At 32.5% G+C, this 214,266-nt stretch overlaps 16 protein-coding genes, 1 long non-coding RNA gene and 21 other non-coding genes across 44 annotated transcripts; 19 read left to right on the top strand and 19 right to left on the bottom strand.

Moving 5' to 3' along the window:
- The first annotated feature begins 4,195 nt into the window (after positions 1–4,195).
- Trnag-ucc lies at positions 4,196–4,267 on the top strand. Its single transcript has one exon. It is a non-coding gene; the product is annotated as a tRNA-Gly (tRNA).
- Positions 4,268–5,692: 1,425 nt separating this feature from the next.
- Positions 5,693–13,885, bottom strand: LOC110993778 (juvenile hormone epoxide hydrolase). 3 transcript variants are annotated; one of them, XM_022260153.2, is made up of 9 exons: positions 13,756–13,885; positions 11,055–11,234; positions 10,546–10,685; positions 10,063–10,150; positions 9,733–9,900; positions 8,992–9,138; positions 8,065–8,266; positions 6,673–6,907; positions 5,693–5,950 (listed from the first exon to the last, which is right to left on the bottom strand). In XM_022260153.2, the coding sequence occupies exons 1-9, from the start codon at positions 13,756–13,758 to the stop codon at positions 5,722–5,724; spliced, it is 1,392 nt and encodes a 463-aa protein (XP_022115845.1). In that variant the 5' UTR covers positions 13,759–13,885; the 3' UTR covers positions 5,693–5,721. The 3 variants fall into 3 exon arrangements, with proteins under 3 accessions (XP_022115845.1, XP_022115846.1, XP_022115844.2); XM_022260154.2 differs by lacking the exon at positions 13,756–13,885 and adding an exon at positions 12,058–12,078; XM_022260152.2 differs by lacking the exon at positions 13,756–13,885 and adding an exon at positions 11,543–11,604.
- A 3,110-nt stretch (positions 13,886–16,995) lies between these two features.
- Positions 16,996–20,634, bottom strand: LOC110993780. The gene is made up of 4 exons (XM_022260155.2): positions 20,524–20,634; positions 18,952–19,073; positions 18,466–18,653; positions 16,996–17,798 (listed from the first exon to the last, which is right to left on the bottom strand). Exons 1-4 carry the CDS (start codon positions 20,552–20,554, stop codon positions 17,411–17,413), a joined length of 729 nt encoding a protein of 242 aa, XP_022115847.1. The 5' UTR covers positions 20,555–20,634; the 3' UTR covers positions 16,996–17,410.
- Positions 20,635–22,059: 1,425 nt separating this feature from the next.
- Positions 22,060–36,507, top strand: LOC110993786. Of its 4 annotated transcripts, none has more exons than XM_022260164.2 (15): positions 22,060–22,148; positions 25,475–25,650; positions 26,165–26,306; positions 27,890–27,977; positions 30,183–30,364; positions 30,750–30,940; positions 31,136–31,248; positions 31,585–31,750; positions 32,384–32,616; positions 33,114–33,239; positions 33,867–33,987; positions 34,356–34,474; positions 34,810–35,030; positions 35,581–35,764; positions 36,025–36,507. In XM_022260164.2, exons 2-15 carry the CDS (start codon positions 25,623–25,625, stop codon positions 36,169–36,171), a joined length of 2,061 nt encoding a protein of 686 aa, XP_022115856.2. In that variant the 5' UTR covers positions 22,060–22,148; positions 25,475–25,622; the 3' UTR covers positions 36,172–36,507. The 4 variants fall into 4 exon arrangements, with proteins under 4 accessions (XP_022115856.2, XP_022115857.2, XP_045484761.1 ...); XM_022260165.2 differs by lacking the exon at positions 22,060–22,148 and adding an exon at positions 25,208–25,313; XM_045628805.1 differs by lacking the exons at positions 22,060–22,148; positions 27,890–27,977 and adding an exon at positions 25,208–25,313.
- A 1,627-nt stretch (positions 36,508–38,134) lies between these two features.
- LOC110993806 (serine protease inhibitor 77Ba-like) lies at positions 38,135–39,481 on the bottom strand. Its single transcript, XM_045628806.1, has one exon. The coding sequence runs from the start codon at positions 39,351–39,353 to the stop codon at positions 38,148–38,150; it is 1,206 nt and encodes a 401-aa protein (XP_045484762.1). The 5' UTR covers positions 39,354–39,481; the 3' UTR covers positions 38,135–38,147.
- A 679-nt stretch (positions 39,482–40,160) lies between these two features.
- LOC110993804 (serine protease inhibitor 77Ba) lies at positions 40,161–42,362 on the top strand. Its single transcript, XM_022260191.2, has one exon. The coding sequence runs from the start codon at positions 40,276–40,278 to the stop codon at positions 41,479–41,481; it is 1,206 nt and encodes a 401-aa protein (XP_022115883.2). The 5' UTR covers positions 40,161–40,275; the 3' UTR covers positions 41,482–42,362.
- A 2,790-nt stretch (positions 42,363–45,152) lies between these two features.
- Positions 45,153–50,684, top strand: LOC110993805 (probable phytanoyl-CoA dioxygenase). The gene is made up of 9 exons (XM_045628807.1): positions 45,153–45,364; positions 45,545–45,658; positions 46,166–46,277; positions 46,551–46,706; positions 47,177–47,323; positions 47,738–47,878; positions 48,676–48,813; positions 49,222–49,368; positions 50,437–50,684. Exons 1-8 carry the CDS (start codon positions 45,321–45,323, stop codon positions 49,273–49,275), a joined length of 906 nt encoding a protein of 301 aa, XP_045484763.1. The 5' UTR covers positions 45,153–45,320; the 3' UTR covers positions 49,276–49,368; positions 50,437–50,684.
- Positions 50,685–51,545: 861 nt separating this feature from the next.
- LOC110993803 lies at positions 51,546–101,600 on the bottom strand. 2 transcript variants are annotated; one of them, XM_022260190.2, is made up of 23 exons: positions 101,318–101,600; positions 70,849–71,074; positions 66,885–66,955; positions 66,524–66,621; positions 66,034–66,167; positions 65,230–65,451; positions 64,714–64,857; positions 64,463–64,537; positions 63,151–63,504; positions 63,002–63,040; positions 61,754–62,821; positions 60,573–60,696; positions 60,130–60,238; positions 59,615–59,804; positions 58,994–59,223; positions 58,228–58,419; positions 57,051–57,198; positions 56,751–56,967; positions 56,259–56,476; positions 55,452–55,609; positions 54,495–54,826; positions 53,658–53,800; positions 51,546–53,041 (listed from the first exon to the last, which is right to left on the bottom strand). In XM_022260190.2, the coding sequence occupies exons 2-23, from the start codon at positions 70,994–70,996 to the stop codon at positions 53,034–53,036; spliced, it is 4,422 nt and encodes a 1,473-aa protein (XP_022115882.2). In that variant the 5' UTR covers positions 70,997–71,074; positions 101,318–101,600; the 3' UTR covers positions 51,546–53,033. The 2 variants fall into 2 exon arrangements, with proteins under 2 accessions (XP_022115882.2, XP_022115881.2); XM_022260189.2 differs by having other exon boundaries at positions 51,546–53,800.
- Positions 54,007–54,079, bottom strand: Trnar-ucg. Its single transcript has one exon. It is a non-coding gene; the product is annotated as a tRNA-Arg (tRNA).
- Positions 66,778–66,850, bottom strand: Trnak-cuu. The gene has a single exon. It is a non-coding gene; the product is annotated as a tRNA-Lys (tRNA).
- Trnar-ucg lies at positions 68,162–68,234 on the bottom strand. Its single transcript has one exon. It is a non-coding gene; the product is annotated as a tRNA-Arg (tRNA).
- On the bottom strand, positions 69,443–69,524 carry Trnas-cga. The gene has a single exon. It is a non-coding gene; the product is annotated as a tRNA-Ser (tRNA).
- On the top strand, positions 78,921–78,992 carry Trnae-cuc. Its single transcript has one exon. It is a non-coding gene; the product is annotated as a tRNA-Glu (tRNA).
- Trnam-cau lies at positions 89,683–89,755 on the bottom strand. The gene has a single exon. It is a non-coding gene; the product is annotated as a tRNA-Met (tRNA).
- Positions 93,036–94,470, top strand: LOC123689326. The gene is made up of 3 exons (XR_006750325.1): positions 93,036–93,265; positions 93,776–93,861; positions 93,963–94,470. It is a non-coding gene; the product is annotated as an uncharacterized LOC123689326 (long non-coding RNA).
- Positions 101,601–103,660: 2,060 nt separating the features above from the next.
- Positions 103,661–113,967, bottom strand: LOC110993791 (ribosomal protein S6 kinase-like 1). The gene is made up of 12 exons (XM_022260172.2): positions 113,695–113,967; positions 113,022–113,192; positions 112,657–112,755; positions 112,335–112,461; positions 111,282–111,944; positions 109,037–109,143; positions 108,791–108,961; positions 107,946–108,377; positions 107,284–107,390; positions 106,141–106,372; positions 105,810–105,905; positions 103,661–105,579 (listed from the first exon to the last, which is right to left on the bottom strand). Exons 1-12 carry the CDS (start codon positions 113,785–113,787, stop codon positions 105,451–105,453), a joined length of 2,427 nt encoding a protein of 808 aa, XP_022115864.2. The 5' UTR covers positions 113,788–113,967; the 3' UTR covers positions 103,661–105,450.
- Positions 113,968–114,630: 663 nt separating this feature from the next.
- On the top strand, positions 114,631–130,557 carry LOC110993796 (LHFPL tetraspan subfamily member 3 protein). Its single transcript, XM_022260179.2, has 4 exons — positions 114,631–115,274; positions 127,297–127,395; positions 127,992–128,138; positions 130,009–130,557. Exons 1-4 carry the CDS (start codon positions 114,872–114,874, stop codon positions 130,194–130,196), a joined length of 837 nt encoding a protein of 278 aa, XP_022115871.1. The 5' UTR covers positions 114,631–114,871; the 3' UTR covers positions 130,197–130,557.
- On the top strand, positions 118,235–119,879 carry LOC110993795 (tektin-4-like). Its single transcript, XM_022260177.2, has one exon. It carries the CDS (start codon positions 118,262–118,264, stop codon positions 119,774–119,776), a length of 1,515 nt encoding a protein of 504 aa, XP_022115869.2. The 5' UTR covers positions 118,235–118,261; the 3' UTR covers positions 119,777–119,879.
- Positions 120,894–122,549, top strand: LOC110993794 (tektin-4-like). The gene has a single exon (XM_022260176.2). The coding sequence runs from the start codon at positions 120,966–120,968 to the stop codon at positions 122,481–122,483; it is 1,518 nt and encodes a 505-aa protein (XP_022115868.1). The 5' UTR covers positions 120,894–120,965; the 3' UTR covers positions 122,484–122,549.
- LOC110993797 (electron transfer flavoprotein beta subunit lysine methyltransferase) lies at positions 130,358–152,416 on the bottom strand. Its single transcript, XM_045628876.1, has 6 exons — positions 152,183–152,416; positions 138,406–138,588; positions 135,694–135,696; positions 133,447–133,579; positions 132,976–133,160; positions 130,358–131,026 (listed from the first exon to the last, which is right to left on the bottom strand). Exons 2-6 carry the CDS (start codon positions 138,586–138,588, stop codon positions 130,940–130,942), a joined length of 591 nt encoding a protein of 196 aa, XP_045484832.1. The 5' UTR covers positions 152,183–152,416; the 3' UTR covers positions 130,358–130,939.
- Positions 131,165–131,283, bottom strand: LOC123689380. The gene has a single exon (XR_006750361.1). It is a non-coding gene; the product is annotated as a 5S ribosomal RNA (ribosomal RNA).
- Trnaa-ugc lies at positions 133,198–133,269 on the top strand. The gene has a single exon. It is a non-coding gene; the product is annotated as a tRNA-Ala (tRNA).
- On the top strand, positions 135,105–135,223 carry LOC123689379. The gene has a single exon (XR_006750360.1). It is a non-coding gene; the product is annotated as a 5S ribosomal RNA (ribosomal RNA).
- A 103-nt stretch (positions 152,417–152,519) lies between the features above and the next one.
- Positions 152,520–154,190, top strand: LOC110993798. The gene is made up of 3 exons (XM_022260181.2): positions 152,520–152,802; positions 153,274–153,490; positions 153,680–154,190. The coding sequence occupies exons 1-3, from the start codon at positions 152,741–152,743 to the stop codon at positions 153,896–153,898; spliced, it is 498 nt and encodes a 165-aa protein (XP_022115873.1). The 5' UTR covers positions 152,520–152,740; the 3' UTR covers positions 153,899–154,190.
- On the top strand, positions 153,151–153,222 carry Trnad-guc. Its single transcript has one exon. It is a non-coding gene; the product is annotated as a tRNA-Asp (tRNA).
- A 124-nt stretch (positions 154,191–154,314) lies between the features above and the next one.
- Positions 154,315–157,954, bottom strand: LOC110993809 (glucose dehydrogenase [FAD, quinone]). The gene is made up of 4 exons (XM_022260196.2): positions 157,652–157,954; positions 156,523–156,677; positions 156,048–156,162; positions 154,315–155,653 (listed from the first exon to the last, which is right to left on the bottom strand). Exons 1-4 carry the CDS (start codon positions 157,883–157,885, stop codon positions 154,331–154,333), a joined length of 1,827 nt encoding a protein of 608 aa, XP_022115888.2. The 5' UTR covers positions 157,886–157,954; the 3' UTR covers positions 154,315–154,330.
- Positions 156,302–156,420, bottom strand: LOC123689378. The gene has a single exon (XR_006750359.1). It is a non-coding gene; the product is annotated as a 5S ribosomal RNA (ribosomal RNA).
- Positions 157,955–158,589: 635 nt separating the features above from the next.
- On the bottom strand, positions 158,590–158,671 carry Trnas-cga. Its single transcript has one exon. It is a non-coding gene; the product is annotated as a tRNA-Ser (tRNA).
- A 510-nt stretch (positions 158,672–159,181) lies between these two features.
- On the bottom strand, positions 159,182–159,253 carry Trnac-gca. The gene has a single exon. It is a non-coding gene; the product is annotated as a tRNA-Cys (tRNA).
- A 480-nt stretch (positions 159,254–159,733) lies between these two features.
- On the bottom strand, positions 159,734–159,807 carry Trnan-guu. Its single transcript has one exon. It is a non-coding gene; the product is annotated as a tRNA-Asn (tRNA).
- Positions 159,808–160,552: 745 nt separating this feature from the next.
- Positions 160,553–160,624, top strand: Trnae-uuc. Its single transcript has one exon. It is a non-coding gene; the product is annotated as a tRNA-Glu (tRNA).
- A 240-nt stretch (positions 160,625–160,864) lies between these two features.
- Positions 160,865–160,979, bottom strand: Trnal-caa. Its single transcript has 2 exons — positions 160,942–160,979; positions 160,865–160,909 (listed from the first exon to the last, which is right to left on the bottom strand). It is a non-coding gene; the product is annotated as a tRNA-Leu (tRNA).
- A 478-nt stretch (positions 160,980–161,457) lies between these two features.
- LOC110993790 lies at positions 161,458–162,545 on the top strand. Its single transcript, XM_022260171.2, has one exon. It carries the CDS (start codon positions 161,586–161,588, stop codon positions 162,093–162,095), a length of 510 nt encoding a protein of 169 aa, XP_022115863.2. The 5' UTR covers positions 161,458–161,585; the 3' UTR covers positions 162,096–162,545.
- Positions 162,534–188,952, bottom strand: LOC110993789. The gene is made up of 3 exons (XM_022260169.2): positions 188,791–188,952; positions 164,042–168,457; positions 162,534–163,963 (listed from the first exon to the last, which is right to left on the bottom strand). The coding sequence occupies exons 2-3, from the start codon at positions 168,455–168,457 to the stop codon at positions 163,139–163,141; spliced, it is 5,241 nt and encodes a 1,746-aa protein (XP_022115861.2). The 5' UTR covers positions 188,791–188,952; the 3' UTR covers positions 162,534–163,138.
- On the top strand, positions 176,380–176,453 carry Trnan-guu. The gene has a single exon. It is a non-coding gene; the product is annotated as a tRNA-Asn (tRNA).
- Positions 180,216–180,287, top strand: Trnae-cuc. The gene has a single exon. It is a non-coding gene; the product is annotated as a tRNA-Glu (tRNA).
- Positions 188,953–194,534: 5,582 nt separating the features above from the next.
- On the top strand, positions 194,535–194,653 carry LOC123689381. Its single transcript, XR_006750362.1, has one exon. It is a non-coding gene; the product is annotated as a 5S ribosomal RNA (ribosomal RNA).
- A 675-nt stretch (positions 194,654–195,328) lies between these two features.
- Positions 195,329–195,447, top strand: LOC123689376. Its single transcript, XR_006750357.1, has one exon. It is a non-coding gene; the product is annotated as a 5S ribosomal RNA (ribosomal RNA).
- The last annotated feature ends 18,819 nt before the right edge of the window (positions 195,448–214,266 follow it).

The raw sequence follows: 214,266 nt of genomic DNA, 5'->3' as shown, positions 1-214,266 counted from the left end.
TACTACATGTCTTAGTAATGTAACAGATCTTACAATAACTTTATATACTAAAAGATAACCAAACACTGCAAACATTTAAATCACAGTTTATTGAATACATATAGTACTGTACGGATATAACCAATATATCCAGCGCACACATTGAGAAATTTATGTAACAATATCCAATAGGTCAGAGTTGTTGGTTATTATCTATATTTTTCATTCTTAGAATATTTCAATTATTTTGACGTAGTGAGATTTTGGTTTTGTGCGTGAGAGTGATAGCGATCTCGACGTTTTTGTATGTAAGTTCGATGTACTTCTCTCAGTATCAGTAGAGCGCCTATGTCGCAATATTGGGATCACGGTCAAAAACACATTATCACTATTGAAAGTGAAAATGTACGAGACTTAACGCAACCTATGACTCCTGTATGGTAAAATCCAATTAATTTATGACGTACAGGAGTCAAGATTTATAGGCTATCTTTCTGAAGATATCGATATATTTTAACTTCCCCTTTGAAAAAACTATCAAAAAAGCTCATATAATTTATTGATTATTTTGAATCATCTTGTGCTTCAATACAAATGTTACCTATAATTAATTTTTATTTTGCTTCTAGGTCTGCAGGCGCCAATGATTTTAAAAGTCATTAAATTCCAATAATAACTATAAGGTAGTAAATAATAGAACGGCTTTAATTAAATTAGAATTATTTTAAATTTAGACGTAAATCGCGTGAATATTGCTAAATTGTGGCTTATGGAGTTAGATATAAAAGGAAATTTGATAAAAATATTTTTAAACAATATTATGAACGTACAATAGCTAGCCTATTGCAATATAACTTTTCTGATAAGTTTGTTTAAACAATTATAACAAATTCGATAAACAATTTGCTAACCTATAATTGTAGGTAAAGTTCGATTTGTACAAAATATTACCTATCAACCCCGATTCTAAAAAGTCGTATTTTACGCTGCTTGATTGGTCTTTAAACCAAGTTAGTCTAATTCTTCTGTCAGAATAAGCTCCAAAAAAAATATATTTATTTAGACATAATTTTAGGATTTCAAAATAAAATAGGCTAGCTTAAATACAAAGACACTAATTCATTTATCAAGTTTCCTTAAAACAAAGACAATAAAGTAGATAATATAAATTATTTTCTTCAGAAGCTAAATCATTTTCTATTCTAGATGGCCGATGTAATCTTGTAATGCCTAATAAATATTAGATCAATTTGTAATTTTTGTGTTTTATTTATTGAAATGACCCTAATAAAGTTAACTATTAATAAGTTTACATTTGTCTATTATTTTAAAATTTAAATCATAAAGAATCCAAAACGGTATTTTATAAAGCAATAGCGATCTCTTGTTAATTTATCTCCCTTTATCGTTGGTTTTTATCGCTTATTTTCGTTAATATTATTGAAATGATAGTTGACACACCGTTAGCTTACAGAATATAGATGCGCTTATGTATCTGCAGTGATAATTAAATGATGAAACAACAACAACAAATCTATTAAATATTTTTTTTATAAATAAAATTTGAGCTATTAACGATTTCAAATTTAGACTTTAAACTTAAGTAACGAAAATTCTATCTATGAAACGGGTGGCGCTAGCCAGAAATTGCTATCTGAGGAAAAAATAATAAAATACCTTTTTTATTTTTCAAGTATTTATTAAAAAGATATTTAATACTTTACAAAATATATAATGTATTTTAGGATAATATTTTATCATTTATGTTATGTTAAATGAGACGTTTTATTTGTAAATAGAAATAAACTCTTCGACCTATCATATTTTCTGAATGTTTATTGTGTGCAGCACCATCTATCTATTAATTTCCGAACTGTTATAATATTAAGTCTATGTTATTTTAATCATCTGAACTGTTAACAATATTAGCAGAACCTTGACTTGGGAACTGGAGATCCATGTTAAATTACATAGATGGCGCTAATAAAAAACAATATTATAAATAATTTTTCCATTATTAAAAACTTATAACTACATTTTCATTATATTAACCACCCAGACTTTGTTTCTGAACCAGCGGGTTCTTATATAGCTTAGGCCAGGCTCTGAGTTAGTGGATCATTGAGTAGATCATAGAAAAATCAACATTAAATACACCACAGTGTCAGTAATTATATGGGAAAACCGCCATCCGCCGTTTATACGCCGATACAGCTGGGTCGCCAGTAATATAGTCCATTATTCTGATGATAATGTTTCTTAAGAGCTATATATCACCATCAATGTTTTAACGAGAAACATCGATTTTGTTTGTTAACCCTCTTTCTTCTGAACAAATCAGTTACCATGAAAGTTATCCCTGCTTACCTGATTTTTTTTAAATAATTACGTAGAGTTTTATAACCTGGTTTTAAACAGGAAATGATCCTTAAAATATTAGAATGCTTTTCTATCACGAATAGACGCACACCGTTGCCTTTAGAGTACATAATCCTCATAAGGCTGTGGAGGTGGTGACAGGCGTGTGCCGCACTGATAAGAATTGGGGTAGACAACCCCTCCTGGGGTGTGATTTGTTCAAGCTAAATGATTCTGGGCTTATTATTGCGTCGATACATTTGATATATACAGGATTTATTACAAGTAACATATAATTTTAGTTTTTACGGGCTGCGATTATACCCTGAGTCTATTATATTATCTCTAGTGACGATAATTACACTTATATATTAATTATCGGTAGAACGTTACAACGCATGTAATTATTTATTCCCAAATTTGTTAATAACTAATTTAATAATGGGTGTGGAAAAGAAAACTATCGCGATTGAAATAAAAAAATATTATTAATTATTACTAAAAACATTTACATTTTAACATCGCATTTTTACAAAAGCGCGCTTTTTATTTACTGCATTTTACAATTTGCTGGTGTAAAATTTCAATTGGAAAAAAATTACCGTCAATTTGTTCCTTCAAGCGCCATCTTTTTTCTTTTTTTCCTAGTAATAGCTGGCGAGTAGAGTAGAAATAATTGTATTATTATTTGTATTCATATCTATGATAATAAAAGCCTTTTGTTAAAGTTTATCTAATTTAATTTTAATTAACCAATTTGTGTAAAGATGCATATAGTAGATAATTTTTCAAAAAATAAGGTCATGAAGAAGTTTCAATCGTGTGTACACGCACACATTTTTTTGAAATTGATATTTACTCAAAAACATGTGCCGTAGCGAGCTTGATATCAGATTTATGTATCTTTTTCTTGATTTTATTCAAACAACATGAAGGGTAACAAAATAAAAATATCCAATTAATTCTTATTACAAAGTAGCGTTGAGATACCAATGAGATTGCTAATTCAAATTGGACAATTTTAATTAATTTTTGAAGAGTTTTAGCTCAGTTAAGCTGCGATAAATCCGCTGAATGGATAAGAACTTCAACAATTTTTACAGGGCCCTCATTAGTACCCAAAAGGCAATTTGGTAAGACGTAATCAATTCAAATAAAGGTACTCATGTTGTATAACAACTAAATGTATATTGTACATAATCAATTTGTTTGTGTGTATCATGTTCGTCTGTATTAATTTTTAGTTCCAAATTAAGAAAAAAGTTATATATACTTTTTAGCAGATATATATATAGATAATACTATATATATATATCTGCATTATAACTTTTAAAAAATACACTTTAAAAAAGTGATAATTCGTCCTCGAAATTGACGAAAAACAATCAAAACTAAAGTATAGACGAAGTATAGACGATTATGAGATAACGGAGTGGATATCGGACCGATCCTTGTATAGGATTTATATATTTTAAGAGATATAGATTAACACTTTTATTATAAAAGAAGGAAGGAAGTGCTTTCCCAATAAAATATAAATCCCCTACAACATTCACACCACAAATGTTTCTAAAAGGGGAGCGTGTACATTGTTGACAAATGACGCGCGGCGCCTGGTCGTCGAGATAAAATGTCAATTGATATCTATAAGTTCGCATGAATATTTGAATAATTCATAATTTAGCTACAATAAAATATTATAAGTACTATAATAATATATACATACTTAAATAAGCTAAATTTAAGCTGTTACTACAAATCTTTACCTACATTTACTTTAATCTACAAAAATATTAAAACCTTTGAAAAGCATAAAATTAATATCTTTTGAATTGCAATTTTAAAACTCTTAATACAAGCGTTGGTGGTGTAATGGTCAGCATAGTTGCCTTCCAAGCAGTTGATCCGGGTTCGATTCCCGGCCTACGCACATCTTTTTTATTTTTAGTATTTAAATTGTTATTAATACGTTAATATATAATATTAACACTAATATGTTATGATATTAGTATCTAAATAATTTTATTTCCAAGAGAAACTGATTTGTATGGACAAGCACAAATTACAATCTAAAATATTAGCACAAGGCACGCGACACGACGCCGCTCGGGATTTGATAGATAAAAATATTTATTTTGAATTAGCGTCATGAATTATTTATACCAGATTTACAATGAATTTTTGACAGAAGTTGTGGGAGCGAGGAAGGAATTCATTATTTCACAATAATTTGGTACAAATACTTCTAGGTGGAGGATTTACGACATCATTATTTATATAGGCATTATATACATACATAATACATATCTGTACATAATGTAATATAAAGAAGCAATAGCTTATACAGGTGGGCATAATTATGATTTCATTGTTAACAGTGCGATTCACAATCTCGAACTTGACCCGGCATTTGAACGCAGTGTGCGTCAACTCCTGAGATCAAAGATGTGAGAAACATTTTTATCTTTCTCAGTTTAACACTGTGACTGTCTTAGACCCAAAATCAAGAAACATAATATACCTATCAAAACTGATGCCAGTATGAGACTAGGACGTAAACAGTGGTTGCATCATTAGAATAATAATACTTTTAAGTTTGCCTATAAAACACAAAATTTGTTTTTAATTTTTTAAGGAGGATTTTAAAGCTAAATATGATTTTATAAGTTACATTCACCCCAGTTTCACACGGATTAATCCACTTATCTCTTCAATTCATTTTATATCACAACTAGTCGTGTGCCGCGGCGTCGCTACGATTTTGAGATTATTCATTCAAGTATAAAGCTATTGATTTTATAATACGATTTTATTATACTCATAAATAACTATTAGGGGTCAGATTACTTAATCGTCATCACGCCCTCATGGGGTACAAAAGCCGATTTTTTGAACTTGGTAATTAAAAATTTTAGCATAGGTCTTAGTTCTTACTTTAATTTTTTCTACTACTACTTAGATTACCGGCTTAAATTACTAAGCCGTGATAAATTCCTCAGAGAGAAGACTAATTATATGAACAATAATAATATAGAGATTACATGCCTCTCTCTTATGTAAGCTTGACGACCTACTTAATTATTTGATATAAAGTACATACATATATTTAAAGCACAAAAAAGGGTTGCCCAAAGATGACCACAGTTAACTGAATGACGGGGAGGGAACGTAGAGCCTCTCTAGGACTGGTGTTTATCTGACCACAGGGTTGCCGCACAGGGATTTTGATTTATTTGTATTGAAGGCACCCTTTAGGTATTTTATACTAGCTTTATAAATTTCCGTAATTGCTCAACATACAAATATTGCGGTTGACGATGTTTTTGTTGATGCTTTCACGCAAATAAACAGATAATTTATTAAAAAAGTTTAATTATAATAAAATTACAACTCTGTTCTATGTTGTTGTTTATGCCACTTCCGGAATGCATCAACAGCCTTCAGCACATCTTTAGAGAAAATCTCAGGCAGCTCCATCGCCAAGAAGTGACCACCGTCCTGGAGTATGGTCTCGTTCAAAAGGTTTGTGTACTTGAATTTAAGGATCCAGCCAGGAATGTATACTACCTCTTGTTTAGCTTGAATTATCCAGGTCGGAACTGGCGTTTGTATTCTGAAAAAGTATTTACATTACAACACTGTGAAGAAACCTGAGCAAGTTAATAAAGTGATCTTTTTGGTCAACCGAATGAAAGACGGATTCACAATTTATATTTGAGTAACCCTAAACAATTTTAGTCAGAGAGTTTTAAGTCTATTAGGTATACAAATTCTGTCAGCTATTGCGGGTTCTACAAACAGAATTGTGATTTGACGTCCGATTTGGAATACGATCCAAATTGTAAAGTTTAATCGTATTAATAGAAGGACCTGGATGACCGAGCTTAGCTCGGTATTTTTTTTTTATAAATCGTGTTTTTTGGAAATTTTATTTTAGGACGAAATACATACTAATAAAATTATGAAATATAAATATAATTATCGAATTATATTTATATTTAAGTTTTTATTTGACTGACATCTTTAAACGAGCAATTCTATGTTTAAGTTGATAAAACACAAATAAAATGACATTTTCTAGAAATGATTCCTAGCTTAATCGATTTATCGCCCCCGAAACGCCCCGTATATTAAATTACATGAAAATCAACCAATCAAAAATGGAGGCGATTCCGAGATTTCAATTATATATATATATATACAAGAATTGCTCGTTTAAAAATATAAGATACAAATCTTATTCGAAACTCTGTTTATTCAAATCTTAAAGCTTAATATATGACTTAGGTAACTATTAATTCTTTTAGTACGTTTTCAATATTTTAAAAGACTTACTCATCCAAACTCTGGGCGAAAAACCTCTTATTAAACGTCTCTGCGTACATGCGCATAGAGGTCGTTATGGAGTTTGAAACCCAGTAGACCATAAGGTTGTCAATGAGCCTATCTTTGGAGAAACGGAATGTGAGACCACCGTCAGGTTTTGAGCGGTGTTCGAGACGTGTCCACGTGGAGAACTTCTCCAGAATATACGCTGCTAATCCAGCTGGACTGTCGCCTAGAGCTATTCCTGTAATTGTATTCGGTGATAAGGAAGTAACACTTACATCTTCGTTACATTTCAATCGTTAGATTACAATTCTTTAGTTACCTTGAAGGATTTAATAGCAGTTAAGGAATTTGTTGTAATATAAAGGTTATTAAAATACAAATATTTGGAAACTTAGTAATGTATTGCAGAATCGGCCCTTACTGCTCAAACAACTTCGAACTTCGTAAAACTGACTTTTGCTCTGCCTTGTCATCTTATTTTAGCAATTTTTTATTGTCTATTGTTGTTTGTTGCATATATTTTTTTATGTTCTTAATTAAATATTATGCTCCACATAGCCCTTCCAATTTTTAAAACATGTTTACTAATTTTATGGATTTTGAGGTGTATTTTCCGAATGTCGAGTTTGTCACCTTGTATTACTGCCGCTGGAGCCAGCATGTGCAATGTGCATGCCTATTGGCTCTTTTATCTCTGCCTTTTATTAAATTTAAGAAATGTATTAAAGAAAACCTGTGTAAAAAGGCTTACTATAAAGTTAGTGATTATCTAGTTGATAAAAGGGCCTGGGACTAGTGCTGGGCAGGCTACTTCTAATTAATTTGCTATATTTGTTTTAAATATTGTAGAATTGTTTGATGATTTGCTTTTTTTTTAACAAAGAGTACCGAGATTTTTAACGCCGGCTTTTTCTCTCGGCCAACAACCTCTGTCTTCTTTGCCGATGAGTAGGGATGCCAACATACTCGAATTCTAATGACGTGGAATAAGTGGTACCATTGTGATCCTATGTTCCAAAATAAACGTATTTAATTTCATTTCTATTGGGGATATCACGATTCAACGCCCGGTTACTCTTTCTGAAGGTGCGATTATGAGATTTTTGACCAAAAGCTGTTGTTGAACTGTTTTTATCGTAAAATGTGTCGGAAATTAGATCGTATCAAGAAAACTGCTTTTAGGTGGCATTAAATCAATATACGCGAGAGGGAAAATTACGATGTTCGAAATTCGGAAAGAGCACATTAAAATCTATAAAATTACCAATTTCAAAAACTGAATTCTCGACTATTTTTAAAGCAAATAACTAAATTGTATGCTTTGATTAAACTCAATACCTTACTTAAATTTAACTACCAACTTTAAAGCAATAACAAAATCCATTAAGAACTTACCAACTGTATCTGGCTTAGTGGCTTGGATGTGGAAATATCCAGTTTCCTCTAACAGCATCCCAAAGTACTTAGACATGGGGTACATTCTGTCTGCAGCTTCTGAACTCACTACCAGTGGAGGATAAAAGGAACCGAGTACACGAATTATGGTAGACGATGTTGTGCTCAAGAAAGGCATGTTTGTATGGTAACCTAGTACCTCCTAGAAAAAATATAAATACATTATTTTGATTCGATGTTAACACTAATACTACTTTTTTATATTTGTTTTAGACATGCAATGTGTACCACGGAATAATTGTTAACTTCCCACAACACAGGGGCTCCCCAGTGTGGACCCACCCAGGAACTAGCGTTATGTCAAACTTGTTACAAAATTTGCCATAATATTTCTGTCGTGAATAGTTTTATTATTATTATTTAATAGTGACAAATGCTCTGATATTTTCTCTTTATTAATGTAGTGTTATATTGCTTTTATTGTATATTATATGTTCATTCGAATTAGGAATCAGTCTATTTAATATAACGTACTATTCTTAAATTTTGCTTGTACGAGCTGATAAATGATCAATTTTCACAATAAATGAATAAAAACTTTATACTTGATAATTAATGTGTTACGTAAATATGACCAAGCAGGTTTTTTGTCAATTATATATGTTGTTTTGATTCAGATAACAACTTAAGCATATAAAAATATAGAAACGTCTTAAAAAATCAAGGCGTTCTCTAGTTTTTTCTTTGGTGACGTAAAGGAAATTTACATTTATTTAAGCTAAATTATATATTTTCCTAAGGAATTATTTTCGTGTTCGCGTGTGGGCATAGACAAGTTCATTCTCAAAACTATAGATTACAAACACCCATGGGACGGATGTCCTATGCGACTGGAGTAACGCGAGATCATGCTTTTAAAATAAATACCTGTGGGAAAAATGTAGCCATTAGACTGCCAATAAGCGCACCCCAATCACCACCCTGGACGTAGAACTTCTTGAATCCAAGTCTGTTCATCAGATTTTTCATGACGACCGCCATCTTGTCTGCACCAAGACCTGGTCGAGTTGCCGCCTGTAAATATAAAATACGTTTATTTTGGAACATAATATAATCATGGTATCACTTATTCCACGTCATTAAATTCGAGCCTGTTGGCATCCCTACTCATCGGCAAAGAAGACAGAGGGTGTTGGCCGAGACAAAAAGCTGTCTTAAAATCTCTCGGTACTCTTTTAAAAAAAAAGCAAATCATCAAACAATTCTACAATATTTAATAAACAAATATAGCAAATTAATTAGAAGTATAAAGTATTGTAGTCATCCCATAATTTTTGAATTATATTTTATACAGATAGAGTTGATATTTATTAGAAAATAACAAACCCCGATCTCTGAGAGATGAGGAAGGCGTTGATTGCAGAACCCGAGAACGGAACGTTGTATGTTGTTGTACGGCGAAAGTTAGGAGAGAGGCCTAGGTGGACAACGTTAACCGACCTTTCGCTAACAGATATTAATTATGTGTATTTATTTAGTTAATACCTTAAGTAAGTTTATTTATTTAGCTATAAAATTTCATACCTCTATTACAAATTGATCTACTAATAAACATATTTACGACGTCTGTTAAACATATTATATTTTTGGCAATATTTTAATACTCACACTTGAGAATCCATATCCGGGCAAGCTTGGAATAATAAGTTCGAAAACAAAGTCCCTATCCTTGCTTACAGCCATCAGATGAGGAACTGCTTCATAGAATTCCAAGAAAGAACCTGGCCATCCATGAAGAAGTAGGAGGGGTACGATTTCTTTGCCAGCGGGTACTTTCTGAAAATTACTTCTCATTAAACAATTTATAAATTTTGAATTTCCAATTTTTTATTGTAAAATAATTCCATATTTTTCATAACACAGTTAACTCTTAAATAGTTAATAACTGCTTTAGTCTGTGCTCATTTCAAATAATTAAAATAAAATAATGAAATTTACCTCCGGCTTAATTCTTACGAAATGAACATTCAGACCCTGAATGTTAGTTTTGTATTGTGGATACTTGTTTATATACGTTTCGCGTTCGCTGAAAAAGATTTATTAACATATAAAAAGGTTTATACCATTAAATAAGACGTAAAAGTAATACGAGGTACGTTAAATTTTATATCATGCCAAACGGGCAGGAGGCTCACCTGATGTTAAGTGATACCGCCGCCCATGGACACTCTTAATGCCAGATGGCTCGCGAGTGCGTTGCCGGCCTTTTTAGAATTGGTACGCTCTTTTCTAGAAAGACCCTAAGTCAAATTGGTTCGGAAATACTACAGTCGGCAGCTGGTTCCACAAAGTGGTGGTGCGCGGCAAAAACTGCCTAGAAAAACGCGCAGTTGTGGAACGGTGGACGTCGAGGAGATACGGGTTGAATATTGGTGCCTTGGTATATTTAGGAACAATTTTGACTTATGACAGCGATGTTACCTGTAAGGATATTCCTCAACCCAATACTTAAGCCAGGGCTCTAGTTGTTTGCTGTTAAATCCGTATTCGAATGCGACGCCTTCTAAAGGTGGAGTTAGAGGATGTCGGTCTCGAAGACGCTCTTTTATGTCTTTTATAATCTAGAAGTAACACAACAAAAATAAAAATATAGCCGTAAGAAATTATCGACCAATATAAGAGACAGTTTTCTAAAGGCCTGTTTCACAATGTCCGGATAAGTTATAAATAAGCTATTTATTAATTATTAGTAGGATAAACAGTATTTTTGCGTTTCAGGACTGTCAGATAGCGCTATTCATCATGAAACGCGAAGTATCTTATTCGGATCTTTTATCTTTCGAATAATTTATGTGCTGCATAGCTATTTGGTACTTTATCCATACATTGCGAAACAGGCTCTTAATATAATAAAAGACAGATATTTTCGGTAATGTATTTGACCAGGTTCTTCGTTTTTTATTTTTTTGAGGTACTATATCTATACTTACGATATCATCAAACTTCACTTGGAAAGGCACTATACTATTATTTTGCTTTGACATTGACAGCTTTGTTCCCCACCATTCTTCTAAATCTAGGTCTGGCAGAGGAGGTGGTGCTTTTGTGTAAAAGTATAGTACTGGTACCGCGAACAGGGCTAGAATGCCCACTAGGAGTATACGGCAAATCTAAAACATGAGAAGTATTTCATTAAGGGACGAATAACAAACCGTAACTTTAGTCAGAGGTATGAGAATTTTCTGAGGATTGGTTAAACTTTAGGTGTTCAGCCACTAAAGATATGTGTGGTAAATTTAAGCGGTTGTAAATAAGATTCCATGCGGCGAAGTAGCCTGTTTATGATTTTGTTTTGAAGTTGATGAGAGATTTCATACAAATCTAAAAAGGTTCTGCTAATTCATTTTATCGTACCATTGGGGTCCGGTGCGATATATATTTCACGCTGAAGATGTTTCTAAAATTATTACATACCTACCTTGTATTTAATAAAAGATATTAAAATTATAGAGCACATGACGATGTAACTGTTTGTTGAATCAATTAACCGCATATAACATATTTAACAAAATCACCATTACATGGAACTTTATAGGTAATCGTCTGATAACAATTTGATAGTGACCCCTCGATGATAAGTAAAATGTCATTGTTTAAATGATATTTTAATCATTATCATTTAATAAATAAATAACATTATTCAGGATAAATATTATATAATTTTTAACTTAGTTAAAAAGACAACTGCTAAAATTAACTAATATTTTACCCATTAATTAGTATTCCAGTATATGTACTATATCATGGTTTCAATAAATAACTTAATTGCTCGAGAAACGATGTGAAACCAAGGTATCGAAAGTAGATACGTTAAAATAAAATAGTTCAACTTGATAGGTTACGAATAAGCGAAAATACACAGAATTTCGCACTTTTTACTTAGATTAAAGCTTAAATAAGAAACGTGTTTCCAAGGTTATTCAAAAAACCAACCGTTAAGTGTGATTTTATTCATGTACGCTGAATTTCCAATGCGACTACTGATTTCTAAAACGGGCTAAAACTGATCGCCTCTAAATGCTTTCATGTTCTTGTATTCTCTCTGTCCTCTATCCTGTTTTAAAATAGACATCGGTGGTAATTGCTACGTTGCAGATCAATAGTACTTTTCACCACAAGTTTTATATTAGTAGAAAAGCCAAAAGTATTTACACTAGTGACTACAATAAGGTGATCCTACCACCAGCCATTCTATGACGAATATAGAAGGTACTTTACGATTGTACAAAGTAAATGTTGTTTATGATCATGAGTATAGACCTTGAAGGATCTATTTACATTAGATACAAATTGATCGTTAATCTTGCATAGTAATAACACTAAGTAAGCAGCATAAATGCCTGATTACACGTTAGCACAGACGCCAGAAATTCTTGTTAAATGGACTGAATTTATAACATTTTATAAATTTGTTTTACAATTCTGATATGATTTTATACGAATATTTTTCTTGGCCTTCAATCTAAAGCTGAATGCTTACACGAAACCCGAATAAAACACGGCAGACACTGAAGGGAGTACCTTGCAATGCACAACATTTATTACTGTGAAACCAAAATCTAACCCAAGAAGACCCAAGTTACGCTAACCACTAATTCAAGCTTTGTTCGTTTAAAATAATATTAAGATATTTCATATAAATCACGTGTCACGTTTGTCCGCGATGTACTAATAAACTGCTTAACTGATTTTAAATTGGATTTGCACACCGTCTGCAGTTTGATCCAACTTAAAAGATAAGATAGTTTACATCCTAGCCGCTATATTATTTTATTGCAAATTATTTGTTTATTATTTGATACAATTCTAACAGGTGGCGCTGTGTTAAAAGTAGCAACGTTTCACATAAGTTCTCCTACCGTTTCTCTTGAATAGTTAGAATTATTTTAAAAATGCAATCGCTATTATTAACAAAGCCTATATTGTAAGTATAGGTCAAATCGGAGTTGATCTTATCACTGCTTTTTGTATAACATTTTATATAAACGTGTTCTTTTTTTATTGGTTTTCAAATCTGAGAAATTAAGCATACTTATAATGAACAAAAACATTTTTATTTGAGGAAATGTACATTTCATTCCTGAGGTTAAAGGGTTCGATCCCCGGCTGTGCACCAATGGAATTTAGGTCTATATGCATTTAACAAGCACTCAAACGGTGACGGAAAACATCGTTAGGAAACCGGCCTTGCCCTAGACATAATAACCCGACGGCGTGGATCAGGCTTGCTACGTATTAGACCTACTTGCCTATTAAATGATCATGAAATAGAAACAGAAAATTGAGACCTGAAAAGGTTGAAGCCGTACTGGTATGGTATAAAAGATAACTTCTTGCTTTTTAACGAAATCGTAAACATAATGTACAATATATAATCAGTAATAATACTGACCCATTTTTGACATATCGAAATAAAAAATATCTGAAATACCGGGAGATTGTGTTTGTCTGTTTCTACCCGATTTTGTGCTCCATTGGTGTTAGTTTTATTTCGATTTCAATATAACATTGTTATATTTTTACTATATTGTATTATTCTTCTTAGTGTTCGCTAAGATACGTCTCGTACATTTGTCTGTTAATTGTACTTTAATATGTCAGTTCCCTTAATAACAGTAAATAATTACATACCATATTCTTTGAATTACACGATAACCCGCTTTATCGTTGTTAACGTCCACTCTATATCAGCGAAGAATTAACACTAAATAAATTATAAAGTAGATACATATTGTTACGTAATATGAATGAAACGTCTTTATCAAATAAAAATAAACCCTATCATATTTAAAGACGATGCATTTTTGAATGAAGTCTTTTGTGTTTTATGACGTTTGTGAAAGATTTTAAAGTCTCTGGAATTATGTATTAACTTTTGACCACGTAATTAATGTAATTATTATGAATTTTGTTTGCGCACTATTTTTTAGTCTATTTTTTAACCTTCCGAGCACCACTTAATACCTCATCCAAATAAAAGTCTCAGTAAGTATATTGTTCAAAATCCGCGGAACCGCATCCAAACCTTGCGATGTTGCCAAACCGTTTAGTACCTAACAAATATTTACTTAGCAGAAGCGTCGTAGGCACAGCGAACGGACGCCAGTAAAGTAAGGCTAGGCGTCAGAAAACTGTGGAGTTTGGGATCTACGTGGGAAGATCAAGATGACTAAAGGATGAGCTATTATTAAAGGAGAATATAGTGTGTTAAAATATGAGTATTTTTATATAAATGTCTATTTTTTTTGTTTTGTTTTTCCAGCTCTGCTAAAATGCTTATAAACCATGCAATTACTAGCACTTGATTAAAAATTGATTACCCAAGCATATTCCGTTAACTCCGGGGAAGTCCTGGCCGATAGCCACTCACCTGGTCTTTCAATGCTGGATCATGCAGGAATCACCGCAATGGTATTTTGTTCAATAATAAATAAACTAAGAACAGGATTTTTGTGGTTTATAGAATTGCTTTGATCAAAGAACATTTGAGAAACCGCAAAGATAACCCATGGATTCCAAGGGATTCTCATGACTCCATACTGGTTTACTTGGTGAAACGCACCAAAGAAATTGCCAAAATTAACAAGATGCTCGGAATGCGTTGGAAGAAAAGAACGAAAGACCAAGTACAGTTGGGAGGTACAGGGCAGGATATTTTTTTCGTGTGGCAACTTCAACCGTAACTTCTATTAACGTTGTTTACGAAAGGTTGAATTTGATACCAAATCATAATTCAAGCCTTTTCCAGTAATAATTATCACCTCATGTTGCCCAGAAACCCAATTCCTATGACTCTCTAATTTCCAGCCTTCATATCACTTGTTTATCATTTTATTAAAGTTCAATATTGATATTGCAATGAAAATCAAACTTTAAAAAATCATATTTTCAGGAACCACGACTGTGTTATGGAATAGTATCTATTAATGTTTTTATTTATTTAAAAAAATCATCATTTACCCGGGTTGATTGCAAACTGTGCTTAGTTGGTGTGACAGTTCACTATATGTAGTTTTCAATATTTATTAACCCACACTCCAACAATAAAATTATTCACCTAAGACACATTCATGTAAATGAATGAATTAATGAATTTATTTATTTATTTATTGCATTTTATACAAAATTATGATTACAATTAAATAAAAATAAATCTCCACCTATAGATATACCATAAATACCTTAGGGAGATAGGAAGAATAAAATTAACAATGACGGATTTATAAAACTACGAAACAATTAAAAGGTTGATATGTTATTATTAAGCTAAGTAATACCGGCGACAAACTTAACTTTTGACTATACACAATAAAGGAACTCAAATGACAAAACTTAGGTGTCAATTAAAGAGTAAACATCTCAGTTATGAAACTGTTACTTGCCTGCGTTGCTTACTTGGTAAAGTGTATTTGCTGTGTTTATGTATGATTCGAGCTTTGCTTTTACAAATATACAGTTTACTATCATTTGATGACCATACAGGAAACTGTCTACCAGTCTATACGGTCCTACTGGCATGCGTTTTAGTTAGTAAAATAACGCCTTCTGTCTAGTCAATATCGTCCAATTGCTGGAGCAATATCAAAGAGGATAGAAGAGATTGTGTAGTACGCATTGGTCCGGAAGAGTGTGGCGTTTCGTCTTAATATGTTTTTTTTTATATCGGCTAGGCTCCAGAAAATAAACCACTCCTACCACTCATTTTATTTATTTATTTATAAAAACACTCTTGCCTGAACATGTGACCCTAAATTGACAAGAGTGAACAATAATAATATAGTTTACAGACGAAACAAAAAAAAAACAAACATGAAATTACAAATACAAGAAATTTACTAACTAACTGTAGGAACTAACAAAACGGACAATGAAAAGGTCCGCTTACTTATGTATTTGGTAAATTAACAAACCGAATAACATGTGCCCTTTGAAGAAGGTTAGTCCTAGTTGTGGGCACATGAAGTAACGGCGGAGGATGTCGCATATGGTACGTCATCATCATTGAAGCTAAGGTACTGAAGTACTGCCGAATTACTGTCCTTGCCAAGTAACAACTTTATTAAGTACCTACATGATAAGCGCGAATTCTCGGCGTACTCTTAGCTTGTTGTAGCCTACAGAACCAAGAATAAATAGTGTAGGATACATGAATGGATAAAAAGGATACACACCGTACATCCTAAAATACATGTGCCTCAAAAATTTTGTTTAGTCTGATATGTACATAGATGATGATCATTAATAAGATCCCAGAGGCTCTTTTATCTCTGCCTTTTATTAAATTTAAGAAATGTATTAAAGAAAAGCTGTAAAAAGGCTTACTATAAAGTAAGTGATTATCTAGTTGATAAAAGGGCCTGGGACCAGTGCTGGGCAGGCTACTGCTAAAAAGAGTACCAAGAGTTTTATAAGCCGGCTTTTTCCCTCTGTCTTCTTTGGAGATGAGTAGGGATGCCAACAGGCTTGAATTTAATGACGTGGAATAAGTGATACCATCATAATCCAATATTCTAAAATAAACGTTTTTTTTTATGGATATGGAATGTATTCGGTTATACAACAAACACCCAAACCAAATTAGAAAATTATCACGGAATAAAGTCAAAACTCTCGAAAATTAATTTACTCCAGTTCAATATTTATGGCTGCTCTGTCTTACAAACAATTTGTAAATATAAAAAAAAAATCTCGTTTTTGTTCTGCCGTCTTCGAGATTAGCGTTTAGCATATATAAAATATTATAACATATTTTGCTATCAAATTTTATTTATATAGACTAATCAATGTATGGACCAGTGTAATAAAACACTTTTTGTATGTCTAAATTTTTATTTTGGAATTACATAGTTAAAACAACACCTATAATTTAATGCTTAGTAACAATAATATATTAATGATTTTAAATTACATATACTGACTATTAGTTTTAGTTTTATTATAGTACGATATATTGAGATCTTTCAGAACAATTTTTGTTACATTGTTTAATCTATAAATGTAATACATAATTAAGTAATTTAAGCGATCTTGCTTCGTAAAATAATTTTATATTAACTGGAGTATTACAGCAACGCAACATTATCCTTAATTTCTATAACGTATAAGTAAGTTTTTGCTTTTTGTCATCAAATATAAAAAGAGATCAATATTATAAAATCATAATAAAATTGAATCCCAATAACAACGTTATTGTACAATCTCCACTATATTATTCAAGGTTCAATACTAATCAGTAAAATATATCATAATGTGTTACTCCAGTTATATTAACAGTGTATCTTAGAAATTAACTTTTATCTTTCCCCTCATTTTTCTCTTTTTTCTCATCATCTTTAGGAGCAATCATTAGCAAATTATTCCCGTTTCTTTCCCCCGTCAGATTCCTGAAGGGCATCTGCCGCCATCTTGCCGATACATAGAACTTATTGCGTAAAATTTTCAAATCCTTCCCATACCAGTCTTTATAGCAAAGACGTCTTCTAAAATCATTTTCTTCGTTGCCTATGTAGTCATGGTTTTCATCTGGTCTCTCTAGAAAGTTTCTTTTGAACCGTCGGCATGACACTGGACTCATTGGTGATTCACATTTGACGGCCAAAATAGCGTTTTCTTTATTCGTAAGTAAACCGTGGTTCTTCTGCCATTCTATGACTTCGCAAAGAAGGCCTATGTACCTAAAAACCAATTATACATCTAGAATATTTTACTATCATTTAGTTCTAATTGTACAGGTAAGAGAAAGATACCTTAATACTACCTAAGTCTAAAATATTCTATGCGCGGGTTAGTACTATAACACCTAATCGGCTGAGGCGATTTTGCGGATTTTATTTTTGTGTACCAAACTAAATTTAAACCAATAAGTGTACCTACAGATAGGCAGTATTTATCGGAATTCATACCTTTTAAAACAATAATATATTTTTTTTTCTACCTTTAAGGTTTTTAAAACATAATATAAATCTAAAATTGCATTCAATGTATTAAGTATACATCATTTTGTCATAAAACACGTATTAATTATAATATAGTATATTTTATAGCTAACCTCAGAAGCCTACGAAGGTAGATTATCATTTTTATTGACACTGTCCTCATCAGAAATGTTTTAGATCAAAAATCATTATATTTCTAGACCAGCTCTGATTTTTGACAGTATATCCCGGAGACCGCGGGTACAACAGTCAGTAAACCCCATTGTTTCAGGTAACAAAGCATACAAAATTATCAATTAAACGGACACAAAAGAAAGTCAGAATTCTACCTTCTTTAATACCAACCTCACAAGGGCACATGATGTCTTTCAAGATGAAAATCTCTTTAAGAACCAACTAAAGGTACCTTATAGACATGCGAAGTATCTCATTTTTAGAAAGCTTCTTATCATGAGGATACGTTGGCACTAGTCTTCGTAGTTCAGCAAATGCCCCGCTGACATTTTGCTGACGCCATCTTTCACGACTATTGGTAGTAAGACTTCGTGGCGGTAAAAGAAGACATGAGTTGAGTTGTAGCTCTTCGGGGAGATTCTGTTGGATAATCCAGCACATGTCACAACCATAATTATTTACTTAAACCAAAAATCTACACTAAATAATGTGAAAGTATTAGTTCTACAACGCGTACTGTTAAGGTAATCATAATTTATTTTGAGCCTGCTCTATATGTTCTACCTACTACTATTTATTAACTATCTAGATTTAGAAATTACATAGTATGCGCTCAGGGAGTATTGGGTAGAACTTCATTACACTTACATGAACACATTATATCTTCGAACATTTTAAAACCAATTATTATCAATTTATAATAATTATACCACTCAACCTGTGAAGTCCGGAGAGCCTGTCTCTCATCGTCGCTGTCGGGAAGACATAGATCATCACTCAACATTTCACTATCAGGTTCCTCATCAGAGCATGACTCCTGGTCTGATGTCATGGTGCTTACTATAACAAATTAGCAACACTATTATGATTACCTCTTTTATAAATGAAATAAAAAATATAGTTTTAGCAATAGCGATTTAGTATAACTTTTAGTGGTTAGAATGTTCGGCCGAAGACTGTCTTTCCCGGCTGGCGCTGTTATTCAACATTTTTATTGAGTTATAATTCTGCATAGTTTAATTTTGAAACTCGGTTTATATATTGCCTTTAGTGTTGGGTTTTGAGGTATTTTTATAATCCCCAGGAGGCCTTAGAAATTAATATAAACATATGCTCTAGCGACTGCATCTTTGTGCAGACTTCTGTAACATCTCTTCTCATATTATACATAGATGCTATATCAATAGCCTAAATCAAGTGCCTTAGTATCGATATGGAGAATAAGAATACCTAATGCAGTTCCAGTCAATTCTTGGCTAATATCCATTTTTCTCTTTAATTTTCAATATCAAGGCACTATAATGTAAGGCCTAGTTTTGCGTATTAAACAATATTGAAGTATTTTAAATCCATGTTTGTCTTCAGTCAACGGAATTATTTTTATCATTAATAATGAAATAATTATAACCTACTATAAACAAAACTTCCGCTGATATGCGCATCCCGTTTCATATAAATAGCCAATCATTTTTGTTTTCATATCATAATTATACCTACCTGCAGTTATACAAAAGTACCTATACTGAATATCGGCTGCAATGTACTAAAAGTTACTATATTTGACAAATCAATTTAGTATTATGACACTAAATAAAAATGTTAATAAGCGGGATGAATGTATTTTTAATTGTTTTTCGTTCTATTTATTATTTCTTCAAATCATAGTGTGGTGCCAGGTATCCAAGAAATCTCGAAGGAGGTTTGACTAGCCGTTCAGGCAATGCTATACCAACGTTAGCATACATGTTGGGTGTGGCAGTTAAGAATTAAAGGAGAATAAATGCATTAGACATGAGAGCATTAAGAAGTATTTGTGGTGTAACATTGCGTGAGGAAAAGTAATAGTTAGATGCGTTAGCAGTGTTGGTTAAAAAAGGATGTAATGACGAGGATACAAAAATAATTGCCTAGGTGGTTTCGTCATATATTACGGTAAAATGAGAAGCGGTTGACAAGAAGGATATAGGAAATCGTGTTGGCTAGGCCTTGTTGTTCCTGGATCAGTCAGGAGGTACTAGAGAATGGACAAGTTAAAAGTAAAGCGGGAGAAGTATGTAGGGGCCGTAGCAAGTGGAAATCCGTGTCTTATAAGAAGTTATTCAATGGAAGACGTATACGTACTACTTACAAAGTGTGCCGAAAAAGTTATCGCAACGCACGCTAATATACGTATCAGACGATCCTGGACCTAATCAGAAAACTTAAAACCTTTTAAGCCCCCGTGAATAATTTGGTTACGGAATGAAAATTCCTTTTAAGGTTAATAAAATAAAAATATGTCATAACAAACCTTGCTCAGATCTATTCGTCAAGGTGGGCATAAACACTGAACACTTATTTTGCCCAAAACAACATTTAACTCTCAACTTAGATCTAGTTTGCCACCCACTCTCTTTAAAGGTCAAATAGATACTGAAATAAAACTGCAATTTTATTTAAATTTCGAACAGGGGTTTCGTAATACAATTTTCCATTGGTTGGGGCGGTTGATCCAGGAGCCAATTGGATGTAAGGGTGGAGTGCTGCGTTTTAGAATCATACGAATTTGATTTTTATTCCAGTAATAATAGCGTTGAAGGGACTTGTAGAAGATTCAATTAATCAAGTCTCTACTCTGTGAGGGAGATGCACATATATTGCTAATTCTAGGTGAACTATACTAAATATGTTGAGTCCTATAATACTCGTAGTGCAGGATTATTTGGATTTGTCAAATTAAATTAAAACGATTTCAATATGCCCTTTAAAAATAACCAAGGATTTCTTCTCACCAATGAAGGAAATGTTACATTAGGTTATTTTAAAATGGTTTATTAAATTATTTATATTGATGTTTGCTTCGTTTTTCTTATAAGGCGTTAACATTACATCACAATGAGTAAGAAAAAATATTTAAGGCTAAAACCCGTTATATATAAAAATAAAAAGGATTAAAAAAATGTAACTCGGTCTCAACAATTAATTAAATAAAGAATACAAAATATATTTCAAAGACTTCTGTGTGTAATAAAAATGATATTATACTGATACATATATTTTAACTGACTGCATCCTTACTCTGTAATACCCAACAGCGATACCCTGCTTTAATGTGCGTTTTTGTAGCAAATTCAAAAAGTTATTTACTTCAATAAGCCCGTTTAAAAATTCACTTTTGAAAGTCACGATCACGTTAAAGTTTATTTAAATAAAAATGACTAGTTGCCTCTTCCGAAAAGTTAATTGTGGAGAAGAATGGACATGATGCTTCATAAAAATATTAATAAAATACTAAGATACTTCATAATAGATAAAAATTGGATCGCCCATATTTGCGGTAACGTTATTAGAAAATACATACATTTTAAATTTGATAAAAAATTCGCACTCGTTTATCTTGTTTTGTTACGTAATTCACTAATTGTCGATACATATTTCTCTATAGATCGATCTAGCCCGCTGTTGACACAAAAAAACACGATTTAATGAGCTTAAAATTAAATCAAAACACACACATACGCCACATTATACACAACGCCTAATTAATGATAGATATAAGGATTTTTATTCCATTGGACTTGTAATGAACTCTATAATTAGCTAAATTGCTAAGCTTATTGAAATCTATAATTAGCTAAAATAACTAAACTTATTTAATGACCGAGTTCGCTAATGAAACATCTATATCACATTATCATTAATGAGAGCTCAAAACATTAATAATCTAATGTATTTATTTTTTAAACTAATTAATACAGGAACACGTTCTGTTTAAGCGTGAGTAAGGCAACAAAGAATAATACTATTTATATACTATCACGATATTTTTGAGTGTTGATAGTGATACGATAGTCTTGAAGCGTCTTTTGTTGCGCACGCGCGTATTTTTAGTAAATTTTGTGTGAACTGTGAGGGTGTTGACCGATTTGTGCTATAGTATGTATTATTGATCAAATTGCTCTACATATTGGTGTGTTTTGGTGAAATATTACAACAAATTTTTTGTTCTATGATGATGCTTTTTTCATATAATACATTGTCATAGTAGTTGTGCTGAAAGCCTTCTCTTTGTATAATACCTTTGACGTATAGAACTCTGGTTCTTGTTTAAGTTTAGTTTTATAGAAAACATTGTCCAGTTGCCCCATCCGTCACTAAGACAATCTAATTTTACTATGCTCTTCTTACTGGTTTCAATGTTTTGGCCAGCAGAGTACATTATCAGTTTGCAAAATAAAAAGCATTAACATCGAATTAATATATTCATTTTAGAATATATTAACTATTTTTATATATGTGTAATTAAAATACCAATATAAAACAAATCAAGCGACATTGAAAAATAATTAATTGTCTATGAGTTGTTTAATAATTACATGTTTAAAAGTAAATTAAAAAACTAATATATTTTTGTGTGATGTTTAACACTTTATTTATAACAAAACCAAAAACCTGATTTTATAATCTGGTTTAAATGCAAATGACCACAAGCGTTACAATATTAATTTATAATGTTTATTTATTAAAGTAAATGTTGTTTTGCTAGTCTTCGATACAACATTTGTCATTATTCTTAGTCTAATATTATAATATTTTAGTAAATTATCTCGTATTTATTTTCAAATTTAAAATAATATTCGCATTAGGACTGTCTTGACGTCTCACGTGTTAACAAGGCCATGCATGGCTCAGCTTAAGGAAAATAAGTGTGAAATAACTTATTATAATTTGGTTAAATAAGTGTTTATTAATTACGGTTCCAATGAACAAAGCATGTTTATATATAGCGATTTCACTGTTGTAATATAACTATATTACAAATCATGATAAAACTCGTCTAGGGTATACTAAAGCCACACTTAAGAGTAGTTCCAAAGTTCATTCAAATAACACTTCTACACTTTATTTTGTGCTGACGCATATTACGCTCTCCCGGAGAGTTAGAATGTAGATAACCCGGACAGTGGCACGTTTGTTTCTTTTTGTATGATCTTGAGTCCAATCCTTTGTTCCATTTGAAAATAGATAACTAACGAATCCTTTGATAGTTATTGATGATGTCTCTAGCCTCCTGTGGTTGTTAAAAAGCTCTCGACATGTAAGTATGTGTATGCTTGGTAAAACACTATTGGCCTAAAAAAAGTGTTGGCCTAGTGGCTTCAGCGTGCGACTCTGAGGTCGTAGGTTAGATTCCCGGCTGTGCACCAATGGACTGTATACCAATGCGTAGGCAGAAAGAAAACATCGTTAGGAAACGATATTGAGTGTCGCGTATTAAAAAATCGATGACATATCTCAGAAAAAAGGTATATCATTTTTATTTAGTCAAATTTCAGTAAAAAGAAAGGTTTAATAGCGATTGCACCTTCGCCTCTGGCGACTCTTATAAAACTATAAATATGTTATAGAAGACTTATATGTATATGATATATATGGTATCGCAACACGAGCATTGGGTTTAAATATTGACACATCTTATCATGTCAGCTTGTAGAGAGGACATTGCACCTATACAAGTAGGCAAAAATTGAGTAATTAATATAATTATATTACCAGACCAGACAATTGAGAATTGTCGTTTCTTGTATTTAGTACAGGTTCAAAATGTATGTATTAATAATATGCAAGGAAAAAGAGTATCATATAAAATGATAGTTTTTTCCATTATTTCTAGTTTATCCGTTTTTTTTGCCGTATCCCGATTTCTAACATCTGATTATTTAAAAAAAATATTAATGTTAGTCCAAGTAGGTATTTGTACATAGATAAGAGATGCAGTGTGGTGGATTCACCAGCAGACTAAGTAGGCTGGAGTAGGCTTAGGGCAGAATACTAAGGCGAGAGAATCAAAGAGTTTTCGGCGTGACGGTTTTCCGATGTTTTACAGATAGAAGTCTGCAAAAATTTTGCTCAACCAGTTGATCTCTGCACCAGCTCACACTCTCTAAAATTGAAATGAGTGAAATTGTAGAAAGTGCATTGCCCAAATCAACCAAATTCAATGTGAGTCCTACTACTGGTGGAAGGCTGCGAATTGCATGGTTTGTGTACAATTTTGGCAAAGGGAGGCAAAGGCGGCAAAAGCACCACGGCCAAATCCTGGATAAGGTGTAAATCCGCCCCTGTCCATCTACCATTCGATTAATTATCGATTTGTAATTAAGCATTAACTTAATCAGATGTTTTGGTTAAATGAGGTATGCCACGGGTTATATCTTAACTAAACAAAAGAAAATACAATTACCTACGCTTTTTAATAAAGGAAAAATGTTAATTTATTTGATAAAATATTATAGTTATTGCCGATATATTATATTTTGAATGGTAAAAGCAAAAGAATACAAGTATGGCCGCTGGACTCAATTTCCGCACTTAAACACTCCTTAGATCAGTTGTGCGTATAGAAGAATATAAGTATATGTAAAAGGATTAAAGAAAAGTTCAAACGAATTGGAACGAAGTGTTATTTATATTACTTTACATTAAAAAAAAACGATAAATCCTCCACCCGCCGCATACTTTCACAATAATCGACACCGCGTGCACAAAACGTGTACTACATATATTACAAACTGTATATTATAAAGCACTTCACAAAAACATTGTTACATATACTACTTACTCTTCACATCTTTATATATAATATATATATTTATATATAATACCGACCTGTATCTCGCTCGTATATGTACATATTAATATTAAAGTTTCTCATCTAAATAAAATACTTTTTTTGTAATGACAAATAAAGTTCTTTAAACATTATATATTACATTTACATAGTGTTACCCACAATTAATGTGAATTTGTGTAAAATTTGTATCGTCATATTCTCGTATTTTTAAGCACATGCAGAACTTATATTAAATAAACTTTTTATCGTTTTATAAGTATGTCGCTTTGTTACTCTTCCGCCGTCAATCAAACGGTTTTAAGCAGTTTCTTTAGGAAGATTAGTTTTATGTTATCACTATCCTGTAAATCGAAAAGATAACGTCATAATGATATAAATATTGCATGAAAGAAGGTTTTATTAGTATTATACGCACAATTTCACGACAAAGTCGCGCCTAATAATTATTAGAGCAAAATCTGATAAAGGTACACAATTGAATATATATAGAATATAATTTTAATACTCTTATACTCAGTTAAATGCGTTTCGTTATCCGATTTGTAGATCTTTATTAAAACAAATTTAAATTAAAGAATTATAATTATATCATAACACTCAAAAAAACATAAAAATGTGTTTGTTACAGTTCACCACAAGCAACAACATATTCGAAAAATAATTTATTAACTTAACATCTGCTGCATTCAATCAAACATCAGTTGAAGACATAAACTAATTGTTGACTACGCAAAGGAGATTGCCTTATTATCCATACTCATCGGGATGTGATCAAGATGGAGCAAGAGTTAGTACCTTTAGAAGGTAAGCAAAATAAGTAAATTATTTTTGTTATTCATCTATCCATCCAATCTCTTAAAACCCCGAGGGAGTTACGAGCCTAGTATTCGTTTTATTTTGTTTCTTACTTATAACTACATTTATAGTTTCATTTTTTCATTCTATAGTTTCACTAGCTGCCCCCGCGAACTTCGTTACTCCTTAATGCCTAAATTAAGGCGTGGTATACCCTTAACATTTAGGGGGATGAAAAATAGATGTCCGATTCTCAGACCTGCCCAATATGCACACAAAATTACATGAGAATCGGGAAAGCCGTTTCAGAGGAGTTTAACCACAAACATCGTGACACGAGAATTTTATATAAAAGATTGAATACATGACAATATTGAAAAGAGAATTTTAAATTGAGTTTCAATCTTATTATCTCACATTGTTAAACAAAAAAAAGTAATATAATAGACATACTGTTTGATTTTTATTAACAACCAACATTTTAAATAAATTGACGTGTTACTTCTTTTTTTATATTACCCAGCTGGGGTGCCGAAACCTAGACCATCCAGACAAGCAAGCGTTCCTAATAGATCCTGTTACAAAGGGCCTATAAGAATATGCAGGCTGCTCATATTGATGATTGTGCTCCCATCTATATGTATCTTCACTCCACTATATATGAAGTAAGTGTAACATACAAATTTAAGGGTTGTATGATACAAATGTATTTGGAATACGTTACATTAATGTAATATTTTCATTGCAATTATATATACAGTACAGTTTGATATATACCATACTATCAACTTAACATAGTGCGACTCTTATCTCTGAGGTCGTATGTTCGATTCTCGGCTGTGCACCGATGGAGTTTCTTTTAACATTCGCCGAAAGTCATACAAAATGTCGATGGCGTGTGTAAACTCAGGAGGCTGACCACTTACTTGTCTATTAGATTGATATGATAATGTAACATACATAATTTTGAGGCTCAGACCTAAAAATATTAAAGCGCTACTGATATATCGTCACGCACGAGGCATGATCTAACTTTCATATATACATATTTTTTAGCAGGAACTGGTAATATTTTTAGAATAAAAAGGCCTAACTCTATTTTGTATATTAACACATTATCTTGCATAGAGTTAATGGAGATAATTTATGACAGAAAATCAATGGCAAAGTTCAAGCGATATCGTGTGTAATTTTTGTTATTATTCTTATCTCATGGCCACTGGATTTTGGTAACCGACTTCAAATACAGGAGGTTATGTGTAATTAAGGTATTGATAAAGTATCCAACAGCTAACGTAAATTAATATAATGAAAAACAATAATTAACTTTTAATAATAATATACTACGTCCGGACTTCATAAGCGTAAAATGTTTATTAAAAATAATATGATATGTTTTCTAGCATACATGTTATTCTCTTGGTCATCAAACCGATTATAAATAAGGAATGTTATAGTATTACTTTTTAATTTTTAAAATTTAAAAATGTACAACCCAGCTAAACGTAAAAACTCTTTTACGTATTTTACGTTACAAAATGTCATTCCTTGTTGAAGTTCAAGGGTTGTGAATCGAAAGATTCATATTCATTCATCAAGATTCATGTAAATCCAAATCCATCATAAAAACGTAGCTAAGGTAAATCGAAATAATATAAAAAAGTTTCTTCGTCTAAACATTTACACCTCTCGCTCTTCCATTTTGGCAAAATTGCCTAGCTGCAGAAAATTATACAGATTTTTTTACTTTCTTTCTTTCTCGTCAATACTGACTTATGTTTTAACTTTTGCTTTAAGTTCTTTGGAACCAAAGCCCAAACAATTCCAACACACAATTCTCTCGTAAACGCATTAAGAGCTGCATTTCTCGCATCGCGTTTTTATAATATTCATTATGTGTTCCACAAACTTCTATGAAGTTCAATGAACTTAATATTATCGGCAGCGCCAAATTTAAACGATTTTTGTGTCATTTTTGACAACAATACCTTCAAATCACTGAACTCGAATGGAAAATCTCGATACGATAATGCGACTATTGCTAGTGATAGTCGCGTACAATTTCTCTCTCTAAGAAACTCTCTCCATCTAAATGGGCCTACTACCCAAAATACCCTTACACGCTCAACACATAGGTCACTCTCCGGCGAAGACTTCAGAAAACTTTTAAGTATTAACGAGAGTATGTAAACCTATGCAAACGTGATCTATTTGCCTGTCATACCTGGTGGTGTTTTTTTATTTACAGGTATCGTGTCTTCTCCGGCCAAATGTATCCTATGAGCATGACAGATATGCGGCTCATTGATGGCAAGATATCACCTACTTGGTGCCAGGTAGGTCTGTACATAATACACTTCTTTCATAATTTCCCCTAAGTTGACGCCCGCTAATCAAAAGCGCATTCCGGATCCCTCGTATATAATTTATTTTTTAGTCCTTTAACATTCTCGTGACGCAGAAAATAACATTAGCATTCACAAGATATTACTAAGACTAAAACACATCATTTGTTTTCCCCACTCCTCATTATATCATCAGTGGACGTTGAAATAATATAGGTTCATGACATATAAGTAAACGTTGTCGTCCTCATTTTGATCGAAATGCATTGTGAAGCACTGATAAGTTATCAAAGCATAGAAATTATACTAATTTTAACCAGACATTTATTCCATACACTTTGACCAGGTCATAAAAGATAAAGGGGTATCGAAGTGTATATAAAATATAGTTAAAGAAATGTATATGAACAACTGGTTATGATATTAGGACTGGTAGAGAATGAAATAATTCCGTTGTGATTGTTTGTCTTCATTAATCTCGTATTATATATATCCTTAATCTGAGAAGTAAATTTTTTTGCACAAATTACTTCAAAAAAATTCTCGGGCTCATAAAATTTGCATAGCCTTCACTGTCCTAAATATATGCTATCAACAGGACGATTTATTTCTAATAACCTTCCGTTTTATTATCTAAACTTTTCTCACTCAAAAAGAAAATGCCAGTATTTTTTCACTGTAACGTTGTTTCGTCTTAAAAGATAATATAATATTATTAATATGGTTTTTACGATAGCGGTAACATATAATTCACTTGACAAGGCGTGACTTGACGTGGCAAGGCGAATATAAGCGATAGAAAGTTAATTGGAGTTATGAAATAGGTATATGAATAGGTGTTTTGTATTAATAACATCTATACTAATATTATAAAGAGGAAAGGTTTGATTTTTTGTTTGTTTGTTTGTATGAATTGAATAGGCTCCGAAACTACTTGGCAGATTTGAAAAATTCTTTCACTGTTGGAAAGGTACATCATTCCTGAGTGACATAGGCTATATTTCATTTTCAAAAAAATAGGCATCCTTACTAAAATTACGATAACATTAACATTTGTTTATTATTTGATACAATTCTAACAGATGGCGCTGAGTTAAAGGTAGTAGTTTGGCAAGACGACGTTTGCCAGGTCAGCTAGTTTTAAATAAGTAATTATTCAACTCGGTTGTAGTTTTTTGGTTTGTGTTAACAGTTATAAAAAAGATGGAGTTTAAAAACAGACGTTGTTAAGCAAATAATATATTTTAACCATAATCTTATCTTTGTATGCGTAAATGTGTCTGAACATGTGTAGATATATTGATTTAGATTTTAGGTATTGAACGATTACTGCTACTCGATGCTATGATAGATAATAATCTATAAGTGGGCTTACATTAGGTTGTTAGGCGAGAAATAGCAGCCCATTTCCTGAAGCGGATATTTTTTCACCTATCATTTGTTTTGGCAACGGCATTATGTTCAATAACTCAAACTTCACGAATAAACAAAAGTTGGTTTTCAATTATAAATAGCTGATTGTATGGACTAAAGGTGAGATTGAGAAGGAATTTCAGTCGTTTCTGTATCCATGTTTGACAAACCGGAGTCATGTTTACGCCAACTCTTGTTTTTTAATAATATTCTAAGTAGCTACATACTTGGTTTGTATAACGATAACCCACGGTAGAAGTAAGAGCACAGGTCATACGGTACTCATAAATATCATTGTTTTGTGTTTTTTAGTTAGTTGTTTTTTTTTATATCCTTTTATGACAGACTCTCATCGGAAACCTTCGCTTCATTCCTAAGCGCTTGCTAAGCTATGACATGATCCAATTTCGATATAGTTATCAATAAAGCAAGAAGTAGATTCGATACCCAATTGTGCACTTGTTAACACTCGCTACGGTAAACGAAAACGTCTTCAGGAAAACCGGCACGACTTAGACTTAAAATATTGACGGCGTATGTCAGATACCGAAGGCTGATCACCTATTTGCCTTTTAGAGTAACAAATGATGACGAAAGAGATACACAAATCCGACGCTTTGATCTAAAGTGTTGTCTTTGTAGTTTTAAGTGCAATATTAAAACCGCTGATATAGTAAAATTAGAAACACTTGGTAGTAATTTGACGACATAATACTTATAATCACTATGAAAGTAACGAAATGGTAAGATGCTTAAAATGTTGTGACTGATGGTTTTTTATAGACACAAGTAGTAAAATCGAATGCTACATTCAACGCGTTCGTCGTCCCTGATCTCCCAGAGTTGACTGATGACCTAGTTCCTGTTTCAATGACACGGAAGCTTGAATTGGAGGATGATATGAAGGAGTACTGGGGCTTTTACCTGCTCAAGGGATCTACTGTGACTGTATCAGCCTGTTGCAGGTATTAATTCAAGGCACTAATTATTCAGATCTCAGAAGACGATAAATCTAAGTAAATTCAATTATTCATTCATTCATTAAACTAATTTAATTTTAATTGTTCTCTATTTACTCCACTTCGTTTAATTTCTTCCTATTATATTATATTTCAAATTTTCTATAATCAGGTGGTGATATGGTTATGTAATGTGCGTATGATAAGGATGCTATATGCATCCTATATTTTTACCCTGAGACGAAAAGTATTGCTACAGGCTGCAGCCATGTAGCCACGTCTTAATTCCCGTCACAAATACTTATATTTATAAGTGCCGCAAATTTTGCCAATTCACACCATGAAAAAACATTGTCTATTAAACTTATAGAATATCCTCATAATATTCTAGATGGCCAGGTGCATCACTTATAATGATAAAAGGCTACAAACACCTGCAGGAATGCGCGTACATTGGCGACGACTCGTCTGAAGAACTTGACGAACTACTCGAAGCACACCAACTTGGACTCATGAATAACGCCACGCTCTGGGAAAAGATAATGCAGCTGAAAAAAGAAGATGGAAAAGCTAATGATCCTGGTAATTTCGTTAATCATTTTACAGACAGGTGGTTAGGCTTGCACTTAACTTCTTGTTTATTTGTTACTATGAAAGGCAATTGATAAGTTGTCGTTGATTGTTAAGTATTAAGTTTTACCTCTTTAAGCTAGCTCGTAAGCCTTTATGTCTAACAGCTTAATATTTTAATATATATATATATCTATTTTCATACAGAAGCAATGAAGCGTCACAAGGCTGGTGTAAGTTTTCACGATCCCTCCCACATCAGTAACGTTACATCATCTGCAGGCGTCCCAGACATCGATGTTACTGACCACGATCCTAAAGTGAGTATAGTAAAGGATATCCTTCCAAATATTTGCTATTTGTTCTATATAGTTTTGTTAGAGTTAAATGACATGTTTCAATATGATAATCATTTATTTGCTTTTTCTTCTCATATCCATCCATGCTCATCTTTGTAGTTTACATTCTGTATTTATGATTTATGATTCCAACATTCAGCATCCACACTACATCTACTCATAACCTTGGTATTTTTAAGTATTAGGTAAGACAGAGAACCAAAATGCTATTTATTGTGCACTTTTTTACTCGATTTTCTTATGTGATATATTTAAGGAAATCACCTATCGATTCAATATATTTTAATTTAACTCCAGGAATTACAAGCAATACTGGAGCACCTACATGCACTACGTCAGGCAGCAAAAAACGAAGCCCTAAAACACTATCATCCACCATCACACCTTATGTCTCTTCCTAGTTTACATCGTCACAGAGACACCAATGTAGATAAGGATGAAAGACAATGGATCTCTTTTAAAGGTATCGTAAACAATAAGGTTTTTTAAACTATTAAGAGTGAGATCTGAAACTCAGAACGCTACATATTACTGATGCGTCTGTGTTGACTTAGTCAATACAATTTCTCTAAAATAAGCAGATAAATTATATCTTTCGTACTTGTAAATAGAAGCATGGAAAGTGCGCCCGAAACAGCTATCACTGTGCAAACGAATCCTTTCATCGCAACGACAGATAACAAATAATGCCTATTGTGTTTATGACCGTCATTTGTTAATTATGTCAAAGCTTTATTGTGTGATAACGTAAGGCTTCTAATAATAATATTTAATAGTTTAATTGTTTTGTTTATTGTATCTGGTAAATGTTATATTTTGTTTATTTTATTACATTTCGCTTTTTAGGTAATAGAAGCCTTCGATTCAAAGGTCTCATTTACGTCCTTCAATTTATCGTTAGTTTACGTTTCTAGATTTAATAAATGTGCTTCTAAACAGTCACGCACGATGAGAAAATACATGGCAAACTTGTATAGCCGTGAAGTTTTTAACGAAATTAAATATATATATTATATCATCTACTAAAAATTTTGTTTACGTGTCTAAAATAGTAACTTCATCTCTTTTCTTCTTCATTTCTTTCTATTTTTTTCAGATATTGATGGGAACTCAAGTATCTCAGCGACAGAAAAGACTGAATTAGATAGTAGTATTATTAACAGTTCACACGTTAATAGTAATCTAAATAGCACCACAGATTATAGTATTATAATAAATACAACTCAAATAAAAAATGATAGCATAGATACCGAATCTATGAAAGTTAATAATTCTAAAGAAATATCAAATGATGAAGATAAAATGAACGATAAACAACAAGAATCCGAGGTAAGTTTGTGGAAGGTTTTAAAGATTTGTTTATTTAATGACAATGACAATGTAAACTAATTATACTAATTGTTTTATCAACGTATGATAATTACAACTTTATTTCACGTAAATAAATATTCGCAAAATTTAATTGTACATCGGATTTTAATTTTTTAAACCGTGTTAAGACAAATTGCGATTAATAATTTTCTTAATGTTTCCTTGTTACACAAAAGCTATTTGGCAATGGGATCGTAAATTTAAGTCAAAGAATTAATTCAGTTTTAAGTAATTTGGATATTTTATTTTTTGTGTTACTGTTTACTGACTTCTTTTAACTGTACACAGGCTCCTTAGAATCTTAGTCATATGTTGGTTTATTATTTATGCACTATATATTTATATACTTAGCAGTGCAATGATTTGCAAAATATAAACAGATTAGTTTTAGATCCTTTAACATGGATGTTTTAATATCACAAGAATAATATTCAATTCAATTTTCTTTGTTTTAGAATGATGCAGAGAGTTCGAAGGAAGTGTTCCTTGAAGTTCTAAATCGTCTTCAAGCGCTCGGAGATAGGGGAAAGAGAGTTCTCGTGAGACTACACGAGAGTATGGGAGTAGAAAAGAAAGATAAGGTATGATTTATTTATATATATATATATAGTATTTCTTGTGTCTGTTTTTCGTTTTATTATATGTTGTTTATGTTTTTTTCCGGTGGTAATACCAGTTCCAACAGTCTCCAAGAGAATAAAGAAACTTAAAACAATTTTTTTAATAAAGGTTTGAATAGGGTGGAACTTGATTGCCTTTTCTGATATTGAATTATTACGTTACTCACAAAGATAGTATTACAGAAAGAACACTTCGTACCTATTCTTACATTAACTTGAAAATGATTATAAAAATATATGTCGCAGCCAACTAGCATTATCTGCCGTACAATAAACAGCCTTGTCGTTTAACTAATGGGTGCCGTTTAACTAACGGCCTGCAAGATGTTCAGCCAGTTTATTTAACAGCAAGGCAAATGACTTGGATCGATGACGTTTCATTACTTGCCTGGCATGTTGACTGTTGATTTAAACATAACTCCACTTACCTAACTACTTTCATTTACTTACCTTCTTTGACCTTATACGAATCTAGGAACTTATTGGTTGATAGAGTTTATTAATAAAATGTTTTAAATAAAAACTTAAAAGCAAATCATAGTTTTTTACAACGTCTGTACACTTAATCAAATCTATAAACATTTTCAGGATATCCCAGACGTGAATCGAGTAATGTCAGCGGTGAGAGGGAGTGACGAAGAACTAGAACGTCTCCGGAAGGTGCTGGTAGAAGCCATTGATGAGGAGAAGACTAGACCTCAAAGACAGGGTTGGTTTTATATATTATATTTCATCTGTCTAGCTTTCGTCCAAGTTAATATCTTTCCTTAAGTCCCGAAACGTTCACTCACTTTCACTAGCTTAGGAGAAAACCCATATTTAAAGATTTGACTAAATTAAATTGTGCTTTAGTATCTAACAAGAGTTGGTATTTAATTAATATTATATTTTTAACTTTTAATTGTTTTAAATTGTATTACGTTGCAGTCTAGTTCAGCTTCGCACGGCTCGATTCACGAGTATTTTGCAAATTAATTGTTTTCAAGGATTTCTACTGATAGGGGTAAAAAAGAATTTGCCACGGGCCGACATATATATATATATATATATATATATATATATGAACATGAATTCCAGAAAAACGTCGAGTCGCTCGTGAAGATGCAAGAACTAAACGCCAGCTGATGCTGGGTCAAATAGAACTCACCCAGCAACTCAATGCAGACGATGAAGCTAGGGACTATGCTGCTGAGGAGGTACCTTTATTCGTTATCCGTAAAATTGCGTCTTCTTCATCTATATCTATCTATCTATTTATTTATATTTAATGGTTTAGACTTTAGAGGGACTAAATTTATTTCAAAATATATAACGTTATTGTATTGTATCTTTGTATCTTTTTTGTCATTGTATAGGAATGGAGCCCAGGTCACCGAGCTAAGAGAGTGTATGTCTATACTATATAACTAAGCTTACACTTAACTTTTGGATGAAAATCAGTTTTTGCTTAGTATGCACTGCAAGCAAAAAGGACTATTTTTAAGGATTTGCGGCCGTCTGTAATATTTTTATGATGCATTTCGTATTACAGGGTTTGTCCCCAGATGGCTACGCAGAGCATCATCAGACAGTGAACGAAACGACACCATTTGACATGTCCAATTCCGAATTTTGGTCTTCATTCTCCAGTAGTGAAGAAGCTTTATTGGAATGTGAAGGTCTGATTCTTAATCTTCCACTTACACCTCATCGTGAGTGCCACGACGGAGCTGACACGTTGGTTGCAGCTAGGGCTAATGCGCTTACTTACAGGTAGGTTAAAGACGTAATAGCTTTATATAGGACTAAGATAGAATTTAGATAATGAGAAAATTGTACGTGTATAATTTTATTGCTTGTTGCGGCAATCAGAATAAGATTTAGAGGCACTACAAAAATAGGATTGTCGTAAGAAGCCGTTTCAAGAATAGCCATTACCTTCTCCTCTTAAGTCTTAGGGTACGATCCTGTGCTGAACTGTGTTTACACAGAATTGCCGGTGGAGACAGAAGCCAAACGATACCTACTTAGAACGTGTTCTGCTATACTTTTGCACAAAATGTTTGTATACAAATGTGCTATTTTTCTGGAACCGTCTCTTTAAGGAATCATCTAGGCTCATTATAATTACCATTTTGTACATATAAATGTGTATTATACAAGTTCACTGATAAGCAAAATGGCGTTAGATGAGCTTTCAAAATATAATTTAATCCGTAGCACGTAGAACCGTTTTCATCGCCTTTTTTCATATAAATAATAAGTCTCTAAATATATCTGTAAATTTAAATATTGCAATAAAGTCAATAATTTAATATTCCAGAGTCCCAGCAAACGGCTATTACTTCTTCGTCTTTAATTCAGAGAATGAAGTCCAAAAAAACTTCATCAAAGCTCGCTTCGACCTTCAGAAGACCAGATATGATGTCGCCAGGACCACGCTTAGGGAGTGCAGAAATAAGACTGATAGATGTGATCTTCCACTTGATATATTTTCCTCACAAAAGGTAAAATTTAATTATTAGAATCATTAAGTAGTTCTTTAACGTATTATGCGAATTTATCTTTTGAAATAGTACTCCCCACGCCAAGCCTTGCTTATGTAAACTGATGACAGTTTTCATACGTTTTATAATTTTGCATATATGAATAACTTTCCACCATGCTCCTATAACATAGTCAAATAAGTTGGTGGTACCTTATTAGTATTAATTACGAATATCCCACTGTTTAGAGTAATTTTAATAGATTGTTTGATGATTTCCAGGTAGTCCTTGAGCTGCCCCTTCGAAACAATGACTCTCTTTGGAACGAACAATTTGTGATAATATCGGAATGTGAACCCCGGACTTCGGTCTACATTGTGTGCGTACTTGCTGTACCTGTGCTTATTATGATATTTGCATTTCAATGATATATAGAAGAACATATTACTACAATAATATATGAAGGAGCGTACAATAAGGTACAAAATTAAACCAAATTTCCAAATATTATTACTCCCGTTGAATTGATGCTAACACTCGTTGCTTGAAAGGATTTTTTACGATATCGCGAATGTTGGTTTAGTTTCTTCAAAAATAACAAATACATAATTGTAACCTATTTAAAGTTCTTGTACTCCATGTGCGTAGACCATGGAGGCGATAACCTGGGATTTATTTTATATTGTTAATTGTTATATAGATTTGTATTTGTTGTATATTAGATTAAGTAACACCTAAGTAACACTGAAAATGTTAAGAAAATGAAAAACGGCTTAATGTAGAATAAATACTTCTATTGTTTTTCGAAGTAATCTCCGTTCCTCTCTACACATCGTCGCATTCGATGGAAGCCCTGAGAAAGCAGTGGGCCCATTCTTCCTTAGGGGTCTCTTCTATCTGTAGGGCTCGTAAAGCGAATACCTCGAATTTTATCTTTAGTTCTTCGGCAGCAACTGTCCTGCCATCTTTTAGCCTAACTGTCGGCCAAAGAATGAGGCATATAATCTTTTTTCCTTGATTCCTCCCTTTTTTTACCCTAGTTTGCCGATCCTCGAAAGGAAACACCCACTGAGCTTTCATCACCTGTGACGATGTCAAATACAGAATTTGAGTCTCCGCCGTTGGACTTATCTAATATTTGGCGACACCAGTCCATGTGAAGGTGTTTGTGGTCGTCGGTTAAAGTATGGGGAATCCATCTGTTACACAGCAGACTCAAACCATGCCTAGGCTTGCCCGTATCTACTTATAGGTCACACTCTTATCTCCCTCTATCATGCGACACATAGAGCTGATTTTATCTTCAGTAGTCGCAGTTAAAGGATCTTCACGCTGGTCATCATTGAGATTGCTACGTCCACGCTTAAACTCGTTAAACTAATTTTAAATAATGGCTCGAGATGGGGCTTCATTAAGAAATGCTAATCGCAGCCTATCATGGCTTTGTTGTTGAGTAAGCCCACAACGAAAGTCATAATAAATCATTGGCCGAAAATTTTCTCGCATTAGGTTCATTTTCACGTGTAACAAGAGATTTGCCGCCAGTTTACATAAACAAATGAGAAATGAATGCAATATACTCCATTAGATTACCAAAGAGTTCAAAGTTGAAATTCAAAAATAGTTTTCATTTCAATGTTTTTAACTGGCCAGTTCTAAACATTTTCAGTGTTACCCACGTATTAAAATATTGTATTACTATATTTCTCGCAATAAAGGTTAGTGAGGCTAGGATTTTTATTAGAAAATTTAAAAAATGTTAGTTGTTATAATTTTTGATATTTAAAAAATTGTCATTAGTATTAGAAAAAGGTTCATTTTTGTTTTATGCATACAAATAACTTCTGAGATTGCCTCAGATTTCTGTATGTGTTTCATGGTAATTTGTCAAGGTAATAGGCAAGTAGGTGTTCAGCCGCCTGTGCCTGACACACGCCGTCGACTTTTTGGATCGGTTTCTTCACGATGTTTTCTTTCATCGTTTGAGCAAATGTTAAATGCGCACATAGACAGAAAGTCCATTGGTGCATTGGTGTGGTCGGGAATGGAACCTATGACTTTAAGAATGAGAGTCGCACGCGAGCCACTAGGCCAACACTGCTCTATTATATTCTATGTAGAATTTAATTCTATAAAATTATATAGTAACTATTTCAATAATTATGGCAATTTTGAGTATTGCTGTTTATACTGCTTTTATAAGTAAAATACTTGTTTCATTTCAATAATTGTATGTACTGTATATTATTTTGTGCATTATCCAAACAGTGTAGAAAATAGTTACTAAATAATTGACCTGCATTTGCTTCAAAGAAATTCCTCTATACACTGAGGCTACTATTGTGATATTAATTTTAGGTATATTATGTAATAAATAAATGAAACACATTGTATTTGTTTAAGTTTAATAAATAGACGGATTACTGTACATACCAGCGAATAAAATAATATCAGTTTTCCTATCAACTATTAAATAAGCAAATGGACGATTAGCGACAAATTCTTCTTTTGTGTACGGATTGGATATGAGAGACTCGGCCATAGAACTGGCATTCACACCCTTTTCTGTTATTTCTATATCAGATATTTGAGTCATTATTGAAGCATGCGTCATATAATCACTTATCCCGCTTAAATCAGCCAAATTTGGGTAAAATACTCTCTTAACGCCCATATCATATAACAATTCAGGTATATTTACCAAGTTCGTAGTTATTTTAAACCTTGGCAGTTTTACAGACACCAACACAGGGCCTGTTAATTTAAATAAACTATATATGGTCGTCAATCGAATGTCTTTCAATTTGTAATACATATCTTTTACAGAACCCTCCATTGGTAGTAGTATTAAAATTGATACTCTGCCTTCTAGACTAAAAGGTAGTTCTAAGACCCTCGCATTCACATATGAGACATCAGTTACGTTGAAGTATCCAATTTGTGTCATCAGTTTAACTTCACCAATACGTTTATTTTCTTCCGAATAGAATGATTCTCTTGAAGTGTATACTGGGTTGAATGGTGCCTGCCAGTCACTTCTGAAGTACGCTGTGTCAACAAATAACAACACAGTTAAATTAAAATCATCTTGATACAATCCCTCCTCGATAACTTGATCCATATTTGTTTTAATAATATCGTTAACTTTCTCAGCTGCACCAACTGTATCATAAAAATCTATTGAAAGCACTCTTGTTTCCTTACTTTTCATCACTTCATTTGTAAATTTTTTTTTCACATTTAAGAGTTTATTAACTACGATGGTACTGGATCTTTTTGTCATTGGCAGTAGTTCCTCATCCATTAAATTAAAGATTTCTCGATATTTTCTACGAAAGCATTTCCTTCTGTGGTATCTGGTTACCTTCCATATTTCATCTGCTGTAGGCCCTTTTGCACCTTCGGCAAGCGTCATTAACTGTAGCCATGTAGATATAGGAGAAAAAACGAAATGGCCACCAGTTTCTTGTGAGACACGATCTAAAATGCGAACCGAGAAGTCATAGGTCGGGCGCTTTAAGCTAACCATGGCAAAGTCTCGACTGCAATGAAATTGACATCCATAACAGAGCAAAGGGCAAATTATAGACAAAAATAATATGAATATCATTTTTCAAGCGTCTAACGGCAATAACTCTACTAAAAGAACTGAACTATATATAACACTGACACAAACTGATTGCTACAAAGTGATAAACTAGGGTCAAGGGTTATTATTCATACTGAGTACAAAAATATTATTTCATTTCAAGGAATTTCGCAAAGAGATAACAAAATTATACGTTTTGGCAAGTCCCCAGTAGGAAAAACCCAAATCAAACGAGCTATTTAACACGTAGGCCATCCTTGCTACGTGTTAAATATCTTCGGTTAAGGTTTATTTCGTTTGGCTCATAAAATAGACCCGTTAAAATATCAGCTTTTTTAAAAAAAGCTGGTGTAGGACTTTTAGTTTTGCCGGAAATTTTTGCCGAGATAAACCGTTTTTACCCTTAAAAACTCCTTTTCCGATCTCAGATCGCCTGTAAATTATTTTTCCTTCATTTTTATAATGTTCTTATCCATTCTTTTCCAATGGGTTTCATCCTACTATTTTTTTCACTTTTTTAATTTTTGTAAAGGCTGGTCTAAAACTCCAAAGCAGGAAACGACTTGATAGATACAGAGGAAAGAGCAGGGAAAAGGATTTTTAGACATATTATGTTACATAGAACTATATAAACATAGTGGAATACCAAATCACTATTTAAAAAAAATTGAAACATTAACCAGCAAGAGATGTTTGTCACAAAGTGAAAAACATTTTTCAATTTTTATTCATTAAAAAATACCTACAACTATAGACATGATACAAATAATTCTTTTACTCAATATTAAATCATGTAAGTTATAGCCTATACATGAAAATTACATAAAGCCCAATAATAATTGAAGCTTATCACGGCTATGGGTCACGAAGATAACAATGATATTTGTGATTTTAGAGTAGGTACAGGTCAGTCTTTGAGGAGATTTGAAACCACACACACGTAATGGAGCTAAAGTTTTTGTTTTTGGTCGGTTTAATACCTTCAATATTGTGTCAATGTTCAGTTGAAAATGCTAAACCACAATTTAGAAGGGCGATCTTCGATTTCTCCGTGGATTTGATGAAGAGAATAGCCGAAGAGAAAGAAAGTCATTTCATTGCTTCAACTCTTTCACCTTGGACGTTACTATCATGTATATCATTGGGAGCAACAGACAAAACGTTAGCGGAGCTCAGAGACGTTCTCCATCTGCATAGTCATTCTTGCTTTAACAACAAGTTCTTGGACATTGTAAATATCATCAACTCAAATTCCTCTTCGGACGTCGTTGTTGAAAGAAGTTCCGTCATATTTACGGATGAAAACTTGCCTATTAAAACATATTTCAAAAAAACAATCCTACGTAAAAAAGTAAGTGATTTCCAAGTACTTTCTTTTGGCAATCCTGAAAATGCCGCGTCTGTTATCAACAACTACGTAAGCGAAGCGACGCACGGTTCCATAGAAGAAGTGGTCGCCCCAGGAGACTTGGAAGAGATAGTAATGCTTGCAATTGATGCAATATTCTTTAAAGGTGCATGGAGTCTACCTTTTGAAAAAGAAGATACAGAAGTGAGCGCATTTTATAACGAGAAAGGGGATCAGACTGGAGATGTAAACCTTATGCTTGTTACTGGCAACTTTTACCAAAAAGAAGTAGATGTCATCGACGCTATAGTCTTGGAACTACCTTACGGCAGTGATGAAAGATATGCTGCATTATTCTTTCTCCCATATCCGAATGTTTCACTATTCAGTGTCATAGATAAATTGAAAACAATCACATTGACCACTATATACAAACTGTTCGAAGCGGAAGGAAAGCAAGACGTGATGGTACAGCTACCAAGATTCAAGACAAGCACAAATTTAAATAATCTAAAAGAGCTCCTGTCAGATATGGGGTTGAGAACTATGTTTGACAGTTCTCAAGCGAGCTTCGCAAAGATCTCTCCTTACGAATTATCAGTTTCAGATTTCTTTCAAAAAGCTGACATAGAGATCAATGAGGAAGGAACAACAGCGAGTGCCGTTAGTGGAGCAGGCTTCATATCAAGAAGTTTACCCGCAAAATTCACAGCAATTAGACCATTCCTTTATATGATAATAGATAAAGAGATTGAAGTACCACTATTCGCCGGTGCATACTCAAAACCAAGTGTTTATTAATGCCAAAGATTATTTCATTAAACGACTACTACTCTATTTTATTGTTTTGTAGAAATATTTTAATTTTATGTTCAAAATATGTAACATATAAAATCAAAAAGGTAAAATATACATAGATACTTTTAATGATATTTCTTAAAAGTAATTTATAATATACGAATAATTTTTTACAAATTATTCGTATATTACGTACGACTCCGACATGACAGCTGATATTTTGTAATATTATATGGCCCTTTTAAATTTGCTAACGCAGTGTATCGAAATACATCCAAATAGAATTGAGCATCAAGAAATTTATTTTTTAATAAAGTTACTCAAAAAGTGGCGTATTGCAGGGACGTATAGCGTTCGAGGGAGCGAGCGTTAAGGGCACATATAACACACTCGTGTAATATTTGGTAATATGCCCTAAGAAATAGCTACGTTTCTTGGTCTACCGGATGCTGAGTATTATACTGGGCACAGCTTCAGGAGGACCTCTCCTAGATTATTGGCAGATTCAGGAGCCAATTTGACGTATTTAAAGTGACAAGGAGGTTGGAAGTCGGACAAAGTGGCAGATGACTATATTGCTGATCCATTAAACAACAAACTAGAAACTGGGAAAAATAATCACACAATCCATTAATTTAAAGTCCAGTTCTTCTCCTTTACATGACAATACTGAAGAGAACGTTCGTCCATGTACCTTCGTTGATAATTATAATTCATCAGATCCAATTCCATCAACCTGTAAACGCCATTGTTGTTCAATCATACGAAATTAGAGAACCTTAAATATGCAAAATGAAACTTCCCCAGTTAGTATAAAAACTGTACCAATTTCAATGTATATGTGAATTATAACTTTTTTAAGAAATAAATGATTAGTTACTTTATTGAGTTTTTATTATTTTATTAAATTGCTTAATTTTTTCGCAACTGTATTAAATATAAACTTGTTCCGACTGTCAACCCTCACCTTCGGCTACGCCCCGGCTTGGGTCGACATTTGTCTCTACAACTCTTTGCAATGATAGACTTTCCGCACTTGTAATGAAATATACCATAGTATTTACCCATAATATATTTTAATTTTAAATCTAAACGATTATCGTCATTTTTAGGTTCAAAATAGGCTTTTCCGCGCGACAGTTAATTACTGGTTAATTCTTTAGGGAAGGTCAAGGTTAATTGCCACGTAATGAATAAATTTATAATGGAGAGATAAATAAAGTACATCGTAATAGACAAATACAATTTATACAATAGGATGTACAATACAATAATAAGTACCGAAATTCTTGTCATTGTCGATTAGAAACAGTTAATAGGTATTCATTGTTTTATGATTTTATTTCTAAGCAATGTTTGTCGTTTGAACTTAAGTTCAAGTTTTGTATGCAAATTACATAAATATATAGTAGAGGAAAAATCCTACTAGTTTAAAAACTGATATTTAAAAACCATTTTAAACATATATTAGACGTTAAAAGATAAGTATTTTCCGACATCGTAGGGGTAATTATATAAAACTAAAAAACTTTATACATGTTTTTGGTATCAGAAGTGGGTATCAGCAAAGAGGTGGTAGCGGGTTCGGGCCGCACCGGGTGTCACAATAAAACCATGGTAATTGATTGAGAGTCGTTTAATAACTCCACAACTTTAAATCTCACTATTTCTTTTGTACTAAGGATATTGCAGAAGGCCACACCCTAAGATCTCTTGATTTTTTTAGCACGTAAGCTAATAATACTAAAGAATTATCTACTTACATCGTATAATTTCACAACTTATTACTATCTCTTAGTATTTAGTAATCAGCGTGGGCTAGGGACGCTTGATGATCATGGATGTTCGACGAAGTTGAAGCAACTTACGAAAGAAATTATGTCTTCCATGAACGCATCCATAAAACAGTTTTATAATATTTTTATCATTCTTTGCGCCCAGATAGTAGTAGTAGACGTAGTGTCGCTCGTTCTTTCTCTCTCACACTTCTTCACTACTCTTCATCAACAAAGAAATATGTATATAAAAAGGTTCTTCTTTATCAACATTACTTTTCATTCAGTCAGTTGATAAAAAATATCGGAATATGTAATATTTTTTTGTCAATAATTAATGCAAAAATCATCGATGTTTTTGTAACATTGATCATCCCTAGCGTGAGCGTTATGAATAGCTAGTTTAAAAGTAAATTTCCTTTTCCAACAATAGTCAATTGACTATTAATGAAATTGAATTTTAAAATACCTACTCAAATTTCATTAAATATATTTTCATTAGTAACTGCTTTACTTATTACCATTTACTTACAGGATTTTTCGGACTCAAGAGTTGGGAACACCAAATACAAATAGTATAGCGAATTAAAATTTAAATGTTTGGAGTCCGTCAGCTTTCCAGCCAATAAAAAAAGCGGTCTACAAAATAAGCAATCAGCTTTATCCAGATCAATATTACCTGATTGAATAAATATCTACCATATTGTTAGTTAAAATTATTCAACGTTAGCAAACTTTTATTGGGTTTTTTTCTTGTTATTAATGTCAGTATACCTATATACAACATATTATTTCATTATAATAATGGCGATCTATTAAATTTATTAGAATATAAAACTACTCTTTGTACGTAACTAATGTAAAAATAACTTTTTTTACTATTTTACTTTAAGGGGCTTCAGGTTTTTCTTTAATAATAAAACTGTGTATAAAATAATGAAGATGTGAATGATGTTTTAGAAGTAAAACCTCAAAAAAACCAATTTGCTGTTTTTATTTTACCGCTCCATTCCTTTACAAACGTTCAGTGTTTGAATTTACGTAAATAGTTCTTGCTGAATAGTCCAGGATCCATCGCCCATTTTTGCATTTGATTACTATCAAGCTAATTTTCCGTGAGTAGCTTTATTTTGATGAGACGCCCAATAATTTCCTATACGAAACTCTCGATTGTGGTAGCTAACAGAGGTAGCAAGGATAATATATGTTGATTTGATGATTCTCAAATATTTATTACAAACTGAATTTTTTTTTGTTCAATCTCAAGACAATTATCTAAATTATTCGAAAAAATATTTGTCCTACAAAATCTATGGTTTGATCAAAGAGTCCCCTCTTTCCGACATGTATCGATAACGAGGTCATCATAAATGATTACTAACCAGCTGATTTTTTTTTTACTTAGTTAATGTTCATGTAATTTAACAGACATATTGTCCTACAAATTGCGCGGTACGTTGTGCAAGTGCAAAAATGGGCGATGGATCCCATATTTCCTATATAAGAAGTTACTCTATGATGGATCCTGGGCTAGAACAGGTTAGCTACTGCAAAACTGTTATTACTGTATAGTCATCAATATTATACTATACTATACTATAATACAGAGACTCCACTGCGATAGTGACGCTTTTGCGTTGTTAAATCAATATGTTAACGAGATAGAGACTCTTATTGTGCTATATTGATGCTTTTGTGTTGTGATATTGACACTATTCATTTAATTATTGTAGTTTAATAAAATTGTTATACATGTACAATCCTTGCTTTATTTCTCTACATTAACGGATTCCTTAAAATTCTAGACTTGCATACCATTTTAAATTCTCCCGCCATACGGATAGTACCGATGGCATTACATAACTATAATAGAGCGCTGGTGTACCGTGTAAGCATTTTTTTACTATGAAGTATGAAGTTGTTGTTCTTCTTCGATGGAAGTAATTGTGTGTTCTGTGTTTAAATACTAATTACTATAGTTTAACTTTAATGATCGAACAGAGGCCAGCCGCAAAGCGCAACTATTGTGCAATATAATTATATTTGTTGCAATATTATTAAAATACTATGGAATCCTCGACGGCTGCAAAGATTAAGGCTCATCCAAATTGGTAACACTTAAAATATTTTTTATTCATAAATCATATTGAATCCGAATATATAAGAATGAAATATAAAGAATGGAAAAAGTGTCTCAATAAATAATTAATGCTTTGTTCTTTTGCGTATAAATATTTTGATTTATTACTCTCTCTTCCAACAAAAAGTATTAAACATTATAATTTTTGCAGTGTGGATGTAGATAACAGCTATTATTTATCAGCAGAACAAAAACAGTTTTATGAAGAAAATGGGTACCTTGTTATCAAACAGATGTTTGATTTTGATGAATTATACAACTTTAAGTAAGTATCTCTATAATTTAATAGTTTTATATTGTGTTTATAATGTGCTCGATAGATTATTTTGAGTATGCAACTATATAATACGTTTTGGATTTTAATGTATTCTATCTGTATCTGGAATAGGATCATCAGTTAAATTTAAACAAGTAGATGATATTTCTTTTTGTGTATGTGTTTGTGTTTCATTTTGTATTTGGTAATGAGGGTAATATAATTTTAATAAATAGAGCTAATTATTGTACAAAATTTATCTAATCTGTAAAAAAATTTGTGCAGTTAGCTAATATCACAACTTAAATACAATGTTTGTAGTAATTATTTTGATCTAGTTAATCAGCATTTATCTATATCTGTATATATAGCTTGGTATGTAACTATGCCAGGCCTATTTTTTGAGCATCATATATTAACAGAAATCTATATCCTAATGTGTGAGTTTAGTGAAGCTGACCAGCGATTGAAACTGACCCAGAAATACTGTTCTATTATTAATATTCATGTCCACAGACAGCATTTTATTCTCATTGCCAAGGGGCTGGTGGATAAAGGAAATTCAACAGTAGTTCGTGAGCCATCTCTTGTCAAGAAGGGGTTAAAAGGAGAGCAGGCCATTAATAAGGTATTCTTTATGAATAAAACTCCTTTTTAACAATCAATACAAAAATGTCACCAAAGCTTAATCATTAATTAAAAAAGATTAAATAACAATATTTATTACAAGAGAATTAATTATTCAAACTTTTCTTAGTTTTTATATATACATGGGATATATGCCTTTTAAACAAATTTTTATGGATGTAACTGAAATTATGCGTGATACATTTACTAGAATAAGAGGCTTATTGTTCAAGCTCTACATCTTAATTCTTAATAATTTTTTTATAAATTTCAGATCCAGGAGATCCATTATGATGATGTTTTTATGACTTATACAGAGCATCCAAAACTGTTGAATGTTGTCTCACAGTTCATTGGTGATAACATCCGAGTGATGAACAGTATGTTTATCAATAAACCACCTGGTAGTTCTTTTCACCCACCCCATCAGGTAATTGTAAATATCAAATACAAATAATTTATTTTGGTGAATATTTTTGTGGGTAAAGGATTTTATTATACTTTTGGTTTTCGGCTGACCAACAATTTACCATTTTACAGGATATATTCATTATTATAAATAAATAAAAAAATTATTAACTGAAAATCAAAATTAAAAGAAAACTGATAAAAAATTACTCTTTGGACATTTTCAACAAATCTATTGAGAACACTACTACTTATTCAAAACAAAGTAGGCAAGTAGTGAGCTGCAATATTTTGGGCTTATCGATTGTGAGAGAGTTGCATGGATCTAGTTAGCGCTGCATCCTCTTAAGTTCTCATATATTATGTTTCAGACATGTCTTTACTTTTTCTATTCTATTTAAACATGCGTGATGTTTGTGAGCATAAATAAAAAAAAAATTGAAGAAAGATTGTATGATGGTATAATTCAAGAAAGCACTTTCCCATTTACAGGACCTATTTTACTTCCCATTTCGACCGGCAGAGAAAATCATAGCATCATGGACAGCTGTTGATGAAGTCACAAAGGATAATGGCTGCCTCTTCATCATACCGCATTCTCACAAGTTGGATCATTTGTATGCACATGGGCATTTGCCGGTTAGTATAATTAAATTATTTATGTATAAATATAAGGTAGACAGCCAAAAGTGCTTATAAGCAAGTGTTAGAATGAATAACATTGTTCTCAATCTATAGTCAACACAAGACGGTCAACTTTAACTTACAAACGGGTGCTTAGTTAAGAGCTATATGGAGAGAACTGAATAGCATGGATAAACTGGTAATGTAGGGAGGAGTGATGGTTGGAGAAGTCAGGATTGGTTGCCTACCCGTTGGTCTGAACAAATTAAGACAATCATTGGTCTCAACATTCCTATTGACATGAGTCAAGACGATAGAGTGGTAGAGGCAACGAGTCGACATATAGGTTAGGCCTTTTCAAGACAGGCAGAATCTTCAGTACTGAAGACTGAAGAGGAAGATATGGTTTTAAAGTAATAATAATTACAGGATGCAAATAAATTATACCACGGTATATTAGACAAGTCGGTGTTTGACAGCAGCAAGTATGTCCAGTTGGAGATGACTCCCGGAGATACAGTGTTCTTTCATCCCTTACTTGTTCATGGATCTGGACCAAATCTTACTGAGGTGTGTAACTCTTCAAACCATTTTGTTTAACATAAAGTCTGGGATCTACATAATAATACCCTTGCTAGTATTGCGAGGACAGTTATGAGACAATTGGAAGATTTTGATCTCATAAAAGACTTTTTATATATGTATCAAATCCAAACGCGGAATTATTTAATACAGATATCAGTGGCGCTTCAACGTTTTTAGGTGTAAGCCTCAGATTACTGTGTCTGGTACATGATTATATCTCAAATGTAATAGGCTAGTAGGTGGTCAGTCTCCTGTGCCTGACACTCACCGTCGACTTTTTGCGTTTCAAGGCAAACGCAAGCCGGTTTCCTCGTTCAAGCGAGTAACGTAAGCACATTAAAAGAAAGTTCATTGGTACACAGCCGGGTCCTAGATCGAACCTACGACATCAATGATGAGAGTCGTTCTCTAAAACCAAAAGCGACTTCCTCTTGCAAAAATATTGAATATTAAAAAAGTTTGCGTAATTAAATTTTATTTTTAAAGAGTTTGCTCCAATTTCGGCCACAATTTAGAGGCCAAATATTTATGCTTTAGTTAATGTATTAACATCTTTAGTAGAAATAAATTATTTTAACTTTTTTAAGCTATAAATTATAGTTTGACTTTCACTAGTGTGTGGACTCAGTATACGCACTTAAGACACCCTTTTTGTCTTGGCTAATTAAGCCCGCTTAGCTTCAAAAGCTCAGAAGTTTCCTGGGAACTTCACCAGTCACTGCTCCAAGGATTTTCTGTCTTGAGTTTAACTAATTTTATGTTTAATTTTGAACTATTTTCAGTCCTACCGCAAGTCGATAACGGCCCATTACGCCAGCGGTTACTGTCAGTATGTGGACGTGGGTGGGACTGTCCAAGAAGTTGTCGCCAAAGACATTGAGAACGAAGCCCAAAGGAGAGGATTTAGCCTCACTTTTGTGGTAAATATCTATTCTATTGACAAAAGAATTAAGTTCTTTGAATGTGTTATTTTGCATATAAATAAATTTTCAAAACAACGGTATTTTAAGGCATTTTCTCATATTTGGCGTTTAAGATTATTTTAAAGGTGATAGGAATTTGTGCCAAAACACTTAAAAATATATATATTTTAATAAAATAATTAAATCAGTGGCGCTACAACCTCCTTAGGTCTTTTTCCTGTTAGATGCGCACATTGAAAGAAAGTCCATTGGTGCACGGGGATCGAACCTACAACCTCAGGTATGAGAGTCGCACGCTGAAGCCACTAGGCCAACACTGAGATATATTTTAATATCGACAAAAATAATAATGAGGAATAATTTTTTTTGTAATCTTCAGATTCACTTCAGAATTTTCTTTTACAGGACACTTGGCGTTTTAAAAGCAAGCAAGTTATGGGAGCGAGAGCAAACCTCTAAAAGGACCTATTATAATACGTATGATACTCAATTAAGACATTCCATTAGGTGAAAACATTTTGCGGTTAAGGTTTATAGATGTCGCTCATAAAATACAGGGCGTCCCACGGCGATGCCACACGGAGGGAAAGTACCTTAAATGTTAATGATAGGATATTTTACTGAAAGAAGACATCGTTTAATTTTTAATAATAAGTAGAACTGCATTCACGGATTTTGTGAAAATCGCCTACCTCAACCGGGAATCGAACCCGCCAAATGTGACAGTAAAATTTCATGTATTTTATAATAGCGTTTGTAAGGGCTACTCATAAGCATTATTTTTTCTTTAATAACCTAGCATATTAAATGAAACTAAAAACATAAAATTTTACATTTTATTTAAAAAATAATAATTTACCAAATGCTCAAAATGTGATCCGTTGTTGTTGTCTGTTGTATACAAATTCTCACTCTTTTAATAATTTCTCTCCCTGTCGATTTACTTATTTTTGCATGGTGGATGTTTAAAATAATACATCTAAGTTCATTTTGTAACTCCTGCACACTGTTGTACCGGTTCCTGTAAACTAAATCTTTTACATAACCCCATAAAAAATCAAGTGGTGTTAGATCTGGGGATCTCGATGGCCATCTAATTTGTCCAAAAGTGCCGATCCAGGAAGGAAAATGTTCATTAAGAAACTCGGGTGTTCTCCTACTGTTATGAGCCGGAGCGCCATCTTGCTGGAATATGAGATTTCGTCGATCTGCACCAGGAAGATTATTAATCTCATTTCTTAAAATCTCAAGAGAAATTATTAAAAGAGTGAGAATTTGTATACAACAGATAACAACAACGGATCACATTTTGAGCATTTGATATTTTTTTTTAATAAAATGTAAAATTTTATGTTTTTAGTTTCATTTAATATGCTAGGTTATTAAGGAAAAAATAATGCTTATTAGTAGCCCTTTCAAACGCTATTATAAAATACATGTAAATTTACTGTCACATTTGGCGGGTTCGATTCCCGGTTGAGGTAGGCGATTTTTAAAAAAATCCGTGAATGCAGTTCTACTTATTATGAAAAATTAAACGATGTCTTCTTTCAGTAAAATATCCTATCATTAATATTTAAGGTACTTTCCCTCCGTGTGGCATCGCCGTGGGACACCCTGTATATTGCATATTTCACTCATAGCAAACTTCATGTCGCGTAGAAAAGGATACACTGTGCCATAACAAAGAGAGTGACTGAAACAACAATAGAACTGGCTGTGTAACATTGCAGTTGAATTCGATAGCCTAGCGATCGTCCGGCAACCCATCGGGGCAATATCGGCCATAAGTGGCTATACAAAACATGTTTGGCTATATGGCCGGGAAATTACTGCAATATTGCATAGTATGGCTGATATTGTTTGCAATGTTGGGCTTCTAAACGGGCCAGGTTTTGCTGCAATTGATAGCTGCAAAACATGGCCCGTTTAGAAGCCCCATTAAACAATGTTCAATGATATTTCTGTCAACATTTGACTGTATCTTAAAAGACATAAAATAGTTAAGGTTGAGCAGCGCTCTGTGACCGGATTTAGAACTAAAAGGGAGTATGAATTTGTATAGTTACCCCACAGTCCTGTGTCGATATTTTTATTGAGCGACAATAACTATATTTATACAATAATTATTTACCCTTATATAGGTATTGTTATTTTAGAGATTTTTATTAGAATGAAACATCTTAAGTTTTACACTTAATATGCTTTAGTAATTGGTAAATAATGTGGTAATGGATAAGTAGATTGATTAATCTTTATAGGAAATACTAATATATTAAATTTTGTTTTTAAGCATATATTATTGTACTGTAAAATGGTCCCCCATTTTTGGCCTTTGCCCGTGGGCACACGGAATCAGTTATCTTAGATTACCAAGGGCAATAGCTATAATGTATATATTTTGTATTCGGTAAAATCCAGTTTCTTTTTAAATAAAAACTATCTTATTTATAAAAATCCGCGGTTTCGATATTATTGTAATTTTAAGTACGTACTTAAAGTACTTTTATTGTAATGAATTTTACAATGGGATGAGGAGAAAATTAAGATTTATTCGCTTATTTTTAATTAAGTAAGTACGGTGCAATATTGAGCTGTATTTTGATATTAACTGTGATAGTTTGGTGCTTTTATAAAGTTTATATAGTGTTAAAAAGTAAAGATTTTTTTACTTGAAAATATTCTAATATATTTGAAGGGGGTGGTATTATGAATAACAAGAAAACACATTGTACTAAAATACATTTATTAATAAATCTATGGTTTGGTCTTGATTATTTTATTATTAATACTCTGTCAATAATTACACTATGGAATTATTATAAATTATCTTATTCATATATTAGCTGATTATCCCTTTAATTTATATTATATATTTGTATTAATTATACCTAGCTATTTTGGTAGACAATTTCAATATTTCGTTACATAAATTTTACTGGCAACCAATTTAGATATAGTTCAATATATCAAATTTGACGGCTGTACAATGTACACGCATAAGATAAATATAACCAGTGTGTACAGCCGCCATTACATTAAATTTCGTAATTTAAGTATACACTACAACCTTGATTTTAACCTTAATAAAGACTGCTTTCAATAAAAAGCATTAAAAATAATTTTATACACAAAGTATATCTAACTTATTCAATTTCTAAACTGAGCATTCAACCTCCAACTAGAGCACCATACAAATAACAGATGGCGCCTGTTCATGGAACCAACGCCATCTTTCGTGGAAGACGGTTAACTTATAGTATAGAAAGTAGAAACTGAGGTTATAAAACTGCAATAAAAAGATTACATGAATATGTTATAGACAGAGAGCTTCATAAATAAATGGTCTGTGGCAAATAATTGGGTGTCAAGAAAAAACAGATGAGAGAATAAATTAAGGAAAATATGATAAGGATTTTTAAGAATTATATGATATCAAGATAAATACTAATTTCTGGAGTCATGCACGATAATTATGTAACTGTCAAAGCAATTAATAAAAATCTCTTAATGATATGAACGAAGTTTGATTTATTAGGACAGAAAAGGTTAATTCATTGAATGGAAGCGTCCTCTATGAAAATTCTTTATTGAGGAAGCCATTAAAAAGTAAACCATATTTTATAAGACTCCATTTCTTATAATACCAGTTGTTACGAAAAATCATGGTCACCTACTGCCACTTAATTTTATATATGTAGACTATATCCTCAGCCCCACTGCAAGAAAGTTAAACACATATGCCTTATTATACAGCGTTATATACAACACGTACACATTCAAATATAGCAAGATGCCATCTGAGCAGTCGAATGAATGTGTACTTGCCTCATCCAAAATACATTGTTATTGTAGTTTAAGTATTAGATTGCGCAAGCAGCGCCATCTAGTTTACCAGGTTGAATTTGTAATACTTCCAATTTTACTCATACCAAAGTTTATTTAACACTATTAATTATTATAATTTTCGATTTTCATTGCATTTAATCCCATTTAAGTAATTTACTTTGCTATCATGATTATATTACAACTTGATAAATTGTTCGCCTGCATTGCGAATATTATTTTATTGTTTTTTTTTATGTTATATAATCAATAACAATATATAATGATGAAGCGAGCTGAACTTAGTTTAAAACTGTGACACAAGACTAGAACTGTTTTGTATGAAGTGCGGAAGAAATTATGGTAACTTAATGTTAGTTTTCGATTCGCCATCAAAATTCTGTAAAAAGAAAATATTATTAGACACAGCCTTCACCGTTATTCACAAGATGTTCTTTAAAATTTGTTAAATTAAAACCTTATCAACTTCTATGATCTTTGAACTGTGGATGGTTTATGAGTAAGAAAACCATTGTTAATAAACGAAAAGGAAAAATGTTAGCAACTTAGAATAAAAATAACTAACATGACAATTTAACACAAGTCTAGCACACAGCAAGATAATAATTAAAGCTGTGAACCTTAGCAATACATTGTCTCTTATAATTATAAATTTTATACTTTACAACACATTAATAACAATTGTATACCTACATTTATATATAACAGGCCAATGGAGTTTGTCAGCAACATTTACACCCGAATCAAATATTAATAAAGGCGACTGTAGTAAATTACTTATTTGTAAAATATAACTTCCCTTCATTATAACTTTTGAATAAATAAAAATGTACGTTGATTTTAAAAGAACTGAATACATATGGCGGTGATTTATTTTAATTGTACTATAATTTTTAAATTACTTGTATATTTATAATACCTTATTGTTAAGACCAATCTTATGATAAAGACTATGTTCTAATCTCGCGGGGTAACGTACACCCTTACAACCTCACCTTCGTGTTTCCTCTGCGAAGGCATAAAGTAGAAATCTGGTTGCGCTGGTTCCCTAGACCTTCCACTGTGACCGCTCTGAACTGAAGCCGGAGATTGTGGTCCTCGGGGAAGAGAATAGCTGCTGTGCTCTGGACGGCCGTAGCTAATTATTTATAGTATCGATTAGTATGTAGTAAGTAGATGTATACATATTATTGTTTAGAGTTTGATAATAAAATTGAATGATTTTTGTGTTTTGAATCTAGTCGAATTTTTTAAGTACTTTAGATTATATATATTTAAAAAATATAATAAAACCACAAAATAATTCCAAAGCAGTTTGAAAAATAAATTTAAAAAGATAGTGTTCGACCGTGACAGGACTCGAACCTGCAATCTTCGGATCCGAAGTCCGACGCCTTATCCATTAGGCCACACGGTCGCATGGATATGATTGTGAAATACTCAAACCTATTCAATGTTAATTTGCTCTAACAAGGTACTTGAATAAATAGGCTTTTGACGTGAAAGCTTTCAAAGCTCAACTGCTTTCAAACGGGGTCAACTTTTCACTTTAGCTTTACTTGTTATGCCAAGCTATTCAAAGTCTAACGAATATGTGTCTATATTATTTAATATTTGCATTTATTCGTTTTAATACGATAAAATTGATAACAACTTTTATCAACTAATTACTTGAGTAAAAATAATGTATGTATTGAATTAGAACGAAAATAAAAATTTTAAACCCAAATAAATTATTGTAAAAGTTAACGTGTTTAAATATAATAAAGTATTTCTTTAATAATCTATTACATATAAATATACATATGTACAAATATTTCCCTAACACTCACCCATACTGACTCCTAGGTCTCTGCAACGACCTGGTATCATTATAATACTGCGCCGCGCTATTATGGAGCTTCCTATTTGCAGTCCCCGTGGGAGTTTTAACCACACGCCCATTTGAGTGTCCATTAAAATGGCCATTATTCCCATTGCTTTTTCCATTTTTCTGGGCACTGTGACCGTTCCGCACTTGGTCAGGTCTGGGCGGAGGCGGGGAAGTTGGTCTCGTGGGCGAGCGGGAAGTGTTGAATTTTTCGTCGTTTTCGAACGGTTCAAATGCGTAGTTCGTGTTGGCTGATGTTATGTCTTTCCAAACAGTTTGTGGAATTAGACGGTCCTGGAATGGAAAAGGTTCCTTACTTATTTTATATCTGTTTAAAAGAATATAGCGCATAACGTGATTATCTTTCTGTTTCATAAACTGATAAGTTTTTCGGAAAAATATGGTGTTAAACATCTCTGTAGAATATGAAACAGTATTGAAAGTATGTATGAAAATGTATTGCTGTTCGTAGTGTCGTTTAAGCTAGAGAATGGCTGGACTGTTGGCTAATGATCTTGAAATATATGTGGGAGTTCTCGGAAGTTATAAACAATATGAAACAAATAATAAAATGTTATATATTTTTAGACACCTTTTAAATTTGCGATTCATAGCTGTACTATATGTCTAATCTTTGCTCGGGTTTAAAAATTTTCGATTAATTTTTGACACAAATATGTGTCGATGAAAAGTTCACCAAGTCATCTAACACTATAATAAATTATTATTATTTAATTTAGTTTTATCATCGAATTATACTTTATTCATTTAAATTACAAAGACACAAGAAGAAATGGAGGCGCATTTTAAAACATTATATGAGAAGTGTTTAAGAAAGTTTACATCAAAACGTTTTACATCCATGTTCATAATTTAATGACATTTGATACTTGTATAACGATAAGATAATATTGTTTACCTTTCTATGTTTATCTCTGGTAGAGTGTGCCAGGGTACAGGCAGCCTGCACTAACGCTAGCAATACTAATGCTGCGACACATCCTACCACCACCCAAAGCCGTGCTGCAGACCCGAAACCACCTTCAGATATCTTCTCTTCATTTCCGCTTATCACTACTGCAGAGTGAGAAACATATAGTTTGATTTAAAAAAAATACATTTTTCCTCTTTTAATAAAATATTATTTTGGCTTTACATTTATATCTGTTTAAAAAATACTACTACTTCTTTTAAAACCAACAACTTTAAAACAAATTATATTAAATTTTAATTTTAACTTATAACTAGTATTAAACTGCACCATAATAATAATCAGAGGCGCTACAACCTTTTTAGGTGTGGGCCACAGATATCTGTTTCATGATCATTTTATATCTAAAAGGCAAATAGGTGATCAGCCTCCTGTAACTGGCTCAAGCCGACGACTTTTTGGGGCTAAAGGCAAGCCGGTTACCTCACGACGTTTTCCTTCACCGTTCGAGCGAAAGTTAAATGCGCACATAGAAAGAAAGTCCATTGGTGCACAACCGGGGATCGAACCTACGACCTCAGGGATGAGAGTCGTACACTGAAGCCACTAGGCTAAAACTGCTCTATTAAATTGCATAAGTCAATAAAAAATGTAGGTAACAGAGCTTTTATAGATTTTTTTACAAAATAAAGGAGCATACGCAACTATACGAGGCAACTACCGCAACACTTTTTATTAGTGAGTTTTTATTTGCCGGCTGTTGAGGGAGAAAATCACTCTTTTAATAAAACTTACAGCTTTCTGGAGCAAACACCAAGAACTCGGGGTCAACATTTAAGTTCCCAACTCGTCCCTTGGCCAATGTGTCCCTCACTGCCCTTTCCCACTTCTCCGTTTCATCTTCTGTCTCGTTCTGTGCTGGAGAACCTTCCAATGACCGAGCGCTGCCTTCTATGAGGTTCGTTTCGATTGATTTTAAAGTTAATTCTGCCAGTATTGCCTTTGTTTCGTTTCTAAAATAATTTAATACTATTTTAATCATAGTTACCTAATCATGTTTGCCTATACAGGAGAGAATTGATATTCACTATATATGTATTTGCAAATTATTTCTTAAAAAAGTTAATCTTAAATCTTACTAGGTACTAGTATTTTCTTTGCCTTTGTGATTTAAAAATGTACTCGGAAAAGATTAGTGCATGAGATATCTGTTGTTGTGGGCCATACATTAGCTGTCAATAAAAAAAATGTTTAATTATTACAGAAATAATTTTAATATTTACTCACTGCATAAATCCGTTTACTTTGACATCCTTGTAACCCTTCGTCCTCGCCAATTCTCCAGCCAAGCTGTTGACGACCCTTTGCGCCAGTTCCTCGTACTCTGGACTAGCGGCGGCTGGAGGTCTGAAGCTATCAGCCAGACCCGTGATCCGGATGAGCATGGCATACGTGTGTGAGCCAGGAATTATTGCTTCTGTTGTTTGTTCTTCTTCGATAGGTTCTAAAAAAAATTATTACATTTTGCAGTGCTTCTAGAGTCACACATTAACTTGATATATAGTTAAATTTATGAAATTCCTGTACCTGGTCCACAAGGCTTAATGCATATCTTGTCATCAGTGACGATGGGTACTTGCTGGTGTTTGCTTGTACGTTTGTTGACAGCGTCGAATGTGCCGCCCTGCGTCACGAACATCAAGTAGAGACATTCTGTATCTGTAAATTGTAGATCCTGAAAAGTTCAATACAAAAATTTAATAGATATGTAAAGTTTTTAATTCACATTATATATACATATATCTTTTTTTAGATTTATATTTAATTTAAAAACTACGGTTTAGGTATGTCACCGTAAGATTGTAAACATCGTTATATTACAATCTATCCAGTAAGATTGTAATCTATCGATGGGAAGCGGTCAAATTGTGAACCGGCGTAGGACGGAATGCGACTCGCGCTCTGATTGGTTGAACGGTATGTGCCCCCGCCTCCCCGGCCATACGTCATATTTGTTTGGTATTTCTATTTTTATAATTTGTGCTTAAAGACATAATAATTGTTGATTTTTTTGAAATTTTTAATTAGAATTTGTGTTTGTAGAATAAATATTTCGTTACAATTTGTTTGTAACATAGGTATGTCAGGATTTCTAATTTCCTATTAAATAATAAATTTATTTTATTTAAGTGACACGTCTATTTCATTCCTAATTGAAATGAGACCGACCAATTAGGAAGAACTTGCAGACAGTTGACAATTTGACGCGGGACAGATTGTAATTTAACGGTTTCACTTCGGTAGATTACAATATAGCGAAAAATTATGCGTTAAATTGCAATCATAATGATACGGTTCACAATCTATCGATAGTTTACAATCTTACTAGATAGATTGTAATATAACGATGTTTACAATCTTACGGTGACAGGTACATTTTACAGCGAACGAAAACCTGACATGGTTTATCCGTCGCCGTCAGTGCTCACTTAATTGTTATACAAAAACTATTAAAGCAGATACAATAGGTATACTTAACAGAAAATAAGTGAATAAAGTAAGGTAGTATGTTTGTAACTATCTATGAAGTGGTTTTTGTTATACATAAATATTTTAATTTATATTATAACAGTCAGTATTTTTATGAAAACTGTAAATAAATGTGTGATCCAATAGGTGTGTGGTAATAACAAATGTCGCTACATTTATTCTTATCACACACTATCACTTTACTATTTTCTCTCTTTTGTTATGGTTAACTCACCTTATTATCCCCAGTATCCCGTTTCCTCACAAAACTCAAAGTGGTGAACCCGTCCGAAGTTTCCCCCTTCGCCTGGGTAATGTCCTGCCGGGAGTCAAACCTTGGTGCCGAATATCCAGAAAGCCAGGCGTCGCCAACGAACGGTCTACCAGAACGACTGTCCACCCAGCCAAGTATTGCGTCAGTTTGAGACTAAAACAATTTTATTAATGAAAAATATAGATATTTTATAATTGTAGTTTACTATATACTATATACTACTGAACTAGTTTATGATACCGTTTCATAGTAAAATACAATAGTTTCTTTAGAAGTCTACAATGAGTATCTCTTAACATTTCTACGTTAATGACGCCAATCATATATTTTTTATTGTTAAACACAATTTTCGAAGTCTATCAAACTATTGATAATTTAGAAATTGTTTCATTATTTATAACGATATATATTATATTGTAAGCATGATTAATTCTAAACTTTTACGTCTGAGTAGCACGATAATTTATTATTAATGAAAAATAATAAATGAAAATTATATCTTTCATATTTGATCGTAATACCTATGTTATTGACGGGTTGACTAAAGAAATACGCAAAAAACACAAGTAAGTTCTACAAAAATACAAGGAAATAAAAAAGAACTGTATAGGGCACATTATGGTTTAAGCATGGTATCCAAGAGAAGGCAAACAGAAGGGACGTCAAGTGAAAAGATGGGCAGATGTTTTCCGAAAAGATGGGGCAGGCAACTCTGGGATGTTCTCACCATTTTTTGATCCCGACTGAAACCAATTCCGGTCCAATATTTAGTCTGTTTGGTGATGATAGTAAATCGAATAGAATCCTTTCCTCTCTTCTGTCCTAGATACTCCCAAGATGCAACGTAGTCGCAAGTGTTATTAGCGACATCACAAGCCGAAGGCCATTTAAACTGCGCTCCGCACTTGTTATTGTCCAAAGACGTAATACTGCCCGATAGTGACGTTTTTGTCTCTTCTGAAATATAAGAAAAATTACATTATAAAACAAATTATATAACCTCGTTTCTTTACCATACATATTAAAATTAGTGCAACGGAAGCCCGCAATAGCTTATAGAGTAAGGTATTTCCGACTTTGATTCAAATAGCTGACTGATTTCAGTCAAAAATTGCTTTTAAAACGACTTTAAAATTGGACTTAAATAATGTAAACCATTAAACGAAAGTCGAACAAATACGCGTTTATTAATCGATTTTCTTATCAATCATCTAAGGATAAGTATCCTCTAGGTTAGCTAGTTAATTGGCTACGTTGCTACTTAGTTTAATAACCTGAGTCTTGAAATCTTTTACTACCGCTAAATAATGTATTGAATTTTTAAATAATCTAAATAAATGACCCTTACCGAAGAAGTTCATAGCAACAACTCCTCTCTGGTCTCCGTGGCCGTGGTACTTGAGCTCGTCGGGGCGGTAGAAGTCGCCTTGCGTGAGTCCCGCGGGCGGTGCGTGTATATATTTTCCCATCTCCTGACCACGAGCCCAAATCACGTGCATCAGATCATCCACTAACGAATGGTCTGTGGGTTCTTTAGCCTGGAATATTATTTTGTTTTAAATTGTTAATAGTAACCAATAGTACTGATACTAATGTTTTATAACGATGTAAATTAACTCTAAAATCAAATATATTTATTTAGATCTCTTAATAAGTTTTAGTAAGAAACTTATAGGGGCAATCAATATTATGCTAAAATAAAATTACACATAATAAACTGATTTCTTCCAATTCTGGTGAATTGTAATAGCGTCATTATCCACATTACGGTAAGATTTGTAATTTGTCCAACCGTATTCTGATTTGTCCATTTAATTATTCATAATAGGAGAAAATCTCTTTATAAGCATTAGTTATAGCTACCTTAATTTTCCTTCTGAACATTATAGTAGTTACACCATTTTCTTCAAACCCAGACGAAGCCGTGATATCATCATGACCACCCCAGAATGTGTCCACTCGCGGAGTAGACCTGAAGTTACAAATATTTTTGAGCTTTGTCTGCGTAGGAACATGCCATTTATACATTATAAGTAAATATTTATCAAACCAGCTTTATTAAAAGCTTATAGTTTAATTGATACACATAACAATCACGATCATTTTATATTTAACATAAAATTTTCTTAAAATTATAATAAACATATAAACCCTTGTTTGTTATTTATTTGATCACTAAAAAAGTTATTCTATTATATTGTCTATTGGTAACCCGGAGGAGAGAAAATATCATGGTCGCCACTCCACTCCACAAGGCGCCTTAAGGTTTCCTTTTCGTATATAAAAGTATACTATATAAATATTACCTGTCTCTTGTATAGTAATCCAACACCCTATGATAGTTCCCTCTAGCTGTTCCGATTACGATATCCGTGCAGTCCATTGGATTAAAGTCGAATTTCGGCACGTACTCGTGAGATGGGAAATAACCTATAACATAGCTCGTATAATTAGCAACATGTTTATTATATTTTAACAGAGACAGGAAATTAAAGAATATATGGACTATATACATATGACGAAGAATGTAGACTCATTTGTTTTCTTTTAGCAAAGACAAGGTATATTGTAATCAAAAAATCTAGCAGACTAGGTACCCGTAATAAAAGGGGCACATTATATTTAAGATAAAGAATGTATGTCTATCAATTACATCTATAAACGAACTATTATATTTTAGTTAACGTAACCATTTTTAGAGTGACACATGAATGTTCTACGACACCTCACCAACAATGACTATATTAGACTTGAAGATGGAGTATTAAAGAAGTTGAAAAAACCTTTAAAGAAGAATACAGAGATAGTAGAGGATAGAAGATAGGAGAAGGAAGGGGATACATCAAAGCACACAAGCGTATTATAGCATTAGCAATTCTTAAGATAGTCTTACACATGCGCATAATAATTTATAAACCAAATATTATTTTAAATGTAATTAATTATACTATTAATACCTATGTTATTATATTTCTAATAGTATTTGGTAAATTATACTATTATACGGTACATGAAAGCATATACTATGAATCTAAGTAAGATGACATAGCTTCATAAAATCCATTACACCAACAAAGGCACGGTTCAAGTAAATGAAATAGTAAATACTAAAACATTATTTACTTAAATATTAGATATATATATAAGAAATATAGGCATATGATAAAGCAAACACGTATAACATAAAATCAGGTTAAATTATATGTGAATAATGTATTGCAAAAAATATCTTTTCATTTAGTAATTTAGACATTTGAAACTAAAATATTAATAGTAAGTTTAACTGGTATTTAATCAATTATAGGATTTTTATTTAATTTCCTCGTTTTTTCTTGAAACGTAATCGGTCCCATAGATTTTTTTTCAACGTTTAGGGTAAAAAGGTTTGAGTATGAAAGATGTACTAACAGATATTTTTGGTTTGTTATTAAATCAATCTTTCTGTAGAAACCTGATTAAATATTATAAAGCGAAGCGACTGCATTACCTGTTTCTTCATATAGGCCTTTCACTAATAAATTCTCTGCATCGGCTTCTGCGCTAGGTTCAGGATTAGGATCTATTGCAGACGTTGGTTCAGGAGTTGACTCAGGTTCAGGAATGGGTGTCGGTTCTGAATTAGGTTCGGGAGATGGTTCTGGCTCCGCCTTACGTTTAGAGGAAGGTTCTGGTTCAGCATTTGGTTCGGAAGTAGGTTCAGGTTCAGCTTTTGGATCGGAAGTAGGTTCAGGTTCAGCTTTTGGTTCGGAAGTAGGTTCAGGTTCAGCTTTTGGATCGGAAGTAGGTTCAGGTTCAGCTTTTGGTTCGGAAGTAGGTTCAGGTTCAGGTTCAGATTTTGGATCGGACGTAGGTTCAGGTTCAGCTTTTGGTTCAGGAGAAGGTTCTGGTTCTGATTTAGGCTCTGGGGAAGGCTCTGGTTCTGACTTAGGCTCAGGAGTAGGTTCTGGTTCTGCTTTTGGTTCAGGAGTAGGTTCTGGCTCGGATGTGGGTTCAGGAGAGGACTCTGGTTCTGGCGTGGGAGTACTTTCTTTACTGGAAATGGTTCTAGATTTAGGTTGGCGGGATTTTGGTTCCTGTGAAGATTCGGAGTCCGTATTTATTGTCGGCATAATGTCTGCTATGGGCTCAGGAGAAGAATGCGGTTCTGATTTAGGTTCAGAAGAAGGGGTTGGTTCCGATTTAGGTTCAGGGGAAGGTTCTGGTTCCGATTTAGGTTCAGGGGAAGGTTCTGGTTCCGATTTAGATTCAGGGGAAGTTTCTGGTTCCGATTTAGGTTCAGGGGAAGGTTCTGGTTCTACTTTAGGTTCAGGAGAGGGTTCCGGTTCTACTTTTGGTTCAGGAGAGGGTTCTGGTAGTTCTTTAGGTTGTGATGGAGGCTTAGATGTAACTTTTGATTCTTGGGGAGAAATCAATAGGGGTCTTGGACCTAGCTTAATCTTTGGTTTAAATGGCTTATGTTTAGTTGGAGACGGCAATTCTACGGTGGGTTTTGTTGGTAAAGGAATTGGATAATTTTCAGTTTCATGGTCTATAAAACTGGTCGATGTTTCCACATCTGTAAAAATAACGTAACCATGCATTTATATGTACATTACGTGATATATTTAATATGTTAGTTTTGCATATTTGAAAGAATAGTTGTGCGTATACTGTGTCTGGCGTAGCTTTGTGAGTTTTAGCACTCGTGTGTTGTACAGTATGGTGCTTTAAAATAACAACTTTAGATACCACTCACTTGACTTTTCAACTTCTTGGGCAGCCCGTTTTTTGCGACCTGAAAAATAGTAATTACGTTTGAGAAAAACTCTTTTTTCTTATAAGTTTTTGGATTCTTGTTAAGTTAGTCATTGCCAAATTATTTATATTAATTAAATAAAAACTTACCTTTTGAACTCGAAATTTTATAGGAAATACTGGTTTTTACAGTAACATCATTTCCCAGGTTCTTAAAGTCAATACCGTCCATAGTGTGCATTGCGACGCGTTTATTTCGGTCGTTTTCTGAGTTATACGCCTCAGTACTGGATTCGTCAGACATCGAAGATGGTTCGGGCTTTGGTTCTAATGTAGATGTCAGCTCTGACTTTGGTGACTCTGGTTCGGGTAAAGGTTCAGCTTTTGGTTCCGGTGTGGGCTCAGGTTCTGGTTGCGGTTCTGATTTAGGCTCAGGTGCGGGCTCTGGCTCCGATTTAGGTTCGGGCTCTGATTTTGGCTCTGGTTTTGGCAACGGCTCCGATTCTGAAATTAAACAATGTTATCTAGCCGTTAAAGAAATTATATATGAGTGAAACGCATTTACGGTTACGGTTAGAATAACTTTATTTCTCATATGAATTAAAAAATTCGCTTACTGAGAAAAACATTACAACACTAAATAATTATTACTAGAACGCACAGAAGGTACCTATACAAAAATTCACATAACAAATACAGTAACAAAAATGCAGGTAGACACAACAAACTCGAAACGGTCAACCAAGCTAAAACATAGGTTTAGGATTGGACTTATTACTAGATGTGGCATTGATGGCATAGCCTGATATAACAGGTTTATCTTAATTATTTTTTATGTTTATACATTATTTATTATATTATATTATATATATATTTATATATCATATTTATACATTATATTATATTATGCTATACTATATTATATTATATATATATATATATATATTTAATAAGACTATTTTATTTTTAGTTTATTGTTCTATTTAGATATTTTAGGTAAATACATTTATATGATTTATATGGGTTCATAAAATATTTTATGTATCTATTGGGTTTTATTTGTTTTTGTCTAATAGAAGTAATTAATAATTAATATTTAAACTTTAGCAGTGTAAATCTAATCTAAATGGGGTGTATTGTTTTATTTATATATATATATACATTTGTTGTTGTTTACGACGACATCGTTTAGAACTAACTGGTTATATTGACAAAAATCAAAGGTCCCGATTGAATTAGGTACATAATAACAAGGCCATCGGCTGTTACGACTATTGCTTTACTACCAAGAATAAGATGTTTATAGATTTTAAGATGTTTTATGATCCCAGATTGGCACTCATTTTTGAATGCTGCTCAAATGCTGTTAATAATATGTAATTGAAACTGTATGCGACACAAATAACAAAATAATCATCTATCTATGTCTTCTATACTACTACTACTATAAGATAATACTTACGTATTTCAGGTGGTGAACCCAAGACTGGGAAGTTTTTACATTCCTTTTTTAAACCTTGAGGGCGCCACCCAACGGCTAAAATTGTAAAAAAGTATAAATAACAGATTATAACAGAATACATGAAAGCTGAAAGGATTTTAGAGTACATATTAGAAATATATGACAGAATATAAAAATCCTGGAAATATAAAATTGCTTATATTAGGACGGTGAACAAAAGTTTACATGTGGATTAATTAAATTAATTTTACCTGCATAAGAAGTCCCGTTAACCATCATAACGATTTCCACCTCCTGAAGGTCCCTGATCACGCGCCAGTAGAGGGAGAAGTCCTTTGACAACTCCCTCTTGCTGTAGAGTCCTAGGTTCAATGCCTTATCTTTCCATGGAGCCTCTAAAAATTTAAGGTTGATTAAAGTATATATAAAAATAAATTTTACGAGATTAGACATCGTATATCTGAAACAAAATGTTTTTTTTATATACCATATAAAAAATTTATTATCTTTCCAATAATAAAGATTTTTAAACGAACCATTTTTTTATTTTATGTAATATCTATTACGTTTTAACACATGGAACTTATCTATATTACACAAATTAATATTTTCCGCGTTCTGCAAATACTGGCTGATAAATGAAACATATTAACTCTCAAGAAGATTTTACAATTCGAACATTTTTTTATTAAAATAATATTGTTTTATAATAATTAGCACATACGTAAACAAAGTAAAACGTTCACACTGGGGATTCAGGTACTTACTTTTATTACAACCCTTCCCATAGAACCCGTGAGGGCAGTAGCACATTCGACTGGGTGACTCCGTAGCGTTGACATCCACGCACTTTCCTCGGAGACCACAGTCAGTATCCTCAGAACATTCATCGGAGAACTGGCACCGCGCCCCACTGTGCAATTTATTGCATTTGCATCTACCGAGGATGTGGAAACCCTTGCCTGAACACGTCTCATGGAATTGTTTACCTGGAAACATTGAAATAAATTTCAAAATTATTTTTAAAAGCTAGGTAGGTGTATTTATAAATATATGGTAAAATTTATTAATCATTATAGTAGAACATTTAATTTAAAATGATATTGTGGTTAAAAACATATTTAAGTATTATTATAATATTGTGAGTAAAACTCGGTTCAAAATATGTTTTTTTTTTATTAATGAAAGAAGAAAATTTGAAATACGAGGCTCAAGACCAAACGTGATGGACACGCCTTCTGCCCCATCTGAGCATCTGTATAATATCAAGTCAAGTATGTACTTTGTTCTTTTTACAAGGAACATAGGAAAAAGTACCTAATTCTCACACCATTAGAATGTTAAGACCTTAACTAATGTTGCTCTCAATTTTTTTTCCAGAAGCTCGAAGCCTGGACAAGCCGCTAGTAATCAATATAATAGTTTCGTTAACAACAGTACTAAATGTTGAAAGCAAGTTTGAGTTATAATATTTCCTGTTTTTTAATTGAATTAGACTTTGATAACATATGAAATCCACTCTGTCTAGTTTTACTATTTCGCTATTAGGTTTGATTTTATCATAGACTTACGTGGCACTATATCGATGTCTGCGCAGGACCAGAAGCGGTAGTTGGCCCCCCACTCCCCGGCTTCTCTTTGCAATTGCAGTGTGCAGTTTTCACAGGTGAAGTCACTTGGTAAACGCACTTCGTACTTTTGAGCACTGCAATGTTCAAACTTAGTATATTTAATAGTATCTAGAAACCACGGCCAGGTAAACAGATGCACGGGGCTCCAGAAAGCATTATAAGTAAGAAATTTGTAACATAAATATGTCTGCTTCATAGAGAATTTAGGATTAGGGAGATTCATATGAGACAGTGTTAAATCTGACTCCCGTACGCCCAAAATGTATTGGATTTTGACGGGAGTCACAGTTTCGGCCGTCTGTGTTTTATTCCACAAATACCATGATGAAAGTACGACCAAAATTATAGTGATAATTAGACATATACGGACGATAGTCTTTCTTGGCCATTTTGATAATAATCTTAAAAATTCCATAAAAACAAAACTTACGTGACATCATCACGAACAAACTCGGAACCGCCGGCTCTTGGTGTAAGATCCAATAGAGGTCGCTCTAAGTAGTCCAAAATTCTTAAACTAAATCCACCCTAAAGAAATGTAACATTAAATTTACATATAAAATCTGTTATATAAACAGAAATAATAATGTGTTTTGAATATATTAAATTATTATTATAACAATAGTTTATTCGTTCCGATAACAAAAATAAATAAAAAAGGCGAATTCAGAAGGCAAAAGTATCCGCCCAACGTGGGGCTCGAACCCACGACCCTGAGATTAAGAGTCTCATGCTCTACCGACTGAGCTAGCCGGGCTGTGGCAATATTATCGAAATATAGGTATATTTACCCGGTGTGCATATGCTAAATGCCAATGTACCGTGAAAGCTGAACCCGCTAAAAATGATGTCCGTATTGATCCTGCAAAAAATAATTAGTGTTTACATGACATCTATTTTTAGTAAAATTTGTAGGTGAATATTTAGTAGGTAAAATCTTTCACCACCATATTCAAAATTGTAACTGCACAATGTTGACTTGAGCGTTTATTTATTATATTAAAGTACCCCACATCCTTTATAATACATTTTTTACAGTATAAGAGACAATCTTAAATACCTGGCAATTACGGTGAACATAAATTTTGCAAAAAAATGTAGTATAAATATTACACAGTAACTACAGCCTTTAGTTTTTACGAGTAGTTGCCTATTTAAGAATATTTATTCGCTTAGCAATGCGGCTTAGGTAACCGATAGGCGCTTAGCAATAGTTTTTTTTATTGATCAGCCCACTCCCGTATTCGATCACCCGTACACACTGCCCATACTGTAACGAGCTCTGAATAAGTAGCGTTCTTGTTGTATTCGCGAAGAATTTGAATGAGAAATACCTGAACTCCTTTGTTTGTATTTACAGGCGGATTATGAAAGAAATTTGTTAGCGTTACCAAACAATTGCCAGATTTTTATATATAAAACAATTATTTAATAAATTCGGAGTCTTTGATTGATGTTCTACTATACAGCGTAATGAAACTTAGTAACTTACAAGTCCAGTATTGCAGCAATTAACATAAATTATCAGTATATATTGCTATCTACAAGAAAAACCTGATCTATGGCTGTGTACACACATAGAATCAATTAACATGTTCAGGCGTGCGTGACTACCATTAAGAGTAAATGACTTAATTGCATGTAATTAATACACTGTTATATAATCGCATATGTAATAGTTTTATGTGTAGAATAAATGTTGTGAACTGCGCCATTACTGTTTCTTGCACAAAACCTTTTTTCTAGGGGAACTCGACTGCGCAGAGGTTGCGTCCCGCTATAATCACAACCGACTAAAACCCTTTTTCGCCACAAATGAGAAAACTTGGAGTCGCGGCAGTGTTCTACCAATATATTATACCAAGACTTGCGAAATAGGATAAAAATAATTTAAATGATTAATACAATTCCTTTTTATTTAATAAATTATATTTTCAAATTTGAATCGTCTATACATATTACAGTTTTAAGCATTATGTAATTAACAAAAACTCTGCCACAGACAGCATCTCTTCCGTTACCTACCTACTTCTAAAGCAAATTAAAAGCATTGAAAAAAATATAACTTCGACCGTGACAGGACTCGAACCTGCAATCTTCGGATCCGAAGTCCGACGCCTTATCCATTAGGCCACACGGTCTTGTGACGTAAAGGACAAGAAGCCTATTTGAAGCCTACAATTCTGCGCGCGCATAATTGTTTGGCTTCCCTTTGTGGAGCACTGGGATTTTTCGTAAGATATATTTTTTTGAATCAGTTATGTAATTAACTGCGTTTACCAGCAGAAATGTCCTTTTTGTCTCTCTGCATATGCTCTCTTTTTTGTAATATATACGACCAAACTGTAATAACACAAACAAATTTTATTAAATTTGTTTGTTATTATTACAGGATTCAGAGGGGGATGACAGGTATCCCTTATTGCATATTTCAAGTGATTCGTTTTTATCCGTTTCTCAATTATAATAAATATAAATTCGCGATAAAAGTTCAATATTTTGTAGTAATCGGTAAAATTTAGTGATTGTATATATCGGCGCAAATTTATATATTGTTACGAAAAATATTAATAATGTTTGGGATTCATATTTTATGAAAGTCTAGTAATTTTATATTCTTTATTATTTATGTTACAGCAATGGCGTGTTAGTGTCAGCTGCCACTGTCATTATCATTTAATGACATCGAAGTCAAATCTCTTTAAAACCGTTAATATGACTAGTTCATTTAACTTGTCAATGTTGCTAGATCTTATAATAAATCACTATTCAATGATCGATAATAATTATGACTCCATAGTCATAATTATTATTATGTAAAGTTATTTATCATAATTTTAAATATTAGAGTCTAGATAACAATAAATATTAAAGTTATCTTTGACACTCGTTCTTATGACTCTGTTTGACTCTGTTGTCTATTCGGGTTCGGTCGTGGAACGAGTACCCGAAATGTTACGAAGCTTGTTTATTACAAATTCTGGTTGTTATAAATACAGGAACTGATTGGTACGAGCCTCAGTTCGATTGAGCGGTCGAACCAAGCAGAAGCCTTTAAAGTGTAGACTCTAATGTCGAAATTAAATGGCAGATGCCAACAAACTAATCTATGACACCAGTATTACTGACGTCATTATCTTCAATAATTTAATGACACCTTTAATGAATCTGGATTCGTTATTTACAGGCCCTTCGCGCCGACATATACATAATCGGCATTTGAATTTCATAAAATTTTACTTCTAAACTCACAAGTTTAGTTATGCTATACTATTATAGCAAAACAATACTGCTTTAATAAACATAGTATCTTCTATGTAAGGAAAGAGCTTTCCAATAAAAAATAATTCGCAGCCGGTAGGATTCGAACCTACGCTCCCAGAGGGAATCTGATTTCGAGTCAGACGCCTTAACCACTCGGCCACGACTGCTATGGGACCAACGGGCAAATTAATGTATTTATTCCTTGAGCTAATAATAATAATAAAACCATACCACTTTATGAATTCACAGAAAAGGAAAACATCCTTTTGTGCAATATTTGATTATAAAGTTTGACATTAACATATTTGTTATTTTTGTTCCCCGATTTATGTTACATTTTGAAAATTATTCTTTTATTATAATACCGTCAACGTCCTGATTGTTTCTTTAATAAGATGGCAGAGTGCCTAAATTGACGAAAATAACGAACCTTTTAGTAGATAAGACTCCAGCCTCATTACTACATTAAAGTTAATAATTAAAGTAACTTGGTTCAAATCAAGTAAATTATATACAATAATTTGGTATAATGACACGGTATAATATCAAAAAACACAAATTACACTAATTATTTCTGAATCATGGCTTTGTTGATGAGTCAGGCTAATGACCTAGGCTGAGGCTAGGTCACGACCTCACTGCTACAGGTTGTTTTGAATGTACTTACGTAAGATTTAATAAGCGTCAAGAAGAAATTTTATAAACACACCAACGTAGAGCGTACGAGTTTCTAAAGAGTTACTAGTAATTTTCGTATTAAAAAAGAGCTTAAGATAACAATATTTCGCAGCTGTTTAGCGTATTCGCTACAGTAAAATACTTTATAAGATCCATGACAATGCCAACAATTTAATAATTTGCAACAGGCTCAAGAGGTTGGGAATGAGCACCGACTGGTGAACCCCAAGGTCCTTGTGAACTTACAACCTGGTGGCAAGAAAACCGGTAGACGGGTGCTGCATTGGTGGGATGGAGTTGTCAAGGACCTCAAAACAATATGTGTCTGAAGACCAAGAAGGAGCACAACTAGATTGCGATGCGGAAATATATTTAAGGAGGCTAATACCCTAAAGGGGCTGAAAAGCTACCGATGAAGATGATGACTAGTCATTCATTGACATGAGTGACTGAGATTATGGGAAGACTGAAATATTAGCACAAATCGAATTGTTCGAAAAGTATTTACAGATGTGTATGTGTATGAAAAAAATATTTGTTTTATATTATTTTAATTTTTATGAAAAAATAATGATTTTAAAAAGATCTTCAGGAACTCTTGGAACTTAACGGAAGCACAGACATGCATCCTTTGATTACGATACATGTAATATATAAATTCGTTCATAAATAAAAATAATGAATAAAGAGCCTTTTTATTTCTTGCCAAAAAACCAAAGTTAACTAATTATTATTATAATTTTTTTAAATAATTATCCATAGAAAGTTATAAATAATAGATTTTGAAAAAAAAAACAATTATAATTACTTTACCTTTGGGCATTCCACATGGCGGTTTTGTTCTTGAATTATCTAAAAAGTCTAAATCGTATTTCCTAGCCGGTGGGTAGGTTAGGGCAACATGTCCATTCACACACACAAAAGCACTTAATGCACATACTAATCGTACTAACGCCGCCATATTTTCAATTGTCACTATGACATATCACTATTTTCCCGCATAATTTGTTGTCACGTCATCATTGGTTATGGAGAGTACCTGGAACAAAAATTACAATAAGTTTAAAAAGAAAAGAAATAAGACTTTTCGGAATACTTACATACATTATTATCATAAGTTAAAAGCTGTTTAAATCATGACCTTATGAAACATTGATTTGCTGCCGAATTCGTGAATCTATTTAGACGCAATAAACTCAATCTTTAGTTCTATATAAATTAGTAAATAGGTAAAATAAAATGTCGCAAAATAATAGAGAATATATTTTTAACTAGGTAACCTACTGATGAGAAATGAGATCACAAAGAAACTTTTATCAAGATTACAAAAAAGTACTCTTGTTTATACTTAAACATATCTGTACACTATTAATCTATCCACAGTGCCACATACTTTTCTTGGTCGGCGGCTGAAATTGGTACTACCGTCACCATTTTAAAATGTCTGTTAGCACTCAAATGCAACGTGCGTCCTTTTAATTTTACTCTATACCTACATGTAATAAAAAAATATTTTGTATTGGCATTGTTCACGCCATCCAATCACCTTAGTCCTCTCTGTCCTCATTTTCTGTCCCAACCGCACCCGTTCCTTAAACACCACTCTCTCTCTCTCTCAATATTAAAGAGTGGAAGGAGGGGACTATGAGACTTGCGCCCGCGCCTCAGAGAGAAGCCACTACCGCCGTCGCGAGGTCACGCTTGCTCACTTCTATTACTGTGTTTCCGCTACCGCAGAGTACTGAGTACTAATTACCGCTTAATATTCTATACGTGGTCTTCTCCCACGGAGACAAGTGAAGTGCCTGAGGACTAAAGGTGAGTGGTGTTTCCCATATTTCTTCTTCTTTTTACGCCGCATTCCACTTGCCCCTCGGCCAACCTTTTCTTGGTCTCCGCCATTACATTGTTTGGTCCTTTTCGAGCCGCGATATACTATTTTAGTTTGTTACAAATCGCGATTTGATTTGATTTAATTTAATTTAATATATATATATATCTTTGTCATTATGGAGACTCGTAAAGCGGCTTCTGAGAAGCAAGGCGCTAACAGTTCGCTTGAAATTGATCGAGCCGTTTTAATTGCAAAACGAGACAATTTATTTTCACGTGTACAAGACTTGTACGATAGGTCAAAGAAAACCTCGCAGGAGGCTGACATAAATTCTTTTTTATCGGGTATGATATCAATTGATAATATTCGGGATTCGTTTTGTGAAACAGTGAGTAAAATAAATGTTATCGAATTAACTATTAATCCCTTATACACTGTCAATTTTAATTGCATGAATTCATTTGAAGACATGTATTGTCACTGTAAATTCATTTTTGAGAAATTTAATAAATTTGTTGTAGGTAGGAATGATTTATCTGATGCAAACCAACACCAACGCAAATCGTTTCGCTTACCAAAGTTGGAATTAATGATTTTCAACGGTGATGTCATTAAGTGGCCGTTATTTTACGAATCCTTTAAACGTACCATTCATGAAAATCCTGATCTTTCAGATCACGAACGAATTCAATATTTAATAAGTAAATTATCTGATTCGGCCCTCTCTGTTTGTGCAGGTATAATTCCAAATGCTGAAAATTATGCTTTAATTTGGCAAACGCTTATAAACAAATACCATGACAAACGAAGTTTGGGTTCAGCTTATATGCAAAAGATTCTAGACTTCAAACCGCTTACCACCGCTTCACATAAAAATTTACAATTGTTTCTTGACAATTACTGCACCGCAATATCAAGTTTAGAATCATTACAATTAGAAAATTTAGCTGATTTTATATTACTATATTTATCATTGAAGAAATTAGATTCTAGTACAGTTCGTTCCTTCGAATTACATAATATTAACAACCCTACAATACCTAGTTATAAAGATTTAATTGCATTCGTACGCGAGCATAATAGAATAGCTCAGCATTTGGATACTACTCGCACATTCGATAACAAACCGGTTTCTTCGCGTGCGTTTGTGTCGCTTACAGAAAAGCGGTCTAATTGTTCATTTTGTAAACGCATCGATCATTTTAATTTATATAAATGTAATTCATTTAACGAATTGTCTATAGATGATAAATACACTTTTATCAAAAACAATAAAGGGTGTTTTAACTGTTTAAGTTTATCGCATATGTTAAATAAGTGTAAGTCTGCATGGAATTGTCGTAATTGCCGCATGAGACATCATTCTACGCTGTGTCGTAATGCGACTGTTTCTCAAGAAAACATGCACGCTAATAACTTGAATCGCATGAGCAATGCAACTGCGCCGCTTGCTGGGCCTCCCGCTAATAATACACCTAATTTACCTACACGCAGCGACAATCAGCCGATTAATAACTCAAATATTTCACTTTGTAATATTCGGCCGGCTATTTCCGAAAGTAATAATACATGTTTATTAGGTACGGCGCAAGTATATATATATGATTTAAATGGTAAACCACATACAGTTCGTGTTTTAATTGATTGTGCGTCTCAAAGCACTTTTATAACCATGAAATGTTGCAAAAGATTAAATTTAAATGTTACTAAATTTACGAATAAGTTTGTAAAAGGTATAGGTTCCGCTTCAAATCCGATAATAGGAGAAGTTTCTACCGTTCTTTCTTCTCGGATTAATAATAATTCTATACCTTTAAATGCCTTTACTATAGACAAAATAACAGACTGTTTACCGGTGGCACAAGTTAAAAAGTCTTCGCTGAAACATTTAAACAATATTACTTTGGCGGATGACAATTATTTTCATCCGTCAGAGATAGAGATACTTATTGGTGCACCGCATTACGCCGATATAATGTTGTCGGGTCGTGTTACGGGCGCACCTGGCACTCCTACCGCTTTCGAAACAATATTCGGGTATATTATCATCGGTAACGTCCCCTTATTGGGTTCTGATTGCACCAATAACTGTAACAGTTATACCGCTATTTCGCTATGTTCTATAGTAGAACAACCGCAGTTAGAAAATTTAATTAAAAATGAAAAATTTCACCATGTTGCGGGTGATCAAAATCCTAGTGATTGTCTATCTCGCGGCTTATCACCCACTGCATTTGTAAATCATTCTACTTGGTTCACTGGCCCAAAATGGTTAGAACTGGAGTCATCTGAGTGGCCAATTACATCTCTAAACTCTGAAACAGCTGTTGATATAGAAGAAGAAAGAAAAATAGTCTCTGTTCCTGCTACAGTGTGGAGTGATCCAGACCCAATTTTAGAACTGTCTCATCGAGTTTCTTCTTGGTTATTGTTTCTCCGTACAGTGGTATGGATATACCGTTTTCTAAAAAGACTTCCTAGATCTACTAATATCTCTGCTGACGATATTAGTTTTGCTGAAATACAGATATTTAAGGTTTTACAAAAGGTATATTTCTATGATGTCATCCATAGCCTTAAAACTAGTGGCCGCTGCTCGCGTTCTATTCAAAGATTATGTCACTTTCTAGATGCTGATGGGTTGATAAGGGTTGGTGGTAGATTAAAAAATGCCAATCTACAGTATGATCAGCAGCATCCTATTTTGTTACCCCGAAAGGACAGGATACTTGAGTTAATTATTTCCTATTATCATCGTCATAACTGTCACGCTGGTCCAGTCACTTTAATGGCGATTCTCCGACAACGTTATTGGATACTATCGTGCCGCAGCATAGTGCGATCAGTTATACATAAATGTAACTTTTGTTTTAAAGCAAATTCTCATCCTATTATACCGCTCATGGGTGACTTACCAGACTATCGTGTAAACGAATCTAAAGCTTTCGTCCATACCGCTGTAGACTATGCTGGTCCTATTTCAATAATTCCTTATCGAAAACGTGGAGTCCGCTCTATGAAGGCTTATCTTTGCATTTTTGTTTGTATGGTGGTTCGAGCTGTACACGTTGAGCTTACTACAGACCTTAGTACCAGTTCATTTCTTTCTGCATTCAAGCGATTTATTGCGCGTCGTGGCGCTATTTCTGTTCTTTATTCAGATAATGCAAAGAATTTTATTGGAGCAAAAAATGCATTATCAGATATATTTACACTTACAAACTCGATTGAATTTCATGATACATTTGCCACTGAGCTTGCAAATAATCGTATACAGTGGAAGTTCAATCCTCCTCGAAGTCCTCATTTTGGTGGCTGTTTCGAAATATTTGTTAAGGCTTTTAAGAACCATTTGCGTCGTGTGGTAGGTGAACAGTTACTAACGTATGAAGAAATGTTAACTGTTCTTACACAAATTGAATCAGTTATCAATTCTCGACCGCTTACACTTTTAAGTGAGGATCCATCTGAGCTCACAGCTTTAACTCCAGCTCACTTCTTGATGTCATCACCAGTAAAATTTATACCCGCTAGAATGAAAGTAGATGATGAACCAGTTTCACTTTTAAAACGATATGCGTTGTTGGATGGTATGATACAATCATTCAGTAATCGATGGAAATTGGAATATCTCCATTTGCTACAGTCGAGAACAAAATGGAATACACAAGCCAATCCTGTCACAATAGGTACAGTTGTAGTTATAGTGACAGATAACGTTTCTCCACTTTCTTGGCCTTTGGGAAAGGTAATGGAAATTTATCCCGGAAAAGATGGAATTTGTAGAGTAGTTTTAGTCAAAACTGCAACGGGAATTTATAAAAGGCCTGTTGTGCGTTTATGCCCATTACCGAACCAATAAAACTGCCTACAAAACCGCTTACAAAACAACTTACAAAACCGCTTTAAAACCGCTGATAAAACCGCTTACAAAACAACTTACAAAACCGCTATAAAACCGCTAATAAAACCGCTTTAAAACCGCTCGATCAACCGCTTAATACACCGCTCTCCAAACTGCTTTACGAATCTTTTACAACCCGCTTTACAAAATCGCTTTACAAACCGCTAAACAAACTCATATAGTTCTATGATCTTTTTTACCAATCGCGAATATCAATTTTCTTTTCTCATTGTTATAACTATTATTATTATTTTTTTGTCTTTTTATTATTATTTCTCTTTATAAAAAACCCAAAGGTTTTTTAGGCCGGGGGCAATGTTCACGCCATCCAATCACCTTAGTCCTCTCTGTCCTCATTTTCTGTCCCAACCGCACCCGTTCCTTAAACACCACTCTCTCTCTCTCTCAATATTAAAGAGTGGAAGGAGGGGACTATGAGACTTGCGCCCGCGCCTCAGAGAGAAGCCACTACCGCCGTCGCGAGGTCACGCTTGCTCACTTCTATTACTGTGTTTCCGCTACCGCAGAGTACTGAGTACTAATTACCGCTTAATATTCTATACGTGGTCTTCTCCCACGGAGACAAGTGAAGTGCCTGAGGACTAAAGGTGAGTGGTGTTTCCCATATTTCTTCTTCTTTTTACGCCGCATTCCACTTGCCCCTCGGCCAACCTTTTCTTGGTCTCCGCCATTACAGGCATTATTAATTACAACAGCAAAGTTTTAATTATCGAACAGATCTGATTGCTAGTTATCTTAAAAGATATTATATAAATAGCACAAGTAATAAAACCTATCATGTCATTGTTCGTAAGTTTATGTCACATTTATTTACCTATGCCTAGAACTGTATTTTCTAGATACTAGTATACCTACATTATTTTATTACATTTCAATATTTTTTAAGTTAGCTTGCTTCAATATATTCCTCTTAGAATGGTTAATTTTTATTCACGGATAATACTAGTTTGAGGACCACGTACCACAAACCACTATTCCTCTAAAACGTAGTCACGAATGCCTCGCGCAAACCACAAAACATAGAAGCATATCTTCAGATTACCTTTGATTTTAACAAAAACAATGACTATCAAAAAGTTCGTGCTTAACATTAATAATAGTATTCCATTATAATTTAGATTATGAACTAATAACGTTTACTTTAATGATGCCTACAGTACTTAATGATGACAATGAAACAAATGACATTTTGGAGCAATTAGTTTATTAATAATTAAATGTGAAGATCTCCCCACTTCCAAAGTAGCAAGTTGGGTAAAACAAGGAAAACGAAATCATTTGCGACCCGTCTATTATTTAGCAACAGTAACAAATTGTATCAATTTTCTAACAAAGTAATGATAGTTGTAACAACACCGCTTGTTATTGAAACATTGTCTTACACTTTCTATTGACCGCTTTCACTGTCGTAAATTCAATCATCTAGGGTAGAACATAATAATATAGGTACCATACGCGAATATTTAAGTGGTTTACAAGAGGAATCTATTCGAATAAGTCTGCGGTAGATTTTGATTTAAACTTAGGGTCGACCCTTAAATCAGAGGCAATATCGGGGCAGTTGTGGAAGACTCTAGATCGCCTCGTGTGTATGCAAATCGTACCCTAATTTTATTATTAACCCTTACTTAGAAATTTGTTTAGGCGAGCTTACGATTGATGACTGACAATTCCACCAACACTGTCCTGATATCACTACGCAACTACTCGCCTACGCATTAAGGGAATGTGAAATTACGGCTTTAAACAATGTCTTAGCTGTGTAGCCTAATGATTGGAATTTGTAATCCTTCTGGGCTAATAATATACAGACAAGACTCATACAAAATATTTATATAATTGAAAACTACGTTTATGAATCGCTAGTGCATACTAGCTTTAAATATAAAAACTACTCTACGGATTTAAACGTGCCATAATAGAGTTTTAAAAGAGTTGTATACTCTGTTATTATTATATAATCAGGGCAGAGTAAAAGCAGTCATTTTCGGTAACCTGTGTTGCTTTCATAAACTATGGACAACGTTTCGCCGGAATTATTGTAATTAAAATTTATACGAGATAGAATATATAATATTAGTAATATTTTAAATTAGAAAATCACGCTATAAACTTACCTTCAATAACCCTTTTGTACCTCTTTGAGTAGTACACCCAATTTCGTTTTTCTATTATTTAAAAAGCAATTAATTCGCTTCCTAACGAATAGCTGATCGCTTATCAGTTATCATACAATCAAATAATATAAAGGTTGATCGAATAAACACAGGTGGCCAGCTTTCACTTCGTGTTGAAAAATGTCATCTGTCAAGTGTGAATGAGATAATGATACTGGTTATGTCTACAAGACCCTTCATTTTATTTTAGGTGTTTTGCGTAAAATAATAAAATATAGCGTATATGATCAGATACAGGTTTACTTTTATTTATATATTTACATTTCGTTCAGGAAATACAGTACAATAATTTTGGCTTGGACCTAATCCGTTTTGGGCGATCTCTTAGCAAGCAATACCTAGATATAAAGAATGAAATATGTTTATTTATGTATTTAATATAATAATATATAACATACGTGATTAACTTCCAGTATGCCATGATATTTGTACGTTTCAGAGATATTATGTTTCATTGATGGTCAGCCGATGAAGTGTTGTGTCAAAGACATACCTACCAGTTGACCATACGAACAAGTATTTACTGGTCACACAGACGGACTTATCCAGCCGGTAGTCAAACAAGTAAGAATCGCATGCTTAATATAAGGTATAACTCCTAAAGATCTAAATTTCCTAATAAGGCATAATAGAGCGTTGATTAGCCAAGATTATACTTCTGAAACTGGCCCTTATTAAATTTCTCAGATTTCTTAAGACATAGGCAAAACGCATGAGAACGGCGCAACCTCGCTATTGTAAAAATAATTACATTTCTTACACACTTTATGTAAGGTTGACGTTTGTGGAACAAACATACATGGAATTTGTCATTTTGAGAGCAAGCTGTAAGCTGTTATTAACAGATTAATAGCTAAGTGCAGCAAATTATAGATCTTAAAAGAAGCCAAAAATTTCAATAACTAGTTTTTATTTTACATTATTCGCAAAATCGTATTGTAGGTCATCATCCGATATGGTCTAGTGGCTAGGATACCTGGCTCTCACCCAGGAGGCTCGGGTTCGATTCCCGGTATCGGAATCTTTTATTCATTTTAAATTTCTATGATTACTCGTTTTAGCTATAGTATAACGAAAGCCTTTAATCACAGGTATTTTTGTTAATTACTACACTTAAACCTATTGACAGAAATTCCCAGTACAGTCGCGAACACAATAATAGTAATTGGACTATGCTGTTAACCAATTCAGCTAAACAATTAAACATAATTGACAACAGCGTAACTGTAGACTTAATGACATAATTGTAGAGAAACCATTTCATACATTCCTTTGCAATGTTTAATTTCGCGTGAATTTTGTTACACAACGCCACCTATGCGCGAATAACGGTATTAAATTGTCTAAGGTTCATATCTAGGTTCTGGGTTCTTATCGGAGTAGAATGTGGAGCTATCTTGATTCTATCTCCGTTTGTTCTGCAATTATTTTTCTTCAGTCTACTGCACAAACATTTTAAATTGCAAAATTATTTAATGTAGGAAAAACATTGTCGCTTTTCTTTGTGCTACGTGCATTTGTCGCTAGACTGGCTAAATAGTTTATGGTTTTGCAAAATGACTATGATTAAAGAAGTTGAATGCTCTCAATTATATATAGAGTATTTTAAGATAATGATTTGTAGCTAACAAAACAATATTGACTAAATAATATAAGACTTTCTTTAATATAATAATATGCATATCGTATACATGTAATTTCATATGAAGTTTTTGTTAAACAAAAATCAATGTTTAACTGATGAATTGTGCTGTAAAAAATAAATCAAGTTGTATATTTATTTATTTTAAAAAAATATTAGTTTATTTATTCCTCAGTTACATTAAAAGAAATCTTCTATAAATCAAAAGATTTTCTTAAAACATCTATCCAAGAATTTTTTACTCTGTGGGTGATTGTTAGGAAAAGTGTCCCTTGTTATAAAAGAATGTGCCTGATTTCTACGACTGAACTTTTTAGTAGCCAAAGCCTATGCTATGCTAAGCGTATGTTAGAGATGTGAGTGTGAACATGTTATTCCAAAATTAATGAAATACATTGTAGTTTTTGAGGTTATTCGTCACAAATAAAATACATATATTTCCCTATATATAAGAAAATGCGAATATAATAGTCGTCATCCACACTAGCTATAAATAAATATAGATTAGTTTTGGATATTACAAGAACTCGGTCAGTAGTATCATAACAAATTGATTTCATATTAAGCAAAAAGTTGTGAATGTAACGTAAAGAATTGATGATCAGCAGACAGCGGAACAGACAAAATTTTATGGCCATTATGAAAGAATGGTGCAAGGCAGAGAGTTGAAAATCAATTGTATTGTTTAATTAATATTTTCACTTCCTTATATTTATTTTGAACTTATTAGGGTTAATTGAAATATCGCGGAATATAATTAAATACGGCGGCACAATTTTTGAATAAAGTTTATCCTTAAGTGGTAAAAGAGTCTAGAAGTCTAATAAATCATAAACATATTCGCAAACATTTTATTAATTTGATTAAACAAAATAATGTTTCTACGGTAACAAAATTCTTCATAAGTATAATTCATTAATAACTAATTTGTAATAGACGCATGTATCAAGTTTTTATGGAAGTGTAAGGCTTAAAAATTCCACTAACCAGTCGAACGCGTGCGCACATGGAAGTAGAATAAAAACCTGTTGACCCTAATTTTGGTCGTTTCTCGCAATACTTGCATAAGTCAGTGGGAATATTCGGAGTCGACAAATTACGACATTCAAATCGATTCTCTATTTACGTCAACGCAATTAATTTTTGTGTAGCTTCATAACCGATTGGGTAAGGATTTATGTTTGTTTGAAATGCTTTATTATACAGCAAGAGTGCGATTCGTCTAGAGTCTAGACTCTATGTTAGCCCTAGAGGATAGATTCCTCTATAAAAAATTTAAAATTTATATAAATAAAAAATTTAATCTTTGACCACCAATTTTTATATCAATTACTATCAACTTTTATACAATTTAATAATTAATAAATAGTAATTAAATATACCTGTGACCTCTGCTTTAATATGAGCTTAATAAATAGCTTAATCTACGAGCAATACGCATCACGTATTTGATTCTACACAGAAAATAACAGAAATAATAATGAGAGACTGAAATGATGGTGTCTCGTGCATCCGACCACAAATCGCTGTTGGATAAGTTCTGCCTCCGAATTGTCAAATATAATATTATGCCTCCGAATTGTCAAATATAATATAATAAATAATGTCTCAGTAAGATGAAAAGCATAAGAGGTAACGTGGGTACCGCCAGCCAGCGGCGTCCGGCTCGCTCATATCATGAGGATTGTGGAGTATTCGACGAGTTGGCCTGGCAGGACACGACAAGACCACCATAACTAGTTTAAGTAAAAAAGTCTCAGACAGTCCCCTGCTGCTTAGCCTTTCTGCCACAGATTGGACTACCTGATCGCGTGGCTATTTGGAATGAATAATAAAAAAAATTGTTAATACGCTAAAGTTTTTTCAAAATATTTAATCCATAGCATTTTTAGAGTGCATAAATGATCTCGCATATATACCGTAAAAGTACAACTGTTTCGTTAAACAATTTCAGAACGAGTGAATAAAAAAGTGAAATGACCAATTTGATACGAATCTCACGATTTACGCTGTTATAATAATACACAACTATATCGTTACTGTATTGTTTATATTATTGTTTGTAGAGCCTAGTTACAAACGCAGGCTTCAATTAAATCAATTTCTTTCTATATGCGCAATCAATAATTTCTCGTAAAGGAATATTATGAGCTTGGCATGACTAAGCACCTACTAAAGTGTTTCCAAACCAATAATTCAACTTAAGGTTCTTCTAGAGCGTATTCTTAAAAGGCCAGCAACGCACTCGCGAGACCTCTGGCATTGAATGTCTATAGGCGGCGGTCTTCGTTTTAGTCGCCTTCGTCTGTTTATCTGTTTTACATGTTTTATAAAAAAAACAAAAAATAGGAAACCTATGTGGGCGTCGATAAGAAAATCATTAAAATCGATTAATTTATAATCTTAAGATTTTGATCCAAAAATCGACGCCATCAAAAACAGCTGCTTAATATATTTATCATTATTATTCTTCATATTCTATAACAGACACTGGCCTCTAACAATGATTTGAATTTATAATCTTATAAGTTATTGAACATCGATGCACAAAGCATAGAAATCATAAGCTACGCGGGTGGCACACACTGTTAAAGGGTTCAGGTTTTCTATATGAAAGTATGACGTTTTGTGATGAAATTGTGTAGCGTCAATCAATCACTTTGTGTAGCGTCTTTATTTAAACACTAGTTTGTATTATTTATAAACATTAAAAGGTCTTGTTTCATCAGTCAAGTTCTAATGAATCTTTATAATGTTTCACGTATATCATATAATATATCTTTATAGGAGGAGGATGGCTGGAGTAATTTGGCTAAAATAATTGTGGAAAATTAGGGTTAAAAACGCACTAAATACACAATTGAATTTTCCAATAAAATCTCTTCCTAGCTGGGAGAATTTAATGTCTTTTGTTTTTTTAGTAATAAAAATATTTCTACTTGCTTGTCATATATTTAAAGATTTCTGGAGAAATTTGTGTTCTATAGCTGTCGTTGTCTGATCCCTTTGGTGTGTTTTAGAAATCTTGTACATTTTAAGTTTTGACTTTGCTGGTGATCGATTCTTTTAGTATTTATTATATTTTCACTCTTTTTTTAGCTTAACAATTAATTAAGTGACTCACATCCTAATTTAAATAATTAACTGACATCGTTATACATTTTGACTTGATACACACATTGTTGTATGATTCTATATTATCTCTTTTAATTCAATATTATTTTATATTTATATCGTATTAAATGATTAGTGTGATTAACAATATACTTGTCAGTTGCATACGTAATGCCATTAGATAATTTAAATATTTGTTGTCGGTGAAAATAGTTGCGTTAGTGAAAGTGGTACGTGCTTCATGTGCTAATCAAACATTCTTGCTCTCATTTGGCTAAAGGAAATTAGAGGAAATCACTTTCCAAGTAACGTTTTGCACTTTTTACACAAGTTACGTATGACCAGTAGCGGTAATATAAATGTGGGTATAACAACTTAAAGCCTAACTTTGTGTAGTAACGACACTACGATGCTTCCGTTAAGTTTCCGTTATTATAGAACGACATATACGAGAATTTTTATAGTAGGTATTTTGAATAATTTTAGCAGTTTACGCGCTTTTTTGTTAATTATTTTTGCACTTCCTTAACTCTGAATTGGTGTTTTTTTTATTTTTTCATACTAGGCATGCCTGGAAGAAATCATTTTATCCATTATCTAATAACTTAAGTAACGTGTTTTTATATATGTATACCTATGTAAGTGTGAACAAATACATAAATAAATTTTCCAACAAATTTAGTTTACACGCAAAAAAAATTATAATTGAAAGAATGTTGCTTCATCCGTCCGATTAGCCCAAACAACAAATACGCCCAGGAAGCGCTGCCCATGTAAAGAATATAAAAATCTATCGTTACTTTTTCTTTCGTTACATAGTACAGCATAAATGTAATGTTATAAAAGGTCCTACATTGGTATTAACCAAAACTGATTATAGCTAAAATACCTAACCAAATGTACAGTGGTCATGTTGCGCTATTTTTTTCTCTTCATATGGGCTGCCTAAATAACTTGAATTCTGACAGGCAGTCAGTTAAATAACCACTAAAGTATTTTTCATATAACTATATTTTGCTTAGTATAAATTACGTAAATGAAAGAATGAGCTATAACAGTTAAATCAGAATGGATTTATTGAAAATCGAAACACTTTACTGCGTCGTAACGATTGATATTGTTTTTATAGAACAAGGGGCAAACGGGCAGGAGGCTCACCTGATGTTAAGTGATACCGCCGCTTATGAACACTCGCAATGCCATAGTAATATAACATTGAATTCAAAATAAATAATTGCAATCTGTTGATAACTAAACGTATTTCTGGGATGGACTTTTCTTTAAAATTATATTCATGTAGATACAAGACTGTCGTGGCTAATACTATTGAATTTTTTTAACAGACGTTAGGCCAATAAATTAAGATGTGGCCTATTGAAAGGCACGTCTGACCAGCACCAACCGCCGCTTAAATGTAACCCTTATTATGTTGCCTAGAAAAGCTGAAAGAGGGCAAGGAGTTTCAGTCCTTTGCTGTTTTTACAAGAAGCCACGCGTGCTTCTAGAGTTGTTTGAAAGCTTAAATATGAGAATAATTTACGTAATGTTAAATAATTTAAGCGTGAAAGCGTTGAAAACGTAGGATTTAAATATTGCTTATTTAAACACGGCGAGAGATGGCGCTAATATTCGAAAGCGGAACCGCGATGTGGACATATGCGTATTGTTCCCATGAATAGGAAAATTGTTTACTTTACTTATTACGCTTATATACATCCGGGTCGCCATATTCTTAACTCAAGATTTATGAGTATGTATAATATGGCATATTTTATTCATTGGTACGCGCATATGCTAAACACATTCTTTAAAAGCTGTATTTATTAAATGTAAATTATACGTATTGTTATACATGGTATAAAATCAATCCACAAATTCATAAGTACATTCAGTTCCAAGAGTATTTTGTTCGAATATGTATTGTTATATGTATTGAAGATTTTTATATGTACCTATATGACATTCTCGTGTTTGTGAACTCCTCCGAAAATGCATGATCCATTATCAGAGAAAATATTTACAGATCTACCGTATTCTGTAAATAGATTGTACACTATTATATCCCTTAGTGATGAGTGCGGCCTACTCGATTTTTCGGATATACATATTTGTTTATTCGTTATTTTTTCGTTACAATCGTGCATTAATCTATCGAGTAATATTATATGACGATGACCACATCCCTTACAAACTAACAATAAGTTATATTTTATTTAAGTACCAAAATATTTACTAATAATAATGTATATCGCAAAATGATTACCGGGTCAGCTAATGTAATATAAAGTTGTCAAAACATTCTCTTTTCGAGACTTACCAAAGTATATGGCCGGGTTTATACATTTAATTTCCTCTATTTACAAGACGCGGTCAGAGACATTGTATCATAATACGATGATTATCACTTAAATAGGTGAAAGTGAAGTTAATTGTAGCGGCTCTCACTTGTTATCTTCACAAAGAGAGGGTCATTAAGATATGTTACCTGAGGTTATATAGAATCTGATTATATCGCAAAATCTGTGTAGCTGTCTACTACAATAAAAATATTCATTTTCTTTATTTATATGTAAACAAATAGTTATACTTCTTCTAGATAGTTAATTATCTGTTCTGTGTCAAAACTGACGTTCTATTTAATTGGAATACAGAGAAATAGTCTGTGGAAAAGACACGAGTTATGGCTTGTCATTTGAATTTTTACAAGAATAATTTTAGTTAGAACATTTTGGATTTTAATAAATAAAGTAAAATAATTAAAAGTAAAATGTTCCGAATGTCTACCCGAGCCGAGGTGCAGCCGAAGGTGAGGGTTAGTCGAAACTCTTTGCAATGACAGGCTTTCCGCACATGTAATGAAATATACTATTTCCATACTCGTCATGAGCGCAGTCAAATACATCGTCGTACAGAAAAAAATGGTTTGACTGCTCTAAAAACTAGATTTAAGTTCGACGTCCAAGAATCTTTAATCTAATTTAGGGTAGTTCATATAAGTCAGAAGATAACAAATTATGATGCAATTCATCCAAACCCCAGATCAAAGCTTTTTTTTCAAGCGTTTGTACAACAAAATTACTACGAAGTATTCATACTTCCACTGAGCGTAAATTATGTACAAATGTAATTAAAATAGTGTTAATTAATTTCAACTTTTACAGAATCATAACCTCCTGTAATATTATGCTTTGTGAAAGGCGTATTTCGGTTAACCGACCGCGTCTAATTACCGGACTCTCACTATCAATTAAGAGAAAAATATATAAACCTATGTTGTTTAAATAAACCGCTCCAACTATCACGTTTGGAATACAATGTGAAGAAAACTACCAACAGGAAACAATATTAGTGAAAAAATGCAATTTGTAATTACACGTATTTACATTGATTTTATAAAAATAGAGGTTAGTGTAATTAAAACATTTCGCGCCATATCTTACGGTCGAGGACTCAGTGGTGTATTTACCAGCCGGCTGAGAAGGCTGGAGTCTAGAGAGGGAAATTTAGGGGGGCGATAAATAAAGGGTAGCAATACAACAGAATCCACTGGCCATCCAATACCAATGGTTTTACAACCTTTCAGCTCCGGGCCTCAGAATTATGTGTCTGTTCCGTGATTATTTCTAATATGAAAGTAGGTGATCAACCTTCAGTACCACATACGGACCAATTTTAGGCATAAGGCATAGTTTCCTTACCAGGTTTTCCTTTACCTTACGAGCGAAAGCGCCCATTGAAAGTCCATGGGATCGAACCTAATTAGTAGAATCTACCTACCTTCCTAGTGGTTATTACCACTTGGCTAACACTGCTGCTGCAGTTTGATAAGGTAAATAAAAAATCATTATAGACTTTCTTTTACTATGTGTATATATAAATTCATTCCCATTGAGGCATTCTTAGTTCTTCACTTACAAAGCGCCACGTCTATATTCTCTAAATTGAATATGACTTCAATAATAGGTTTAATAGCTTCCAACTCGTCATAAAAAGTGCTGCCTATACAGTTTATGTAATCACAGCACGATCGTCACGGTAAAGGGTGCTTTGTGAATACTAATTCAATCGTGGACTTGGGTCGTGATGGCGGGGTGTCACCCGTGAAAGTGTCTGATGCACTTTTGACGCTTAATGACATGAAAAACGAGGAGTTGAATAAACATTTTTAACGGATATCATGCGAAAGAAGACACGAGTTAGTTTCTAGTGTATGTGAGTGCCTTTACCCATCTATATCAGAATCAATAATTTTTATTAAGTCACTATACTTTTTCTTTTTCTTATAAATAAATCTAACATGCACCTGAGTTTCATGCATATTGAGTTTCATGATCGGACGTAAAGGCAGAATACAAATATGTATCATCTCGACGTCCGTCGTTCCAGAACTACATAAGCGTTTTGTTAGGTAATTGCCTCGCACCAGCTCTATGTGGAACCAGCTTCCCACTGTATTATTTCCAAACCAATTCGACTTAGGGTCATTCAAGAAAAGAGCGTATCAATTCGAACGTCCGGCAACGCATTTGCGAGTCCACTGAGAATGTGAGTGTATGGGCGGCTGTCATCTACAACAGGTTTGGCTCCTATTACATAAAAAACAAAAAATCAGACACGGGATAATTGTAATGTCCAATCCATAAGCCACTACAGATTGATCAATTTTGTCATGAATAAAGTTTAAATACACGAATAATTATTAGAACTGAAACTAAACCACATGTCAGTTAATTTGTATTACGAATGTTACATTGACTATAATGTCAACCCTCGGTGCGCGATCTACCTATTCGTACACAGAGGCACAACTCAAACATACTGTTTACCATACAATTATGCGCCTACGTCTATATTGAAGGTTGACTGATTCATTATTTTACTGACTGCAATAACAAACCCGTAATATGGTCGGATGATTGAAATAGAAACTATTATTTATCACGATAAATTTGTGCGTGAATGGTTGAATAATTCAGATAAAACGCTTAGGAGGAGAGACAAATATTGCCAATTTATCAACCAAACCAATACGGCTTCGCCCACTTAATCCCTCTCCAGTTGAGTGTACGGAGGTAACAGTTAACATGAGGTAAGCTTCCCGCCGGCAAATAGGTAAAAATATTGTCCCTATAAAAAAAATTCACTGTAATCTTGGACTTCGCGTCACACACGGGCGGAGATGCGTCTATAATATCTATAAAAATGTAACATAACTTAAAGAATGATAGAACGCAAAAATACCACACGCAATAAACGCCCGTTAAGAGTAACGCTACTTTCTTCAACGTCAAGTGACTTAAGATGTTGTCAGAAGGCCGTTAACACAAGGCTGCTTACATTTGCAGCTTACGAATAGTCATTACGAAAGTAGCTTTACCTGTGATGACATTGACATGCATTTAATTCGAGAACGATCGTTGTACTTCTCTATATATCGCTAAAGATACGGATTTACGAGAAATATGCTAATACTGCGGCATCAAAGTGCCCATAATAGTATAACATCGAATGTATGTATGTAAAACTGGGAATAGCTGAACGTAGAACTAACATTAAAACTCTCGTAAAGTTTGTGATAAGAACTCCGAACAGCTTTCGCATTATACCGGAACCTCGGTGGCACATTTTTGCGTATATTTCAATGATAATTTTCAGTTAATTCATCCATGACTTTGTATACCAAACCGATATTTTTTGTCAAACTCCCTCAGAAATCTAATAAAATTGTGCCTTCCTAATCGTTTACCAAAAACGTGATCCACCACCGAGGTTGATTACCAAGGTTCCAAATCGTAACAATTAGGGCTCACAGAAATCAGTCAGTGTTGAATTGAATAAAACTGCTGCCAAAGAATTTTGAGGTGTGATCAGGAATTTTTTGCTTTCACCTGGGCTCGTCAATGTAAATGTGAAGGAAAAATTACGCGGGCGGCATTGAATGCTATTTGCATTGCACTGTATCAAGGATATTACGTGATAAAATTATTACTATGTACTTGACTTTGGTCAGAATTTACACTATTTTAACCTTTTGTACACAGAAAATTTTCTAGATTGTGGTCATATCGTTGTTGTAATACATAATAATACATACATATACAATTTATATAATCGGTCATGGTTTTGCAACTCAGAAATAAAATACACAGAAATAAAAGTGTTCTTTTGATTTTCAAGTAATTTTCCATATATATTGCTGTAAGTACTTATTAATATTTATGCATATATAATATAATGGCGGGAGCTGGCACAGTAAATCTCCCGCCAATTGCTGGGTGATACTTTATACTATATTTCATATTTATAGTGTTTAAACTTTAAAATACCAAATACAATTTAATATTTAATTTCTTCTTAGTTATTAGTGTGTTTTTAAATTCTAATTATTGTGTTATAAATTTTGAAGTAAGGCTTTGTCTATATAACTTGCACCTAAAAATACAATATTTGATCCACTGGCAAATAACTGAATGATTGTCGACCTTAATCTGACCTTAAAGACCTTACCAAACCACCGCACCTCTACAAGTTTACACAGCCAAATTTAAACTCTAAGCCGGTGAGCTACGGTATAAATTCCACTTATAGATATTTAGTAACATTCTTGCTATTTTGTTTCTTATTTACATTTGTGTTGTAGGCTTATTTAAGTTACTTCATCCGTTGTTAAGATGGCCTATTGATAATAGTAATTTTACTGTCGAATATTTTGGTATATCAAGGTAAAAGCTTCCTAAGCTGTATGTAAATATTTAGGTAACAAATTATGTAATAATACTGAATGAATGTTCGTGTAGGTATATATCATTGTTTAGAACTATGTAATTTGCATACTTGTTTATGTTGCAACAAATTTATTACAACATAAAATAGGGGACAAGTGGCAAACTACAGGCTTTATAACCTCATTGAGGAAGGAAATAATGTTTTGAGGAAATAAAAATTAAAAAAGATATGCCCCGGGTGAGGATCGAACTCACGACCTTAAGATTATGAGACTTACGCGCTGCCTACTGCGCCACCGAGGCCGGTGGAAACCATTGCGAAATAGGTCATCAAATAGATAATTAAGATTAATTTATAAATGCTAGCAATCATATTTATGATATTTTATTTAATAAACATCCTTTCGTGAGAATTGGCTAACATACACATACTGTTATAATATTAATAAAACAGGCAAAACTTTTCCGGCTTCTATTTGATTTGTTTTTCATGGAATCGCACAGTTACTTTTAGACATTGTAACAGTCTCTGTTGCGATTTTCAAACTGGCATCAACGATTCCTCTATATATATATAGAAATACACATATATTCAATTAATTCATTAATCAAAAGTTTTTTTTAACAAATAAAAAAAAACTGTGTTTATTTACGTACACACACTTAGGAGCAAAACACTTAAAATCGACTTTGTGTCCATAAGTAAACAACTAAGGTAATTTAAATTTGGAATACGTAAAACCTAGTTTTACGCAGAATTACTGTGGGTGACTTCTTTATACTTATCCTTCATTGTATTTCATGACATTGTTTAAAACTATATTATTTTTGAGTTCCTGGTTCTTTAATGGAACAAGTGATGATTACTCCGCCACTTACAGCGTGTAAATTGTATAGGTTTTTATGGAGCCTGCCCACGGCTATTCGTGACTGACGTAATATATCTGTGTTGTACATAAATAATTATGTATAGATGAGAACACCGATGAATAATTATTTTTGTAATTTAAAACACATGATCAACAATTATTTAGTGCGCAATTACATACACTTTTGAAGCTTAATACTTGGTTTCTAAGACGATTTTTAAGACATGTCGTTTGACGGTGTCCGCATATAGATTTATTGGTGCTGTCGGGGTTCGAACGCAAGATCTTAGGGTTGATGTGCACTTAATTATTAGGTTACCACTGCTCTATCTAAGATTATTTATTTGTTAAATCGACAATGTTAGTTAGAACATTCAAAATATAAACAAGAGTTCTTACATGAATGATAAATTTTTTTTATTAAATTTATAAGCTCTAGAATCCTGTCGACCTGAATAATTATTTTTTTTACACAAAATATGTAAAATTTAATTAATATACACATGCATTAATGGGTTTAGTGATGACAAGGCATCGCTGTCGACATGGCCATACGCGAAAAGATTGTTTCATGGGGTGTTACACAAATACACCTCCACAGACGGTGGAGGGGTATCAAAGGTTATCCGTAAACCCTGGCTTTGAACGTTTCCTGTCTATGTGCGCAATTAACACTTGATAGTGTGATGAAGGAAAAAAATCTACCTGGGGATCAGCTCATGAAATCTGAGCTTCAAAGTTATTAATGCCACTAGACTATTTTAATGTTTGAAAATATTCGAAGAATTTCTTGCTGAATTAAATATTGGAGACTCATACATTAATTTTATTATTGTACTAAAGCATTTTGCATTTAAATTTAATTCTATATTAAAAATGACATTTGAGGCAATATATGTAGAATATCTAAATTTATTAATATCTAGAGGCTCGGAATGTATAGTCTATGTGTGTATGAGACACGTAATAAAATACAAGAATCTTGTATTGGACATGAACAGCTATTTGTATATGGATGCGTTCTAGTTCAACTTGCACATACTGTACACCTTGTGCTAAATAAATCACTTTTACTAACTACTTTAATCATGTGCCAAGAATAAATTGGTCTGTCCAAAGCCTTGAAAATTGTTAAACGGTATTTTTTTATGCAAAAACGTCTGTACTTAATTAATGAGGGAATTAAATTTTCAAATTATAAATGTGGATTTAAAGTTAAAATAAACATGATACTGAATGTTACTACAGTTACATTGTTATTTCCTTGTATAAAGAATGGTTACCATGGTAACATCGAACATAAATCCTTGTATTATAGTTAGTAGCTTTACGATCGTAAAATTTTCATTATTTAAGAAATTCATTTGAATAAGGAAGAAACAAAATTACCTTAAACACACAATACAACAAAAAGCCTTTCACTATTTAAACGTCACATAATACATACCTAATTGATGTGATAAGAAAATTAATGAATAGCATCTAAATTTTAAAATATGTGTGCGAAATTTCTAGAAACAATCATTGGTCAACCAAAAGAGGATCAAATATTATGTGAAAAACTAAAGTTAGGTATGATGCGGTGTTGTAAGTAAATTGAGTTATCTGTGATCACGGCATAGTTTCTGTCCCGAAAAAGTTAATTGTTTATTACAGTACTTAGTAGTACTGTAATAAACAATTACAATACTGTAAAAAACAACAGTATTCCTTTTAAGAGTGTTGGCCTAGTGGCTTCAGCGTGGGACTCTCATACCTGAGATCGTAGGTTCGTACCCCGGATGTGCACCAATGGACTTTATTTCTATGGTGCGCATTTAACATTTGCTCGAACGGTGAAGGAAAACCTCGTGAGGAAGCCGACATGTCTTCGACCCAAAAAAGTCGACGACGTGTGTCAGGCACTGGAGGCTGATCGCCTACTTGCCTATTAGATTTAAAAATGATCATGAAATAGATTCAGAAATCTGAGGCGAACACCTGAAGAGGTTGTAGCGCCACTGATTTATTATTTATTTCTTTCTTTCTTTATACCAACCCTACTTACAAAGTTATGTAACCCGCAGGTGCAATTTATCAATAACTATCTGTCATCTAATTGATTACCTACAATGACAATAGGCTTGCATAAATTAACATGTGTCAAAATACCGTGTAGTAATGTAGTTGTCAAAATGTTACCAAGGCCAGGTGTGAATTGTAAGCCTTTCGATAATTATATATACACTACACAGGAAATTACTTTGAAACAATCTTTTGTTTAGTGTTGTTTAATTTTGTTTTAATAGTGCGATAGATTTTTAATCAAACCTATGTTTGATTCATAAAAATATGATTACGTAACATTTTTGTTATGGTTTTAATTGTTACTAACAAAACTGAGGTTTAACGAAAATAAAAGTAGCAGGAATTAACAGACGGGCGGCGGTATCACTTAACATCAGGTGAGCCTCCTGCCCGTTTGTTGTTCTATAAAAAAAAATCACAATTCGAAATAATAGTCTGTGTCATATTACAGCGTAACGAAAAAGCAATAAATTTTTTTAGTAAAACTTACTAAAAATTTTATTGCTTTGCTTATTTAAATTTTCGAATACAACACTAAAAAATGTAAGTAAAAGTCATCTAAAGTTAATAATTATTTTTCAATGTGGAACCTACCTGTTTAGCATGTTCTAATTACAAAACACCAATAGTATTCGGAACGTGTTCCAACACGTACTTGAAGAGTATTTGTCAAGTGAGCATAATGAAAAACAGATAAAATATTGCCATAGCATTCTGGGACAAGGCTGAGTGTCGATGTGTTAGAATACAGAGTTTGTTTGAGGTATTTGCTAATGTCCTTATGTGGGTCGTATTGTGAACTAATACGTGTTGGAAGAAATAGGTTTACATAACCAATAGGTAAAGGGGCTACTGAATAATGTTATCATAAAATATAGTAAGTAAATTTAATTTTACTCTCATTTATATATAAATGTATTGGAGTTTTTAGTCGTATTACGTCAGATCAAAATTTGATAAATTAATCGTACATATTATTTTTCTTATTCTTCATCTAAAGTATTTTATACAAAAATATCTTCAGTTGTCGTAGCCTTTCAAACGCGTTGAAATCTTTTGTTTCGATAGTATATCATAATAAAATATTGTATTTTATATTTTCAAACCTAGCTTTTTATAAATTAAAGGTTTTTTGATACTCTAGCAACGTGTTATTCAATCAAGAAGAAATAACAGGTTGCTAGAGTATATATATATATATATATATATATTTAATTTTTCTAATTTTACATATACTGTTAGTTCTCAAATCAAGGACGTAGAGAATACCTGTCCATAAACTGTCCGCCTTTATTCATCGCCAAGTTATTTGTTTAGTAAAATAAATAAATGAAACTTTAAAGGTTTCTTTTATATTATAATATTTTAAAATTACAATAAATTCCAGATGACACGTTACCCTTGAAATAAACAGCAGAATGATGACTTCATTATTTCAATATACAAACATCTAAATAAACTTACTTATTAATGGTACGTAATTTATTTGAATAATTACTAAGTTATTCATCAAACACTGACTTAATTCTTTTATTCAGATTTACGTGTGTCCTATACATGTTTCTTATTTGTAGTATTCCAGTTGCGGAATCCGAAAGTTACAAAGAGCAACAAGCAACAATTCCAGGTTTTTGTAAATCGCTGCCTTTGACACACCGTAAAGATATTATTGCTCGAGAGTATCTCCAATCAGCAACTAAGGGAAATATACAAGAATGTCCAATTGACAGAACTATAAAACACATAAAATAGAATTGAACAATCACCAGATGGGGATTCAAACCACATTGCCAAGCAAGCTCTCAAATGTGTGAAAGAATGTGTTTATACAAAATATATAATCAAATTTATTCATAAATATAAACGGTTGATCGATTAAGTAAATGTTAAGTAAACTATCGTCTTATTATCGCAAGTTAACTTAAAATAGGGTTTTTTTATGTTTGAATGTAAACTTAATAATTTCAAATAATAAAGCACCAATAAATACCAACTGTTCAACATAAAAATAGACGACAGTTTGGGCAGGGTGCAATTGTATATTTAAAGAAATCTTTCAATTCAAATATCTAATAACAAATGTAATAAAAAATTATTTCATTAATTGCATTACAGAAATTCATAGACATTGATTACTAAGCAGATATGTCCACCAATATAGATATAATCTTTTTGTGCCTTGAATCATCTTCAGTCACTAATTTGTACATTATATATCTATGATACATAGATTGAGGCACGTAGTATATTAAGAACCGGTCTCTGGACCGCCGAGTTGCGTCATTAGACATACCAGGCTCATAGGTACCTGTGTTGTAAATACATACCTAGTAAAATTTCATTTCTACATCTTATCTCCACATGTTTGATGTTTATGTTAGCTCAAAGTTAAACATTTTTTTTTAAAATGGAGGTTTGCACTTAACAATTATAAAATTGGCGTATCTATTAAGTTCCGGTCTCAATACAGTGTATTTACAATTAGTAAGATTCATAATTAATATACACACAAATAATATTCAAAGTATTACAAATAAAAACATGATTGATTTATAATATAAAGACTGTCGCAATGTTTGACGTAAAAAACGAACGGAAATTACTTGCTCGGCTAGCGAGCTAATGCGATATCGTAACATATTACATACATTACATGTTTACAATGTACTCTACTGGTTTACATATTTCATTGTACATAACTTAGTGTTTAGGTGGTTCAATATTTCCTTTGGGATAAGCAAGTTATTAAAAAAAGATTTATCATCTATAACTGATAAATAATTTACGTGTGTGTAGCTGTTTCGCTCACTTTACTATTCCTAATAATTTGGCGAAAGTCGTTAAATGCGTTTTTTTCTATTCCTATTAATTTTAACAATTCTCCTTGACCAGTATTTCAATACCAAGGCCTTCGTATAAGCTACATTTTTTAATTAATTAAGTCGCACTTGAAAAATTAAGTTGTTTCTTAATTCGGATGTTAGCCGGATTACAATCTCCTAGAAACATTTAAAACGAGTAATAGTTGCTAATATTTCTCAAGGCTAATGAAGTATTTTTTATAAAGCGTTATCTTGTACTGTTTATACAATCTAGATTCAAAAAAATTCGTTTGGGCATATGTATATATTAACTGAGCAGCTCAAATCTGGGCTGGTGTTCTTTGCTGGATGCTGAAGCCTCACATAGCGCATATAGTAGTAAGTCACAGTAACGGTATATTGTCGGATTTCTATTTATCTATTTTAAGAATGTTGATAGTTTTCTACGCTGGATGCTCTAAGTGGTGGACAAAACGTCAAATCACACAGGTTATAAGTCGTAAATATCCACTTAAACACACAAACTTACTTTATGAAAGACTAAATTTTCTATTAATCTTAAGATATTTAAACAAATGTAATTAATGGAATAACTAACCTTAAAATGTAATAATTTAAATATATTATTAAAAGGCTATATGTCGTAAATGTAATTTACGACTAATAAACTGAAATAATATGACTTAATGAATTATATTCAAATTATTTAAATTTACCTTCCGTCATTCGCTTACTATTGAATATATAAATTAAGTAACATATTTTAGTTCGGTTCCCATCAATAGAGGCAGACATATAATGTGTTGCAGAAGTAGGTTTATATCTACAATACTCCAATTAAAAACATTAAACAAATCGCATCTCAATGTCACTGTACTTAGTATTATTGTCAAGTATTTCGAAGTTTTACAATAATTATTATTTAATACAAAAATACCAAAACTATAATTAAGATTAAAGTCGGCGTCTATTAGCTACTACTACTAGCTTAACGAATAAGTATCACAATAGAACAAGGAAATGCTGCCAGCATTAAAAGTATAGTTCTACAAGAACAAAACTTTATTAAATTTATTTTAATTTTTTATTTATATATTTTAAATTATTATTATTACTTTATAGGTAAGGAATATAAATAGTTTTATTAGCATTAATTCAGTACATATCTAAATAATAAAGGTATCTAGGTACTAATGTTACTTCATACGCGAATTTCAGTTCTCATTAATATTAATGTTATATATATATATAAATAATTAATGTTCTCATTATTTAATGAATTACATGGATGGACGAGAAAATGAATGGCCGAGTCACGGATAAAATCTAATATTTAGTAACTAACAAGTGTAACTAGGCTAATTAAAATTATATGGCAAATAAAGTAAACGAGTGTTGTTGACATTGACCAACATAAAAAAATGTTTCTCATATATATAAATGAACTAGTTTTTAATAGATCCACATTTGTATGTACCTTGAAGATTACTGATGAAATACGGAAAAATAATAAAAACACCCGCTCTCAAAAAAACATATAGCAGTAAAGACTCAACTTTTGAAATATCTCTTAGATAATTCACCCTTAAACCAAAGTTAGCGTTGAGAGGTGTTTGAAATCTCCATATTTAAATAACTTCCAGAACCTATTGAGAAGTTGACGGATATTTCTAAGCAGCTTTGTTAAAATACAATTACAAACATTGTTTTGATTTTTAACCCATTTAAAAATCGAGGAAGTTATTAATTCGACGTCTTATTTATCTAAACTAATATTATAAAGAGGTATGATTGTATGTAAGTGTGTATGTTAAAAACGAATTTGCTCAAAAACAGTTCAGGCGACCCCCTTGTAACGTTGTGGATAATAGAAGCCTATACTAAACAAATAGTACTAAATGATCTAAATTTATAATATATTTATGAAATATATTTATGAAATATTATGATATGTGTTACTGATACATTGTGTTTCATCCAATGTCCAATTCAATGTATTTATTTAACATAAAAGTTTTTTTTAATATTGATATGGTTATGATGTCGTTAGTTTAGCTAATCACGATCCCTGTGTTGTGGACAGCCCTTAATAAAATAACCTACTCCGTATCACAACTTACTACTTTACGGTAGAAGAAATAAGTTGCAAGACTTAGTTTGCTTTTTCTCGAAATAATTATTACAAATAGAACCCACGACTATTTATACTAAGACGCGAAGGTAATTGTTATAATATCTAGTCCTAATTAAACGAATATTGTCAATGAATGTCCGATCTAAATAACATCGAGCGGGTCTTGTATTTCACAATACATTCTTTAGGTAACAGTGAGTTAGTTGCGGTTTGTGGATGTCAGTTTCTGTGGTTTGTTTTATTCAAATACGTTACCACGGCTGAGTCAAAGGCCTCTATTCCTATTTACGAATACGTAAAATTGTTTCGGTCTGCTAAAATTGATTCATAAACATTATAATTTAGTGGTGGTGGTAAATGAACCTCTTGTGTTGCCGTGATTTTGCACGTATGTATGCCATGATGATGGCGCTAACAATTACGTACAAAACTCATTACATTAATGTAAGATAACTATTGAAGTAACAATGATCATAAGATTGCCAATGTGCCGTATATAGTTTAAAATTAGTTTTAATTTTAAAACCAAATATGCTTTCGTATTCTTCACTCTGAGCATATTTTATCTAACAAGCGATCCATCAGATACCAGATTGATCCCATCCTTCCATTGTCCAGTACCATATCCACAAATTACCTCAAACAATAGAACCATGTTGCCTGTATTGTCTAGATACATTGAAATTACTGCTTATCTCACACTGGCCACACTGTTATGTAAGTCAAGCTAATACGCAAACCACAATAGTAAATTTCCTCCTCCTTACCGAAATTCATCATTAAGATTGGATTGGAAAATAAATAAATCATACCTTCCTAACAGAGATAAACTATAGAACGGAACAAATTATTTACAGTGAAACCGTGGTACGAAATTTAAATAACAGTAAGAAAATAACGAAGGTAACAGATGTTACAATAAAAATAAATAAACTAAAGTGGATATGGGCACATGGAAAGAGGCACCGAAAAGTGGAGCAAAACAGTACTAAACTGATGCCCAAGGTACAGCAAACGAAAAAAAGGGAGACCATTGAAGATGGCAGAGAGCGGCAAAGTGCAGAGAGGAATGGCGGGATTTGGAGATCTTTGCCAAAAAAGGGCATACACATATACTAGAAGAGGTATGAAATGCTAATATGATAGAATTTTAAGAAAACGCAAAGGGCAATTTCAAACCCAAAATAACTTTATCCATATATCTAACCAAGTACACTTATGAACGTACAGAAAATATTGTAAATTGATTTCAAAACATTTACTCCGTTCGCAAGTCAAGAGCGTAAATCGGGCAAGAAGAACTGGCAAGAAACTCTCCGCTTCCGTAAGAGGCTTTAAAGCATATATAGAATAAACTATGCTGAATACGGTGGTTGTTAAAGAAATATAATTTTAACGTCATCAAATTTAAATGTTTGTTATAAATGCCGTAAACTTACTGTTAGTAAACACAAAACAATAAATACCTATGGACGTGAGCGTTTTGAAGTAAATAAATAAAATAGATTTATATTTCAAACAGATTTCCATTGACCATTAATATCTCTATTCCCACATTTGATTCTCACGCCGAGATCTCACGGAACAATGGACTGCCGGGCTTGTTTTGCCTGATATAAAGAGGAAAGTGACCCGTGTTTAACTTTTTAATGAAGCTTTTAATTAATTATCTTCTCTATGAGTTGCATTGAAATTATTAAAACGCAAGCATTACCGTCTTGTCATAAGAACTACAAATATATATTTAGTTACGTAGTTAGTAACACCAGATTAGTTTGCATGCCAAGGTTTTAATGCACAGACTGCGAAGACTATGTTTTAGTATATTTAATCTATATTTTTCCACAAGAATATATGTATAGTAGAAGAATAGAAAGACTAAGCAACATTGTTTTATATTAGATACTTAGAGAGTCGAGGTTTACCCCTAGACATTATATTTAGACCCGTTACCCAACCTTTTTTGCCTTTAGGCTTTCTAAAATTTTTGCTTCGTCCGTCTCTCCTCAAATATAACAAGAAACTTAATACATTTTAGGAAGAAATCACTTGGAAATGTTTTTCAAATAATCTAAATAAACATTTTTCTATATTAATTTATTATTTTAATTGAGATCCTTGCGCTTGATGCTTGATTCGCAGAGACTTTATAATATATTTCAATTTGGTTAGCTTCAGTCTCAAGTCTCTACGTTATGTTATATCCAGCCGATTTATATTGTCGCCCTGAGGGCATGGGACGTTGGAAAGGTTTAGACAAATACTTAAAAGACATTTCCGTGACGGTTAACTAATTTAATTTATTAAAAATTTATATATAACTATCAATAGATAATTGATTTCTAATATCGTCGATTCATCAATAACGGTGAAATCGAACGTGGCACACAAGGCACGTAGCACGTGAAAACATTCGCATTCTATCACTCGCTTTTTGATTACAAGATAAAAATTTTAAATATAAGAGTATTTTAGATTTTATTAATCACGTTTTGATAATTTGTATGCACTCCTGTTTTACTTCTTTTAAGACTAGTAGACGCTCATGGTCGAGCTAGACGCGCGCCGACGTCAACTTAGATATGCCAATTTACACACAATTTTTTTCTTTATTGGACGAGCGGATATTAACCGCACCCATAAAACGTAAAACCAAATGGGGGTCGCGACGACCTCTGTAAGATTTTACGTCAATGAAAGAAAGACAGATGTTATGAAGAATATTTGCGTGGAGGAACGTTGCGCATACTTATAGTACAAATAACCTAAAGCCAGAAGTGCATAGCAATGATAATTATCATAAAACTAAATTTTGGTTTAAGAAATACGTACCTACTGTACGCATTTAATTGTTTTAAGTAAGAAAAACAGTGGAGCCTTACAACACGAATAAGAAATTCTTCTCGAATTCTCTGGTCGAATATTAAGGTCAATATTATCATAATGGCTTATTATAGTGATATAATATTTTATAACGTACAGGCGATTTACATGAAAGTTATGCAACTCGAAAGTTTTAGAAAAAAAAAGAAACTTGAGTCATGGCGTGAGCGATAAAACGTGTTTTTTATTTATTTAAGGCGTCTACTTTTAATTTTTTTTTACCGATTTAGTTTTATATCTATAAGTTTATTACTTGGACGAGTCTAAAAACCTGTGCATAGAACCTCTTAATAACATTAAAAATTGTATAGCTATGATTTCATGAGCTTTTGTTAAATATATGTAAATTATACATATACCAAGTGTATAAACAGATACAGTTTGAATTGTTCAATAGATTTATGTGGTTTGCGGAACCACATCAATCAATAAAGTTTTAGGCACGATCGTTTGCTATTGTCGATCAAAAATATTTTTCGGCAAATAATATACATAATATAAAAATTGTATGAGAAACACATTAAAGCAAACTTATTGCGATGTATCTAAAAAATGTATGCCTGTAATTATATAATAATGGGTCAGGATGACCGCGTGGATATCGCAAAAACATGTTAACAAAGCAAGTATTTAATTCAAAATAAGACGTAGCTATATGTCAATAAAACTACGAAGTTAATAATTAAAAATGCTTGAATGTCCTTTACAGATAATATCCTCATTGAGTAAAAAAACTAAACGACCTGTTGATCCGACCTTCAGGGTAACAAGTCGTGATTTAATTTGAATTAGAAAGTAACAAATTCTTCCTACAATTATAACCTTTAAGCTTATAAACACAACCTTCTACAGAAAACAGCCTTATACTGCCAAACTAGATTAGTATTAATTACAAACAAAACTATATTATACTGTTTGTCTTAAAGGAACTCTTATTTAATTTCAAAGTGCTCATAACTTCAATCAATATGCCTCAGTGTCTAAAAATTAATTAACAATTACATTTTACAAGCGAAAATTAACCCAAACATTTTTACAAAAACAAAACTTAAGATATAATAGGTTTTATAAATTAATTAAAATAACTCACAATTCAAATCAGAATCCAATACACACGTCCACTCACAAAACTGTAAAAGTAATCAGAAAAATACTATAAAATAATCCATAACTAAGATACCAAACTTGTCAAGAAAAATTCCAAACGAACTAAAAATAACACAAATGTCTATTTGTGAATTTAGATGTGCAGTTCGAGTTTTCTTTGCGGGAAGACGTATGGTATTTACACTTTTCTTATTTAAAATTTCGACTACGCAAAAGTCAAACACGACATTGCGTCCATGTGGCAAACACAAAACTGCCTTGAGAGTTGCGTTGGCGCCGACCAATCACATCTTGGCATTCTTTCCATATTGATTGTATTACCCGGCAGATTTTAAAAAGTTTTCATTTTAGTCGTGCAATATTTAAGATTATACTGAATTGTATTTTAAAACTAAAGTTTTTGTTACAGGTTTGATTCCAAATTCGCAAGCAAATTGTTTTAATAACAATCTTAAATGGAGCGATGTATTAATCATTTTATATTGTTTTATTTCATCGAAAGCAAAATTACCTTTTGATATTTAATTGAAAGATTTGATCGCCACTAAAGAAATGTGACCTCGCTTATTCCGTAAGAACGAGAATGATGCAAGCTACAAGTTACAAGTGCGATGTAATGACTTGAGCTAAACAACGTGAAGGAGATATAATGCAAAAATGCCAATTACAGTTGATTTACTGCCTGCATTGCAATGTACGCACTATGTTTATCACGGAAGTGTACTTTGTACATTCACTCTATGTTAGTGTGAATTTAGGTGCTATTTTGTAAGATATACGATATTGTTTGGAGTAGTTTTATATCTTATTATATATTAATCTTAATTATGAATAGGAATCCAAAACTAAGTCGTTTCTACAACATCAATCCTCAGTATCGTATTGATTTCTTTCTAAAAACTTGTAGATTGCCTTGACACAAGGCTTATAACCCGGATGTCCCGGCGAAACATTTATTGTTTATGGTCGGAATATAGGCAAAAACATCACCAACCTACAATATGTATAACACAGATGTGAAAAAAAACCCTTATACGACATTAAAAAAAAGTATATTTTTAGATAAAGAGCCATTTATTGGGTGATATGGTTTTTTCTATTATTAGAATATCAGTGCCTGGATGTGTGTGCCGCATTAATGTTTTTATAAGCAATATAAACAATAAGAGAGGCAGCAAATTATATAATGTTTTTGACGATATGTTTGAAGCGCTCTTAACAGAAAACGCAGCTCCACCATCGTGGCAGATGTGGTTTTTAAGATTACTTATCGTATAATTATCATGAGCAAATGACATAAATATTTTGCCTGCCAGCTCCCTTGCTGGACGCTGACTACCAAGAAGCGTGAGCGTTGATATGTGTCTTTAACGTAGCACTGTCATGACGTCGCCTACGCCCGAACCCAATAATTAATCCACAATCTCAGATTGAAAGCAATTTGATATCACACCGTGACAGTCGATCGATCTTCTATCTGCATCCCAATAACCAAGCTCTACCAAGACAATCCATTTTTGGCGACGGATAGAAAGCAATCTCTTGGCTCTTTACACTCATATTTGATCATTAATATAAACCAAATAAAGTAAATAAAACCGTACCAATAATATTAAAATATACATGTCTATGTTAATACATATCCAACAGCTTTTTTATTATTTTAAAAACTGGTGTAAGTTTAAATCTTAATAAAGGTTATTGCCACAGTTGAACTGTCATTTTCATGCCCAGATCCGACCTACCATGGATAGCTTGTATCGATAGATGGCTATTACAATCCGTCGATTGGTTATTGGTTTTTATCAACATTTGGATTAACATGTCTATCTCAGATGGTCAAGAATGGATTTAGATACGTTATTGGGTTCGGGCGTTATTTATTCAGACTTACGGCATTTGGGCCTAGGCTATCTAAATAGTGGTACTGTCGACACTAACAGTCATTTTCATACAAATTTACTCTACTTTCTACATACACTAAGGCGTCTCGACTCTGCTCCAATGTCTAACGTGAACATCCGAAACTCTGTATACTAATTAATAAAAACTAAAATTATGCCGAATATTTAACGGAGTCCCGTATCTATGGCACTCAAACGGAGAACATAAATAAGAGAACAATGTTATTTTTTTATTTTTATTTTCAGCCTTAAATTATTTCCTGATCCACTGATAACAGAGAATATTTTCAGCATTTAGTATGTATCAGCAACCTTCTCCGGTAAAGGCCTCCTCCTCTTGATATCTTTCTCTATCCCGAGCTATTTGCATCCGTTGGGAAATCAAGTTGGAAAATAAATTGGATTTCATTTAAAACTACCAATTAGTGGTTTCATACTTTATTAGGTATATGCAGTGTATAATTAAATGCATATCTACAAAAATACCAATGCAGTACTATTTTTATTTCTTATACTAGCTTCTAACGGCTAAAAGATAAATATTTCTTAGTTAATCACTTCTAATAACACATCTTAAATAAAATTTTCAAAACGTGCGTTACTTTAAAGAAAAGAATAAATATTAGGAACGCATACACATATTTTCACACTAGCAAGACTAGACACAGGTAAGTACAAACTCAACAATAACAATAAAATAAAAATAATTTCATAAAAATAAATAACCTGTTGACCTGTTTAAGCCTATCATGTAATAACATTACCTAAGTAATAAATTATAATAACAAATTCAGCTTAAACCATGAAATAATAAAAGTTATAGGATAACTCTACTCGGAGATCAACGTAATACACAATTTAAAAAAAACATACACCACACTTGATGTGCTTTTTTAAATGCCTCAAAAACAAATCAGATACTACATATCTGTATAGTAAATTGTACCACCATTTTTTATAATGTTGACATTTTATTTAATTTTATATCAGTTCATGGTATACCCCCACTAAGTTCAACCTCTGGTCCAATACAAAATTCTAAATACCCTCCTATAAGCTCTATGTTTTAAACTACCCTCTGAAACTACACTTACAATTAACAGATCTTATTTATGTTTCTAAGTCTTCCTAAATAATAATCCTCTAATTATTATTAATTTATATAATATTGCTCTATGTAGAGTTTGAAAAAGTATTAAACAATTATGCGAAATGTGTCATATTATGATTTTTAATACTGATAGATTTTTAGTACGTTGCCAGATTACAGTTTATATCTCTTATTCAGGAAAACGAAATCAGTTTTGTACTACTAAAGAAAAATTCAAATGTCACATGGTGTCAACTGTATTTGAACATAGGAGTTATTTTATATAAACTATAATTGAAATGGTGTATTTTAATAAATGTATTTTTTGATAATCTAAAATAATGTTTTAAGAAACAAAAATATGAAACTGGCACATAATAAATATAAATAGCTTTTCATTTAAATACTTTAACAATGACATGTATTTAAAAGTTAGGACTAAGAAACTATAGAAAAAACTCTTATTATATAAAAAAAATTAATAATGGAATACTTTGGTTCCTGTGAATCCAAACATCCTTTAAAATACTGATGAGTAACATTTTAGTACGGCGAACATTCTCTGTGCTTGTCTTTTAAATTACCAATTATCACATAATTTACCATTTTTCGCTTTGGCAATTTACTTTCGAAAAGTTAGTTAATTTATTTTTACTCGTGAATTTCCTCGTATCACTTTTTATAGGATAATAACTTTTAAATCAACTGTTTTAACGTAAAGTTAAAAAACTAGTGACAAGTCTTTTTTCTTTGTTGTTGAACCATCACTAAAATTTTAGAAAAATAGAGCGAGTGATTTTGTTGAGTTATCTATCCCTAGAATCGAGCATTTAATAGTTTAAAATATATAATAAATTCGTAATAATACTAACATTTAGCTCTTTTATAAACGCAACCAAGACAGAAATCACTGGAAACAGGTGACTATTGTCACTAGGATATGTTGCCGGCTTTATAGGCAAGATTCACAAGGTATATAAAAAAAAATTGTTACTAGATTAGGTATCATATAATATGGGCCCTATATCAAAACAAACAATCGATCATAAATGTAGACATTTAAGAACTTTTAATTATGATCTCACCAATTTTAATACGTTCCAATTTTTGTCTTAAATCGCATCAATCCGGGACGATCCAATTATTGTATACGTGTTGCCAGTCAATATGTTTAAAGTAGGGATGTTCCTTTATTTCGTTAATACCATCTTTACCGCCGCCGAGACGCTCAGACGGCTCGTATGTTAGGAGCTGAAAGGAGTGAATTTTTAATAAAAAAATATTTAGACAAGAAATTATTTATTCTATCAAACTTCGAACTAATAGTTAATATATAATTTTCTCGCAGAAGTTGATATATCTGCATTAATTTCAATTATATTTTCTAAGAAGTTGACCATTTTTTCATATATTCCAACCCGATTTTTTACCACGGTAGGAAAGCGAGTAAATATTCTATGTAATTATCTACCATCTAGTACCTGAGTGAGCAGAGATTCCACTTCAACACTGAGGCCTTCGGGAAGCTGTAAGATTGTATGGCTCGTGAAAGTTGACTTGTGGAACTCTGATAAAGGCTGAAATGTTAATTTCTTGATACAAACGAATATAATTATTAACAAACAATACATTCTTATAAACTCTATATTGCATGTGTCAAGTCAATCGGAAACCATAAAATATATCATTGACAATTGTAATAGTAAATAACTCTATCCAAAGACAACATCTCAATGTTAGTGTTTGTGTGGGACATATCTTGAATTATTAAAATAAAATAGAATCTCTATAAACACATGTAACAAAACTTACCACTCCACAAATAAGCTCATACATAATCGCCCCAAAGCTCCAAAAATCACAAACTTTGTCCAATCCATCCTCTTCCATATAAACGTGAGTATATAACTCCGGGGCAATGTATATACTCCATGGAGATCGCCGGATTTGGGATAATGCCATATGAATACCGGAGTGGTGGATGAAGTATGTCAAAATGATCTGACCACCATCAGATAGGAGGACATTTGATGGATTTAAGTCACTGGAAGATTTTAAATAAAATTATTAAATAACAAAAGCCGCGAATTAACTATCAACACACATTCATATTCCCGGAAATAATAACAAATCACGACAATAGATGGCGCTCAAAAATATAAGTGTCATCACTACATAATATAAAACAAAGTCGCTTTCTCTGTCCCTATGTCCCTTTGTATGCTTAAATCTTTGAAACTACGCAACGGATTTTGATGCGGTTTTTTTTTAATAGATAGATTTTAATAGATAGAGTGGATTCAAGAGGAAGGTTTATATGTATAATTACATCCATTAAATAGTGGAGAAGTACTGTTATTTTTGAGGTTTCTAATGTGATGTCGTAAATAATTACATTTTTTCCGCTTACATTGCAAACGCAGGCTGAACCCTACGAGTTTTATCAAAATAATGTACTAAGTATTGTATACATTGAAAAGGTCTACAGAAAAGTCTATGATGGTATATGTCTATCTCTTATGGATAACCCACAATAACTTTATTTGTCATTAACTTTTTACGACAAATAATGGCTAATTTTCGAAGCGATTTTAACCAATACAGCATTAATCCTTAACCAATTAAATACCTTGAATACATTGTTCATTTAATATAGATCTATACAGCCCATTACAGATTATTTAGCAGCGATCGAACGCGTATATTATCGGAGCTTTCCAGCGACGGAAATAACAATACATAATAAAAACCTGCTTTTCATCAGCATTGCACCCGTGCGAAGCTGGGGCGGGTCACTAGTGTATCAATAAGCAATAAGCATTTAAACCATTTAAATAAATAATTAAATACTTTATATATATATGGTTTAATGACAATATGTTCGCACACCCTTTCTTATACATACTGTATATATTATTGAACAGTCATGAAAAAATAGTTGCAAATTAAACTTACCGACAAATAACACCAGCGTTGTGTAAACTTTCTAACGCAGTTAGAATTTCCGCTCCCCACATACATATTGTTGATGGTGGAAGCACGTCACGGGGCGATTTTAATAACTGAAATTATTAAAAGTAATTTAACTGTTTTGTTTTACATAAAACTTGTAACACTTTTCAGTTTTTAAAAATACCGACTATATCTGTTATTTAATACGCTCTTTAAGTTTGAAACCTCAAATTTGAGAGATTTCCGTCAATTTGTTTGCTTTAATGTCTACATATTTTCAAGAAAATATGTGTCCGTTACACAATTTGATGATTTATTAAATCGATACTATCATTAAAGAGTTAAACGAAGCTCTATAGCTAGTATATATAGTCCATCGTATATCAAGCGGGGGGTCGCACCCCTTAAGGTCGGGTCTGTTGAAAAAAATAACAATGTACATACAAATACAAAAGATTAGTTTATTAAATAATTGAATAATTATAATGTAATAAAACTTATTTATAATTTTAAAGTCCGGGGTCGCAAGACTGTTGTTAACTTTTGCCTTTCTCGAAGTCGAAACATAAAAATGGTTGAGAAACGATGGTCTAGTCTAAAAAAACGTTCCTGTATCAAATTATACTGAGTGCTTGTATTTTCAACTTATAAAATCGTTAACTCACCTTAACACTAGGACTAGGCACATCACTATTCTCGTTCTTCACATCACTATCACCCTTCTCTGTCAACGCTTTATCAACATCTAACAACAACTTGTGAGAACTAGTAACCAATTCCTTTACCGACAATTCTTCATTTCGATTCACATCTGTCGGAACATTATTCTCCGAATGTGTTTCTTTGGGAAATACATTTTCTAAATTCACTCTCCTAGGTGTGTTTGGGATGGATTTTGCATAGTTCTTGATATAATCGAATAGTTTCTGTCCAGGCGCGTATGATAGTATGAGAAAAATTAAATTATTTGAGTCTATATAGGCGTGAAGGGGCACCATGTAAGGTATGAGCGTTGGTAGAATTGGTTCTCTTGTGTCGTTGGTGCGTTGGAAGTAATTGTCAAATTCTGTTAGATTTTGTGGGACTTTTTGAATTACCTGAAATCCATATGTAAAAATCATTTTATTTTCTCATATTAATACAATTAAATGAAAGAGCCACTTTACAAGAGTAGTCGGATTATTGCCGAATAAATAATTGTATGTTCGCAGAGTGAATTCAAAGTAGCGTAATATTGTGTATATTATGTGTTTAATTTTTCTGTACTTTATTATATTTTATTTAATATTTCTCGACATTGTCGTATTGGCATAGACTGTAAAAATAATGTGTGTAATTCACACGCATCAATATTTTTGGGTCTAAGGCAAGAGCGAATGTAAATTTCATACATAGAAAGAAAATCCACTGGTGCACAACCGGGGATCGAACCTACTCCTCTCAAAAAATAAAAGATAAAATATCTTAGTAAAAATCTAACTCCCTCTATAACTACCAGTGTGTAACATACCTTCATTGCATAGCAAGTTTGTTCAGTCTTATGCAGTACCAGCATCATAGTATTCCCAAGAACTGCCAGTACGCGATACATTGCCAAGTCTTCATACGGTCGCCGAAGCATTGATAATGGAATCCCGCAATGGATTGATTTTGGAGTATCTATCTCACGCTCTGGTAACAGCTGTAGAAGCGAAACATATATTTTTTTTGTTCCTTAGATATAAGATAAAATGTTATTTAATATAAATAATCTTACACTCTGTTCTGCGCCGCTCAAATGATTCTTATAAATATCTTCGGCATAGGATAGGTATTTATTTGTTTTTTCTTTTATCAACGCCCGCCTTTCCGGATCCGAATCAGCTGTAATGTAATTACATACATTTTGAATTACTACAAATATTAAAATCTAGAACTTTTTTTCAAGATTACCATCTATTCTGAGAAATATCGTCGAGTTAAAGGTCTTAAGGTCAGATTGGGAGACAAAAACGTCTTGTATATGAATTACGTGATAGCCGTAAGAAATGCCTATTTTCTCACGTAGAGATATATGTGTGCGCACACAGGGAAAACCATTGGTACCGGGATTCGATTGAAATCAAGATTAAAGTAAATGAACGCTTAACCAATAATAAAAAACTTATTTTAGCTGTTAGATCGCTCATTAGCATCTATAGTCTTTAATTTTAATCTCCAATTGTGATATTGAGACGTTGTGTTATTTTTATGTAGTGATAATAATTATACAACTTAATTCTTAATAAAAAATATGGTTGTGACTAAATTGGTCTAACGCTAGACAACTCTAGAGGAGCTTCTATGGGAATACAATTCTTCCGTGGTACACGATGCATGTTTAGAACAAAAGGAATGTAAGTATATATTGAGTAGTTTTAGTCAAATTAAAAGTACTCATAGCTGTAATATTTTTGTACTTTACTATAATACCAGCAATACCAGCAAACAGTACATACAATACCAGCAACAATACAATATTATTTTATAACAAATGGCTTGACTTCTAGAAAAAAAAATTTAGGTAGGTAATGTCTATACGTTTTGATATTAAAATATGATATCCAGATAGTTATCTTTAGATAATATTTTTAATTAATACTTACAATCCTGTTTCACTTGTTTTTGAAAAAAAGATTGTAGATATACAAAATCCATTGTTAAATTTTCAAAATTACATTAGCCAAACAAAGATTATGAGTAAAACTTGTGTTAAATGATTATCTTTATACGAAACTTTCTTATTCAATTAGAATTTGTTTAACTATTAAAGTTTCAAACTATAGATACTTCGTTATCACTTAAAAATCTTTGTATAAATCGTCAGTCGCATTTTTTTTATCTGTTTAGTTTTATGATCACGTTTATTAGGTTCTACGAATGTATCAATACTAAATGTTAATGATATTGATAACATATCAGTGTCATTACTGTGGTATTATCAGAGATTTAAATCATAGATGTGCCCTGGCGATACTTAAGGCCAATGTGTCATGGATCGAGCTTACACATATTTTCTCATTAATGATAAGTGTGTACAAAGTTCAATAACAAACAGTTCTTAAAAGGCATTTTTCATTATGCAGCAGTGATGGCTTGAGCGTGCCATTCTTATACCTGAGGTCAAAGGTTCGGTTCCGGCTGTGTATATTACTTTCTGTCTATAACTCAATCGTACAGTCAAGTAAAGTATGGTTGACAGCTAGAAGTTTTATACACGTCAAACGAAGTGAAGAAATGTTCCTTTAAGTTCCAAATACGCTCTTAAACTTACTTACTCCTTAAGTTCTTTATGAAACTTAATTGTTATCTATTACAAAATTTATTTTGTTAGATAAATCACATTTCCTAGTCGATTTTATAGAGCAACAAAGAGTGACGTATCTATGATTTTATTCTTTGTATATTAAATACTCTTGGGATATTACATTGCGGTTAAACAAGATACCTGATAGGATTACGTTATATTAGTAGTTCCAACTTCCAGTTATGGGGAATATTGGTCAAGACCGAGCTTATTTTATCTATTTTTGGTTCAGAAAATATAATGGCTTTTTAACTCACTTTTCTATCAAAGAACTAATGATCTGCAGTCATACTCCAAACCCAACGACTTAATTGTTCTTTATAAGTTTAAAAAAACTTTTTTTAATTAAGGAATCTTACTTCAGAAACAATATTATAAAAAAAATTTAGTTGATTTTGTACCACATATTTGTTTTAATAATATTTGCAGATGGTATAATTTATATCCTTGGCATTTATTATATGTCCTTGGCATGTCTAGAAATTATCATATTTAACCTTAAATTAATTAGGTCGCGAAATGAATTATAAACTAATCTAGACACAACATAGATATGCTGTTTTCTTAACGGTTTTTATCAAAATAAGTTTGAATTTTGTAGTTTTAACTGAATTTGAGCTTATAACTTATTAACAATTCCTTTAAGAAAGGCTAGTACTGTTAAATTTGTACTTACATTGTACACCAATAAGCATTTTCTCAATGCCAGATTTGTAGAACTCAAATGCTCTTTGATATTCCCCTAAATCTTCACATCTCGCGGCCAAATTTAACAGATACCCAGCTTCGAATACATAACTATCCTCTGTCTTTGTTTTACATTCCATGCCAGACAGAGACAAAACACTATACGACGAACTTCGCCGTGTTCTTTCGAACCCAATCGATCGCAACGAAGCCGTGTCATATTTACTCATTGTTTCTGGATTATGTGATGTCCCTGCATTTCTAGATTCTTTAACCACTCCGTCCACCTCTGACATCATAGAAGAATTAATGGACATCGTATCGACACTCGATCCCTCGAATCGTTTCGGCATTGTATGATAATCATCGAATTTGGACGTGGAAGGCGCATCAAAATTAATTAAATCGGGCAACACATTTTTCTTAACAAGGGGCTTGCTTTTGTTTATAGTAACTTTATTCAGCTCATCGTATAGATCACTGGAAATACTATCAAGTGAGTGAAGTGACTCAAAACTGTTTGAATTCGAATCGGTTTTTCGACTCGATTCTCGCAATTCAACATCAGCAGCTTCATATATTGGTATTTGAGATATGTCTGTTGGTATACTCAAATGTACTGGACTTGTAGTTGATGATTGAAGATTTTTATCTGAAAGTAATTAATATACCGCTTTGTTAACCATATTTAAAAAACAACCAGAAAGAATTAAATGTTTTTACAACTGTCAAAGATTTAATTATGTTGCTGGTAAAATTAAGGAAAACTTATTATTCAAACAAAGTTAAAAATTCCAAGCCAATAAATTATTCATAAGTCCAAATATTTCCAAACTAATTTTAGTTGTAATAATGTGTAATTTTAATAGTTAGTTATTCCTAAAATTTTATTCTCTTTAACTTGAATTTTCTCACTATTTAAATTTAATATATATATTAATATATGTATGAAATATATATTTTAAATACATTTAAACGTGGATTTTTTAATAAAAAAAATAACCAGTAAAATTATATAATTTACTATTGCATAGTTTCTTACTCTCTGGATTCCTGGTATCATCATCAGATGTCTGATACTCAAGTGGAGGTGCATCTTCAATAGGTAGCTGGAGAGATGATCTAATTGCATTTATAACTCCTTTTGGCTCTGGATCAGGGTAGCCAGACTAAAAATAAAAATATATTAAAACATATTCCCATTAAATGGATGATAGATCAAAACTAGCCAAATTAAAAAAATTATTTTATTTTTTCCTGAGAAATAATCAACCTTTTATGTACCTCTGAAGAAAAGTTAAGAAAAGACAATTTTTAACAAAAAGATATTGCATTAATTAAATTATTATAATGTATCAACTTACCTGAAGAAAATTTACAAAATCTGTACTTGTAAAAAGCAGTTTATGTTCTGCCACAAATTCCAATAGTTCTTTTATTGACTTTGCTCTTTCTTCTATCACCTAAAGTTGAAATTTATAATTTAAAAATGAGTACCATATCTGTAGTCTTTCTTTCTATTCTTACAACATAATTTATTTACAGAGCCTGAGATAGTGTTTAAATGGTGGATAAAACAATATGTTAGATCTCGTAAAAATTAAATAACCTTTATGATACAAGCAAGTCCTATATGTGCACTTATAAAGTTTTACACACATGCTAAAACCTAGTAATTAAAAAAAAACGTTTATCAATTATATTTTAAATAAATGTACATAAGAACCACCTCTTGTTGAAATCGTTTAAAGAAACTACTTTTCGCCAAAGGTGGAAATGTTCCTCGTAAGTATAATCCAGCATGTAATGTCTTCATACTCTTGTGTAATTGCTGAATGTCACTGTACCTTTTCCAAACAGATACTACTGTCACTGCTTCAGGGGAATCTATAGGGAAAAGCTGAAAATAAACAAAACAATACAACTTATTAAAATAGACTAAAACAGGCAACTGTTTACCTCCTTCGGTTTTAATATAGGAACATAAGACTAGATATCAAAAACATTTTTAAAAAAGTTATACACAAAGATAGTAGTCACCTTAACCAAATAGGTTTTATTTAGAGAAAAGCTTTATTATTATTATAAATACATGAGTTTAAGTATATTATGACACTTAAATAATATTGTGAAATAATAATATGATTAATTCAAAAATAAACGAAATGGATTGACGTAAACATAACTGTCATATACAGTCACAACTATTGAATGGCGTATAGAAAGGAACTTTTACTTTAACTAGCTTAAAGCACCAAAATGTATATAATATATCATTTTATTTGCTTTTTCAAATAGACCTTCAATCCGTTTTTAAGTACGAACCAACATACTATTTGACTACCTTTATATACAACCTGTTTTTGATTATTAATGATTTAAAAATACATACTGGTACTTACAACAGATGTTATTTTATAAACAGTAAAACCACTTTTATGTTTTGCGGTTTCGTCGACTGAGAACCGCCGCACCCATTTATCTCTGCCAGACATGGTATTAACTTTTATAAATACTAATCGACAGTTTATTCTAATGTTAATAAAAACGCCAGTTGGAAATAAACTGGGAGAAACGACATATTAAACTCAAAAATCGTAAATTAAAACATGAAGTTGTGACTGCATTCTGCAAACAACAATTTAATGCTGATGCCTGATTGCTGACTAGTGACTATTGACTACGCAGTGCTCACTACATCCGACAAATACGAAACTCAAGTTTTGACTTCAAACATTGACGGCTGATATTGACGATAACGATAAACTGTCATTATACTATATTATTATGTAGTCTAGAGTCTGTGCGAAAAGACTATTTGCTACGTTTATATGTAAAAAAATATACGCTTCTATTTTATTTTCATATTGATCACCTAGATGAATGATGATTACTTTCTAACTATAACTACCTAACAGTGTTGCAGCCACAATAAAACAAAGTAATTTTTAACTTTATAAATAAAGAATAATTATTTATAAATGCATCAATATCAAGTAAAAATCAAGTTCAACTATCTCATGCGTTTTCGAATACAAAACGCCATATTTCCAAAAAATACTAACAAAACACACATTTTTAATACGATATAATATATCACATTAAAAAAAATATGTAAGTTAATTTTTTAAACCCATAGTTTATTTAATGTTTTCCATGCTGCTGCATTATAATTAAACTTTTACGCCATTTCTAATAAAATCTTTGCAAATAATATTTTACTCGTATTTTCCAAGAGTTTTGACTTTAGTCATAGGTGTAAAAATAATTGATCATTGACCATTCATCGATATATTCCAGTATTTTGCTCATCTCGTACTTCGAAATCGTGAGTCGCGGCTCACAGCTCACGACTTGTGAACTTGTGGACGGTTGGTGGGTGGGAGTGGAATTTTTAGTGGTCGGTTTGTTCGACTGTATAGTGTTGTGGAGTTTAGACTGCGCTTAGTGCGTTGAGCGTCGTGTTTAAGCGTGCTTTTTTTTAACGATACTCATTACTTCGAACATGTGCAAAGATAAATAAGTTTAAAAATTCGAAGAATGTGCTAGTTTTGTGTTAAATTAAGTTAAACAATCGATATGGGCTCAAAAATTGAATACGTGGATTCGTCACATTTGTACGCCACAAATTACGTCCGTAATTCGAAAGCTATAGGTGTGCTTTGGGCAATATTCACGATTTGCTATGCGATTATCAGCGTTGTGGCATTCGTGACGCCAGAATGGATTGGCGATCTTGAGACTGAATACCCTAGAAAGTTTGGATTGTGGCAGATTTGTAGAACAGACGAGGTCAGCGAGGATTGTAAAGGGAGGCTGGACGAATTCATGTCAATAAATGGATTTGTTTTCAAAGTGACTACAGTTCTAGTGGCAGTAGCGGTAGCACTAGCTTTGTTTACAATTTGTTCGTTGCTCCTGTTTTTCTTTTGTCAATCAACAACCGTGTTTCACATTTGCGCCTGGATGCAGTTGTTATCAGGTCAGTAAACTCATAATTTTCCTTCAACTTCACTTAATATCTAAACACTAACATAAGTAATCTAATTACCGTAGCAAATTTGTACACGAGAACAATTTGTATAATATATATGTTTTAAATTGTACATACATTATATTATAACTTTTTTTCGCATATTATTTTAAATAAACTTTTTACCTCTACAATTAAATTACTCCGCAGTTAGGAATTAAGTTTTTACCGTCGTTTAATTAGAGGTCAACTTAAACGATTATTAAATAGAGATTAAAACTAATTGCCTTCTTAATTCATATTATAATTAACGGCTTTTAGATTCATGTTAACTTTAATATTAATTAATTACCTAATGGTTTTGATCCTTAAACTTAAGCTTTGGTAAGTGTTAGAAGATAAGACAGTATTATATGATAATTGATTCATAAAATATTACTTTCCAAGGGAAAAATAATGAACCGGTTGCAGTAAGCCGGCAGGTGCAACATCCTGCGCAAACGCTTGCAAAACGAATTCTTACCTGCTCTGTATATCCGTTATAATCTATTGCTAGTATTTTATTAACTACAGGATGTAAACGCTATTTTCTTATGCTTGAGTTTTTTAAGTTATTCTTTTAACATCGAGTCCAGAAAATCGATATCGATTAATAAAAGTCGCATTTATTCAGATACATTTATTAATTGGCAGCCCTGAACATTGGAGACACAGACTTAGATAATAACTTTCGTAAACATTTTCGTAAGATGTTAAGGCTTATATAAAATAATTTTATTCACGTTAATGAGGTGTTACAAGTTATTCTATATAAATAAAATATTTCTAGTAGGTTTTTCTACTGACTGTCATAAGAAATAGTTTCCGGTCATGGTCACGTCGGATTTCCGTCTTAGTTACGCTGAGGGGATTATACCTTGCCTCGACGGTCTCGTACTTATGATAAAATCACCAAACTTATTACACTATACCTAGATAGGTAGGAAAGATTCCACTTTTAATTGTCGCTATTTAATTGACATGTATTCTCGCTATATATAACTATGGCTTACATAGACTCCTTAGACCTTTGGTGATTCCATAGACCTTATGAAATCACCAAATGCCAATACTAAACTTGAATTATATTTTATAAATATTTTTAATAACTTTAACAATCGAATTTGTTTCATACAAAATATAATCAAGTTTGATATTTGTAGACTTTTATAAAAAAGATAACCTCTAGCTCATTCGATTACTTTTATAACCTTATTTTAAAACGTTTTTATATGACGTATTTATTTCCAACAAACAAATACACAGTACTACTAGTAATGTACTATATTATATATATAATATCCTTTATGTCTAAGTATCAGTCACTAACAATGGTGAATCCGGTTAGACGTACGACCCATGCACCGCTATATGACCGTAAAAACTGCGTGTACCACATCAGTGTGTTAATTGAAATTACTTTTTCTTGTGTGCCGTATGTGACCCACTAATATAATACCCAGTAATCCCCATTAAACCTGCACAGACTGTTCTGATTTAAAAATACTTCGACATTCAAAACGATTTTTAGTAGAGATTTTTAGCAATAAACAAATAAATTTTAACGGCAGTTATTTTTCGTTCACTTTCACATTAATTTAGACAAAATTCATCTTTGATTTCAATTTCACGGCTTTGTTATTATTTGCATTGCTTCATTGCATAAAACTGTTTCGAAATTATTACGAAATTGCTTAGTCTGGTTTCTGAATTACCCTAATAATCTTTTTATTTCTTGTGAAACGGGAAAAATAAATGTATTAATAATTTCAAATTAAAAATGGTATGAATCGTAAATGAAAACTTAAATTTTCTCTTCCATAATTGATTTATCCTAGCATTTCTAAGCCCTGTAGAATTTATTTGCGTTTCCACATAACGCTATTACGAGAATTACTTTACTTACTTACTAACTTTCTACAGAGCTTCATTTGTAGGTTCAAGTAATTTAATCAGTATAGAAGTAAAACATACTACTACTACATATACCACGAAATTTTATTAAAACTTTGTATTATTATACATTCATAAAGAACATATTGTAAACAACTATAGATTTACTAACACCATTTTTAATTAATACAATCAGGTTGCATTAATCGAATTTAAGTGCATTTATACGATCAAGGTTATTACAAAACGATTTAATATCAACAACTTTTATTAGTTGCGACATATGATCGGCTACTTCGAAATAAGTTTATCCGATCACCGAAGATATCTAGTCAAGTGACTGGTTTTCATAAATACGTAAATTGAATAGTCTAAGATCCGAGATTAGAAAAATATAACCTCATCTGTTATTTTGATGAAACAATTTTTTATAAGCTTATTTCAATATCATGAACTCATAAAAACAACCTCTGCCAACATAAGCCCGCTGCAATTAATAGTAATTAATTAATAAAAAACTAATTTACTTTTAATTTTTACTTTCTCATGTTAGTTACATGTAGGTAATAAGTTAAAACCGTCAATATTTTATATTATATACCTCACTGTAGTAGGCACCCATCTCTATGATTGCTATACTTACATGTAGCCAGGTGAGAAAAGGTTAATAAATGTAGCTTATTTCCCTCACATGTTAATTAAAAAATCTAAGTACTATAGTAAACGGCGTAAATTAATTGCAGCAGTCTTATGATGGCAGAGGTTGTTTTTATAAGTTCATGATATTGAAATCAGCTTATACAAAACTGTTTCATTTAATCAAATATAAGCAATTAGTGAGAACAATATTCAATGTCTGCCTATACTTAAAATGTTCATTTATTGATTGTGTTGTTATTTTAGCTAGCTTCGGGAGGTATTACAGTAACTGTATAAAATCTATTTGCTTTAAAAATCAAAACACGTCCGGTTTAAGATGTGTCAAATCCATATGAAAATTACAATCTATGTTTGACGTTGTAATTATATTATTTTGAATTCTTTTTATTATATAAAAATATAAAATGACCACATTAACAACTTTTCCTGAAGACGATAGATGCCCAAAAGTATGTAATGATATTGGAGCTTTCAAAAAAGCTGAAAAATCACCTGAACAGGTATTGGAGGAAGTTAAAATCTCTGAACAAAAAAAAGCTGATATTGAACCTAAAGTCGAACAAACGGTTAGTTCATCTCCTCAAAATCCAGTGGAGGAAATAAGACCTCCACCTTCTGGAGATGAATATCTACCCAATCTTAAACCTGGGGCTGATGGTAAAGTAGACTGGACGCCTCTTGGTGGAATGACTGGTACAAGACCTGGCGTCAACAAATACAGCATCAGCAGATATTCCCTGAGTGAATGGCGGAAACACAATGATACAGTCCTTGATCCTGAAATTATAACTGAATCAAACATTGTTGAATATAATGCCAAAACTTCTATGATGCAGGCATTTGGCAATATCGATAAACAACAAAGCGAAAACTGCAAACGATTGAAGCAGAAAGCGCGGGATATATTTAGATGGAAAGTTGAAGTTGAACGAGCATGTAAAGCTATAACAGAAGAAGTGGAAATGTTGGAAATAGAACGACAGCGCTTAAAGGGGGCTTCAAGAGTTTTAATGTTGCCTGAATCAATATCTAAAGAATGCTTAGATCTTCGTTCAAACAGATTTGAACCAGATCTGGTTGCTGATGCAGCTGAACAAGAATTAATCAAAGAAATGAACTTAGTAAGTGAGGTAAGAGCCACACTTAAAAACACATTAAATCAAATCAATGAACAATTAGCCGTCAATAAGGCTGCTAAACACAGAATCGAATTCGATTGGTGTGATAAAACTATGGCTTATAATACTGAAACAATTAATTTAAGCCTTAATCCTAAATCCAATACGATTTTGTTCAGACCTGGAGCTACTCGGTTTGGCGACTTTACTGCACCCTTAGAATATTGGGAATTCTTTTGCAGAGAAAACGTACAAAGCTGTGAAGCTGCAAGACAAAAGTCAGCAGATCTTCGTGGAAGTCTTAATGCTATCCTCGTGAATGGTGGTAGAAAGCTTCGTACCCAGGCAGATAAGACAGACATTTCTATAGCTGAAACTGTAGCCATAACTCAGGAACTGTGTACTAAATTAGAAGAAACATTACTCTCTACGCTACAGAGATTAGCAGATACGGAATGTTTAATTGACACTTTACATGAATCGGTTAGGAAAATGGATGCAGCTATGAAATTAGCTCAAACACGTCTAGATAACAGAAATAACTGGAGACCACATGGAGAGAATGTTAGGGACCAACCACACTTGGGCTTAATAGAAGAAGTCAAAAAGATTCACGAGACGGTTACGTCACTTCTGGGTCAATTGAGGAACGCAGAGAGAGTCAGGAGAGATTTGATGAATAAACGGATCGTTTTAGAAAGAGAAATTGCGTCTAAAAGAAAAACTTTGAACATTGACAGAGATAGAATTGGAATTATAAGATCACATTATCCATCTGCCTCAGAATTGGCTGGATATTAAAAATACATGTTAATAAAAAATTATAACGTAATCCTATTCAAATTCAAAATCTGAACATTATGGATCGTAAAATATATGCTATGTTGTCTATTTTACCAAATTAAAGCGGTAATTATGCTGAAATTACATGTAATTTGAAACGTTTTATTTGATATGGTGTAATTTTTATTTCCACTTCCTGCAATTTAAATACTGGTCGTAAGTGAAGATGTAAGATGCTCTTTTATATAACAATGACTAAAGTTTATCGCGATTCGTTCATAACATTAGGGCTTGTTAAATAGCAATCATTAAGTTATTTATGTGAAATCTAATTGCAGCCTTTCACTCTTTTGTATTTTCAAAGTAACATTTACGTAAGTGTTGATGCAAATGGAATTTTAAGATGATTCAACTGATTTTATACTTTAGATGTTGTAATGATGTAATCCGCGTCATATTATCAAAATCAGATGCTCCTACCAATTTGGTCAAATTAAAAAGAAGTAGTAGAAGAAGAAAAAAGAATTTTAGCAAATTGGCCCCATAGTAAGGGTTTAGTAATCGGATGGATAGTTTATATAGTGCCCCTATACTTGTTTATACCCTTTATAATGCACATATACAGTTACAAATGATGATAATAATACGTCCTAAATAGAATTCGAAATTATTGTTTTGTATGACATAATATAATCTTTTGCTTATCTCTTGCTTCTGGATCCATTAAAGATCAGATAAATTGTAACAGTTTTACACCCGCTAGTCCTTGGAATCTTCACGCTAAATATTATGTTGCCGCAAAAACAATACATCATTAACGAAATCCCACGTACCTGGGAACTTAAAACAAAGATTGACCTTTCTTTAACGTATAATTTGCTAACACCATTACTTAGATACCGCTGTGGGATTGTATTAAAAACTTGCAAAGAAATAATGTAGAAAATATATAATAATGAAAGAAATTCAAATTATTGGATATTTAACGATTATAAGGGTAAGGGAAAAAATAATATTTACTCTTATCAACAACACTATATTCGATATAATTTAAAGAAAAACCTTTTTATTTATTTTGAAGAGGAAATGAAAAATATGTCTTGTCAGAGAATGTATTAATCAGATGACAGTTGAGTCGTCTGTTACTTTTAACTAATTTTAATGGTAATTTTAATGTTTTTATAAATATTTTAAAATTCTTGTTAAAATGGCGAATCCTTCTAAAACTTGCCCACAAATCTGCCCTACAATGAATAAAGGTGAAGAGAAAAAAGTGTACAAGGAAGCTGGAGAATCGAGGGGTGGGCAACTAACTAATGCTGCGCCTTATGTCCCTGGTATGATTAAACCCCCGGAAACCAAAGTATATCCTCCTGGAGCACCACCGAGATATTTACCTCAACCTACTGATAGTACAAGTGGGGATATATTAGGTATGGGTCCAATTGCTCCCTGGGCTGCTGGCCACATTGATTGGACACCCCAAGCAGGGTCCACAGGTGTGCGGCCCGTCGTTGACAAATATTCTATAACGAGGTATTCTACGGGTGAATGGAGAAAAACAAATGAATATACTCTTACGCCTCGAGCCACAGATAAAGCAAAAGCAGTTGAGAAACAGACCAAGCAAGATATACATGATGCATTTATTAACATGGATAATAAATTGAATGATTCTAATAATAAACTTGATAAACGCGTGAAAGTTCTATCTCATTGGAAAAAGGAGGTAGAAAAAGCGCTTAATGCAATTACTGATGAAATAGATACTTTAGATGAAGATCGGGCTAAATTGAAGGGAGCATGCAGAATATTGATGATGCCAGAAGCGATTTCCAGAGAATGCTTGGAATTAAGAACTGGAAGATATGAACCTGATTTAGTTAGAGATGAAGCTGAACAAGAGTTGATTAAAGAAGTAGCTATCGTAGGAGAGGTGAGAAGAGTGTTTCTAAATACTTTGGCTAAAGTTGAGAAACAGATGGAGAGAAATAAAGCGGCGAAATCATCAATTGAGTTCGATTGGGGCGACAAAATGTCTAGTTTGCAAGTCGACCGAAAGAATTTGTCGCTCACCCCAGATTCAAATTTAGTACTGTGGCATCCTGGCGTAGCGCGATGGCCTGAAAATGCAACCACTTTGGAATACTGGGAACATTACTGTGCAGAAAGTATAAGGAACTGTGAAGACGTCAGAAAAATGTCTGTCGATTTGCGAGGAGATCTCATGACTAATATTAAAATGGGCAGTCGAGATATGAAGCTACAGGCCGACAGAACAAACGCGGCTTTAGCAGAAACTGTTGCTGCAACCGAAGAGCTTTGTGAAAAATTACAAGAAAACCTGAAGGAAAATCTACAGAAGATTGCAGATATTGAAAACCTCATTATTTATTTAAAAGATTCATTAAGAAAAGTGGATGAGAGGAACAAGTGTGTTATGACTAGGTTATTCGCCAGGAATTATGAGCGGCTGAATGTTGAAAATTGCAGGGACGAGGCGCAGTATGCTTTAATGGCTGAAGCTAAATTTATTAAGGAAACATCAGAGTCCCTGCAGGATAAAATTCGTCAGGCTCAAACAGTGCGTTCAGAACTCATGAAATATAGAGGAGAACTAGAAAAGGACATCGCATGTAAACGGAAGAGTCTTAGCATTGATCAGGACAGGTGCGATAGGGTTCGCTCTCATATGCCTACACCTGAGGAATTCGCGGCCGGTTAACATTTAATAAAATATCGCAACAATGCTGAGTCATTATTCGATCGCCTTCTGACATTTAGAATGAATAAATAGAAGGTTACGTTGCGTTAAAGATAGGGCTGAGAAAAAGTAAGTCGATATATCCTTAAAATTCAATGTAATTAATTTAACTAAAGCCCTAATCTGTCTTCACCAGAGCGGAAATAGATTTTGGAAGAAACAGTCTAATTTTAGTTGTTGAAGTATGAACAGCTTAAAATGTTCGTTTTGTTACCCCATATTTTTCAGGATTCCTACACATCTGGAATTTATTTTAATTTTTTAAAGTTATGTATCCAAAACATACTTAAAAACTTATTAATATAACTATTGCAAATACATAAAAAAATAACTAGGTATTGCAACTAATCCATATACTTTGAATTCTAGTCATAGATAATAATTATTGTAATGTCCAGAACCCATATAAATGCGTCTAGTAACTGCAGGAGGGGTGATGTATGGAATTAGAATGAGTTGCATTGACAACCAATCTCTCGTGCACATAAATCCAATTAATTATTTATAAACGATCATGCTTGCATTTACGTAAGCATATTTAAATAACGAATTCTGAAAGCTTAATTTTGACGTAACTATATAGAAAACACAAACGTAGTGAAAAGTAACGAGATTAATAAGACATAAATTTGCTTGAACGACAAATCGACTTAGGGTCCTTCAAGAAAAGAGCGTACCAATTCTTAAAAGACTGGCATCGCACTCGTGACTTTGAGAGTGTCCATGGGCGGCGGTATCACTTAACATCAGATGAGCCTCCTGCCCGTTTGCCCCATGTTCTATAAAAAAACAATATTTGGTATATCTAAACGTCACTAGAACTAAGATAATAACAAAACATCTTATCGAAATGGAGAAATTCGTAACAAGTGACTCCGACCAAAACAAACCGTTTTTTAAATTTTTCATCTTTTATCGATTCCGACGTGTGAGATAACAAGCGAAAGCTTCCCAGTTACCACTATACCTTCATTCTTTATACTGACGTAATAAAACAGATGATAGACAGATTCAGTTAAGTCCACAATAATGTAGACTCTTTAAAAACTAGTGTGTAACAAATTGGACATTACAACATATCTGGGCCATGTTACTCAACGACGTCTCAACATTTCTTTGATTTATTAAAAATGATTATGTCCGTATATCGTGTTGGTTTGTAATAGAATCGTCATTTATTAATTCTTCATTGCGTAATATAAAATAATCAGGCAATTTAATTAATAATAAAACTATTATAGAAGTTTACTTGAATTGTTTCAAAGATATTTTAAAAATAAAACAATAACAGGCACGAAAATGTAAACACAGCAAATTTGGACTACACAAAAGAAAACAAATGCAACAACGATTTCAAAAGGCCCTTGAATACAGAAGTAGCATGTAACATATTAACTTTCTACATATACAAGAATGTTTAGGTTGTGTATGTAGGGTGGTACGAAACTCGAATATAAGGCAATTAACATCCCATAAGTTTCCCCGCGTTGTAAACAACATATACATAATGGACAAATAAATATATTATAATAAATACATTAATATTCCGTGCGTGAGATATTATGATCACGTGCTTCTCTATTCACAAATTATTATAAATTTATAAGATAATTGCACGATTAAAATAATTATGTTATCACGGTACGTTTTTATATAATTAAGAACATGCACGAAATTATCTCTTATTCTATCTGAATAAAAGGAAAAATATATAAGAAGGTCTCAATCTGCAACAGATTTTGATATGACTGATGCAAGTCTTGTAGACCTCGACCAAAATCGATTTTGATTTTGACTAATGTTGCGCTACGAATAGTTGCACTGCAGAAAATTACTATATATTATACACACATACATTTCTTAAAATACGTCATGCTCTTCGAGACTTCCAACTGAGTAACAACACAATACCAGCGTCACCTAGGCCATTTGTTAACATCAACAACACACATATTTTTATTTTATTATTCACACAATAAAGAATCAATGTGCATCGCGAATTTATTCATATTATGAATATTAATAATCATAAATATGGGTAATGGTAAATGTGTGTAAATTGTAATGGCGAACACATAAACTCAATAACAAAAATTACAGTAACTTATGTTATGTTTTGTACACGAATATATGCACACTGCATATTGTATGTCGAGCTGAAGAGATGTTGTTTGGTTGAGCAGAAATCTCTAATTATTCGTTTAAAGTTATTCAAAAGTTCGTATTATATTATGAGCTTTGCCTACTTGTATAACAAAGAAAAGCTTATATACATGCATAAGTAATTGTAATTGATATATAATTTATACTTAGCATGTATTTGTTTGTATTATTAAATAACACATAGAGTAAAGTATAAAGTTCCGTATAGTTAATTTTAAGCAAGGTCACACTACCGGTATCTAAGTATTATCAAAAAAACTATGGACCGTGAAACAAAGATTTTAGTTAATATAATATGCATAAAATGAATACTTTAAATTAATAATCATTTTCGTACGTTTTTATTTGAATAAATAATGCTAACAATGTGAATAAGTAAGTATCGAATATTTTCGAATGTTAATTATGCTAGGCTGTTTAATAAAAACCAATTGAAAAATAAATGTAATTTCTGATTCCTGTTCTGGAATGTAGCGGTGAGATATTTGCATCCAAAGTCTTGTACCTTATAGAGAAAAAAACTTTCGTCTCATATTATATGTTTATTGGTAAATATGTATGTTATAGTATTAACGATAAAGTTAGTTATTGTATTTATTACAAGTCACAGTTAAATTTGTAAACAAATCATTAGTTTCGGCGAGTTTATTAATTATGTTATACATCCGTGTAAACGTACTTTATTTGAGATCTGTATTAATGTCATTTAAACCATTTCATTTTAACGTTCATAAGTCTCAGTGTATAGTATTGATAAATTATATTTTAATTTTATTATCGACATGCCTCAACGATTGTAAAATTACTAGTTTTACAAACCGGAAATAAAGAAAACTAAAGTAAATGCACCGTGACAGTTACATAAAGAAAAGGGAAACCGTAATAATCTATTTCTCATATAATTTGTCGTAAACGTTGATTGTCTACACTACTCTAAACCGCTTTCTACAAGAGAAACTGACTCTAAATATACAGCTAGTTTTACATATTTATTTACTTTCTAATCCTTGATCCTACATATATATTCGAGAAAGCCCTGCATTTGTTTCCTTTAACATTTTTTTTCTGGCATACTCAGCCTACGGGTAAGATTCAGAGACGAGATTTACATGTCAAATCCGTTATATTATTGATATACAAGAGTCAGATAGAGGGATCTAGTACTTTGCCTCACCTCTTGATCTACCCTTAAATGTGCTTTTCTCAAAACCACCGTACAAGAACGTGTTATTTTGGAGAAGGGTGTCGAATGGAAGGCCAAAGTGGATAGCGTTGAGAACGGCATTTTTATGATGAAGAGTTTAATCCAGTTGGATAACGTTAGTACAATAGAATTCAACGCAGTTCCATTTCTCCAGATAAACTTTAATATGGCACATCTGTCCATAAAAACATAGAGAACCTCTGTTTGAAAATAGCTTTGGGTTTAAGTCCATCAGAGAGATACGTAGCAAACATTAATGTTCCATAGCAGAATTCAATTCTTCATTGTCTTTAATGCTCCCTTTAAAATGTTTATATGTAGTATGCATAGTCTTGCAAGTATTCATTTAGGTTAGTCCACAAATGTTCCCTTATAATTATTATGACGCAAGCGTTTATCATTTTGATCATATCTTGATAAGTGTCTACACTTACAGCACTCTTACTCTGCGTTGAAATTATATGAAAAATGCTGTAAAATAATTAAAATTGTATGAAGAATACTTTGTAAAACTCACCGTGGAGCTACGGCATTATACACTATCATTCTCAACTAAAACGATACGTTAATAGTATTAATGCTGTATTATCTAATACGAGAACAATAAACAGTTATTTAGGCAAAAAGTATGGGAAAATGCATTGTGCATTGTCGATATACTGTTATGTCTCTGGGATGTATTAGATTGTTTAATGTTCACTTTAGATTATTCAATTAACATCTGATGTTAAGATTTTAGATACAAATAGTTTGGTTTTTAACAGCGGAGTAATAATTGATTGACAACAAAAGCCGGCTTATTTAGAATATTCGGCTTATTTAATTCTTTAGAAATTTAGAGGCATTCGAAACAGTAGCGGTATATTGATGAAGTCAAATTGATTATGAATATCTTTATCTTGGCCTGAAGGTGGATATAACTTTTACGATAAATTTTTTACGAGTTTTCTTTTTCTCACATCGCTTGGCGAACGAAAGTTATTATAAAATATGCCGGCAAAGCAATCAAAGCGGCAAACAAGCTACACCAGATACAAGTTATTATAAACTCAATGTCACCGCAAACCGCGTATATCCGTGTATCACATTTCCTTAGAGAAACTTGCTTTTTGCTCAACAAGGACTTAATAACGTCTTAATTCGCCTGCACTTCTATACATAATGTACACTATACTGTGCAGTATACTATAGTATAGTGCAGTAGACTAAACTTTTTATTTGTTTGTTGTGTAATGACTAGTCCATAGGCAACGACGGAACCGCTGGGTACATCAACAGGTTTTTATTAAAACAAGTAACTTTGTGTTGTTATATGATATTTCGTGGGAATATTATACCTATATGCATTGTATCCGATGCTTTTATGTGGCTTCGACGCACGGATTAAATGTGTGTTCTATTTTCCAGCGTTATGTATGGTTGGCGGTGTGGCTGTGTATCCTGCCGGGTGGAATGAAGCAGAGGTTCAGGAGACTTGTGGACCCACTGCTGACCAGTACAATATTGGTGAGATACGACATTTTAAATAATTCAACCTAATCCATTCTTATACAAAAATATATATATAAAGTCATAATTATTTATTAGTATATTATATAAAATAATAACTAAGAAACTCGGTTGTGAGAAATGCAAACAAGAAACTGTAGCAGAATGCGTCAAAAAGCTGACGCAAGATATAAGATTACATTATTTTTCATTTGTTACTGGACCCAGATGTGATGTGGCCTTTATACTAAACTAAAAATGACGAAATTTATTTGAAAGTAGTTTAAAATCTAGTAGTATGGAAGACACAGTAGTGTTGGTCTAATGATCCCTGAGGTCATATGATCCCCGACTCTACACCAATGGACTTTCTGTCTATGTTCGCATTAAACACTCGCTCGTACGGAGAACGAAAACTGGCAAAACATTAAAAATTTCTCTAATCCTAAAATATTGACATGAGAAAGAAGGATGTAGAATAAAAGTCATCAAAGAAACGGATGCAATCTGAGGCCAAGAACCATATAGGGAGTATTATTATTAGTATGAAGGTTGAGTTGTCCCCTGGAGCAAAAACAATTGAAGTAGGCTATTAATGGTAAAATATTTTCCAGGTCGCTGCCATATCCGATGGGCATACATCCTTGCGATAATCGGCTGCCTGGACGGAATTGTACTCGCTGCTCTGGCCTTCATACTTGCCACCAAACATGTACGACTGCAACCTGATACCAGCTACCCATCACCGTCGCTCTATAAAGGTAATTGACACCATACATACCTATATCTTGTTCTATTTGTTTACATATGACCTTGAAAAATTAACTGTATGATATAATAATAAGCCCTTATTCTTCCACATCCTATTTACATAATTTAAATAAAGTAGATATGAATACAATTTTAACTAAGATAGAACATGTCCGGGAGAAGACCTCCTCCAACTTTTCCCACCCTAATTTATTTTGTGCCATCGTCATCCAATTTCCTTCAGTATGTATATACAACTGTATAATAAATAAATGATACACATAAAATTATTGTTGGACAATTGATCCCTTGGTGTAAAATAACGTGTGAAAAACAGAACCTCGAATGATTTTTTAAATATTTTTTTGTAAAGAGTACTTTATAGTACGAATGCTTTTAAAAACTACAATTATAAATCGCTGATCACATCAGTTTACATTCTATATAAATTATTATGTGGTCTTACATAAAACGTTCCAACCCGATTCCCATATCGGCTATGGGTTTGAAAATGAAACCACTAGTATACGATAAATTATATAGATAACATGCGTAACTATGTCTACTCTGTATACCACGGGCGTATTTAATCGTGCGATTCTCATGCGGTTGTAGGTTCGAACCCCGGCTGTGTACCAAAAAGCCTTTTATGTCTATATGCACATTTAACTCGCTGGTGAAGGGATAGTCATGCATTAGCATGAGCATGCTTTAGATCAAAAATCGACGTGTGTCAGGCAAAGTAGGCACGTCACTTACTTGCCTATTAGATAAAAACGAATCTGATCACAAAACAGAAACAGGTGTTTTTACACTAAAAAAATTAATAACGTGTCAATTAACATATATAAAATGTTTTATCATATCCAAAGAATGTTTATGTACTTTAAGCGAACACGAAACCGCTCTTGTGATGACGCATTTTATAAATATGCAAAACTTGCTTTCAATTTATTTGCAACGTACGTACTAATGCAGTATTTTATTAGTAAATGTGTTTATTTAGGAATTTACCGATTTGTATTGACCATTATATTAAGCATAACTTTTACGAGACTGACTTCTAGGCTTTCACGATTAAGCCGTATTATGAGAATGCTTAGAAAAGCTTAAACAAGTTTTAGTGCAGTTAAGCAATGCAAAAATATTGATGTCGACTAATTTCATTAAAGTTTTGTACATTTGGGAATATTCTTAGATATACGAATTCTTTTTTGTATTACAGGCAAACTGTAATCACGACATTCATTTTACCGCAGGACGGGTTACGCGTACACGCCATATGGCATCACTTTCTGTGTCATCCGCATATTGATGTAAATGTCCTAGATACGTAGTTTTCAACAAGCTAAACATTATTTTCAATTACTTTTAATGTTTTATATTCGAATTATCCGCATTAGTATCATAAAACATTTCAGGGTCTATAATCTTTTAATATTTTACTTTCACTAGACATATAAAGGCATGTGTATAAAATGAAATAGTGATTGAGTAACATGGATCCATAAAAAAATGAATTTCTAATTTAGGCCTTGTAAAGTTGGTAACAATATTTTGGAATACAAAGCTGTTCTTAAATATTATATATCTTAGATATTTGGTCGGATAGCGCCATCTATACTTTATTGGCCCTTTGCAACTATTATGAGCGTTTTATGAAATTATCTTGAGCAAGTCTTACTTGTCCTTATGAGATGGCGCTAAAGAACTTAATTAAAACATTTTTTTTATTAACTTTAATCTACGTAGTCCTATTAAATTAAATTTATTCCTCCTTTGAAAAATACTTATTAATAATCGGGTAAAAAAGCTGAAGGAAAAGGTTACCTGGTAGATAAATGTATATCTACGTTTTTCATTATCATTTTTCTTTTGCAGGCGAAGTAAACAACGCATACGTGACTGACGCGACATCTATGGCCGGTTCACGCAAATCACTTGCGCTGCAACCGGTGTTGATAATGCATCCACATGCGCCACTAGATGTCGACACATACTCACATTATTCGGGACGGACTGCCCGATCAAAACACGGAATGTATGCGAACTCTATGCATAATTATTAATTTTTAAGGCTTACCGTTTTATAAATTAAAATTCTTTGTAAGCAGAAATTTAATGTTAAATTAATAAATTTGGAGCTTACTTCTTCTTCTTATACCTATTTAAAAATTTGTTACTGGGTCTTGTTTCTAATAGCAAAATTTTCGTTTTTTTGTCATGAAGCCCTAATACTAGGAATAAAGAATGTTCCATCCCTGCCAATATAGAATTATAAATGGGTTTGGCTCAAGCTGAAAATGTTATGAAATATTTTAACTATTTCTTTATATTGTTTTATCAAGTTACTTTAAATAAGTTGTTTTTTCTAACTTAGGTATGAAATGGAATAGTTACTTAACATTATTTTGCGCAGTTTTAATTATAATAAAAATTAAAATCCTGAAACTATTGTTTAATATGTGTAATATAATTAACAAGTAAAGATTATTATTGTTGTATTATAGATTTATTGATGTAAATAACTTAAAACAGAATATAAATTAAATGTTCTTAGAATTAAGTGTAAACACCATAATTAGTACAAAAATACGTTTTTGTCTATTTTAGTTTAAAACTATTGTAATAGTGCCTTAAGAAAATATAGTTTTCTGTACAAATATTTTGTTTTATTAAATTCATTTAAGGTGAGCGGAGCGGCTAGAACATTAAATATTTTCATCGCAAATTGTTATTCCCAAGTATTATTCTATGTATTTAACGTCCATACTGTTGTATGTGTAAACCCGTTGTTTTCTTTACATGAAACTTAGGGCATTTCGTATTGAGCTAGTAAACGCATTTGGTTTCTTCTCCGATCTGTCAATCCATGTCGCCCAGGGTCTCCGATAAGTACCTGAAATAATATGCGGGTGATTAATATTTCGTTTGTAAGACAGACCGTCGCATTTTGTAATGTTTTCCTTTTTGTATCTCATAGGTTGATTTTATATTGTTTAAAAATGAAAAAATAAAATATTTTAAATGTGCAAAAAGCCAACATCACGTGGTGTTCCCAGGCGGTCACCCATCCAAGTACTGACCACGCCCGACGTTGCTTAACTTCGGTGATCGGACGAGAACCGGTGTATTCAACGTGGTATGGACGTTGGCGAAAGTAATTTCTAAATAATTTATTATATTACGCTATGCTACAAATATACAAATTGCTTTTCATACTTTTTGACAAAATATTTAAATCAATACACTGAAATTTTGTTGAATATGAAGCTATTCAAACGCACGGGGTTCAAATCACGTAGCTCTACCACTAAGTATTAAACGCAATTTAGGTATACCGTACACGGTACAGAATTAGTCCTAACCTTGGGATTATAATATACTGAAGCTCATTATTGAGAGCAATTATGGATCGCCGTCGGTATGATGATTCAATATGATGATTATGATTTCAAATAGTGTAATAAAATGTTAAATGTATTTTAAGTGTTTATTCACACATTTTATTTAATAAAGTATGTTATTATCTGCGTGAGAGTAAAATATTCTGAGTCAAGACAAGAGTAACAAACAGTCATATGAACCATATAAATCGTTTTGAAAGTTTTCTACGAATTTTGGTCAACAGATTATAATGAGGTTTAACGTATAAACTAGCTTTACTTACAACATCCCTTCTACTCTGCGTAAATAAACGGCATGGTTAAGAGGAAAAAAAACTTCCCTAAGCACGTTTTAAGACTTTGTTTTTAATTTCAAACTTTTTGACACGCGACCTCACGTGACCTCGTGAATCACGTTTTGACAGCACGTGTCAAAATTATTTCACGAAATTAATAAAATGTGCAGGAAGCTTTGGTTAAGCAATGTACTACCAAGGGCAATTTTGAAATAAAAACTTTGCATATAATGCCGTGTGACTATGGTCAATATAGCACATCGATATTTGGTGTAAAATTGTATTTATTAAACGTTTATTCCAGTAAAATTTGTTTACCTTAAAACATTAGGAATCATAATAATACTGCATTTATACGAGCCAAAGCTGTACATTTTGCTCACTCAGGCTTTATTCGTTTTAGTGAGGTTTTAGTGGCGATTTCCTAAATCATGGGAGTTACTCCCCGAGAGTATAACCAGACGTAGGCACTCTACTACCTGTATGGAGTAGAAACGTCGACCATCCTGGCTCGAGAACGGCAAAGGATCGATGCCTTTGCGATGTGGTGCTGGCGGCGAATGCTCAGAATACCCTGGACTGCGAATCGCACCAACACATCAATCCATACCATATATATATATAGACCCAACTTCGCATACGAACTCGCTATATAATACGAGCCCACAGCGAATCGTATCGTATTTCGGCCATACAATGCGTAAAGGCGATGAGAACTTGGAGGAGCTGATCGTGGTTGGTAACACAGAAGGCAAAAGATCACGTGGCCGTTCACTAACCAAATGGACCGATCAAGTGAAAGACTCATCGTCTTCAAAGCTATACAGTGTCATAAGAGAAGCGCTGGACAGAAACCGATGGAAGCAGATAGTCCGCTCTAGATGCCTCGTTGCTGACCACGACGCTCAGACATGAGCTGCCGACTAAAGAGAGAGAGAGAGAGGCACTCTACTGTTATATTGCATTTATTTGTTACGTAGAAATTAACTAAGTACATTAATTAAATTAATTTTTTGTCTCGCTTATATTCTATTGTTGTACGCGAGTGGTTAATATTTATAGAGTAAATCTAAAAGCCTTTAAGTATTATTTAAAGCACCCCGATGACCCTGGAACCTTACAGATTTTATAATAAATTCAATAAAGTATTCAATTAGCGTGCTTACCATTTTTTTCTTCGACAATTTGATTAACCAATCAAATAAGAGATTTGCAAAATCCTCATCATAAAACATATCTCCAATAAAAATCGCATCAAATTCATTACAGTCATTCCCAATAAGGTTGACACTGCTTGTTTTTACTTGAAGATGATTTAAATCCGCATTTAATTTAGTAGCGTATAAGGCACCTGAAACATATTGATAATTTAAGTATGTTGTGTATCAGGGGATGTAGCTCAGTGGTAGAGCGTTCGCTTTGCATGTGAAAGGCCCCGGGTTCGATCCCCGGCATCTCCAGCTTTTGTTTGTCATTTTATTTATATTAAATTATAAAAGTAATATATATTTTAAATTGATTTTAATATACATAAATAGATTATGTTATTTATGAAAAATATTTTAGTTACACAATATCCAATTTGCTTCAGCGTTACGTAGGATAACTATGTCATCAATTTAATTAAAGTCACTTACAAAGATCTATGTCATTTGCTACGATAAGTTTTGCATTGACTTTTGCAGCTGCCAATGCGCCAGCACCGCAACCACAGCCAACATCTAATATTTTGCAGTTTTTTACGGAATCTGCGTTATCTAAGACATATCTGTAACAAAACATGTGGTGTCTTGAAAATACATATGTAATAATATTTGTGGCTAGTTTTATAAATAGTTTGAAGGATGTCAGTCCTTGACATCGTAAGCAAGAGATGGCGCTTATTTCAATCTACATTTCTATTATGTTTTTTTTTAATTAGGACGATTAGATTATTAAAAAGAAAGAATACCAGAAACTAAAGGTTTCAGTTATGTAAAAACGATAGTTTATTTTATAAACTCAGAACGTTAGGGGTGCTTGGAACTAAGCGAAATCACGAATATAGATTCGAATAGAATAGATCAAGTTACATACATATACTTTGTTCAAATGTAAGTTTCTTAAATTCTGTTCGATCGCACCCCTGTTCGAATAGAACTTATGTTTGTATATAAAACCTATTAATTTAACTTTTATTGCACAAAACGGATTTTGAATTTGCTTAAAAAATGCGGTCATTTATCTTATTTTTTCTTATATCAATTTTTTTTAATTTGTATACATTTCTGCTTATCTTTTGTGTATTAAAATATTATATTATGTATTATGTATGTATGTAATAATTAAATTGTATTATCGATTTTTATATTCCAACATCCATACCACGTTTATTACAACGGTTCTCGTCCTTAACCGAAGTTGAGCAACGTCTGCATGGTCAGTAGGTACTTAGATTTGTGACGGCCTGGGAACACCACGCCAGGTTGGATTTTTACATTTCCATGTATAATGTTTTATCGTTAAATCATTTTAAAACGATTTAGACCACTTTAGTTTATACTCTATATATAAACATTCCATTATAGAAAAATACTTAAATGAATGTTTTTTGTCATGTTAGAAATAACTTTGAAATTATGCATATTTTTATTTTTTAAATATTCGTAATAATAACCATCAATAAGTATAAATAATACAAATAATTTATAAATTAATGGAAAAAAAGTATATTAGGTATTTAAAATTTTAAAATACTTATTTATTTTTTTAAATTACTAATAATAAAAAAACTTGTATTTATCTAAAATTGCATCTAACTTCAAAACATTTACCCATCGCTTACAGAAATGTATACCTACTCTATAGCTCACGCTTCGTTGGATTTATAATATTTACGCTCGGTACAAATTGAACTTGTTTTACACGTGCAGCGTGATGGGTCGCGTGCCTCAAAGTTTTAAGTAAAAAGGACCAAAAACGTTTCACAAGTTTTTCTGTATTTACTCAGTTGTTGTTCACTTCAATAACGCCTTTTTTGTCCTTGAAGTTTAATCGAAGTCTAACACATTTTCACAGCAGAGTTTTCTCCATAAAAGAGTACGATTTCTAGGATGGGTACGGTGCATTACATATTATAAAATTTACATAGTTATGATTTTTCTTATTACATTAATTTTACAGAAACATCTATATAGGATATCAGGACAGTTAAAATAATGTGAACGACAATCTTTTATATTTTTTTAAATTTAAATAAATTAATAGATAATGTAACCTTAAGCAGAGTATAATAAAATATTTTAAATTTATATATGCCAACGTCCATACCACGTTGAATACACCGGTTCTCGTCCGATCACCGAAGTTAAGCAACGTCGGGCGTGGTCAGTACTTGGATGGGTGACCGCCTGGGAACACCACGTGATGTTGGCTTTTTACACTTTTTACAATACATCATATCACTACATATTATAAAACAAAGTCGCTTTCTCTGTCCCTATGTGCCTTTTTATGCTTAAATCTTTGAAACTACGCAACGGATTTTGATGCGGTTATTTAATAGATAGAGTGATTCAAGAGGAAGGTTTATAATATGTAAAATAACATCCATTCAATAGTGGAGAACTACTATACTAATATCTTTGAGGTTTCTAATGTGATGTCGTAAATAATTACATCTTTTCCGCTTACATTGCAAACATTTTTATATACAACGTTCACAGATTTTCTGTAGTGTACTTAGTATCAGCATTGCACTCGTGCGAAGCCGGGGCGGGTCGCTAGTTTTTATATGAAAGTATTTACATTAGTATTGACAATTCTTACATTGAAATGTTTACCAGCTTACTTATTTACCTATTGCTACATTCAACTTAAAATATATAAAAAAAACTGATGGTAAGTGCCACTGTCACCCAGGAATATTCTCACTGCCAAAATCTCGTTGTACGTTGCTGGCCTTACGCTGTTCTAGGTACTAATTAATTAATAGGTACAATTAGTATATCGATATAATAAAACCATAAGGAGTAAAGGAATAAAACAGCAAAAAAAATAAAAAAATTTACTAGCGGTGAGTCATACAACTTTCCCGGAAGCAAAGTAAGAGGGTTTGTATTCATGAAATATTCTGGAGGCCTTATTTCCCAGCGAAAGCCTTCGTGACTCATCAGGGGGTGGACCACCCCCTCTCGAAAATACTGTGACTAGTGGGTGGTGATTAAAAGCTCACACTAAAGACGTCGGTTCTGCACATGGTTTTACACATAAATCAAATAGTTATTTCTTTAATCGCACTATTTATTATTTAAAAATTAAAATACAGGAATCAATTTCTTTTGTGGAACCAACTTGCCCAGATCAAATAATGCTTTTTAAGGCTTTCCCACTCATTATTACCAGCTAGAATTTGTCTTAATTGAGTCACTTTCTATCAGAATATGACCTATATTTATATACGCAGCAACGCTGTCTTTAAAATTACATTGATATATGTTTATTTGCAAAGAAAGTTTTACGTTCAGATTTAAACAGTCAATTATCATTATGTCATAATAAGTTAGGTTGTTTAAAATTGTTGTCAAAACTTATGGTCTAAATTCAATTTCGGCATAATAAAGACAGCTTGCAATTAAACATTTAATCACCTTCCCTTTGAAAGCAATGCAGCAACATACAAGCATGGCAGTATATAGGTATAACAACGTTTTTTGTATACTATTTAAATACTCTCAATATAAATGTATAAAAAATATGTAAGGACATACACTATCGGGGAGTTTTTAATCACAGAACTCAACCAAAAATGTCAAACGAACTAAACGAATAAACATTTATCTATTATAGATAATGATCAGATTATCACTGATTACCAAATTAAAATCAAAACAATCTCAATAAAGATAAATAGTTTAACGCTTTGTCACGCTGACAAAAATAATATGAATTATTTTTGTCAGCGTTTATTTCATATTTCAGCAATCTCTATTGTGACATTCATTGATTATCGTAAAAATACTGACCTTACTTTCGACGTCCCATATGGCTCTTAGCGTGGACACCTGTTCATACCATATGAGTTTTTTTTAATTTATTTAATTCAGTTAGTCAAATCACATAATTAATAATCAATTTAAATTAGAAGTCTTATGTATAAAGGAGCTTGTAAATTATTAAGTGTCTGTTAAAAACACAAAAATCACTTGTTACCTCGAAGAGTACCTAGAACAACGTAAGCCGGCAACGTACACGCCAGGCTTTTGGCACCGTGAATGTTTGTATGGTGTTAACATCAGATTTGCTATCTCTTTTATAAAAAACTAATTATAAACGACCCGTCATTCAATAACGAGTAGTATTTTATATGAACCCAAGAGCCGCTCGGTGGCTGTTACTTATTTATGGCCGCACATAAGGCCAAACACAAGAAAACAAAATGTTACTAATACATAGTAAATACAATGATATAATATTATGAATTATCAATTTAAAAGTCATTATTACTATAATTGTAGTATTTGAGTACGATAAGTGGAAGCAGATGAGTTGTTTCTTTTTGTTTCATTTAATCATTACATAGCTTCAGATACTATATCTTTGACCAATAATACTAAATTAATTTGCTCAATTATTTATAAAAATAAATAAGTAGATAGAATTAGAATAGATAAAAAATAGTTTTTTTTATTTGTGAGGATACATATTATAACACTACATATATAACTACTATATGTACTGCTCTGCTTGAATCTGTCTGTAAAGAGTCCTTTGAATAATTTCACACGCGTGACTCATACTAAAAATTCTTCAGGATGATTCATAATCCTCTATCTCCTTCTAACTACAGAGATCCTTTTCGTCCTACTTGTAATATGAGGTCTCACTCGCACTCCAATATCAGATCCCTGTTTAAGGTTGCTTCAAAATTATTTTATTAGAAAAAAGCTCTCTACAATTAGGTCGTAAAATATTTTTTTGTGTATGTTATTATTTATTTAAGATGCGTTTTTGACGAATTAGGATAACATTTTTGGACAACTGTCAAAATATTTTATAGCTTATCTATGGTCTAATAACCCAATATATAGGATAAAATAGAATATTTAACGTGAAAACGTGAGAGACATATGACATTTTAATAATTAATTTAAAAATTAAAAAAGAATATGGTGTTTACGCAAAAAAATTAGATTAAAATTTGTTATTTCTCCAAAATTTGTTTTATTCTATTAAGCCGGGAAAACCCTCTTGTCCCATTCGACTTTATATTATAGATTCTTAATATTTTCCTAATAAACGTGCGTAGACTAAATATGAATATTCACATCACATACGTAAACACGAACTGGTTGTAAGCCAAGTCATTTAATATACATTCCAGGATTTTACGATTAAAAGCGGACTAAACATTATCAAGTACAGTATGAGAGTAAAATTGGAAAGTTGTATAATTTATATTTAAAGAAATGAGTTCATAAAACAATAAATTGTTCCCAGATATGGTTAATGGTAACGTTTAACAAGTAAGAAAATCAACACAAATCCCCAAGCCACAGTAGTATATATATACCAATATCTATTCTTCCTTGAACTATAAATACCTTGGAACTATAAATAATCGCCTGTCCCCCTGGCCAGTAAAAGCCCCAGAAGGGATCTTTAAATGGTGACTGATCAGCCGGTGCTGACCAAAGAGAACAATCTGCAGTTACCAACCGTAGCACAAGCTCTGGTGTAAGATGACTTCGAGTTGGTTTTGTGTGCTTAAAGAAGAGTGATGTGAACTCTTTAAGTAGCATCTGAAATAATGATAAATCTAATTAATTTAGTTACTAATATATAATTAAAATTTTGTATGTTTAAGCGCGTGAATCTTAATCCTGGAAAATTAAGTTACACTCCTTGTAATACCTGATTGGAGGGAACGGTTAGAATCAAAATTTTATCCATAAGGCTGATGAGGTAAAAAGTGCTCAACATAGAGAAATCTGACGCTAAGTTTGTAAAGCTACGGATTTTTTGAAGTGAAAACTTCTTTAGCGGCGTTACATGCGGCAGCGTACACTTTTTTTGAATGGGTACAAAAATGTTAAATTCGCGTCAGCACACGTGACATGATCGAAAATTCGTAAGACGGATGAAGAGTAGACAGCTGGCGCGGCGTATTTAATTTAATATAAATTGTCATATTTGGGTACGATAGCGCAATAAATAAATATTGTATATGAAGATGTAATGATAGTACTTTTATACTGATAATTAATTAAAGCAATTCGTGCAAAATTATTCCCTAACCATTCCAAAATATCAAAAATGCACAACGTTAATATTCAAGGGTTGCACTCGTGAAACCCTTGGTTTTTATTTATTTCTTGGATTAAGTGCGGTTGTCTTCTGTTAAATTAATGCAAAACATTTTATATTGAAAGTGGTTTAGTAATCACAATACAAATCTATAAAAAAAAGCTGTTTTAATGTAGCCAAATGAATAACAATAATTTTCCCCAATAAAAATTAAATATAAAGTCTGGCCAAGCGTTGAATAAGGATAATTTACACGTTATCCTTGCTAAAACTAATAATATAATAGTTATACTTAATTGTTATACTTACTAGTATAACACTTGAGTATAACTATAATATTTGCAAATCCGTATATTAAGACAGGTATGAAAGTATGTTTTTCGGCTAAAGATTTTTACTATAGTATAGTAGAAGAACACCACAACTTCCAATAATTAGAATTCAGACACTTTAAGTGTAAAAACATATTTTTACCGGCCCAGTGATTTCACTATAACTCTTTAGATAAATATCGTGACCTAGTTTCACTTGATTGTGATTGGTGAAATTGAATATCGTGTTCTATGAGTCACACAATCACAATCCTGATTACTTAATTTTAATAAAAATATACGCGAATTGAAAGTTATCAATTGCAATTTCAAGGAAAAACAATACTGGCAGAAAATTTGCATAAAACGCTTGAGGAAAACGAATGTTTAGTATGTGTGTTTGACGTCAACTATCATTAACAACAGATAAAATAACCTGATATTCAAACGAAACAGATTTAAATTAAAAATAACTGCTATAAGGTAAACATAATGTTGGTTTTCACGTAAATATAGCCTAGTAAAATTCTTCAATCCCATTTTCCATCTGTTCTTAGTATGCTACATGAAATGTATCGTTGTGTAGACGTATCAGCCATTACGTTACATTATTATTAGTGATAGGAAATTTGCTATTATAGATATATTTGTGATAAGCATTTGTTATACATTCATATATAATATATATAACGCAAGTAGATATGATACAGAAATTTCCGCATTGCCATCGGTCTTAGAGTGCCCATATGCGTCCCTGTGGCTTTGAAGAAAGTAGCCTTGGACACCAGGGTCTCCATTTCCAAGAGAGTGTAGGTCGCTTTTCTCGCCACGCCGGAAGCGACATAATCCAACGATCTCATGCCTCTGTCAATGTTCCAGTCATTTTGGAGCCAACAAACTCGTTGCAGTCGGCATCGCTCGAGACGATGCCTTGAACTTGAAAGTTTTTCTTGTATATTCCACTAATTCGGAAAAAAATTAAAAATCAAAAAAGTAGCGTGTTACTCGTAGCCCATGTTCTGACCTGAACTTAAAACAGACATTTTAAAAAGTCGGAAAACGTTTATTCGAATAATGTTGTATTTATTATCAAAACAACAAATGCACGTGTGCGAACGCCCCTGTACCAGTTGCTGACATCTCCTCCTTATCGATCCATTACAATAAAATTGCGTTGGCGCAGGAAAAACCTATTTATCTCAGTAAATAAACCCGATTTTTGCGATAAGAGGATGGTGATATTTCCGTAGTTAAAAACGGATAAGGGGCGGATCCCGAGTCATCTTTCTGGGTCTGATTCATTTAGAGTAAGATTTATAGCTGCGAAAGCCATATATAATATGACTTCCGTAGGTCAAATCCAATACGTTTCTGACATGTAAGAGTCATACTTAGCTTACTTAGTAATAGGCATTCTGTGCCTTACATACGTCGTTGTAGTTTGGTTATACTTAGCACCGTTAGTAATAAGTCTTGACTCTGAACCTTACCCTTAAATTGATAAGGCAATCCCATAAATCACTTAATTAATTGACTTTAATATAAAATATTCTGTCTTATTCCGAAAACTGTTCACCCGATCTCAAAGGGCAAAACCGGGGTGAGGGTTTTATTTTCTTTCAAAACAGCCTTTTCATATTGCATATTTACAGAAAAATAAAAATGAATCGAAATATTTTTCTAACGAAAAACTCAAGTAACATTTGAACCTAAAACTATTTTTAATTCCGTTAAAACTTCTAAACAGTCTGTATTACGCTACTTAAAAGGTAAGTGAAAGAATAAGTTAAGGCAAAACGAAATTCGCGGGGCAGCTACATTAAAAACCTCAATTTACATCTGCTTTATAAAACATTTGTGTATACGGTCTGATTCTTAGAAAAATAAACTTTGTGTAACCTCTTATGCGAATTATAGATCCGCGCTTGCTGTCTCTGTTTACAGAAAGAATTGAATAAATGTAGTATAACCTAATTTAGGTACTATGAATTAGTACGTCGAGTCATTACTTTCTTGAGCCAAAGTAACCATTAAAAGGAACAGCAATATATAATCATAGTAAGAAGCAACTGATACTAAAATAAACCCTCGAAGACCTAATGACAAAAGTATTAATTCCAAATAGTCGTCTGTAATAAAAAATTATACAAAATTTCCATATCGTCACAGACATCTATTTTTATCTTTACGTGGCGCACACACCTATTTACAGACCAATCAACCGAGGCTATACTGTGACGTAGCCGATAAGCCATAGGCATTTTTATTGTATTTTGCGTAGTTTGTATGAATAATTCTTAAGAAGGAAACTAAATTAAAAAGCATCTGCCAAGGGACACACGAATATGTTGGACTAGTCAGACTCCGGGTTAGATAAACACCAAAGGCTTTTAGTATGGGGCATTTTTTCATTAGGGTCATTTTTGACAGAAAATCAAAATTTGATACCTTGAAAATAATAATAAAATTGCACAACTTGCTTGCTTAACCTTTTTGATATGATATGATATGATATTTATTATAAGAACAACAGTAGAAGGTAATAATTATAATACAATTTCTGATAAAGAGAACTGAACGTTGTTACCATGTTGCGTCAGGAAAGCTAAAACTGACTGTTTGATTGTCTCTTAGTTGGCTTTTATGTATATCTAAAAGACGCAAGAGCATCAACAGTTGTGTATGATGTATGTAACATTAAAATGTGGTCCTCGATTTGATTTAAAAATAGAAGTGGAAATATACAATAATCACAACGTATTTCATTACGCAAACCTAGGCCCAAATTTCCAAAAAAATCACGTTTCTCGTGAACTAAAGAAGAAGCCGACATTTACATTCATTCTCACTATGGCAACTTCGTGATAATTATAATAGTATGTATTGATGTATAATAATGCTGACGTTAAGCTGTTTTTCTCGTAAATGTTTAAAAGACGTCACAAACGACAATTATGTACGCTGGTACCGTTGGTAATTGGTAACCGTTTCAAAATTAAATATAAAAGAAAAAAATGAGTACGGATTTAACTACAGAAGTATGCAGTCGATTGGAAGAGATAATAGAATAGACTTATGAAAGTATTTATTCTCTATTCTCACAGTCTGTGGAAACAAATCCGCTGTGGCTTGACATTCAATATGAAGAAATTAAGAGTATATAATTTTTATTTTTATTGGAATGAAATTGGAATATAGTATTATTTTCTAATTTCTATGCCGTTTGCTCTATTTATTCTTATTACTGCAAATACACGCGGATATAAGCTAGTATTGTTATTTAATTACTTGTTTTACACATCAGCTATCAATTGCCGGCGTACAATAATACAATTTAAACGATGGGTAAAACCCGTAACAACAAATTGAATACTGGAAATTAATAATACAATTCTTGGTCAAATTGTTATCGTAATGTTTTATGTATGCTGTCACATCATCATATGTAAGAAATAAGAATTACACGTGTGAAAATAAGCTGCTCGAAATTAAATCAGCAAATTCCAAGTGGCTTTTTGTATCGAAGAATCGCGAAGAGTCACATTGGTTATTATTATTGATTTTAGTATTTTTAGTTTCTCCTTAACGACTAGTTAGGCTCCTTAGTACACACCAACATGTTACTATCAAATGTAAAATTGGGGTTGATCGTAGATGGTAGATGAATATTGAGGGTTGTATGTATTTTTGTATGTCGTATCAGAAAAAATAAAAGAAAAAATTTTTTTGGGGTCACGCCTCTCATCGCCCACTTTACCTAAGGGGAGAAGAGAGAGATTAAAGAGATAGATAGTAACCGATCCTCAGACCTACTGAATATGCATAATAAATTTAATAAGAATCGGTCGAGCCGTTTCGGAGGAGAACGAACATTGTGACACAAGAATGATATATATAGAAATAACTCTATATTTTATAACTCTACACATATATCCTTACGTGTTTAAATCAAAACTTTTCCTTATTTTGAAACAATCATAACATAAAAAGTAACACACATAATACATGTTTACATAATAACTTACACTGAATAGTCTGTACCAAAGATATTTGTAAGGTTTTTTAATAAAGCCATGTAAAATATATAAAGTTCCTAAAGTCTCAGGCAAAGCTAGTATGCTAATAAATATTCTTTGGATTTCCTACATGAACTAGGAAATCACATGTGAAACGTGAACTAGATAATTCCTACTTTCAATTACACACTTCGATTTACTGTTTATATATCTCAAGGATATATTTGTCTAAATTAAAATAAGAGCGCGTATTTATCATTTGAACGTTTTTAAAACTTTTTTGATACAAGACTCGTAATCGCAAAGAACTCTACTGAGAGATGACGTTTGGATGACGTTCTATGTATTAAAATTCATGATTGCGTTTGCTCGAAGTGTTTGGTACGTTCGCGGCTTGGTTTCTTTTACTTGACACGTAACAAATACACACACGACACACACGTGGTATAACGCACGTTTTATTTAAGAGAAACTTCATTTCAAGAATGCCGTGTACGCTTGAAACCTGATACCCCATACGTACGTATATTCAGAGTAACGTGGGAAGCATATAAACATTTTGTTCGTTACTCAATGTGACTTAGGAAGAGAAGTTAAATTATCCCCAAAACCTAAAAACCTATATATGAATAATATATAGAGTTGTAGAAAAAAATCTTAAAATAATACATACAGGATATGACATTTGTGCTGCAGTATAAGGGTAAAAACCGCAGGTAAAACCTGACCAGAATTGCAAAAGGAACTTCTACATTGCATTCAATGTTACGACACTGTTTCGTTACCTTCAGGAAAACCAAATCGCTAAATTAACCTTCAAGTAGCTAAAAACTAAAAGTGAATAGGTTTATGAAATTTTATTGATTTAATTGATATTGAGTGTAATTTTAGTTGCCATGGTGGCAACTAAATTTGATCATTTTAGTGTCATTTGTAAAAAAAAATACCAATGTCCTAGTTTTTATTCCATATGTATTAGCAAATTCTGTAAAAGTTAAATAGCAACTTTTTGGCAATTACTACTAATTTAAATAATTACACATGACACATATTCCATAGGCTATGCATGTTATTTTTTTAAAAGCTGGATGGAAAGCAATTTCTTCACTACATGGTGTCAACTGGAAATTGTGAACAGGAGACAGTCTATGTAAAAACCAGCTACACAATCCCGCGTGACGTATATAACAGCCTTGTAGCAGTCAACAGACAGTAAATGAGAACAGGATTCGAAACGGGGTCAAAGACTTTTTAGATTCTTTTAACTTTTGACTAACGTCACCCGTAATATGTTTAATTCAAAAATGATAATTACACCTCAAAACATTGGGAACCCAAAAAATAAATTCTTTTTACCTTAAATTTGAAATTATGTTTAAATAATTATAAGTTTACAATAATACATAACTTCAATCCGTTAAAAAAGTGTTTTTCTTTAAATGTGTTAAAGTTGTGTTAATAAAAGACAATACTATCCTATATATATTTTTTTTCATAGTAAATATACTCAAATAATATCTATGAATATTAAACTACGGTATTTTAATCTCCTGGTTCAAGTGTTTGATGATGTTTAGAACGGTTATTAAAAATCGATCCCCTGACTCATCAAAAAAAAAATTAGCCAAGTTGTCCAATTACTACAATAACTGTTCGTCTCTGTTCTAAATGTGCCATGCGACCGCATTATTTGTATGAATCATCTTTAAATATTTAAGCCTTACCAACCTTTGTATATAAATGTTAAGTTATACTACCCATAATTTTATCTATGAACTGACTCTAATCCAAAGACAAAAAAATCAAAACAATGTTCGCGCCAAAAGACGCACGTGGAAAAAAAAAGTGGTATACCACTGCCGTAAGATTTAAATATGAATTAAACAGTAATGCTTCAAAAACTTATAATACAATATGCCCTCAGGCATTGAGTGTCCATGGGCGGCAGTATCACTTAACATCTGGTGAGCCTCCTCCACGATTGCCCTCTGTTCTATAAAAAATAATATAATAAGTTAGGTAAAGAAGGTTAGTGAATACACAGACTTTAGTTAACCTATTCCGAATGCGGTGTCAAATACATTTTGTGAACCGTTCAATTATTCTCACGAAAGAAAACTCAATTAGAAAATATTCCGAGAATTTCAGTCGCGCGGTTTTTATCGGAAAACTAATATGGCTTCGCTACCGGTAAAAACCTAATCTGGTTACTGAAACCAAGAAGCTTACACTAAACCCTTTTTAATTATACATTCAGTAGCTATGTAATGATGTAACATAATGCATAAAAATATATCTAATAACTAACCTTAACATTTAATTATTAAAAAATATTATTAAAAGGAGTCCCTTTAGGCAAGGTTCCGAAAATACTGGCAGCGTTCCCCCTTAGAATAGCTAGGCTAATTCTTTGTGCGAGGTAGCTGACAAAATATTTTTTAACACCGACTTATGAGATAATTTAAGTATAACGTCAATAAATATAGTAATGAAATATAGTAATAATATTTGATAAATAAATTGGGTATAAAATAATTATTGTTAAAATTAAAAAAATAACGTATTGGCTGAATTAATTAATCTATTACCGTAAAAAGTAGGGGATATCTGTGTGAGTTACGCCATGACCATCACAATGACATAGAATTTTTAAAAAGTATTATTGCTGTTTCTGCTTACAACTTTGATGAAACTCAGTTTTAAAAATACTATACACAAGACCAGCTAATAGATGTAACTCAGTCATATCCTATATCGTCGTATGTACCTATATCCAAAAATGCGTTGCTGTCTATTTGAAAAACATTTCTAAAGTTTAAAACATTTTTGATAGTGCTCAGTGACTATGTTAGAATATTCATTGAACTACATGATTGTATCTTTTACTAAAGTTTAAACACCTTCGAAGAGGAGCTGTTTCTATCATTGATTTTAAGTAAATTTTATTGATAAACTTTATTGATAAACTCCACCCAATAATAATGTCCATTGCAATACGTTTTATCACATTATCCAGAACCTCCGAGTGGATATATTGACATAGCACACGACTAAACTTCCAACATGGCGCGTGCCACGTATTAATCATGATGCAATATAAATACTATGTAAATCACAGTGTTATATTATTTACGTGTTATGAAATGTTCTAACAATCTGTTTCCTATCAAAACATTAATCTAAATTGAAATTATTATATTTACTTCTTCTCCATCCACTATATTCTGCCGTTTCGTATGTAATTTAGCCCTTATTAATCTCAACTTATTAATTACGGGCTTTTTCATATATTAAATAAGGGGATGTCGTTGTATTTATTAATGACTTACCATAGGAATAATAAAACATTAATAAGACAGCAATACAAACAATTCTCGAATTCTAAAATAATTTTATAAATCGAAACCGTACAGAATAATAAATTCAAAGCTATGGGTTAATGACCTCGTCAGTTACCTTTTCATAAATATTATTTATAGAATAATATACTACCTACTACTATGTATATAATCTCTATAGGATAGGCTAATCGCAAAAATTTCTTGTTTCGTCATGATTTCATTTGTTATCAATAAGTAGATAATGAATCTGTATTCACAAATAGCCGATAATAACCGAATATATATAGGAGTATAACTAATTTAGATATGCAAAGCAGTATGAATCATTATCTTGAAACATTAAAAAATGTCTTTATACATAAAATAGTAGGCATACAACTTTGTCTTATTTCGAATTTTTTTCGTTATTTCATCCCAATTCAATATATTTTGCATTTTTATTTTGAAATGTTAGTTCTTTCAAAGATTCCTAATAGTGATACTAGCTTATATACTTGGCGCTACAGTTAAATATACATTTACCGTGCTGATTATGATATTCTTTTGTTACCTATATAATAAATTAAATGGAAAAATTAACATTTACCCTCTATCAAAATATGAATATAAAAAAAACGGTTACTACTTGGCTGAAGACGTTGAGTTATGATGAAACAGAAGATTTATTAACTGTTAAAACACCAAATCACCCACACACACACCCACACACATACACATCGAGACACACTCAAGCGCATGCGCACACACACACCTAATTTAATTTTACATCTCTGTTTGCAGTGTTTTTCTTTTAGCGTTTACTTTTTTCTTCTATTGTATATATACAATGTATATACAATGACCTATTGTACGTGTTCCGGTCCGGTGGTGGAGAGGCTGGCTATCTGTCACTCAGGTCTCCTGTTACAGAGACCAGTCTCTCACATACACTTTCAAATGTTATCATCTTATTCTTAATCATTGTAACCTTGTATGTATATGTGAGAGAAGAAAATAAAGATTAATATTATATGATATGATATTTACATATTACTCACATCAAAAGAATTGGTGCAGTAGCAAGTGCCGCACGCGCTAAAAACACTTACGCATTCTATTTTTAGAAATATTCATCATTAAGGGCCGATCTTTCGATTAACGATGAAATAATAATAAAACTTGGTCAAACAGAAGCGAGATTTTAATATAGAGATGGATTTAAAAAATATATGCTTGCTGATTTCGTCATAATCTTTGCATTGATGAAATATTGCGTAAGGATATGTGATATTTTGATAAAATACCGACCAATTTATCTAAATTGTAAATAAAATTAGGTCTGTCGCGTAAGTGACAGTACAGTGATTACTGATAAGTATTGATAAGACACACTGCACATTCACATTACACGTGACATTCTTCAATGTTCACAGAATTAGATAATAATATAATTGCATACTCGAGAGATGGACAAGATAATTTTCTATTTGAAATTATATATTATGTAAAGACGTCATTTTGGTTTGGTTTAAAATCTAAAAACATGTAATTGTATGTTAATAATTTATGATGCTATAAACATGATACCTATCAACCGTATAAAAGAACCGTAAATTATTTTATAATGAGAATGTAATTAAAATTAAAGCTGCGGCAGCAATGAATTACATTCTTTAGTTTTGTTACTTAATTGGTAAATTGACGAGTCTCTAAATATGCTGAAGATCTCAAAGCTTAATGTGAAATTCGAAGAAAACCCAAAAACCCCTTTCATTATTCTGTGCTAATAAATAAAATATTATTTAGCCTTAAATCAAAAGTAATTACGGGACAACACATTTCTCCCAAAAGTACGGGTGAAACACGACACGATTACGTTTCGTTAAATTGCGACTGGCCAAATATAGAGACGTAATATGCCACGGGTAGGACTTGACTAGCGATCGACCAATCACAATCAAACGAAACGCGCCGTCTTTCCTTTCTGAATCATATTTGTATCTCTGTAATTACCGATTCATAGCCTGAATTGTTTAAAGAATGCTCCGTCACGTTTATTCATTTTGATTCTAACACTATAATGTTAATTAGTGATAAGGAAAACTATTTAACACGTGTATAGTTTGCAGCAAGAAATATCATTCATAGACGCTGTTAAATAACACGTGTGTCGTTAACCTTAACGAAAATAGGTCAGTGCTCTCGTCGGTGTCCTTGCTTCGAGTTACGGTCTTCGCACTTTGGGTATTCAACTTTGTCCCACGAAATATTGAACCTTTAAGGATTTTAAACTCGGGATGAATTCATTTTACATATAATAAATAGGGATACCGTTATATATAATGTTTCCCGTATGGAATATTAGATAAAACGCGTTAATTATGAAGATAAATTTGATGCATGCGACAATTTTAAAGGCGAAAAATCGGTGAAAAAATGTACACCATTATCACCACTTGCACATGAGAAACTTTAATATTATTATTATATATTAATAATTATATATTAATATTATACATTAATATTTATGGTTATGGATTGTCTTGTAAGAAAAGGCCACATATTACTTAATACTTAGCAGTTTAATATAGAAATATGCATACATATCTTGTATCTATAGATTGTTAAATAACATTGTTTTTTTTAATTTCTTATGAGTAAATAAATGTTGACTCATCCAACCACAAGCTGTTTCATAGCACACTCACGTAGGTCAAGGCTCAGAAACCTTACGCTACCTTGGCCCTCAGTCAAGGACGTCCATCAACCCAACGATCGATCTAGTCTCGCTATGGCAAAGTTTACTAAGAGTCAAGCTATGGGCAATATTTACAAATAAATAATAGTAATTCAGTGACATTACAACGATCAATCTTGGGTCAGATTTCTGAATAGTTCACGGATGTTTTATAGTAGTAAACCCCTGGATGAAATGTACGTATATCCAACACTCACTCGTAGCGTGGGGAAACCGTCTCAGATGAAGATACCGACGACATGTGTCAGACAGAAGGTCTATAAAATTAAAATTATCAAAGAAATGTCAGCATCTATAACTATAGCGTTGCAGCTTGTATTATTCTGCAGTTATAGAGAAGATTACGCAACGATATGCATAATTTCATCGACAATGTCAACAACAAGTCATAATTGGACCCTTGAAATGACGGACTTCGAACTATGTACCTTTGTAGGTATGTACACAGTATCACAGTATGTACTGTGATTCATTAGCCTTTGTCATTTGACAGATGAGAAGCTGGAACAAGATAATTATACATGTTTTGTACAGATGCCTTTATATTTTTTAATTTCGCTTTGAAAAAATATTGATTTTAGCACAATTCACGCGACATGTCAAGACAAGTTCGAACGAGAACGAGAGACGCAATAGCCGTGTAAATATCGGCATACATTTATTATTTTCAACTTTAAGTTAGTGAATAAATGATATGATGCTTAAATTTTAGCCTTAATGAATCACCATTACATAACAATAATCATACATTCGATAATATTGTTTAATATCTAGAGGATATTTTCTACATATGTAACTATGTCTAATTTAATAATTTAGTTTTCCTTAATTCCTGAAATTATTTTGTTGTTTGTTGACGAGTCTTTATCCCTATTAACGGAAATTTAAATTGTAGTAGAAGGAAACCACATTTAGGCAAAACAAGGATTTACCAATAATTGTGTTTATAATTAACAGACCGGCAATAACAATAATAAACCGCAATAATTCGTGGAAATATCCAAATTAAAATAATTTCGGGTTGCGTCTAGGTATACGCCTCTATTTCTCATGCCAGTATTATATAATATGAAGTACTTAAAAAACAAACGAAAGTATTTGTGGTATTACACTCACATATAAATTATATATCTACCGCCGATTTTATTTGGAATATCCAAATCACCTTTTTTTCCACTTTGAATTAGTGTCTACATCAACATTAGACTCAATTCAAACCATTTGGCAAAATCTTCAAATGCGCGTCTAAAGCTAAAATTTTATTTTAGATAATATTGTTTGATCTTGAAATTACACGTTTAAATCAAGCTTTCTGGGTAACTGAAGGTATGCGTGTATAATAGAACGTCACAAAACACCGCTATTAAGTAATAGTTCAGTTGAGTTGAAGTTTTGCCATGGATAAACTTACATTTTACCTACTAATAATTATCTATATAACTCGTTTGTACAACATGTGTTTAAAATAACGAGGCGATAAAGGATAATAAAGTGTTAAACCGACCAAAAGCTCTAATAACTTGTTGTAATCGTAGTTGCAATATAAAATTGTATAAAAACGACGCCTAATGATTTTTACGATAAGTTACTACGCTAAGTATGTACTTTAAGCGCATGAGGGTAAAAAATTTACGGATGAAACGCCACGAAGATGTGCAGCGTTTTTGTCAAAGAACAGGGCAAAAGCGATTGAGACCGATTGAGAAAGAGGGAGTAAGGGAGATCGAGAAAAATACATGCAATTGGTTGATGTATTCGTTTAGTACATAGATACATATTAGAACTTTAAATTCATTCTGTCGCATAACGTCTTGTGCAGTTACCGCAGGATTTATATTTATTTATACTATCATTAGTACGTATACAGTGTGTAAACAGTGTGAATATAGATATACAAACACATCATAATATAGTACATGATCATCTATTGGGGCTTTTACCTCAATTATTATTAATTTACAAAGTTTCACTTCTGACATGTGTACTTTGTACGCACGCAATTTTTTGTTTGTTTGAGGAACTAGAAATCCCTTTTTTTACCAATATTCCTGCCGCAATACATTTTTAAGAATAACTATTCTATAAACGAGAAACCCTAGGAAAGTACGACTCATTGTTTACAAACAATTATTGTATTACTGGTGCTATTAACCTTAGGTATTGAATATTGATTATTAAATAATCGGTCATATCTAACACTTTATCTTTGTTTTATATTTTATTTGTGCTTATATTATTATGTATCTAATGATTTTCTAAATTGTTAAATCAAGTTTGAGACACATAATTAACAAATTGACGTTCATTCCATTCTATTTTTGATCTATGTTAAATATGTAATTATGTATATAATTCGGTCCAGCTTCTACGAGTAAAACCATATTTTACGTTAATCTAGGTATTTCTACTTAGAAATCAACACAATACAACACAAATTCACTTATTATAATTTTTCATAAACATAAATTATTATGATGGCCATGCAATTCCTTATCGCTGCAAAATGCATTATTCGTCAAATAACCCAAGTTAGGAAATAAAAAAAACCGGCTGGATTTGAGTTTTCCTTTAAATACGCTGGGTAATTCCGTAATGCTGTTTGGCGCGCGCGGAGAACACGTACTCACACAGAGGCAGTGTTCATACACCATAAACTTCGTTGTACAAAGTATACACATTGATACCTTTTATCAAATGGTCGTCGCTTTACCCCTTAAACACCTTGAATTGAACCAGCACAGAGGGGCAGAGTAGCGCTCACTTTAGTGGACATACTCTTTAAACACGATAAAACATGCTTGAAGTTTAAACACTACACATTCTATTCAAAGAAATGTTACACACTAGCGCATACAAGTTTGCTATCCGAAAACACTACTACATCGATACCCGTGCGAATTTCGGAGAATCTCTCCCTACACTGACCATACTCTATAGTATACACGCACACATGCTCACTCTGTGCGCATGCGTGGTGTCTTTATATAAATGCGTCTTTTGCGTGTGTGTTCGCCATTGAGTATTTAGTTCTCGCTGTGAATTAACGTTAGTCGCTCGTACAAAGTTGTGAAATTATTGTGACATTGGCGTTTCGTCCTGCATAGATACTTGATAATAAGTCTCTTATCAAAGGATCTTGTGTTGTGTGCTGTGGCTTAGTGATAGTGAAAATTACTCGTAACGAGTTTCAATTAACAAAAATTTGTGAAAAATTGAAAAGTATTAATTTCAAAACCACCAAAATGTACAACGATTCAGTAGTTCCTGTAAAAATGGAGTCTTTCAGTGGTGTTGTCACCAAAAGGTAATTTATATTTTTATTCTTCTTGATAATTAGCAAACGCGCTCATGAATTATTACACAATGTGTTTTCTAATATTACACAATAGAATCATATTAAGATTTTGAATAAAATTCAACTTAAGAATGAAACATTTTACATTGAAAGTATGTTTATATTTTGTATACTTATAAATAAACATAAATACGAGCCATTCGTGTAATTAATTATTTAGTAAGTGCATAAATTTTTTATTTTAAGTCCTCATAATTCAGAAAAAAAAATAATATACTTTTGTATACATACTTCTGTAAAACATAATAATATTCTAAATAAATCAACAGTTAGTAATTTTCGCTACCCTTGATACAATCCTCGGTAGTATAGTGGTCAGTATCCCCGCCTGTCACGCGGGAGACCGGGGTTCGATTCCCCGCCGTGGAGTTTCCTTTTTTTATTTTTCTTTTGCTATATTAATTATTTCGTTCTTTACAGCCCTATTGGCAAATGTATCGACACAGTACTAAGGCGAGCCTGGTTAGAAAAAAGGTTGACCATTGGACTGATGCCGGCACTGAAATACCTGTCTACAAATAGTCGAGGAGCACTATTTTGTATACAAGCAGAGGCAAGGCCAGGAGACAGTGCTACTCACATGCAAGAAGTTCTTCTACAGGCCTTTTGTATGGAAAATGAAATTTATACCATTAAGGTAAATAAATATTTTTTTAAACAAATCTTGAATCATAAAGAATTTTTAAGAAGTATTTAGGAGTATTATGAATCATATGATTATTTAAAGTAATAAAAAGGATTTTAAAAACAAACGTAACGTGGTCACCTAGTCAAGTAATCCAATTTTAATGGCAAAATAATAATTATTTTTCATTATTGTTTCCAGGTGGATTCTGAGGATAAATTAAAGAACCTTTTGGGCTGCAGTAAAACGTCCTTGGACTTTAGCTGCGTCCTTATACATTATCCCTTTATGGACCCCTTCAGTGATTGCTGTGAAACAGATTTAACAATTCTCTCAGTAGCAGAGAAAGATTTAATTAACCACTGTGAGACAAATTGGGGCTACTCACAGATCCCAGTTATTAAACTACCGGAGAAGTGAAATCATGTTATAACGTTTTTTGGAAAAAAGTTTAACCACTATTGGTTTTTGTTTGGCTACGGCGTACAACGCCATCTAGTGTTACGTTGTCCAAATGGACTTTTAGACGTAACCTTGTACATTGTATAATATGAGGCCACTTGGGCTATACTTTGTATTTTAACGTTGTATAATTATGAGAGAAGGAGTACTTGTAAGAAATATTAAGGATTGTTAAATTTTACTGATTCTTCATACGTGTTTGGTACATTTGTAGATAATCTAGAGATTTAGCAATAAAATATAGCAAGATTATGGTGTTTTATTCATTGCAGCTTTAAAATGTTTTAAATTAAGCAAACCCTTTGGATTAGAAGCTAAAGTAAATAAATAAAAATTATATTGTATAATTTTTTGAAAGAAGCTTAAAACTGTCTTAATAATAGTTTAAAGTTATATGCATTTTTGTTTCCAATAGTTAATAATGAATTCAGCACCGAGTTCTCCTATTAAAAGGCAAGCTGCGTTAGTATTTCCAGATGGAGCCCTTGGCATTATTGACCCATCAATTACTCTCAATCTATCAACTCCATACACTTTTAATTTTGAATCTACAACAGCTTCTGAATCATACTCCGGGCCCATCTTACAAGTTCCAACTGGATGATATGTACTTGCTGTGAAAGTTTTCATCAAACAAATAAAGTAATCTTTCGTTCCCCATTTATTCTTATCGCAAGGCGGTATTGGTATTTCAATAAAATACGCTCCGCTTTCCTTAAACGCTTTCGTATCACGCAAAGATAATACGAAGTCCACACCGCGGAGTAGGGCTAGCAAATCCACTTCCTCCCCAAAATAATTCGGATTTATCAAAGGATACCCGTAGATGTCTTTGGGATTCAGGCGCAGGTCTCCACGACTTTTCGGCTGTATGTTTTCTGCTCTCGGAGACAGACAGTCGTAAAATGGTGTTGGGAGAATTTGTACTTTCAAATAGGACGACAGATTTGCTACCAATTCTCTCCAAGAATTTATACCTCCAACTTGATACTGCACGTCAGGGTACATGAGATCTGGCTTTGATTTCAAAAATGCAATAGTATTAAGCGGTCCGTTACTAGACAATGGATTTTGTTTTGGATCCATTTCAAAGAAATTTTCAACGTACCCAAGTACTTGTTCGTTACTTACTTTCGTTGCTGTTTCATTTGGTAGGGCAATATAGACACCATCAAATGTGACATGATCGTGAAGATTCTTACCAACGGACAAATTTTTCAAAACCGGAATACCAACACTTTCTAATTGATCTTTTGGACCGATTCCTGACCACATCAATAGTTGTGGTGAATTTATGGCTCCTGCAGAAATAATCACCTCTTTACTTGCGAGCGCAGTGAACACTGTGCCGTTATTTTCATATACAATTCCATAAGCTTTCATGTTTTTAATGAGAATTTTAGTTGCTTTAGAATTTATTCTTATGACAAGGTTTTTTGTATTATTCCTGATAGGTTCTAAAAATGCTTTGTTTGCAGAACGCCTTTGACCGTTTAAGACAAATGCTTGCGCCTGGTTGACTCCTTCTTGTTCTGCTCCGTTATAATCAATTAATGGCAGCCCTCGTTCAATAAAAGCAGCAGTAAGCATCTTTGAAGGCTGGTCAATGTAAGGATATCTGGCAACTGGTTGTTCACCATTAAAGCCATGATAATCAGGCTCTACGACTTCCGGTTCTAGATTACGCTCGGATTTCTTGAAATATGGCAAAACCTGCAATTTTTATTATATGCATTACTATAAATATCGGGTATTCAAATTGTAACAATTTAAGTACATATACTTTAAACAGTAACTTGTATTATAAGAATATTTTTATCTCAACAGGAAACTCGGATGGGTTTGGGTTGTTACGCTAAATATGTATAATAAAAACCATGCTAGGATATTAGGTACTGAGTTTATCCTTCGTGTTGATTTTAAAATGTCTCTGACACACCCTGTCGACTTTTGGTGGGTGTGTGGGTCCATAGGTGCACCGCCGGGGATCGAGTTGGTGACCTCGGGGATAAGGGTCGCACGCTTAAGACACTGGGCTAACATTTAACTATATTTTATACTTTATGCTTACGTATCATTAAACATTGTTAAAAACAATCCGACTTACGTCATCGTATCCCCATCCTACGTTTCCAAGTTCTGCCCAGTGGTCGTAATCACCTCTGTTACCTCTGATGTATGACATTGAATTTATAGAACTCGAACCCCCCATGCCTTTGCCTCTGTAAATGATTAATACATCTAAATATTGAATTTACTTAAAAAAAAGATAACGTTGTACTTCGGGTGGTGAAATCGCTAGGAAATTATAACAACAATACAAAAATAAAACTTTATTGATTATTATATGGATTTGCAAAAAGCCAACATCACGTGGTGTTCCCAGGCGGTCACCCATCCAAGTACTGACCACGCCCGACGTTGCTTAACTTCGGTGATCGGACGAGAACCGGTGTATTCAACGTGGTATGGACGTTGGCAACTATATTGTCAAATTTGATGGACAAATTTTATATAATCGGATTCAATTGTTACTTAATCATTTAAATTTAGAACAACTAATATTAAATTGTACATAATACCTTGGCCACGGACATCTTCCATTGTTTGCCAAACAACTTTTCCCATTAGGCTCTGTGGTGAACTGCCAGTCAGAACTGGATCCTAAAAGGGCAGAAGTCAAACCAGGAATAATTGTTACTATTGGTTCTTCGCCACCCGCTTCCAATAAGAGTACCTATAATTACCATACAAATAATATAATGTTATAGAGTGACCTTATGAAGCACGAGATTAACGCGGCCTATTACTCCTGTAGGTCAAAATCTAATATACTTTTTACATACGGCAATCAGGCTAAGAGCTGTCTCTTGTTCGCGTTGTCGAACGTTTGCTCCGTAATAATATTAAACCTACCTCAAAAATTTATGTAACCCTCTTAATTATGTAGTATATTTAATAAACTTATAACTATCAAAACTTATAATGATAATGTTATTTAATTTCTTAAATTAAATTAAATTTTAAATAATAAATGAAGTCCACGCCATCTGTACGATCAGGCCATAGCTAACTAAACATCAACATTCTTTATGATTCATCGAATTACTTATATAATATAATTATTAATTGATATAGTAATAGAACGGAAATTACTTCAAAAAACAATAAAAGTGTTTACAACTTTCTACATTAAGCCGTTTTTCATTTTCTAAACATTTTCAGTGTCACCTAGGTATCACAAAATATGATTGTATACTTGCTGATAATAAAATTATAGTAGTGTCCTTACAATATGTACAATACAAGCAAAAGTAATAACTTTATCTAAGAATAGTACAATAAATACAACGAGTTATGATTTTAATAAGCACCTTATTTCGTCATACTCTCTACACCCATTAGGTATCTCTCTAACATTTTAAAGTTATTTTTTAGTTAGTAATATAAAAAACATTTCCGGAAGTTATTAAATATCGCTACTTCTAAAATTAAACGGTTCCTTATAGGATTTTTCAATTTTAAATGTTCTGATATTTAAAGTTGCGTTAACGGTAGAAAAGTAAATTAATTTGTTGTAGTAAGTAAGTGCGATTCTGGACCTGCATCAAGCGAACCTCTGCAAATATTTTCCCCGTGAACACATCGTAATAAAACCAGTTTTCTAAGGTTAGAATATAATTTTTCTATAACTTTTGGTGCTATACTTACTCTCCATTTAGGATTTTCACTTAACCGTTTGGCAACAACGCATCCAGATGACCCCGCACCAACAATAATAAAATCGTACAACTCATTATATAAATGTTTGCTTTCTGTGTTTTCAAATTGCGGTTTTCCATACAAATTAACTAAGTGATTTAGGAAAGCGTATCCAAAATAAGAGCAGGCAGTTATATTAGAATTGGGGAGACACACACTTGACAAATCAACCGGTTCCCACATTTTAACACAAATTTTATTAAATTATCGCTATGGTTTTATTTAAATAAATGTTTATATGTGAACTGAATAAAATGTATCCGATAATGTGTTAATTAGAGGATAAGAATGACCCAGTTCCATATAAAAATAGAAAGCGTAAAATACTTGCTGAAATTTGTGCCTATACTAACTTGACTTAAGACTTTGCTTACGGCATTAGATCTTTCTCAGTGTAATAGAAGGATTCGAATTTATAGTTCTTTTGATCTTAGCTTAATGAGCATTCGACAAACCAAGTACATGTTTATCATGTTTATCAATAAGTATAAGCTGCGTGACATGAGTTCGTCCGCCATTACAAACAAAGTAATAAGCAATCTATTGTTGCAGAAAAATAGCCAAGTTATACATTTTTAAGTGTCAAAGTTTAAATGATTTACGCATACAGACATAACTTATACAGACTTCGTTTCATATTAGGTATATAAAGAAGATAAGTAATTACTTATGGTGGCACACATTTGATAAGATAAAAGAAATTTATGGTCTCTTAATTAAAAATTGTAATTCAATTCTCAAATGGAGGAAATTAGGAAGTAATTATAAAATAATGGTTAATAAATAACATGACAAAAATAAATATTTATGAATTATTAATTAATTAAAAACATATTATAGTATACAAAAATAAATAAAGGAATTATTTAAAAATTATAAAAGAGTATCGCAGCCGGTAGGATTCGAACCTACGCTCCCAGAGGGAATCTGATTTCGAGTCAGACGCCTTAACCACTCGGCCACGACTGCTACGTAAACAAATGTGAAATGGTGGTTTATTTCTAAACACTTGCTTCCATGTGTTCCAAGTCCGTTGATTAATAGTTAATGCACGTCCTGAATTCGATTCCTGCAAACAATACAGACTGTTTTCGTTGCGTGATAATAAAATAGTGATAGATGAATCAGTCGCTGCACTGATCCCGTTCCATACTAATACAGGAAATTTAACATAGGGGATTACGTTTTTGAAATCGGCATATGTGCAATTTTTAATATCTCAAAATTGGAAAATAATGCTATCACAGAAGAACGTATTTTAAATTAATTTTAAATGTAAAACATACCTTAAGGTTTGGGTTAAACACTTTTAATTATATTCAGCGACATATTGAGCAATAAAAAGATCTTGTTATGTTCTAGAAATGAAAATTGGATATTAAAAGAGATTAATTCACTTAAATTACATACGACATATTTATGTTTACGACATTATTTTGAATTATGAAGTTTCTAAAGAAAATAATAAAAATCTGTCGCAGGGGACACCCGGGTTTGAACCGGGGACCTCTCGATCTGCAGTCGAATGCTCTACCACTGAGCTATATCCCCTACGGTAACTTAAATGAAATACTTGCATTATTAGTGTGTACGTCTTTAAAGTTTTTTATAATTTTTAGCGATATATACAGTTATGCAAAAATGCGAATGCATATACAAAAATTTATGTGCTGTAAAGTATTGGACAGTGATAAATAATATTAACAATAACGCATAATTCAATTCCCGCCCGCATCGTAACGTTTTACCCCAAATGAAATCCGTTACATAATTCTTGCTCCCTTAATATAATATGAATACATTCTTCCTGGAAAAATTCTAGGATACATTAATATTAGCAAAATTATTATTTTGTTACTTTAATTGTCGATGATATTAGCCATTATTATAATCCAGGTTTAAACTAATAACTTCTATTTTTTTTTTTTCAAAAATATGATTTTTGTATGCTGTATAAAAATGTAAACTTGCAAAAGAAAAAACCATAAGAATAATGGTGAGTGTCTCTACTGAAGTAATAATAAAATTTAACGCCCCCGGGTGGGCTCGAACCACCAACCTTTCGGTTAACAGCCGAACGCGCTAGCCAATTGCGCCACGGAGGCGATGATTTGATATATTAAATAACAATTATGTTGCTGTGTTAAAAAATAGAGTTTTAAATTACACGTATTGATAATAAATACAAAGAAACTAGCTGCCCCCGCGAACTTCGTTTCTCCTTAATGCCTTTACCCTTTTAGTATATACATACCAACATGGAACATTTTGCTATGCTATCCCAGGGAATGTTCGTTTTTTCGGAATGAAAACTTTTTAGGTCGTTCTGTGAATTTTTCTCTATCTGAACCTAAGAGTTCACGTCATAAGTTTATAATTAATATAAAAAATAGGACTTAATCGTAGAGGGGTGAAAATTAAGGGTTGTATGTATTTTTGTATGCTGTATAATATAAAAATAAAATGGGAACTAATATTGTGACACGAGTATATACAAATAATGGTTCAATTAACTTTTTCAATGTAACTTTTTCATTAAACAAATCGTTATCCCAATGGAATTTCGCTTGAGATACAAAAATGTATTTGTATTTTTTGTTTAAGTTAAGATCCACCCTCGTGTGTATAATAGGTATAACGGGACTTGTGTCAATGTTACTGTGTTATTATTGGGTTTTTTGTTTGTTTGTTATAGCAGCAATTTTTTAAACTGATGAAATTTTATTTGGTTCTTATTAATTATGTTTCAATATCCTTATGTAAACAGCTCCAAAGTCCAAATGATTAATGATGATATAATAATGAATAATATGGTTAATTTTGTTAAAAAAATTAAACAAATTTCTTAACTCCCGTATGGTCTAGTGGCTAGGATACCTGGCTTTCACCCAGGAGGCTCGGGTTCGATTCCCGGTACGGGAAATTTTTTTAATTATATTTTACTTGGTAAATAAATAGTATAATGATATATTGTTACAAAATATTTATTTATTTGTCACTAAGATCTTTTTATTAACAGTGTATTATTTAAAATTATAGAAAGATAGTAGTATAAAAACAGTTGATAATATATATATATACAAAAAATACAATAAACAAAAAATAACATACAATATGACATAAATAATATATACATATATGTGTGTGCAAACAAAAACAGTTTGTCAGAAGTGGGATTCGAACCCACGCCCTCAGAGAGGACCAGAACAGCTCAGACCTACAGAGTAGGCAAGGTATTCCTTGAGTCTGGCGCCTTAGACCGCTCGGCCATCCTGACAGATACTACATTGAGCGAAATTTAAATGCATATTTCACGCTTAATTTTATATATTTTCTTTCAAATAAATTGTTCATAAATAAACAAGAACATAAAATCATTTTTATGTCTTCGAACGTATAAATATGCAAAATCTATTTAGTAACTATTTTGTGGATGTAATTTATTAGTTATTACTAATTAACTACCACAAAATACTACGGTGTCATCTTTTGAAAGAGTTACGAATTACACCTATGTAAAGTATAAAATTTATGTACATAGTTTTATTTATAAGCACTAGATGCCTCTAACATAGAGATTGCCTCTGGTTACTTGATATTTTTGGTATGATTTAGATTACATTGGCATTACGTTATTTTCCTAAATTGTCTAAAAATCGGAACATCGAGATGAAAATTTTACATAAATTTTGGCAAGTGGCGTAATCTAAAGCTTTATTTTGATTTTTATTGACCTATCACTTATGATATTGACAGATTTTGAGTGTTATCTATTGACAATTGACATAATCGTTTTTGTTTTGCATTTCGCAGCTGTAATAAGATAAAATGTAAACAAACTAATACCTCAGATAAATATATTAGCTGATTATTACCAGCAACCATGGATGTAGAAGCTAAAATAAAAGAAGACATGAAAGCCCTTGGCTGCACTAGTGAACAAAACATCACTCTAGCACTTTATTTATACGTAACATTAGTGGATGATCGACTTATGTATGATACTGAATATTGTTATAATACAGACATAGATACGCTTTACATCGTTGCGAGGCCAAATAAATTGCATAAAATGAATATATATGTACCAATTTCATCAAGTTTTGATCTATCATTTGATTACATAGGTAAACTACAAGAAAATTTATGTACCGTGGAGACAGGTCCTTCTATAAACCTTGCTATCTTTGAAGAGGACTTTACCATGAATATTTATACATTTACAAAAAATTTGGAACCTCGTCAAAGCGACGAAAAAGCAACACAGTTGAAATTGAAAGAAGAGCGACGTTCTTTTATTAATGGTGAATTAAAGAAACACAAAGAAAGAATTTTAAATGATGCTCTTAATGGTGGCTTTGTTGATGATGATGATTGTGAAATTGTAGGCTGAATTCTAACATTTCAATCTCAACATTTGAAAATATTAATGGTAATTTTAGTTTTCATTCTGCAATAATATTTCTACACTTGAAATCAATAATTTTTTGAATGGCTTGAATCGTCTTAATAAGTCTGACTTTTCATTTAAGTTTTCATTGTAGTAGTTGTTTATGCCCAAGTATTGTATGACCTATTCTGTAGGTTCTACATTTATTTTCAATGAAAAAGCTTACCACCTAAACAGAAACTAAAAACTATTTGTTTTCCAAATTGCATAGTGAGGAAGTATTGTCTTCCAAATTATTTCTTTAGATATATTTGGGTTATCTGGTTTAGATATATACTGTACTTATCTATTTATTAGATCTTAGGTTAAGTGAAAGTTTTTTTATTAATTTTTTACTTTAAAAACTGTAAGGGACTACCACCTTAGCATGAAATAAAAGTATTAATTTATTAATGTTTTATTACAAATACACATTGACAGAAATCAACCACTGTATTTATTTAACACATATTCCTTTGGGTGGGGTACAGACAATGTTTCTGAAATGCCCTAAGAAGAAATAATTAATAGTTTAAATAATAAATAGGGTATATTAAACTTATACTAAAATTGATTACAAGTCAGTCAAAAATATAATACAAAAATATAAAATCTTAGAGTAGTTACTATTATTTACATAGCAATAGTGAATGCCACTAACCTTCAAAATGTTATGTCTAAATGATGATAGTTACATCAAAACATTGTGCTTATGTATTGAATTTAATAAAATACCAAACATTTCTAATATTCTAAAATTACTTCACCTAATATTTGTCCTACAACTTTAAGAAAGACAATAATAATTGTTGTCACTTACAATTAAGCACCAAAAATTAAGTACATGTACGAAAGCACAAATATTTTATTTTAATCCGTTTATAAGGCATCAAAATGAAATCAAGTAAAGAGTAATTACTATTTACAAGATTTCATTAAAGTATAGTCTATAGAAGTGTCTTTTCACAATTTTACTAGTGTTACACTATGTTTGAACTAACACCACTTTATAACAGGTCTTTTTTTGTCTTTATACATTTGCCCCTAAAACAGATTTCCGTTTCGTGGGAGACTTCTGTTGACATTGAAGTACTAATTATATTTGAAGGATTCATAAAGCTTGATATTGATGAATTTTCCAGTTCAATTGAAATTTCTGTAGCATTTTTCTGAATTTCAGTAGCTGTTTCTGTCACCGTTTCTGCAGTTATTTCGTCGGGAATATAGGTGTCAGTTGTGCCTTTCGTCGCTTCTGTTTCTGGATAAGGACTTTTAGTTGTTACTTCCTCTATATCTCTTTTTTTTTGCACTTCATCATCAGAAGTCATGCCAAATAGGTATTCCATGAAACTAAAACCATCAGATCTATCTATTGTGGGCTGTGTAGCTTCAGTGTAAAGTGATGCATCTTCAAAGGTAGGGTCTGGTGAACCTGTACCCCAATCCATGTCTCCAGGATTTACACTACTAGCACTTGTTTCCTTTGACACAGTCGATTCTGTAGTTATTTGTATTAATTTTTCAGCATATGCATTAAGTTGGTGAGTTCCATTAATTCTGGGTATATCAATATCGGGTGACACATCATAAACATCTTCTTCGTTATCAAAGAAGTCTTTTATGAACTGATAACTGGGTTTGTATGTTGTGACCTTGATTTTCTTCTTTGAATTTTCACTGGATTTATCCGATGTTTTGGATATACTCTGACCAAGCGTGTTGACTGTATTTGGGTAATATTGTGATTCAGCTACTTCAAATGACTCTGTTAAAGGGCGTACTTTGACTTTTTTCCAGAATCCGCGCCGTCGATTTATAGGATTCGATGCCAACTGAAATATAAAAACAAGACCATTTATAGTATCCTATTACTGTTTTAAACTAATAATGTTTTTTTCTATTGAATTTACCTCAAAATTTTCTTGAGTCTGATCTTCTGTTGTTGTTTGATACGTTGTGGTTGTCGTTTCTTCTTGGAGGGGAGTAGTGGATTTTAAAGAATAATTTACGCCTGATGAAATAATTTTTTCAGGAGGTATTTCTCCGATTTCACCTCCTTTGTGTTTCATAACCTTGTTCGTATATTCATCTTCATCCTGTTCTTCCAAGCTTTTCATGACTTCTTCTAACATCGTTTCAAATGTAGACGATGGGTCACTAGCTTCAGTTTTTGATACTTTACTTTGTTCAACATATGCTTCCAAAGTTGGCGGAATATCTGCGATTTTTTTGTTTACTCTGTTATTTTTGTTAGTCGCAGGTGTTACAGATATCAGAATATCCTCGAATTCGTTTCTTGCAGTTATTATATCTAATTCATCTTCTACATGCTTTGTTTCTGTTTTTGTATCATCATCGAGTTCATTAGGATTATAGGGCTTGAAGGAATCTTTTGAAATTTTAGGAGACCATTTATCTGTTTCTGGCGAAGCGTATTTGGGCCTGTTAATTGAGTAATTTGATTCTTGGTCTTCAGTAATTGCTTCCTCTTGCTCAGGCTTCTTATTAAACCGCTCAGAAAGTTTAGTTCGATGATTATATCGGTTGTAAAGAGGACCTTTTGACGTTGATGTAGCTGAAATTTCTGTTTGTACTTCAGGCTTATCTGTTGGCTTATCTGTTGGTCGTCGACCCCGGAATCTGTTTTTTACCTCATATGGTCTTCTAGATGCTGATTCCGTAGTAGTCGTTGTGTAAACTGGTCGTCTTCGTCTAAATTGACCACGTTTATTGCCCGCTTCTGTTGTTTGTGATTGCAGTGTAGCTTCTGTAGAAAGCTCTGGTTTATACACAGGATGTTTATGGTTATCATATTCTGGGCGAGAATGCACGGGTTTAGTTTTAAGGTCTGCTTCAATTTCTTCAATTCGCATTGTCGTGCGTCGTCTGTCGAAAGCTGGTCTGTATGTAATGGGTTGCTGTGTTTGTTTTCTTCTTTCAGTTTTTATTCTAGATGTTTCTGTAGTAGATATTTGATGATATTGTCTTACTAAATTAGGTCGAACTCTCACTCTATTATATGACGGTGTAGTTTCAACTACTTTTTCTTCAGTTTGTACAAAACTGAGCTTTGTAGCTTCAACATCTTGAAATGTGGCTGTCTCTTCTTGCTCTGTTGAATATTCATTGTTAGCGGAGTAGTTGGGTATGTTTTGTTCAGTGACTGGACTCACTGGACTTGTAGCGTACACTTGATCTGTCTGCTGTAGTTTGTAATCTTCAGAAGGTTGTTCCTTAACTTCTTCATAACCGTAAGCAGATGGTGCGACACTACTGCGTGCTTGGTAAACATTGTCCTCATTTTCATTTATCTGATCAACATGAGAAAACGGACTTTCCAATTCTCCGAAAGATTCTTTCGGTGTTTCAGTCTCTTTGGTTACTTCAGGAGTAGCAGGGTCGCGCTCGGTAATGGATAGTTTATCATTAGTGTAGGCGTTTTCTGTGTCATATGTTTTAAAGTCATCATCGGAATTGGTTATTTGTTGTTTGGCCGTTGGTTCAGTAATAGCCTCAATGTCAACAGTGCTTGTCCGTTCCATAAGAGTCACAGGATAATTTTGGTGAAGGATATCCCGTTGATAAGCTAAGTCATCTTTTTGTTTAGTGTGTTTTTCAGAGTTATCGTCGCCTGCTGTAGGTCTGTAATGAATTCGACCCCTAGTTCTTGTGACTTTTGATGTACCCTCTGTCGTATCAGACTCATCCTTAATGGTTTTTTCAGTAGATATTCTGTTTGGTTCGTATCTAGACTTTGTTTGTGTTGGTCTTCTTTCTCTGTAAGGTCTTCTAGTGACTGTAGGCCGCGTCGTGTAATCATTTGAATCTGATCTAGCAGTTGTATACCGAGGACGTCCCCTAGTTCTTAATGGAGTCCTTCTAGTTGTTGTAGTTGTTGTGGTTGACGTAGAACTTGATTCTGTTTGTTGGATATTTTCATTACTATAATTTGAATCGTAAAGGCTGTATTGTGAAGTCTGTATTTTAGCTGATTCGTAAACGTCAGGCGTAGATACAGAAGTATAATCGCTCATAGTCGGAGCTTGTTTTTTGACATCTTCTGCTTCTTTTGATTCAACGCTGTCTTGATATGTTTGTGTCGTGTTATTATTTTCAACCACTTCATCATTTTTGTAGAAGGAATCGTCTGGTTTTGGTACGGTACGCTCTGTTTGTGTAATTAGTTCATTTTGAATGTTCGTTGTATACTCCTTTGTGTTGTAAATAGGACGTCTCGACGAGTGTATTTCAGATTCATAATGTATTTCAGGCGAATAGTTTTTAATATAGTTCTGAGAATATTTACCTTTAGAACTTTGGGTCTGAATAATGTTCCTTTCAGTTGATGAAATTGCTGCAGATTCTGTTGAGGATGGAGATGTTGCTCCAGGAGATACTTTTGGTTCTTTGTACTCTTCGAAAAAGTTTTGATAATCAACAGGCGTGTTGAAGTGGAAAGCATGATTTATAGAATATGGATTATGTGTTTCTAGCAATTGGCTTGGATATGTTGAGGAAGATTTAGTTGTTGTGGATACAGTGGTCCTGGGGGTTGTAGTGGATTCTACATGAGGTGGAATATTGTAGGCTTGGCCTGGTTGTCGGAATTGTTGGTTTCCTTCGCTGGGGAAATTTACGTATTGGTTAGAATTGTACTGGTCCCTATAATTTCCTAAAAAGTAAGATTCTGGTTTTACCGAACTTTGCACAGTTTGTGAAGGTTCCTTTGGGGTAGCTTGTGGTGCTAAAGTACTTACTGTTTGCTGTTCAATTGAATAGTAGTTTTGGTTATTGACCGGGGGTGTAATTGGTTTTGGAGCAACGGTGCTGTAATAGCTAATTTGAGGTTTTTGTGTGCCTGTGTTTTGTTGTTGATACTGCTGGTAGACTTGTGGTTGTTGGCGGACGTATGGAACGTTGTAGGAGTCTGGAAAAGTTTGTGGAGATGGCGCTTTTGGTGAGTCTCTTATTTGAGAGTTGATTACTACAGAACCAACGTGAGGTGACGGGAATGGAATTTTTGCAAAACCTTGTGGGGTGCTGTAGCTTAATGGGGCTACAAAAAATGGAAGTTGGCGTAATTTTTTATCAATATTTTCTATGTTTGATAAATACGGTAAATCAAATTTTACAAAGTTTTCTGGTGGAGTTAAGTTTGATGGTCCAATAAATACTTTTGGCGCATTTAGAGGATTGACAGAATCTAAAACTGGTACCGTATTGGCGCTTTTGAGCGAAAGTAATACATCTCCAACTTTAACACTATCTTGTTTGTTTTCTGGGGATAAGAATATAGCAAGCGGTGGTTGATGTGGCTTTAGTTTTTTCGGTTGAGGAGTGGAAGAGGAAACGGTTGGAAAAGGAGAAGTAAGTGTTGAAAATTTAGAACTTTCACGTTCAAATCCTATCAGTTGTCTGTTAAAATCATTTAAAGCCTCTTGAGAGTTGTAAGATTCCAAGGGTTTCTGCAGCGGCCTTTGAAATTCCGCTGCCAGATTTTGTCGTAGTGGATTCACTCGTGGGCCTTGATTGTAAAAATCTGTGTTGACAACTTGAGCAGATGTTAGTGGACTCCTGAAATTAAATTGTCCTCTATTCAAAGACTCCACTGGAACATACAGTAACTGAACTTCTTCTCTTTCAGATTTTGGTTTGCTTTGCACTGTAGATTCTTTCAGCTTTTCAAAGCTTTCAAATTTCACTTTCTGTAAAGTAGGAGCTTTCTTTTTCATACCAATTTCACTATTGTTTTCTACTCTATACCCATCAACGAATTTGGGCGATTCAAGATTAGGTTTTGCTGGTAAACCTAAGTAAGGTTTCACTTGTGATTGAATTGGCTTTGCAAAATTATCAAATTTAACAGGAGATGTAACTGGCGGTCTTGCTTTTATTTGTGGAATACCATCGAAATTAAAGTTGGAAGAGACAAATCCTTGACTTAAAGGAAAGTTCGGTTGTGTAAGTCCAAATTTCAGGCCTTGTCCAAATCCTTGGTCGCTGAGATAGTTTTGTGGGGCGGACGGAACTGCTTGAAGATACAGCTGTCTGTTTGGCTGAGAATTAAAGAGTGGGCGTGGCGGGAATTCCTCATGGCCGAATCCGTTTGATCTAGCAAACCCCGGGAAGGGTTCTGATAAGATTCTTGGTTCTGCAACTGCTTGACGTCTAATTTGCAGAGGTTCTTGTTCCACCGGGCCTGGTAGAGGAACCCAATCACTAATATCAGCTGTGTATGAGCTTAATTGTCGTGACCATCTTGATTTTTCTTTACCCTCTGATAACAGGGCCAGGAGTAATATGCATCCCAGCACTTTGTGCGCCATCTGGAATTGAGAAAACTTGAATTAATTCACCTATAAGAAATTACGCATTCTTGTTTAAAATAATGGGAAGTACCATCATCGAACTAATTCCACAGTTGTGATCTTGTTCTGATCTACATTTGGCTTTTTTCCATTTGAAACAATAGATACAAAAATGTATCGACAGGCCTTCATTGTTATGGAAAAGATTACGTGAAGATACCCATGTTGTGTAATATTAATTATTCATGTAACCCGAATTGCCCATACTTGATCAGAATTAATGGCATTTGAATGTACAATTAAACGTATTATGTTGAAACTAATGGTGATATGTTGAAGTGTTTATCCTTGTTACTTCGTGACAAACGTTTGAGTGATACCTGAATAATGAATATACTTCAAGGACTAACGTAAGCAGTAAGTATATACTTACTGATGTAAGTACGTTTATATTGTCAAATGAAGAATTCTCTTAGTTACTAAATGAAAACCCATTTCGTCACACGATTAGATATTATCATAAATATGTAATAAACATACGCCTGAAAGTAGATTTCAAATCTCAGTAAATAAATATAATTACTTAATATCATCCGACACGCGTGATCAGTAATTTAGCAATCCCATATTATGAAGTAACTACTGTGCTAAGCGATTATCCATATTGGTTTATCCGCCAAAGAGAAAATACGTAATGGAGAGAAAACGCCACGGAAACCTCAGGTTTCCCTATTTACTTTTCATTTACTCGATGTTTTGTTTTCATCAATGAATGGCAATTTCCATCTTTAATTTTAATAGCACTTTTCGAGTCGTTACAATTATTGCCTCGCCACTATTCGAATCGAAGTTTTTTTTAAATTGAATCTGACTACACTCTACTCTTGCTTACAGTCTTTTGCTATCTAAGGAGACAAAGAGAGTTCATAAAGAGCTAAAAAAATTATCATGGCACTCTTCTCGTGTGTGGTATGCGGATACATTGGAATTTTCAGTTCTATTCAGATGCTTGCGTGTACATTCACTGGACTATGAAGATATCAACTTATACTCATTGTAAATGAATAACTCATATTATTAAATAACATATATGACCTATATATAATGCACTTAAATATGTATATTTTGTCTTTTCATCTACAGAAAATATTAGTCGAAAAAAGTGCCGACCGTAGAATAGCCGAGGCTGAACTTACTAAAACTACGTAATCATTATTATTACCTAAGTACATAATCATATTTTAACTAAGACCAGTAATTAGCCTTGTGGATAGACTTAGGATGTCGGGAAAAGATTTTCTGTTCAACCTCGGTTATACACCAGTGATGCGGCGACGGAAGACTTCGAGGAAACAGCCTATCATAGAATAAAAATCAAAGATCTGTGTCAAGGACGAAGGCCATAGAGAAAATTGTGTAACTCTTTATATTACCCTTACATAAGCGGCTAGGATGTACGTACCTCCGTATCATTATTACAATGAAATATCGAACTTCATAAATACATACAGTTAAGGTATATGAGAATAATTCATTGTCACACTGTACACACAGTCTGTGATTCACAGGTGAATTAAAATAAGTACGTTACGGTACGGTACGATCTAACATAAATTAATACAAGTTTATTTAAATTTTTGTATACAAAAACAGGTAAATTACCAAATGAGTATTCGATCGTATTTACTAAAATAAGGTATACTAACGGTTACATAATCCTGATTTAGGCTTAATTATTACTGTGGTTACATACATTACTCTTTTTGGTGATAGGAAACACCAATTTTAGAGATATTTTATCTTACTTTAGTTAAATTAGTCAATCAATGTCAACCTGGGAGAATTTAGGTTAAAAAGCAAGGTTCGATTCGTAAACACAGGAAATGACTATAAATGTTCATTTGATTTCAGTTTATACCTAAATTAAAGTTTTAGATGGTCTTACAAAAATTGAAGGCAAGCGTCAATCCAGCGAGGTTCAACAACAACTATTAGTTACTCATAAGATAAAGATATGGGATATCGTTATTGAAGTCAATATCGTTATAGAAACATAATCAGAAATGAGAAAGAAAAAGTTACAATTGTCATTCGTGAAAGGAATACGAATGTCAAAGGTAAAGCTGCCATCGAATTTAGTTACAAATACACTTTTCGCACTAACAACTCGTATCTTTTAAGTAAACTTACTCAGTAGTGCGATAATTGTCATGACAAATTATTTATGTATTTAAGCATGCACATTACTGACAATAAAAATTAATATTTTTAATATCGAATTTTTCGATAAATGTATCATTATTCTTATGAGAAATTTTCAAGCCATTTTTATACAGATTACTCTCAGTAATACTTTAATGTCAAATATCCCATTTCATATTATAATACCCGCCATTGGTATGACTGTAGTATGGTTTTGTATACTGTTCTAAATCCCTAAAATCCACTTGTTCTCTGAAGCAGTGACCAAAGACTGTAATAACGCGCAAGATGTAATGAGCGCCGACCGACATATGCGTTGACGCGTGTTTGCCCGGATTTCACAAATATAAATTAAAATGTTCGAAGTTTCTAAATATTTTGACAATAGATTATATAGTTATCGTACCATAAGTAGAAGGTAATATAAAATATAAAACCGACCTGTTTGGTGGTCATTTATTTTTTCTAATAGGCAAGAAGGTGATCCTTCTGTGATTGAGGTTATAGACTTTACATATATGTATTTTAATACGTAGTACTTATTTATTTATTGCGTATGTACATAATAAAAAATTGCTGATTTTTCGAAGATTTTTTTAATATCTACAGAATTTCTATATTTGAACAATAAAGTAACTGATGTACTTATATATTTTTTCTAATAATAAAAATAGAGATTTTTATATTATTTTACGCTATTTACTAAGATTAATATCGATCATGCGTAATAATTAAACTTCTGAAAGGCTACTTAATTGTAGGCAATACGGGATTCAATATTAAGTTGTCCAACCACGTAATAGAGACATTGACTATGTTTATATGTATTAGCATCTATAGATAGATTAAGGTTTAATAACGCTTTCAGTTAAATTTCTGAATCATTAAGTAAGGGGCCTTAACATTGTTTGTTTCATCTGTTGATCACCGGTGTCGTCTTGATGCATTGTCTACAGGAAACGTGGTATCGGGCTACTGTCAATTGTTTATCATTCGCTTATTTTGAAACATAATACTCAGCTTAGACCATTTGTTTGGAAGCATTTTAATAATATATATAGATATTAACTATAGATCTTAATTATTATATTGGTTACTTTATCTTTATATCAGCTAAACATCATTAAAGGTTTTTTTTTTAATATTGTTTATTAATACCAGTTTACTAATCCTGAATTTCGGGTAGCGTGCAAAAGATAACATTTCCTAATCACCTCGTTAATGCATTCGAGTAAGAAAATTCAAACGATAAATCCTACTAAAGATGCAATCTAGGTTAGCTTGGGTGCTATGTTGATTAGTGAAACCTTCATACGAGACTAGCATTAGCTAGTTAAAGGACTTAATTAGACGTGCTTTTTAGCTGCGTGATGTGATTTAAATCGATTTTGTATTTTTATTTATATCTTTGTTTTTAAGCTGTATGCCTTTCACTGTTTACATATGTTTAAATAACTTAGCCTTGTTCAATTAAGTTTGTATAAGTAATTTTATGTCTTATACATGTAGTGGATTGAGTTTCAGTACTTAGACGCTAATTAGGTCCGTTGGGCGTAAGTAGATGTCTTATTTAGTCTGCACTTCTTACGCTCTCTATCTAAAAAATCTCTTGGTGGTTCTCTGGAAGAGAGTGCTCTAAATAAATACTGCTCATAGAGACATTGATTTATTTATGCGGCCTTCGCTTACGAATCTTAATTCGTTTTCGATTTTTCAATGACTGCCAATTTGAATATCAAGAAAAAGTATTTTCATTTTTATTTTGTTGGATTCACTGTAATCGGACTGTGAAGAACAAAATTCCGATAAGTGTGTCGGAAAAACCGATTTTTATTTCAAAATCGCTTCAGGTGATTTAGAGATTACTACAGTCTCACAAACATTATTTCTTTACAGATTATGCTATATCAAAATACACAAACATACAGAAAATATAGCAATATCAGAGTAAGAAAAATCACACCATTGCTGCATAGTTGGATTTAGATTGCATGATCTGAAGATTGATAATAGCACGTTTAATCACTGACACTACATGTACACGTTATAAAACAGTGGTATAAACCACTTTATAACAGGTCAGACGTTGTTAATTGAGCGTGCACCTGACGTTTAAAAGTCTCACTGACCGAGAATCGAACCTAATACCGTCGGCGCGCTGAACTGTGACAATGTGTTAACGGTCGTTGAATGTGGGACAAGTTAAATAAGCTACTAATTAATTATGGTATATAAGTGCTCTTTTAAGCATTTGCTAAAGAATTAATTGCAAAGCGAAGTTGAAGTTAAGGAATTTAATAGCTAAATCGTATGAGTACTAGATTTAGAGCAGTGTTACTCTTACACCTGAGGTCGTAGGTTCGATCCCCGGCTGTCCACCAATGGACTTTTTTCTATGTGCGCATTTAATATTTGCTCGAACAGTGAAGGAAAACATCGTGAGGAAACCGACATGTCTTAGACACAAAAGTCGACGGTGTGTAGTGTTGCCCAAAATCGGTCTTGGTCTTGCAGTCTTGGTCTTGTTCTTGCATTTTTGCAAGACCAATACCAATACCAAGACCGCCTTATCGTAGCAAGACCAATACCAAGACCGAAGCCTGCAAGACTTGAGCAAGACAATACTTAAGCCTGCAATACTCTTGCGTCTTGCAGTTAAGACAAAGTGAGATTTGGGCGTTATCAAATTTCTTTAACAGATTTTCAACTATATCCAAAGAGTTTTAAGGTTCAATGTTGATTGGGAAAATGTGACGTTCTGCGAATAAACTATTGGTCGGTCGGTGATATACATATTTGATAATTTACCGACAAAGACGCCGCGGTTTGCAACAAGTGTATCACAGCATTTGACACTGTTTGAGCGCCGCATTCGCCGACAAAGAGTACGGACAGAGGCACACAAAATTGTTACCTATTTTGGTAGGGATGGTACAGGAGGATAAAATTAAATGACCGTGAAGATGTCTAGCAGTAGGTAGGTATAAATTGAATGCTCTGAGTTTCTTGTACAAATACATTCTCACACTGGCTGTCGGGCGACATGATAATTAATAACTAAGTAGGTATTGCATCTATTGAATTGCGAATATTTTGATTTCGAAATAATCATTGTTAATATCGGTAAATGATAGACAGTGAGTGATATACCTAGGTACTAAAGTGTGAGCAGCAACATTGAAAATTGTATATGCCATGTCAGTGCTTTCGTTTTATTAACTTAAGTTTATTTTAAAAAAGCTTTCAAGTAAGATTTAGAGTTTACTATTCAATTACACACAATAAATTATTGAAAAACAAAAAATTATGAAAAATATATTAAGACTGAGTACTTAGGGAATTGGTAGAAAAAATATTCTATCTTGGATACCTAGTTATTAAAAAAGTGATAAACTTTGTGTTTACTTAATTTTATTTTTCTGTGCTAATGCTAACATTGACAATTCTACCAAAATAGGTAAAAATTTAGTCCTAGACTTTGTGTTGCCGCCGTCGCGTCGCTTTCATGTCAAAGGTCGCCGTCACTGCCTATGGTTCCAAAGAATATCTGATTTTGATTCTGATACTTCTGTTTTTTAATCTTTCAAAGATTTATTCTATCTATCAAAGAATGCCGCATTTTTCTTTGTCAGTCTTCGGCTTGTGTGCTTATAAATATGAGTTTTTATTTCAATTTCAGTCATTTCCAATTGAGTTTCGCTTCGAGTCTATCTTATTTATTATTCTCGCCCATTTACCTAGCTAGATACTCTAAATTCTTATTGCTTTCGGAGTGAATGTTTACAATTTGACATGAGTGACGAATAAATAGCAATAGGCTAATAGGTATTTACAAGTCTTGCGAGACTTGCGAGACTCTTGCTGCAAGATCAAGACCAAGACCAAGACTGAGAGCGCAATACCAATACCAAGATCAAGACCAGGTATATTGACGCAAGACCAATACCAAGACTGGTCTAAGTCTCGTCTTGGTCTTGCTTTGGGCAACACTAACGGTGTGTATCAGGCACTGGAGGCTGATCACCGACTTGCCTATTAGGTTTGAAAATAATCATGAAACAGATTCGAAAATCTGAGGCCAAGACCTAAAGAGGTTGTAGCGCCCCTGATTTATTTATTTTTTAATAATTTATAAAAGTCATACTTAAAGTTGTCTCCATTTACAGATTAATAAGCAAATTTCAGCAATATTTATAGTAAATCTCAATTAAGATTTCTTCTTCTTGTAGTGCTTCTCCACTAGCTGTCAGCTCCTCATACTTCTTATCCTTCGCCAAGCGCATCAGTTGGTCTACGATTACTTACTACAAATGTTTCAAAGTTTCGTTCAAATAAATAAATAAATAAAAATTTACTTTATTTGACTCAAAACAAACATTACATTCTATATACAATACTCGGTGGTTAATAAATACACTGTAGTTAACCTTATACATAATATACTTCTATGGGCACTAGCGTTTAAACTAGGTCTAGCCTGTATCTTAAACGCTAGTTTCTTCCAATGTCATTAAGAAATAGGTTAAAGTGTTTGGCATTAAAGGTTTATTGATTATTATTGTTATATGAACCAAATGGAGGTAGAATTAAATTTAAATTGGTATATAAAATTAGTTAGACTGGAGTAAGTGTGAACTTCAACAAAGATTTTTATTTTAAGTCGATGAGAACCTTAGATATGAGATGAATTTAATTTAAAATATTTAACCAAAATTTTAATCTTTACCCGCGATACAAACTCTATAAGCGATAGGGTTTTGATAAAATGGCTTCATCTCTTAGTTTTAATGAGGAGGAAAGTAGCTAGAGCCGCTCCCAGGATAATTAAAGAAAATTTATTAAATCGATACAGTGGTTTAGTGGTATTTTTCTGCAAACTGTCAACAGTAAGCTGTCAACTGATAAAGCAAGTTTAGATCTGACTATACATTTTAAAGTTACTGCAGACAACATTTAATCTTGAGTGTATAAATAAACTACACTTTAGAGTAAGCCATAATTTGCTTTATCACCACTAGTAATTAGAAAGTAACGCGGATAAGATCGCTTTCAAATCACTTCCAGTTAAAAATAACAATCTTACAAGGAAGAAATTATCTTATATAGAAAAACATGTATTTACTTGTTACATGAAAATATATGTAACTTTTTGTTTTAATTAACTTGTATGTTAAACTTAAGAAAGCGAATCTAACTTCATAACTTAAGCACTGTTAAGACAAAATTGAGCAGCTAAATGTTAAAATGCTGTTCGTAGCAATTCATTTTTAGAATTTCGAAAACTTGTATAGCATAACTTACGTATTACAGATGTATACATCGTTCATAATAATCGTGACAAATTTTGACTTTGTATCTTTAATTAACGATTCTAGGCGTGACGGGAGGTTTTAGAATACGCGTCTTAAGGGTCTAATTTAGGCGGAAGCCAGTATAATAGAAAGTTAAAAATACAAGTGAAATGCTAGGAAGAGATGAAACAGGCACAAAAATGTGGTCTTACCGGTTTCTTGGTCGAACTAGTTTATATTGCGTTCACTTTCGATTAAGTGAAGTAATAGGGGAATTTGTATAACCTTTGAAGTACAATGAAGAGTAAATGATGAGACTATTATTTAATCATATTCCATTTATAAAAGAATATAAATGTCCGAAATACATCTACTTAATTTAGTATCGATTATTGTTTGTTCTATAAATAATTGGACACGATTTAAAAAAATGTATATTTACTCATCGCCTCCGTGGCGCAATTGGCTAGCGCGTTCGGCTGTTAACCGAAAGGTTGGTGGTTCGAGCCCACCCGGGGGCGGAAAAACTTTTTGTATCCTAAACATCTAGTATCGTAGTTGGAATAACATAATGTCATCATTGAAACAACTGGCAGGTAGTAATTGTTAAGAACAAAAATAATTTTTAATTGAATACATATTTAATAATATGTCTATAGTTATCAAACTAAAACATGGTTTATTGCTTTAATATGGCTGTAATATAACGATACCGCATATCAGAAGAGATTGGCATATCATGCGTACTTATCAGTGGCAGATTTTCAAAGCATAGTGTTTGTTTTTTATTTTTAGTTTTTTAGGTTTCTAAGGTCAGAATAATATGTAAAACCATTAGAATGCTTCTTAGGTGCTTGAACTTTACAAAAAAACCTGTTAGGTAGGACTGAGATAAAATTTCACATCGCACAATAAAATTAAATGTACAATTACGCAACATTTATAAGAATACCTTTTTGGTTACAAAACATCTGGTAAAATAAAACAACTCAGGTTGTTTTCACTTTCGCCCGAACACGATGTTTATCAATAACAATATCAATAAATACTTTAAGATACGAATTTATATGTCACTGAACCGGTTTATATATATGAAACATTTCGCCCGACCCGTCTCTGGTATTGTTTATCATTGTTTGACCACATACAATATAACGTCTAAAACTAAACAAAATATTTATGCGTGGATCGTAAATTTTCATCACATTTTCATATTTGTTTTGAATTCTGACTTAGATATTTCACAATTGTTTGAATGTCTCCGTTTAAACATGTGTGATGTTTGGTAGCGTAAATAAAATGAATTAGAATATAAATTTGAGTTGTATACCATTATTGTAAGATTTAGAAACTGAAATATATTTTTGACATATTTAGTAAACCATAATTCTCGTTTCTGAATCTCACCCCATTGTCAATATTGTTTTAATGAGGCTAATAAATTATTTAGCTGTTTAATGTTAGAATTAAAATTGATTTTGGTATTACAGAGATCAGCCATTGTACGTTAATGTATCAAAGAGTTTAGATTTTGATAACTTTAAAATGTTTGTAGAGAGACATTTTAAAGTAAACTCATTTAAGTAAATATTTAGGCGAGCTTATAAGTAGGAACGCCTTTTAAGCTACTCAACAGTAGTGCACAATGGTGAGTATACTTAGAATAAGAAAATTACGAGATCGTCAGCGTTATTAAGTAAAATTTCAGATGTTATCTTTAATAATAATTACTTTGAGTTTTTATTATAAGTTTATATTTTATTAAATAATATTACGTGGTTGCCGCTTACTGAATGCCTACGTTCTAAATAAGCGAGGCATGTATTATGCAATGCGTAATTTTACGCTCTGACTTACTTCCTGAGAATGTAATCAATTTTATAACGACACAATATTATACTTATTTGGTATGTAATTCTCAAATGCTTTGCAATAATTTGGTGTAATTTTAAGAATTCAGCGAAATTGTTATCAAGTACAAAACTCACGTTGTAAATATTGCGACTATTCTAAAAATGATATTAAATTATGAAACTGATAAAACTTAGTAACAGTAGACCGTGGTTACAAATCACATGGCGTATAGGGTTTTGTTTTTTTAGTCATTGTCATAGTCATAATATCTTTATTCATTTAGGTAAACATGTACACTTATGAACGTCAAGAAAAACAAATTAAATTAATTGTAAATTTACCAAATATTTATTTATATATTAAATAATAAATTTTATTTTATATTTTAACAAATATGATAAATAGTTTTATAGTACAGAGAAACAAAGTTTGTCTTGCCACGTCTCATGCTTCAGATGAAACTTTAAGTTGACTTTGACTTGACTTTACGTCCTATAACCCCTAGGCAGAGGACATTCACAGTGAGTCACCATCGCGTTCGGTCTTGAACCTTTTATTTCACCTCGCTCCAAGCTACTCGTTCTTTGCACAACAATACAACTGTATTAGGCCAGGGTTGCCTGGAACAGCCGCGCTTTTGCCTTCTTTGCTGGTTCCAATCAAGCGCCTGCTTGGGAATATGATGTGTTATGTCTCGTTACTCGGCCTATCCATTTCCATTGCGTCTCTTGATCTGCTGGATAATCGGGGTTTCTGGGGATCGTTCCCAAAGTTGCTCGTTAAAGATCATCTCGGGCCAATAAATGCCGTTGACGTCGTTGTCGACAAGGTTGACGAAGACTTGGAGTTAATCCTACACACATACTTGACGTGGGATCCAAATATTACAGACGGGTTAAACTAATTACATATATGTAAAAGTACATATTTGTCAAATATACATACAGTTACAATGATGAAATTCTGTCCATGCTTCATGAACAAGTAAAAAAATAACGTCAGAACTCTTAGAACAAGTTTTTGAAATCTAAACCATGTTTTACAAGTACAAAACCTGTTATCCATTGGCTTACTGACAAACGGACGCGTGTCCGGTAAAAGTGTAAATAATTTATGAATATATTAACATCCATAACAGATACAAATAAACGAAAGTTTGAAATTTGAAAATAATTTTGAAATATCATCTATATTTAAAAAATACCAGATATCACATGTATTATGACACTTATATAACAATAAAAGTTATAAGTGTAATTATACTGGCATTACTAACTTAGTTTCAATGCTCCTTAACCTTTATCTTTTTGTCATCTTCGATTGAGCATGTGACTTCTTAAAATAAAATGCCATATTCTTTTAGATGCTAAAGTGTAGGCTTTTTACTTGACTTTCGTCCGTCAAAATGTTTTTCTGATTTATGGAAACATGTTCCATTGAGTTTTTGAGTTATGGGCACAAATTTACGCTTAGTTTCTTTTCCGAGTCTCAGGTATTGATCTCTCATAATTAATTTGATGAGGGTAAGGAACAGTTTGGTTTGGTAAGCATTAAAATTGGTAATAGTATAAAAAATAGTGTAAGATTTAGTCGATAACGCTAAGTATCACATCCCATATTTCAACGCTGTTGCGACTCTAACTACTACTCAAAAATACTTAAAGCACTGGTACAGAGTGTTACTTGGTCGAGAGAAAGTGTGACAAGTCGGGCGAAATAATTAGTATTATTTGGTAAATGAGCATTATTTCCGGAGCCACTGAGCGTGCCATGTGAAAGCCGATAATAATTAGATTTGGGGATTGTTCTTACAAATTTAAGTGTATCATATTTGTCTAGGATTATTTTTACTACGGTTACGGATGACTTATGTAAGAGAATGTTGTCTTTACGCTGTACACTATCTATTGTACCTTGTACAATTTATACCAAAAATTGTCGAGATATTTTAGTGAGGTAATACATAGTTGTTATCTTTGTTATCTCTGTTTCTCGAACTCGTAGTTATGTTGTGTGTTTCAAAAAAATCGTCTTGGTAGTGGAATTTGGTAGAAATAAATTCTATAACCGAGGTAAGATTATTATCAATGATTGCGACAGAAAATTCCCGGCAAGAATGTTTTATTCTGCTGTTTTGATATGACTAAAGACTGGTATCTTCTTTGTTTGTAATATTTATTCATGAATTCATAATCAATAGAGTACGTAGTTAGGTAGGTGGCACTACATTATTTACAACACTACATTATTCTAAAGCGAAAAGGTAAAGAGAGTAAAATCTTTGTTGGTATATATCTAAAAATTATTTGTGTAAATTATAAGAACCGCCCTATGGCCCATTAGATTGATACAACACATAGATTATGTTGACGTAATACTACATTATTTTTAATCAAATTAGTTCAAGACTTTAGCTTAGAGCTTTCATCTCCGATATGGTCTAGTGGCTAGGATACCTGGCTCTCACCCAGGAGGCTCGGGTTCGATTCCCGGTATCGGAAAGCTTTTTTATCAGAATTCTAAGCCTTTTTAGGTTAATTCATAATTCTTTTATAATTTACGGACTAAAAAAAAATAAAAAATGTTTTTTATAACTTACTTTTTATCCTATATTAACAGATTTATTTATGAACCATTTAAAAATATATATCTCATAATTAAATGTATCAAATTCAACTCGGTTTCCCATTATGTCACATCACACTTGTAATCGAAACGTAAAACGAATACAAAAGACACAATTACTCTACATTATGTACTCACACCATTCACAGAATGAATACATAACATTTATTTGGGTTTAACAAGACGTGATAAAATTAAATCTAGATCAACAAGCACGCGAGATGCGTCTCACTCATTCATGTACTCTTCTGGATGTTTTAACACGCCATTTTTACTGACGAGTATAAGTAGCGTTTGTATTTTTAATAGTACAATCTACTTAATAATATATAGTTTGGCTCTCTACGGAAACTTGGAAAGTAGGAGAATTATAATGTTGACTTTAATACTTAACACAAATTTAAAAAGTTTCTGTCCTTGTGGCAGTGCAATTTTAAAACTGGCACATTTTTGTCGAAGTATTCCGATACTTAGTTGTCGAAACAAACGATATAATATAATAGACATTTTATCATCTGCTATTTTTTTTAAATACTTAAATAGGTATATTCTTTATAATATGTATGTGGAAATATTACCAAATTAACAGTAATAAATATAACAGAAATGTATCTCACAATATAATCACGAGAACTTTACTTTTACGATCAATAATGAGGATCACACGCTTAATCTTTAACTATCGCCAATGTGTGTGTCTTATTACAAATTATAATTTGCGTTATTAGAAGTCCCAGTGTTTGGATTCCCGCGAGATATTTTTTTGGCATATGAAGAATCATTCATCATTCATTCAATCATTCGTTAAAATTTTTTTAATAAACTTGTTGGAATTTAACTGTTACTTTGTCATAAATTGGATTTAATCGAATTATAAAATTATTTCCAAATTGGTTCCATTGGTGTGAAAGTTGCGTTTAATTGCGAAAATCAAACAACTCTAATTTATTTAAATCACTTAACGTCATTTTTAATAAATGATTATCGAGTACATACTTTCATTAAATCATCTTGACATTATTTGACTTTAGATGAGGTACTATTATTCCGAACATCTCATAATACCTACTAGCCATTGGTATTTTGGACATAAGAACGTAATACGATTTGGACCATATAAAAAATACACCTAATGTTTCTACTAATAATATTTCGACGATAAAACAGAAATTATTAAATCAAAATATATCTTTTCGGAGATAAAAAGAAAATACCATCGCTGATTTGCCAAATAAGTGCAATAAATCATCGAGAACTTTCGCTTTTTCACAATTTTATCGAAAATATGTCCGATGTCAGGTTCACATCACTTTCTCCGGTCAGCGGTCATTGGCCTTGTAATAACCAAACTTGTTCTCAGCTTCGATGTCATTATCGCTAGCTGATTCATTAGTATTACGTATCAATTTTTACGTAAACTTGTCAGCTCTTTCATAGCGATCCTACCCTATTTTAAGCGGAGATCCGCCCCAAAACACGCTTGTTTGAATCAGACTACACATCATATAAAACTGGATTAAACTCTAAAAGATCTAATTGGGTTTTCCATAGATAGGACCATCCGAACCGCACAGTCGGACTGTGCGGTTCGTTTAGCGGAGCTGGGGATGACAAAGATAGCTAACAGCCCACCTATTTTATTGTATAGATATTCTTTAGCTTTACAATTTAGGTCCACATTGCCGCTTTTAATTACATTTCTATTTGTTATACAAAAATTTGGTTAATACAATACAACCCGTGTTCTAAATAGAGGAGCATTGAAAATCGGCGATTCTGGCACATCAAATATCGAGTGCCTCTTTACCCCACTGCTTCCTGCTCAGCAAATTTATATTTAATTTAACGAATTTTATCGAACATTGTCAGTTAGTAATTACACTAAGAGTTTTTCTTTTTCTTGTTTCATATTAAACTTTTGCCTAAGGCACTGCAGGTGTTGTTAAAGATTCGTAGTCCTTAAGCTTAAGCTTTCACTTCATTAAAATTATGTAAATTAAACGAATAAAGTGGAGCAAAAATGCTGATCACGGCGAAAGTTTTGTCGACTTAATGAAATGTATTAAAATACTTGTTAACTGCTCAAAAGGTAATTACCGTCACCATGTCTCGAGAAAACTTAATGATCCTTATTGTACTTAGTCATGTAAGAAAATTTTATGTTTCCGTAGAATTGTTAATATGGACTTATTTTATTATTATAACAACTAAGGAATCAAAATTCACTACCACAGGGAGCAATGTATCTACTGTGTTTTTTAAATAATTTACGGTACTAGTTATTACATTAAAATGTAGGTAAAAAACTCTTAAAATATACACTTAACTAAGAAACATTTTTATGATTTTCATAGTTCCTTCGATGTATTCGAGTAATAAATGGTCAAAATAAAATCAAACTCCAAAAATAAGGCAAGTTTTATATCTGTTATAGGAATACAAATCTAAACAATATATTCTGGTATAGGCGTGTACTAGTAGTAAGTACATGTCAATTCTCTATTTTGAAAGGTCTCTTGTCTGGGTGGAGCGTAGGCGCAAGGTAAACTTGTATATTTATAATTGTTTAATCTTTTATTCAGATAGTCTTTTGTTTGGAATGGAAGTAGTAATTATTCCCATATGTCGCTTACACTTGACAGCTTAAATACAAATACTGTAAGAATATGAGAACTTAGGCATCAAATGAACCACCTTGTTAGCCAATTTTTATTACGTTAATAATATAATTAGACGTACGGTTTGGCTAAGAGTACTTATTTAATAAATAGCATCACGAAAATTCTTACATGTATACCCTAAGATAATAGCTGTGGTTGAGTCAGGGATTTAATATTACTTAACAAAAATGCAATAATTTCAGTTGATTTTGTATCCGCTTAATTATTTAGAAACTAGACTAACGGATATCTTGCGGTATTTTAAATATTTTTAATTAAAGGGAAATTAAATGTCAGTAGTTTGATTAAATTACATCCTCGTTTTAAATGTTCATTAACACATTAAAATTATTTGTATGACCGGACTCCTGCTGTTTAAGTATTGAGTCGATGCTTCTAGGTTTGACTTCCGGAAACAAAAATCTTAATTTGATAATTTAAGAATATATTTGTTAATGACTTTTCTGTAGAGGCTTAGATGAAAAATGGAACACCCCATCAAGATATAATGTATAATGCTACATATATATGGATATATAGATATGCCTTAACGCCCAAAGACAATATTAATACATCTTCGAGGTTGTCCCAAAATCAATATACAGGTCACGGCGATCTGCCATTCTTTAACATATCAATTTACTTTAACTGTCTTTTGTATAATTTATTCTGATGTAGATAAAGCAAAGTCGTTGACATTTATTGCTACACTTTTCCGCCGGCGTTGCTCGGAATATCGGAAGTCATTATACGACAAATCCATTGAAATTGGCTCTAGTTTTGCAATTTTCATGCGCATTATGCATACAAAGTAGACAGTGTAGTTCCCGGGGGGAGAAATATCTACGTTTCACTAACCACTGTACGAGTCATATTTTGCCATCAGTAATATAATAAATAAATATGTCAACAGTATGTTATAACAATTTTTTTTTATTTTTTTTATTTCTTTATTGTATAAATAATCTTAAATTGTAGAAGTTGGTATGGTGGAAACATAAACTGAACACAGTTTTTGTTTCCAATTATGATAATTTACTGAGTTTTTACTTGTGTACTTGGAGTGTTTACTCCAAATTGGATTTTCTTTCCTTTGGAGTAGAGACTCTTGGGCGGTAATTAACTATTTAAGTTGACGCCTGGTAGATAGTACCGGTGACCCCAGCTGGTGGTTTCTTGGCTCGAATGTATAAGTGTCTCAATACAGCGAGGTAATTTCGGCAGCATATAGGTAAACTGCCACAGGTTAACACACTCCCTTAAAAATTTGTTTAAATTTCCTATTTATCAACTTTTAATTATTATTACTATGTAAGGGTAGGTTATAGGTTAAAAATATTGTAAGTTCTATAATTTGTACTGTAATTGGTAAATAAATTTGATTAATACATTATCAAGCAATTTTTTTTTATTTAACGTCGTACCTATGTTACTTTTGACAATAATGAATCATTCGTTGGATAAATAATAATTAATTATAATTATAAATTTGCTGCTAAATTATATCATATCCGATTCTCCTGGTATTCAAGAATAATTATTCTAAATTTAATTATTTGCGTTTTTCATTTACTATGAGTAATAGTGAAAGGGTATTTAAATGTTTTTCAACCTTGACCAGAGTATAAAGTGACTCATAGTAGTAACGACAGCTAGGATCTTCTCGTTACCTGCCCTGGCGTTTCAAACATCGGTTTGAGTATATTTGTATTGGTTGTTTGCTTTTTTCCGAAACTAAATTGTGTATTCGAATTTTAAATATTTGATATAAGTACTGTACGATATGGGACACGATCCCGTGTAAGTATGCACGAGTCTATATATATATATAATCCAGAGGTATTACAGTCCCTTCGCAAAAACCTATGAAATGAGGCCATCCGTCAATAGACCGGTGGGAGCGACGTAGTAAGAGCTGTCACAACATCTAATTGGCCGTGGGTAGGCTACTTGGCGCGCAAGGACAAGAACCGCATGCTCCATGAATCTCTAATCTGCAGAACAAAAGAACGCGGGGCTTCCCATCGACTAGGTGGACCGACGCAGAAAGGACAGTGCAGGGCGTACTAGAGGAAAATGGAAGCCTACACGTAGAAATGGACCAAAAAAATGTCTGATGATGGTAATGTGCAACTTGAAGCAGGAATTATTGTTTTAATTTTATTTGAAAATACGTTTTAATAATAAGTACATAATATAGGCATAGGCGCAAATGAATAATTACATACTATATAGCCTGCCCTTGGTAAACTATGTTGAGTCAAACATGTTTAGGGCGTACCACCCACAGTCTATATTAGGTTAATGAATTTCAGAATGATGTGATTATCGATTTCTGTAGTGAATAATCTTAGTCTGTACGGTTTTCAATTTTCCCCCTTTTTAGATACGAAGCTAGTAAAAATGAATAAGAAAGATATTTTGCTTGACACACAAAGTGCTGTAGTAAAAGCAAGACGTTTACAGAAAGTCGAGAGTCCAGACCGGTCGGAGCGAAAGTGGACGCTTCATAAAAACTGTATTATTTCGTAATGCAAGTTCCTTTTTACGTTTATTCAAAACAATAAGGGCGCCATATTCCTGTAATAAATTTACTATTTCATAAAGGTTCTTTAAAACTCCAGAAGAATTAATCATTATCGTTTTTGTTACAAGTCACACACAAAGCTGGCAAGAAATATTAACTAAATTTGTCTATAAGACCGAAAAGTAGCGTAAATATTCATTTATTTTTAAGAAATTAGTATTAATTGTGATAAGAGCTACGCGAAATAATTTGCCTATTAACGAACAGTAAGTTATTACAGTTTAATAAACACGGTAAATACAAAATCCTATTTAATAAAATTAGTATATATTTTAAGTATGCGTTTATGAAACTAAGTTATAGTCGCGATGAGAAGATGCTTGTTTGTTGGAAAAGTCAACGAACGTTGAGAATTTTCTGCATGTTTCCATTGTATTACGATCACGGCAATAGTCAAGGAATATAATAAACTAACTTTTTTTATTTCTTCCGAATTTTTTAAGTTATCTGAATTTGTAGAGTTTTTATTTCTTATAAATAATATCACATTAAAAATATTAAATATTTTAATAGAAGGCTATAAAATTGATGTAGACTTTGTTCTAAATATCTGTATTCTGTATATGTTACATTCATGTGCGTATAAAACCAGGCTTACCAAAAACCAACACTTCTGATAAACCAGCTTGCACGGGTGAGCTAAGATGGGAATCTAAACGCTTACAAATCAGTTTACGATGTATGTTTTTCAAATGTCATAAAGGGCAACAGTGTTATTAAGAATCGTTATACAATGCATCATACTTAACTGACCTTTAAGATAGCGGACAAAGAAAAATAATAAATGACCATCATAGTAAAATGCCATGGTATTGAGGTTTTGCTTAGTGGTCTTTTGTTTTTTTTCTAATTGACAAGTAAGGGAACAGTCTTCTGTAAGCGACTGTCGATCGTCAAGATGCTTCATTTACCGTACCTACGAGCGGGTATTTCATGCATGCGCACATGAATATATGTTTAGTTACAGATCATATGAGCACAGTTTTTACAAAACATGCGGGGTTAATAACTCCGCATGTTTTGTAATAACTCGTTTTTATTTGTGTCTGTTATGAAGTGTGCACTACAATATGATAACAATCTTAATTTTTTTTTATTATTCCGGAAAGAGTAAATATTAAAGTGAAACCGCATGTAGAGTGGAGCTACGCCGGCCCACTGATCCAGATGGCCGCTGAGCGCGTCGCACGCAAACTATTCGTTATATATTTACATTTATTTGCTTGCACAGGGAAATATAAAGTAATATATAAGCAACACTTATTTCAATATGAATATTAGTGAATTTTGTGAATTTAGTGACGCTAATTACAAAGTATTGAAACTAATTAATGCTTATAAAATATCTTAAACACAAATAAAAATAATGATTCATAATTTTTCAATCTAAGAGGAAAGTAGGTGATCAGCCTGTGCCTGACACGCTCTCAAATTTTTGGATCTAAGACATGTCGGTTTTACGATGTTTTCCTTTACCGTTCGAAAGACTGTTAAATGCGCACATGGAAAAAAAATCCATCGGTTCACAGTCGAGGATAGAACCTACGATCTCAGGGTTGAGAGTGGCACTGCTCCGTTGAGATTCGAAACAGATTCAGAAATCTGAGGCCGGGATCTAAAGAGGTTGTTACTTGTTTCTTTTTGTTAAAGACTTTTGTTAAGGACCTAGGGAAGTCACCAAGTAATTCCACAAAACAAAAGAAAGTCTAGTATAAACATAAGATGCAAAAAAACAAATGCCATCGCCTTATGTTTTTGTTTAGTTGCCAAATAATCTCTTTCCTCCGCGATAATTATATCGCGTTACTAGAAATCTGTATGCTTTTATGCTACTCATTCAAATAAAATGAAAGCAATAAACATGTATCATATAACTTACGTAATGCGGTAATATGTAAGAGATAGTATGAAAATAAAATTATGTCCGTTTGCGGCTCTAATCAAGTTAGCGTTGACAACTTTCTCCATAATACTTGTCACTGACCGCGACCACAACTCCGAGTAAAACACTTCCGATACGAGATTTAGGTAAAAGCGCGCGAGAGTTTTATTATGAAATTATTTTGTTTAAGTTAGGAATTTACTTACTCTATAGGAAATAAATATAAAATACTCTCTTATAAACTTTTTTACTGCCACCTATGGACATCACATTATCAAAAGGCTCGCCAGTGTGTTGCCGAAAAAAAAAAACAAAAAAAAAAAGACTGTATTATATTTGCGATAAATGATAGTAGGGGCAATTTCAAATATGTATAACCAATTTCTGTATCGCAATTAGCATTTGAAACCCCACCACTTTAACGCAAGTGACAAATTAGACGCCCTTGATCGAGTGAAAGTATAATCGAAGTAAATTCTTTATAGACATTATTGTCTGAAGATCTATACGAGACAAATGACTTTCTAATTCGATACTCAATTGTGGGAAAATAATAGAAATCGCGCGAGTGTGTGCCTTACGTCATTTAATTTTTTTATTATTGATATTTTATCATCCATACGCTTTTAATCAACAATAAATTATTTTATTTGTAACAGTAAAGTTGATATTTCGATGTGTTGATATTGTAATAGCTTACCGGGCAGAGCTTTTGAAAAAGCTCTAGCGCCATAAAAGCTTTATAACATCAAGAATAAAAATCATGATACTTAGGAAAAATGTTACAAATCTAAAAACAAGCAAAAAGCATTAATGTAACATTCATTCCACGCCATAATTAAAACTTTCATAAAAAAATAATGTATCTATCTCTTAGATCACAGTTATTTTATATTTACACTTAATACGTAAAAAATGTCATAAAAAGTTTTATATGAAATTTCTCTTTTGACGATGTGTTAAATTGCATAATTTATTCTATACACTTGGGACGTTTATATATGAATATGATGATTGATGAACGTATGAATTCTTAAAAAAACAAGTTAGATTTTTTTTACAAGGAACACAGATTTTTTTTACAGGTTTGTATGTGTTCCATATTGTTATAGAGTCTGAATGTGAATATTTGTAAAAAAATAATGTGGTCTTTGCTATAAAAAAATACTATTTTGATTTTTCTTAAATACATATTTAGTTAATCCTTAATGTCTCCAATATGATCAATCTAATATTATATTTAAACTTACCTTAAAACTTTTACAAGCAACACTCAAAAGTTCACACGAAAAATCCAAAAATATTCAAAATCCTTTCAATGTCGATTGAATCACATTTTCTGCACGACAAAAATGGTTCATCGTAGCACAACTACGTACAAATAAGGCGTCTGTCCGCCACGGTGGTGTGAAGGCAACTGATGGCGTATGGGCCAGTGGTCGTAGCTAGCCGGTATAGAAAGAGTGGTAGAAAAGCGAACTTGATTTTCAAAGCGTTACGAAAGATTTCAAACTGGTTTGTATTAAGTATAAACTGCCTCATTGGTCCACTAGTGAGCATTTTGAATGAAGATCATACAGTCGGGTTCTAGTCCTGGGTGGGGCAGAAAAATAATTAATATGCAATTTTGATTTTTCTAGGAAAACGTTAAGTGGTCCTGCATGTGCTCTCATGATACTGCAGCCGTAAGGAACAATCGTCCCATTGTATTATGAAAGGTTTTACAACAAAGGGGCGCACATGCTTAAATGCACTTAAATCCTGCGTGTACGCTTCAATAGTGGTACACCACCGTGGCCGAGACCCTTATTACCACACGAATTCAATTTCAATCTGGGTTCCTTAATTAATACGTCTGCAACTTAAAATTCTTACAATTCAATGTTAATGTTCTGCAAGGCTTTCAGGCAAAATCAGAGTCGAGACTCACTAAGTCATACTTGTTTTATATTTATAACCAATGGACTCTGCTGCTAGTAGTTGGGTGCTAGTACCATTTGAGTCGTGGGTTTAAATCTGCATTAATAAACTTTTCTTGTGTATAGGATTGAAACTGGCCCTGAAATGTGTCTACCACGTGTCATGCGGTTACTTGACTCCATACATAACTATAATATAACTATAAGTAGACCATCTTCATTGGCCATGATTGTTTAAATTATAAAAAAATCTATTAAGTAATAGTAAAAAAACGGGTTCTGATCCCAGTAATCGTTAAGGATTTTGTTCCCACACCTTTTTGAAAGGAAATAATAAAGTAACAAAAAAGTTAAAGGACCACCGAACTTCCGGTGTTTTAGGATGAATTTTAGATGGCTTTCAATTTTTATATTCGTTTGACGAAATGTGTATTGCGAGCTGTACCACTGGTGAGATGAAAAGACTAGATGTCATTGCAACGGACTACATATGCCTACACGGTAAAAATGCACTGTATGTGTGGTTATTTGCGGGGATTTTTATAAGTAATTTTAATTCTTATAATTGAATAAATCTAACCTACTAATACAATAATTACAACAATATTGTAACTAAGACATAGGTACATAAATTTGGACTTATAGTTGTCTGCTTAAGTAAATAAATAGTTAATATATTTTTATTTAAATTGGGAGCATAAACATACATTGTCTTTATCCATACAATGACTTAGTTACATTTGACTAGATTTCTTATAAAAACAAACGAACCCAGAAACATGCTTCAACTTTTACAAAAACAATAAATATAATGTATAATTCATTCGATGATCTAAATTTGTCTAATGTATTCGATATTGCATTATTGCATATTAAATTGATTTCAACACGGTGCATTGCGGCTTAAATAGGTGATTTTCTTTTCTTTGTAACTTGCTGCGATTCTTGTGATATAGAAATGCACAAAATTGTATTACATTTAGGCAGTTTATGTGATGTATTAAAAACATTCACACATAATCTTTCCCACACATCTCATATATACATAATTCTAAAATAACATTAGTAAAATATAAAATAAGATATGATAGAACGTAAATAAGTGTAATACTGTTTTAGCCAACTTACATTAGGTTTACTCAACATACATTAGGTTTGAAGTGTAAAAGAATGAATTTAGATAAATAAGGGAGATAGTAGTGTTTGTTTACGGCAGTCTACGATCTATGGGCAAAATTCAAAGTGTAGATTTAAATATACGGAGATCATTCCCGTATGACAAGTAATGGATAGAAATAGATTTGCCATACACACGATTGAATTAAATGTTACTTAGATTAAGGGCAAGGGAGGGGGCAAATGGGCAGGAGGCTCACTTGAGGTTAAGTAATACCGTCGCGCATGGACACTCTGAGAAGGCTCGCAAGTGCGCTGTCGGTCTTTTAAGAATTCGTACTTCTTGAAGGACCCTATTGGAATTGGTTTGGATTTTTCTCAGAAAGCAGCTGGTTTTGGAACACTGCGCTTCGCTGTAATAGATATATCTGCTGAACAATAAAGGCAATCGAAAAAAACCCGAAGAAAAATAGGGATTCGACGAGTAATAATTTTTCTTTTCTAATATTTCTGCGCGTGCTTCAACTTATGTGTCATAAACCATCATGTGACCACAGCATGGAGTAATGTTTCGGACATTGGAACTCTTTGATGTCGTTATATTTTTTATTAGATCAAAATAAAAACAGATTACAAGAAACCATTTAAAGTATTCTAACTGCGTGGTCGGTACATAATTAACAGATACGTTACAGCAACACTTCACTATCGTATTAGTCCTTTTAACAAGAATGCTGCGTATAGTCGCCTACAAAAGTTTATTTTAATAACACTTCTTTGGTAGATTTCATTACATTCTTTTATTAGACTGCGAGAGAATGAAGAGCAAGAAAATATCCACAGACAATATGGTATTTTAAAATTTAAATATAAATATTTTTGCAACGCTCAAGAGAGCCGATTGCCACCAATTGTAAGCCAATTGCTAAGTAATTTACACTTCCAAATAGTTCAAAAAAAATGTGTCTCCTTTATCCTCCTAAATAGCATCATGTTTACACAAAAATATACAATGGCTTACACAAAATCACACAGATAATTGAAAACTACAAAGGAGGTATGGAATAACGAACTAAAAACATTAACCAAATGGTTAAATCAATATTTATGCTAATTTAAAAGCTGAATATCATTGAATACAGTATTACAGGCTTTTGTACTCACCTGTACAGTTGAAGTGGGCAAACGCTTGTGTCCGGCTTTCATCGTTACGTAAGCGTCCGCTACTCCATCTATTAGCATAATATATTATTTATTGATACTTTTCAATATTTGAACTTTCGCTGTTCTATCGGAAATCTGATGAATTAATTAATAAAAATGTCTTGGAACTTTTACTTAATTAATTTTAAAACGAATTATAGCATTGACGAATTAACTCGATAAATGGTGGCCAATCGGACTCTATAACCCATATTTCAGTTTCGAAGGAATTCATAAAAGAACGGGTCTATGCGGCATGGATAAAACGTTATAGTACAAATAATCGTACGACGAAAAGATATCTTACGACGGCTATGTAAAAGTTCAAGTAACACTTGTTAGGCGGAATATAACAAAAACAAATGTAAATTCTTAACCAGTAATAACTTATTCATTGTTTTTGTACTCAACAATTTAATCATCAAAATTACAAGTTGTTAAGATGTTTAAATGCCTGCGGGCTAGAAAGCACATTCCTTTGTTATGTAATAAACCTGATCGGCCATCTTTGGGCTTCTGACAATATCTGGGCGAGGCAGGGAAATTTGTCTTTCATGAGACAGTGTGTCGAATATTCAATGCGGTAATGCATATTAATCAATTTTAAACTACAATGAATTTTTTTTTAATTTCAAGTTGAATGTTATAAAATTTTACTCGGCTTAACATACACTATTGTTAAAATGAAATAATATTTTTGAAATTTTGATAATAGAAAACAAGAAATATTTCGTGGTTTGATTCAAGTAAATAATTTAACTCTTCTTCTTTAGATTCCATTGGTTATCAATAACTGGAATTGTAATGGGGTATAATGCGCCAGTTGAAGTAATTCCTCGGCGAAAATACCTAATGCTGGTCCACCCCGGTTCCATAAACACAACTACCATCTCATCTGTTTCCTTCCATTATGAAACGCATTAAAGATTTTCCTTTTTTTTGCTATAAAACTAAATAAAAACTATCGTTGACTATATATTCTGTTGCGTCTGCGCAGACTGGTTCACTAAAATCTCATGTGTATATCATTATCCGGGGCGAATCTCTATGGAGAATTTCGTGGATATTTTTGTAGGTGAAATTAGTCGATTAGACTGCAGCACTTTTCCCAGGTGTTCGACCTTACTTGCGCAAGAGTGAGCGAGTTAATGACCTAGCATTACGCAAGCATTCATTGAGCTTTTACCAAAGAAGCCTGTGCTTTTAAGGTATTTCGATTTTGATAATGCCTTACCCAACATAATTACATATTAAAACATTTGACGGGTATAGAAATGCTGGTAGAAGAAAATAAGCGGGTTTTCGTTTTACCTAGTTTAAAATAATAAATTATTCTTCTATATTAATTTTGGTATTTGCAGTAACGACATAACATACGAATTTATAACATTAATTACATAACACTACGTAGTGCAGTTTTCAGGAATTCGTTAGCAGCTTTGTGTGTGTGAAGAAGAAAGAAGTGTGTGAAGAAGAGTTTAGTTGCGTCTTTGAAGAATGTTTAAATGAATTTTGGTTCCATTTTTGTTCGGTGTCCTTATAGGTATAGTAGACAGACAGTATAGACAGGATAGTACCAGATTCGAAAATGCAAAGGAAGAAGTTGTTGAAAAAAGTCGTTTAGCATGTTCTTTAATATGCCTATTACGTGGAAGATAGGATAATTATTAAGACATAAAAGAGTGGACCAAATGTTTTGATAAGGTAAGGAAAGGTTTGTTCCCTTATTTTTTTACTATTGCGAAAAAAACTGATAAGTGTATAAAAATTGATTTTATCATTCAATATGAATAAGCAACGTCGGGCGTGGTCAGTACTTGGATGGGTGACCGCCTGGGAACACCGAGTGATGTCGGCTTATTGCATTTTTTAAACACAAGTGTAGCATAATAATAATAAATCATTTATTTGCAAGAAAGTAGTACATTTGTAACGATCAATTATAAAAATCCACACAATTAGCCACACAAAAATAGGCATGCAAATGATACATTACTTATCAAGTCAAATAATAAAAACATCAGTCTTAATAACTAAACTTATATTTTATAAAATATTATTACTTATAAAAGAATATTAAAACATATATAACGATTTCTTTAAATAAACGCATCTTTATGTATATTTTCAACTTTACACTTTTTCTTCCTTGTAAAAGTTATTACTTAAAAAAGAAATTTCCTATTTGTCTGTAACTGCTACAATGTAATTGGTTTAATTTATGATACAGTTTTACCACTTTACGAAAACTATTAAAAACAGTTGTTACTTTGATTCAAGACCTCGACGAAAAAAAATCACACTTGTCTCCGGCCTAGTTTGAGAGTAAGTCTCACGGCAGAAGTTGCATCAGAGGCCATTTAGAACTAGCCTAATTATGTGCAATCCTTCGCTTCACATCGTGACTTACATACTGAAGCAGCTTCATGGTGTTTAGTAGTTACAAAACAACTAACCTTTTGTATGAAAATAAATAAATATTTTTATCATTAAAATCATCCATAATTGATCACCATAGAATATATGTAATACGAAACAATATTTAAAACTACGATTTTAAGAAAAAAAATTGATAAGTTAATTGAAATTAAATTAAAATTTTGTTCCTATTCCATTTACATAAATCTCTAATTTTTTAATAAAAATAGGTGAATCCGTTGTATTACATTACTATCTTACATGATGTAAAGTATTTTAGATAAACATAAGTAAAACATACATATACCGAACCGTTTAATAATTTTACAAGTATCATTGCCAACGTCCATACCACGTTGAATATACCGGTTCTCGTCCGATCACCGAAGTTAAGCAACGTCGGGCGTGGTCAGTACTTGGATGGGTGACCGCCTGGGAACACCACGTGATGTTGGCTCTTTTTACTTTTAAAGGAAGTTTATTTTGTGTCAATAAGGGTCAGATCGACGAAAACTTAATTCAAGTCGTAAATAATTATAATATAACCTTAGAAAATGTCATTATTTTATTCTATATGAGCCAAAGAAATTTATATGTAAATTTCTGAAATATAAATACACACAGCATATTATTTGATATATTATTATTCTTCATTGTCTACTTGAAAAGTCAGGTATTCCTTTTATTATCAATGCTCATACGTATAATTTTATTGTTATGTGAGTAGAATATAAACTGTATTAATCCACAACACATACACAAACTACAGGTACATGATATAATGTCTATGAATATGGAAACATAAAAAATATTATGTTTCCATATTTAATGTCATGAATTAATAGTAATTTTTAATATAGAGGCATCTGTGATCTATTCTCTGTACCACGCACGCAAGTAGGACGTGTTACAAATAAATAACCGTTATTGTACAAATACCAAATTATTTCCAAAGATGGCGTGAGTAGTTTTTATAGTTCTTATAAAAAATGTTTGTTTTATGTAATTACATTATTTTATAGTAAAATACGCTAAGAAATTTAATAAATATCATCCTAGTATTATACTTATAAGTTTAAAATGAAGTAATATGTTATTAAAATATATAAAGTTTAATTTCCTATATGTGATAGCCAACGTCCATACCACGTTGAATACACCGGTTCTCGTCCGATCACCGAAGTTAAGCAACGTCGGGCGAGGTCAGTACTTGGATGGGTGACCGCCTGGGAACACCTCGTGATGTTGGCTTTTTGTTGCTCACCCATTAAGAATTCGAATGATCCTACCAGACTGATGCTATTTTTTTTAGTATTGGCCGATGAAAAATTAAATTCGTATTAAGATAAATTACAAAATTCAAAAAATACTTATAGTTTAATTCCTTAGGTATGTAACGATATGTGTAAAGTAAAATAGTAGGCATTTCTGTAATTAACCTTGAAATTACGGTCATTCCTTAACTATACTCCCTTAGAGGGCCGCAGAATATTCCCGTCTCCCCAGAGATATCCTCTTCATTTGTCTCTGTCTGCACTGTATAGTACACTGTGACACGGAAATTTCATTAGCCACTTCGCTTTCCATTCGAGGCTTAAAGGGAGGAATTTATATTAAAACTTGCTACACAACACAGGCCAAAAATATTCTTTGTTTGATGTTTGCCAGGTATAAATATATTTCCTAATATTTCTAAATAATTTACGTGTATTTAGTAACTGTACTAGATAGAACTAATGCAGACATAATACTATCTTAAAATGGGGTTGCTTAAATATCAGCGTCCTTTTCATTGATAATTCCATTTATAGACAAGAAGTAGCTTACATTATCTGCATGACACAACCTTTGGATCTATGTCATGAGGTCCACTTCAGGATGCTTTCCTTCAACGTACAAGCAAATGTTAATTGAGCACATTAAAATATAATCCATTGCCCTGCCGGGTGCTAACGACCTCAGAGTTAGTATCACAAGGATTCTGCTAGTTATAATTCTTAACTAAAACTTATAAACATTTTGAACTTCCTTATGAGGTTTGTATTAGGAATGAAACAACAACAGGGACAGATTTTCAATAAGTATTTTCTTAAGACAAAAATTGTTTATCGTTGTTTCATATGACATGTATACATATTCTATTAGGTTGGTGTACTGTAATAAATTATAATAGTAATAATAGTTGTATATAGTTTCACTTGCTAAGTAATATTAATTATATATGTATAAGAGATAATACTTAATATGTTTACTATGTAATTTATCTATCTATACATACTTCTATACATATAGTTTTATTTTCAATTGTCAATGACACGCATATACATTTAGAAGTTCGAGGTAAGGATTATCATATAATATTTTTTTAAGTTCCTTAGATCTAGAATATATCTTTATATTGCCAAATAATCACAGTGGGCGTGGTAAGCAGTCGCAATTGCTTGCAGTGCCTTGAGCGAGTACAAATTTACGGAGAAAAAGCGCCATTAACTTGCCTTACGCATCCTGAATATTATTGCATGTGAAACGGATAGAATTGATTGCATACTGGCTAAATTCCCAAGCATTGCGTCATAAAGTCATAAAAGGCTTTAGGTTTTATGTTTTCTTCCTTTGTTTATATTCTCTTTTTAGTTTAATTTTAGGTGAATAAGTTTTCTATTATATTAGTTTTAAGTTACTGTAAAAATAGGAAATAAGGAATTAAATACATAAGTAAATATTAAAAGTTAAATTTTCTTTTGGAGTTTCTCTGATTTAACTGAGCTAATTACATATTCATTCGCAGTTCCATATACCATATTCATATTTATATTTTTCTGTGTATACCAAATATAAAATATACAGTTACATATTGTTAACATGTGAAGCAAACAAAATACATTTCCTGAAACAAAACTAGATGTGCCGAGTAAAGTGATAATTGGTCGTCTACAAATTCGGTAGCCGTCAATTAATGCCTCACATTCCAACGCATTGGGGATTTTCCATAGATTTTCCTATATGTTATTAAAACAGTAATTTCATTCCAAACGAGGTTTTTCTATCATTCCAGATCACTAGAACTCTATACAAATAAAGTTTTAATACTGTAAAAATAATTCAATAGTAAATTAATTTAAAAATTGTTTAGTCGTATTTTAAGACTTCTATAATAAACACTAACCTATCCTACTTTAAACCACCCCTTTTTGGAATACCTTTAATATATAAATATGGGCATCAGTAACTCAACAATGAGTTTGAAAAGTATTTAAGGTAGACGATTAAGGTTACACGCAAAAGTATTCATAAAATTATTTGAAGCAGCTCAGTACTGTTATTTTAATTTTGTTTAGATTGTAATATTTCACAAGCCATGGTTGCTCGTGTCTGGTTGCTTTTAGCACCCGTACTCCGGCGCACGCGGGAAACCATACTAATGAGATCGACAAATAAAAAGCTATTTGTGTAGTGAACGGGAGCAAGGCTATGCTACTAGCTGAGCAATACTGCTTCAGTTGTTATTTTAAACTTAGAATTTTTCGAAGTCGAAACTGGAGATAGATTGAGAATAGTAAAAAATAGAATAAAAATTTAAAAATAAATGTTTAAGAACATTTCTTATACGGCTATTTTTAGTTGTTTGACTAACTTTTGAACGCAGTTTAATGTTAGCTCTGGTAAAGTTAGATTGCTTCTTAGTTTTGCGTAACACGACTTTCTTTAAAATGTTTGAAAAAAGCTTAATTATGAAAATAGCATAAATCAATTTATTGCGTTAAACGTACGATGGATATTTGTTACTTTTTATCGCCATTAAAACATGTAAAACCAAATTTCTGACTTCTACACAGAGTTTAAAACTAACTACTGTTATATTACTGTTTGATGGGGAAAGGACATGGTGGAACATTATTAAGAACAGATTCCAGTAGACATTACAAAAAGTATGATTATAAAGTAGTGGGGTTGCCGCGAGCCCCACAAGACAGAGGCAATTTGGTGGCGTTGGCTTACGAGCTACGACGCGTTATTAGCAATAAACAAAACTGGGGATCTCACACCGAGGCCTTTAAGTTGTAGATGGTCGCGGAAATAAGTATTAGATATAAAAATGTAAAGAATCTTATTCGAAATATTTAAAAAACCATCTGAACTCATGCAAGAAGGTTGTCTCTTGTCTGTCTAAGATTAAATTAAAATTACATCGGAGATTAAGTGCATTCAGTAAGATTTGGGTTTAAATAGTAAATTCAAAATACTATTTCCTCTTATTTAAAATTTAATAGAAATATAGGTTTGATATAATCGTTAGTGATTTGCAATCGCTTGTATCGTTTTCATATCCAGGAAAAGGCATCGCTCGTGCAGGTGAAATACTTCTACACACACGTTCTCACTCCCTTTGCTAGAAATAATACAATAAGCGAAAACCATGTCATGTTCACCGCATCGTTGCACTCCGAGAAGCTTCGAGTGTTGTATTTAAAATTATTATTGGGCATCAGTATCTAGACTAATGTCATGCCATGCAATCAAACGAAACGTGGTACGTTTAATGTATGTAAATATTAGTCATAAGTTTTTAAACCGATCACTTCTGTCTTACGCCATACGAAATAAATCACTAAGGTTAAAACATCATTAATATTAAATCACAGTTGATTTATAAGGCGGGGGTCACACCCTCGACACCTCGCATTATACGCCTGTTTGAGCCCTTATGGACCTCTAATGTATGGCTATCTTTTAAATAAATGAAAAGTTAAAATAGTGTGTTACTTTAGGTGATACGCATGAATACTCATACTCACTTCGTGTGAGGCTCCGTCAACATACAAAGGGCTAGAGTCGGTTGTGAATTTTTTTTTGAAGATGTTTTTTATGTAAAGTTCAGCAGATGCAAGATACAACCGTAATACATCTCCCCTAATAAGTCAAAAAGTCATGAAGTCCTCAGTGAAGTGAGTCCCCAGTCAGTCCGTCAGTCCGCAGGTCAGTCACGTATCTCTGGAATCCTCGGAGCAGGTTGCTCCGGCTAGGAAACTTCTGTGCTTCTGGAAGGAACTAGAAAACCGTTGTGCGTAAACGGATCAAATGAGTTTCTAATTACGAAAATTGAGTCTACAGTTCTACAATGTCTCCCCAAAATTATTTAAATAAACCCAAGATGGGTTAGAATTAATTGTTATAGCTTATCACTTAAGCACGAATAAAATATAGGTAACAATAACCTTGTTACATACCTATATTTTATTTACGTGTTTAAGCGCAGCATAGAGCTTGTGCATGCTTTGCAATATTATAAACACAGTAAAGTAATCTTAAATGACTCACTCGATTAATAATTACAAAAATAAGATAATTTTTATATTGTATTACGAATATTATTGTTTGATGGATTATTTTTAATAGGGCCTGTAACAATTTAAAAATACCAATGTCCAGTATTGGATAGGCACCAAAAGAAGACCTACATGTAAGATAAATTATCTATCTACATTTTAAAGGCCGGCCACGCAGTCACTCTTCCTTTGGCATTGAGAGTGTCCATCGGCGTATCAGCTAACATCAGATGAGGCTCCTGCCCGTTTGCCCACTGTTCTATAAAAACATCTCTTGCGATGCATATTTTTTTAATTTTAAAAGCTGTTATACAATTCAGCCAGTTCTTTTACAAGAACTATTGAAATTTGGGGATGTATCGAGACAAGTGGTATTGTATACAAAAGTATTTAAATATGCGAACAAATTTTCACGTCTTAAAAGAAACCATTATGTTACTAGGCCGTTGTGAGCGGGGAGCGCGGAGGGGGGAGTATGAAAACTGCGTGCGCGCTTCATTTACACGTCACTTATAAAGGACGACTCAAAATAGGTAACCTTAAATAAGTGTCATATGGTGAAACAACAAAACTAAATATATATATTAATATTTAGAAAAATCCGACAGAACAGATTTTTTTTATACATATGGCCTCTGCCCCACCTGTGGGACATAGGATAAAGTCAACCAAATCATTTAAAAAGATAATTTTTAATTGTCAATATGCTATCCTCAAAAATTATTATTTATTTAATCTAGATAACCTAATGTTTGGTATTGACAGGAATAGGTAAGGTTTAATAATTGTTAATTGTGATGGTTGAATTAGCACCTATTAAATCCTTATAATATATGTAAGTTTAGGCGCAAATCGAACTGAGCTTTGTATGAAATGTCTTTGAAATATGTCAAAACGATTTATATCTGTGCTATTATTAAACACCGGTTATTTTAGATCACCCTGTATATTAGGTGCAGTTCACACAAAATTCTAACATGAGCCCGCTAATTACACCGGCGGCTACTGTGCTTCCGGCTCCATCTGCGCCCACTGTGCCCTTTGTTTTTTATTCGGAATCGAACGCGGGAGGTCTTTATTGTCATTTTATAGCCTGTCTGATCATCCAATGTACCGTGTGAATATACTTTTATAGATATATAATAAATATGTACCAATGTAGGCCATGATTGGTGGAGACCAAAACCAATTCCTATTCGGTGGAAGAATAAAGAAACACTCCAGGCAAAAAATATCCGAAATGAACAAAAGTACTTACCATAGAAACAATGTTGGCTTCCGCCTTCCGCCTGTAGGTTCTATCCTCGGCTGTGGACTGTATACTTTCTGTTTATGCATCTAATTCTAAACCTCGCTGGTACAGAGAAGGTACATCGTACAGGATAAGGTTTGTTATCCAAAAATGGATGACTCGTCTATGACATAAGAATTATCAAAGAAACTGCAGTAAGCTGAGGCCAAGACACCATGCTTGCGCCATTGAATCATTATTATTAATTAGGTACAATAGATCTCTACATAAGGGAAGCCTAAGTATACTTGGCAATAACTTTTGTATTACGATTTTGTTTGTACCTAATATCTCCTATACCAGTATTATATAAATCTCTGCGATAACCCATAATGTCAATTAAAAATGAATTAATATAAGAAAAATCTATTACATCTGTCCGTCATCGACAAGTCGTATTTAAATAAATTATTGATTAGGGCCGGTACACAGGCGGCCGGCACGTGCCGCATAATCGTGTAATATCTGTTTATTGAGCTTCATTAACTCAACGGGGTATAGACGGGGCTTTATTTATTCTGACACACGTGAATTAGCAATAATAAAGTGTAATAAATTGTATATACGACTTAAGGTGGTTCTGAAAACCAGTTAATTTATTGATAAAAGCTAAAGCGAACCAGAATATTCAATTTTCAATATCACAAGCAGTTATAGGCGAACACGAAAACAAATATTAAACAAAACTATTAATTAACAGCTATTATAATTACAAAAACTAAAGGGAAATCGATTTTAAAGTGTGAAGTGAACAACTATGGATATGCAGACCTAGCTCGTTTATCAGAATGCTTAATCTCAAATCAATCGGTGAGAAGAAAGAAGATTTAAGAATTCAGTTAAACAATGGAAAAAATAAACGTTACAAAAATTACACCTATTGCTCCATCTCCGAATAGCTATGATGAGACCCCAGTCTAAGCACGTTAGAGAATGAGAATAATGAAAGTTTAAAAAGAAGAAAGAACAGAATAATTATACATGGAGCTAAAAAATACATAACATAGGTATTAAACCAGTAGTTTGGTGCGATTGTTTTTTAGTAATTAAGTCTTCTTATCTTTTCAGATAGGCTTAAATTTTAATTTAAAGCTACTCTTACAACTTCTGCAGAAGTTTCTTTTTATCAGAATTTAATGGAGACAGTATTTACTCTTTATAGTTACGTAAGTTCGTTTCGACTTAATATGATCGTTTTACGTCGACTACCTTTTTAGCTACATAATATAGAACATTTTGCCGTGTTATCTATATATCCCATACAGTCTGTCCGCTTTTCCGTAATTAAAACCATGTAGTTATAAAAATTTCCTCAGAGTTCAAGCAATAAATTTAAAAAATCCTGGATTTAGTCCAACCGTTTTTGAGTCTTGCGCTTAGCAATATATTTTGCGATTCATTTTTATTTCAAAATAAAAAATGTGGTTCAGGTAATTTTTCGCAAGATTCCATATTTGTAGCAAACGTGAAAAATATTTCCAATCTTCTTATTTTTAAAGTAATTTTAAGTGCTCTTGAAATGTTTAAGATGACAAATTTTTATTATTTGCTTTCTTAACTTAAAAGTTAACCTCCTTATTCATAAAACATGAAAGTGATTTATATATTATATATTTGTCTTAGCATTTTTAAATAGAAAAAGGTTTAGGTTTCTGACCCTTACATGTCTGAATTAAGAGAATTTAATTTAAAAAAATGTTGAATATAGAAGTAGTAAAAATAGATCAACACAGTTGCTATTACTTCATCAAAGACTATTTCCTACTGGTACTATTCCCTGTTTCTCAGAAGATAAGCAGTTGCAATGACTCGCTCCTAAACATGTTATGTTTGAGACTGGTTCATTTTTGGTACATGATACTGAGGTAGCGTTACCACATTTTCCGCATCTTACTTCAAGCGATAAGGATGTCCTAAACCTTTACGAAATTCGGATTCGGATTCGAATATTTTTAGGGTACACTGTTTTGCAACGTTTTATAGCGATCCTTATCGAATCGTAGATCTACAGACTATATAGACTGCATCAATTTAAATTGAAATACTGTGCAAACGACCGCCAGAGTCAGTACCCTCGCTCTTCCCAGGACATAATTATGTGTCTACTCGTCACCGTGTGCCAGCGACACATTGAAACATTAATTTGTTTGTTCCTTCTGTGTTTCCCACACTACATTTGTTTGAAATACGTAATTTATTATCCAATTTATTGTTTTTATTCTAAATCAAACATAAGTTACCTAATATAATCTTAGTTTCGTACTGGGTCTCATATCTATCTTTGTTCATTTTGATTTCGTAACTGTCGTATATCAAATTCCGTTTTGACATAGGTATAATTGTAGACTCAGAATTTTTACTTAAGAGTATCCTTAGGGTTTTTATCCGAACAAGATAAATAAACATCTTAATTGAAAAAAGTTAAGTACTTAATTCATCAATTTTATTGATAAGTTTTAATACTCATGGGTTTTGGAGTACGGCTCGACAGCAGATCATGAGTTCATGTTGAAATCCCGTGTGAGGTCGGTTTAAAGGTTTCGGTGTATCGGATCAAGGTAAGAAGATGTCCTATGTGACAGTGAGTCAGGCATTTATTCCATCGAAGTATAAGATTTTGGATTCTATTCCAGAAACATCTTTAATGCACTTTTGTTACTGCATGGCCAGTCTCAATAGAGTTGAGCCGCCGTGGCCGAGACAGCTTGGTACAATATATATAAATCTGAAGTGCGTTTTGCATGACACGTGCGGCTACAATATTGTCAATTATATCAAGCATTTCACCTGTCAGATAAACTAAATAATTCTAATAAACGCAAATACCTTTGATATTCCAACGTCAAGTACCCTCCAAGCGCATGTATTCCAATTGATAGGACATTCAATAAACGTAGAACGTCAAATGCAATCACGTCTCGTAATTACACAAAGCATTCTTCGTGAGAATTCGACGATATAAGAAATATTTGTTTCATAAAATACGCTTTATTTTATAGGCTATAGGGCTGTTAAAGTATTTGTATTCGGGTCATAGGATGCCCCTCGGCAATAAACATCAATCAACTGATTATTAAATGCACCTTTGGATTGTGAATTTCGCTTTGGTTCGGTGAATACATGCTTGTTTATATACATTGAATTTGGTATACAGCTAAAATAAGTCATGTAAATGGAAGCACCAGGTGACTTGGTGCTGTGATGTTGTTATGATGATGATGATGTTATTCTTGTAATGACGCAACATGTCCATGCCACGTTTTTAATTACTTTGTATTTATCATGCTGCATATCAAGGCCATATATATCATAATAAAGTCGAATATCGAAACCAGAAAGATTTTACGAAGGCTTCACTGGTATAAAGTCCCAATTGTAATAAGATAAATGTTTTTAACTCAGAGTTATAACTCTAAACGTGACATATATGTCATGTAATGCATTTTATACCTTTAAATCAATTGTAAATAAAAAAATGGATACGGATACTAGAATGTCAATCGAACTTAATTCTTGATTTTGATGCTGTCGAACCATTTTTCCTTTACAAAGTTTGACATATTTTATAGAGCTCAAGACTCGACTATAACTTGACTTACGAATGAAGAACTAAGTAAAACAAAATATTATTTTGCATTTTTAGCTCGAATACAAAGTGGAATACATCCCGGACCCATCCCTCACCTGGCGTCTGGCACGCGCACAGTATTAATATTGCTGTGTCAGCAACACACGTTCCCTCTATACAACATATTTTAATCTGGTCGTTGCATGTGAATATATTTTTAAAAGGCAATTGTTTCTCATGCCTTTCATCGCATCGAACCCTCGTATACAAAAAAAAAAATCTTATAAAGACAATCATTGATGCATAGGTACCTGCTCATTTCATAAATTTGAAAATTGATTTGAAAATTTTTTTATAATACAACGGGCGGCAAACTGGCATGAAGCTCATGTGATGTTAAATGATATAATATAAGACACTCCCAACGTCAAAGGGCTTGCGTGTACGTATGGCCTTTTAAGAATTCGTACGTTTATTAATTGGTATACGTAGAAGGACCCTTAGTCGAATTGGAAATAGTTCAATGGGCAGTTGGTCCAAATAGTGCGCGGCAAAAGTTCCTCAAAAATGCTAAAGTTGTCGGACCGATGATAAAACTCAGCTGTACGTTTATACCGAACAACTCCTCTGAACATTCTTCGTGGTAAATGCAGTTTTTAATGATTAGCTTCACGGATTACATATAAACTCGATATGCCCGGTTAGGTTCATCTACCGATCATGAGTAAACGCAGTACACATAATAGAACAATAGACAATTAATTGATTCGTGTATGGAAAACTGAAGTAGCAAGCATATTTTCAGCAGAAGGAAAGGAATAAAGATATACAAGAATTTACAAATTTAATATATTTTAGTTTAGTGGTACATTGCGATATTAAAGAATATTAAGATATTTTATGTCAACTTAAATATTTTTATTGCTAAATGTTTCGTTGCTGACCACGACGCTCAGAAATGAGCTGCCGACTAAAGAGAGAGAGAAATATTTTTATTAAAAAAAATCTACCAAAAAATTCATGTTAAGGAATTGCATACATTGATGGTATAGTATTTAGAATATACATATTATGAATTTCGTTTTAAGTATTTTATACTTAAATAATTATTCCAATAATTAAACTATTTCATAATTTTATTGTTTTTGTTCTGTTTGTAATTGTAAAAAATATTTTTGCACGACGCATGCTTTAAAGTAGGTATGGAACGAGTAGGTGCGATAGCTGTTTTATAAAATTACGAAAACTTATAAAATTTCCTACCCGCATTCTAAATATCGGTTCAAAAGCATTTTGTAGTTGGATAAAAACACAATTTTGTATCGCGAATTCCCCTCAGCCCCGATATAAATCAAAGCTAATACTTTGAGTTAGGCGCTGTTAACCGCAGTTTGTATGCGCGCACAGTCCGCCCAAACCGCCAACCGCCCGCCCAAGTTAATGTCTTGATCTATAGCTAAATACGGATTTCAAACTTTCTTTACGCAAGTTAAAATATAAAACTTTTTTCTCTAGCCAATTGCTTTTTAGCAATCTTGGGAAAGTTCCTTTTATAAAGTCATACAATATTAACTCCCATTGATTGGTTATTTTATAAATAAATAAAATAAAGACTATGTATAATATATTTTAAATTACATAACAATTACGGTGAACATAAAATTGGCGAAAGATTTAAACATAAGTTACACTTCCAATTTACTAGATTTTATTTCATACATATATATGAGTACATATTTCATTTATAAATACATATTCGTCTCATACTCTGAGTTTACAAATGCCGATTATCTACCAGATAGACGCTTAAAACCTTTTTTTAAATTTGTCTTTTTTTTAGATACAGTTTCTCGAATTATTTCCTAGAATCGGTTAGAAAAAAAATTGTTAACTACATGGGCGACGTTAAAAGTGTTTCTGATTATGAAAATTTATTTTTGTTGATTTTTGAAACTGCGTAAAGATAAATAATTATGAAGCACAGTATAATAATTTATGAAATCTGATTTGAGTTTGATTGAGAACGACTTTTGTACTACTATATAAGAACTGTTCATTTAGCTTACTCGTACGGAGAAGATAAATATAGTGAGAAAATCTAAGGCACAAAAGTCGATGTTTCTAAGCCCCAGAAAAACAAAGCACTCTAAAAACCTCTCTAATTTAATATTAATATTTAATAATAATTTTAATCTCAATCAATCAGAAAAGTGACGTCATTGTTCTGTTTGTATATATTAACTGTAGTCGAAGGATTATAGCGTCTTAAATGTATGGAATCAGAAATCTTAAATCAGTTAAAAGGTCGCAAATATATTAATTAAATGTTAGTGTATCGCAATATCAAACGTTAGTATCACAGTGGAGGCGAGGAGGGAAGAGGTATTCAGGTACAAATAACAATATATTGGCTCTCCTGGGACTGAGAGGAACAGCGCTTCGCTTTTAATTTGTAAGTAGTGATGTAACATTTCGATAGAACTTTATTTTGCTTCATGAATAATTACATTTTGTTGTTTGGGATCGAAATATTTTTGTAATAGTTAAATTACTGGTCAGTTTATTTATCTAATTAAAGTTTAAAAACAACGTTAACTTTACCACGCTCACGATGAGCCATTATAGTACAAGAAGGAGTGTCGAACATTCAATACGAGATCGATAAAACCTATAAATTCGAATACAAATAATAAAGAGAACGGACAATATTATAAATATCGACCAGACACTAGACGCTAGATATGTATGGAATTTTAGATTTCTAGAAATCCACCGATCCGTATCACGATACGTATTACGCATGTACTACACATCGTGATTCTGGAATACGATCCTAATGTGACGATAAATATCGAGGGTGTAGTATACGCCATAAATGTTCCACGCGTTGTTAGTTATCTTTACTTTCATATCTCATAATAACACCTAGAGATTGCAAGGTTCTTTAAACCTTAACAACCTTTTCTTTCTTTCTGTATAATTGATTGATTTTTTTTATTAATAATGTTAATCTGTATTTTTTATCTTGTGCATATGTAAGCCCAGTAGTTAAGTTATAAAATCTAAAGATTGCAAAATTGGAAAAAAAACTTTTGTGGGTTTGATAATCGTATATCGCGATCGCGAGTCATGGTTTGTTGGAATAAAACAATGTTTAAATCTCTATCGATATTATTTAAATTACAACACTATTGCACTTGAAAATACTTTAGTCGCTGAAATATTTTGAATCTAACCTACAAATGAAACCTTTATTGTTAAGATGCAGATGACATATTATAAATCACAAGTTTACGGGGTTTTCTATTGAACCAGGAACTTTTTAATCAATTAAATAAAATTAATTGCTGACAAAAAATATTTTAATTAAATTATACGAATTCAAACATGGTCTTAAATCTTATTAAATAAACTAAAAATCTTTCATAAGTCAAACTCAAAACAAAGTTGTCCGATCTCTAATATTAACATTATGGACGTGCAACAATATTCAAAAAAAAATTAAGTATTATTTTCTTACTTTGTTAATACTAAATTCAATTTTATGTTACCAGGAATTAATTCGTTTTGGAGTGTTAGGTACAGAAATTAACAAAAATGAGTGTAATACTAATACTTAAGTTTTAAGCAAAGTGACATTAAAATTTTAATGAAAATAACTAGTGGCACTGCATCCTCTTTTAGGATCTGGGCATAAATTTTTCTGATTTCTGAAAATTTGTCTGATTACGTGATGTAATTTTTCGAATAAGCGAGACAAGTCAGCCTCCTGTGCTAGACAAACGCTGTCGACTTTTTAATGCTAAATGCTGGTTTCTTCATGATATTTCTTTACCATATGAGCGAGTGTTATACAGAAAGTCCATATGTGTGCAGCCGGGGTGGGAACCTACGTCAGAAGCCTCTAGACTAACGCTGCTCTAAAATAAACAAACTAAATTGGATAATAGTGCGATTGCTATTGTAGTAGGTATGGGATCGAAAACTCACGCTTAGTGCGTTAAAGATTTCGCTAGTCTCGGTACTGATACGATATGAATCTATTAAGAAGATTTACAGCTAACTAAATTATTAATAACTAAATTAAATACTTACCAAGTAAACAAGTCGGTACTTAATAATTAGGTGGATTGTTATAATAAAATTTAATCTAGGGTAATACAATATATATTTCCCTAAAGAATTCAGATGTTAGCTCTTCTAACCACCAAACTTGTGCCACACTGTCTCATTTCACAATTTGTTTTTAATAACTCTTCTTGATAAGCAATAATTAAGTTTTCTTTTATTAGTTCGTAAGTTAAAAGACTTATCCGCACCCAAATGCTTACTTAAATTAGAAAAATAAATTGTTCTAATATCTAATAAACAATTTAACAATCTATTTAACAATTCAACAGATGCTCTTGGCGAAGTATAAAAAGTATGACGAGCTGTCCGCCAAAGTGGAAAGGCACTACAAGAAGAAGAAGAACAATCAAATATACAGTATTTACAATTTTATTAACTTACATAGTAATAATAAAACCTAAAATTAAAACAAATTTAATATTCAATTTTATGCAATAATTATATTTTATGCAACAATGTTTGCCTTGAATACAAAAAAGTCAAACCCGTGCCAAGCGAGCAGACAATAGCGCGTGAGTTAGCCGGGTTAAAAACCGTGTAACTTTATTACAATAGCACCGATATACTGGGGTTGTTGTAGGTACACTATTGGACATTTATTAAAGCTCACGTTTACGTGACTATTTTTAAATAGCTTTAGAATAACATGTTGATCCAAATCTCATTTTTAAATCATTTCAATATAAAGTTGCCAAAGCTTGTGCACTTAAAACGCCGATAGGTTAAAAAAACTTTTTTTTTGTTATTTAAAAAATTAAAGTAATAATTATGGTTATTTTTTATAGGAGTGGAAGAGAAATGGACAAAGAGGGTAACAGAGGAATGGAAAGAAAAACAAGGGAAGGCAGGCGAGGTCGGAGGTATTGATAGGCGATATAAGAAGCCTAGAATAAATAGTACAGAATACAGGACACAACATGGCGACATTTGAAGAAGGCGTTTGTCAAGAGAGAAGCTGTCTAGTGGTAATAATAGTAAATATTCGAAAATACCAAAGATACAGCAATTATTTTATTTTATAATAGGTTAATGCTGTTACCTAGAAAAAATTAATTAAACTGTGTCTTAACTGTTTGACTCATTTATTCATAATTTGTATCACCAGAGACTTATAAAACTATATTTCAATATCGAACCTTGTTTGACTGTATGGAAAATATTGCTCCGTTTTGTATCATACGCTATCTGCTAAGGCGGGTGCGTATTAACTTATAATAAACTACGCGCGGTTTTACGGGCATGATGCGTTGCTTGCTATTATTTGTACAACATCGTAACAGCTTGAATACAGTCACAAGAACGTGGCCTGTATTAACTTAAGCATAAAATTTATAATTGCGCAAAACTTTACGGATTTTGCTGAGTCATATGTGTGTTACAGTTTCGACCTTATAATCAAGGACGAAAGTTTAATTTTCCATAATGTTATATGTAGATGTGACTTTCTGTTTTCCAATTTTGCATGATACCCGGGGCATAACCAATATTAAAAGAGGGATATATTTTTTTATTAAAAATCATCGTTTAGCGCCTCAGCAGCGTTAATAGGATTTTTGATCGGTGTTTGTTTTGTATGGTAATGTAGGGTTCAAAATTAATGAACTCTATATTTCATTAACATATTGTTTTGATATGTATAATTAATTATAGCATGTTTTTGTATTTCGATTAGACATAACAATCGACAACGTGTGTCAGGCATTGCATTTTTAAGATGGAAAAATTGTATTTGAAAAAAGCCATGAATGTGTCTGCCCCATTCCATTTCTCTGCCTATTCATACAGTGTTCGGTATTAACTGCGGTATCCTTCTAAGTTAAATGTATGAACCATTTTTTTAAACAACATTAATTGCATGAACAATGTACCTACATATAACATTTAAATATGTACTTATAAAGATTTTTTTTAGTACCTATACAAAGCGTGGGTTAAAAGACACTTGAAACAACAAAATGGACTGGACCTGCTGGAAAGAGATGTATAGTACGACAAAAGAAAAGATAACGTAATAGAAAATCAGATAAATGTTGCCTAAGTCAAAAAGTAAATGAAAAAATTTGGAGGATGCTTTTTTCCTTGGACATATATTTGTTTTTTTAATAGAACAAAAAGTGTGCTACACGGTCTTTCTGGGTGTAGCTCAGGCATATAACAAAGTATGGCACCGAGGACTTGTTTATGCATTAAATAATGCTTGTCAATTTTCAAATATCCTAGAGTTATATTTAACACAAAAACTGTATAGGTTACGACATTCTGAACTGATAGCAATAAAAGCTGGGGTGCCGCAAGGGAGTTTATTAGGTCCGGTCCTGTACCTCTTATACACATGCGATATTCCTGAACTAGATGATACCGTAATCGCGACCTTTGCCGATTAAACTGCTATCATGTTTGCGGCGGCTACTGATAAGGACGCGGTAGTAAAACTACGAAAATCCATGAATATTGTTGAATTGTGGACCAAAAAATTGCGGATAAGACTAAATCGTGTGAGCGTATGCTAAATGGTTGCCTATAGGAAGACGAGGTTCGTTGAGCACAGTCAGTGTTTGATCGTACGATTTTCTTCAGCCAGTATGCAAACTCTAGTCTACGTAAACTACTACCCTACTAGATAACATATTCAGAATACAATTTTCAAGTGTTCAGAGAATAAATGCAGCAACGCCTTTTCAACGGGATTGTGATCGTCCAAATAAAGAATAGAGGCGCCAGCCGACATTTACCAATAATATTTTTTATTGATTGCCCCCTTTTTTATTTTTACTGATATAAAAATAAAAACATTGATGGACTCATCCTCCACTTGAAAGTACCAATCGTGGAAAGTTACATAGTTTATGATTTTATTTAATTACAAATACCAAAGACAATTAAAGTAATTTGTTTTTGCCATTACTAACATTAAATTAATACTGATATGTTTAACAAAATATTTATTTATTTGGCCAAATATGTTAAAATTACAGGCCACCGCAATGCGGCAAGCAATTCACTTATAACTTAATTTAAAACAATAAACAAAACTATGGAAAAAAATAACATTATAAAGCACGGTATTTAACATTAATAATTAAAATACTATTATTATTGTTTAAAAATGACATGACTAAAATGAAATTTTCCGGATTATGTAGCTACAAATTTTAGAATTATAGGTATTTTACAATTGTATGATGTTTAATACCTATAGTTATAGAAATTTTACAATTTCGCAATCGACAATAATTTTTATTTTATGTTTTTAATTTAAAGTTCATTTCATTTCATTCGTTTCATTCAAAATTACGAAACAGAAGCAGAAATATTTGTATATAGGTTGGGGGTAGGACACAGACTATAATAGATACAGCGTATGCACAGAGTATGAAACGGAGCTATATCTCCGTTCACAAAGGCTCTACAGCCGGCTCCAATTACACCGAGAGCACTTCTCACCGGTATTTCATTTTAAAATACCTTCCCCCCTGCCCCCACTAAAGCGAGTGATGCGCTGAATTTCATTTTGTGCTTATTAAATTCCAAGGTTTTGTATTGTCGAGAGTTCATTCGTTATAAAATTATAGTTTGTCGAGTAAACATAAAATATTACAATGGGAAGTATGTATTAGAAGTTGTTTTTAAGTCCTTTATGATTACGTTGTTTATCAGCCTTGCTTAATTGTGCCTAACAATTTATTTTTATAGACGGATACTTAAGCGTTACCTTCGCTTCTCCTTCACTTTTAAGTTCTGGGGCGGTATTTAACTAAGATTTAATATTTATAAGATTTTGGTACGCATTATCAGTCGCCTATATCCGTTAGCGAAGGTTATTATAAAATTATTCTGATTTCGACGACAGGAGCCAGTAAATTTATTTTGTTACATTGTCAACATTCATTAAGAAAATATTTGGTAATTCAACTAAAGGTAGGCTAAATAAAGTCAGCAGAAACACATAATAAAAAAAAGTATAGTTAAAAGAGAAAGTACACTAGGATTCCATGTGTCGTTGGTAGCTGATCCCTTCACGACATATTAATGATTTGAGGTTGGTACTTGACTAACGCCCGAACCCAATAATTAGTCCACAATCTTAGATTGTTTTCAATCTGAGATCAGACCGTGACAGTCGATCGATCTCCTATCAGCTTCCCGTTAACAAAACTCTACGAAGACATTCCATTTTTGGCGACGGATAAAATGCAATCTCTTCGCTCGTTACTCTCATATTTATAATCAGTATAAACCAAATAAAGTAAATAAAACCGTACATATAATATCAAAATATACATTTATTTATTTCCTTATTTCCTATTTTTACAGTAACTTAATACTCATACAATAGAAAACTAAACTAACCTAACCTAAATCATTTATGTACATAAGTAACACTAACAGCTTTAAAGCAAAATTACTGGTGTAAGAGAAGAAAACTTCTGTTTCAGCATAGGACAATTTTTTTTTATAGAACAGGGGGCAAACGGGCAGGAGGCACACCTGATGTTAAGTGATACCGCCGCCCATGGACACTCTCAATGCCAGAGGGCTCGCGAGTGCGTTGCCGGCCTTTTAAGAATTGGTACGCTCTTTTCTTGAAGGACCCTAAGAAGATGTTGCTATGTTAGTGGATGTATAAAGATGTAAATCGATAGATACCATTTCGTTTTTAATGAAGTACCTATATAAAAATATCCTCTAAAAGAAAAAAGCGGTGGTAAGAGTTAGTGGGAGTATGGGAATCGTATTTTCTTTTAAAAATAGAATGTGAACGAAATATAAGTGAAGCCATATAACTAGTTTTTAATTTATTATTAAAAGTTATATTCATTGGTTTGATGTTAATAATTTTATTACATATTTAGTTATGAATTACCATTACATATTTCAATTTCGTTTAAAATAAACCAAATTGTTTCTGTGGTAAAGAAACGGTTGAAAATGTTTACCTAGTTTAAACTGTGACAAATGCGTATGGCAAAATAAAAAAAAGGTAAGTTATCTGGTGTTCAAAGCGATACAAAGTGAAATTTAATAATCAACTGAATGTTATCCAAAGAAAATTTAATTTGAGACAAGACAAAAGATTGCAAAAGATCTTTGTACCATGTATGAGAATGCAACTTCATGTAGTCATTTGAATTTTTTGTTGATAAGTAATTTTACACGTAATTACCTAGGTACTTAGTAATTTTATTTATCTGAAAACCAATTTGTACTCTATTATTTCGAGTTATGGACTTGTTTGTCCATGGTCCAACAGAAATGGATAAATTTATCGTTATTAGTTGTATCTGCAACTTATTATGTTATTTTACTACGTTTCAGATGTATTATAGTCTGTGCATTGTGTGACGAGGTATATACTTAATTATAAAGTCATGAAATGCGTAGCAATCCCATGAAGTGCCTGGTTTTAGTTGGGTTCATAAATTATTTGTATTTTGCTCTTAGAACAACATATCTTTTGAAGCTTTTATTTACAAATTCTCTCAAAATAAAATATTTCCTTCAATCAACGAAATTTTTAAAAAATCATTCACATTCTTTATTCAAAGGAGTCCGTAGCTGGTTACAAGAGATCGCACTCAGCCGCCGCGGACATTCGCCCTTGTCCACTTCTTATACCTAGCTATACATTATTTGTTTTTTCCATTACATCCTCACGCCCTACCTATACGTATAATAATTCAATATAGTCCAGCCTCAATGCCTTCAAGTGATTTTAGCGCGCTCCTATTGGCCAGCTGGTTCGCTCCAATTTC

Source organism: Pieris rapae, chromosome 7 (genome assembly GCF_905147795.1).
Source record: "Pieris rapae chromosome 7, ilPieRapa1.1, whole genome shotgun sequence".
NCBI classification, from domain to species: Eukaryota; Metazoa; Arthropoda; class Insecta; order Lepidoptera; family Pieridae; genus Pieris; species Pieris rapae.
Note: the sequence above shows the minus strand (reverse complement) of the source record. Positions and strands in the feature narration are given on the sequence as shown.

What these genes read in the sequence shown, in the direction of transcription:
- LOC110993804 (XM_022260191.2), top strand. Translation starts at nt 40,276, where the DNA reads ATGGAGCTAAAGTTTTTGTTTTTGGTCGGTTTAATACCTTCAATATTG.
- LOC110993795 (XM_022260177.2), top strand. Translation starts at nt 118,262, where the DNA reads ATGACCACATTAACAACTTTTCCTGAAGACGATAGATGCCCAAAAGTA.
- LOC110993806 (XM_045628806.1), bottom strand. Translation starts at nt 39,353, where the DNA reads ATGATATTCATATTATTTTTGTCTATAATTTGCCCTTTGCTCTGTTAT.
- LOC110993803 (XM_022260189.2), bottom strand. Translation starts at nt 70,996, where the DNA reads ATGGCGGCGTTAGTACGATTAGTATGTGCATTAAGTGCTTTTGTGTGT. An exon ending in TGGGAAGGGTTGTAATAAAA is followed by an intron (nt 64,858 to 65,229) that starts GTAAGTACCTGA and finishes TTAAATTTTTAG; the next exon opens with AGGCTCCATGGAAAGATAAG. An exon ending in AGACCTAGGAGTCAGTATGG is followed by an intron (nt 53,801 to 54,494) that starts GTGAGTGTTAGG and finishes ATAAATAATTAG; the next exon opens with CTACGGCCGTCCAGAGCACA.
- LOC110993786 (XM_022260164.2), top strand. Translation starts at nt 25,623, where the DNA reads ATGGAGCAAGAGTTAGTACCTTTAGAAG. An exon ending in ACAATGGATCTCTTTTAAAG is followed by an intron (nt 31,751 to 32,383) that starts GTATCGTAAACA and finishes TATTTTTTTCAG; the next exon opens with ATATTGATGGGAACTCAAGT. An exon ending in ATATATTTTCCTCACAAAAG is followed by an intron (nt 35,765 to 36,024) that starts GTAAAATTTAAT and finishes GATGATTTCCAG; the next exon opens with GTAGTCCTTGAGCTGCCCCT.
- LOC110993798 (XM_022260181.2), top strand. Translation starts at nt 152,741, where the DNA reads ATGTACAACGATTCAGTAGTTCCTGTAAAAATGGAGTCTTTCAGTGGT. An exon ending in AGTGGTGTTGTCACCAAAAG is followed by an intron (nt 152,803 to 153,273) that starts GTAATTTATATT and finishes CGTTCTTTACAG; the next exon opens with CCCTATTGGCAAATGTATCG. An exon ending in ATGAAATTTATACCATTAAG is followed by an intron (nt 153,491 to 153,679) that starts GTAAATAAATAT and finishes TATTGTTTCCAG; the next exon opens with GTGGATTCTGAGGATAAATT.
- LOC110993797 (XM_045628876.1), bottom strand. Translation starts at nt 138,588, where the DNA reads ATGCTACTTAAAGAGTTCACATCACTCTTCTTTAAGCACACAAAACCA. An exon ending in AGCAAATGACATAGATCTTT is followed by an intron (nt 133,161 to 133,446) that starts GTAAGTGACTTT and finishes AATATGTTTCAG; the next exon opens with GTGCCTTATACGCTACTAAA. An exon ending in AATTGTCGAAGAAAAAAATG is followed by an intron (nt 131,027 to 132,975) that starts GTAAGCACGCTA and finishes ATATTATTTCAG; the next exon opens with GTACTTATCGGAGACCCTGG.
- LOC110993794 (XM_022260176.2), top strand. Translation starts at nt 120,966, where the DNA reads ATGGCGAATCCTTCTAAAACTTGCCCACAAATCTGCCCTACAATGAAT.
- LOC110993789 (XM_022260169.2), bottom strand. Translation starts at nt 168,457, where the DNA reads ATGGCGCACAAAGTGCTGGGATGCATATTACTCCTGGCCCTGTTATCA. An exon ending in AGACTCAAGAAAATTTTGAG is followed by an intron (nt 163,964 to 164,041) that starts GTAAATTCAATA and finishes TTTATATTTCAG; the next exon opens with TTGGCATCGAATCCTATAAA.
- LOC110993778 (XM_022260152.2), bottom strand. Translation starts at nt 11,581, where the DNA reads ATGTGCTCTATAATTTTAATATCTTTTATTAAATACAAG. An exon ending in CCGGATATGGATTCTCAAGT is followed by an intron (nt 9,139 to 9,732) that starts GTGAGTATTAAA and finishes TTATATTTACAG; the next exon opens with GCGGCAACTCGACCAGGTCT. An exon ending in TTCGCCCAGAGTTTGGATGA is followed by an intron (nt 5,951 to 6,672) that starts GTAAGTCTTTTA and finishes ATACTTTTTCAG; the next exon opens with AATACAAACGCCAGTTCCGA.
- LOC110993809 (XM_022260196.2), bottom strand. Translation starts at nt 157,885, where the DNA reads ATGTGGGAACCGGTTGATTTGTCAAGTGTGTGTCTCCCCAATTCTAAT. An exon ending in GGAAGATGTCCGTGGCCAAG is followed by an intron (nt 156,163 to 156,522) that starts GTATTATGTACA and finishes AATCATTTACAG; the next exon opens with AGGCAAAGGCATGGGGGGTT. An exon ending in TAGGATGGGGATACGATGAC is followed by an intron (nt 155,654 to 156,047) that starts GTAAGTCGGATT and finishes TAAAAATTGCAG; the next exon opens with GTTTTGCCATATTTCAAGAA.
- LOC110993790 (XM_022260171.2), top strand. Translation starts at nt 161,586, where the DNA reads ATGGATGTAGAAGCTAAAATAAAAGAAGACATGAAAGCCCTTGGCTGC.
- LOC110993796 (XM_022260179.2), top strand. Translation starts at nt 114,872, where the DNA reads ATGGGCTCAAAAATTGAATACGTGGATTCGTCACATTTGTACGCCACA. An exon ending in TGCTGACCAGTACAATATTG is followed by an intron (nt 127,396 to 127,991) that starts GTGAGATACGAC and finishes AATATTTTCCAG; the next exon opens with GTCGCTGCCATATCCGATGG. An exon ending in ATCACCGTCGCTCTATAAAG is followed by an intron (nt 128,139 to 130,008) that starts GTAATTGACACC and finishes TTTCTTTTGCAG; the next exon opens with GCGAAGTAAACAACGCATAC.
- LOC110993780 (XM_022260155.2), bottom strand. Translation starts at nt 20,554, where the DNA reads ATGCCCACCTTGACGAATAGATCTGAGCAAG. An exon ending in GACGAATAGATCTGAGCAAG is followed by an intron (nt 19,074 to 20,523) that starts GTTTGTTATGAC and finishes AATTTGTTATAG; the next exon opens with TAAGCACCATGACATCAGAC. An exon ending in AGGCTCTCCGGACTTCACAG is followed by an intron (nt 18,654 to 18,951) that starts GTTGAGTGGTAT and finishes ATTATCCAACAG; the next exon opens with AATCTCCCCGAAGAGCTACA.
- LOC110993791 (XM_022260172.2), bottom strand. Translation starts at nt 113,787, where the DNA reads ATGTCTGGCAGAGATAAATGGGTGCGGCGGTTCTCAGTCGACGAAACC. An exon ending in TTAAACGATTTCAACAAGAG is followed by an intron (nt 112,756 to 113,021) that starts GTGGTTCTTATG and finishes TTTCAACTTTAG; the next exon opens with GTGATAGAAGAAAGAGCAAA. An exon ending in AATGCTTATTGGTGTACAAT is followed by an intron (nt 109,144 to 111,281) that starts GTAAGTACAAAT and finishes ATTACATTACAG; the next exon opens with CTGATTCGGATCCGGAAAGG.
- LOC110993805 (XM_045628807.1), top strand. Translation starts at nt 45,321, where the DNA reads ATGGAATCCTCGACGGCTGCAAAGATTAAGGCTCATCCAAATTG. An exon ending in ATTAAGGCTCATCCAAATTG is followed by an intron (nt 45,365 to 45,544) that starts GTAACACTTAAA and finishes TAATTTTTGCAG; the next exon opens with TGTGGATGTAGATAACAGCT. An exon ending in GAGAGCAGGCCATTAATAAG is followed by an intron (nt 46,278 to 46,550) that starts GTATTCTTTATG and finishes TATAAATTTCAG; the next exon opens with ATCCAGGAGATCCATTATGA.